The sequence below is a fragment of the Sinohyriopsis cumingii genome, chromosome 9 (genome assembly GCF_028554795.1).
Source record: "Sinohyriopsis cumingii isolate HCF-2022 chromosome 9, ASM2855479v2, whole genome shotgun sequence".
NCBI lineage: Eukaryota > Metazoa > Mollusca > Bivalvia > Unionida > Unionidae > Sinohyriopsis > Sinohyriopsis cumingii.
The window spans coordinates 52,480,204-52,740,571 of NC_142969.1; the positions used below are offsets into that span (position 1 = coordinate 52,480,204).

Here is a 260,368-nt window from a genome sequence, read left to right on the forward strand (position 1 = left end):
AAGCAAGATTATATGTGCAGTGAAAGAGAGCAATTAAGAATTGATCTGAATGAGGATAATGAACTTTAACTGTCATCAGGTTCCATAGAATAATGCGAGTTTTTATAATGGTATATGTACACATTCCAAGGGATTTTTTTACAGCGTCACACTGTGCCATTAAACCAAAATTGCAACCCATACTGTTATTATCTATTTAAATATTCGGTCTCATTTTACCTATTCGTTTTTTAACCAAGGTCCCTACCGGAATAACTTTGTGCTCCCTCAAGCTAAATTTGTAGGTGAAGTAATGAACATAATTTAGCCGTTAAATAAAATCTTTATTATTGATTTTCTTTTCATTTGTGTACAATGCCTGAAATGAAACGTTTTCACAGTGTTTGTCACTCTGTTCTTGCATTGGTGTTCTCCTCTGAAATTTACAATGAAAATATAGGTTACGATAAGAAAGCTATACAAATCATTTGTATATGTAGACCAGAGGGTGTCAATTTTCTCTCTGCGCACAGATTCAAGAGCGAACAAGAAAAGAACATGTTGTAGTGGAAATGTTTTGTCACCTTGGCTTGCCCATAGTACACATAACTTCTTTTAATAACCAAATACTTAGAGAGTAGTTGTTCGAATATAAATTCTGCACATTTCTAACACTTTATTGTTCGATGCTTGGATTGCCATGGAGTGGGAATGATATGGATTGAACAATATAAGACGGGCTTTCATAAATGAACGTGAAATGGTAGCATCAGCTTGTTAATATTTCATTCAACTGGAACTCGATATATTTCGTGACAGGTAGGTCAGTTATTGCGTACATTCATGTTCTTAAAAAATATATTTTCATGATATTGTGACACCCCATGCCTAAACCTCCATCTGAACATTCGTCTGTGTGCTATCACACCCCCCACCCAACCCAACCCCGCAATGCAGGCAAAATCACTCAGATTTGCAGTAATTTTCCCCTTGCATAATATATTTCAGAGAAAGTTGTAATATGTGACTCCAGATCGTGGGTTCTCTAGAATGTTACTTATATAAAGATTTGGTTCATAATATCAAGACTAAAAAAAGAAACAAATATGACCACACCACCAAACTTTCATGTGTAGTTGTAAAGAGAGCACTTATCACATAATTTATAGATTTAGGATTTACGATCTGGAGTAGAGATAGTAGACAAGGGTGGGGATGAATTTGGAACATGTTATAACAAAGATTTTGGATTTGCTCTGTTGAATAATTACAGTTATTTGACCTTTAGCGAGCGCTCCATAGTTGTATAACATTGGTCATGAGGTAAATGTTTGAAGTTAAAAATACATATCCTTATTGGCATATATGTCCCTTAATATTTAAAGTCCAGGACGGTGTACGTAAGGGACATTTGTTGCACAAATCATATTTGCAGCAGACTAGTTTGAGAATATGAAGACGTTATTTAAGGTAGATGCGTATATGCCTGCTTTTGTTCGTTGTTTGGAAATCTGTGGGATGAATACTTTTCTTGGAAAATGTATTGCTAATAATTTTATTTATTGGCTCCTTACGATATATTTTTGGAATACGTTTGGCGGTGGCATGTGGTAAAACTATATGTTGTTGTTGTTATTGAAAGTTTATTAAAATGACGCCTCTAAAGAAGTATCAAAATTTCAAATTTTCATAAAATAAAAAGACAAACAGCATAACACATAATACATAATTTGTTCTCGACATGATTTTAAAAGAAAATATTATGGCTCATGGATTTATCTAATAGATCTTACACATATGGCGTTCTAGATGGTGTGCCTTATCTTAAGCACAGATTTGTTGAATTCGTATGTCCAGCGTAGCTGATTGGTCTAAAGGGCTTGTCATTACTGATCACTATAATCTCAGCTCTCTCTGTGTGGGTTCGAGCCTCGGGATCAGCTTATCTGGGTAGATATAAAAGCTTGCCAGTAGCTTCATGTTGGTCGGTGATTCTTACATTGGGCTTTCTTGAGTTCTTCCGTCATGAGTTATACTGGCTGTCATGCATAGCCCACCGTGTGCTGAGAAATGTGGCAAGCCCACACCAAAGACAGTAACATCAGAATTTATCCTTCAGAACAGTCACATATGGCGCTTTAGATGCTTTGTCATTTCTTTAGTACGGACATATGTGTGTGATATGACCTGTACACTTAATCTGGTTGTTGTTGTTGTTGTAGGGTTTAGCGCCATTGTTCAACACACGATAGGCTATACATGGCGGCCAGTATTACTGGTAGAGGAAGAACCCGAGAAAACCCCGGAAAGAGAAGCTACTAACAAGCTTTCTCACATACCCACATTGGCTGAATGCGAGACTCGAACCCAAGCAGACAGAGGTGAGATGGCAGTGATCCGTAACGGAGAGCGCTTTAGACCACTCGGCAACTCGGAGTCCCTCACTTAATCAGGTAGCATGCACTATGTAAACGAGTAAGTAATGAAGATCATATAATTGTGGCACGGGGCCATTGGTGGCCGAGTGGGCAAAGTCACTAGCCTTTACAAATGCTGGCATCTCACCTCCATCCGTGTGGGTTGGAGTCTCGGCTAGACAAGCATGGGTATGTGAAAAAGCCTGGGTCGTTGGTTCGTTGCCGATTCTAACAAATATAATGGAAGAGGTGTTCTCTGCATTATGCAATAAATGTGGAATCAAGTATAAAGCTCTTGCAAGCGTTTCATACAAGAACGTAAAATGATCTATATTTTCACACAATTTTAGCTTTTCTGGTACGCAAAAATACATAGAAGTAGAGAGATTTTAAGACTATGTCAATCGAAATGGTATGTACTTTGAGATATCATTTGCCTTTCGTCCTTTATCCAATCTTCTATATTTCGTTTCAATTGTCCCTTATATGGTTTTGATTTCTTGAACCTTTTTCTTCTTGCGTACATTTTTATATCTAAGGTACTCTGGTTAGTTTCTCTGCACATTGTTTACTAGCAACTTTCGTGAAGTCATCTCTAAAGGTACTGTTGCGGTTTATATAATATACAAAACAATTTTTCTTTACGGAGAGAACTGTCACATAATACAATGTAAAAATTAACAATGATTATTTTGCGTTTTAATGCTGTTGATCATTAATGTTTACATGCGACATTCAGTAACTGATGATGTGCTGTTTGCATGGACCATGTAAGTGGCAGAAATCTAAAACCCCGTTTACAATTACTGAAATTGCTTATGTCTTTTTAGTTTAAAGTTCGAAATCAAATATGTCTCAAATAGCTAAATGTAACGAGTTGAATATAGCACTAAAACGTAATTCGTCTTGCAGGAAATAAAACTTACATATCAGATCGGTGATAATCACGTCAGCTTATTAACATGATACCTTATATAAAATCGAAGAACCTTATTTTGACACTTATGTGAATTATTGTTTACTTGTAGCGTAAAATCAACATTTGTCTTTAAAAATGGTTGAAAATGTTGCATTTACACGATTTCGTCTTTACACGAGAAATATATATTGGTAGTCAGCATTGCGAAGACATTACACCTGAATATCTGATAAGCTTCTTGTGTGTGTGTGTGTAAATCTCGTGATGGCAACGGCATCCATTTATCACTGCAACACTAAATGTTGTTGATACAGAGGTAATTACTTATGTTAGAACGAAACAAAGATACTGTTGTAACACTATTTTGTAACCCAAATGTTGTTGCAACGGTATCCATATACTATGGGGTCGATATTTGCCTAGCGCTCCAACGACATTCCAATACAGGTGTAATGATGCGTATATCGTTTCAGGTTCGCTGCTCCCGGCCTAGCTTTTCAAGCTAATATTATAGTCTGGTAGCTAGTACGTTCACAAAAGTTGGAGTATAATCCTTATGTGCGATCTAAAGGACACCAGAAGTGTGACGCGGTTGTTATCGAATTGTTTTAGCAACATCCAAATACCGGAGGAGCGGTAGGCTACTTTTTTGTTTTTGTAATGATATATCATACATTTGCAATATTGTTTCTTACTGATACATCGGTTTATTGTATTGTTGCAACGGTAAGAAATACTTTTTGAATAGCGAGCATAGAGATAATTCGAATATTTTTTTTAAATTTCCAACAGCAGTTGAATTTCGGTGTAACGGTATCTGGTTACAGTTGGAATGAGACCAGTGTAAAAACTATCCTGAAGCTGCAACGTTTATTGCTGATGCAGCATACAATTGCGTCAACGACATAATAATACCTGTCCAACAGAATTGGTAATTTTGACTATTTTGGTACGCCATATATCATTGGACCGATATTATTGGATGACAGTCCATAGGCTTAATTCAGTTAGCATGGCATTCGTTGATTAGCCTAAATACCACAGATCTTACGAAGGTATTTGACATATCATTGGACATGTGCATATCAAATTAGGTTAGGTTTGAGAGTTATCGTCCTGTGACTTTAGTAAATTATCGATATGATAATCGAGGTTTGCATTTAATCACATGGCTAATACATCTTGGTCAGAAGATGAAGTCCATTTCGAGGTACTTAATTGCCGCCAGTGAAAATCAGATTAAGGTCATCGTAGCCTAACGAGGTCACATAACCCTCTAAAGGCAACTACATACAAATTTAGTCTTGATTGGTTCCATAACTTCTCTGATATTTTTTTCACAAACTTGACAGGCTCGAAAAGAACAGGCTATGAATATAAAGCATAGAATAGGTAGGGGTAAGACTTAGCAAATTTTTATTTAGGTCAATTTATTTTTGCTCAGATATAAAGTTTTCCTTTCACGAAGTAAAGACATTCAACCCAGGTGTAAAGGCTGTCTTTAACTAAGTCAAGATATTCGGCTCAAGTCGTCAGAGTCCTCCTTGTAAATTTGGACATTGTCTTAATTGATTCTGTCGTAGATTCTCAAAACTGTTTAATGCTTATTTGGGGAAATGAACTGTTAATGATTGACTGTTTGACTGATTATCAGATTCAAATGATTATTGTGTTCAAGGTCTAACGACATCTATATTTATATAACGTGTATTGAACCTAAACATCGAGGTTTGTATTTAATCACATGGCTAATACATAGAAAATGTCGTCCTTATTTCACATCACGCTCACGGTTTGTAATAATGTTTTGGTAAACGGCCAGTCAAATAACTTGTCTTAACAGTAATCGTGGACAGGTACGTTTAAAGAAGTGAAATGATTAATACATTTTGACCTCAAAATAAAATCGAGTTTATTCATAAATATTCTTGGCTCAAAATATATATGTATCAGAGAGGGTGAGAGAGACTTATTACCAGTTTTTCTAATAAAATAGGGTGACATTTAAATATGTTGAGGTAGCAAAGAACCGCTTGATTTCCTGTCTTGTTTTACAATCTGATAGTACTGTTTTGCAGTACACGTTTTCTTTCTTTCTTAAATCACCGTGTTATTTTTGCTAGATAATTTCAAACAAAACAAAGCAAATGCAAATATTGTACAACATGATAGTCATTATATATTTTATAGCCATTATGTATTTTTTTAAACCTAGTATAAAATGACAACCTGTAGTGATTGAGCATTTTGTTGTTGTTCATAGGTGTGGTGGAAGGCAGGTAAAATCGATATTGCGTTTTCATTACGGGTCATCACAGACACTTGATTTCGGGGTAAACTAATGTGTACACTCACCAATTAACACATTGTAACTAACTCTCGCCGGTCACAATCTGACAGAACAGATAGACAATTCAATAAGCCAAGTTGTTCTATGAGACAAATTTTTGTCCATCAAAACATGATTCACAACTTAACAAATCAGGACTGTTTCATAAAAAATAAATTTGGTCAAAACCAGGGCCATGCAGAGGATTTAGGGGCCCCGAACATCATTCAGATTTTGGAGCGCCCCCCCCCCCCAAAAAAAAAAATAAATAAATAGCCGATTATAAGAAGTCCAGCTTTCTTTTGTTACAAGGTAATTTTTCTTGCACTTGTTTTGCAAATTCCTCAATGATATCATGGAAATCAAGTTTTCGCGCTAATTCACACTCAATAATCAAAATGGCAACATCACTAGTTCGTTCTTGTCCCATAGCTGAGCGCAAGAAATTCTTGATGAGTTTCAATTTACTGAAAGAAGCTCACTTGAGGCAACTGTTACTGGTATTGAAGTGAAAATACGCAGCGCTATCACTACATTTCTGAAGATTTCACCAAGCTTCAGTTCTGAAATCTTGTTCAACAAGTCAAATAGAAAAAGGGGTTTCTCACCAAAATTTGTTGCATCAATTTATGTCATATGAAGCAATTCTTCAGACAGTTCAGATTCAGTTACTTTACATGAACATTTTTTCAAAAAATCAGATCAGACACTCTTAATTTCATCTTCAGACTGTTTTTGATACTCCTACAAGAAAGAGAATGTAGCCAATATTTTTTTGAATGGCTGTGAAACGAACTTTAAGTCCACCAATAACTGAATGAATAATGTGATGAAAAACAGTTCTCCGAAAAGTTGCCTCTTCTTCTGATTATATTTCCGTTGAGTCTGTGATATGTTCATCGCCTTCAACTTGTTCTCCAACAACATGTTTACGCTTCACTTTCCGATGGATTGGAAATTCTGAACTGATTTTTCCAGACACTTCCACTGTTTTGGCTTCTTTCAAAATTGTTGGCTAGTCATCCCGAGCAGATTTGAGGTGACTTATAAATGTCTCAATATTCTTCACCTCAACATCAATAGTTGCCTTTCTTGCCTGAATGACCTGGTTGCAGCGATCAGTCAATGTGAGGACTTTCATCCAAATGCATGCCATGAGAACACATTTGAAAGAGTTCATATGTTTTTTTATTTATCCTTTCACATCAGTTCGTGTTTTTGCAGTCAGATTCAAGCTCTGAACATCTTCCAAAGAGGCAATGATTCCACACAAGTGATTAGAGAAGAGACAAATGATATCAAGTCTCTCAGTCCATCGCGTCCCAGACTGCCCATGCAGAGGCACACCATGCAGCTTCTTTTGTGATATTTCCCAGCGTTTTGGACTAGCAGAGAAGATATTATACACAGCTTAAACAATTCCAAAGAAGGTCTCAGCATATGTGCAGCTTAAGGCAGCATTCAGTCCACACAAATTCAATAAATGATAGCCACATGGTGAGAATACAAAAAGTGGGTTCTTCTTTAGGAAAATTGCTTCAACACCTTTGTACTTTCCTGACATGTTGGCCCCATTGTCATAGCATTAGTCATGGCAGTCCTCAAAGCGAGTTTTCAAAGTTTCCAAAGTCTCCAAAGCTAATCTTACAATATCAGATCCAGTCTTTTTTGCACAATCTGCAAAGATGAAAAACTGCTCTTTGATGGAAATTTTTTCAAGTTCTTCATGTACGTATCGTATGACAAAAGAAGTTCAGTATGACTCAGATCGTCAGGGGTGGCATCAACCATAATTTAAAAATACTTTGCAGATTTACACTCTTCTACGCTTCGTCTCCGAACTTCAGCTGCACAACGTCCAATGAATTCATTTTGATAAGTGAAATAATTTCAGAAACTCCTATTACCAATTTGTGGAATTTATGAAGACCAAATGATTTCATAGTGGCAAGTAGAAAGATAGCTTGTGATACACTTCAGCAACAATTATTTCTGTGATATAAAGAAAAAATTTCAAATAAATAATTTCAAATCTGCCAGTACCATTGTGTTATCGACCAGCAGATACACGACGACAAAATATCAACGTTGATATACCAGAATCAACAGAAAAACAAAATCTTGTATTAAATGATATTGGTTTAGTTCCTGTCAGTGTAGTTGAGAGCGCGCTAACTATGAACAAAACTCCATGGACGCTAGGATATGCAATGACAATTCATTCATGAAAAGGATTAACCATCTCTGATACGAATGTTTGAATCGTCGATGATCGTAACGAATGGTCAAACTTAGTTTATCTCGCAGTGTCTCGAGTCAAAAGAATTGTCATAGACTTCACATAAATAATGGTCAAATTCTTGAAGCCATTGCTGGCAATGGCGATGATATAGCAAGAAAATAATTAGTTATAAACAATGTGACAAAAAAAAGCGCGACTTTGATCACGATGCTGAATTTATAATGACATTAAAACAACAACATATTAATCAATGTGCAAGATATAACACAGTAATGTTGTTATAATATTCAAATAATAATCTAAGACAATTTACCGTAGACAGATTTAATAGTAGTCTTGGTCATGTGATGCTGATCTGTCTTGAATGTAATCGATATCGAGGTGCTAGTTTACAAATGTGAATGTGGTGGTAATTGTGTGTCTTCATGAATTACTTGTAACTACTCGTGCACAAATCCACGTTGATGAGCAGTTGAATCTAATCTGTAGATTGCATGTCTACCCGTAGATCTTTCCACGTTAGAAATGCTATGTGTCATAATAATCCAAATAGCATCAGTCGCTCTTTTTTTTACCGTCATCAAGTTCACCGGGTTCATATAAATACCTGACAATAACATTACCTAATGTTGGTTGTTTTGAAAATTCATGTCATTGTATTGGTATATTCTTTTTAATAGCATTAATATGTTTTTTTGGCAGTTGTTCTAGTAATTTCATTATTTAACACAGATAGCACACTTGGTAATCTTGCAACCCATTCGCGAGATCTCATGTATTTCTGAATTATTTCCTTCGCATATTGATATCCAAATAACCGCTCAGCAAGTGTTCGATTAAATCGTTAAACAATTGCCTGATCACGATGAATTGCTGTATGTCCTCGTCTAATTTTGACATTATGTTATTCATCAGAGATGATACTGCACCAAGAAATTCCTGGCCATTGTAAGGGTCCTCATTGATAAATTAGTTCAAAAGCAGAAGAAACTTCAGTGGCTGTTTTACTTCATAACGGTTCTGCTTCCTTATATCTGCTTGCAACGACAGTTAACGCATAGTTGTATGTACGTGATTGACGTCTACATATTTTAATAGTGTCATGCGGAAAAATAAAATATCTGCTTAATGAACTTCATGATAATTGCTGACATCAAAATGTGCATGCTGAAATTTTTTTTATGCAGTGGTAGATAAATTTACCATATTGCCTATCCTGCTAACTATTTTGCAGTAACAGAACGTGTAACATTTGCTGCATCAGCGAGTTTACTAATCGCTGCTATACCACTCCAGTATCATCTTGGGCTATAATAAATTGATTTTATTATTTTATAATTGGTTGATTAATTACTGGCTCCTAATACTATTTTGCCTTTCATCGCAGATTGTACCAACCATTTAGATAATGATTCTCTAAAAGATTTATATTTTATGGAATTTAACAAGTGAATCAACTTCACATCTGCAATATGTCTTTGTTGCAAATCTTTACTTTTATAAGCACATCATGAGCGTGACATGCTTGATCAATAGCATTTACTGGATACTCTCCAGGTCTTGGTTGATCTCGCTCGTCAAGTTGGATATCAAGTCGGGTTCCAGGACCACACTAAATATATCCAGGAAGATGTTTTGTCCTGGGTATTTAGCCCATGGAGTTCCTGGTAATTTTCTTAATGAAGTAGAGACATCACCACCAGACACGTTGTGTCCGGAGATAACTTTATATTTATTTGTACCACATTTCACACATTTACCTGTAGGTGCACGCTTTTTATTTTTTGTTATTATTGTTGTTAATCCACTTGTGGGGGTGAATGCTCTACATCGAACACAATATAAATATATATTAGTTATTATATTTGTATAACATGGTTGTCATTGGTTTCTCAGCGACACGAAAACAAGAACCAGTCAAACATATTTCAGCATTACAATGATAATAATATGTCCATCTGGATGGGGTAAAACACAATTACTGCTTAATTTGATAAGGAGATGGCACAAGTGGGGTAAGTTGTATTTAGTAGCGCAGTTAGTTGATGATCAGAGATGTTACAATGTACTTAAAGATTCTAATGAAAATGCAAAATTGTCAGACGAACATGGTAATGATATTATTAGTTTATATCACCGATACTGAGAACGCCCCATCTGTAGATGACCTTGATGGATTTATTAATAATTTAGATGTATACGATGATGTAATGCAGGACAAACAATCAAATCCAGCAAGAATATTTTCTTCAGGCAGATATAAAAGCACAGACGTGATTTATGTTATTCACCAATATACACAAATACCTAAAGTGATCAGACATAATTGTAATATTATAGTTGTGTTTAATGGATTCGATACACATACTCTGCGAAATATTCATCAGACTTGGTGTAGTGGGGATATGGATATGATTAGGTTCAAAAACTTCCTTTCGAAAGAACAATCTGCTCCACACAGATTTATAACAATACATTTACACGATCCTTGATCACGATGTCGTATAGGTCTTGATAAAATATTTTGTTGAGAGATTGATTTAATTACTCATACATTTATAGCGGTAGAGGAGGTGCGGCCTCAATGAAATGTCCGGCGGGTAACCAGAACGCACATACAAAATTTAGAAAAACACAAACGATAACGATAAAGTAATAAAAAACTAACCCAGTTAGAGAAACTCTAGGTAAGTTAGAGCCTTCGGTTTGGTGTTATTGACCTAATTTTTCATATTTTTTGTATGAAGTTTTATTTTTCAAAAATAACGTTTCAGCAAAAGGTCTGTGCACCTCCTCTGCTGCTAATTGTAAACTTACCATGCTGATCTACCATTGTATATCAGATAATGCTATGGATATGTGAAGTTAGTGAAGAAAATAATGCAGCTTGAATGAAACTGTTGCAATGCAAAATTCATTTCATTAGCAGAAAACATGTCAATACATGGCAACATATCATAAATTAGCTGTTCTTATTTGCATTTTTACCTCAGTGTTTTTAACTCTAGATTTTGGTTTAGATATATTTGAGTTCTTCCATTTCCTTTTGTCATTGTCCATTCTCTATTTTGTGCGTGGAATAATAGTTAAATGACTTCATGTTCATATCAATAATAATAAAAAAGTGCAGATCCACGGGCCTTTTGGGTCGATTTTATATATTAAGGAAGGCAACTTAAATTTAGTTAAATTAGTAGAGTTGATAGTATTTGTCTAACCTGGATATTGTTCCAATTATAGTAATAATTAAGCAATAGTTGAAAATACTTTGCAACGGAAATCACAGTCATTCCTAAGGTAATGAAAGAACTTCGTCGAAACAGTGACTAGATTGCCAGACAGGAAAGGACGCGGACTTTAATCTTATAATCACATCAGCCACAGTCAGCTGTTGTGGTATCTGTGGACAAGAAACTCTACTCCAATTGCCTCAGTAGTTTGAAGAACCTACTTTGCAATGTGTTGTTGTGTCGTGAACCAACAAACCAAATTAAACCAAACCATTCAGTAATGTTTCAAAAATTCTAATACAAATTCTGTAATGACATTTACCCATTTTATCCTGTATACCAATTTCAGCTGATATATCTTATATCTGAGAAGCAATTCTAAACACAGTGTTGTAAAACATCATGATACAACAGCAGCAGCAGAAATTATGATGACCTCAACTCTGTTTACTAAATATGTAGAACATTGGTTTCTATTTTCTTAAGTATAACAATCTAAAAATCTTTAAAAACATAATATAATCTGCAGCACAATAATGTATGTTTTCAGTGTCTCCCTTTACCCTCATTTGTACCAAAGATTTTTATTTTTACTCAAGGTAAAGCCGAATTCTGACGCCAATGGGATTTTTGACTCAGTCTTTCATCCATAAGGGACACGTAAGTTTTGTTACTTATATATGAATATGTTTACAAAAACAGTTTGAAATACTAGGTATAGAAAACAAAATTTAAGAAATTACTTTGACTTCAGTGAATGCTTTGCCCATTTTTCACATCACATTCTCAAACTTATATAAATTGTGGCTGCAAGTGAGGTTAAAAAATCTTTCATGACCCATTCTTCAGGTTCAATTTTGGTTGTGACAATACTTTTATTTAACCTGGTTAACAAAACTTCTAATTTATTTTACATCACAGTCTAAATCTGATATAAATTCTAGCTGCAATTGAGGTGAAAACTCTTCCCCGACCTATTTCAGTTTGAAATCCTTCAAATTTGATTTCATGGTCGGAATCAGTGTCAAACAGTGCATGAAACCATGTGTCATTATTTTAGTCTGTTCTTGTCTATTATTTAAATCATTATCATCATCAGAATCATTGACATCATCAATCCATGGTTGCTACCTTCACTGTTAACAACGAAGTTAACATCCAAGATATCGTCTATGATATATTCATTGCTTGTTAATCAAACAAGTGCTTTTCCAATCACCTATTTGTAAAATCTCACTGCGTAGATGAGCTGTGATCAGTTTCTTATTTGTTGATGAAATACATAACAACACATGTTTCTACAGAGGCAAAACATCTGTGTCATAAGTCATGTCTGTAGCCATGTTTAGCTGATAAAGTAAAATATTACGACCTATTCATATTCAGGACTAAACAGGCTAAATAAGGAAAATTTGGAAAAATAATTTAAAGATTGTTTAGAACTGCATGTTTATGATAGTAAAATTGAACATGAATATAAATATTTATTTTAATTTGACCCACACTATTGACACCAAGGTGTGTCTTTTACATGTATATGTTGAGTACATGAACATTATTATGTATATTACATACTGTACCTGTATATGTAATAGAACATGTAAATTCACATTTCTTGAGTATATGAACAGTGCTATTTATACAACTAACCCCCGACTTACATGTTAGCTCTATCCCTGAGAATGGTTGCATAACTCGATTTCACACAATTCATTTTCTTTTTTTAATTTTCATTGAAAAATGTGTAATTCAGTTTACGTTAAAACCTTTAATTTAGCCTAATTTATTTTTGTTTTAGACAAATAATTTAATTATTTTTTAGTCTTCACTAAAACACTTGAATCAAGAAAATATTCATATGAAATCACATATGAAAGTTGCGCAAGTTGAAATTGCATAAATCGATGAATATCTGTATGACATTGACGTGTATTAAATAGATTACAGTGAATTCATGTTTGTATGTTGAGTACATGAAAGTCTGGTAAAATACTTCCATCATATTAATTGATTACTAAAAATGCACGTGTTTCTTGAGTACAATTTTATTGAAGCTTGATATTGCCACAGGAATTAGATTTTAAAAAAAACTTATGCAGTAAGGCTATTTCTGTAGACATATCCATGAATTTGTATCAACGAAAATGGAATATTTTGCTAAACCACAAAAATTGATGCCCACCAAAATAATCAATTACAGTAAGTATAATGTATATATACATGGACCTATACAATACATATCTGTTTTGAAGATTTGTTGATGTATGAAATACGTGTACATCAGGACAGACACCTCAGTCTTGTTTAAAGGAAAAAAAATAATGCGAGGAAAGTGAAAATGGTTTTAATTTAGGTAAATGTTTTTAGTCCACATGCAATTCCTAATCTGAAAATAATCTCAACCTAAATATATGCCAATTAGACGGTGCCAAGTACATACAATGTCAGCTTTTCATATAGAATAATTACACAACTCATTCCATTATTTTGAAGACTACAGTGACACTTAGAAGGGAATTTGGAAGGATTCAATCAAACCTCCCTTTGCAGATGGAACAGTACACTGTCAATAAAAAAGACAAACAGCAAAATGAACATGCTTCTACTCAGAATTAGACCCACTTAGAGAAAACAAATACCCATGATCTACCTCTAGGAATATTATGTTTTTGCTGTTATGATATTACGGTACTATGTATGGTTAGAAAATAAAATAGATGGATGGCTGGCATCTGCTTCCATATAAAAGACTCCTATTTTCAAATGAGAATATGAAGAACCAATACTTTTTGCAGCTTTACTTATTTAACCCAAGCAACAAACAACACAATTATATAGTCTCAGGATAGGTTTGCCAGTATATAATATGGTAGACAGAAGGATGATGTTGGCATTCCTGGATGGATGTACAGTAGAGGAACCAATTTGTCACAATGATCATGTACAATGTGAAAGAAGCAAATAGAAGATATGTTTTTCTTCTACATGATGTACAGATTTAACATTTTATTAAGTTTCTAAATGTTACATGTGATTTGTTTCTTAGACATGCATCCTTCTTCTTCAGATTGGATTACATATACTTACTATTACTTACTATATGAAAATGTGTAAAGAGTGTCCAGGGCTACAAGTCTTTTTGAAAGTGTTGTTTAGCTATTGTTGTATTTTCAAGGTCTTTAATTCACAAATGTTACCTCTGTTTCTTTCCAGGAAAACCATGTAGAAAAGAGACAAGATTCTACTTCCTGACCATGGCAGCAAAAGTTGGCCCTATAGAGTCTGAAATTCCTCAGGACTGGCTTCAGTCCCAGCAGCTGGGTAAAAAAGATCAGAAAGTCAGTAGAGCCAGCGTCCAGCATCATGATGAAGCAGTAGAAGTGCAATTAGATTATGTGAGTGGAAATGGGGAAAATTAAATAAAACTATATGATCTCCCCTTTGTTAGCAAATCATGAGATATAGTGATACCCTAGCAATTTGAATTATGCTTCAGTTTATTTTAAATATTAGTTACTTTTAATTGGCATTGGATCATCTTATTTTTAAGAATGGCTTTTTTAGGAGATGTACTACTACCTTACAAATGCATCCTAATCCCTTGCTAAATGTTTTAGCATAGAAAGCATAAGGTTATACTCACAAGAGTGGCTTTTAAATAAATCATTGTGTATGTCAATACTTTTTAAAACATTTTATTCATGATTTCAAATTGCAGTGATTATCTTCAGTTTTAATTCTGTACATGCACTAAGGTTCTATTTTTAAGATATTAAAGAATGTATAATTTCTTAGAATCTCAAAATAGAGTCGTATGTATGTTGTTGACAGTTACTGATAATAGCATTGTTAGTAAATATGTTTACAAGTTTCTGGCTATTTCCCATTGGACACGCTGGTCAAGTGCTATCTTAGAAGAAATAAGTTAGTTCCCATTGGATGAGTTAAATCATGTGAGTTTTTTTTACAAATTTGTGAATTGTCATGTAGTAGTAGTGAAGTGTTTTAGCATTTGGCCTGTAATTAAGTAGCTAAGACTGGGTAGGTTTTCTTATTTTTATTTCTTGTGTTCTTGTAATAACATCTAGTCTGCAGACATATTTTATGTTGTAATCAGATATTATTTAATGAGATAAAATGTGCGTTTGAATTATTCAGTGGAATGTGCTCATTTGACTATAATGTTTTTTTTGTTGAACTAATATGGATTACTCAGAGGAGTTCTGGACAATGCCATTTTGACACATCAGGACTCTTGGCAGACCAGTATATTCTTGAATCTGAAATTTGTGTGGAACATTTCATTCTTTTGGAGTTTAATACAACTTTCTCAGAATTATTTTGGATTTAGTATAGTTCATAATACTGTAAACTCCTCTTAAATTTGTATTTTGTAATATTGATAATTAAATGGTTTGCTAAGTTTTACAAAGTTTGTTGGCTTTGCTTCTTTCTGTCATTTATTTTATGATCACAGATTTATAACAAAAGTGATCTCCCTTGATACTGGGTTTGGCAACATATCATATGAACACTTCAGTTATTGCTTCCACTTATACCAAGACGCAATAAGACACATGCAGTTTCATTTGTCTTTTATTCCAAATACAGTTGGGTCTCGGATTATGGAGGTCTTGACTTATTGCAACTTACCAATAGGGACGAGCTCATAAGACCTATTAATTTTCAATTATTCAATTTCAAATTAAATTTCAATTACATGTACATGTCGCTACTTACAAAAGAGGTGAACTACTTTGGATGCAAATGAATAACAAAAGAATGCTGGTCATCAATGATGCCTAGGCATAGGATTGTATCTTTAACTTGTGTTCTCATTCACTGCTCATGCATATGTATTGTCTCATGATTTTCAGTTTGTGGTATAAACAAAAATAATTTTTGCCCTCATAATGCCTTCAAAGCAGGAATGAAGTGGAAATGATACGGATGTTTAGTAAATGAAGTAAATAACAGTGGATAGCAAAGTAGACATGATATAGTGTGCAGAAAGAGGAGAAATTCCATTGCAAATTGGTAAGGATTTAGGCTATAGCCAAGCTCTGATCGACACAGTTGTTCCGCACAAAGTCCGTATTATGGACCACGTTAAAGGATCAGTACCAATGATATCTATGATCGTTACTAAGCAGCGTAGTGGTTTGCTTATTGAAATAGAAAGATTGTTAATGATTTGAATTAAGGACCTAAATCAATAGCGTATGCTGATCAGTCAGAACTTGATTCAAGAAAAGGCTAGAATGCTTTATGAAGACTTAAAGGCAGATCGTGGGGAGTAAGGTGAATCCAATGAACAGTTCAGTGCAAGTAAGGGGTGGTTAAATCGTTTCAAAGTGAGATATAATTTACATCATCATAAAATGGCAATGGAAGCAGCTAGTCAAAGAGCAGAAGTGACTTCAGCGAGTGGATTTCTTGATGTTTTGACTGAGATTATAAGACAGGGGTGTTATTGTTCTGAACAAATGTTCGTGGAGAATAAACAGGTTCATTTGGGAAAGATACCTGACCGCACAGAAGAAAAGTCAAAGCCAATCAGTAAAGCAAGTAAATATCAGCTAACCTTATTGTTTGGGGAGTAACGCAGCCAATGATTTTAAATTGAAGCCTTTGCTGGTGTACCATAGCAAAAATCCGCATCCACTTTAAGGCGTTTTGAAAGCAGCATTACCAGTCATTTGGAACACCAACAAGAAGGCATGGGTAACCTTGGTTATGTTCTTAGATTGGTTTGTAAATCGTTTTGTGCCAGAGATTGAGTATTACTTATCTCCAAGAATCTCCTTTTTACGTAATTTTAATGCCCCTGGCAATCCAGCAAATTTAGATGATGTCCATGTAAATGTTAAAGTTGTATTTTTACCCTCAGATACATATGATTCAACCAATGGTGATTAGATCTTTCAAGACCTATTATTTATGACATACATATCGCCAGATTGTTTGAGGAATTAAAAGTGAAGAAAAAATTTGAATGGGTTTTGGAAGTCGTACTCTATGTTGCCATAAAAAACATTGCCGATTCTTGGGGTGAGAGCAAGGCAACAAATATGAATCGTGTTTAGAAACCTAAGCAAGGAAGAATGTTGTGGCACTGAGATGCAACTTAATTTAGAAGTTAATGAGCATGATGTCACAGCGTTGATATAATCACATGCACTGGAACTCAGTAATGAAGACCTGGTGGAGATCAAAGCCCAAATGTTAGAATAAGAGGAAACCAAAAGTGATATCGAAACTCCTGAACCAAGTTAATTCAAAGTTAAAGAAATAGCTGATGCCTTTCATCTGTTTGCAGAAATGGCAAAATTTGAAGAGCAATATCCTAATGCCTCTAGATTCACCAGTGTATATAGTGGTGTCACCAAAGCTATTTGGGGTTACAAAGACATTTAGGAAGAAAAAAGAAAGCATCTGTTTGGACTTCATTGCATCAATTCTTCACAAGAGTTGTAAAACCACTAGTAGCAACTTTTCCAGCTCTATGATGCATCAGTCTCGTTTACCGAAACTATAAACGTTTACGCATAAGGTAGAGTTGCCATGATATTTAAATTTTCTTAAAATTATTATCGTATCTTACTACATTGTCATTCTTAATGAGATTCAGTTTTGTTTTTGGTAAAATAAAGATATACGGCATTATCTTTGCATATGTTTCATTAATGAGCATGAACATTTACATACAAACTCTGACTTGCGTACAGAATGTCCTTAAAGACAGCACTCATTTGTTATCTGAAACCTAACTGTTAAAATTAATCATGCACAAATTCCCAATTTCTCATTTAGGAAATTTTATTAAAATTCCATCAGTAATGTGATGATCCTTATTGAAGGATCACCTGTCTTGTGAGTTTTTGCTAGCATATGGGATAGTCTCTCAAAAAAAGGTTTTACAGTATCATATTATGCTGTAATAATAATAATAATAATAATAATAATACTTTATCTATAGAAGGTGAATCATTATTTAAGGACTATACTCTCTTGAGGTCCTCTTAAGGAGAGTAAAACAAGGCACATTATATGAAGGTAGCAATAATTACTGTGTATTTTAACATGTTTTGTATTAAAATACTAAATTCCATTATCTATTTGAAACACACATGATATATAATATCTCTTCTTACATGCTGTAATGTTTTCAACAGATTTTACATGTAGTGGATGTTTGTTCTACAGAATTATGCCAAAGTATTGGAAGCTCTTTTTAAATTGCTATGTTCTTGGTTTTGATGTTAGAAGGTTTCCATGTGATAATGATTTCAACTGATATTGTGTTGAAAAAGGCCTGAATAAGTCCTGAAGATACTCTGGTGCAGTTCCATCTGGATGTTTATGAAAAAAAAAGAACGTCCTTTTGAAATATATCCTGTCATATATTGTGAACCATTTGAGTTCTGTAAACAATGCGTTTGAGAGATGATCAATAGATGTATCTACAATTATTCATGCTGCTGATTTCTGAAAATTATAAATCCTGTCATGCTCAGATTTAACACGGTTTCCCCATACATTTAAACAATAATACTTTGTTGGAAGAATATATGACTTGTAGTATAGATTGCGAGTTTCCATGGGTAGAGGAATTTTGGTTGACAGTGTTTTAAAGCTTATCAATATGGTCGTCCCATAATAAATTATTATCTATGGACACATCTACTAGCTTTTCATGTTTGACATTTTCTAATGGATGATTATTTATTGCAAGAGATAGCTCTGGGTTCCCTGACTTGTGTAGCTTTTGTGATGTCCCCAAAATCATACATTTTGTTTTTCCTTCATTAATTGCCATTCTATTTTGTTGTGCCAAGTTTTGGACTCTAATAATATCTGAGTTTAATCTCATCTGGATAACTTCAGTATAGGAACTAAATATATACAAGGTTTCATCATCTGCAAACAAATCTGAATTTGTTGTTTCATTATTTAATGGTATATCATTGATATAGAAAAGGAAGAAGAGAGGACCTAAAACTGAGCCTTGAGGGACACTGAATGAATAGTGCGAGTTTGAGAGCAAATATTGCCAATGATTACTTGTTAAGACCTTTGGTTTAGGTATGACCTAAACCAGTTTAAAGAAGGATTATCAAACCTGTAACAGTTCAACTTTTGCAGCAGAATTGCATGATCAACAAGATCAAAGACTTTCTTGAAGTCAAGGAAAACAATCCCAGTCATAAGTCCATTATCCATTTCCTTCAGCTAAAGATCAATTAATTGGGTTAGTTCTATTTGACACGAATGGTACTTTCTAAATCCTGATTGCGCTTTATGAAATAGAGAGTATGTTTTAAAAAATTTAACGACCTAAATGGCTGCATGCTTTTCATATAATTTTGACAATACAGGTAGAATTGATATTGGTCTGTACGTCCCTGGATCCTACTTTTCTACTTTCTTAAAGACAGGTGTAGAGACTGGGCAGTCAAAATAGTGTGATTCTATGAAGCAATTTTACAGTGCCTTACCTTGATTTAAAGAGGTGGAGAAAATGCTTGGAATTGGTCCTCCTGCCCAAAAAGAAAATCATCCCAAAAATACATGGCAGACCTGGCTATACACAGTTTGTTGTTGGGTGTGTGCCTACACGAGCAAGTACAATATAGTTGTCCCTCTTTATAATGCACCTCAGTACAGCACCTTTCCTTATATAAGATGGATCTGCTCATTGGTCCTAATGTTTGGATGAATTTGAACCTACCTCAGTATACAGATGACAGCACTTTTAAATCAGTAGTTTTATGATTTTATGATTTGAATATATCCAGATGTGAAACTGCTTGCTAAGTATAAAATGTATAGCTTAAATAAGACAATAAAGTGATCAGGTGATAAAATAAACATATGTATTCACCGAGTAACAAATACATTTTTCCATTCAAACATACATTTCGAGAGGAATCCATAACCATCAAGACCTCTACAGCTGAATTTTAAAGCAGGTTTCATGTCACAGGTGACACTAGTTTCTTCCAGAATGATATGGCAATTTGACTATTAAACTGTTAAATTAAAGAAGTGCCAAGTTTGATTCTCAGCATGTGAACCCTATGATATTATTTACTTCATGTTGCTGGAAAGGCCAAATAATGAAACAACAAAACCACTATGGGAACAAGTCTGCATAACATAAATTAATAGATGAAGCTGGGCATTGACTTAAATACCATAAATGGGGCACAGAAGCATGGCTAAATCTAAATTGTGACATCCGTGCTCCAAAAATCTGGGCTTTTGATTTTTGCCATTAAAATATCTTTTCCATATCAAATAACTTTTCAGCATGCAGCAATAAATTATTTTCTTCGATCTATTTAGAGTATACACAGTTGAATGTTTTGTTCAAAATAATAATATTTAAAATGAAATTATAGAAAATGATTTATTGTTGGATGCAGGAAAAGTCTTTGGTTGTAAGATGTGCCAGCAGTATGGTTGTGTTTGCTCACTCATGCCTCCCCATTTAGCAATTTACACACACACACACACACACACACACACACACACACACACACAAGTACATTGCTTTATTGTGGCTGTAATATTTGAAAGTTTTCAAAGTTGGAAGATCTATTTCCTTGTTTTGGGTTTATTTAATCTCAAAATATTTTACGGGCCATCTAGCCAAATGGTCAAAAGTGATTGCCTTTACCAATCACTGCCATCTCATCTTTGTCCGTGTGGGATAGAATTTCATCCTTAGTTAATGTCAGCATGAGAAAGCTCGCCAGTTCTTACCCAGGTTTTCCTGGATTCTTCCACTGCCAGTTATAGAATAGTATATGCTGCAAAATGGCATTAAACAACAATAAGAATAAATTATTTTAAGGCAAACATTGAAAAAGTCTTGCAGTTGTTGTTGATATCACTCATCGCTATTAATAAATCAGGTGGAAATGTATACATTTTGGGTGATCTCAACTTCACTTGGGCTTCTTGTTTGCTGAACGTATCATCTGTACTCACTTACATGTCAGATAAAACTGTAAACAACAAAGACCTAGATCTGTCATAGCATAATAAGCCTGCAGATTAGGGTCAATATTGCTTGTTCTAATGATTACTAAAAACAAACTGCACAGACCCAGATCTGCTGGCACATTATGCAACAGCAGATCTGAGTGTGCAGTTTGTAGTTGGAATCGTCTTGTAAGTGAGTATATATAAATTTGTTTGTATTGGGAGGGGCTCCAAAATTATTATTTATGGGGTGGCTCAGAACTATTTGCTTGTATCAGGGGACAACTATAGTGAACACATTTTGATTGATCCCTCGGATGTTAGGTCTGTAATAGTTCTAGGTTTAATTATGATATTTACTGTTTGTGCTAAATTAATTGCATTAGTGATAAAATGGGCTGTTATAATACTTTCTCATTTGTATATTTACTGCTTGCCAATAAATTGTCAAAGTACTTCTCTATACTGTAAGAATGTGCCAGTAATTATAATATTAGTTTCCAGGAGTAGAAAGAGCAAACAAAACACTTGTGTATTGAGTCAATACACATTTATCAGTATCTCAATTGTTTATCAAATGCAAGTTATTTGCTATTACAAACATTTCAGATGCAAACTGTTTTTATTGTTTATTCCCACAGGTTCTGTATAATGGAATATCAAGAGTGTTTAAACTGCCAACTTTGCTGAATATTTATGAAAACTTTATGAATTTTTACTGCATGTCTTCATGCAGAAATTTTGTTTGTACATATTGTTCCTTTTTTGAAGTTTTGCTGAAACATTCTGAACAGTTAATTAAGGAACTGTAGATGCATGAAAAATCTAATTCATTCTTACTATTGATGACAATGATGATCATCAGCATCATTATCATCATCATCAAAATAAGCATTGGTACCATTGTCATGTAGATTTTAGTTCCAAACAAATATAATTTTAATTACTTAATTGAATTTTCCCAGTATTGTAGATTTTTGGGTCCAAAATGTTACAGGTATTAAGCAGAAAATGTCATCAGCTGATCAGTGTATACAAGATGCTTGTGGTATAGCGATTTGTTTTAGGGACACTTCAGTTTAAAAACATTTCTTCAGCAACAATTAACAAATCCCAAATTGATTAGCACAGTGGTTTTTATTTAAAAAGTATTGGTTTGGCTTTTAACATTTACCACTTAAGTAGATAGTAATTATACCTGGTTCATTAAAATAATTTTGTAATAAGTGAATGTAAAATTATGAAGTTTTAACAGTTTGAAATTTTACAAGTGACATAGTAAATTATAATGAAGTATCAGACTGTCAGTGAACCAGATAACTTTATAGTGAGACAAGGTTAGACCCCCATCCCTTTTCGATTCTTACCAACATTTTTATGCAATACTGGTAATTCAAATATAGATAGTGTGAGAGTGGAATAAATAATAACTGACTAACAACTGGTACTAAAGTCTGTGGAGTGTGGGCGTTTTGATTAATTGTTATCGTGACCAGTGCAAATGAAAGGTGTAAATTATCAGATTATACTCACTTTTCTTAATTTTTTCGTTATGTGTCTTTGAAGGTGATTAATACAAACAAATGCAACAGACCATTCTAATCAGTTTAGAATTTGTGAGCCTCATATGTAGTGGTTTAGTTTCTAAAGCCACTAGAATGATTTTGAAAAAATGAACATTTTTGTATCGGTTTTAATCACATTTCATATTTAGTATGGATCATTGAAAACTTAATGTTTTTAAGTTATACCATTAAAAATGCCCTTCATTTTACAGTCTTAAATGAATGGTTACATCAACTATGTTGAACAGCATAATAGTGGTGGGGATTGGCGCCATCATGTGACTAGTGTTGTATGTTTTATATTTTACTTCTTTTCATTTACTAATTTGAATTTTAATCTTTTCAGAACAGTGAGGTTGCATGGATAAAATCTTACATCAAAATGAGGAAATGCAATTCTTATATGCCCACTGAAGAGAACGAAAGGTAAGATCACTCTGTTTCTTTGCATTGTATTACATTATTTGATTGCATACACAATTTATATTAATGGCTGATTGCCCGGATGTACAAATGTTCCTAGGAAAAACCTCGGAGCATTGGTTGCTGACTTTCTGAAGTAATAGTCCAAGGACAAATGTTTTAAAAACCAATGTAACCAATACTCCAAGGTTTCCTAGGAATCCTCTGACATGTCCATGGTTTTCAGACATTCAGAGAATTCCTTGGACATATCGCAGGAAGATTCCTAGGACATATCGTCCGAGGTGTCTTTGGACATACTGTCTGAGGATTCCTATGTTATATCGTCCGAAGTTTCCTTGGACGCCTCCCTGGCATAAAACATCAGACCAACAATAATGGAGCAAATATTACAGACTATAAGAATTTCGAAAGGTCCAAATATCAAGAATGCCCATACAATTTCTTTAGTGCCATATTATCCATTTAATTTTGAAAATACTTCTATATACTGGTTTCATGATGGTTTTAGCACTTCACTGATTTTCTTGTTTATCATCGCCTCTTTGATATTCTGCCATTTCGTTTGGGTCAGTTCTGTAAAAAAAATATTGGTTGAAAATAGAAAATATGATGAATAAACAAAACAAACAGTACGCATAGAACATAACTGTTACTGGCAGCCTTAAATTTACAAATCATGTTTGGAATCCTTTAGTTCTGAAAACATAGTATATAACCTGAAAATGCTATATTTCTAAAACTGAATGTTCTTTGAATTTGAGACCATCATGCTAATCTTTTTTTTAACAAATACAGTCTAGATTATATTCTGTTCCTGGCATAGTGCCTGACAAGTTTAAACTAATGTATCATTATTTCACTGTATAGTGCAATGCTGTATTATCGAGGGCTTTATATTATCACGGGAAATGGGATTTTCTGATTAATTTTGGATACGCACCGTCTATCAGTTCTTTACAGAGGTAAAGTTGTAGCTAGTAAGGATGGAAATATTTTTTTGTGCAATTTCCTCTAAAATGTAAATAATTTTTTTATAAGTTTACAATGAAAAAGAATAAACACCTTAAGTTGATCATACAAAACTCCAACCGAGCTTGCTTTACCTGCATTGGCTTTGATTATGAAATATATTCAGTGTATCGTCTGATCTTTTATGATTATAAATCATATTCTAATAGTGACACGCGTCTTTACACAGTTACGCTTGGACGTTCATTCCATGGTAGCCAATATGGACCAAAATTGACAAAATGTTGCTTAAGATCCTATTTATTCTACACAAACAGGAAAGCATTAATAGCTCAACTATTTTTAAAATCGGTAATATTTCAGTAATAATAATAATATTAATGAAAGATTCATTTGTATATATAGATTTCTCTGACCACATTGCACTTACAATGTAGACTAAGTGATATATATTTTTTCATTTTTAATTTCTGTTATTGTTTTCATGGATTTTAACTTAATGGAAATGAGTATATTCAGTTCAGTCATTGCATTCTTTATTTTGGTGTAAATATTCTGCCAGTGCAAGCATGGACATTCCATCTTATGACTAAGTTGAAATTTATATTTATTATAATATGTGCGTGCTACCATACGTAAGTTAGGTACATACCACGATGATATAGAGTTGTTCCCCATGGTATGGTAATCTGTCAGCCACCATATGCGGTTTAATTTAAATTTAACTGATTGGGTTGACCAAGTTTTTTTATACGAATAGATAGAGGGAAAGGCAGAGAAACTTTACAACTTATAACAATACAGCAATAACATTGGTTTTAATAACACCGATAACAACATTAAGTACTGCGATAATCAGCGTTCCAGGTTACTGTAATCAACCCTTAAAGATATCACACAATGCTTGTTGCTTAGAAAGTTTTTAGAAATTTTGAAATTGCTGCATCTTTATCTTACCTTGGACTTTTGTGGCGTTACTGTCTTAGTCTATTTTGGTGTTGCTATCCTGGTGGTCTACTTTGTTGCTATTGTCTTAGCTGTTTTTGGTGGTTTTGGTGATTGTGGATTCAAATCCTTATTTATTTCAACCCTAAATTTTAAGGAAAAATTGCATATTTTTCAAATAATATGCCATACTTTCCATGCCATTTACTAGTGAAGGGAATTAATTACTTGGGGAACAAAATATACACGTTTATTGCTGGGAAAAAATGTGATTTGACATGTTGGTCTGTAAAAATAAAAATAATAATCATTTTAATTATGTAACCTGACATTCTTTATAAAGTTAAGAGAAAAGTGATGTTTGCATTTTTGCAAATTCGTATGCAACAGATAAAATAGAGCATGAGATGGGTATCATGGACGTCATATTTCCTTTTCAGTTAGACAAACAAATGAAATCAAATTAAAAGTTAAAAAGATTAAAAGTGTATGATGCTAAGAATTCTTCTAATGGGGGGGGGGGGGGTGATTCCAGCATGTATATAGATTTTGGTTCATTATCTCACATTTTTATTTCCATGTAAATAAGATGTGGAACCAAAATCTGTGATCCTGTTTGGCACCATGATTCCTGAACTGAGATGGTACACTGTAAAACCGATATCAATCAATCAGCATTGATTAAGTCAATTTTTTAATTCAAATTCTAGACTTGTTAGTTGTTTTGGTAATGACAAACATTATTCATTTTAATAAACTGTAAAAATACATTCTGAGTAAGTATAGAGAAATGTCTAAGTGCACAGTTAAAACAGACCAAGTCCATTACCTTGCTAAAAAATTTCCGTTTATATTTCTGAGCTATGTCCAAGCGAAAAAAAATGACTAGGTTATTATTTCTGTGGTTTTTCTAAGCCAAAAATAAAATAAGTTCTCTTATCCAAGGTTTTGTCCAAGGTATTACCCTAGGATTTTTGTAATGTACAAGGTAATGTGCAAGGTTTGCTTGTAAAACCTTGGACATAATATCAGCATTGTCTGAGGTTTCCAAGGCTTACATAGGAAGACCATGGAAAAACCTCGGATGTCCAAGGTGTTAGGTCAATATTCCAAGTTTACCCTTGGAATATGTATAGCCAGGTCATGTAATATGAATGTTCAGTTCCTATTTCCATATTATATACACATACTTTGAATTATTTACTATAGCATTTTCAGTGGCATCCTTTTGTGATATGTTATTTTTCATTGAATCAAATTTATATCAATCCCAATTTATTTTTAGTTCCATTCAGATCGTACTGTGGATATAGTTTGGTTATGATTTTGGGGAAAGAACTTGTCTGAAAAGAATAATTGGAGGCCTGATTTAATGGAGAATGAATGTGAATCAATGCAAATGAAATGGTGAATGTATTTGGAAGAAAGACAAAAAAGATCACAAATTCAAAACAAAGAATGCTAAACAGAAATGGAACAGTTTGAAGTGGCATTTAATGAATTGATTTAAAAATAATTTTTATCATGATTCTAAAGTTCACATGATAATCCAAAATCAAAGTTCTAACACTATGTAGCCCAAATTTAAAACAAACGTGTGGTTCTTGGTTATATTTTAAACAAAAATAAGGTTTAGGAAACTTTTGCTTCGGACCGATTTAAATAAAGCAGGAAAAGCTTGTATTATTATCATCCTGAATGATACATCAGTTGTAGTTATGTCGCTTTCATTGTGAGCTGAGTTTAAAAACATTTTTATTTTCATTTAATAATTTCTAAAAATAATTTGTTCCTGAATATTTCTTAATGGTCGGCAGGAAGACGTTGGGTCAGTTGGGTAACCAGAACCACACAGTTTTTATTTGGCCCAAACAACTTTTCAATCTATGGCTTACATGACATTTTATTTGGTTGAGTGAGACAGAAAACAACCAGCATTGATAGGATGACTTTGGATGTAGATTTTTATGTCTAAGAAATGAAGGCATATTTTAAATTTTGCTGACAAATGTTCTACAATTAGATTTTTGCACTTATTGCAGTTTTATTTTAATTTATTGTAAACTCAGTTGGGTTTTTGTGTGTTGGTGGGGAAGTGTATGCATTTGCTATTTCATTTATACATATAGTAACCTTTGATAATGCATGATATGAAATCAATTGCTTCTTCTCTTTAACATACCTAAAAACTTACCTTCTGTACATGTATTTCCATTTTGTTCCAATCAAGTGAAGGCAAAAAGAGATAATTAATGGAAGTGATGAATGAAAAATCATAATGCATTTTTGAGACCATAAACAAAGTGCTGATATGAATTTACATTAGCTGGAAAACAATTGTGATTGGAATTCAAACAAATTTAATCAAAATGAATTCTTTATATAATTTAAATGTAAATGCTATGTAACTGAAACAGAACTGAAATCCAGATTTGGTAAAAATTGCCCATTGATGGGTTTATTTTACAGTTTAGTTTAAAAAGTCTTTTTTATCCATTAACCCCTAATCATCAAAAGATGAGATGTTATCTTGTTTTGGCCATTGATGTCTTTATTTATTGCTTTGTGTTTTTTACACTCTTACTGTTTTGTATCCTATTTAACCTGTAGTTGTAAAATTTGGTATAAATTTGAAACTATAAAAACTGGCAGGTATAGGTCAAACACTAGCAGGTCTTCTTACGTTACTTCTCTCACTTTCTCATTATCTTTATTCATTGTATCTCTCTTGATACCACCATTGCCCCTACAGTCTACTTCTTTGTTTTACTTTCTTTCCTCTCTCAGAAAGGCTTCATACAATGTGGTGACTTAACAAGTCAGTCAGGAGTTATCTTTACTGTGTATACCTTTTGTGTATCCCTGACACTTGAGAAGTGTCCCCTTGTTGGAATCCAAGGTGGGCAGATGAGCATGGGTGATGAATACAAAACATAATGGAATATTTTTTAAAAGCAGCTCAGGAGTTCCAAAAAGTTACCAAACTCAGATGACTTTCATTCTTCATGGTCATTTAATTCGCAGACACTGAAAGACTTCTTGCCACACTATCACAATTTATAGTTAAAAAGACATTACTTGGTTTAGTCAACACACCAGAGCTGTTAAAAAACATAAGATCTTGTAGCGTGTTTATGGAGTGTGAGTGATGAGGACAAACTGGGAACTTTAAAAAAAATCAAAAATGTTTTTGATATACCAGTAACCATCTTTTGCCCATGCATATGTGAATTCATCAAAGGGGTTGAGTTGTTGTCATCAGTGTCACAGAAATCACTGATGGCATTATGACCAAATGTATCACTGCCATTGTTCAAATGTTTATCAATGTGGCAGAAATTTACAGGATGCCAACACCATTATACTTACCTTCAACACACTAACAATGCCAAGGGTTACAAAGTACAAGTTGGAATTTTACATGTCAGCATTGAGGTATACATTCCAAGTCGACTTTGATGTTTCAAGTGTTAGAAGTATGGTCATCATGATGACAGGTTCTCCAAAAGCCCAGTTTGTGATGGATGCAGCAACTATTCTTATTGGGAACCAGATTATCAAGCCACCCCACATTGTGTAAACTGTCGCAAAGACCACAATGCCAACTCTAAAGACTACAAAAGCTGGAAACAGTTGAAAACAATTCAGAATGTAAAGCAAACTTTAAAATATCCCCTTTCCAGAGTCAAAGGTGGTAAAATGTAGAACTGCCATACTTTCTCATTTGTAGTAAAGACCCTTCAGAAGATAACAAAGGATACACAGATCCAAACAAATCTACCCGATGCAGCAGTACCTTCAAATGTCCCACATTAGGATCCTGCAAATGACGATTTCCATCAGATAACATTCAGCAGTGACCCAATACAGCTGCATAATAGGTTGGCTACTTTGAAGATGTGTATGCTGAAGAATCTGCTCCATGTACTCAAGGTGGCTCCAAACCTAAAAACAAAAAATGTAACCTCATTCTTCTTCCTGATAAAAAAACATATAAAAAATTTCCTTCATGATAGGTCTAATATAATTAATAACACCATCTTTACATTTAATTCCTAATGAAGAACACCACCATACACTGGAACTGTCGAGGACTTAAAACCAACTTCAATTATATTCTTCTCCTTTTAAGTGAACAGTACCTTGGAGTGTTTCTTCGGCAAGAAATCTTTCTTAAAGATGCAGACAACATGACCCTCTTAAGAATTAATCCTTTTCTAACAGGGGGAGCTTCCATTGTTGTGAACAATAGGATCCCTCATAATGTGATCCGCTTGAACATACATTTACAAGCCATTGCTCTAAGTGTCACTCTTCATTGAGTGATTACATTAAGCTCCATTTATATACCACAAAACACCACCAACTAACTACCAGATGTATTAGACAACCTCATTCAACAGCTGCCTGCCTCATTTGTTCTACTCAGGGATTTCCAAGTCGGTAACATTTTATGGGGATCAAAGTACATAAATGATATAGGCAAAAAAAGGTAGAAGATTTTATCTCTAGACATGATTTGTGTCTAGAAAACACCAAATCACTGACATGTTTAATCTGGAATGGGTACATATACATGCATTAGTCTGACAATTTGTTCTCTGATGCTTTTCGATTATGATTCGAAGGATCCTGTTGACCTTCAAGGCAGTGACCACTTCCCAATCTCTCTAAGAAAACATTAACTTTACTATCAATGAGCAAATTCACACACAAGAAATTAGGCTGACTGGGCCAAGTTTGAAACACTCTGCAAATCTAGACTTAACCTCGAAGATACATTTTGCAACAGAAATGATCCTATTATTCATTTGATGGCCATTATATTTGAGGTTGCAGAAGAATCCATATTCTAAGTCCCCACCTAACCCTAAAAAAACACAGACCATAGTTCATTAAAGACTGCATCACATTGATTAGACAACACCCAAGTAGCATTGAGAAAATTTAATGCTGTACCTATGTCACTTTTTGCCAATTATGCCAATTATGCCGATACCATGTATAGTCGATTATTAAAATTGCCGATATCGATTATGAGAGCGATTATTTCAAGAAACCGCCTGTTGTACAGTGAGTGAAAGCACTAGCATTTGATTGACAAGTAAACCGTGCCCTATTTTTGTTATAACTAACAATGCTTAAAATGGGTGTGATTTGTGTTAACAGTTTAAATGTGGTCTCATGCTACCATACATGTGATAACTATTTCCCACATTGTATATCCCACCTTATTTCTTATTGTCAACTCATATATGCAAATAAAACTCTTTGCTAAATAACATATTTATTCCGGATTAGTTTTTTGAGGGCACATATGCTATGTGATATGTTTCTTCATTCCTTCTTTTAATTTAATGATGATATTCAATGCTTATATATACGGTACAGTAATACCAGGTCAAGTTGACTCATGTAAGTTTCATTGATGGGAATGGAGATCATATTTGCTTGTCTAGAAAACATCCACAGTATTCAGTGATCATTCCTAGGATTTAGGAAGCAGCTCACTAACATGCAAAGCTTGTAAAGCGCGGCCAAAATAAATTTCTGAACTCCTGGTTGACGGAGATGTACTTTGTGAAGCTAGCCATAAAAGGGGGGGGGGAATTTAATTCCTGAATGCATGATATCAACGGTCGCATTATACGTCACTTATCTTACATTGCAAAGTACGATCATAGGGTTTTAGTATTAAAATGTCATTATCTAAAAACAGTTTCTTACAAAACTATTATTTGGAAAATAAAATACCTAACAAAGATTTGCTTAATACCTGATGTTTCTATTAAAAAAGATAGACTGCAGGAAAGCAGATATTTACAACTGATAATGCATTTATTTAGCTATCTTTGGCTACAACATTAAAAATGGCTGGTTGGAGCAGAGACTCTGTGTTCCTAAAGTATTACTAGTGAACTATGACATCTAAATTGACATTCAGTGAAAATCTTTTTTCAATGACAGCTCCAGTCCATTAGTAATAAAGTCATTTGATGCCCACCCACCCTCTGAGGTCTCTTATAATGTATACTTTGGCCTATCTAAAAACTGACAAGTCACATAACCTGTTATTGTATCATGTCGTATAATCCCTAAAGGTTCATCGGGTTCAATTATATTATCGTCAAACTTCAGCTTGGTAAGTATCATTTAATTTTTCAAATGTGACCTACCCTGTTATGTAACTAAACTTTTATGTACCTCTAAAAGAGCAACTTCATCATATCAAACTTAGTCACTTTGACCTAATTTTAATTAATGATTGACTTTAGTTTTTGCAGCTATTTGTTCATTACATCCTCATTATCTTAGAAACTATTACATTTTCATTTATGAAACTTGAAATGTGGATACATCACCAGGAGAGTAACTTAACTGTAGTAAAGCTGACCACTGTGACATACACTTTTGAAACTTTAAATGTAGATGTATCACCAGGAGAGTAACTTGATTGTATCAAAGCTGACTGCTGTGACATATACACCTATGAAACTTTAAATATGGATGCATCACCAGAGGAGTAACTTGATTGTATTAAAGCTGAATACTGTGACATATACACCTATGAAACTTTAAATGTGGATGCATCACCAGAAGAGTAACTTGATTGTATTAAAGCTGACTACTGTGACATATACACCTATGAAACTTTAAATGTGGATGCATCACCAGAAGAGTAACTTGACTGTATTAAAGCTGACTACTGTGACATATACACCTATGACACTTTAAATGTGGATGCATCACCAGAAAAGTATTTATTTGCATTAAACCTGGCCACTGTGACCTAATATTCCTGATTTAGTGACTTCCATGTTTTCATGTATTTCTTCTTAACACCCACACTGTCTTAACCATATTCTGTCTAGATTCTAGCAACACTCTGAGTGTGCTCATTTCCTCGAGTGTTACTATAAAATGTCAAATTAGCAAAGGAATTTATGTTTACAAGTAAATCTTAAAGCAATAATAAGCACACACTCATTTTTCATGAAATATGTTAGACAGGTTTTCATGGCCCGTCATATGACAAACCTTGTAACTAGAGATGTAACTTTAAAATGTATATGTTAAAATGTATGGTAGGTTAATTTTCTATTATTTGTAGCCTTCAATATCAGAGTTCCAGAGAGCATGCCTTTCAGTGTATTTTACACATGTTTTTTATTCTACAAACAATGCACATGCTGAGTATGCATACTTTTTGTTGCATAAGAAAAGATCAGTTGTATTATTTTGTTTTTGCTGGTCATCATTACTGCAGTACAAATTTGAAGGAAAATCAGTTATCCATTGTGTCACCTGGGGATTAGATCTAGTTTATGATAAAGGCCAATAGAAACTAAATAAAAATCTTATTGTATGAAATATAAACAGCGTTTATGCAGCAAAACTCAAAAAAAATATAACATCATTATGGTTTGTTTGGACTTGACAATGGAATTAATATACTTACTATTAAATAACCACGGTACACAACATTGATTGACAATTTACTTTAATTTTATATATTCAAGCTATTAAATTCTAACCATTGTGTTGTGAATAATGTAAATAAAAGGGAATAAATACAGTGCTTGCTGTGTATACATTTCTAGATGGGAATGAGATGTAAAAAAAATTAGGTTTTGTTCATCACTTATAAGATCACTGCCACTGTGCATGAATAGAATTTTCACACAAAAAATTATTGGTGAAAATAGGTGTCAAACATAAAAATAAGTCTATGCATATGTTTTCTTTAGTAATAGGTAACTGTCGAATATATAAGGGAGATATGTATGGTTAAACCTCAGAAAGGGGCATACATATATATATATATATATATATATATATATATATATATATATATATATATATATATATATATATATATATATATATATATATATTATATATACATATAGTTTATTTAATAAGAGGTGTCAATTATGTAAGTGGGATATGTATGGTTTAATAATAATAATAGTAATAATAATGACCTTATTTAAAGACGGTAACACAATTAGCTAAGAGCTAATCTACCTTTAGGCCCTCATACACAGGAATTTATTTATTTTAGCTGCATCTCTGAAGCCACTGGATATATTATTCTTTGGAAGAAGGAAATAGAGTGGGCATTTCTAATCTCAAATGGGATACTATTCCAGAGCAAAGTTCTGGAGTACTGGAAACATTTTTAAAAAATAATTATATATATATATATACATTAATTTGGTTTTTCTCAAATGGATTTGGTCTTTAACAGGTAATATTTTTAACTTAACAGCTATTTTTTTTTTACCTTCTTTCTGGATTGATATTAGCCCAAATGCTCTTTTTGAAGATGTGCCAGCTTTGCTATGTTTTTATTATTTGAATTACCCCATACTATATTACAGTAGTCTAAATAGGGTTGTATATAACTGTTTTAAGATAGTTTTCCGTGTCTTTCAGGGAGAAAATGTCTTATCCTACTGAAAAGCCCTAAACTTGAATTTACTTTTTTATTGATATGTTTCATATGTTCAGTGCATGATAGGTTATTATCTACCAAAACACCAAGTACTCTATCATGACAAACCATTTGCAAATTGTTTTCCTTTCATGTCAGACACAGTTCATCACTATCAAGATTTGTCCTTTTTTGCCGTGTTGAGATAAGTCATATTTTAGTTTTACCAGTATTTACCACCATGCCATTGCATGTGCACATGTTGTCCAGCTTGTTTAGAGTATTCTGTAAAGAAATATTGAGTTCGTGCCTTGTGTTTTGGATGTCGGACAATGTTGTGCCATCTGCATGATGATATTGGTGGGTAACATTGTATTAACATTTAATATCATAAATGGGGTCTGTTATACAAAAATCTTTCCTGGAACAACAAGCATTCTTTATATAAAAATGTCTAATTTGGCAGGTTTAATTTCATGCACACATATTTTAGAATGAGAAGATTTTGTTTGGAAATTTAATTTTTCCTTTCAAAATGGATTTTAGAAATACGCAAATTGAAACCTATATAAGAATTTTTGTCATCTAAACATTGAGCAATATTATTAAGTTTATCTATTTAAAATGTTCTTGCTTCAAGATCAAGGTTTAAAAAATGTCCCATGAATAGTTCTGAATCTATATTTGGTTATTACAGTACATTAATATATATAATCTGGTTTTGCTCATTTGTCATTTGACTTTCTGAAGGTTGTGGGTTGTTTAAAAAACTTAGACCCTTATATTTGATGGATTTTATACTTTTTTTAGCATTTTATTGCATATACATTTTACATAATTTTAACATTTCTAATTTTCCTTCATGTTTGCATGTATTTTTGAAGGGTTTGTCTTTCTAAGGTTCTATCTGCAATTCTTTATATATTCATTTTTATAGTTTTACCTTTAATTAGCACTATATAGCCATTGTTGTGCTGACATGCTGTTGAACCCTAATACAAGCATGCAGGTACATATCATGTCACTCTGCATAAAATGTACTTTTTCCAGCATTTGTCAGTGTGGGTATGGCAAGGATGACAAATATGGCCATGAGCAAATTGCCTTTAGTCGCCCAAAACGAGAAGTGGAGAGCAGTGCACCCAAATTAAAATGGGATTTTCAAAGAGACACAGTAGCTGTACCTACTGATGCCTTTGGGGAGATTGAATTTGTTGGATGTGGAGGAAATATTGCAAAAGTAAGATTAAGTTTTTACTTTCCCTGCCAACAAATACAAATAGTATAATTACCATAATTGTACACAAAGTTAAATATATTTGTAGTTTGCATTTATATGAAGATAAATTGATTCAGTCATATTATGATGGTGTTTTGGCTGTTTTCACACATGTCATAGCTTGCTCTATGATTATTTATTGTAAACTGGAATAATGCAGATTATGTAGGGAATTGATTTGCAAGCCATATATCCCAAATAATTGTCAAATCTGACTTTCCCTCAAATCAGTCAAATAACATAAATAATTTATTTGACATAAAAGCTAGTATAGTAATAGCAATTAACATATAGAAAGAATAACTATGAGAATTCTTTTTGATAGATCAGACACCAATTTCCAGGTAGATATCAAAGTAAAATATATTCTATTAGAAGTTCATAATATTTTTGCAGACTTGAACTATACAATCAACTTTGTTTGACATAAACAAGAAAGCATGAACACATCACCAGATAATTTATCTTCTTAAATTTTACAGTTTGTCCGTGTTGACCGAGAGACTAATATGCCCACCATGTTGACACTGATGATGAATGTGTGGGGAATGGAAAAACCGAACTTGCTCATTTCTGTAACTGGTGGTGCAAAAAACTTCAATATGAAACCTCGCTTACGAGATGTATTCCGACGTGGTCTTATGAAGGCAGCATATAGCACAGGTTGGGATTAAAAATGTAGGAATACAAATTTCATGTTTTTTGCATTTTGGCAGATTTCGGTTTGTCCTGTTCGACTGTTTTAATGCAACATTATTCTACAAAAACGTTATTCTCATACTCGCTCTAATCTCTATCACTGTCACATAAAAAGCATGCTAGAATTATTTTAGGGGTTCCATTTTTTTTTTGTTTCTGACAGAATATCTGAATGTTAATGCATATCTGATGCAGTTTTCCTTGTCTTGGTGTAAACCTGTACACTGAATGTTAATATCTTTTTCAGAGAGGATACATAATATTAAATTCAATTTCATTTCAACCCCCAAAATATACATGCTGTGTTTGCGGATTCTGAAGTAATGATTATAGTGCTGTGAGGGTCATTAAGTTATTCAATATGGCATTATTGTTTCATGAAATGGAACTCAAAGGACCTTACTCAAGACATTGTGTTAAGAAATATGGTTGCAAATCCATGGGGTTTGTTTGTCACATAGGTGACAATAATCAAATATTGAAGGGGCTGCTGGTGGTAGAACTGAGACAAATGAAATCCCATTTGAAGGGTTACCTTATTACCTTATTGGGTCTTTTTCAAGGCTTTGTTGATCACCACAACACATTGCATTATTTGATATAATCACAGCATCAGAACACAATTGCATGATGCAGTTATATGGTTAATTTATACGTTATAATTTGCAGTAATTAGTTCCTCCAAAAGTAGATCACAATGGCCAACTTATCATGCTTTACAGTTTATTGTTTTCTTTCTTAATTTTGATCTATTCCTTCAGTGATAGGAATATATGTTGCATCCATTCATGGAAAAAGCAAAACTGGCCATTGTACACAAATGACTGCTGTGAACATGTTCACCTTTTAAAATTGGATTTTGAAGAAAAACCATTACACCAGACATCATGATTTGATTATTATTATTTATTATTATTATTATTAATTTTTATTTAGATTGTTTCATGTGCACTATGCAACAAAATGAAATTTACAGGTTTATATTCTCTCCTAAATTTATGTTCCACACAGGATTACTGTATCCTGGTCAAAATATACACCAATCTTAGTTTTGTTCATGATATCAAAACAATATCTGGATTAGTCGATTGCTCAATTTACGAAGATCAAAAGACAGCTTATTTATCTGAGAATTAGCCTGTGATACATGGAAAATCAATAGAAGCCATATATGACTATTCCTTGTGACCCAGAAACTAAAACTCCTTCTGCCTTTACTTATATGTTTTGAATATTGAATATCCCTTGACCCTTATGAAAAAACAACTTTACCCCTTCTCAAAGACAAATAGATGAAGGTATCTAACTATAACTGTCACACTGCCACAAAGGTGACTTCCATTTCTGCTGTGATTAAACTTTTCCCACCATCCAGCAAATAAATTGCTTTGACCCTCTAACTTTATGAAAAAAACTGCATATGTTTCTAATTGAACATTGAGACCTTTTTATGCCGTCAACATAACTGGAGTTAGGAGTACTAGTGAGATAAGAAATGTTTGCACATTCTTTTACCTGCTATTGCCTTCCTAACGAAGCAAAAATTCAATTTTCAGACTGAATGCAAGGATAAACCATGGATTGCTTAGGAAACACCTGGCTGCTAAATGTAGAAGACAGGTGACAATTATATACAATATTTATATAGGAAATTTGCCAGTGGGAAATTAGAATGGGACCCTGGGTGACTGAGTGATCATTGTTTCTCGCTTTCATAGATCACCATCATCTCACCTCTGTCTGCATGGGTTTGTGATTCCTGCATACAAAATGTTTGGTCACTATGCTGTATAAATAATTTACTCCCTACAGCTAAGCTGAAAGATAAGGTTAAAAAGGTTCATTTTGGGATTTATATATTGTCTTTAATATATGTTACATTGTCTGTTAGTAATCACTAATTTCAACTAATAATTAAAATAATATAAATGTGTTAACCTTGAACATATGTACTTGTACCCAGGATTTTTATATTGATAAATGTGGTTCAGAATAATTCATCAACTCTGTTTTTTTTTTCATATATTGTCTGTTGTGCATGTTATATTGCTGTTAGTAATTACTAATTTCAATTACTAATCATAATTTAAAGTAATACAAATTTGTCAACCTAAATTGTATATTTTTGTGCCTAGTGTTTTTAAAACAATTATATATGTGTTGCATAACAACCATCATCTATTTTTTTTCAGGGGCCTGGATCATAACTGGAGGAACCCATGCTGGTGTGATGAAACATGTAGGGGAGGCAGTTAAAGATTATGGTTTGACCACTACAAATCAGAAACCTGTTGTTGCCATTGGTATAGCTCCATGGGGAGTCATTCAGAACAGAGATGTCCTGACAAATGAAGAGGTGGGATGATTGAGGAAGCATCTTTATGGTTTGCCATAAATTGTGGAATGGATATCAGGGATCAAGATAGACTTGAATTTTAGGGAGAAGTGACTTCTCCATTTGGACAGAATAGAATATGGAGAAGTGAGCTAAACAGGGGAAAATTGGGCACAGAGCTAGAAACTACATACATACATACATACATACATACATAAAGAACCTTATTATAGGTTTAAGAAAAAGAAAACAAATGACAACAACAAAAGGCATTAAATACGTTACAGTATGTGTGCCTCATAACCAGGAAATTTACTGTATATAGTGTCAACAGGTTATTGCAACTTTGCATCATTGATAATATGACACTGTAGATAAATACCAAGGAAATTGTACACAGAGCATTCCCGATGAACCAGATTTTGTAGGTTCCTTAGTCTCAGTTCAGTTTCAAGGCTTTCATCCACTTATTTTATTAATTTTTTCCCGGCTGTACCTTTTCCATTGTATACTCTGGAAAAGGATGGAATACGATGGAAAAACATGGAAAACCCTGTAAAACTATGGAAAAATGAAATATTCTGCAGAATTTAGCATGGAAACCCTGGACATTGTGTATAGAAAATGCTGGACATTTTGGACTTTGAAATTTTCCAGCATGGAAAACCCTGGAAAACGATGGACAGTTTAGACTTATAATATTTTGGATAAATTTCAGCATGGAAAACCCTGGAAAAGAACTTAGTCAATTTTCAAGATTGGTACTAAGAATTATTTTTTATTACCTAAAGAAAGAGCAATCATGACTAAACTGCACTGCAACACAGATTTTTGAACTTGAAACTAAACTATTATTTCAAACCTATGATAAATATATAGTAAGAAATACAGGACACAAGTCAAATAAGCAAACTAAACCACACACACACTTGACCCCTGCTTTAGAAAGACAAACCACAAGTGTTGAAGTAGTGCATCATTTATTGTATGTACCACATACATAATTAAATGTTCGTTATCAAAAGAACATCACAAAACAAAAATGTTGGTGTAACACAAACTTTACATGTATGAAATGATATCCAGAAAAATTAGTTAAATCCTGACCAGAAAATATCTGGTGCATATAAAATCATAAATATGTCCAAATCTGTTCACCACATGAGCTTGACACTACAGTGTATAAGTATGAAATTCTGCCGTGCAATGGTGAGAGCCATTTTAGTCCTTTTCATGATGATTGGGGAGAACGGCACCATAAATGGCACTTCCAATTTCAACAGCAATAACAGGTTTTCGAAGACACTCGATCCTGTTTTTGATGACGAAAGGAAGTCTTTTTTCTTGTCAGAGCCAACTTCATTCCAAAGAGATGTTTGCTCATAATTATTAGTTGCACCTGTACAGCCCCCAGTTTCACACATTTCTTCTTTATTTGAGTACAATTTTTTGCAGATCTCACAATAAAAATTGTATTTGAGATACTCCTTACTGAATTCACATTTTTCCTTCAAATCTTTGACAATTGTCAATCCTGTGTTTGCTGAAGGAAGATACAACCAAATCAAGTCCAAAAAGTCACATATTTATCATTTGACAAATTATGTCTTGTTGGCAAAGCTCCAAGGGCAATAACATGTTCAGACTTTGTGATTTCACTACAGTATATATCTTATTATGGGGCTATGATATAAAGTGGGGGATCTGTGACGGTATGGGTAAGACTGAGTTGCTTCATTCACCTGATGATACTGTTCATCGTCTGAACTTGATTAAAACTCTATACTTTCTTCTGACTCACATGAAAAACTCATGTCACTGTCACCATATCTAGTTGATTCATCTGTTGATATTCTCATTATATTTGAAGAGCTAGTATTATGTACAGTCACCAATTTCATAATCTCCAAGACCAACAGAACTGGATTCACCTATATCAACAACACTGTAATAAGAAATAAAATTTTTAGTGAACATGTATAACTGATATTAAAATCTTGACATTCAAACATTATTGTTTTGTTGTGGGAATTGAATATGTACAGTTAATATTACACTGTTACAGTAGTTTAGTTTGACAAATCCAATGTTAATGCATGCATCGTTTAAACATGGGTAACGCAAACATCATACACAATGAATGCATGTAAATGACAAGTAATTGATACACAATAATATACTCAATCATACAAAGTACATGTAATACAACATACACTTCATAAATTTATGTAATGTTTTCAGAAAAACAAATCAAGTGTCATAACGTTTTAGGACGTTATAAGAAAAATGAAAGTAAATATTATATTTAACATTTTAAATAATTAAAATCTGAAGTACGATTAAATGATAATGCATAACAATAAATTATTATATCTTGTTCTGCAAGAATCAATACTGATCAGATATTTCCTGGAATTTTTGTAATTGGCTGATTTGGTTGTATATGGTGTACATTGTGCATATATTGTGTATGATGTGTTGGATAACCCATAGAGTGAATGTTCTGTTCAAACATGCACATTGAATATTCTGTTTGTAAATACTGAATGATTTCACCATATACTCAGATTTTGTTGAACTCTGAAAATTCCATTTCGTTTTCTATAGTGAAATTTGTTTATTCCTTAAATTATTGATATGGTAATGAAACTGTGTTTAAGCTATGAGCCATGTTAAGCTGTGAATGTACTAGGTAAGAACAAATGTATAAAGAATAATGCTTATCTTCACACAAATAAACAATGTTGTGGGAGACACTGCATATATTATTTACAATGTGAAGAAACTCTCTATTACTCCTGGAATTAATATTGTTTTCTCTTCCTCCAGTACATTGTGCTCTTAGGAATGGACTTTGTGGAATTAACTTCATACTGCTTACACATTTTGTCCTGAACGCCAGTACCTGTAATACACAAACAGCATTAAAACGTTTACGGACTGTATAGTCAGACTGATTATAACATTAACATATTGTTTAAAAATCATCTTCATGGTAAAACTTGTTTAAATTTTAATCTTGCTAAGATTAATGTCAAATTTTTCAAAATTTTTTTTTCCAGGACTTAAGTTATGATTTTACTTGTATATGTAGCAGTCTGAAAATTTAGCAGTAACCTAAAGACCTTTTTGGAATAATCTACAAATACTTAAGAAATTCACAACTTTATCATAATACCAGAGCAGTCCCTGTTTGGGCTTACAAGTATCACTGGAGTTAACATGTCCAAGACTGACAATTACAAGGTTATGCTTGTTAAAATAAAATTGCACAAATTAGGTTGCTTTGAAAGTTATATATATATATATATATATATATATATATATATATATATATATATATATATATATATATATATATATATATATATATATATATATATTGAAAAACAAAAATACCTACTCTAATTTTACAACTGGTGCAAGAGGAAACTTGTTTTTGACCTTGTATATATTTATATCTATCACATTTATTGAAATTAAACAGTCAATTCTTTTAACAACTATTTTGTATTACAATTATATAATGAATTACAACCTTGAAGCTTCGAACACAATTGTCAGTTTATACCAATACCAGGATTAAATAATTATTGCCCAATGCCAGTGCTAACAAATGACTATGCTTGTATCACGTGGGCTCCTATACTTGCTTACAATTTAATTACCAGTCATGTTGGGCGGTTAATCATATAGTCAATTTATATTTGGCAAACGAGATAAAGTCAAGACTCCGTTTATTTCATACTGACCTATACTATTTGGGTGTCCAATTTGTTGTGTCTTTCCATTTGTGTTCCTCACCTCGACACGATATTGCCTCTTGGTCGTAAGCTTTGTCTTCTAAAACCACTTTACTGTAAACCGATCATTCCCCAACATATCCAAATCACGGTGTTGGTATCTGATGTATAGATATTAACTCTTTAGATAAATCATACATAAAAGAGAACAAAATGTCTGATTTTTCTGTCAAGTATTCACCTTCTTGTGATTGAGTCATGTTTTTATCACGCAGAAATAGGCGAGGTTGTTCCGTATGATGCTGGCTGATGACGCTGACTAAAATTACGAACTTATTTTTTTAACCTATTACTAAATTCAAAAAGCCGGCATATTTCAATTTCATGCGTTGGAAAAATTGGAATACCAGTCTAGAATTTGGGCGCAATTTTCGATTAGAGTGTCATTGAAATTGTACAATGTAAAATATCTCAGGATTTTAAGATGACCACTGAACCAGAAATATCCCTGGTTATATGGGTGAATAATCGTCCCATTCAGGGAGGCATAATCTGTATGGCTGATGTTCACTCGCCACGAAAAGAAATTAAGGAATATCGCATGGGAAATTGATGGCGATTTGTCGTGGATTCAAGGGATACCATGAATGTATTATTGCGAAAAGTGGAGGTAAGTCATTACTCAGTCCAAATGTAACAAATTTAGCAAAGATATTTGCACGGCCGTTGAAACACTTTGCTTGACGTAAATTTACGGACAGCTATTACAAAATATACACTATGGAACAATTTCTTTTTTTAATGCTATTTGAAAACTGATAAATTAAACGTCAAACCTGTAAGGATATTGAAAGGTATGTGTTATGTTTTAAGTTTTGTTTACGTAATTGGCAATATTTTTTACTTACCTCTAATGCACAATGACCAGTCATCTCATGGCTGTCTTTCTAAAAGTTGGTACATGCGGCCTTGTGAAGATACATTTCCAAATTGTAAATTTCACTTTAAATTTTATTCAGCCATGATATTATTAATGATCTGACTGGTATTTGTATTTTTTACCTTTTCATTATTATTTTCCAGACATTGTACTATTTGTAGCAATAAGATAAATTTGTTTTAATTAATTTCAGACTGTCGGAAATATACCGTTAGATCTCTTTTCCAATTAATCTTCGATTCAGATTATGGCTTGTTTTTGTCTATCCAATTTATATTCAGCCATATCAGTAATATTTAATAGTAACTTATTGTATAATTAATAAGAATGTACAGGTGTAAACTGCTGCAAATGATCATCAATTTTCCTCTCCAAAAATACTTGTTTAGTTTGTGTCCTTTAATTTCAGAAAAAAAGTTGCAAGGCACAGTTATGTAAACAACTTGATGGCAACAGCTTCATTGAAATTCTTCGATCTTTTAATTTGAATCAAGCAAGCAAGAGGTAATACCACATTTGTTTCAAATTCAATTGTTTAGAACATTATCTGTAACCTGGAGTTGTGTATATGGATAAGTGAATATATCAGAAACTTTGTGTATCTGATGGTGAAAATTGGGATAAATGTTTTTTTCTCACACCCATCATGAGGCATATGTGGAATTTTAGATTTTAACAAAGATGCTAAATAAATATTCAGAATGATGTACAGCTCTGGTGAATATATTGGCAAGATACTAACTGGGGCAAGAGCCAATAATAAGTACACACAAGGCCACCTCTCCAAGACCAGTCCAGAATTCAAATAATTTATGGTATATTTTAAAAATTATTAACCATGCGTTTTAAAATTTGTTAACCTATGATAAAATATATGCCAAATTGTAACATTTATTTTATGAACTAAGGCTGGAACATTATTGTGACATTTAAACATATACACAACTACTACTTGAAATATTATAGCGTAGACAGGCAATATGCAAATGGACAATGTAAATCTACTTTCAGTTTAAATGGTATAATCACAACTTCATGTATATGGTAGCCAGTTTGTGTGTGCGTGATTCAGATGTTTAGTAACATAGTTTTAACAAATATTTAGTCACATCGCTACTATGTCTCGCAGTGTTGCAATTTATAGTGATGTCTAGCACTGGGATATCATGCCACAGACATGTAGCATAATGTCTCAAATCCACCCAGTCACATTATCTTGACACCAGGTTGACTAGTCCTAATTAACCTCTTAACTGTTTACCTTATAGAGCATGGTTACAAAGTGTAGCATGCTATAAATAGAGCAACTGTTACCTATTCGACTCCATACTCATAGGCCTGCCTGTTAACTGTTAAGCAATGTAGTGTATGTTACGTTTAACAGCAATTGTAACCATTTTACATTTTTGGTACACATCTATTTTGTGTTGAAAAATTTAAGATTAAGATCTGATTGTTATAGCTGTGGAATTATTTTTCACTGAAGAATTTTTTATATGCTTTAAAATCTTGAGAGAACTCATTCACAGTCATATCATGTCAGTGAGGCCACGTGACCAATCGTAGCTGCCATTTCTCATACTCGAAATTTACAATTTTTCGTCTTCATCTACATCACTAAGTCATCTGAATTTGATAATTTATAAAAAGTAATTGCTGCATACAGCAATATCAGAGCCTTCACCGAAGTTATTGAATTTATCATAGTTGTGATTCTAATCGTGAAAACTTCGTAAGCACTGAATGAAATCCGCAGCCTCCATTTTAGAGAGTGGAGACTCTGACCCAGTTGCTTTAAATAACAGATATCGACCAGGGCATAAACAGTGACCACGTGATGTAATTGTCATTCACAGAAATGAATGTAGTATCTAATAGGGGGTTTTCTCTGAAAGTGGTACTATGAAAACCCGCTTAAAATGGCTGATGTTTACAGCAGGCGTCAATAGGCGCATCCACGTGAAGGGAGTAGAAGCGTCAAAAGACACTTGCATGAGGTAAAGGGCTAATGCTGAGCACCAAGCGAGGCAGCTAATAGTACCATTTTTTATAAGTCTTTGGTATGACTCGGTTAAGGGTTCAAACCTGTTACCTCTAAATCCTGCAGCAGGCGCTCTAACTACTTAGACTTAAGTTAAGTAGCCTGTTTAATTTGTGATGGAAACCACAGGTTTTTAAGCCTATTAAGTTAGTCATCAGACCAAGTGCCTCATTACAACTACCAACCTCATGGATTGTAAAAGTACTGTAATTGCATGAAATGTTTCAGGCATAACTCTCATTTTCTCTCTCTCTCTATGTATATATATATATATATATATATATATATATATATATATATATATATATATATATATATATATATATATATATATATATATATATGGGATTGAAATAAATTTGAAACTTGCTGGATTCTATTTATTAATATACAACGATTTGTATTTCAGAAATCGTCAAGAAGTATAACATTGGGGAGGTGATGGTGAGGCAGAAGCTTTGCGATTTGGTTAAACCATCAAGAGTACCATCACTTCCAGACTCTAGTGGTGACAACAGAAAATTAAGAAATGTTGGGAATGAACTATGAAACAACACTTGTAAAAAAATATTTTAATAAAATTATTAAAATTGAGATAGAAATTAATGTGAATTTCTGTTATTTTGTTGTTAAGATTGCTTCAGAATAAATTCAAACTATAACTAGAGTAGGAGAACATATTTTTAGAAACTTGGATGATGTAAGGAACCAGTAATCTGGATTTTATGACAAACCAGTAGAAGTTTAGTGACATTTATGACAAATTAAGCTATGTTATCTACTGAATACTAGTGCACAATCTATTAAGCTACCAGTGACAAGTATAGTTTTAATTTTTGTTTCCTTGTTCAAAAGTTATTAAACACCTCAGCCCATTGGTTGGGGTAATTTGGATCATGTTCTTCTTGAAATTATCATCAAATAAAAGTTGCATCACTGTTAAAAATCTCGTTTTCATAAAATATTTCAACAATTTTCAGCTAAATTTTAGTGTTGTCCAGGGTTTTCCAGCCTTCCCTGGATAAAGACTGGAATATTAATCCAAACACTCCAGCATTTTCCATGCTAGAATTGTCCATCGTTTTCTATGCTAGAATTGTCCAGGGTTTTCTAGCCACCCCTGGACATAGCCTGGAATATAGTCTAAATACTTCAGCGTTTTCCATGCTAGAATTTTAAAGCGTTGTCCATGCTAGAAATGTCCGGAGTTTCCCTACCTACCCAGGACATAGCCTGGAATAATAGCCCAAATACTCCAGCATTTTCCATGCAAGAATTATTCAGGGTTTTCCAGCTTACCCTGGACAGAGGCTGGAATATTAGTCCAAATACTCCAACGTTTTCCATGCTAAAATTTTCCATCATTTTTCATGGAATATGATAGAAAATCTACAGCCGGCTGCTGCCCATCTATAGAATTGATAGCATATAGTGCAACAATGTTTGTATATTCATATTATTGTATGAAGGGCAGATTATAATTTGATATACCAATAATGTTGGTATATTAAATTGCTTTGTAAGAACACTTCAAAGTCATGTTATGTTTAATGTATCTGATGTGTGTGTGTGTGTGTGTGGGTGGGTGTGTGTGTAGTATTTGTGAGCTTTGGTTCTCTTATTTATACTAATATTGTCTTCTAATTCTCACTTTGCATATTTGCATTTAACATTGGTTTTAAGCAATACTTTATCTTTAAGTAGAAAATTCTCTTTGTTGTATGTATCTTATGAAAACTTTTTGTAAGTATATAAATGTTTCATATTCACATGCTGTTTATTCATACTTGAAAGTGAATGTTTGGATGAAGACATGTGTATGTTGTGTTTTGACCATATGACTATAAAAGAGCACACTATAAACTATGCACTGTAATTAATTTCAACTTATAGGACTAACTAGATTACAGTATTGTAATTGAAAGTTGGTTCAAATGCTTAATCAACTTAAACAATAATATTTTATTTTTATTTTCTAAAACGTTTCTGTAAAAGTCAAGGTTTTTAAACTATTTCATTGTAGTTTTAAGAACTCCTTTTAACGTATACATGGGAGCACCTGCACAAGTTTCTTCACACCATAGTATTCATCCTGATTTCATCTTTGCTGATAAAATATTACTGTTCATCGACAACAAACTGAAGCATTGAAGTCAATATATAAAAGAACTAGAAGATCTTTCCAACTGAATCAATACAGCCAAGAATTAAATATGGCTCTATGCATGGTATGCGGGTTCATCTATTTTTTGAATGGTTTTCTTATTTTGTAATAGAACCACTCACTTTCTAGCCTTGTTACAACAATTCATTGATACGATAACTGAATTATTGTTTTAATATTTGTATATACATCCTTGTAGTAAAATTATGTATTGGCTAGACATTATTTGCTTTTCAGCTTTCTCATAATTTCACAAAAATAAACAATGCAGGAAAACAACTTTGTCCTTAAAGCACTTTCCAAATTACGCAACATATCATAGTCCAGTACATTTCTGACCTGCATAATTATATTGTTAATCTAAATCTTTAGTCACATACTATTTAGACATTGCATTCTGTGAATTGTGTAGTTTCTTAAATTTATTTGCCCAGTGATTTACGAAAACAGAAAATGTAATGAATAATATTTAAGTAGACACAGTGATGACAGACATTATTGTACCATAACAGGCTCACTTTGGGTTTCAGAATGAGTTTATGAAGAACAAAATGCAATCACGGCGGTTAAAAGCTTGAAAAAATTAAAAAAAGGTTTTGCCATTCTTATAAACACAAAATTATGTTTAAACATTGATGTTAATGTTTCGAAAAACAAGTTGGTATGTTTTGATGATCAAATGAGAAACCAGGCAACGATTACTTGGCTGGAAAAGGATAATGGTCAGTCAGCTATTAAAACACATGCCTGTGAATGTGCAAGAGTTTCTTTGTTGGTGCAGTTAACACCAATTATTTGATGCATGCAATATATTTTACATTGGGCTACAACACAACACTGGAACAACCTGGCAGGGAAGCATCTTGAAAGTCATAAACTAATGTCACTAAGTGAAAAGCTAACAAATCACTTTGAAAAGTTGTTCCTACTTTTCTAACAGAAGAAAGCAAAGTTTATACTTTATAGGTGACTTAGTGACCCACTTTGCCTGGTAGCATGAACTCCAGGATATATTTTGTGGTGGGGGCATATAAATATACCTTTGTCAGTCTCTCCATTTGTCTGATTAAGGTTTGTCCTTAGATCAATTATGAAACATTCAGGTGGAGTTAGCTTTTTTTTGAGACATTTCTAGCCCATAGTGTTGTAGTTGGAATAATTGTATTGTTTTATGTTTATGGGGTCTTAAATTTATTCAGATTTTGCATTTATCACTTTTATCCATTATTTCCTTTTGGTTTTGTTAGTTTGGAGACGCATTTACAGACTTAGGTCTTCTGTTTTCAAGATTGTTACCATCAAGGGTAATAAAATAGGTGTCATATGTTGTCTTATTTAAAGCATGCTTTGATGAAATAGTAATGCATAAAATACAAACAACATCATTGAATATGTTATAAATTAAAATATAACCTCAGCAGGTACAATAAGTTTAAAAATAATAGTTGTTTTTTTGTTAGCAAATTTTATTTCTTGTTTTGTTTTGCTCATATACAGATTGCACAGATAAAATTACAAGTGCTTTGGTCATCACATTAATAGCATTTTGTATGCCTGCCTTGACGAAATCTACATCATGATTTATAAGGGGTAAAAAATTGTCACTATGAAGAATCTGATTCAGGCCTCGATTGAGACACAAAAGCTCTTTGAACCATGAAAATTTAGTGTCAGCTTTAAAATAATTGAATTTAATATCACACACACTCCATTACCCCTTCACAGCTGGATTGGCAAAAGCAAGCATGATTGAATGCCTTGTTGAAGATCATACAGCATTGATATTGCAGGGACTCAAACTTGTGACCTTTCAAATCCTAATTCCATCATTTCAATAACTAAATAATTCTGCCTTTTAGAAATACTTTTAATTCATCTTTGTAGAGAGCAAGACAGCAAAATTGAATCAATCCTGGGACCTTTCGATTCTAAATCCACAATTCCAATCAATGCTAGCATGATATTTAAAGATACAACAAAAAATGATTTATATTGGTCTTTAGAAACAATAAGATCTTTCTTAGCCTTTCTTGATAATAAGCTCACCCCCCATTTTCCCAACACATTTATTAGGCTAACCTTCTCGTCTTATCATTGAGAAAGATAAATGAGAATTTTAATGCTAAAGTCTTATGTGCATCATCTCTCAATGATATGCAGAAAGGGGGATAAATTCAGTAAAAAAATGCAAAATATCAGTTTAGGAAAGGGGAATTTCTTTTAGAACTTATGACCCTATATTTTCATATAGGGGTCCTGGCCAGCAGGATACCGTATTGAGGAGAGCCTGAAGTACAAGGAGAGTTTTCTGGATCCAAATCACAGCCACTTTATCTTGGTCGATGATGGGACCCAGCACAAGTTTGCAACTGAGATCCCTTTCCGGGCTGAGCTGGAGCGGGAAATATCCGAAATGCAAACTGACACAGGAGAGGGTAATGCAGTTTAGCTTGATATTTCATATTTTCTTGTATAGTATGAGTGTCCAGTTGTAAATAGTGATGATACAGATCTGCCATCATATAATGCGCTGGCTGATTGAGGGATCTACCAATGTTGATAAGCAAACAGGTTAAACCATGACCTGGGAATCATGAAATTTCTTGTGCTTGCATTTTAACATGAGATTTTGTTTTAACCAGTAATAATTGACTTATTTTGAAAGGTTATTTCTGATTGGCTGACAGTGGAAACCCAGTCTCAAACTCAGCTTCAGAGTTATTTAATCTCCAGGTCCATCTGTTGGTACTATACACATTTCATTATTAGAGAGGTGTATAATAATAATAATAATAATAATAATAATAATAATAATAATAATTAATAATGATAATAATAAAATATTAGTCTGAGTTATTGGATATATATATATATATATATATATATATATATATATATATATATATATATATATATATATATATATATATATATATATATATATATATATATATATATATATATATATATATTTCACATTCAGTCAAAGAAATGTATTGAGCAAAACATAAGTCCATAATTGTTTTGTAACTTAACTTTCATACCAGAGATCTTCTAATATATTATGTGAGCACAAAATTATTTTGTGGAGCTGAAGTAACTCTGAGGAAACCATTATAGTGTATTACCTTGAGACTGATTGTACAGTAGTAACGTATATTATTTTTATTACTGATTTAGTTTGAAATCTTGGAAATGTTTCTTGTAGCAGAATAGTTTAAATGCCATTGTAACTGTAGTATGATGAAATATTGAAATTGCATATATCTTGTCAGCCATTTAAAAAAATCTAAAATAATAATGACATTAATATTGATAGCAATAACAGTGATAATAAAAATACCTTTTCAGTATGTAGTTTAAAATTTTAGAAAACACTATGCAGTATGCCATTGCCCAAAGTTGGTTACACTTTGAACCACTTGATATTAAATATAAGCTCGCTATGGCATTCGTTATTCTCTTATCTCTAAATGTCACACTTCAAAAGTTATTTACTTTGAAACCATTGAATATCAACTACAAACTAAGAGATGCTGCCAGGGAACGTGATTGCACAAGTGACACAAAATTTGTTTGAATTCTTGCACTTGGAGAGCAGTAATGCATGATAACTTTATCAAATTAGCTTAAAGTCACACTTATGAAAATGTACTCAGTACAGTATACATTTTTTATTTAGGCATTCACTCTTAAAGTGAAATAATGCCAGGAAAAGTGTCATTATAGTGTTTGTCATAACATCTGTCTTTTTCAGGTAGAAGACTGTTTACACTTGAAATGAATGTGAGTTGGTAAACTAAATTTGATTAACATATTGGGTCCTGGAACAAGCATTTTGTATGGTTTTAACCTTGCATTAAGGATGTTTTTACAAATGCACGTTTAAAATATGGGCTATCCAGAAAAATTAAAATGGCTGATTCCCAGAAGTGTTTATTTTCATTTGGCAAATAATGATTGATGATAGTTATGATAACAATGGTTTTCAAAATTATGAAGTATATCAGATTATCAGAGCTGAAAAAGTGTTATTGGAGAGAGCAATCAGTGATTTTGAGTGCAAAATGGTGTCAAATATGAATATAATGTACATGCTGGATGGGCAAAAACAGACGTCATTGCAGTCAACCCCTCCCCATTCAGTTGTATTTATAAATAAAGTTTTAAAAGGCAGAAGGCCAAGCCTAATTAAAATACAGTTTCAAAGTAGAATGCAGTTTGCATTTCTTTTCTCAAACAATTTAGCCCAGTGGGATATTGTGCTGCAAAGCTATATAAGATAAACGGAATAAATAAGAATCTAAAAATACAATTTAGAGATAGCAATGTTTATTTGATCAAAATACCTTTGTCTGTAGCATAGCTTATGTTTGTGAAAAATCTTACTTTGGAGCAGAAGACTATGCATATGAGATGTGGAAAATGAAAACCATAAATAACAGCTTCCCAACTTGTTCAGGCTGGCTAAGCTAGCTATGCATATGTCCTTTCAGATTGAAAGGGAGTTCTCAGCACACAAAAATATTCGTCAACAAATAAGGAACTGTATGAGCTCAGAAACAATCATCGTGTTAATGCTTATATAAATGGAGGCAACATTTGTTTTAAGATTTTGATTTCCGTAGAGCTTTAAAACAGTGGTGCAGAAGGAAAGGGATATGGATTTTGAAGTGTTAGGTAAATATCAATATATCATTACCATACCTGCTACCCCTCCTTGTTCCTACTCCCTCGGATGCAGGAGGTCGTGGGTTCGATTCCCGGCCGAGTCATACCAAAGACAAAAATGATACTAACAGCTGCCTCGCTTGGTGCTCAGCATTAAGAGATTAGTGTTAGGACTGGTCGGCCCAGTGTCAGGATAATGTGACTGGGTGGGACATTATGCTACATGACTGCGGCATAATGCCCCAGTGCTAGACATCAATATAAACTGCCACATTGCAGACATCGTAGCGATATGACTGAAAAATTCTTAAAGCTACGTTAAAAATCCAAATCACATCACATCCTACTCCCTCTTTATTTAGGTCGAAAGGGAGAACTTCACACTTTAGATAAAATCATAGCAGATTCTCTTAAAGCTTGTGAACACATGCCTTTTCATTATATGTCACCCTTCAAAGTCTCGTGTATTGGAAAAATTTAATAGCTGGAAAAAAAACTTGTTACACGTGCTTTTTTCATTTCTCTTCTATTCTGTGTAACTTTTAAAGTTTAATTTATCTCGATCAATACAAAGACAGACATAAAACTAAAAATAGTTTGTTTTGCCCTGTTTAATAACAGTGTAATCATTTTTCAGTTTAGTTGGTTTGTATGCTTACCAGAAAATAAAATAAGAGCTTAGGTTAGGTCTGTGGTTATAAAGTCTTTATATAAAATACACTGAAACTATCTCAGCAGACAAATATACAAGGTCATGCAAATTATTATTGGACATTCGTCAGTGCCATAGAGTTAACAAATCCTGCTCTCACATTTGCATTTTCCTCCCAGTCTTACCTATGCAGCTTAAAGTTAGGTTCACATAGCCACATTTTGTTGTTTTGTGATCCTTTTTGATTAAAATTACAGCTGTAGAATTTCTTATTATAGAATAAACTCCCAGTAAATAATTTGGTCATTTTATTGTTGGTCAAAATCTTGCCCTGTCTGTTGTGTCCAAGACGTTTTGAAGTTCTGCTACACTTGCTCATAAGGACAACACTTGTGAGTCAATAAAGGGAAAAGAAGTTGCTTGGTCTCTCAAATCCCATTTCTTAATTTATATCTGTATTCATCCTCTAAATACTTGACACCTGTTGGCAGAGGGCACATGTTTATGTGACCCTTGTACTAATTTAATTGCCATATTCCACTTCTATGAACCTTACAACTATCCATAAAGGCAAAAGATTTTAGTCCCTTTTCTTATTTTATTACTATATTTATTATTTATGAACCAGACGTCTATCCACAAATGGAAAATGCTTAGTCCCTCGAGTCCCTTTTATTCATTTCATTGCCATATTATGTCTCTGTAAACCTGATATTGGTTGAGATCAGATAAATGCTTTTGATCCCTTAAGTCACCTTTCACTTCTTTGTGCAGGTGTCTTAAGTATGACATTTGTTGACAAAGGACACATGTTTGGCTCCTTAAACTATTTTCTCATAATTTAAATTAATCAGTCTTGAAAGACCTAATATCAGTGAAACAAATTAAATTAATCAGTCTTAATATCAGTTAAAAAAGACACATATTTTGGTCCCTAAGTTCTTTGTTCCTAATTTCACTTTGAATATCAACATGTAGCAATTATTTGATACCAGTCCTCAAAAGACAACATTTTTAAACCTTGGTTACGTTTCTTGATTTCATGTCTCTATTCAACTTTTACAAATTTCAAACATGACTTTTAAGATCAAAAGATTTTGTTCTATTAAATATGTCCTTTTATTAACATATGTTAATGTATTTCAGTTAAACAAATAATGTTTGTTTTTTTTTAAATTATATTCTTGTACGGTGAAAATAATAGAAGTCATGGAAATATTACCAGTCCATAAAATGATGTTTTCCAGAAAGAAAAGTAAACCTTTTGCCTACTTGGCACATGAATTATGATATTAAACAATTCATGGCAAGACATTGGCAAATCATACCTGCATTAAAGGTATGTATTATCTAAAGATGCCAGTCTATGACCTACAGTTTCAAAACCTCAGCAAAGTATTGCTATGATTCGTTATGTTATAAAATCTTCCAAATACCCAGACCACTCAAATCTATAAGGTTTTCTGGCAGCAGTAAGAAATGCACATACCACTTGCATCTTGGTGTCTCCAAATTATGAAGATGTCATAATATTTTACTAATTAACAGTTTGCAAGCAAAATAAATTTGATCCAGTGCTTCAAGCTGTTTTAACTCTTTAGCTAAATTATGTATTTCTTTTGCACCCAGCTTTATGAGTCTTGCGATGACAGTAGACATAATATCTCTTCACACTGTGAATACATTCAGAAATGGTTGGAGAACATAAATGTGAGAATTTCTTGGTATACTTCCTCTTTTGAGGAATTTTCCGTCTTGGAAACCAGCAGATTTGATCAAACAGTGAATTATTTTAGACATGAAATACAGTGGACCTTAGTTCTAACATCAGGAACAAGCATCAAGAAGCCGAAGATTGGTGCAAAGTAACCTAGGCCTTACTATATAAGAATCCATCTTGTGTTATGTAAACCTGTTATATTGAATGTTGAACCAATTTTCCATTTACTGTCCATTTCAGATGCCGTGTCAGTGCCTATAGTAATACTGGTTCTAGAAGGAGGACCAGGTACATTGGAAACAGTTCAAAATGCACTCAAACAAAATACACCAGCTGTCATAGTCAAGGTATTAAGCAAACTGCATGTTTAAATTATGATATTTATCTACTCTTGTACCATGCTATTTCATATGCGAATAACGCATATCCATATCCGCTGTGGCACATGCTGTTTGTTCTGCTTTTAAGTTCAACCAAACAGAAGAGACCCTGGTCAATATTGATATTAGTTGGGTGCAAATTATACATGAGTAAATATGATGTGCATGCTTTGTTTATTTCAGTAGACTTAAGCAATGATGTTTAACTCAATGACGACTGGTTTTTAAATCTTTCTTAATAATGTACTGAATATTTAACATTTTCATTGTGGTCCAGTCTAGTTTCATAACAGCTACACAAAAGATTTTTGGCAAGCCAACCCACCCAAAACAATCATATTTATAAAAACACTAATATATACATAAATACAAATGAGAGAAAGACCATTTTTATCATGGTAAAATATGCACATAATGTATCATATTTTAAGATTCACCTAACCTTGTGTTTAATTCTTATGGAATAATATCAACCCTGTCAAGTCTATTCAGTTTATTGTCATAAATATGATTGAAAGGTAAATGTAACAAGATACAACTCCCAGTATACAAGTTATTTAATTGATTGACAATCACAAGAGTGATTTTGTACTGCTGATATTTTAAGCTTCGCTGTAGGAGAGTCATTTTAGGTAATTTACATAGGTCAAGTTCACAGAGAGGTAAATAGAAGTTAGATAAATCAGAAATTGTATGTTGAAGAAACAGTAGCATGAAACAGTTGAAGTCATCTTGTTAAAGATTATTAACTTATGGGCAGTTGTATAGATTTGTGGATTTGCATTTTACTCATATATATTCATAAAACTGTAGATGAAATGGTATAGTTAGGATCTGTAAGGAATTATGATGCTCTTATGATGGCACAATATAGGAACACAGCTGTAATCTGCAAGTAGAAATTCTAAAAACCTACAATTGAAGATAACTAATTTGGCCATTGCATATTTTCCAGTCATTTTATTTAGCCTTTAATGACTAGATAATTTAATCTCTGTTAAAGCAAGAGTGATTATATGGTTCACACACACTTCCTCATCTTGCGACCACAAAGTCCACTATTTGAATCTCATAAGCCTCCTTCAACTGTTTGGGAGCTTGGAAGGTATCCGAGATGTAGAAACTGCTGGTTATGCTTGGTTGTAGTGGGCTGATCAATGAACAAATATGATCAGATGATAATTCAAAATGTGTTTATTATAACAGTAATAGCGTAACACATGTGGTCTTTTAACTTTTAACTATCCCTGGTTTCAACATGTGCAAGGATATGTGTGTTTGACAATCCTAGTTCACTGGTTTTTTTACTTTCTCCAGTGCTCTGCACCTCAGAAATAACATAACCCTGACATCCAAACCATCAATAGGGATAAAGAGTGCATTATTATCTAGTTGTTAATTGTCGCTTAAATTTGCACTTGATAAATTGCAAGAACCAAGGTAATGATGGCTACTTAATATTTACTTAAATATTGTCATTGAAACTAATCTTTATATATATATATATATATATATATATATATATATATATATATATATATATATATATATATATATATATATATATATATATATATATCTGTCATGCATAAGGTTTCCATCACCAATGCTGAATTTGACCAATTGATGAAAATAAAATACTAAAATGCTTACCATTTGAAAGAGGCAAATGTCACCAGAATATTCTGTTCAAAATAATAATAATTTTGAATACACATGATACCACCCCTGAGTTTGCGTAACTTGCGATGTCGGCCTATTATGTGCATAACTTTGAAATGATGCAATGTTTATTAATCGGGCTATGGACTACATTACTTTGGACTGTTTCTGTCTGTATTTCAGTCGAGTAATTTGGTCAGATTTAGAGCTGGTTTTAGAAAATTAAATGTAACAATGCCAATAAATTGCAAGAGATACGAAGTAAACTAAACTGAATATGTAAAAAAAATTGTAAAGCATTTTATAAAAAAAGTAAGCTATTATAATGAAGAGAACTGACAATGAGTAGGATCTAATGTGTTTATGCGAAAAAATTACTAAAAAATTTAGAAACCCGGACTAGTTATGCCAGGGAATTTCTTGAGAATCCCGTTATAGTGTCAAGTTGACATGTTGTATAGCAGACGATAAAACTGTGAGGGACTACTTCTTGCAAAATTGGAAACTTGGATTAAAATGCAGTATTGTTTTAATGTATACATTTCCATATATATATTGTTATACATATTTAATTTGCATTGTTTCTTAGTTAGTTTTTTAAATTCATAATATACTGTGGATAATTGTACATTAGACTTCACCCTGACCACAAGCATGTTCCTATCGTTCCTGACTAGAGACACTGATGCTTTTATTTTGGTAAACAAATAATAAAGCAAATAATACATTATTAATATTTTGATAAGAGTGTGGGTTAAATATTAGGATCATTGTCTTGGTCTGTGTCAAGGACATTATGTTTTCCATGTTCTTTATTATAATCTTAGTTACAGAGCTTGTCTAACTAATGCTTGGATTGTTCTGAAAATGAAATTGTTTCCTACATCCTGGCTGTTCGTTTTTTGTCTTAGTTTTTCTATATAATCTTAATAGTGAATAGACAAGGACATTTTCGATTATATTATTGTGATCAAATGATGTTGTTGTTGTTTGTTGTTGTTGTAGGGTTTAACGCCATTTTTCAGCACACGATAGGCTATACATGGCGGCCAGTATTAATGGTGGAGGAAGAACCCGGGAAAACCCCGGAAAGAACCACCGACCCACGAGAAGCTACTGGCAAGCTTTCTCACATACCCACATTGGCCAAATCCGAGACTTGAACCTATGCAGACAGAGGTGTGATCAAATGAAAGACTGTTAATACATCATCATACTTTAGTTCATGACTATATGCACATCAATGCCTTCAGCACTGGATCTTAATCTGAACACTGGAATTTAATTAGAACTTTATTCAATAGGATTGGTGATAGCACTATTTGGGATTTAATTCACATTATTGTAAATTCCTTTTGAATTTTCACTGTGTATTCTAGGGAAATAAACTATTTGTAGCATTTTACATATTAAACTTGTAGGATTTTGTTTCTTTTCTATTGTTTAGTCTAAGACTATGGAGTCGTATATATATATATATATATATATATATATATATATATATATATATATATATATATATATATATATATATATATATATATATGTCTAGTCATTAGGACAGCATGCATTCAAACAATCACTTAGGCTTAACACAATAGATGACTTAAATTTATGTAACTTTTCACATTTTATTGGGACAAAATTATCTAATGTGAGGAATGCAGAGCGGAATTGGTACTGAGCTTTCTGTCTGTTGCAAGTCTTGTAAGGACAATTTGACAGTTTTAACCAACTTTTGGATATGTTGCATGAAGGAACACAAATTCAAGCAGGTTCATAAATTACAAACTAATGAAGTAACTGAGTAAACCACTAATAAAAGTGATGACTTATGGCTGACAGATATAATTTAGTTTTATTTTATGTGCACTTGTTATGATATACGATGCTTTTGTCATGTTAATTTTTCCATGTAAGGTAACCTCATGACATGAGGCAGGTCACAGTTAACTCTATAAGAAAATCTGATTAAAATATATTGAATCTTATAAATCATGCTACAGTGCCTTTTTCCAGTGCTTATGCTAAGATTTCCTAGTGTATAATGAAATTGGAATGTAATAATTATTTTTGAGTTCCATCAGATTTATTTTATTCAGAATTTGCTGTATTAAAATATGACTGATTTATAGAATGCCACACCGAGGTCTTGTGGTAATTGTCAGTATTATAAATTAATTCCTCTCTGAACATTATTACCAAGTGACTATACCATGTTTCTCATGCTGTGAATGGTAAGAAAGTACAGCAAAGTTTGAAACAGTTTTTATTTTTAAAAGAATAAACATTTTTGTGTATTAAGGCATACAAATTTGCATGTATGTTTGCATGAGATACATTTATATTAGAATAACGGAAAAGGCAGCCATAAGAGGAGTATGATACTTGGTATATACACAATCTTAAGGAGACAATCAACATTTTTAATTTTTTTTTATTTCAGGGATCTGGAAGAGCAGCGGACATCTTATCATATGCCTTCAAATATGCAGAAACAGTTGAAATTGATGTTCAAGATAAGAATGGAGTTGCCATCAAAATGTAAGTTTATGAATACAAGCTGTCATGGTGGCAGATGAATGATTACATTTTATGCTGTACATTTTTTGTATTCAACAGCACATAAATATATGAGAGGAATGTGCATGAATTGAAAACAGTCCACAAATTGGATCATCATCATTCATGAACAAGTGCATGAACATATTCATGAACTATGATGAACAAAGTTTCTCAATGATTCATGACTTCATGAACAGTGCCTATAAAACAAATATGATTACCTGACAAGTCACAAATACCTATTTATCCTGAATCATACAATAACCTTAGATGGGGGATGGGGTTAATACAGTATAAAATGCAACATATTATCTTAAAAACTGTATTTGATTTCAGATAAATTTAAACTAACAAGTGATATTCTTTTTTTTTACCCTTAGCAACACTTTTTGTATGTTCTGTAATTTTTCTTTGAAAAATGTTCAAGAGATATTGGGGCAGTTGCCTGCAATCAACTGTTGAAGCATATTTCATTGTCATGGGGCTGTCTTTCAGCTGGGGTTTCTCCTGACCAATCTTCTTCCAGAGACTAACCTGTCTGATAACTCTTTTGTGAAGATGTTCAGGATCTATAATTTAATCAAATCCTGTCCATTGTCACTACTGAAAGTCTCCTTCTGCAACTTAATCTGTTCCATCTGATTACTGTTTGGATCTTTAACACTGTTGCAGCAGTCACAATTTAATGTCTCTTCCATCTTGAATCCTCCAGTTTTCAAATTTTCCTCCTTAACCTACAAACTTCATCCTCTAACAATTTTACTTTTCTGCTGTCTGGTCTGAAAAAAAGGTAAAGTTAGTTAATTACAGATAATCTCTGATCAACATTGTTTTTAGCTTTTAGCACATTATCATTGTACCCCACTTTACTTACTGGAATAATATGATCCAACTCAAAAATGATTTAATCCCTTACACATAATACTGAGCATTTATATTATTGCAGAAGTTTGTCACTGTTTTATATTAACTGAATCTGTCTAGCCATAGGTATAGTCACAGGAGACGGATGTTTTATTCAGTAAAATATGACATTTGTTTTGACAACATCGTTACTAAATAACCGTATATAATACAGATAACGGTTATTTCATGCTTTCAAATATTTTCGCCATTTTTTATTGATAAAACGCCAGACTTGTGTGGTATAGGCCCTTAGTATGTCACTAATGCATCCACTCAGACTCCGCATGTTGCGTATAGCTGCTTCCGGTTTCATCACGTTGTTATTTGCACTTTTATTGTGAACAGTTTCACGCATTAACTATTTTCATAAGGTTTCTTTTTTTAAATTACCAAATTACATCAGATTATAGAAACAGTGATGTCATGTAAAAGAAAACGATCTCGAACATCTCAACTCCTATCGATATCGAACCACGTCTGGTATCGAGAACTGGGGGGTGGGGGTGATAATGTTTAGTGATTTTCAAAACTTTGATGAGCAAGTTTAAATTAGGTCTGAACAAAATCGTGTCATTAGCTTGGTTATAAATAATATGATGACATATATAAACCAATAAAATATCCATATAACTTCTACTGAAATAATCACGAATGACCAAGAAAAAGATGCTCACCGTAATTTTGGTCATCCGGGCGTGGTACGCTTTTCCGCCTAATTCTGCTCTCACCAAATCATTTCCTTCACATTCTTCAAAGTCGCTTCTCTGCACTTATACTTACTTTAAAAAAATGATATTGAAAATATTCTCATCTGTCCATTCCATGGAGTCCACGGTTTTTGTTCGAGGTTTTTGCCTAACCATCTGCATGATCTTTGGTTTCTGAGGAATCTTAACTGTTGAAATCGCGCGCGTATATTAACCAATCATATCACGTCTTTTTTCAAAGGCATCCAATCAGAATAATCGTTGTTAATATATTTCGGTTTTTACTGCAAATTGGCAACCAGTGACTAAGTCAATAGAATATGCAGTTTATAACAGTAATGGAGAGAAGAAAAAAAACGTTAGGACAAAGTCATTGAAAGCTTTTTAAAGCAGATACATTTTGTTGATGCTGGCCAGAAAATATTTTCCCATATTAATCCAGAAATACTCAGGTTAAGTAAACAAGTATTGAATTAAAGATCTGTATGAACATTTATACAGTATATCATTTTAAAAAAAGAAGAAAAAATTCACCTTTATTTAAATTTCACTAATATTGTGAGAAGTTGGTATGATAAATTTTCATGAACATTTTATGAATATAATGATATAGATATTTAATATACATTTTTTTAAGAAATACCATGGTATTGCATCAAAGTACTTGAATTGTTCATGAACCATTAGTTCATGACATTTCAGGAACTTCAAAGATATTATAATAGTTCATAAAAATTCATCAGTGTGTTCATGAACTTCAAGTACATGATTCATCAAAATTCTTGAAGTTCATGAACTTACTTGAGGAACTTTCATGAACACTTCACGATTGTTCATAAAGTCATGAATTTGTTTTCATAGGGGCGTGACAGTGATGGTACCTGCTACTTGGATACATGGTCTCAAACTTTCACAAGCAATGGATATATATATATATATATATATATATATATATATATATATATATATATATATATATATATATATATATATATATATATATATATATATATATATATATATATATATATATGAAGAAACTTGTTGCAAGCTAGTTTAAATTTACTTTCTGAAACATACAAGAAAGCTTGCGCAAGCTAATTTTGCTTTCTGAAGAAAACAAGTAAGCTTGCGCAAGCTAGTTTTACTTTATGAAACGAACAAGAAAGCTTGTGCAAGCTAGTTTTAATTTCTGAAGCAAACAAGAAAGCTTGTACAAGCTTGCGCAAGCTTGTGCAAGCTTGCGGTTATATCCAGCTATCTTGCTTTAGCCTGCACTTGCTTGTACAAGCTTGCGCAAGCATCCATGTTAGCTTATAAACATCAAACTAGCTTATCGCAAGCTTACCGCAAGCTTGCCACAAGCTTTCAGCAAGGATGCATTTTGGTTTGGGGATATATCATTCTGAGTCTTTTAGATTAAAATGCCATACCCAGAGACACACCACTATAGTCAACCCTGAAAGTCTGATCTGGATGGGATTCAAACCTGTTGTTGTTGTTGTTCTAGGGTTTAACGCCATTTTTCAGCACAAGATACATGGCGGCCAGTATAACTGGTGGAGGAAGAACCCTGGAAAACCCAGGGAAGACCCACCGACCCACGAGAAGCTACTGACAGGCTTTCCCACGTACCCACGCTAGCTAAGTCTTGGACTCAAACCCACGCAGACAGAGGTGAGATGGCAGTGATCCGTAACCATGAGCGCTTTAGACCACTCGGGGCCCCTTCAAACCTGTATCCTTCTGGATATGAGTTTAAGATGCTAACTGCTCAGCCACCACAGCTTCTATTATACGTGTTAAATCAGGATAATAAATGCATTTGTTTCACATGGAGGTAGTAAGTGCACAAAGAACTTATTATTTAAAGCAAAAATAACTATTTATTATGTACATGTGTTTAGAAGAAAAACAAAGTCAAAACATTCAAGTTATAAGTGTCCAGCAGTTATACTAAGCACATTGTTGTTACACAAATGATGTCACCAATGACAACACTGTTTGATGAATTTTCATTAGATACACATTTAATACAATGTTCTGGATCATCAAACATGACAATCAGTACAGTATTAGTGATTATAAGACATCTCAATAATCCATGATTCAGCATTTCCAACCTTTTGCAGAACAAAATTTAGAGTGATTTTACCTACCTTAAATACATGTCTTGTTGAATATATTCACCAAAATAAATTCCTGACTGATTATAGATTCAATAATGTAGCAGAAAAAAAATGAAAAATACAGGATGTCACCATTTTTTTTTACTGGAACAAATCTATAATGTCTAGGGTATAACTCATTATGTGATGACTAATCTAACAAAAAGAAAAGGAATCACTCAGGAGACAATAACTAAGCAGAAATAGCAATGGTGTATATTGTATACTGGATTTTTATCTGCAAAATTATGCATTAGGTAATAAATATGACATTTTCCTTGAAAATTCCTTAGTAGGTAATGATTATTTTTTGATCAGTTTATATATTTTTCTGGTGAACGGAAACGTTCAGTGAATTAGTAATTTTTGGGCATGTGATAAATTTGTTTCAACAGAACTGAGAAGCGATTGAGTACAAACCTGGTAAAGGAAATTCAGAAGCAAATGAAGGAAATTAATTTCTGTGCAGATCAAAAGATCGATATTAATATGCAGCTAATCAAGGACTGCCTTGCCAAGTCTGAACTGATTCATATATTTGAATGCGACTCTGACATTGGTGCCCGAGACATTGATGTAGCCATGCTTAAAGCATTGCTGAAAGGTATGTGTTCTTGAAATTTAAATGTAATTGTTTGCACATATTAGCATATCGCTAGATTATAGTATCATATTTATGGTGGCAAGATAATTGCCATTGTTGTTACCATATTATATTTTGTGTTAGAGGCATCATACGGTAGCACTAATTAAATTCCTGCATATCAGTGGCTCCCATCATTTTGTTTTGGCTGCGACCCTAAATTGGCCACACACTGGACCTCCTGACCCTTCGTTCACTTTTCTGCTTTAAAAAAGCAAATATAAAGGATTTGTTCTAGTAATCCTTTGCTACCATAGTGAGCACCCACTATGAAACTGTGACCCTGATTTGTGTCATGACCTGAGGTTGTGAACTGCTGTTTTATATATTTTCTCATAAATTGTCTTCATTTTGAATGAAAGCTAATGCACAGGATATAATTTCTCTTACACTAGGTATATAGTACATGTGTTGGACAGAGCAATGAAAAGTTCACATGCATTTACTTGCATGTTTGGAAATAGATGCATTTTAACTGAAATGATGGGTCTATTGAGTGCAATGGACTTTTATGGATCTGAATGTATCAAATGTGTTCATTATTAAATCATCAAAGCCAAGACAGAGAATTCAGTAAACATTTTATTTTCTGTTCAGGTTTTAAAGCTACTTGCTATTAAATACTAGTAATTGTTTTCACAGTTTAATATATGCCATTGAAGTGTCAGATAAAAACAATCTTATGATTTTATTAGAGACAACACTAGGATGCAGTACATGTGATGATACCTAGCAAAACTGTATAAAGCTATATCTATAGTAAGTTTTGTAACTTACATTCATTGTGAGATTAGCAAGTGTGATGCATTCTTGTCTTTAAACAGATTTCTTCAGTTTGGATAGCTTGTATTAGCTAGGACTATTCCATAAATACTTGGGGGGGGGTCAGAAGAAACTATAATTAAAATAAAATGCCGGGTGGGTTTCTTTAATTTATAAAATATGTATAATGGGGTCCACAAATATTTTAAAATTGTGCCAGCTGATGATTTTTGTCATGTGATGTAATTGATATCAAACCAAAACCGGCTTTAAAGAGTAAGATGATGAAAGAAAAAAATTGTGCATTCAGCCTGGTCCAAGTTTCCTCTGACCCTTCCCACCCCATTTTAGATATTTTGACATTTATGTTGGGATATGTGGTCAGAATGCATTACTTATTGAAAAGTTGGAATTCTCTTAACATGCACAGTCGGTATAGGTTAGGTGTTTACTAGTGGACCTAGCAAACTTCATAGACCTTACATCAAGCTGTACATCAACAAACTGATAGGAATATAATTTATTTTCTCACAAATTGCATGTGTTATTGAATTTGTGTTTGATCTTCTAAACATATGAGATGAAACTATAGTGTTGATGAAATTTTGAGCTAGTGTATTCGTCACTTGCATTGGTCATGTGACTGCCCAACAAATGCAACCTGTCCGTGACATCGGAGGTGTATTAGTCACATGATACCTGTGTAAACCCCTTTTCCAATACTGCACAAAATGTTTGAAAATATTACATAAGAACCATATAGTTTTTGTAGAAAAATGAAAGGTCACATAATTCTCAGCGTATGTATTCCAAGAATAATTACTAGAAACCTGTTGCAGCAACCTTGAGAAAATATATCAGCAACATGTCAGCATGGTAGTCACATGGTACAAGCAACAATAATATTGACATGTGCTCTCTGATGAGTTTAAACCCTAATCCATGCATTTATGTAGATAGCTGGCAAGTGAAGAACCAAAGAGATAAACAATCACAGAATTTACTCCAAATTCACAATACTTTATTACTGACTGCTGGTGCCCCCCCCCCCAAAAAAAAAAAAAAACAATTTCAAAGTTCTGAATCTAGCAAAAAACAAGGTATGAAAGCTAATTGTTGAAGTCGAGACTTATAAATTGTTTTCTTCAGATTTATTCCTGTTTTTTTCTAACTGTTTTTGGATCATTACATTTTACTACTTGCTATCTGTCCATCATGAATGAACTTAAGTATCTCATATCATGTTTGACCTGGCCAATGACAAGAAGTTATATTGGACATCTTCAGATGATAAAATACACCATTCTAGACCTGGTCAGATGAGGATAAATTAGACATAGTCAAATGATAAGAAATCATATGGGACCTGGTCAGGTGATAAGAGGTTCATATTCATATCCAGGTTCAGGATAGCTTAAAGGCAGCCATTTCCAAGAGTGGCAAAAATATTTCATACCTACCTACTTATCCATCTATCTGTCCAAAACACTGCCACATATAAGTGCAGATATGCAACACAATCAATGATCAGATAGACACAAAAACATTTATAATTTCAAGCAGAGAAAAGGAAAGTTTTGAGTTCCTTATATTAATTCTGTGTTCTCGTTCCATCCCCCTGCACGATCTAATGGACTGTGTCAACCAAATAGATTTTGTAGTATATATTGCTTACATACATGTCTGCCTTACCTGATAATTTTGATTTCCTTCAGCCAAAAATAACCAAGTGATGGATCAGCTGAAACTAGCTTTAGCCTGGAACAGGATTGATATTGCCAAGAGTGAAATTTTTACTGACGACAAAAGATGGACGGTTAGTCTTTCACTCTTTGCAGTTTTGATTGACTTCCTGTAAAGCCAATAGTTAACCTTTATTATCAAAGCTCCTATTTTTGTTCCCCCTCCATTGTATCAAACAAAACATATAACATATTTTGATAGACAATCTAAATAATATATGGCATATTTATGCAAAGATATACACTAGGCATTGACATTTTAACATTTATGTAAAATTTTGTAAATTCAGTGTATTTAATATAATTTTTGTAAATTTGCTCCATACCAATATGCCCATTGTACAGCAGCTACATTGCTGTTATTGTTTTTTTATTCTCCTAAAGTTAGATATTAGACTAAATTTGTACACAAAAGAAGTCTTGAATTCACGTTATTTTGCTATGGAAAATGCTTGGCATTGTGTAATTCAGTTTTCAAGTACAAGTCAATACAATTTTGAGTGTGATTATATAACATTTATAAAACTTGTAAACTTCTAATTACAATAACATTTCCTGGATTAAAGTAATTTATTAACTTTAAATTCATGCGTTGATGTGCTTTTTTTGTGCAGCTTCTCTTTACACATTCTGTACAGTCTTTCTCGAAAATGAATGTTAACATCAATCACTACTTGATCCATTAACCTGTAACAAAACAACAGAGCCAGGTAAACATTTATTTTAGCAAGCTAAACATGTTACATGGTATCTTTCTAAGCTCTCTAAAAGATGGTCAAATATCACACAGTACAGTTATGATTTTGTTTGTTTCTTCAGACTGGCAGCTTAGATGACATTATGCTGTCTGCCTTACAACTGAACAGAGTGAATTTTGTGGAACTGTTTTTAGATGATGGTGTCAGTCTCAAGGACTTCCTGACAATCAAAAGACTGATACTGTTGTACAACAATGTAAGCTTTTTAGTAGTCACTGTACATTATTTATAAATTGCTTTGCAAACTGCATAAACTTTCTGGTACATCATGCTGTACTGTTATAGTGTTTTTTGTGGTTGGTTTTACTTTTTGCAGGTGTGAGAATAGTTATGGAGAAAAATAATTGCTTAATAAAAGTTGAGCTGATCATTGTTTAAGAAAATGTTGGGATTGAAAATGTTATCAAGGACCAGATGAATAGCAAACTTATATCCATTATGACCATTTCTCGATCTTCAGAATATTTGGAATTAAAAGAAATTAAATTTTATGTGAAAAACAAAAAACATTGTTACCTGATTTGAAAGTATGTTTTATCATTGTCCTTCGAAGTGCACAGGATAACAATTAACAATTATGTTAATCACTTGCATAGTACATAGGATATTTTATGTTGAAATTCAGGTTGTAAACTTCTTATTATAAATATCAAGGCCAATGTCTTACGTGATAAAACTATAAAGTCTAGTAGGAAATATTATCAAATTAAAGATGGCATCTTGATATAAACAACAGGAAAAAATGCACGAAAATTCATTGTATGTCTTTGGAGATATTAAAGGTTTACAAAATTAAAGGGAGATACTTTTAGTCAAGCTATTTAAGGTCTATTACTTCTGATAGAAGGGATGAAATATTCTTAGCTGACCTCTGTGAAGTAGAAGAGAACTCGGTGTTTCCCTTTAAGCACATGCGCACATTTTTGCAACATGGGCGCATACTAGAGAAAGTTTACGCACACTTTTTGTTGCTTTGCGTTTTCCTGATGCAAAGGATTCGCATAATGCGATCAGGATTTATTTCATATCCAAAAGTTTAGATGAGGAATGGCATCGTGTATGCTTCTGGCAGAGGCATAGACTGGTTCCCAGCTTTGTATGCTTCCTGCGTTGCACTCCGCTCTTCGTATAGGGGAGTGCAACACAGGAAGCATACAACACAGGGAACCAGACTAGCATAGGCATTGTTATGACGGAGTAGCTTCCCCTAATCTCACAATCTCTATTGAACACCGTAAGATGTCGTCCACATGTTTAACCTCAGTGTTTGTTGTACTAGAAAGTGATCTCCAGATTAAAACGGCGTGCACTGAGAATTGTTAGCCAAGAAAGTGAAAGAAGCAGAACACAGAAGGGTAACTGTGGATCTAACTTTAATGAAAAATGGAGAAAATAATTACCCTGACTGGAATACGGCACATCCATTAGGATTACTGGTGTGACTTTTGATCGCGTAATTGTGAAGACTACAGAATTGAATAATCCTTTCATGTCAGGGTTTAAGAATTTATAAAAAAAAATCTGCGCTTGTTCTCCTCAAGATATCTGGAGAACACATTATCACCCAGGACATTCTTTCACAATTTGTCAAAGATATCAGTAAACTGACTGGGACAAATGCCTTATATGGATTACAAAGTCAGGCGGTCATTGCAGATTTAATTAGTTTTTATCTTTGCTGCAATAAAAGAAAGATCTTAAAAGTTCAAGTGTATCTTATTAGAAGATGAATCATTAGCCTCTTTGATATTTGGTTAAATGTGTTCTAGGATAAAGTGCAATGAAACCGATGATAGTACACATTTTATGACAGCCAGTAAATTAACTGCCATTTGGTTAAAAAGATTTATTTGGCTTTTTGGATGGAGAATGCATCTTTTGAGGAGTACTACACATTCATCTCAAATATTGGCCACTTTGACCCATATTTCATGCTTCACTGTTTTAATTTCAATTCTGTGTTTCAACTGAACATGCTATAATCTTTTAAGATTATTCAACCATAAGTTAAGTATTTTGTATTTAGCCTGTGCTTATTGTTTGCCATCCTGTGTAGAATCATAAAACATGGTAAGAAGATATTTTTAAAGACTATTGCAGGGATGATTGCAGTAATAGCATTTTGAGGCCTGCATCCCTAGAATTGGGCATTTTTCATTGCAAAATGACTATTTTGAGGAACTTATAACACACAAGCTTATCATTTGGAACCTCCTAAACGTGTTAGTCATAATGTTTCTTACACTCTATTTGCAGATATCCCTTTATAGCACATACAAAATAAATGTTATAAAATACCTAGTAATTATACAACTTTGTTCTTTTTTGTAGATATATTGTTATTTTCAATAGTAGCAATAGTAAATGTTGCAGCTGTTGTTGTTGTGTTCTCTGTATAAAAATACATTTGGTATTGCAAATCACTAATATGAAACAAATTTATGTGTATTCATCTAATTTACTATAAATTAAGGCTGTGTTATAGTCGTTCTGATTTTTACGTATATCTGTGTTTTTGGTATAAAGGTGTCCTATGCTCATATTGTACCATTTAGTTTCACATCAAATTAAAGTTTTGTTTTGAAGTGTTGAACTCTCTGTAGCACATTTACCAAGCAGTCAATAAACTTGAATACTGAGCACTATTTAAAACTATACTCTACTTTCAGTTTAAAAAGGATGAATTAGAATGTCATAACAAAAGCCTAATTTAGTTAATAAGAAGTAGAGTAGTCAAAGTAATTTTGTGTTTCATACTAGACCAAGCATACCTACCATGCAAACAAATATCTGGCCGTATGTTGAATATAAACAGTTCAAGCACAAAATATTTGTATCAGCCATTAAAGGCTGTATTCTATCAACTATCCTAAACAGCTATTTAGAACAAAGTTTTTGATTATGAAATAAATAAATATCCATCAGACTAGTATGAAAATGGGAAACTGTCTCTTCTATTGTCAGCTTTTAGAAATGCATGCATGCTGGAGAATCCCAAAACTTACATCGTCCTTTCTGGTTGTGAGTCAGGCAAAATGGAAACCGTAGAGCAGGGGTCTCAGACTCAAACCATCCTGAGGGCTACATGAGGGCATTTTTGATGGCCCTAGGGCCACACCACCTTTATTATCCCTCATGACACCTTGTGATGCCATTCATTTTGTGGTCCACAGGATACGGCCTGTCTGGCCACATGTGGGGCCACGTGTTTGAGGCCCCATATATAGATAGTCTGTCATTTCAGCCAACAGGCCCAGAAGGCAAAGTTCATTTTGCTTTGCACTGACTTCATGACATTACCCCAATCACATTTTGTTTTGACCAATACAATGTATTAATAAGAAAGGTTAAATGATGACTTTTGTCTTTGCAAAGTGAAAAGCACATATAAAATGGAATACTGTGTTTTGCAGTTGCTCGTGTTGATATTGTTGTTGTTTTGGGGCTTAATGTCATTTCTCAGTGCAAGGTAGGCTGCATATGGCAGACAGTATAACTGGTAGAGGAAAAACCTGGGAAGAACCACCAATCCATGAGATGCTACTGGCAACTCTCCCACATACCTACATTGGCTGAGTCTGAGACTTGAACATATGCAGCCAGAGGTGAGATGGCAGTGTTAGGTGAACAGTTCATAAATATTCACAAACTGGGTCATCATCATTCATGAACAAGTGCATGAACATACTCATGAACTATTTTGAACAAAGTTTTTCATGAATGATTCATGATTTTTCTTGAACAGTTCCCATAAACATATTTGATCATCAACAAACTCACAAATATCTGTAGTAACATTTCATCCTGAATCATGAAATAACATTGAAAGTGAGGTTTTAAAACAGTATAAAATGCAACATAATAACTTAAAAATGGTCTTTAATTTCAGATAAATTTCTAATATGCAACAAAAAACATGTAAATTGACAAGCGGTATTCTTTTCTTTTTTTAATACCTTTTTCAGCACATTTTATATGTTCTGTAATGTTTCTTTGAAATTATTTTGAGAGATATTGGGGCAATTGTGTTCAACCAACCGTTCAAGCATATCTAAATTTTATCATCAAGGGGCTGTCTTTAGGGGTTTCTCCTGATTTTACTGATCTTTTTCCCTGAGATTGACCTGATGGATAACTCTTCTTTTGTGAAGCTCTTCATGGTCAATAATTTAATCAAGTTCCACCAATTGTCACTACTGATTGTCTCCATCAACGGCATGAGATATTCCATCCAATTACTGTTTGGATCTTTAACATTGCTGCAGAGTCACCACTTAATATCTTTTCCATCTTAGCTTTTTTTTTTATTTACCAAATTGGATCAGATCATAGAAATAGTGATGTCACAAAACAGAAAACAATATGGAACATCTAAATTCCTATAGCAGATGCAGTTCCACATCTTGAATTGAGATCAAAAGGGGATGTATGATTTAGAATATGGAAGCAGAGTAATGTTTAGTGATTTTCAAAAATTTGAGGATCAACTCTAAATTGAGTCTGAAAAAATCATTCCTCATTAAGTTGGTTAGAACTAATATGGCACATATCAAAACCAATAAAATATCCATATAACTTCCACGGAAATAATCATGCATGACCTATATACTCACTGGAAGTTGATAATCCTGGCTGGGTATGCTTTTCCTACTAATTTTGCTGTCACCAAATCATATTCTTCATAATCTCTTCCCTGCAATTCTATTGACTTAAACCGCTCCGGTGGCCTAGTGGTTAGAGCATGCGCCTCGGATGTGGGAGGTTGTGGGTTCGAACCCTGGCCGAGTCATACCAAAGACTTACAAAAACGGTACTAACAGCTGCCTCGCTTATCGCTCAGCATTAAGAGGTTAGTGTTAGGACTGGTGGGCCCAGTGTCAGGATAATGTGACTTTGTGGGATATCATGCCACATGTCTGTGGCATGATGCCCCAGTGCTAGACAATACTATAAACTGCCACATTGCAGACATCGTAGCGATATGACTGAAAAATTGTTAAAGCTACGTTAAAAATCCATATCATGCACACACACTCTATTGACTTTAAAAAGTGATACTGAAAATATTTTCATCTGTTCATTCCATTGGAGTTCACGTTCTTTGTTTGAGGTTTTTACCATTTGCGTGTTCTTTTGTTTGTGGGGAAAAGAATGCTCAGCAGCTGAAGTCGCACGCGTATATTAGCCAATCATGTCACGTCTTCTATCACAATCATCCAATCAGGATAATTGGTGTTTGCATATTTTGGTTTTTACAGCAAACTGGCAATTGGTGATTGTTACAAGTCAACAGAGTATGTAGTTTAAGACAGTAATGGACAGAAAGGTTATGACAAAGTCAGTGAAAGCTTTTATAGCAAGTACATTTTGTTCATTCTGGCCAGAACATATTTACACATATTAATCCAAAGCTACTCAGGTTAAGTAAACAAGCATGAAAATAAAGGATCTCTATGAACATTTATATAGTATTCGTGTCATTTTTTAATTTATTCAATTATATTTATATTTCACAAAAATTTTAAGGAAGTTTATATAATTAATTGCAGGAATATTATATGAATGATGGTATATAAAAGTCATAAACTTTTTTAATAAATATCTTATTGTTGCATCAGAGTACTTGAATTGTTCATGAACCAAATTCATGACATTTCAGGAAGTTTAAAGATATTATAATAGCTCATAAAAGTTCATGAACGTCAAGTACATGATTCATCAAAATTTATGAAGTGTTCATGAACTTAATGGTGGAACTTTCATGAACATTTTATGAACTTTCATGAGTGTTCATGAAGTCATGAATTTTTTTCGCAGGGAATAGCAGAATTATCACAACTCTTCAGCTGAATTTTATTTGATTTTCCTACTATGTGAATGAAACATCATGTAAATGGTAAATATGCTGTCTCAAGTTATCTTTCTCTGAAATATATTAAAATTATTATCACTTTCAATGTGTCAACATATTCTGGTCAGAACTGTAATGTTGTTTATGTTTGGATGTCCTAGTTATTTTCATAGTCTTTATTTATTGGCTTAGTATTACTTTCAGTGGAATATAGAAGGCTTCAGTGAGTGAGAAAGCAGAAAAAAGAAGTTCTGGTCACTCATGCAGTTGTGCAAATGTGTTCTAAAATGCATGTACTAATATTTGATATTTTCAGTCCCAAGTTTGCATCACCATACAAGGACTATTAGTAACTAGCAATGTATAACAGTTTCTTTTTTGAATACATTCCATGATCACATTATCGTTAGGAATATAAGCATGCTACTGCCGAAACTGAGCTATACAAAAGATGAAAATTCATCTGTCTATATCATATAGACATAGTACTCTTGCCAATTTCTGCCACATACACAACGTTATATGCTTCCAGGTTTAAGCTTTGATGGCATAACTAGCTTGTGCACATCTGTAAGCAACCGGGTCTATCATTCTTCCTGCTAACCTACTGCCTGACCAGGTGTGACAAAATTGCCTGACAGAGCTGGCTTTTCCTGTTTTCACTGTCTACTTCCAGGGCTGTTGCAGTGGGTTTTTTAGGGTCAGTGGCATTGAATCATCATTACCTCGGGGCATGGTTTGTCCCAAAATTGAAGCAGATTTAGACCAAGATTATTCACCTAGTAAGTGTAAAGATGCTTCTGAGCAGAGCCCTTCTCTGATCTGTACATGAAGAAGATGGAGTTTTGTTTTAAGGCTGTCATCAAAGAGATATGCAGCGTGTTACCAAGTTTGAAATGCCTGCCACCCTCCACTACCAGTCATGACTATAAAGCAAAATTGTTGATCAATATTGATGATGAAGAAGAGTCTGCTTCTTTTTGTTTGCTTACACTGTCAGCAAAACTCAAGCAATTTAATGAATGCCTGTTCGAACATAACTGTAACTTAGGGAATGTTAATGCCTTCATTTCAGAAAGCCAGGTACCAGCCATGTTATTGTCATGCCAGTATGAAACACATCCAATGCATGCCTTACTGAACTCCCGGCATCAGTATGAGACACATCCACTTCATACCATACTGAACGCCCGGCATCAGTTACACGCTTAATGCTGTTTTACAGGGTTGATGAGAATGTGTTTCTTGCCACACTGAAGCTGGCTAGAAATGTTGCCACATCGTTAATACTGGTTCTGGCCTCATTTGTAGTTTTCCAACTGGTGGGAAAATTGGCAAAACAACACTACTGGGAGTTGAGAGTCTGAATTACTCAGGTCGTTAACAGAAGTGCTCACCATACAATGGCTAATGCATTGACTACCTTTACCAATCTTGACTTTATGCTTTTGTGATGTGTTTTTACATGCCACATTGTTAAAACCACAACACGCTCTGGCTTTAAAAAATGGCTACTTTTGGCTTGCTTCTGCTGTTTAGGGTCAAAATTGAAGAAGTTCAGAGGTAAGCAATTGAAGAAAAATGCTCCTCCAACTGGCCACTTCACCTGTATCCTTGTTTAGGAACCTGCCGTCACAGGCACAAGAAAGGGACAACAGGCCAGGCAAAACCCTGACTTAACATACCATCCAAGTCCTGACAATTTAGGACAACCCTGTAGTGGTGACGTACCTCTAATGGGCACCAAATTGCCTGACCTGTGTGCTGGTAAATGGCAGTTTGTTCTTGGTGTTACCAGCTTCTGCTTAATGTGGAAATCAAACACATTATTGCAAATTAAATGTTATGACTGATGTTCTCTCTTGATAGGGTTAGGATATTTTTAATGGTCCATTGGCTTTTCCTCACACGTTTGCACTTTGAGGGCATCTGATGATCAACCTGTTTGCAACAAGGTGGAGCAACACGCTGCCTACCTTTGTCTCGTCAGTACCAGACCCATATGCATGGACCATGGATGTGCTTTCAGTCCATTGGGAGGGGTTATGTGCCTTTGCTACCCCCTCTTCCACAGTCTTAGTACCAACATTAGTACAGAAAATGTAGGGTCAGAACTGCAAGATAATTCTGATAGCTCTTCTCATGTGGAGCAAGTGCTAAGTAAATGATCTATATGAGCGAGTGATATGCTTACCCAGAAAGATTACATCAAAGCTGAATCTTCCAAAACAACCAAGCTCAGGTGTGTTTCCCCTCTGCCTGGACTGTCTTCTCCTTCACTGTCAAATAACAGAATTGCCTCATACGGATTTCACCTTATGAAATTAGAATAATTTCAGTGAGCCTCAAATTGATATGCACTGTTTCAGTCTGAAGCTGTTGGCTGGCATGCTGTCAACTTCCTGCAGTTTATGCCTCAGCAATTTAGTTTCGCAGAAACAAAATCTGAATCGGGTTGATTCTCTGGGTTTGGTTCATGTGTCCATTAAACTAGTTAAATCAACACAGCATCATATGTAAGCTGAATTTATCAATGAATTTTGACAGTAAGATGCCTTCGGTATTCATCTTCTTAACCTGATAGAACAGTCCAAAATCAATTGACAATATGCTTAATTGCTTTGACCTGGAGAAAGGGTTATCATTCACATGAGGATCATTATTCCCTCCTAATGTTAATCTGGTTAGGAATGTATTCAAAGCAGAGAGCAGATATTTCAGTAAATTTGTTTCTCCAAGAATACTTAAGCAATAACATCACTTGAAGACCCTCCAACCACCGGGTTATGTGAAAATCCTCATTGTGAGTTCACTCGGCTTAAAACTTGCAACAGCTAATGATGACAAGGAGAGGAAATGGCAGAGAGTTAATGCCTTTTGTCTGACACAGAAAACTTTAAGATAAATGTTTGTGATTTTGTTGGGGTGGATTAGGGAAGTAGCAGTCTTATATTTCTAATGCTAATGTGATCAGATAACTATTCTTTGGGAAACATAGTTTACTGTAAAATTTGCTTTCTGTGTGTTTTCACTTTTATTTGGTCTAATATTGCTTCTTCTCATAATATTAATGAAAATTTGTAGGGTTCATATAGTCAGACTTTGATAGTTATCAGTAATTACATAATAGTATTATTTCTTCTGTAATAAGTCAGAATATTTATTACATGTTGGAGAGAAACTTTTCCATTAGATCATGATGCATAGTTGTTTTTATAGTTGTTTGACTGTAGATCTTTGTGTTCATTCTCAAAAACTTAATTTGGCTAAAGAAAGATTGAAAATCAGACTAACTTGGATGGTAAGAATATAAATAAACATTGGATGCATGCGTAAAATTTAGTGAATGAGGTGCAAATATCAGAACCAAATATACTTTTTGAATGATAAAAATGAACTTATGAATAATTTTGCATTATAAATTGTTAAATGGTTTCATGCATATTGGTGGAAGGTTACAGAGGATAGGCACGAACATAACTGCTGCAAATATGTATGCAACTCGTTAAATTGATACACATGCCATTTCTGATTTTGTATGTGACATTGTTATGAGTCTATGCTCTTGAAATAAGTAACAGAAAAAAGTGAAGACAACAAGTTTTGTAAAATTAAACAAATTTTTTATTTCTCTAAAATACAAAGTGAACAATACGAAAAAAGAACTTATAGTATTACGAATTAGGTCCAAAAATAATCCAAGAATAAAAAAGCACAAGTCATATCAATGAAAAGTTCTAAGTAAATCAGAGTTCAAATCCCGATGGAATCCAAGATGGAAGGCGATGTTGTCTGTAATAGTCATGCTGTACTGATGTGTCAACAGTTTCTTGTTGAATCACAGAAAATATTATTCCAGTCTTTGAATTCTGTAGAATTTCCAAGGAATGTCTTTGTCCAATAATTATCTGAGCACTTATTTCTAGGGAAAAATAATCACTTGAATTTCAATAATTTGAAGTAATAACAAACTCAGCCCAAACTGGTCCCAACATAAAATTACTTGAAGCTCAAGTGTTTTGTCACATCTGATAAAATTCTTATCATAACATCATCTATAAAACACAACACAAAACAGATTCCCGGATGAGGGTCAAGAGTTCAATTTTCTGGAAAGAAATGGAAGCTTGTGACATGATAAATATCATGTCTACTAGCTGTGACCTTGACTCAAATTAAAGAAAGATTTTTTAAAGACGTTTATAAAAACTGTCGCTGATTGTGAATTAAGGTCAGCATCTGGATACAAAGTTTCATTTATTAGTTGTTTACCTCAAAAACAAAAACAAAATCAGGTGAAATGAACTCTGTTCTAGACCCAGTAAAAACTTAAAGTAGAATGTCATGCAATAAAAACAAATTAAATTTAACATAAAAACAATTAAATTAAATATGCATAACAGCATTTACAAAGGTTTGATCATATTCCATTGACACTGATTATGCCCATATCACAGCATTTTGCATTAATCTGACCTATGACTTTTTGAATAATTAGCTGATTAGTATGATGTGCTGTTTTTGTAGATACAGTCCGTTATTCTTAATATATTTACTTCATGTTTCTCTATAGGTCTCCTCAAGAAGTTTGTTAAAGATTTTATTCAAGAAGATGTGGCAAAAAAAGAATGAAAACGTATGTACCGTCAGTGTTTTTATCTTTTTAAGTTGATGGAACTTGAAAGTAAGATTGACAAAAAGCTCAGTTGGAAATTGATAATAAAAAACAAAACTTAATCATACATTATTAATACAAAAAGGAAACATCTTATTTAAAACAGAAACAAAATCCCTGACGTTTTCTTAGACCTTTGGGAAATCATATCCTGAGATCTCAAAAACATCTGAAACTCTAGTTGGAACTCGATATTTGGAGTTGGAGTATTTACTCCACTGAATATTTGGTCCCAAAAGTGGATCTCAAATGGCTCTCTGGGTATTCTATGCTGAATTTGAAAACTGCGCTCAAGAGTCAATTTTTTTACTTTAGTCACTTTGTATGTTTTGTCATTTAGACGCTCTTCAGCAAAGAGTTGAGAAAAGGTGCAAGTACCTTGAAATAATAACGTATGCAGATTGTACTGTTTATTAGAGTAAAATATATTGTATGAATGATTCACATTGAAACACACTGAATTCTTTAGAACACACATACTAAAGCATAAAAAAAACTTGTCCACTGAACTCTTTTGAATGTTAACAGTGCATCATGGGGATAATCTCAGAATAACTTTGCTCTTGTCGATTTCTGGCATGTTCTCAAATGTATACAATAAAATTCAAACATAACAGATGGTTATTTTCTTTCATGTTGTATGAAGATTAATTTTTCTTGACTGGTTTAACAACTTGCTTCCAATAATAATAATAATAATAATAATAACAATGATCATTATCATCATATTGCAATTGTATTTCAATAAATAAAATTAATAATAATAAATTATATTATTAGTATTATTGTTATTATTCTTATTATTATTATTATTATTTATTATTATTATTATTATTAGTATAAGTTGATCTTGATCTCGTATGATTTGTTTCAATCTTTAATATTGATTATAGTTTACATAATTTACATTATTACTTTTAGTCAGCAACTCATTCACCAGGAATAGCAAAGTACTGGTAACAAACAATAATACAAATGGTGGTAATTCCAAATAGTTTAATTATTAGTCAGGAAACACAGCATATTTGTTTTTTGTACTGAAATAATGTTTTAAAGGATTACTTATATGTATCTGGAATAATGTATAAGGTTATCATTTGAAAAAGAAAACAATGAGCATTTGTAATAATTGTAATTATTCACTATTGGACACAAGCATGACTGTAGTTATTTCAAATTCTACAATGTATCTTCAACCAAATATAGAAAATATGTTTAAATGTACTGATATATATATACTGATGTTATTAATACCTCTCTCTCTCATCAGGGGAATTCCCATCATTTTTAAAAACTGCCATTGTAAAGCCTCTGCTGAAGAAACCAACACTCGACCATACTTATTTAAAGAACTACCACCCAGTTTCTAATCTCCCATTCATATCAAAAATCTTAGAATAGGTTGTTCTATCCCAGCTTGTATCTCATCTGAATTCAAACAGTCTTTTTAGCAAGTACAATCTGCATATCGCCATTGCCACAGTATTTAAACTACTCTTCTAAAAGTAGTTAATGACATTATCTCTGCTTTGGATAGCGGAAAAATTACAGTCCTCACCCTCCTTGATTTGTCTGCAGCATTTGACACAATAGACCATGATATATTACTTCACCATCTCCAGCATGTATTTGGCATTCATGATACAGCCTTACTGTGGTTCAAGTCCTACTTAGTCAACAGGACACAAATTGTGTCTGCAAATGGAATACACTCCGGCCCAGTTGATCTATGTTGTGGTGTTCCACAGGCGTCTGTTCTAGGACCCGTTCTCTTCATTCTATACACTCAGCCACTCTCAAGTGTCATAGGTCATCATCCAGTTTCTCACCATTGTACGCTGATGACACCCAAATATACCAATCTAGGCACCCAACTGAAGTTGATTCTACCATCCAAGATGTAGAGAGGTGCATTTCTGAGGTGAAATCATGGATGACATGTAACAAGCTGCAGATGAATGATAATAAAACTGAGGCCATTCCGATCACAACACAAAGACTTTCTCATTCACATCCTTTACCTCAAAAATAAATATCAGCAACACCAGCATTAAATTCACAAAATCAGTATGAAACCTAGGTGTTACTATGGACAGTCCTCTCACATTGCACCAACATGTCATGAACAAATGCATGGCTGCATATCTTGAGTTGAGGCGCATCAGCTCTATTCGCAGATATGTTTCAGTTGATGCCACTAAAACACTTGTGTGTTCATTAGTACTTTCAAGACTGGACTATTGTAACTCAATTTTGTCTGGTACATCTCAATATTTACTCCTGAAACTTCAAAAAGTTCAAAACACAGCTGCTCGGATCATACTTAGAGTACCACGATCAGAGCACACCTCCCTGCTGCTCTGTACCCTACACTGCCTATCCATTCGATCCAGAATCAAACACAAAATGTGTTCTCTGTGCTACATTTCACTGTCGGACTCTAGTCCAACATACCTATCCGACCTCACCCATGTCTACACACCAGCAAGATACTTATACTCATCTTCTGACAATCGTATACTCATTATTCCCACTATGAAAACAAAGTCATATGGACAGCGTTCTTGTCCATACCAGGACCCAGCAACGTGGAATGAATTGGAATGAACTTAGTCACAAAGACAGTGATCCAATGCAAAAGTGCTCTCAAAACTAACTTTTTTCGACTGCAAGAACAAACTTAAAGACCTAATAATGATTCCTACCTTAAATATTCTCAGCAAATTTTTAATATTTTATAATTTCATGGTGTTTCCTTTAGTAATCATATTATTATATATGTTTTTTATCTTATAGGTGTTAACTTCTAAAGATTAGGCGCTATACAAAGTCCTCATTATTATTATTATTATTATTATTTTTATTATTATTATTAATTATATATATATATATATATATATATATATATATATATATATATATATATATATATATATATATATATATATATATATATATATATATATATATATATATATATATATATATATATATATATATATATATATATATATATATATATATATATGTGTGTGTGTGTGTGTGTGTATAAACAAATGAATGGGCCAGTAATGTTCCCTCTCTCTTCCTCGCAAACATTCACTTTCTCCACACCACCACCTCTGATCACATATACTAATATTTTACATTCTGATTTATCCTAATATTCATATAAATACACTCTTATTTAAAATCTGAAGTATTGATTTATCAATGTATTTATCACATATGTTATTATATCTGAAGAACTTCACACATTCGAATATACTGACTATTTATGTTGTCCCACAGAAGAACAAGAAGTTCAGTATGGTACTTCAGTGAGTATAAATCAAATTTCAGACATGATCAAAACTTTCATTGGAAGTACTGATACGGCATACATTTGCACTTAACAAATGAAAACACCTCCATACAATATCACAGAACCCTTTGTGCACACTAAACTTCACACCAATGAACATTCTATTCATAGGATGACATGCCTCCAACACTGGCATTATACATTTAAATACACCAGTATAAAACTCACAGAAAACCAAATCCACGTTAAAGACAAAATCAGACTCAACTCCAGAGTCAACCAGACTTGTACGAAATACAGCAGATACATTAAGTCTACAAGTATGACAGCTATATTGAAAACAGAAGCCAATACAATGGACTATTAGGACATTGAGATTCAAAACACAAAACTTAAAATCACAAAATTAGAAGAAGAAAAAAATGTTCTAAACTCCACAGTTGAATTAAATAGCACCAGGAATGAACACTATAAACTGAAAATGAAAAAATTATATTGAAATATGAATTTCCCCATAGTCCATTCCTATTCAGCCCATTAGTGTAGTTACATCTAATTATTAGGCTTGATATACTGATATGACACCTGTTGAATCTTTGTTGTGCTTGTTTATATTGTAACACTGCTGTGTGGTTTATTTTTACAGGTAATTGTGAATTAGTAATGATGTACAAGTGTACTGAATTTCTACAAACACTAAATAGACATTACTGGCAACTGAGTACCCTAAATATGATATATAAACATATCTTCGTCAACAATATTTCATCTTGTGTTAAACATAAGGCAAAGATAGGGAAACATATTTAATATTTGACTAAGAATTTGTTTTACACCTTCGCTAGGGTTTCCATTCAACTTCAGACAACACTGATAGACAAAACAAAATACTAGTATGACCAATTGATTTAATGCATGCAGTTCTTTCATCATTATGCACCTGCAATTGATTTCTGTGAAAGAGAGGAAAACAATATTGTTTAGTATGTCTTGTTAAGTATTGTAATTATTTTAAAACTAATTTATTACATATTTTAAGAAATGTGAAATATATCACAGCAGAGGAATTGGTTTTAAAATATAGCTGGAAAATATACATATAACATAGGCCAAAATTAGACATCAAAGAAGGTGCTGGCAATATGATCTGTTAACACATTGAAGACCATGAAGTCATGAGGCTGATTCTTTTCATGGTCATTATGACTGATGATGTTGTATCTGTCTACACTCAAATTGTGTAGACGAGGTTACCTGACAAGACCTCATAGATGAAGACCTGAGCCTAAAGTGCAAGCAAGGAAACCTTCTCTTTAAAATACCAACTGTCTATCCAATTAAAACTCAGGTTCTGCAATAGCCTTGTTGTAATGCCCCACACAGCTTTCTGCTGTAACTGTAGTACATTTATGTTTGAATCGTTATGCAGGAATCATTCTAAAACTATTCATATGAAATTATTCACCTGTTGATAATATTTAGGTTGATCAATTGATCTGAATGGTGGTTTTAAATTAAGTTATATTTTTTTTCTATAATCTGTGATAATGTCATGTTTTTGTTTTTCTTTTAAATAGGAAAAAGGTCATATTCCCATGCAGTTTAATATGTTATTGCATTGGTTTTTCACACACGTAAATATTCCATATTATTAATGACAAAATGACAAAATAAAATATAGAAACATTTCAGACCTGTACATTCAAAGAAGGTAATTAATCTAGTAAGTATAAATAATCTGCTACATTTTCCTTTGGTGATTGAATCTTGATGAAAGTGCCATCAACTCATCCAATTTCATTTGGTGATTTTGTTTAGAAAATTAAAATAATTACATACACAGTGAAGTTGTACTTTCTTCTGGTATGATATGTGTGTGTATGTCTGTGTGTATGAATAGATAATCTTTTTTAATAGCTATCATAATTCAGTATGAATGAGACCATTACGAGAAAATGTGAAAGTAATTGGGATGGAAATACAGTTAGTATTGTAATATTAAAAGTAAATGGGTAAATATTTGGAAATAGTTATTAATATTCAAACAAATGAAAGCTATACGTGAGAAATTTTTGTGATAGCTGTTTGCAAATATAAGGAATAAAAGTTTTTAAATTTCCTTCTATATGGGAATATAAAATTAATTAGCTTTTTTTCTAATTTTTCTAAAATATTTTTTTTTCAAATTGTGTGATGTGAAATGTAAAATGAGGAATTAAATATTACATATTATATGTCTGAGTTTATACAAAATATGCAATTTCAAACATTTATAATATATATGTAAATATACAAATCTTCACTGAGAATTTTTATTGTTGTTACTATTAATCATGCCTTAAAATTGTTTTCTGTAGTCTGAGTTTACCCATTTGTAAGTTATTTTTGAAGAATGCACCAGGAAACATTGTGCACCAGTCTGTACAATAAAAGCAGCTACTTAGCTCAAGTAGTTTCAAATGAAAAATCGTTGCTGAAATGTGTTTGCACAACAGTATAAATTATAAAGATTTCTTTTCAAAATTTACATTTTGGAAATTAAAATAACAAATGACTGATGCATTAATAATGTTCACTTTATATCAAATTACATTGCAACATAAATTTCTCCTTGTACACGATTACTAACAGTAACTTCAATGACAATGGCAGAGCACATTGTTCATAACACGTTGTTAATATCTAATTTGTGTTGCCAGACAATAACAATGAGTATATATACAGTATTTTTAGTGTGTAAGTAAAGAAAAAGAATACATACCTGCTAATTTGGAAAATACTTCTTTTATTTCTACTGCTTTCTGTCCGTGTGGAAAAATCACAAATTGATCCCTCATGTCGATAATGGCGGTTTGACTACTGCTTGAACATTGTAATAAGGATGTCTAAAAGGTGTGGGAGGGCTTTGATTATTTTTGTGGGTCTTTGTAGTTTGGATATTAGTATATTTAATTGCTGACATCATCATGCATTTTGATATTTTAATTTTAATTTTTTATGAAACTGAATATAAAGATGGCTGAATCATAAGATTTTTAGGTTAGATAGATCACAGAACACTTGTATGTGACTTGTTACAGTCAACCTAGAGACATAGATCACATACATAAATTTTGTATTTGACTTGTATGGTCAACTTTGAGACATAGACAATGGAAGACTTGTATGTGATTTATGTTGTAAACCTAGAGACAGAGACCTTAGAACACTTGCATGTGATGTATATTGTAAACCTAGAGACACAGACTAAATATTTGTATTTGACTTGTATGGTCAACGTTGAGACAGACACCTTAGACCACTTGTATGTGATTTGTGGTGTAAACCTTGAGACATAGATTATAGAACACTTGCGTGCAACTCGTACAGTCAACATTGATTTAAACTCAGTTGGAAGTGATTCTTTTTGTTTCAACAAACGATTTTTCAGCTCCCAGAATTTGACCTTTGCAAGCATTTGTTTTACTAAAATTGCAAATTCCGAAACTTCACATATGCAGAAATAAGGAATAGAAAATATCACTTCATGGTCTACATCACAAGAACAAAGTTCATGTTGACTGTGATGTTCTCTTTTGCTTCCAATTAATTAGGCCAGTTTGTGCTTCACTTGACTGGTATCAAACAGTCAACAGGTCAAGTGAATTTTTAATTTTAACTGACAATGCATCATCATCATCTTTCCCAATCAAAATAATGAAGTTCAGGAACACCGAGTTTTTCTTTCTGAAAGTCCTGATTAGTTTTTTGTATCTGAGGTTGCCTGTAATTATGAATATCATTATGCAATTTTGACTTATTCATTTAAAATTTTGTTTTGAACAGTCCAATAAGACAATCAGTCTGAAGGATGTGGGGCTGCTGATACAAGATTTACTTGGTGACTACTATGTTCCACATTACATCTCAGATAACAGATATGCCTTGATTAATGCCGAGAAGTATCTGAATGAAGCCAAATGTTGTAAGGGTAAGAAATGGGTGAAGAAGAGTCTGGCTTTGTCAGCTGAGGCTTTTACAGACTCTATACTTTTATCAGAGTCAAGATAGTACTTGGGAGTGATATTAAATTGGCTTGCACATTTTCTTAGTAATTTATATCTACTGTGGTCGGAGTAGGGTGAATGCACTGTTTATGTGTGGGTGATATCTTAATCTATTTCAGAGTTATATCTATGAAATCTCGATTGTGAAAATTCCACAAACATTGAAGCTTTTTCTCAAAAGTATTGAATTTTCGATTGTGAAAATTCCACTAACATTGACACTTTTTCTCAAAAGTATTGAATTTATGTGGGCATAATAACACAAAAAGCTAGGATTGGGCCAAGAAATATGAATAATGTGTGATGTTATCCAAGAAAAGTAGAAACTAGGTTTTTCTCCAGTGCATGTTTCTATTGTAGAACACTATTTTAGTTGGTTGATGATAGTAGCTGATGAATGACAAATTTAATCGAAGTACCAGTTACGTTTCTTTAATAACATGAATATGTATCATCACATTAGGCGGAATATGATTAGACATTTTGTTGAAGAAATTGTACCCTTAGTTCAACCAACTTTAACATTTCATTGGGTACTATCATCCTTCAGAGAACTGAAATGGCTGTCCACAGTGGCTTAAATAATGCATCCTTATACTTGGACTTGTATGATAGAAATAAGCATCTGAGTTAGTATAAAACTAATAATAAAAGCCGTTAGTCTCAAAGCTGTACAACATTGTCAGTATAGACTGCTAACAATGTGACATTCTTGAAAATTTGGCTTCCGGTCTCCTATATTTTTGGCCCACCATTATACAATTTTCCAGTTGATCTTAATTTATGCCATTTTGTGTTATTGGAGAATTTGAATGATCAAAGTTGACATTAATGATTGCATTGCCAGTGCATCAAAACATGATCTTCAAGGGTATGTTGACTTACAACTCTTTCTTTTAATTTAAATGAACAATCAATACTAGATTTGTTTTTGGATATTCTTAATTCCAGTTGTACTCTTATGTCACAGTAATGTTCAAGACATTCACCGCCGCTTCAAAACTTAAGGATGGATATATTGATGATTGACTGTATAGTGAAAATACATCCTAATTTTAACATGTCATTAGCTAATTTAAAAAGGAAAATAGAGAATATAGATTTTAATGTTTTGTGTTTTCATATTTGTATTTTAATATTAAAGACCTGTTGCAAAAGAATACAGTATAACATTTACTATTGTCTGACTTTCATTTTTAGAGACGCTTCTGCTATGACCTTATAGGTTTCCACTTTTCCCATTTGCCCCACCCCATTTCTAAACTTTATTGGGAGGGTGGGACAGTGCCCAATTGTCCAAATCATTTGATGCAGTCATTTTATTTTCTGTATTGCTGCATTCCATCTGTGCACCTCTATGTCTGCATGTCCATCCCATGTCCATCCACACATCACTATGTATGCATGTCCCTCTGTCCATCCATACACCATTATGTCTGCATGTCTTTCTGTCCATCCATGTCCAACTATGTCTGCATGTTGCTTTGTTCATCCATACACCACTATGTCTGTATATCCCTCTGCCCATCTATACACAACTTTTTATGTCACTCCGCCCATCTAATCCCAATTCATTTTAGCATGATAGAATACACAACTTTCAAACTTGGAGCCATGAAATAACAATTACATGTTAACTATACACTTTAGAGCTACTCAGATCAAAATTCATCAAAAGATGTATCCCAGGCCAAAAAGATTGCTTCAAGTAGATGCTTTAGATGAAATGCAGTAGGGAACATCAGATCTATTCTGCATATGGTACAGTGGAGGGGATATATTTATATAGCATCTTCTCTCTGTTCCTCTGGTTTATTAATTTATTATGTGATATACATAAATTTACAACTTAAAAGTTTCGGGAGGTGGGGAAAATGCTGATAAATACTCGGGGGCTTCTCTGTTCAAAGGTTGAATTGTTTGAGTACAAATATACACTCTTAAGAGGTTGATCAGTCTTGATTGGGCTTGACTCCAAAAGACCATTTATAATGGTTAAGTCAGATTGAAACTTGGTTCAGATGCATTTATACAGCAGTTTCCTTTGCAAGTATGTCAAAAATGAAACACTGTCATATGATGAGCATACGTTCTGTTTTGATGGGACTTTTATGAAGTTGGCAGTAGATGTCCTCAAAACACTTTTTCTTGCACTTTTCTATCAGATGACAAATAAGAAATCTATTACCCCAAAAATGACGAAAAAGTTACATGTGTCTGGACAGTATTAATATTTTATTAAGTCATACTTTGCAGTTGGATTACTTATCTGTGTGCATTAAAGTCCAGACTCAATTGATGTGAGTGAAATTTTGATCTCGAGCTCATGGATGCAAAAGGTGTTTTCATACTGCACTACTCAACCATTTAATAATAGTTAATAAAACTTGTAGAAAATTGTAAAGTGAGTATATTTTTTTATTTTAAAGAGCAAATGGCCAAGAAAAAAGACCCCGACTTTGATGACCCTGCACAGGAATTGTTCATTTGGTCAGTGCTTACAACCCGACAAGAGATGGCAAAATTGTTTTGGCTGCATGGAAAGGTAATATTTGTCTCACCGACACAGAAATAAATAAAATAATTGTAGTCTGATTATCCCTTGCTGAAGTTTGTAACAACACTCGAGTTTTGCTCTTTTCTTCATTTGGTTGATATTTTTATATCACCCCCTGAATACCAACTAGATTTAAATATGAATGCTAATGTGCAGCCTCCATCATAAGTTATTACTGTTTTATCTTTTTCATCATGTAATATTGCGCTAATTGACACCATTGTAATTATTATTAATCTAGGCTGTACTGAGGAAACAAATGATGCCGCATTCTACATTCTGTATATGGACTGAAAACATGTAGTTATATTAGGTTTTTTAGTTATACAGAAGAGGAAATCTTTTCTGAGTAGAGAAATAAGAATGAATTTGGCTTACAAAATTGAACTTGTTCATTCAGAGCAATAGAAATAACGATACATACAAAAGGGAACTTTTGTCCTAATAATAATGTTCCACTCAAAATAGATCAGTCAACTTTATAAGCCCACTCCTTGAATGCAGAATGAATGTCTGCATAATTTTGTTATATTGATCTTTACAGGATGCTATAGCAGGAGCACTGGTGGCAAATGCATTATTACATTCCATGTCACATCGAACTGATGACACAGAGTTGCTTGCACAAATCAATTCAAATACCAGGTGAGATCAAACACATTAGCTTATTTTACTGGTTTATTTTGAGCTAAAGAATTGTTTTGTGTCTCTTGTGAATTGTCTGATTCATATGTCTCTAACGTCTACATATTTGTCATCTTCTCCAAACCTTTTGAGAAAAACTTGAATCAAAATTTTGTAGGATTCTTTCTTTGAACAAGTGTCTGGTGACTTTCCCAGCAAGTATTACACTCCAATAGCAACAAAAATTTTAATTTATTTTTAATAGGTCCTGGAAAACCATCACATGAGTCTTTATCACTGTTTGTAAAACTTTTTCTTGTGACATTTTTCACCAGATTTTTGAAAGTTATTATTATTTGCTTACCCAATGACCTTTTGGCTTCCACAGCAGCCAGGTAGCAAAATGTATTTGTTTATATTTCTTCTCCTAACCCACTGGGCATGCTATCAAAAAACGTTAACATATTATGTCTTTGGAAAATCCCACAGTAAAGTTTGACATGATTTTATAAAAATGCCCTTTAGGAATTTTCTATTCAAGATTTTGTTGTGGTTACTTTACAGCAGCTGAATGATTTCCTTAGCAACAGGTACAAAAAGAATATTTGACATCTGAAAAATACTACTACATCAATTTTCATCAAACATTCTTTGAATATGAATATTCATTAGGATGTCTTCTAACAAAGTTATGCTTTGATGGCTTGCCTTTGTTTTACATAATAATTGTGGGGAAGCCATTATTTGTAACATTATATCAAAACTATATGAATATATCTGAAGACTTGTTCTGCTAAGTTATACTTTTTGAAGATTCCCAGAAAATGTTGGTTTCCAAGGCACATGGAAGAAAAATGTTGTTTTTTTTTTTTCTACTTTGATATCTCATTCCAAAACACCTGACCAGCTTTCTGCACACTGTGTTGGAATATATTTTTATCTTCTACCAAAATTATGTTGGATTATTTGTGTGTCTTCTATTTTTGCATATTCCATATTTAGTTTCCATATTTACCAGTTGGAAACATATTTTTGACATCCCATGTATATCTTCTTGCTAGATGTAATTAAACATTGACAGTGTTTTGTTGGTGGTTTTCCTGTCAACCATGAGACTTCCATAGCAAACAGATTAAAAAAAAAAACACAACATTTCTTCCAATATTTACTGACACATTTGAATAACAATTAGTACCATTATTTCATATTACCAAATGGCCAGTTGTATCAAAGATGGTAGAATGTTTCTTATGATTCGCTAAAATTATATTTTTTGTTGGCCTTGGCAACCTTTTACATTTTGTAACAACCGGCAACAAACAAATTTTATTTCCTTCTCTGATACTTTTTGGTCAAATTTGAATACAACTTTGTAGGAATATTTCATGAGATGTTTTACTAGTGTGTTAGTAAGGTTTAAAATTTAGAGACTTCACTAGGATCTGTTTAGCTTCCTAAGTGAGCAGGTATAGGTGAATAAATATTTTTAGCAAAAATTATCTGACCAGGTGGTATCATATTCACAATTTAGACTAACATATATACTAGGGTATAAGCCAAATAATGTAAGAAAAAATAAAGACTTGGAAGAAGGAGGGTCGGCTTATTCATGGGCCAATGTCTAAACTTGACAGTTTTTAAGTATTCCTGTTGACTTCTGTAATGGCTGTAAATCTTGGGACATGAATAAATAATAATTTCCGTATTCTAAGGCATATGCATGTAAAAAATATCATTTTCAGTGACCCGATACTTATTAAACTGCTATAAAGTACTATGATTATTTTGTTATTTATTTTTTTTTTGCATGTGCATATTTTCTGACTTCTCTAACGCGAAATTAAATAAAGGTAAACAAAGGCTTAGTAATTCGCGGACCGGTTGAGTTTACCTGGGAGACCAGGCTGATCTATGATGTACAGTACTTAAAGAGTGCAAAGAGTTCATAGCGTCACTTAAATTGTTATTTATTCCCAAGCATATTAAATTTATATTTTGCTTTATTCATTGTTTTGACCAAATTGCAATCTTCCAGATAACATTTCAGCTAGTCCTTAATTGCTGTTTCATTTACGCTGCATCACATTCTCAAGAGTTACTCATTTCAATGATATAAGCAGTCGTACAACCTGAGATAATATTTATGAAAAGGTATGCACGTTTAATTGTACAAGGCACATTACCATCATCACGTACATGTTCACAAAGATTGGTAATAATAAAGGCAAAAATTCTCATTATAGATCAACTAAGATCAACATAAATCAATTTTAGTTTTGTGTTTTGGCTGAACAACATCATAACTTTCCACACAATGGAAAGCTTGATGTTTCGGCATCTCCTTTGTTGATAGTCAGTGAATTTGTGTTTCATTTTCTGACAGCAATACAGGCCAGTTAATCATTAAAACCCCGAAACTGGCTTGTGTTAAGAGGGAATTTTGACCAGCAGCTGTACCAGTATACTGATGTGTAATTCTCTATTATTTATTATTCCATAACATTAGCATGATTACCATTGTTTTGTAAAACGGGGTGTAAGGCATACCTGTCAACTTTTCAATAGCCAAATAGGGAGACGGAGTAAAAAAAGAGATTGGGACCTAAAATCAGGAAATTTATCATGGCGTTTTTAAAGCTTTGTTTTCACTAACTATTGATTGATTTTCCTGGTCCAGTTGCAGCATTCTTAGTGATCATTCTTGGGATTGAAATTACTTGTCAACAATTTTATTGTTTTGGTTTATTTGTTGTTCTGGTCTATTTTTATCTTTGTATTGTTCTAGGGTAAAGCCAAAATCATTAATTTATGTGAATAATGTTCAAACTTAACATTCTATTTAGTGAAGAAGCAAATTCTTTCTAGTAAAGTAATTATTTCGTCACAACAATAATTCATATGTGATACAACAGAACATGTAGGACTTTTCTTTCTTAGGAAAAATAAAATCGAAGACAGAATGTAATAATCAGGAGTTCTCAGCAAAAATTGTAAGATATTATGAAATTGGTAGGTAATTGTAGAGCGATCCCAAAATCGGGAGTTTCTTTTTTCCCTCTCAGCGTTAAAGTTGACAGGTATGATATGTAAAGTCGCTTATATCAAAGCAAATTACAACTCAGCTTTTATGGTATTATTATAATTTTCTAAGCTTTATTTATGAAACTTCAATATTGTAATTTGGAAATATAATTAAAGTTTAGCACAGTGCTGCCCATAATTTGACTCCAAGGTATGTACTTCAATCAACGTCCTATTACCTGGGCAACAGTCTGCAAAAGTTCCAGGTGAGTTATATTTCTAGATTGAAGACTTGAAGCCCCCTGGTTTGCTAATGTATTATCATAGTCAATATTGTCTCATCTCAAAATTTTACCAACTTGGATATGGAATTCAAAACATTTGTGAGCAGGACCTGTCTTCCTCAAGAACATGCCTCGAAAATCATTTTGATTGTACTTCTTATTCTTGCAAGGGATCAGAATTTCTTCCTCTGTTGGGTCTTGTCAGTGCAGCAGCAGATGCCGTCATCTTGGACCACCTATTGCTGAGTCCATTACAAATGATTTTCTTGGACATATGACAACAAAACCTTTGCCCACTGGATCAAGCAAACCCAAATTTGGGATACATGAGGGCACATATTGGCAAATGGGAGAATCTTACTTGACTTTTGTCAAGCATTCTCTTGCAGATTCAATCTCAATTTCAGGATGTTAGTGGCATGTGGCCCGTTCAGGTGTGTTCTTTGGTGGTTTTTCCTTGGATTTTGCTGGGTTCTTCCTCCACCAGATATACTGACCACTATATGTAGACTATCATTTGCTGATAAATGGCATTAAAACTGTAAAAACAATAAGAACAACACTATTGATGGCACATGTAGTGTTCAAGCAGACTAAATATACTGCTAGAATCAGCTAATTAACGCCAAATGGCATATTTAGGTAAATCTGTGCCAGATGTTGTCAAGCATTTGTGGATCTGTTTGTGGCAAGCTGGAATGCAAAGCTAACCTCCTTTTTCTCTTTAATCCAGAAGCCAAAGGCATATGCACTCAATGTCTACATGAGGATGTTTACTCTCTATAGCTTCTTATCTCCATGGTCTTGTACAAAGTGAGAGAATCAGAGTGCTGAAGCAACTGGTATGCTAATGTGAGTGTTTCATCTGAACCCAGTTGTTGAATCTGCATGCCTGGCTGATATGACACAGGTCTTTAGGGGAAATAAAATCTTGTTACAATTGATGGACAGAATTGCTGAGACAACAAAACCAAAGGAATTTCAAATCATAGTAAGGCAGTTGAGTTTTTTTTTCTCCATTGAAAATATACATGGGTATGTGAGAAAGCTTCTTGTGGATCAGTGATTCTTTTTGGGGTTTTCCACGGTTCTTCCTTCGCTATTTATAATGGCTGCCATGTACAGTGTGACCCCGCTGTAACACTGTAGTTAGTTGGGACCCATAGAATCCGACCGTGTTATGAACCAAACCGTGTTATAGCAGCCAAGTCAGTTAGCTGAAGAAAATATACACCAACTCAAACCCCCCCCCCAAAAAAACCAGAAAATTGGTTGTGGGGGTGGGTAATAAAGGCGGGCGGTAAAATACGTTCTTCGTCGGCATAGTTGCCATCTTGAATTGATGCATATTAAATGAGAAATACACCTGTAGTGAAAACAGAAGACATAATATAATAGTTTACTTTATTTAGAGAACCATGAATCCTGTTTATATTATATATAAATGTCTAATGTATAGCATGAATAGAGTATCAACACCGTGTACTCACCTGCGAACCTCACCATATACATTGAATCCACAATACAAGTGATTCCATCGCAAATATGCACACACACACAGCTTTAAAATATTCAATGATTTTTTAACAGGTCATATTAGTCTGAGTTCAGTGGAAAAACACAGCACCATCACGTAACGAATGACGAAACACATTTACTTTAAAGTACGTTCCAAGTCAGTAAAAGTTAATTTGCGTTTTAAGCCGCCGTTGGTAGCGTTCGTAAGCATAAACTTTCTCCTTAAAAAAAGAAACTTTCACAGCACAGTTAACGTGTTCCAGTCACATTGGGAAATGCAAAAATCAATCAGATTCCATCACTTTTATTTAAGTTCGGTACTGACTTCCTTTGAAGAAAAGTACTTTACTGTTATTGAAAGATTGTAGTCGGCTTTCTTTGATGAAGGGTGCATGCGCTATTGAAGTCACTACCAAAGGACAGCTTTGGAGAACCATGCCCTTTTCTTATTCTGGCGGCATCATCAAATAATTGTATTGCATGATTGAGACTGGTATTGTTTTGTCATTTGTTGAACACGTTTTCATAACAGTCGTTGCTTCAAAGGTAATCTGTTTCCTTTGAAATTTCAGCAATCTATTTTATTTGGGTACACTTTTAAAAAGGAATTGGCTATCGTTTAGACTATTCTAGCCACTGTCCCTCCATGCCTACTGAATAAACCAATAAGTAAGATGTATTGTTTTTTTCTCCATTTGTGGTAGCAGCGTCCTGCTGCCTTCCACGCATGCGTCTGAAAATTAACAAAGGGTCAACAGATGATAGAGATGCAGGTGTTGTGATGACAGGGATTATTACAGAAAACGTGAGCGTTTTGAACAACTTAATTTTAAGGGAAACTAAGAGGAATTTTACTTACAATCCACATACAAATGTCAGTCTTTGTAAATATATTAATTACTAGCGATCGGCCGAAAATCCGATGAAAGATATATTACGAAACAATGCCTCGCCCGGTTGATCTCCATTACCAGAAATGTCAACAACAAAAAAGCAGATATTTCACAACATATAGAACTCACGCTAGATTTCAGGATAAGCGGATTATGATATAACAATGCACTGTTTAGATGGTTTGTTAGTATGGACAAAGAATTTGTTTATGTAACAATATATAAATTTCAGTGCATTTTAGAGCCAGTTTGCGGCTTCCTTTCATGGGGCCTCTGAATTTCTGCACTCCAAGCTAATGGTTGTATATAAAAGTTTAAACAGCCAACAATGTCTCCAACAAATAAAAAGGCCACATGGTATGTTTTGCAGCAGGAAAAATAATCCAAGTTTGAGACATTTGCGAAGACCTACGCGATCCCAGAATAAACTTTTTATGCGTGTTTTCTTCTTTTTACTTTTAAGAAGAAAGAAAAAAAAATACTTTTTCGTGTACGAGAAAAATACTTTTTCATGTACGACAAAAATACATATAAAATTTCAGGAGTCGAGCCACGATCGTCTTGTATTATTCATACGTGATCTCTTCCTAAAAATGATAAGCAACGCTTTACGTTTTTTTTTCTCGTAATACTTACGATTTTTTTGTGCACAAGAAAAATACAGGTATATTAAATTTCGGGAGCCACGCTACGACTGCGTTATATCTGATTTCGCGTTATAACAGAGCGCGCTATTGCGGGGTCACACTGTATAGCCTAAATGGCGTTAAACTCTATATCAACAACAATCGTATGGTTGTACTTGTCCTTGGATTACCTAACTATATCTCTTTCCTAGCCATTCTATTTCAACCAAAACGATAAACACCTTGTTGAGCAATCCAAACTCACACGTGACTACAACAGTGTGACCCCGCTATAGTACGCTCTGTTATAACATGAGTTCGGATATAACATGGGCATGGTGTGATCTCAAAATTTCATATACATGTAATTTACTTGTGCACCAAAAAAATCTTTCTTAAAAGTAAAAATAAATGTAAAAAGTTTATTATCATTTTTGGGAAGAGATCATGTATGAATAAAACAAGACAATCATAGTGTTGCTTCTGAACATTTATATGTGTATTTCTTGTACACAAAAAAAAGGTTTTTTCTTCTTAAAAGTACGAAAAATAATGTGTAAAAAGTTTATTCAGCAATCATGCAGGGCTTCGCCAATGTCGTAAATCACCTTTTATTTCCCTTATTGGTGGCAAAATATATCATCTGGTGATTTTTTATTTTTTGGGTTACCTTGGTGGCCGTTTAAACTTGTATGTACAGCCATTGGTTTGGAGTGGAGAAATTCAGAGGCCCCATGAAAGTAAGCTGCAGACTTGATATAAAATGCACTGAAATGTATCTATTATCACATAAACAGATTTTTTGTCCATATTGATAAATGTCTTAACAGTGCATTGTTATATCATAATCCGCTTATGTTGACATCTAACATGAATACTGTATGTTGTGAGATATCCTCTTCTTTTCACTCACATTTTCTGTAGCAGTCTATATCATCAGACCAGAACACCTGCATCCCTATAGACAGTTGACCCATTTTTAAATTTCTGATGCATGATAATAATAATAATAATGAGGACTTTGTAGCGCGCCTAATCTTTAGAAGCTCTAAGTGCTTTGCAACATTAGACAACACCTATGATATAAAAATATATATAACGATAGATAACAAAAACAAACACCATGAAATTAGAAAGCATAAGCAACATGCTGAGAATTTTAATGGTTGGAAACATTATTAGGTCTTTAAGTTTGTTCTTGCAGTCGAAATAAGTAAGTTTTGAGAGCACTCTTGCATGGGATCACTATGTCTTTGTGTCTACGTTCAGCGGGCAAATCATTCTGCGTTGCTGGGCCCTGGTATGCAAAAGAACGCTGTCCATATGACTTTGTTTTCATAGTGGGAATAATGAGTATACGATTGTCAGAAGAGGAGCGTAATTATCTTGCTGGTGTGTACACATGGGTGAGGTCGGATAGATATGTTGGACTAGAGTTCGACAGTGAAACGTAGCACAGAGAACAAATTTTGTGTTTGATTCTGGGTCGAATGGATAGCCAGTGTAGGGTACAGAGCAGCGGGGAGGTGTGCTCTGATCGTGGTACTCTAAGTATGATCCGAGCAGCTGTGTTTTGAACTTTTTGAAGTTTCTGGAGTAGATATTGAGATGAACTGGTCAAAATTGAGTTACTATAGTCCAGTCTTGAAAGTACTAATGAACACACAAGTGTTTTAGTGGTATCAACTGAAAGATATTTGCGAACTGAGCTGATGCATCTCAGCTCAAGATATGCAGCTTTGCATATGTTTATGACATGTTGGTACAATGTGAGAGTACTATCCAGAGTAACACCTAGGTTTCTTACTGATTGTGTGAATTTAATGTTGATGTTGCTGATATTTATTGTTTGAGGTAAATTATATGAATAAGAAAGTCTTTGTGTTGTGATCAGAAAGGCCTCAGTTTTATCATCATTCATCTGCAGCTTGTTACATGTCAAACACGACTGCACATCAGAAATGTACGTCTCTACACCTTGGGTGGTAGCATCAACTTCAGTTGGGTGGCTAAATTTTATATTTGGGTGTTATCAGCAAGCAATTGGTGAGACACTGGATGATGATCTATGACACTTGAGAGCGGCTGAGTGTATAGAATGAAGAAAACAGGTCCAAGAAAAGATTCCTGTGGAACACGACAACATAGATCAACTGGGCTGGAGTGTATTCCATTTGCAGACACAATTTGTGTCATGTTGACCAAGTAGGACTTGAACCACAGTAGGGTTCCATGCATTGAAGGCAGTAGCACTTTACTGCCACAAATGTAAAATACAACAAAACAAACCAAAAAAATCAAAGATCTTACTTGTATATTCAGTAAGCAGGGAGGAACAGTAACTACAGTCAAACAAGTGATGCCAGGTTGCTTTTTTAAAAATGTACCCAGACAAAGTAGTTTCCTGAAATTTTAGAGAAAGCAGATTACCTTTGAAGCACAGTTTATTATGAAAACATACTAAGCAAAGGGAAAGAAAATCAGTATCAATATACAATACAGTTATTTGGTGTTCCCACCACAATCAGAAATGGGCATTTGTTTTGGTACTAAAAAGCTGTCATTTAGCAGTAACTTCAATAACACATGCACCATTCAGTAAAGAAAGCTATGATCTTGAATAAAAACAAAGAACCTTTCTTCAAAGGAAGTCAGTACCAAACTTAAATAAAGGCAATGGAATCTGATGGATTGTTTCATTTTTTAACGTGACTGGAACACGTTTACTGTGTCATAACAGTTTCCATTTTGCTGGGAAACGTTTATGCTCATGAACACTACCAATGGCAGTTTAAAATGCAAACTAACTTTTACCTACTTTGGATGTACTGAAAAAAAAATTGCTTCATCATTCCTTATGTGACTGTGCTATTTTTCCAACTGAAGTCAGACATATATGACCAGTGACAAAATTATTGATGAGATTTGTGGGCGAGTACACGGTGTTGATACTCTTTTCATGCTATACATTAGACATGTACATATATATTATACATGTACATGCACCAATGCGTGGTCCTCTGAATAAAGTAAAATATTATACATGCCTTCTCTGTTTTCACTACGGGTGTATTTTTCATTTAATATGCATCGAGGTAAGTTGGTAACTGGAGCAGCCTATAGCAACTGCAAAGCAGACTATTTGAACTATTCAGTAGCTTCAATGACACGACCACTTGGCATGTGCTGGATTTGCATGGAAAAGCAATTTCCCAACAAGTTGTGTTCAGGCATGTCTAAATTTTAACTCTAGCTCTTATTTTTTTTAACAAGATCTGAAGCTTTACACATGCTATAGAGGACCAGAGCATGGGTAATGGAATGTAACTTGCTCCACCTCTTACCTATTCTCATAATTACTTACGATTGGGTAATACATTTGAAGAAGAGACCAGTTTTTGGAATGAAATAAACTTTGATAAAACCTGATCATAATATGGGCTTACTTTCCCCCAGTTACATTAGAACCTAGTATAGTGCACAGATCTGTTCCAGTAATAACTGATATATGGTAAGGATTATGCAATCCCTCTATCACAGGGGAGATGACAACTATTACTGCAACCTAAACACAAGCATGTGAGGGATGGATTTTTTAAGGTGGTGATTATAGTACTAATCCATTTTTATCAGATTAATATAGTCAAAAATTATTATGTATGCCTGTTATGTTTCCTTAGGAGTTTAGGCCTCATAGTCTGGACATGAAAGCTGTCCTTATTATCTTCTGTAACTTCAATCATAATGAAAATAAAAAAAGTAGTGTTATTTTATTTTTTGTATGCCAAATTTCAGTGAAATCAAGAGAGTTGGATATATTCTAACTAGAAGCTTGAGTCAAAGTTAATTTTTTGTTCCCAGACAGTTTTGTGACTTCCGTGTTAATAGACAAAATCTCATTGTATTTCCCTCGAAAACTTGGTAATGACCTGGTCTTCATTTCATGGTCAGCAGTCTTGAATTTAAACTCCAGTATCCAGTATGTATACAGTTTGTGTCAGCACACATGTGCATTGTCCAGGATGGTTTACTGTGTGTTTATATTTCTTCCACCTCAAAAGCTAACTCACTCTACAAGAGTCAGGAATGTTTTGTTGTTAATAGTTATAGTTTCAATTATACTGTATAACTATTTGTCTTGACATGTCACAGATTTAATTTCTGTTCAATAAAAATGAAATTTAGCATGTGAATATTGGGAAGAACTAGTTTAAATGTGAAAAGTAACTTTTTCTGAAACACTGTATTGAGTTATTACCCTTGTCTGACTGCGCAGGAAACTTTACTGTTGCATTCAAAACCAAACTTTTTTAGTTGCATTATATTGGTGGTTGTATGGATATGTATATATGTATAACATTTTGTGCATTTAATTCACAGTTATTAAGGCTTCATGTTTTGAATTGTCATTTAATCATTCAGGTAATTTTGCATGATTTTTTTTCTTCCAAATTTGCAGTGAGTTCATGAATTTAGCAACTGGAGTTTTGAAAGAATGCTATAGTACAGATGAGATAAAGACATGGTGCCTGCTGATCCGGGAGTTGTCACAGTGGGGGAAAACAACCTGTGTTCTAATTGCTGTGAAGGCAGATAACAAGCGATTTATCTCTCAAAATGCATGCCAGGATCTCTTCAATAGCATATGGATGGGTGATATGACACAGGCAAATGGCACTATAACGGTCAGTGAAAACAATACATGTTTATAGCAAAGTTGAAATGGTTTGAACAATCAAAGTCTGACACAGTCATAATAACAAAGAGCAGACAGGCAATTTACATCCCTTCACAAGATGTTCAAACACTACTAATTGACGGCAATACTGGTTTAAACTTGTGGATTACTGATGCAATCAATTCAATTGCCAGTCAGAACTTCAAAATTTGTGTCTGTTAGACATTGGTGGTACTCACCAATTTGAGTTTGGTTGTATATTGTCGGAGGAGACTTATTCATATAAATATACTGGGTGTCTGTACCAATTTGACTTGGCTGTATATTGGTTGAGGAGATTTATAGTTATATATAGAATATTATGTTTGTACCAATTTGACTTTGGTTGTATATTAGTCAAGGAGACTTATTCTTATAAATAGAATATGATGTTTGTACCAATTTGACTTTGGTTGTATATTGGTCAAGGAGACTTATTCTTATAAATAAAATGAGATGTTTGTACCAATTTGACTTTTGTTGTATATTGGTTGACGAGACTTATTCTTATAAATATAATATGATGTTTGTACCAATTTGACCAAGGTTGTATTTTGGTTGAGAAGCTCTCTTCTTACAAATAGAATGTGATGAACCAATTTGACTTTGGTTTCATATTAGTTGACGAGACTTATTCTTATAAATATGATGTTTGTACCAATTTGATCGTGGTTGTATATTGGTCAAGGAGACTTATTCTTATAAATAGAATATGATGTTTGTACCAATTTGACCTTGGTTGTATATTGATCGGGATGACTTATTCTTATAAATATAATATGATGTTTATACCTATTTGACTTTGGATGTATATTGGTTGAGGAGAGTTATTCTTATAAGAAGAATATGATGTTTGTACCAATTTGACTTTGGTTGTATATTGGTCGAGGAGACTTATTCTTATAAATATAATATGATGTTTGGTATCAATTTGGCTTTGGTATTATATTGGTCGAGGAGACTTATTATATTAAATAGAATGAGATGTCTGTACTGATTTGACTTTGGTTGTATAATGGTAAAGAAGACTTATTCCTTTAAATATTTATTATTGTTGTAGGATTTAATGCCATTTTTCAGTACACGATAGACTATACATGGCAGCCAGTATTAATGGTGGAGTAAGAACCCGGGAAAACCCCGGAAAGAACCACCGACCCTTGAGAAGCTACTGGCAAGCTTTATCACATACCCACATTGGTCGCCTTTTAAATAGAATGAGATGTGCGTACCAATTTGACTTTGGTTTTATATTGGTCGAAGAGACCTATTCTTATAAATAGAATATGATGTTTGTACCAATTTGACTTTGGTTGTATATTGGTCGAGGAGACTCATTCTTTAAAATAGAATGAGATGTCTGTACCAATTTGACTTTGGTTGTATATTGGTCGAGGAGACTTATTCATATAAATATAATATGATGTTAGTACCAATTTGACTTTGGTTGTATATTGGTCGAGGAGACTTATTCATATAAATATAATATGACGTTTGTACCAATTTGACTTTGGTTGTATATTGGTCGAGGAGACTTATTTTTTTAATCGAATGAGATGTCTGTACCAATTTTACTTTTGTTGTATAATGGTCGAGGAGACTTATTTTTTTTAATAGAATGAGATGTTTGTACCTAATGGACTTTGGTTGTATATTGGTAGAGGAGACCTATCCTTATAAATAGAATGAGATGCTTACTGGTACTTGCAAGATGATAAGTAGTTCTTATGTAGATAACAACTATATATATATATATATATATATATATATATATATATATATATATATATATATATATATATATATATATATATATATATATATATATATATATATATATATATATATATATATATATATATATATATATATATTATTTTCCCTGCAACATCAGCATTGTCATCAATACTTACATCTAATTGTAACAGGAATAATTAGACTGCTTTATATCATTGGCAGACTTAAATGCAAAGAACCCCATGTATTTTGAATAAGGCTGCATTACTTTAAACAGCACATACATTTATCTGCTTATTATAAAGCCCTATTTCTTCAGAAGTTTTTACTAACATTGCCATTATAAACCCCTATTACTTCAAAAGTATGTACTAACATTGCTATTATAAGGCCCTATTTCTTTAGAAGTTTTTACTAACATTGCTATTCCCAAATTTAATCAGAATACAACTCTATTTTAAAAGTCTTGATTCAGTTACAGATACTGTACCCATTGTAATGACTAAACTTTGCAAAAAATCATTAAATGAAATAACGTGTTTTGATGTATTAATGCATAATGTTGATACACTGTGTGGAGTAGCGCTACCATGCTATTAAGCAAGAAGCTGATTTTGCCCATCATATCCCAACAGAATCCATTAAATGCATGACAGCAGCCAAAATGAGGAGAATATTGAATTATCTCACACATTATATTTGCATAAGAAGATATGAAATGGGAATATCATTATGTTACGTTTGTGCATGTACTTGTTACCACATGAAAGCAGTGACTATTTGGGAAGAATATTTCTTTGTTCCTTTTAATGTGACTGCACATCTATTGGCATTTGTAGAAACTTTTTGGGAAATGTTCATAGGGAAAAAATTCTTTGCTGTAAATTATCGCATCATAGCATATTCTCTACTTTTAGGAAACTTTATATTGTGTGTAATCTTGTTTAAAAATGAAAGGATTTCAAATGTGTAGATTGTTCTCACATTCCTACATAAGTTGGTTCATGTGTTCAAGTGGAGAACACTAGTGGAGAAAACTCATCATTCAATGCATGACTTGCATCTTTCTTCACTTTACTTCTTTCAGCAGATGACCTTCTGCTGCAAGCAGAGTGCACACAAACTGACAAAACCTCCTTGATTTCCATCATTTCCGGAGTATTCTTTCACAAAAATTAAGATAAATGTGAATTGCGAAACATTCTTATAAATAAGTCTCCTCGACCAATATACAACCAAAGTCAAATTGGTACAAACATATTAAATTCATCAGCAGTAACAGTTAAGTTGATGTCCTTAAATCTGGACATTTCACTTTGATCGACCTAACCATATATTTTTTAGTCTGGATTGGTGTTAATAAAGCCATTTTTGTAAATATTATTTCTTGTCAGTTCATATTCTTATTATTATATTTGATTGGTTCTAGATCAAAGTTGATTCATGTAGTATTTCATTATTTATGTTTTGTGATTTATTTGTTGATATATATCAAAGCAATGGCCGAGTGGTCTAAAGCGCTCTCCGTTACGGATCACTGCCATCTCACCCCTGTCTGCGTAGGTTTGAGTCTCGGATTCAGCCAATGTGGGTGTGTGAGAAAGCTTGCCAGTAGCTTCTCGAGGGTCGGTGGTTCTTTCCGGTGTTTTCCCGGGTTCTTCCTCCACCATTAATACTGGCCGCCATGTATAGCCTATCGTGTGCTGAAAAATGGTGTTAAACCCTACAACAACAACAACAACAATATCAAAGCAAACCTAATTTTGTATCTTAACAGAATTGTATTATTGTGCAAGCTATCTTCAGTAAATAGTTTTGATGATGTGTATTGCCATTACCTTTGAGGTCATGCTGTTTGAAAGTTGCATTAACAATATGCCATTTGGAAGCTGCATTAACAATATACCATTTGGAAGTTGCATTAACAATATACCGTTTGGAAGTTGCATTAACAATATGCCATTTGGAAGTTGCATTAACAATATGCCATTTGGAAGTTGCATTAACAATATACCATTTAGAAGTTGCATTAGCAATGTGCCATTTGGAAGTTGACCATCACTTTTCACTCTGGAAAGTGTGAAAAAAATATTTCATTTTAAGTCTGTATTGTTGGGAAAATTTTCACCATGGAAATTGTGATTTATCACCAAACACAGCAAATCCTTAAGTCTGAAGCAAAATTTTGACCCATGGGTAGAAGTTTCCAATCCTACACTGAAAATTTTGAAGAAGTCCATTAATCATATGCTATCACGTTTTATGAAAAGGTTTCAGTGGTTATTGACTTACTTTACAAAGTTATTATGGACAAAACAATTTTGTCATTGCATCATTAATATAGATATCTCCATAATTATACCAACATTTCAATATCGGGTAGGATGCAGGATTCATGTTTTTTCTTCATATAACAATGAACCAATCTGTCTATTCCTGTTTGTAAATTTTTCTGTGTGTTCAACTATCCTGCATGTGGAGGCTGTTACATTATGTCAATATGTCCAGAGTTCCATGTAGACTAGTTTTTCCATCCGTTGTGCAAAACATTATTGATGACCCACTCACATGTAAAAGATGCATCTGCATGGTATGGAGTTAAAATTATTACCCACCATTTCTCCCCCTATATCCTTGGTTTCTAATTCAGTTTCTTTTACATGCAATGTGTTTTATGTAAAAAGCGTTGGGTGATAGTGACGATGGTTTTCACAAGGTTGCCTACTACATGATGTTTAGTATCTGACATGATGATAAGCAATACTCAGTTACATTCATGCAGACATATTCAAGAGTGGTAATCTGCAACATGTTGACAAATGTTTTGCAAAACCTCAAATAAATAAATTGATATGATACAACTGAAATTATATAAAGATAATCTCTTCATTGTGTCCACTGTTGGAACCAAGTAGATGAACCTTTGGAATGAAACTTGAGCGATATTTATTGGCATGAATGGCTTCTGTAAAAAGGTAAAAATGTTGTTAAAGGTAAAATGTTTATGCAGACTCTCTGGATAAAGACAGTTGAATGAAGTCATGGTAATTTTAAAATTATCCCATTTTGATATACATAAACTGATTCTTATTACATATCGTTAAATGTTTGCAATAGAAAACAGATTCCAGTCATTTTTCTCAAATTTCTTCTGTAAGTAATTACTACTGGCACAAGAGTAAAGCATCCTATTTAAATATAATTGAGTACAACAGTTGGAATAATGTTTGATCTCTCTAAGTTAGACATAACTATCCTTAACATATAATCTGTCATACACATCCATTTTTGCTGTGAATTAAATGTTTCATTTTTTGTATAGTCCAGATACTGTTTGGACTGAACTTGAAGAAGAATGTCAATTTACTTTCATTATTATAAATAGCAGTGTTAAGATATTAGCAAAGGTAGAAACCTTGCAAAACAATATTATCCCATCAAATTCTGACCTGATTTCTTTATTAAAATATGAATGGGTCATTGATCCTATATCTCCTATATATATATATATATATATATATATATATATATATATATATATATATATATATATATATATATATATATATATATATATATATATATATATATATATATATATATATATATATATATATATTAATTCTGAGGCCTATAAAGACCAAACTTGAAGGATAGTGCATCTAGAGATCATAGCTGTATGCTTTGTTGTATAACCAAAGCAAGAATCAGCTTGTCTGTCCAGACAAACATAACACTCTGGTATGGTTTACATCTAAAGAACGATTTCACATATCTTCTTGAAACTTGCAATGCCTTTGTATCAAGGCAATCATATGTGTCCCTTATATAATTGTGCTACATGAGGTCATGTTTGTTTTTATTACAAATTGTGTATGCCTATCAGACTCTTGTCTAGCTAACATCTCCTAAAATGTCTTTATGAAACAATAGCGCATATTTGTGTCATGACATGCCAACCAGTCCTAACACAAACATATTAATGCTGAGCGCCTAGCGAGGCAGCTGTTAGTACAATTTTTGTAAGTCTTTGGTATGATTCGGCTAGGGATCGAACCCCCGACCTCCCGCATCCGAGGCGGACGCTGTAGCCACTAGGCCACTGGAGAGGTCACACAACAACATTATTAATGTACACAAGTCAGCCCAAATAAATTTGAACTTAGCCATGCGCTAGACATCACTTTCGAAAGAAACTGGCATTATGGTCTACTTAAAATTTAAATTTAGATTCATATTCTGAATGAATGCGCATTGCAACAATTTTTCCATTTAGTCTGGAATGAATAGATTTTAGTACTTTTTTAGTGACTGGATTTATCTATGTCAATCAAATATGAAGTACATCTGATTTCAGCATCTAGGAATCAGCGTGTTGACATCTGCAAGTGTGTTCTGTTCTGTCATTCAATGTTTGAAATCATAATGTGGAAAAATATGAAGTCTTTCAATTGCAAGTATCAAAAAGATGCTATGGAATAAACTGTTTATTTCATTTTGAGTGCAATAAGGTGGGTCTAGTTGCACTTGAAGTAAAGTCAAAATTACAGTACAATTTTGAAATGGGTAAGCAAGCTTGAGAACCCATGACAGGCCTCATGTAATTCGGATTTGCAGAACTAAGAAAGGAAATGTTGAGGAAATTTAGGACGTAAAACTGTAAATATAATTTTTGCCATTCTTATTACCAGCTTAAGATGACAGTTGATACCTTGTCACTTGCATGTTATTTGTAGGGACACAGCAATTTTATGACCTGCCACATCTATCGCTAGCCTAAATCAGAAACATTGTTTCAAAAATGATAACGCAGAATGTGGCAAAGCAGCTGATATGTGGCAGTCCACAAAACATCTGCTTCATTCAGAAACAAATTCAATCAACCAAAACATAAAGCATCTACTACATGAGTGTTCATGATTTGTTTACAAAGTAGTTCCTAATACACTATTGGGCACACATGTCATGCATTTGAGTACAATATGAAGTTCACTTGAATGCAAAATAATGAAATACTGCACGATCTTGACAATGTAAAGTTAACAGAGAAAAAAATGAGCATATAATAAAGTTTGCTCTAATTATAACGCACTGAGCTGTCAACTCATGGTCTCTGTTGTTCTAATTATTATACCACTGAACAGGTAGAACATGATATGCTGATGCACTGTGATGCAGATCATGGTCTTTATAGTTTTGTTCTAATTAAGATATAACCAAGCAACTAGAATATTACCTACTGATGCACAACATGATGACAGACCAGTGTCTGTGTAGTTTGTTCTAATTATGATGTAAGTTAGCAACTGTTATTGCTGTTGTTGTAGGCTTTAACGCCATATTTCAGCACAAGATAGGCTATACATAGCGGCCAGCATAAATGGTGGAGGAAGAACCCGGGAAAACCCCGGAAAGAACCACTGACCCACGAGAAGCTACTGGCAAGCTTTCTCACATACCCACTTTGGCTGAATCTGAGACTCAAACTCATGCAGATAGAGGTGAGATGGCAATGATCCGTAACGGTGAGCGCTTTAGACCACTTCGCCACTCGTGGTGTATGTGGTTTGTTCTAATTATAATACTAAGTGAACAGCAAGAACACAGTCTGCTGATGCACTGTGATGACAGATCAGTCTGTTTTGTTTCTTTCTATTTAAAATACTTATGTAAGTGAAAAGATACATCTACAGATGCTCTGTTTAATGGCAGATCATGGTCTGTGTAGGTTGTACTATTTATTATACAAGTGAACAGCTATAACCCTATCTGCTGATGCACTCTGTGATGACAGATCAGAGTCTTTGCTGATCTAATTATGATAGAAGTAACAGATACAATGCAATATGCTGATGCAGCTTGTGATTGCAGTTTGGGGACAGTGAAGTTTGTACTGTTCGTAATAAAAGTTTAACCCATTCTATTGATGCACTGTGATGACAGACTGGAGTCTGTTATGCAGTTCTAATTATTATAGAAGTATATAGCTAGAATGTAACCTGCTGATGCAATGTGTGATGGCAAATCAGAGTCTTTAGGTTTTTTTAAATTATAATGTAAGTAAATATGTAAAACCTAATCTGATGATACATTGTGTGATGGCTGACCAGGGTCTATATAGTTCAATCTAATTATAATACTTGTACAAGCAAACAGTTAGATTATAATCTATTGATGCATTGTGCGATGGCAGATCAGGGTATTTTTAGTTTGTTCTAATTATGATACAAGTGAGCAGATAGAACAAAATCTTCTGCTGCACTGTGTCATGTCAGATCAGAGTCTGTATAGTTTGTTCTAATTATGATACATGTACAAGTGAATAACTAAAGTGTAGTATACATGTGCCCTGTCTGGTGGTAGATCATAGTGTACATTTTCGTTATTTTATTTATGATTGTATACATACTTAGATATGGCATTTCATTTTAATTTTCAGTTGCTGATATGCATTGCCATTCCGCTACTGATTCCGCGGCTAGCAAAGTTTAAGGGGAAGGAAGAGGGTGAACTTGCTCCTGCTCAAACAACTCGCAGCAGTGTAGAGGTACTGTTAAGTCACTATTTTTCACAAGTTCCGAGTTTTGTAGGCTTTGGTTGCTACTGACCACAACTGTAAAGACCTAAGAACATGTATTCTTCTATAGAAACAAAATGACCTAATCCAGACTCCACAAAATTAAATACTTATGAAAATGTCTTTTTTTTTCAAAACATGAAAATTGACTCTCTTGACAATAAGTAACTAAGGCTTCTTTATAACCAGATAAATTCTGTTTGTAAATTTGATATGGTAACCTGGTATTAATATATTTTTGATCATCACCAAGAGCATAACAGTCTGGTATTAATATAATATTGTTGATCATCAACAAGAGCGTAACAGTCTGGTATTAATATAATATTGTTGATCATCACCAAGAGCGTAACAGTCTGGTGCAACTTGGATATCAATAATTAGTAATAATTTGATTTGTCAATATAAACATTTAATCCTGCAAATTTGTCAACTTTTTAGAAAGATAAATCTGTTTAAAAAGCTGAAATAGAATTTAAGAACAAATGATTTCGAAACAAAACCTCTGTTGTTTATGTCAACTCATTATACTGCTTTAACGTTCATCTCATGGAAAAGAATGCTCTTGTTATTATGTCTGGTATGATCTGTCACAGAGATTAGCATGTCATTGTTTGAATGATTACTGTTTACATTGACTACTGAGAATACTAAAATCTTCTTAGCTACAGTGGGGGCTTTTTAAATCATCAAAAAACTTTTTGCTACAAGCAATCTGTGTTTTTTTTTAATGCTGTCACTCATGCCCATGCGGAGCCATACACAAGAGATGCACACAGATCTACTGAGTATCTCATGCACTGCTAGATGCTATGGAACAGCATCACCATAGTCTTTTTCCTGCTTTTGCAGATCGCATTTCCATGATTGAAATCTATTAATTTATTGTGTAAGATACTGTATGTGATTAGTTTATATTTTGCACAGCAGTTTCCTTGATTAATCTTTGTTGATGGTTTTTATTAAGGTAATAAAGAAAGTCATAGAATCTGAGGTGAAAAGTTGACAGGTCATGCTTACTGTACCATTTTTATTCTAATCGATGCCCTGGGAGATGGTGCAATTTCCGGGGGAGGATTGAATATCATACATAACTGTTGGAGTGAAAACGTTCATAAATTAAGTTGTTTGATTTTTTTAACACTTGTTAGATTACTTGTATACAATTTTGATTCTTTTAATATATCATAATGGATATAATACTATCTATAAGCCTTGATAAGTTAAGAATTTCTTTTTTTGTGAAGAAAAGGGGATATGTCTAGTGAGGTAATGGTTTCTGTGTTAAGTGCCTACATATGGGACAACTAATTAGTGTAGATGTATAATGTACCATTTACTGTTACTCTTTTTGACGTTTGACATATCTTTTGTACCTCTTAAGGAGTTGGCAGGTATGCATTACTTATCATTCATAAATAATAGCTGAATGAGTATTACAAATTCAATGAATCTGCACTGATTGGAAATCAGATTCTTCTGGTGCAGTGTGCAAAGGAAATGTATGTTAACAGGTTGGTGTGTGATTTTTTTCTCAAATGAAACAATCGCTTTGATCACACCAGTTTTCCATGTAGCTGATTTATAACAGGCTGTATATTGCTAATGATTTCTCAAAATGTCATGTACATTTTGTTGAGTTTGCATCTATCTTTCATATGATTGTTATTCCACTTATCTCCTGTGAAACCCTACTATATAATTTTCATGTGAGTATATTGCACTACTATATAATTTTCTTGTGTGTATATAGCACTAGTATATAATTTTCATGTGAGTATATTGCACTAGTATATAATTTTCTTGTGTGTATATAGCACTAGTATATAATTTTCTTGTGTGTATATAGCACTATTATATAATTTTCTTGTGCGTATAATAGCACTAGTATATAATTTTCAGGTGTGTATATAGCATTAGTATATAATTTTCCTGTGTGTATATAGCTTTCATATATAATTTTCATCTGTGTATATATCACTAGTATATAATTTTCATGTGTGTATATAGCACTAGTATATAATTTTCATGTGTGTATAGCACTAGTATATAATTTACATGTGTATATAGCACTACTATATAATTTTCTTTAGTGTATACAGCACTAGATACAATCTTCATTTGTGTTTATAGTAGTTGTATATAATTTTCTTGTGTGTATATAGCACTAGTATATAAGTGTCTTGTGTGTATATAGAACTAGCATATAATTTTCATATCTGTTTATAGCATCACTATATAATTGTCATGTGTGTATATAGACTACAATATAATTTTCATGTGTGTATATAGCACCGGTATACAATATTCATGTGTGTATATAGCATTAGTATATAATTTTAATATGTTGATAAGACTACTATATGCCAAGGTAAAAAAATAATGAGAGCTTGATAGATTCATAATAATCATGTCGTTTCAAACTGCACAGTACGCATTCATTTTACTAAAACCTGATTCCATAAAATTAATGGTTACTTATTTGTCTCAACAGTTCCGGATGAAACAGAAGTCAAAACCACCACTTCTTAGAGGCAGGACTAATGTGAGTTTGAAACAAAGTCATCCTTTCCTGCAGGAGTAAGTAGTTTTACTAGTAATTTTTCCTATTTAGTAAAGTGTGAGACATAGTAGCCAGTACATAAGGTTTATCCATTCGTTGTCAGCTTTTTGACTACAGTTAATATAAACATCTGTTTTTAAACAGCAGCTGTATCTCTGGATTGCATAAGTAGGTCATCATTAAACTTTGCCCACAAATGCATCAAGAGAAAGGAAAAGATTTAAATATAAGGAGACCAAATGTGAAGGTCACACTTGTTGAAAGTTTAAGTTGGTGGTCTATTGGTTGAACTATTTGTACCTAGCAGTACTATTTACTGTAGTAATGAATGAATTGTCATCCAACATATTAGAGATGTTTACAATGGTATATAACATTTTGTGACAGATGTAGAGGTCCAGAGGTCAAAGTCATGGTCATCATTGGTTTAAGTTTTGGGAATAAAATTTGTATCATTAGGCCTTCAGCCAGATTCAGCAGTGTACATGGATAAATTTTGGGGATGAAGTATCAAAGATGAATGTGGCAGGATCATTTGTTACAAATATATGATGAGGCTATATTTTCTGTTAATTCATGGATTGTCAGATTTGATATATATTATTTTTTAAGGAATAAAGTGGTTATAGGGTAAGAGATCAAGGTCACAGGAGTTGTTTGGTTGTGTGTTACTAAGGTTTCTGTAGAGTCATTGCAAGCAAGATGACTCACTGACAATCACCTTGGTATGCATCTTAAAAAACATTTTACCGTGATGTAAAAGGAATCTGTTACTGTCAGAATTAAACCTTGTTTATTCATCTCACAGTAAGGCACAGATGCCTCAAGGATGATTATTAAGTGGCTTCAAACACCTCCACTATTACATTATTTCTACACCTCCTATACCATTGGGAGGGTTATCATAAAACATTACTGGCATATACATCTCGAAGTCCTTGATAAAATATGATATCCCTGAGAGGCTTAGCAGCTGTCATCAGCTTCTATAGTATTCCCCCTCTTTATATTAAAGATACTAAGATAAAAATGACTTCAACTGACTTCATCCAAGGATTGCAATGTCTAGTTTTAGTACTTCTCTAAAATTATTGAACAAAATAAAAAGAGCAGGCAATTTAAGTCTTATGTACATGGTTTCAAAAGGACACAACTCCCAATGCTACAGACGTTTTATGAAATTTAAGTCTTATGTACATGGTTTCAAAAGGACACAACTCCCAATGCTACAGACGTTTTATGAATTAATTGGAACTTATTGAAGATGATGAACTAACTCACTTCTATTGTATGAACAAATAGATTTGCCCATTAAAATATGGATGATAGTAAAGAAACTCCCATTTGGCTTGAAAAACATACAGCCTGACACTCCTGATGACATTTGGTTTAGATATTATAAATTAATAATTGAACTACCAAAGTTCTATGTATATTTGGTATCACTGAGACTTTTCATTTTTAAAATTGGTTGGAGTGCACAAACTGCCTGGGATGAGGTGTGGTGTTAGGGAAATAATATAGTTATTACTTAAAAATAAAATGTACCATGTTGTGTGCCATTATCCTTGAAATCCTACAGGATGTAGATCTATGAGCTGAGCAACAAATCCCATTGTAGGACTCTTGTTTATTTACCAGGTAGGTCATCAGTGATCAACTATAACAGATTACAATCTATGTAATGATTACTGTAAGAATTAATTCCTTACTTTCTTGGACACACTGTGCAGTTTGTAGTTGAACTCAACTTATCAGTAAACATACTGTAATAAACATTTATCTTGCTTTCAGACAGTGGACTAAAGATGATTCAGGAGATGAAACAAACGTCGATGTCAAGAATTTCAGTACAGTGGAGAAGTTCTCATTTTTCTATCAAGCACCTGTGGTTATTTTCTTTCATAATGTGGTATGTTCAGTACATTTCCCAATTTCCAGTGCATAGGGTGTAAACAACTTTTAAGAACAACATAGACCCAGACTTGAAATGCATTATACACCAGACGTTCTGAGTACTATATAGCCACCTATCTGTGGCTGTTTGATTCCTGTTGTTAAATACATTATTTGGTTATAACAGTCTGATTCTGCTGCTTTTTGCACCAGAAAGTTTTCTGAGAAATGCTAAAGTTACAATTTTGATTTTGTAAAATATGCATAAATCAGAACATGACTATGTGTTATTACTCTGATAGATTTACTCATTTTCAACCAATCTATAGTTCTGCAACAAACTAGAAATGATCCCCAGAATTGGAACAATGACGAATCATTTAGTGAAAAAATTGAATATGTTTAAAGTGCACCTTTAGACTTTGAGGATAAAAGTATTGTATGTGCCTTAGTTCAATGGAATATTTATCTCATCTATGTCTTATCAATTTTGAAATTGTGGAGAAGAGGTTATTCTTGAAGAAAATTATGTTGATTTAGCCAACAAAAGCCTGTATATTATTTGTAAGTGTACATTTTGTGATTATGATTATATTAATTAAATGAGATTTTTTAAAATGAAATTCAGTGTAGGAGAATAAAGTCTCCAACATTTTTCCTAATCTCTAGGCCAATTATTTCTGTTCCTAGCTTATAATATCTTGTTCCTGGAGTTAAACTGTAACATGAAGGCATACATGTTGATGTACATTACATATTTCAAATACTATTAAACCTCTCAGCAGGACTATGTCTATGGACTGAAATCATTACCAAAGCTAAATATTGTTTGTAACATTTAATGTTACAAATATATGGTTGTCCATAATATATGATATATATGGTCAGCGATCCCATTGCATTATTTAATTTTAATATTATGATAACAATTACACTGTACTTGACTTTAATCAACTGCCATTTTAGCAGACTATTGCTTTTAGGCTAAAGAACAATTCTTTCTATACTTTAAACTAAAATGTTTAACATATGGTCCCATGTCTTAACTCTAACTTTTTCATTTTCATATGAAATGTCTCAAATAGAATGTCAGTTTATTCATTAATCTGACATGATTATGCTATGCCTACTCTTTACCCAACCTGACACCAGGTAAATTGTTATGTTATTCCTTGTGATTATGACACCGAACAATCAGACCCATGCTCAACATAATTGTTAAGCTCTGTATTACTAATCTAAATGCTCATTTGAACCAATACAAGCTATTATGAGAATGACTGGTATTAGATTCTCAATTGCAAAATTTTTAATTGATATGGGGATGAACATGAAAGATTTTACCAACAATGCCTGACAGAAAATTGTCCACAATGACTTACGGAAATAGCCAGTATGTACAGGAATTTGCACATCTGCATTTCTCTATCAAGAATTATGCATCTGATCAAAATTGAAAGTATAATAATTTCTAGAAATAGTCTTGCTTCATTTAGTCAACATCTGCCATTCGCATCATTTTTGTGATGATATTAGAGGTATTTTTTCACAGAAAACTAAAGGGTAAATCTTTCAGTCTGTGCCAAAGTAGACCTGAAATTATGCTGACACATATCTGAATATGGCTGTTTGCAGTTTAATTCACATCATACACGATGAAATGCAATACATGAAGTGCATGCATTAGGTTTTGTAAATGAAATTCATGCATTACACCTCACATTGTGCCAGTTTTTTATGGATTTTATGGTGCCCTGTTTGAGAAGATTTGTTTTGTCTGAAATTAAGCGTTTGAAATAGAACTGGTCTGAAATTGCAATAGTAAACTCCCAACATGGAGCCACTATAAAAATACAATTGTAAACTCCCACAAACAAAATTGTCAGATTTGCACATGTTAATATATCTATTATTTCAGATATCCTACATGGTGTTTCTGGGCTTGTATAGCTACATCCTAATCAGCAAGCTTGGTCCAGACTTGTCTCCAGAGGAAATTGTACTGATTGTGTGGGTCTTCACCATTTTCACTGAGGAGATTAGACAGGTATGTATAATGTTTATAACCCTTTAGATTAACTAGTCCTGAATTTGAATTTTTATCCCCTGAAAACTTGTCCAGGATTCTTTTTATTCAGACTGCCATGTGATACTCTAGTTAATCACAAAACATACATTTCTTTCATATTGAGGTAAGCTTTACATATATGGTATTTCAGATTCCCTCCTCCTCTTCTCCCCCGACTGATTATTGCTAGATCCAGCTTTTGTTATTACCATTGCAGTGTGTCATGAAATGAAGGGACCATGTGACGTTCATTGTGATAACAATCATAATGCAGTGTGATATTGTAAACAGATTCAACTTTATGCTGAAAACCTTTACATAATGTATTACATTGCCCAACAAGAAAAATAAAGTATAACTTTAACCAGTGTAACATGGTATGCGCAGTGTCTGTTTTTTTTTTAGCAGCGTTTACTGCAAGAAGAAATTTGTGAACTGTAACATAGCATGGGTCACAAAAATATAATATAACTTCAGTTTAATTTCTAATAGTCTAGGATACAACATAAACTCATGTTCTGATGTCCAATCGGCTAATGTGACAGATAAATTTTTGTACTCCAGTGTTTTGGTTTGAGGGTTTTAACTAGATTTAAATTTTACATGCAAATGTAATATGATTATCCTGTTTAAATGTAGACTTGTGCACTGACCGTTGTGATGGTCTAGTAGTTAGAGCATCTGTCTTGGATGTTGGAGGTCATAGATTTGAGCCTTGGCCAAGTCATGCTAAAAATGATACTAACAGCTGCCACACTAGGAGCTCAGCATTAAAAGGTTATTGTTAGGACAGGTCGGCATGGTGTCAGGATAATGTGACTGGGTGGGATATGATGCTACATTTATGTGGCATGATGCTTCAGTGTTAGACATCACTCTAAAGTGCCACACTGCAGACATTGTAGCGACATGATTAAAAAAATTGTTAAAGCTACATTAAAAATCCAATCACACACATATAATGCACTATTCCAAATTGTGTCAGTTCCTATTAGTTCATATTCTGCTTTTTGACTGCTCCGGTGGTCTAGTAATTTGAGTGTCTGCCTCAGGTTCAAACCCTAGCAGAGTCATACCAAAGACTCAAACAGATGGTACTAACAGCTGTATTGCTAGGTGCTCATCATTAAGATGTAAGTGTTAGGATTGGTCAGCCTGGTGTCAGGATAATGTGACTGGGTTGGACATCATGCTACATGTTCTCGGCAAGATGCCCCAGTGCTAGACATCATTATAAATGCACTGCAGACATCATAGTGATATGACTGAATTTTTTGTAAAGCTGTGTGAAAATTCCAAATCACACAAACAAACACACACACACATATTCTGCGTCTTAAGCATTTATTCTTAACAGGCAATTGATTTAGCCATTGTAAAGTTGGTAGCAAAAGCATACAAAATACCAACTGACTAAGAACTAAGACATAACTCTCTCCTCTGCGTTTTTATCACAGCTGGTTAAGCATGGCAAGACATAGGCTTCACTTTTCTCTCAGCATTAGCAATCAAGATTCTGTGTTAGAGCTTTCTTTGTAATGATTGATTTAGCAAGTCCATGCCAGAGATGATACATCAGAGCTAAATTCTAGGAAACTCACCACATTCTTCTTTACCAGTCTTCACTTTTTTCTTGCATTCATTCTCAGCAACTTGTAATATACTAGAGTGAGATCAAATTTTGCACAAAGCTGTATTTAATATTATCTCTATCAAACTTATTATTAGACTTTTTGTATTTGGTATTTGCACTGTTGACTTACATTTTTATCCAAACATTGTAAGCATTGCATGGCAACAGCAACAACATGATGTCTTCATTGTTCAGATTCTTTGTTAAATTTTTGTGTTGACATTGTTGCAAGTCAGATCTATTGGGTGGGTGCACATTATGTAATGTCATACAAGTGAGACATGTTTCACAAAATCTGTGTTGAGCTTGAAGACCAATTTCCTGTACTGTCCATTAACTTCATAAAACTGGATAGACCAAAATTAATCAAGCACATGGATTTATTTCAGTAAGATCTTGCTCATTTTATCATATTCTCTAGCTCTGCTTACTTTAATACCTGTAGTCAGAAACATCTCTTAGCAAACTTAAATTTCATTAATAATGTTGCACTTTTCAAGAGGTATTCACTTCCTTGAGTCATTTGTCTAGTTTGCCTTTTTATTGCCATATGTTTTGTTTGCTTTATTCTGTAGCAAATTATATGTTTCTGCATTTTCTTTTGTAACAGGCTCTTTTAATTGCTTATTACTCTGGAATTTGTATTTGTTTATAAACAGACTGGTGAAACATACTTTACTTGAACTTGTCAATGCTAAACAATTATTCAAATAATTATTAATTACTTTAGAAAAACTGGTCTAAATATTCATATGGATAGAGTGAGATTCTCCGTCTGAAATAAAAGAGCCAAGATAAGGAAGTAGAATTTGGCATCATAATTGAACATTTTATACTGATACAGAAGTATTACTTAGAAAACTCATCTGTCACAGATTTGTTGAAATATTATATGATGGAGGAAGATAAAACAGTCATGCAATTTATTATCACGCTGGAAATTTTTATTTGATGTTGACTATTTAGAATTTGGTACACACTTTATTTTTATATAACCCTTTAACTGGTCTTCAGGACACCATGCTTCCGTTTTCTGCATTTTTCAGTTTAATGTGAATTGTTCTGGAAAAGAATAGCAAGACAGGAAGAAATGGAATTGGGTCTAAATTGAACATTTTACGGTCGTACAGATTTATTACAAGATAGTAATTTATTTACTAAGCCTTCTGATTTCTAATATCCCATTTGATGATTAAATACCTATTTTGTATTCACTACCTTGCTTTTTTTAATGGGAATGACTTATAATGTCTTCCATGTGAGCAAACATTACATTGCAGGATTTGCATTGATATTGGAGACTAGCAGTAGTGCTTGCCTGTATGTAGATGCCATATTTCTTTTCTCATCAGAATTACATAGCCACTGAATATTTTGAAAAGATACCATCGAGACAGATTAGACACCAATATGAACTGCTGTAAGGGAGAAACCACTTCTTCTAGAAGTGTGCATCAAATCAGGAAATACCTGTGCCCCCCCCAAAAAAAAAAAAATATTTTGTATGTAATGTATTGTTTTTAGTAAGGGATAGTGATCAACAGTCTGATTTTGAATGAAATTTGGAACTGACATGTTCTGTACAGGCACTGTCAAATTCACTTTAGTTACAGTATACCAGAATATTGTGCTAGCTGCCTGCATGTTCATTTATTGCTGTTTCTGTGTCTATTTTAATAACACTTTGCTTATGACTTGAGCTATAAAATCTGAAATTAAAATGCAAATGCATACATTAATAATTTCTCTTTATTTATGAAAATTAAAAAAATATCTAAAACTGGGCTAAGTGAATACAACTGATTTGCAGCATTCATAAGCTTTTGCTGTAAATGGACTGTTATCAGAAATGGAGAGATTTTATGGTGCTATATATCAAAAGGTAAAATAGGTGATTGATATTGCTTAAATGTAAATAGAATGCACAGTTCTGGCAAGATATTGAGATGAATTCAATTTTTTTTACATATCTTGCAAATGCTAATAAACCTAGAACAATTAACAGTTATCTTTTTAATTAGATTATCCAAAAAAAAGTAAAATGGGAAATAAAAACAAATTAATTTATTACAGTTCTTCACCCAGTGCATTTTGAGAGATACCTAGCCAGGTTGTATATTCACAAAGCTACTCCTACATGCAAACTTAAACTCAAAATTATAGTTCTGTATATTATATTTTTATTTTGAGTTACATATTTTTTTATAAATAAATTTCCATCAAAGAAACTTTCAAGCTTAACAGGAGCCCTGCGTGGCAGAGTGGTCCGAATTATTCACCTTTTCCAAACACTGCCATCTCACCTCTGACCATGTGGGTTTAAGTCTCAGGTTTGCCATTGTGAGTATGTGAGAAAGCTGCCAATAGATTTCCAACAGTTGGTGTAATCTTACTAGGGTTTTCCAAGGTTCTTCCTCCACCAATTAAAATCTCTGCCATGTATAGCCTATCATGCATTGAGAAATTGTATTGAACCAAGGACAAGAAAGAAAAAAAAGTTGAACAATATTCATTTACTATATAGATTGCAATTTGCAAAACCTTTTTAATCATTAATGTATGTAAACAGCTTGTAATGTATCAAATACTATGAATTTATTCAATTTCATTATATACAAGTTTTGTGACGTACCAGTTTATGAAAATTTTCTGGTTGCTGCACTTGCAAATTTAAAGACCCAATAAATAGAGATCTTTTTGTGGACCAAAGATTGCCATGTCCTTAAGTGCAATATTTATTTAAGTTCTGATGAACATGTAATTGCTCACAAAATACAAAAATTCAAACCCACAAAATAATACATTCATGATTAACTACTCAGTTTCACCATTGGACATACACTTAAGTTGAGGAGTGTAATTCACATGGGATCTGTCATTATATCCCAAAATACTTGGCAACAGACCAGCTATTTATGTTTGTTTCCTTGTCAGCATTTCTCACCATAGTTAAATAGAGATGAAGATTCACTGGGGTTTGCGTTAATGGTAGGCAGGCAAGCAAGCAGGAGTGTGTTTCAGTCATCTTGACTGTTTGTTAGTACCTCATGTATCTCATCTTAATTGTTTTGCCCATGAATCATTCAGAATCTGTATCTGTAATATATTTTATTAACTGTGTCCTGCAGTTATGTATTGATACTAATATTGCAATATGATACATATTACAATATAGAGTTTGCAAAGTGTTATCACCATTGATGTTGTAAAGTGCTAAACTATGCAACAAGTTTGTATAAGTTTTACTTTTGTCCTTGGCCTACTTCTTTGTCAATATTAGCTTTAATATAACAAATATTGAAAATAAGTATGTAATAAAAAAAATATAACATGCAAGCAGTTAAAGTGTTTATCAACATTCTGTTGTAAACTATTACACAAATTGTATAATTATCAACAATAACATATCAGTGTTGTATACTTTACCATCAGCCAGTTATTACATTTGATAGTAACAAATTGAATACTGAAATTTTATTGTAATAATTTGATTTATAATAGACACAATATACTTTAACAAAAATCAGCTGTATGATCTATTTTCAAAATAACATGGCTTAAATCAATAATTTACCTAGAAGGACACATAACTCTTCAGTTTTCTTTCATTTCTCAAGAAATGAATTTTTTGTGGAGGGGAACCAGTCTGGCAATAATGGCTAAAAAGCAGCACTAGAGTCTACAATACTCTCATTAAAAATACATAAAGCTCTTAAATATTGTTTCATTCCTCAAGTAATTCACATTTTCAAGTCATAAGACAGTATTGTCAGTATAGCATAGTCTAAATGTCATCACAGAAAATATAATGCTGCTGATACAATTTTCTATGATAGCTAAATTTTTTAGAATCTAATTGTTCCAATCTTTGTTATCATCCTACCAGTAAATTTAACCAATTAATTAAAAATACTAGATCAGGCAGTCATTGATTGGTTTCTCTGTGTAAATATTAATTGTTGTTCTGAACTTTAATCCTAATATAGTTTAATCAAAGTCTATTCAATCCTAATTGTTGAAAGTTCTGCACAAGAACTGTCATCAAAAAAACTTCAGATGAAAGTATTTTTTGCTAAGGACTTTTATATTGCTGACCAGACACTAAACTGGGTCCATAATGAGAGGATGTTTGGTCTAATCATAACAAATAACGGTATTACGAAGTGTTTTCAGGATGTGTAACTTTCATTGTATCATGACAGCATGCGATATTCAATTGGGATTTTACTGGATCACAAGATTGACCTCATCCAAGAATGTCCATGTTCTTCAGTGTAGATTTTGCCATAAAAATATTTATTGGCACATGTGTGCAAATGACCTTCCAAAGAATATGGATGTATCAGTATTCAACATAAAGTGAATAACTGCCATTTAAAAGTATGTTGAATCAAATTTAAAAATGACACCCATTACTGAACTAGTACTGAGAGACCTTTATGACTTGTATTATAGATGAATCTACAGATACAACATTTCAGTGGGATGACAATATTATGTAAAGCAATCATCTAAAACTATCATCCTCAGTAGAATTAAGAATATAAAGACAGAAACTTTTATTCTATATTACAGTGCATATGACTTACAGTTCTGAATTATTTTTTTTTCTGCCTGATGGGGAAGATCTGTCAAACCTCTGCTTGATATAATTTATAAAATGGCAATTTAAAATGGCTAATTTAGATTTACATGTTGAGTATTCGTCAGAAGAATTGTTAACGAAACTAAATTGTTAAACTTATTAATAATTACTATTAGCTTGTTGTGTGTCATACATATTTATCCTCTTTTCTTAAGAGAGCTTAAGGAGAATAGTTATTGACTAAATGAGCTAATTTCCAATTATTATTATTATTATTATTATTATTATTATCCAAATGACCCCTGTCAGTTGAATTAAGCTCTTCAGTAATCAATCTTTTTATAATGGCAATTTAAGTTTCGATTTATGTGATGATATGGATTTAGCTTAATAGCTTGGATTGTTTTCAGTTGTTATATATAACTGAACAGCTTCAGTAGGATGTGTCTGAAATATTTCTTATCTGCAGTAAACAGACCCGTGTTTCCATCATGTCATTTTACTGTCATTTCATTTATTTTCACATGTATGAAAATGCATTATATCAAAATATGACAGCTTCATTGGTATTTATATTTATGTCGTTTAGGTATGGTCCTATTGTTAGTCATAGTCCTATTGTTAGGCATAGTCCTATTGTTAGGCATAGTCCTATTGTTAGGCATAGTCCTATTGTTAGGCTTAGTCCTATTGTTAGGCGTAGTCCTATTGTTAGGCATAGTCATATTGTTAGGCCTAGTCCTATTGTTTCACAATAGAAAATGCCATATCTACTCGCTTATAAGTTGGATCTAGTTGCATATTACACATACTCAGGTCTGACAGTGCATAATATAAGTACTAACTGGATAAGTACAGTTAGTAGCAATCAGTACAATAAGCATAGTTAGTAGCAATCAGTACAACAAACAACATAGACCCCAAATTGCAGGCTCATTATGTGAATGTAGATCAGGATCTATGGTACTTAGTTTGACTCAACTTATAGGCAAGTAAATATGGTATTGTACAATTAGGTCTTTAAATTGGTAATTTGTATTAACAACAAACTCCATTTGATTTCATATATGTTATGAACATGGTACTGAAGTAAAATTTAATGTGTTATACAATATTTCCATTTGTTTCATTCATCTGTTTGAGTTTGTTTCCATTTGCATATAATTATACCTTTTACATTTTGCAATGTGTTTACACTTAATGTCTGGCACTTGAATATGTGTTGAACTTGGCTTTCAAAGTGGTGCATGAACATAATTTCTCTGAAAATAAAAATAAAAACTATTTTCTGTCCACCACATATATGAAAAATGCTTGCTTTGTATTCATATAACAGGTTCAATATACTAGGCATTAGTTTTCTAAAAGTTTTATTATCCTTCTTTTATGATGATCACACAAGTATCCAAATCTGTTTAATATATACATGTTAAGGATGCATTCATCGTGAGGATTAGTACCAATGTAAATGCTCACTTTATAATTTAAATTAAACTGCAAACAACTTAGATCCTGATCTTCCATCACATAATGTGATGTCAGATCAGAGTCTATGATGATTGTTATACTTGTTGCTCTTAACAAACAGCGTAAACCTAGATCTGCTGGTGCATCATGTGAGGCATATCATGGTGTGGGCAGTTTGCAGTTGGACTTTGCTTGAAGCTGTGTATATTCAGCATCCAATAATGGGTTGATATGCATCACTGTATTAATTTTTATGAATAAAGATTCTGATAGGCCTAAAATCCATTGGTTGTAAGGTACTCTTACACCAAACAAGTTTGAAACAATGACATAATATTATCATTAGTCTTAAGTCAGAAACCATTGCCCAAGGGAAGCTTTTTTTCTCATTTGAACATAGACTTAAACAAGCAAGGCATCACCTTCTTATTTATAGGTAATAACAATGACTTAATATAGTTTTTGATCAGGCTCTGAAAATTGGATGAATTATTTTCTTTCATTATCGCAGTTGCTGTGGTTGTGTATTTGTATACATGGTTACAATTATAAAAACATATAGAAAATATAGACGTCATTCTCGATGCAAGATTAGCCCTCAGATCCATTGGATGTAAGGTACTCTTACATTAAATAAATTTGAAACAATGATATAATATTATCATTAGTCTTAATTTTATTTATGCAGAAACCCTTGCCCAAGGGGAACTTCTTATCTCATTTGAACAAACACTCAAACAAGCAGGGCCTCAACTTCTTATTTATAGGTAATAACAATGATTTAATATAGCTTTTGAACAGGCTCTGAAAATCGGAGATATTATTTGCTTCCTTTGTTGCAGTTACTGTAGTTGTTTATTTGTGTACATAGTTACAATTATAAACAACAAGATAGAAGTCCATTCTCAGTGCATGATTAGGTGTTGACTTCTTAATGAAATTAAATTAGTTACTAGCCTCAAGATGTCTAAAATGTTTGCTAAAAATGAAAATAATGTTTAGGCTTTTGAAAGTTATTTACCAGATCATGGTCATATTCAAGACTTAGTGTACAGCACCCTTTTCAGTGTATATCTTTTCATTTTAAGTGATTTTAGTGCACAGTACTCTTACACACACACGCATATATATATATATATATATATATATATATATATATATATATATATATATATATATATATATATATATATATATATATATATATCTTTTCATTTCACATGATTCTAATATACTCCCTCATTCAACAGGTCTGTACAACATCATCCATGACCCTGAAGACAAAACTCCTAAGTTACATAACAGATGGTTGGAATATAGTGGATGTCATCTCAATATCGCTGTTTGTTATAGGAATGAGTTTGAGGGGTTTTCATCATGAACAAACATTAGAAGTTGCCCGTGTCATCCTCGCAGTTAATCTGATTACGTTCTTTGTGAGACTGCTGCACATTTTTTCTGTACACAAAGAACTTGGACCAAAGTTAGTGATGATTATTCGTATGGTATGTGAGTCAAATAATTTTTTTTTAAAAAATGTATATTGATTTCTGTTGGTAGATGTTTATGTATTTGGTCCCAAATCCAGTGTTCAATTTTGCTTTCTGTCATGACAAGATATCAACACAATTAATCCCCAAATGCGAGTAACTCACACTATTTAATTTGAGCAAAAAATGTTTAATTCTTTCTTTTGATAAAAAATTTTCCCCAAAAAGTATTTTAAAACGATTGACCATTATCATCAAATGCTTTTTATACAACTAAATGCCTCTTTCACTGTTGCTGGTCAAAAAAAATGAAGAACAAATTGTTGCAGATATTGTCCTTACAAGTATGTAAATTTCTGGGAACACTCTCATTTTCTACCAGCTCAAGATAATGGGCTAAAATCCAAGTTTGAATCTTTCTGAATATGCCTGATAAGGTTTTTATCCCAAGTTTGCCTTTAATGATATATTTTGCATCAATACCAGATTGGCCTGAAAGAGTATTTTTTTTAAACCTGATCTCAAGTTTGCCAGGTGAACAATTTAGGAATCAGTTCCAAGCTTGTTTGACAAGACATGTTGGTGATTCATCCCAAATTTTCCTAATAAGAAAATTTTAAGAAGACCCAAGCTTATTTCGTGAGAGATTGTTTTAGGGTCAACCACCGGTCTGCTTGTTAGGAACATTTGGGAATAGAAAGTTGGCCAGGAAAATTGTTTTTGGGGTCTATCCCAAGTTGACCAGAAAAAGTATTTGGAAACTTTAGAACATTGTTATACTTAATATAAACTTTATTTTGGAATGAAATAAACACTATATTTATTAAAATGTTTTTGGAATTATTTCTAGCTTTTATATATTAATGTGTTGATTTTATAATGATTATCCTTTCCTATAATTTTCCGTACATTATGAAAGGATTGAAAAGAAACCTGTACTATAAAATATAGCCGCTGCTGTTAATGTTATTAAAAATGCAGGATTTTATTCCTGGAAAATATTTAATTCAAATATGAATTACATCTTTACCTAAAAGTGAAATATTATTAGTTATGTTACGTTCACTGTTCGACACCATATAGGTTTTTAGGGTCAAAATCCAAGACTCTAATTTGCTTCTGTTTTTTAAACTGACGTGGCTAATGATTAGGATGGATTCATGGACATTATATGCACACATTTTCATGTGCTACAAATCTTTAGTGCTAACAGTCTGTTATCAGTATGACATATATTTCAGTACCTGTATCAGATTCTAGTTGTTACAAGTGACGTTTGACCAAAACATAAACCCCAGCATTCTGGATATTTGATACCAGAGACTGTCAACAGATACCATTATGTTGTATATCTTCCCATGGCTAAATGGGCCCCGGACGTGTTCATGCCATTGGATAAGGCACAAATATTAACTTAATAGCAGCAATAGCTCACCCATGGCTATTGTTTAACTTTCTTTTTCGTGCCGAAAAAATGTACCATCCATTTTCATTTGCCTACATCCACCTTAAGTGTGAAGAATTGTCAGTATGCAGCTCGCTTGTCGCTGGTATGTTATGTGTAAAACAAGCTCAGCTAGCCCATCTTTTTAAAGAACGTTGATGTGATCAAACGTGTGCCAAACACTAGAGGAAAGTTACCTTTTGCAGTATTTTATTCTGTCATTAAGACCTGGCCTCCACAATAATTATATTAATGTGTTACATTATCCATTAGTTTTTGTCCATATATTTAAGTGGTAGCCTTTTCCATCCAGTTTTAGTTCCCTCATGGACTTGGGGTTACTTTGTGTACACTGCTGGGGTCGGATACACTTACTATCAAAATCATTTTATATCTAGGTACTGGTAAGTCATTTATGCAAAATAATGACAGCATGCTCACTAGATGCTGCGTGTTCTTCAGTTTAGATTGACACTGCAGATCCATGTCGTATATGGTATCTATGCTAGCTATTTAATTCAACACGTTGAATTTTGTTCACATTCTTATTGTATGTATGTATCTATGTATACCTCATTTTCTGGTAAAGACATTGAACCTATGGAACAAGAAGTCTGACTGCTTGTCACCAAAGTTTCTGTATGCCGATCTCTCCTCAGCTACTTCTTTTAGTATGCTGTGGGAAGCATTCTTGAAGCCAGCTGCCCTTTGACATCTGCTAGAAGCTGTGGCCAAAACATCTCGGGATGCATATTTTGTTTCTATGGCTTTGTCAGCGGATCTTCTACACATCTGAGATGATGCTGCTTCGGACTCTTCAAAGGTATTTCTTGATCACAGTAAAGGCATCTTTAGGGCTGCTCCACTTGAAGCCAAGAGTTTGTTTGGAGGCCTCATTCCTTCTTTGGCATCTCAAGGCTTGTTGGATCATCCACAAAGATCCTTCACATCCACTCCTGACCCATCAAATCAGCAAGGAAGCATGTCAATATGAATCACCCTCATGGGCCTTCTGCTAAGTTTTTCAAGCAGACACAACTTCAGTCCAATATGCAACCCCCGTGAGCCTCCTTCTTCTCAACCATCTGACTCCCAAAAACCAAAAAACAGATGTGGCCAACAAACCTAGAACAGAAGGAGTCAGTTTCCACAGCCCAATTCTTTTCCCAAAGGAGAGGGTAGTGAATAGCCCTAGGGTCTTGAACTCTCTCCTGCAGCACATTCCTCTCCCAGCATTCCCTTGAGTGCTTACCTAGGCCTGTTTTCTCAAGACATTGTAGAGCATCATGAGCAATGGTTGGGTCGTTTCTATAGTGAACAAGGGGTACCAACTCCAGTTTTGGGAACTACCTTCTCTATCCAGTTCTTCCATCTTTCTTCACCAAGAAAAGTCTGGTGAAATTGAGGGAATAAGTGCACATCCTTTTACAAAAAGGAGCAGTTGTGCGAATTGTGAACAATTAGCCACCCACCTTATATTCCCATATGTTCCTAGTCACCAAGAAAAGTGGAAAGTTTCGCATTATAATCGACATCTCTTCTTTAAACCGGTTTCTTCTAGAAGAACCTTTCAAGATGGAGACCACCATTTGAATCTGGAATGAGCTTTGGACAGTCTTCATTGAACTTCAGGATGCCTATCTACACATTCCCATATTTCAATTCCGGGGCCTACCATTTTGGAATTTGTTTAGCATCCATTTTTTTTACCCGAGTTATGGGAATAGTGGTGGGATACCTCCAGTAACTGGGAATACCAAAATTATCCAGTGTTTCGATGACTATTTAAATCCATTCCCTTTGCTAGGATCACTATCGCTGTTGGTCCTTGGTAACTCAGTTGGGCCTTGTGTCCAACTGCTAGAAATTGGCACAACCCTTTGTTTACAAGGGTGCATCAAGAAGGTTATTTTGTTACCCTGTGAGAACAAAAACTGTTTTGTGTCCACTATCAGGCGCTATAGAGCTGCCATTTCTAACACATACATTCTCTCAAGGCACAGTAATTGGTTTGGATTTGCAAATTGCCCATTAGATCAAGTATTGTGAGTGGCAGAGACCCTTCTTCTGCTCTCTTACACCTGGATGGAATCTTTCTTGTGTTTTATGGTCATTAACCAAAACGCCCTATGAACCGTTGAGTGATGCTTGTTTTCAGGACCTCGCTCAAAAGATTGTGTTTATACTTGCCCTCGCCTCAGTGCAACGACAAAGTGATACTCATTCCTTATCTAGTGACACTGGCTACCTCCTGTTTAATGGGAATTATGATTTAATTTCCCTTTGTTCACCATGATTTTCAACCAAAATTCAATTACCTTTCATAGCTCAACTACCATTAGAAAACCCAAATCTCAGTCGAATCTGTGCTGCGGATGATACAGATAGGCTTTTATGTCCCGTTAGGGCACTCCATTTCTATCTTAAGGAAACCAAAGGAAAACGAACGGGTAGGAAGCGTCTTATCCTTCCTCTCAAGGGTTCCATAAACCTTTCAGCTACCATTATTTCACAATTGATTGTCACCACAATCAAAAGAACATACCATTCTATTACTGATACCGACCTTTCCCTTATGAAACTTAAAGCCCGTGAGATTCGAGCCATTGTTACCTTATGGGGCAACCTTAATTTCTCCACCTTGGAGGACATCATGAAGGCAGCATTTTGGCTTTCCCTTACTACCTTTTCCTCCTTTTACCTCTGCTCGTTAATGCTGCAAAACGAAGGAATCTTTTCTATGTGTCCCATTGTTATGGCACAGTATCAAGCCCTGAGAACTACCAACCTTCCATGGACCTCACCACCAATGGTGAGTATTTTCCATTTTCTGTTTTTGATCAGCTAACATTCCTTACTGACAAAGTCAGCTAAACATTACCAATGGGTAATCTCTTGCTGCTATTAAAATGTAACTATTGGGAGGGGTTAAGATTTTATAATTATGTAATACTTACCCATGGTTATTGTTAAATGCCCTCCCCCCACCCCACTCTCATATCCTGATGTTATAGCCATCTATGAAAAAGATGAGTTAGCTGTGCTTGTTTTGCACATGACATACCAGTGACAAGCGAGCTGCACAAGGAACTACATCATACTGACAATTCTTCACTCTAAGGGAGGATGCATGCACATCAAACGGACAGTACATATTTTCGGCATGAAAAGAAAGCTAAACAATAGCCATGGGTAAGTATTGCATAATTACAATTAGTTTTACCTCCCTTCCACAAAAGTACATATTAATTAAAATTCCTTATCTCTAACCCTTACTAAAACTAGCAGAGTGGGAGAGCAGGCAGTTATGTAGCTGGGCTTGGTACTGTAACACTGGTTTTGGTTTTTGTGTAGATTTTAGCCTGAGTTATACAAGTTTTGGGGCCCTTACTTGGTGTATGTGTGTCCTTGGAACCTAATTGTAACACGGTCATAGACCAGCAGAGCTTTTGGGATGTATGTTATCAGTCTGTTTTAGTTTCTTGTCAAGATATACTACTTCTAATCCACCTGGTATATTACCATGAAACTTTATGCACACAATCATCCTTAGACCTGCTTAGCTTCAATTTGAACACTGCTAGGAAAAACTTAACAATTAAGGATGTCTTGTTCAATAAAATGTGTTTTCGTAAAATATATTTTCAGTTTATCATAATTTCTTTCAATGTAATTATCCTAAATTTCAATTCAAATGTGAAACCAGTTGAGTCAGTCATTGCCGGCCATCGGTTCTCTGAGAACCTAATTAAGTACTTACTCAGTGGCTAAGCTAGCTGTATTTTAACAACTTTTGAGAACTTAATTGAAATTCAAATTGATGACATAAGTGAATATAACAGATCATCTACAGCCCATTAAGTACGTTCACTGTGTTAACATTGCAGTAATGTCATTTATGTTATATTCTATCAAGTCCTGCATGTTATATATGTTATAATATCTTCTATCATGTCAGATCATGTTACCTATGTTATAATATCTTCTATCATGTCTGATCATATTACCTATGTTATATGATATCTTAATTCATTATGAAAATTCAGTTTTGCTCAGTTATATTTCAGGACTGCATAGATTGAAGCCATATTTAGTTTGACATGATTGTTAGTTAATTTTGATTTATGTTAGAATTTTACTTTTTTACAGACCCTTTTAGACGATGACCACAAATTATATATCTCAATAAATTTTTAAGTAATACATAGCTTGAAACAGTTTAGTATTGAATTTCTATTAGGAGAATTTAGGTAAAGTTTGATATATTGCATTTTGAATAAACATCTTTTTCTTACAAATAAAATTTAATCAACTCTGTTGTGCAAGTTTTAATACTATTTTTTTTACAGGTTCATAATCTGACCTACTTTGTTGTGATATTGTTGGTGTTTATTGTGGCTTATGCCACTGCTTCCTATGCCATATTGTACCCAAATAGTGAGCTTAACCTTGACACTTTGGTAGCTATATTCCGGCGTCCATACTGGAATATTTATGGAGAGCTCTTGTTGGAAGAAGTTGAAGGTATTATCTCTGTCTCTGACGTATATGAGACATCTATCTATCCAGCTATCTATTTTGCCAACCGTTATGATTCTACCATAGGGTGTACTGAAACAGTGTGAACTATTACAACAGTAACAATGAATGTAAAAACAGAATTTGTTGTTGTCAGATCCAGATATTGGCTTTAAGTGACAGTCTTAAGAGAACTTGGCTATAGTACAAGTCACATGGATCATGTAGGCATTCAGTACAGACTATTTCAGTAATGGGTGACAAGAATTCACTTTATCTGAATTAGTATACATCCATATTCCTTTGGAAGTTCATTATTTAGATGCCCTGAGAGGTGCATGTGGTAAAATCAATGTTAAAGTAGGTAGACATTTTTGGAAGAAATGAACCTAATGGCTTGATCCAGTACAATCACTATTGAATGTCATGTGTTGTGGTGTCCCAATGAATGCTACAAATATTGATAAATTCGTACTACCCTCGATTGTGATGATTAATTCCATTCAATGCGCTCTTATTTTGACCCAAGTTTAGTGCATGGCTATATTTGTGGAAGTTTCTTGGTGACAATTAAGATGCAGAGCATTCAATTATCAGGATTGAATAGACTTTGGTTAAAGAAAGTCAGTGTTAAATGTTTTAAAAACAGTTTCTATTTAAATTAAAATGAGTAAATGTAGATAAGCATACATTACCCATGTGACTTGTACTATACTTTTATACAGGGTACCTAAAATGCAATAATGTAGCAAAAAAACTTTACATGGCTAAGTCGAAAGCTACAATCTACCCAATGTGATCAAGTTTCAACTTTTATGTTTTAGAAATGTCTAGAAATGACATACAATGCACAAAAATATGTGTATGATGATGGGGACACTCAGCCTTTTTGAAGGTCCAAACAGGTAAGTAATAAAATAATACTGAGATACCTGGACATGCTAGAAATAAAACCAAGACAAGTGAGGAGAATAATAATGTTATATTCTGTAAACTTTAGTATTTTCTAAGGTTGCAAATACAAAAGGTCATGAAACTCCATGCTGATTAAAACTGCATTTTCTGAAATTGGACATATCATTAGAACTAAAGTATCTGTAACAGACATTTCAGTTGAACATAATGTTGTCTTTGTTGCATCAGACCACACTTCTAAAGTTTTGAAATGCATTTTTTCTAAGTCAACAATAGTAGTATATATTTTGTTTTATCTTACTGAAAATTGCTCTTGAGGAAATATATTGACTGTTTTATGGAAATTTTATAATTGTCATGTCTCTATATCAGTCTATCGATTGAAGATCCACAAATTATTTGCATGCTCTTATCTCATTGCTGAAAATATGTCACAAAATTGTTACAAGTGTTAAAATGTTTGCAATATAAATAGTCATGTCAGTGACAGTCATCGTTCATATATGTGTATTACAAATATGCAATATTTGCGTTTTAATTTGCACAAATTTAATCACGTTAAAAATGAATAAAAAATCTCCTTCATCTTTCAAGGTTATGAGAATTGTACAAACAATGCAACATTGTTTGATGATGAGAAATATCATCGCTGTCCAACAGTATCTGGAAAATATTTTGTGCCAGTGCTGATGGGAGTGTACATGTTGATGTGTAACATCTTACTGCTGAACCTGCTGATTGCTATGTTCAGGTATGTTTAAGTCAATGTATGCAGACTACACAAAGCAAGGATAACTTTCTAGCATAGTTCTGCAAAATTATGCAGATTTTTATTATTCCTGTATTAGATGGTATTTAAAGCATCAGTTAAATTCTTGCAAAATCAAATCGTAAATTGAAATTATTGTATGTTATTATTCTCCTAGTGAGGAATGATGAAAAATATGTGCAAAAACTTAAAGTCAAGAACGAGGGAGAATGTCAAGGGTGGTTGGGAACTAAAGTGTCAGTTGGATGAAATAGTATTTAAAGTGTAGTTGCACATATATGTTTGATACTTATAATTTTCTGTTGTGAATATTTTATATGTTAAAATTGGAAATGGGGTGTAATTCACTTGTTTAAGTAGTATAAAGTATATACAGTGTAGAATCTTAGAGTACTAAGCCACAAATGTGGCAGACTGTGGGTAGAGGATATGCCATAACTAGATGACTGTTCTTATTGGAGAATGCTGGACTATAGGGTTGTTTGAGTAGGAATCTTTATAAATACAAAGGAGGGGGATATATGTCATAACTACGTGTTACTTGGATATTAAGTGCTTCTTGTCAATATTTTACAGTACTTATATTTCCATGAAAATCAGCTTTTCTTGTCCATTTCCAGCTACACATTCCAGATGGTACAGGAAAATACTGACATGCACTGGTACTTTCAGCGATACAGCCTGATTCATGAATATTACAGTCGACCATTTTTGCCTCCTCCCCTTATCCTTATTGTACATGTCTTCCAGCTTATCGGACTGATTGTGCGAAAATGTCGTCACTATTGTAGAAAAGATTCTCCTCCTCCAAGAAGAAATGCCTTTTGTAAGTTTGTTCATGTTTAGTTCTTAAGAAAAAGCTATTTGCCATACAATTCCAGGATATCTTTGATTTACATTTCATTCTTTTATTATCATAATAAAATACAATGCTGTAGAATAGAATATATTTGTGGTGATACAGTTTTGTGGTTTGGGAGTGATGGCTGATTTAGAGAGGAAAAAGTTTAATGAAGTAATACTATTTAATTTTGTGAAAGGCCCTTATTAAAAAAATAAAAATTCTCCACAATATTTCAAATTTTACAGTAAGATTTACTTTTACAAGTAAGAAGATTCTGGAATAATTATATTAATACATTCTTGCCTAATTAAATCAGCATTTCCTATGTTGACAAACCATACTTAGTTCTACAAGGCATTTGCTTTGGTTCTCCAAGGGTGGTTTATTATGAGGACATCAGCAATATATGCACCTAATTTCAACGCATGCTGGTTACAGTCTGCAATAGAAACAATGCACCCTTCATCAAAGGAAGTCATCACTGAAAGCAATGGATTATGCTATAGATGATAATCTCAATTATCTATATTATTTTGCATGCAATTTGTGTGTTTTGCAAGTTTTACTTCTGCTTAATTAACACGTTTATAACAATGTCTCTAAATTTTTCGTTATCATTTGTCATTGACATTTTTACTGCCTTTTTGAGAGAATTCCCAATCAATAGTCTCGTCTCCTTGGTAGCTTCATTTATGATTGTCTAACACCTTAGACCAAACCCTAGGTCATTTGGATTAGCATATAAATAACAACTATACAGCCATGTGTTCTTGGTGACAAAGAATATGAAGTGAACTGTTTAGACACACCTATTTTGCTGACAGTGGGATATATATCAAATAAAGAATACTATCTTTTTATACACGTTTTCTTGCAGGATGTGACAGACACAGGAATTCACTTTATGTCCAATATTTCCCGTAGTTTATAGTGCAACACTGTGTACTTAGATAAACAGTGATGTATTAAATGACATTGACCTAACATTTGTAAGGATATAAATATACCAGTATTTAAAGGTAATTGACTCAATGTTATTCTGAAAGTTGCTTGGTAAACATTATGGCAACATTTACATATTATATTATAATATTACAAACATATAATAATTGCAAGGAATACTCTGAATATCATCATTTTGTGGGGCACCACTTTCAAGTATTTCTTTGTTTCTTCAAGCCATGAATGTGAAGACCCAACAAATAAATATCTATTTTCGAGACAGTATGACTTCTCCAAAATCCATGACGGTAAATAAATACCATTAAAATTATTCCTCTTTGATTAAACCATGACTGTTACAATATATAACCATATATATATATATATATATATATATATATATATATATATATATATATATATATATATATATATATATATATATATATATATAGAGAGAGAGAGAGAGAGAGAGAGAGAGAGAGAGAGAGAGAGAGAGAGAGAGAGAATTTAAGAAATGTTAAGACCTCTAAACCATATATGAATGCATATACAAGTAGCACTGCCTCATTGTAATGTTATTCACTTTGGAAAGTGAGTATGCTTCCTGATTGTGAGATTGCCTTATATGAAATGCATTTTACATATCATCTCACTATTAAAATTAAAAAGGGATCCATGACTATACCATTTAACTGAAAATGTGTCATTATGACAGGCCCTATAGGGAGGGAGAAATGTCTTATTATGAAAAGGCAGTATAGTGAGGAAGAACAGTGTCCTTTTAAATAATTGCATTTTGCAAAGCAACAAAATAGATTACCCATGAAAACAAATGAATTGGTGTTATTACTCTCTGCCCAGCTCCCTGCATGTGTGTATGTACATGTATAAAGAATATATATATATATATATATATATATATATATATATATATATATATATATATATATATATATATATATATATATATATATATAGATACACTGTATCAAAGATATACAGACCTGCCAACCCTGCCGAATAAATCGGAGAATCCCAATTTATGGACGTATCTCCCGATCCCCTGTTTTAAAAACAAAATCCCGATTTTCAACTCCTTGAGGAAAAAAGAATGTATATTTTGTTTACAAAAACATCATTTTCCATTTCCCTGTTTCTGTTCTTTTTTTCTATGTCTGGTATGTTTCTTAGTACTTTACCATATCCAGCTTGATTTCTGGTTTTCATTCGCCAATACAAAGAGTTTGTCTCCCAGTGTGGTCCTCTTTATCCAACCCCATCAATAAATCTTAGCATCATAATGGATAAGTTTCTCAGCATGAAGTGAAAAAGAAGAAAAGGAAGTAACTGATGACTTTTCACCAGTGAAGAAAAAGATATGGGATCATAAATATAGGAGTGATTAGGAGAAGTAGTTAGCTTTGATTCGTCCATCGACTCATGTGGCCTATCATGCATTCTGCCACTGATGTATGGCTCTTTTCTCATTCAGTTCTGTGTCAGAATTTTTGATTTGGTAAAGCTGAAACTTTCTATGCTGCACATCAGTGTTAATTCCTTCCATTCAGTTGGAGAAAAAGGCCAGGACCTTAAAGGATACTACAGATTATTTAGACACATCTGCAATGCTTGCATGAATAAGTAAGTCATCCTTTATTTGGTTGCTCTCGGGGAAAAAAAGGATGGATCTGGCCAGCTGTTGTTTCCAACCCTTGGGAGAGTAATGCTATCAATACTTTCAATACCGCATAGCAACAGCATTCTCAATGGTCAGAAGAAAAAAATAACAGAACCAGCCATAAAGCTAGCCTGTCAGCATCAACCTTTGAAGCTATTTTTGTTAGCAAATGTGATACCCAAGAACAAATAAATGATGAACTTTTGCAGAAATGCAAATCTGCAACATACAATGGACTGAGAAAGCAAAAGTAAACGTCTTTATCATAATATGTACACCTTACTCTTGTACCTCCTGATTTTTTACCCTGCCTCCTGATTTTTGATGGTGATTTGAGGGCAAATTCCTGACTTTGATTTTTTCAATGTTGACAGGTCTGGATATACCATGAGATGCATGTTTCATTAAAAGGAAACAAGGCTTGCTGAGTTTCCTTTTAATGAAAAAAGTTAATGAGTGATATATCATTGATACTGCATACAGACTATACATATATTTTATTTATATCACATACATATATACATATTTGCCATTGAACAGAGTTAAGATTGACTGCAGGCAACTGTGTAATAACCGAGTGAATTAACTACTCGCATCCCTTTTGAGAGTATCTGCCGTAAATGTAGTTCTGTGCCTTTTGTGGCTATTCATGATCTCCTTTGCATATTGATAAGTTGATTCTTTTCATTTTCAAGTTTCTATTTTTATTCCCACTGAATAAATCAATATAAGACACTTACGATTAAACATGAAAGATACATGTAGTTTTAATGAAGAAAGTAGTGCACAATAAACACTAAGCCATTCAAGTACCCGAGCTTAAAAATAAGTGTGGCATTAGACATTTAAGTGAAATGATGAACCCAAAAGAGGTAATTAAAATATCTAATATATATTTACAGTTGATCTGCTTTAATTAACATTACTACCAGCCATACATTTTTTCTCTCTCCCCCAATCTCTCTCTCTCTCTCTCTCTCTCTCTCTCTCTCTCTCTCTCTCTCTATATATATATATATATATATATATATATATATATATATATATATATATATATATATATATATATATATATGGTAGGTTTGACTTTACATGTGCCATCATTCATAGCTCCAGAGACATCATCATATGACACAAGGTAAAATCCAAGCATCTTTTCATGTCACTACACTAGTCCAGAGAGAGAAAGAGACATGAGTGGCCTTCTGACATTTTTATATTTAATTAATAATAATAGATTTTTAGAACATTATAATAGGTTTAAGAAACAACATCAACAATAAAGCATTCAATACATTACATTATCAGTGCCTTGTAATCAAAAAATTTACCATATATTGTTGAAAGGCTATTGCAGCTTTTAAATGTATCATTCATTATATAAACACTGTAGATAAATCCCGAGGAAAGTGTATATATACATGATTACGACCAACCATATTATTGTAGTTTACTTGGTGTAAGCTCTATTTCAAGGTTTTCATCCAGCCCAAATTCTTTTTCTCTCTCTTTCCAGATTTCTTCATATTTTGCCCATTATAGATATGGGGAGGGGGAACGGAAAGCAGAAAAGAGTGATGCAATTTGTGTACCATATTGAAAAGTTCATTTAGAAAATGGGGATTATTAATACTTTTTATCATTATTTTCATACGTCACTAATGCTTAATAAGTGGAAATTCATCACTGATCTATAGGACTAGAATCAGGAGCATACACTTTCAAGAATATATATGCGTATAATTGTGCTATGGGCAGATCACAATTTGACATGCCAATAGTATTAGTAGATCAAATTGCTTTATACCGACACTTTAAAAGCCATTTTATTTTTAATGTATATAAATATGTTTATATATGAAATTGTAAAGCAAATCTTTCTGTGGTCACTGGAAAATTGAATACATCACTCGCCAATACTGGATCAACATTGTTTTTATATCTGTAGAAATATATTAAATAAATCATGTTCCCCTATTTTAACCTTAATTGTAATATTCTACCATTAATTTATAGTGAAACATTTTGCCAATGCACGTGAACTACGTCAGTGGGAAGATGCTATTGCTCATTCGTTTCATCATAAAAGGGAGATAACAGAGCAAGAGAGTAATGACAACAGACAAAGAACGTCTTCACGGTAAATTTGGATAATTATTTTCTTGTCAAATATCAGTCCTCAGTTGTCGGATGATAAAGACGTATTACACAACTTTGATATTCATTACAGTCGTTAGATGTCATCATAGAAATTTGGCAGCAATTAATGTAAATGTCTAGACTGTGTCATTTTCTAAACATCATAGTTTTCAAACTTTGGAAAGATTGTCATTAGCAAAAAAGCATCCCAACACCAATTACATGTTTTATAGCTGACAGAGGTCTTGGAAACGCTAAATCATGTGTATTTGGACGCCAATTTTTTATCTGGGGTGCAGAAAATCACTTAGGCATGAGTCTTCTATATGCATATAATAGGTGTGTGGCAAAATTCAAAGACTTGCCGGTCCTACTTCAGCCACCTACTTTGTGAGAAAACGTGTTGATCAGTTAGCTGTGTTGATATTTGCAATGACAGAATTCAGTGGCTGAAAGACCCCTTGATGTACATGTTGCCATTATATGAGTTCATCAAAATAACATGATGCAATAGCTGGACGGCAAGTTCAAAGGCTTTAATTGACTGGCGGCCTGGTGGGCAAATGTACTGATATTTACAGTGATTGAATTCAGAGGCAGAAAGACCTAGAGATGTAAACGTGGTAATTTATAAGAATACATCAAATAAACAACTCAAGCTTTCATTATTGTGTTCATTTCCAAATGTAGTGAAATATGCAGTGCACGTGACTTCATTATCAAGACATTTTGAGACTTAGACAAAAAGCCATTAGCAAACTTGGATAAGTATTTTGGGGTTGTACTGATATTCAGAAGAGTGCTAAAGCTGCTCGAATTGATAGTCCGGATGGGACAGTAGCTAAGTGTAAGAAAGTGTGTGATGCCTAGTTTAGTGTTTGGAATAAGTCCTTGCTTGGATTGACATAATTCAGTCTCACTCTGATGGACAAGCAAGAGCTATATCTTTGTTATAAAGAATGTAGAAATTGAACTCTATGGCAACAAATAGTTCTTCCAATGGTCATAGTTTTTGGGGAGGGCCAGGGGTCATGCTACCAGGTGAAGTGGGTGACTACTAAGTCGCCTACAAATATAAACTTTGCCTTCTTCTATTATTAAAAAGCAAAAATGTCTTCACCTTGTGATTTTTTAAGAGGTACATTTTCTGACCATACTTTTTTTGATGCCCCCTCGCCTGGTTAGTTCTAGTGTTGTAGTGAAATATATTCATCAAGACATCAGTAGCTAGGCCTAGTTCTGTTAACAAACAAACTCTTGCCCGTACACAAGCATGTATTTTGATAGCTGATTGACCATTAAAAGTTTCCTGAGTAAGGTAGCAACTATCACTGCCCAATTTCCGCATGCTTTCCTTGGATGATAAAAACATACAAACTTGTGTTTCGAAACGTTAACAATAATGTGTAAATATCAATCTGTGTTTTAAACATTTACCTCATACAAGCATCTTTGGACGACTCTACACCATTCGCATGGAAGAACCTTTTGACGCCTCTACTCCAGACGCATGGAAGCGCCTTTTGACGTCGGCTGTAAACGTCAGCCATTTTAAGCCGGTTTTCGTAGCGCGACCTTCGGGGAAAAAACCCTATTAGATACAACATTCATTTCTGCGAATGACAATTACGTCAGATCACATGGTCACTGTTTATGCACTGGTCGATATCAACTATTTAAAGTAACTGAGTCGTAATCTCCACTCTCCAAATGGCGGTCGCGGATTTCATTCAGTACTTACGAAGTTTTTACGATTAGAACCACAACTAAGAAAGATTCAATAACTTAGGTAAAGGTTCTGATATTGATGTAGGCAGCAATTCATTCTTATAAATTATCAAATTCAGATGACTTTGTGATGTAGACGCAGACGGAAAACTTGTAAATTTCGAGTATGAGAAATGGTAGATCCGGTTGGTCACGCGGCCTCACTGACATGATGGTGAACGAGTTCTCTCAACAATTTAAAGCACATCAAAAATTCGTCCGTTAAAAATAAGTACACAGCTATGACAATCCGACTTTACTCTTAAATTTGTCCACATATAATAGATGTGTACCAAAAATGTAAAATGGTTAAAATTGCTGTTAAACGTAACATACAATACACCGCTTAACAGTTCACAGGTAGGCATATGCATATGGGGTCGAATAGGTAACAGGTATTCTATTTATAGCACGCTGCACTTTGTAACTATGCTCTATGATGTAAAGGGTTATATTCAGAATCAGTCATCTGGATGTATGACAAACAAACTCTTGCCCATTCACAAGCATGTGTTTTGATAGCTGATTGACCATTAACCCTTTCCTGAGTAAGGTAGCAACTATCACTGCCCAATTTCTGCATGCTATCCTTTGATGATAAAAACATGCAAACTTGTTTTTCAAAACTTTAACAATAGTGTGTAAATAGCAGTTTTGTGTTTTAATATCAGAACTGGTGATCTGGATATATATTAACTGCCTCATGTACACTATATCCTCATAAAATTAGTTTGAAACTACAAGTGAACCAGTAGCCTAACAGGAAATAATGGCAGACATCGCTAAGTAGGGGATGTACCTAATCCTACAATGTAAGACACATAACCCAATATTTTTGTTCTGGGGTGATAGCACTAAAACAACATGTGCTATGATTTGCATTGTAGGACTAGGATGTACCAGTTTATTACATTTTCTGTTTTCGTAACTCATCGGGAAATCTTTCAGAATAATATACAATTCATTGAAAGCAAAGCCTATGTATTATTTTACTAAAGATTTAAGTTTAAAATGTACGTAGACAAATAAATAAATCATAAATTTGCAATCCTGTCAGAGGACTGTTATAATGAAGCTATATTATAGTGATTACATTATGAAAACCTCTCCTTCTGGATTGGGGATTTGAAGGTAACATTCTGGCTCATTCCTTGGTAGAAAATTGGTAGGTGTACAATAAAATAATTTTCTGGCCAAAATATTTGGGAACATTTTCATCAGAACATTAATTGTCCATACAGAGAGAAAAGTAATTATTGTTTAGTTTCTGGATATTTAAGTCACTGAGGGTGTATCACATTATTAAAAAATTACTTAATAATATCACATTACAGTTTCACTGAGCAATGCAGTCATTTTATTTTTGTACCGTATAAAAGCATCAGTCTTTATTAGACATGAAATATTTTGACTCATACATTAATGCAGTATGCCACCTTCTGGAAACAGCTCCTAGCATGTTACATTATTCACTGATATTATATCGGGTTATATTTGTGGAATTTAAAGAGAGAAAAACTATTCTTTAGATATCATATACCTTGCCTCCACCAAAATTAAGACCTTTTGTTTGTTTCAGGACATGGCTAATAACAGGCTATCTTCATTTTGAAATGAAAGATCCATATCAAGTAATTTTAATATGATGATGATGTTAATGGCACCATTATCAATGGCACTACAGTGGCTGTTTGTGTCACATACCTTAGGCTGGTTTACTGTCTGTTATTTACCTTACAAACTAACGAATCCAGTAACCAGACTCAACTTTTCTTCCTCATTGTTATCTGCATCTATCTGCTTTTCTCCTGCTAAAGTATATGTATCACTTGTGAACAAAAGAGGATAATATTAAGGTATTTATTGGTCATGTCCGATTTTTATGATAGTTATTAATAGCAATGCTGAAACACGTATTGTGCAAAACATCATGATCAGCTGTGTTAAGCATGTAGTTGCTCTTTCTAGTGTGATTTGTATAGTAAAAATCAGTCCATGCATATTGATTCTGGTCATTAATGGCTGGTGGTCATTTATAGCAGTGATCATTCAAATCAAGTTTTACTGTAAATTGCTTCCATATTTATAATAATAATAATAATAATAATAATAATAATAATAATAATAATAGTTATTATTATTATTATTATTATTATTAAAATCAGTTTGGACCAACTGGTGAGCAAAATTGATGAACTACAAGAGCAGCAGCTAGCAGGAAATGTAACCACAGAGGATGCCAAATCAAGACCCAGTCAGAATGGTTCTCTGTCTGAACCGAACTCCAACACTGGTACTGAACCTGTTTCAACAAATTTAGAGAAAAAGATCGAAAATATGGAGAAACAGGTGAGTAAAGTAGTTAATTTATGATTGAGCAAAGCTTAATTTCTTTTTCAAGTACATTACCAGATTATAATACACTAGCAAAGCATCCATTATCTCCCAAAATTCCACAAATTAGCGTGTCCATCAGAGAACAAATTGCAATGATGCAGTGGATTTGTGCAGCTTGCACATATGAAACTTATTCCTAACTCATGCCTACCTTATGAAGGGCGAAACCAAACCAGAGTGCATACCTTACTACTGTATTTCATCAGATTTTTAGTGCACGAAAAAAATTGATTCATTTCAGTGAATGAAAAATTACATGTAAAAAAATAAATATCACTTTCTGGTACTGACTTTGTATGAAAAATAAAGGGAAACACACGCTACTCAACAACCCAACGGTACATACGTACAAAATAAACGTATATTTTCTGTCTCATTCTGCTCTCAAGAATCCAATTACAATAAAATTAAAAGTACTCAAAAAGATTTTTGTTTTGTTTATTGAGAGGGAGAGAGATAGCATAATGTCTCAGTGTGCAAGCTTGTCTGCATTTAGAGTATAGATCTTTGTAGCTGTTATGTTGTGTAATATTGGCAACATCATTAAGATGGTCTGAACATGTATGGGTATTATTTATTGGTATATTGTATCCAATTATTACGGTAGACTAACAGGTAGGTCTCCGCTTTTATTCTGTCTGCTGACAGGAAGAAAAAAAACGGAGACTTACTTGTAAGTATTTGCAATGATTTGAGTCCACGTTGTCAAGAAACTAAGTGCAACTAGTATTCTTACAGCAACAACCTCATTTTCAATTTACAATAAAAAGTATAAAGAACTTAAAACACAATTCATTCTTGTTTTATTTATTATATACATTGTTTCAATAACTATATGGCTATGCAGTGTTATTTACACGCTAATTAAATATGCTTAGATATTTGGTTATTCCAGTTGAAACCAGATAGAAGGCAAGATTTGACAGAAGAGGTCAAACCAGCGAGGCTGCCAGTAGGGAAATGAAAATCTGTCAATGTGCTATCTAAGCCATTGTCCATGCAGCAGATGTTGTTAATTCCAACGATCATACACATTACTTGTTATTCAAACTCGCCAATAAAGATAACAATATAGGGGTATATAGTGGAATAGATTCATAACAAAATGCTTATTATATCCAAGTCAAAACAGTACAAGCACTTAAAAGATTGTATACGTACGAATTGATTTAATGGAGTCCGTGACTTTCAAATTGACCATAGAAAAAGGCAAAGTTTTGATAAATTTATTTGTGTATGACTATAATGAAACAAGAAGACTAGTTCATGATTGGTATGTGGTCGGTCTTCACTTTAGCATGTACTCAGATATAATTTTTGTTGGATAAGAAAACATCACAGGCTTTCTCAACTCATTTTGAAATGTTTGTGGTATTTTGTTACAGTGATGGACTTAATAAAAGGAACTAATTGTCGAAAAATAAAGATTATGTTCTGTGAAGGCCTTTGTCCAGTTGTTAATAACACCAGTAGATCTCGTAATGACATTTTGAGTGCTTATGCGTCAATCATTGTATTTCCTCAGTTGGAGTTTATTAATTTTTGTAAAAACAATATGGCTATACAGTATCTTCAATCTTTTTTGCAAACATAAATCTTCTTAGTATAAATGTTATGTCCAATAAATTAAAGGAATTTTCAAAAAAATATAAAGTGATATGTATGAAAGAATATGACACATTTAAATAATTATTTGTTTGATAACTGGATTGTGTACGAAAAATTAAAGGATGCTAAACAATTCATGAAATATGATAGTATTCACTGACCATAGAACATGCTCTTGTCAAGTGTATTGACTTGCATCCAGTTAGACAAAGGTTTTTCTTTTTCTTGTTGTGGGGGTTGTTAGTGGGAGTTATATTAAGATTTTTACTTGTGTGACAGCAGAGAAAATGTACTTTTTAAAAGAATGCAGTTTTCAATAAAAAATAAGCCCATTAGTTTGCTAAATTATTTTATATTTTTAGCTGTATTTTTTATTTTATATACCTTTTAAAGCAATGTACAGTTTAGTTTGAACCTTTATTAATTATCTTCAGACCCTAAAAATAATTTGACCAAAACTGCATTTCATATTTCCATTCACTTTTCATCTGTCATCCCATAGCTTTTTGCTATGGTCTCAGAAGTGCATTAGAATGTTGTATACGCCACTTCCAGCCATCATTTCGTTTCATGTTTGCATGGTTTGAATAAAATGGAAATTAATTTACCAATGTTAGGCAGATTTATTTAATTGTTAAAGGTAGAGAGCTGTATCTTTTATTTTTTGGCTTGTTACACGTATGCTCTTATGAAATAAGAAATATATAAATGCAAATGACAGCATCATTCATGTTGTTGCTGTTGCTATTGTGGGTTTATTCTAATGCCATTGTTCAGCACAAAATAGGCTATGCATGGCATCCAGAATATCTGGTGGAGGAATAATTCCAGAAGAACTACCGCCCCAGGGAAAGCTACTGGCAGGCTTTGTCACATACCCACATTGGCTGAGCCTCAAACCCATGCAAAAAGAGGTTAGATGTCAGTGATCTGTAACTGCAAGAGTCTTAACACTCTACCAGCTGGTATCACCACATTGAATTCATGATAAAATTTAACTGCAACTGCAATAAGTGTAAATAAATAACTGTAAAGAATTTGTGAGCAAATTTGATTTATTATTTCATTTTGCTCAAATAAGGATTGTACAGATGAAACCAGAAACATATGCAATGCAGACAATATAGCAGATATGTGTTTCAGATTTTCAACTCCACAGTTTGAATATATGTATGATTTTGCTTTTACAAGTTTGCAAATATGAATTGATAATTTAGCCATGTCAGGCCCACTTAGGTCTCTAATTTGTGTCTACCTGAACAACAACAATATCACAGCTTGTAAGGGATGAAAAGCTGTATGTTGGTGCTGGAATTTTGATTCTGGATTATAATATAGAAAGGGCTCTTGTAAGGAGTTTGCAGCTTAAAATAACTGATTGTGGAATGCATTCCATTTTTCTTATCTCATTCATTGTTTGCATTCTATTTTACTTTCACTGGTAAAATTACCTGTGTTCGTGTCTGTACATATTTGCATTTACTTTGAAGGCTTCATGTTCCTTAAGGCTTTGCAGTTGATCCTATATAACCTGGCATGACATTAATTCATGTTCATATATTCCCTGAAATGGTAAAAACAAATTAATGTGTGTTCTATGTGCATTCCATTTGCGTATGCATTTGAGCTTTCATCTTGCCATATATTTGTTTTCCTGTCTCAGAAATGCATTCTAATTATCTTTTTAATGCCTCCATTCATTATTTTCTTTCATTTTCCTTCATGAGGAATGCATTTACCTAAGTCAGGATTTTTGTTTTTTGATAATGTTATGTGTATCTTTATTGCATTTTTAACTTGTCTCCATGTGTCATTTAATTAATAAACAATATGTTAGCAATACATAGTTACTTGTTGTCCATGATTATAGATTATATTGTAATATAATTTAAGCCTTAAATAGGTTGTTTACATGGATTTGATTTCTAAATCAATCCTTGATAATGAACCTGTTTACAGTTAGGGTAATTTTCCATTGGTATGATTGAGTATTGTAACATACATTAGGTGGGGTTATTTTGCAAGATAACTCAGGTGGGATCAAGGTAATGTTACATACTGGTAGATCAAGTAGATATGTATTGTGAATAGATTCATAACTGAGATGTAGGGATTTATGTGAGGAGGAAGAAGTGAACAATTATTAATTCCTACTCCTGTTCTTATTTTAATTTCAGTCTGCAGAAGAATTTAATGTTGTATTTAGGTCTAATTTGAGAGGATTTTTTTAATTAAGTTATTTATTGGAATTACATAGTAATCATATGCTCGTTGGACAAAACACTACTTTACGATTCTTGTGAAATCATTCAAAGACATGCTGGACATTGTCATTTCGATACATCAAGACTGTTGGCACTTCAGCACAATCAAGGTTATGGGTACATTAGCACATTGAAGACCTCAAATTCATTTGGAACAATCTATTCTTTGGGACTTGTGATATAAATTTTAGGATTAATTTTCATTTAATCCACAATACTGTAAGTTCCTCTTATATCTTCATTCTATTTCTTAAAGAATTATGTGCTACATTTAAGTTAAAAACCATATAGTCAAAACGATAGTATTAAATGTATAAAACTATTGCTTTCATAAATGGTCTTATTAAAAACAAATGTGCTTTAATAAATAGAAAATTCTTAGAATTTAAAAGACATCTTCAGATTTGCAATAAATATAAAAATATTGTTGTAGAAAAGTGTATAAGAAATTGTATTTCTTATTTCATTTCTTTCTAGTAAACAATGTAAAGATACATTAATATCAGTGATGATGACATCACATTAATATTAGTTGTCATAGAACATTTTGATGTCTTTCAAAAGTGGAAAAAAATGTATATCACATAAAGAATCTGATCCTAGGTTATCGTTCAGTAGGGCATCAACCATGGAAAGTTAGTGGCATCGAAAAAACAGGTAAGTAGATTTTCAAATCCATTCATGAAGTGAATTTTGCATTATCGTTTTGTTTTTCAGTTAATGTTTATTGTTCTGGATCTGGCATTTTGCAGTTGTATGATGATTCATAATTTTCTTACAATTTAATTCATTTTGTTCGTATTTTGTTTCCTCTCATTCTGCATTCTGTTTCATTCCATACATTTATGTCATTAATCCATTCCTTAGAGTCCATTTCACCATAAGCCTGGTTTAGTGCTTAACTGATTTTGACTGTTTATGACATGCTTTTTTCTCCCTCTTTGACTAAAAGCGATAAGAGGCAGAGTTAAATGTGGGGCATATAAAAGATTTGAGCTGGCCAAAGATACTCACTACACCTGCATATCTTAAACTGGGTGTTGTTCAGACTCTTTATGTCAAATCTGCTCTTAATAGACAAATAGAAGTTTTCTAAAAATACTGTCATTATTAGCCTTGCCACTAACACCACCTCAGTTGTGAATTTATTATTGTCATTTCAGTTTGAGACCAAGAATTCTCAGGACAGGAAATATGACAAGCAAATATGGGCATGAATATCCCACCTCCACACATGACAATTTTCTTATGGTCATGCCAGCAATAACCTTATCTGAAAAGTAGTACTAAAGAGCAAAAACAGGTTCTTTTCATGAAAAGAAGAAATAGGTGTGACAAGAAAGAAACTTATTTTCTTTATTTCATTATCAAATTCAATAATGCTTTTTTTAATGAATTTGATAAAGTTAATATAAGTTCTATTGGTGCGTATTTCTTCTTTTTGCTCTTTAGTACTATCGTGACCAGGGTGTATAGTTGGCAGTGTTTACTGATGGCCGAACATATTCTTATTGAGTGAATCGACTTCAGCCTGTGAGACAGAGTTTTTAAATTTTTTTTATCTTAACTCATTTAAGAAGCTGAAGGGGATGTACCACCAGAGAACACTTTTTATAATATAAAACAACATTGACCCAATATTTTAAAGATTTAATTTTTTATCTTTATCTATTATTTTGTAGTATATACCTTTTAAAGAATCTTAACATATATTTCTTTAATTTTTTTCATGTAAGACATTATGTTTGTGTTTATTTAGAAGGGTTTATCTTCCTATAGGGTTTTTCTCTTAAGTTTCATTTTTAAAATATAACTTTAAAGGGCACTCTAGACTCCTAAATCCTATACATTCCGGCTGACCAGTGCACAGGGCCAGTAACAATATATCATAACAGCCCATATGAATCAATCAATTACCACAGAAAAGTACATTCACCCCTCAATCTTCAGTAGATTGACTGACTCTTATTGTGGACATCTACGACAAAAGATGGATGCTTAGCTTCCAATATCTGACATCCCAGGCAGTCTATGCCCTTTCAATTGACTAGAACAGCCTCAGTGTATGTACCTTTTCTTGTATCTCATCTGATTTCTAGGATGATTAATATGCTCAGACATATTCAGATTGGGAACAATTACGGATCAACAACCTCCTGAATCAAGTGATGGATATTGCCAAGAAAAAGCCTACCATTTCTTCGCCTGCCAAAACAACACCACACAAGAAATTCCTGCCTTGTTCTCACCTGTTGAAACAACTTCACATCAATGATTTCCATCCCAATCCAGAAATGCTGAACCTTTATGCCCAGCTTATATCAAACAAGTACTCAGAAAGAAAGATTTCTGCATTGAAGTGTTGGATAGAATAATGCTTAAGTAAGGATACCCATCACTTTTAAGACCTATCAGCAGGAATGTAGAGAAAACCTATGAGCAGAAATGAATAATATTTCTTTAATAGGCTTAGAAGAGATACAATTTTCTTCTTTTGAAAGCCTCAGTACCACAAATAGCTAAACTTGATCCTCTTATGCCTTTTTGAGGACAATAACAATCTAGGGCTGTCATTCAATGATTTCTGGTATGTTTCACAATCATGGATGGAATACATAAGCGAGAAAAAAGACTTCTCTGACCTTTTAGCTAGTTTTTATTTCTCTCTACTGAAGGCCTTGGCCCTATGTCTGGAGATGGAACTTACCATGGGTTCTGACATGGTTAAAAGCAACACTCTTCAAACCACAGCCTAAAGCCTCGCTGACTCATTTTTGACATGAAACATGCTTCCCAGTCATTCTTGCTTTATGAGTCAAAATTGGTGAAATTCATGCTTTATCCATCAACAAGACTCTCTCTATGATGATTCAGCTTCTCATTTCATTACTCATAACAAATTTCCACTAGTGGCAAATTAATCTTTTGTCTTGAAACTGACCTCTTCCCAATGTGTTGAAAGTATGACATGAAAAAGTTGATCAAACAGTACTGGGCTGTGCAGAAGACTCAGATCAAGGTTGTTCTTACTTCTGAGAGAAGAATGAGACTGTTGCATTATTTTCACTCAGGCTGTTTCCTTAAGCATTGGGTCATATGTTAAACACCCAAATAATGTTCATGCATTCCAGTGAGACGTGGGCAGTCAACAAAATCATAGTATTTGAGCAATTATGTTCCTTGAGAAACAGCATTCAAGCCATTATATGGGAGTCTGATACAGAATCTTCCACTTTCTATTTGAGATACATTTCGTCCCAAAAGAACTCAATATGACCTGATGGAACCTATGTGAGCAATGCAACAGGCTACCTTCCCAGGTTACTCAGCAGCTTTGTCATGATGCAGGTTGTTTTGTGCTGGATTTGCAGGAGCAATTTTGTTTCTTTTCAAGGCTGTATCGATTCATTGATTTATGCTGAACCAGGTTATGAGCCTTACAACTGCATCACATACATAATGAAACCCAAACCAGGGCCAGGTAAGGAGATGTAATTACCTCCACTGTTGATGTGTTCAGCTAACAGGTTAGAATGGGTAATGTATTTAAAGAAGAAACAAAACTTTGGAGTAAAATATGTTTATTCTATAAAACTTCCAAGCTCATAATATGAGCACTTCCCCATCCCCATACCACTCCAGGCACAACCTGGAAGAGTGGGCATTACTGCCATAGTGACTAATGATTAATGACTTGGCACCACCACCTCTATCCAAGGCTGACTACCCTCATCTGACTCTAATCTTGGCAAGCTAACATTTAGCATTTTTGTTTGAATTCTACCAGAAGCCAACATATGTCTACAGCTATTTTTCATTGGGGGAGGAGACTGGATTTGCAAGGTAATATATATATCCTACTAACATATTATGATTGGGTAAGTATTATATATATAAAAAAACAACATATTTTTCACTCAAAATTGTTTTTTGTCTTAAGCACTTTTCAAAGAGAAGTACATTATGAAAATAAATTCAAGATGGAAAATAATACATGTAATTGATTTTTATATTATTGTTTTGGAAGAATGAGGGTTTTGTTATTGTACATTTAATTTTCATGGATTGTGTATGTATCACATTTCCTCCGAAATCTTTAGTCATTCTATAGTGAAATCTTTAATAATTTATATATGAAAGAACATTGTGCAAGCACACTATTTGAGTGAAACATCTATATCCGGTAGTTAACATTAGATAATCATCTAATTTTGTTTCCTTCCAGTTGCAGTGGATTGTAGAGTCACTCAAGGAACATCAGCTTGCATCCAAATTAGCAATCACTGAGGTCACTGATGTAAGAGTTGAAGGTATTGTACGTTTCTTTGATTGTATTTCCCATTATTACTATTACTGTTTTTGTTATTGTTGTTGTTGTTGCAGTGTTTAACACTATTTTTCAGCAGAAGATAGGCTATACATGGCGGCCATTATAATGGGTGGAGGAAGAACCGAAGAAAACCCTGTAAAGAACCTCTGACCCACGAGAAGCTACTTGCAAGCTTTCTCACATACCCACATTGTCTTGTTATTGTCAGAAGAATGATGAATATTTATAAATAATATTAATCAATAATCATCTTCTAAGTATTTGTTATTAATATGGTTACATAGGTAATGTTTTTCTATAAATTGTATTATCTTCCTCACATGCATGCATGAACCGTCCGGTGGCCTAGTGGTTAGAGCATCCGCCTCGGATGCGGGAGGTCGTGGGTTCGATCCCCGGCCGAGTCATACCAGAGACTTAAAAAATGATACTAACAGCTGCCTCGCTTGGCGTTCAGCATTAAGAGGTTAGTGTTAGGACTGGTCGGCCTGGTGTCAGGATAATGTGACTGGATGGGACATCATGCTACATGTCTGCGGCATGATGACCCAGTGCTAGACATCACTATAAATTGCAGACGTCGTAGCGATATGACTGAAAAATTGTTAAAAGCTTTATTAAAAATCAAAATCACATCACATCACATCCTCACATGCATGCCATGCATTACTGTGTCTTACGTCACATGACTTATTGTACTGTGAACTATTGTTATCCTACTTCACATGACTGTTATTGTACTGTGCATTATTGTTATCCTACTTCACATGACTGCTATTGTACTGTGTATTATTGTTATCCTACTTCACATGACTTATCATACTGTGCATTATTGTTATCCTAATTTATATGTTATACTGTGCATCATTGTTATCCTACTTCACTTGACATTTGCTACTGATATCCTTCCACACATCTCTATCTTACAAATGACTATTATCCTAGCACATATCTTCATTATCCTATCTCACATGATATACAATTAGTGGTTTCATTGGCATTGTTCAAGTCAGACATGTTTTTATGAATTCACCTCATTAGCTTACAATCATCTGCTAATTTTGTATTGGTTTAATTTCAGAATTTTTGTTTGTGCTTGTGGCTTTTTTTAAATTTTGTTAACATAGCTTCAACAATTTTAGTCATAATATTGCATCAATGTCTGCAGTGTGGCAGTTTATTGTGGTGTACAGCACTGGGGCATCTTGCTTCTGAAGTGTAGCATCATGTTCACACAGTCTCATTATTTTGACACTAGGCCTACCAATTCTAACTCTTATCTCTCAATGCTGAGTGTCACGAAAGACAGCAGTTAGTACCATTTTATTAATTCTCTAGTATGACTCAGCCAGGGTTCGAACCCATGCCCATCTGCATCTGAGATAGATGTTCAAACAACTTATGTGGTCAAATTTTGTTTTATATTTCACTATTTCACCAAATTTTGGAATCTACAAACTTTGTACAAACGAAATTTGATACACACTTTCTAAATACGACAAAGTTGTAAATGGATGTTTTGCTCTTTTAATGCGATTTTATGTGTGCTAAAAGTGTTTTTTGTGACATGGGAATGTGAGAGAAATAATTACCCATTTGTATTGATGTTGCACAGGGAAATGCTGCCCTCATGATCAGAATTTCAGCACAAAATCTTGGCAAGTCCAAGAACGAAGAAAAGCAAACTTACAGTAATGAACAGTGCATGTGAACCAGAAAAAATTGTACATTTACAAGTACCAATTTCTTATATTAAGATGAAGTATTTGCTGTTGTGAAATTGCATGTCTTTGTCATTAGCTGTTGATGAGGTATATTGTTTATTCCCACAGATCATGACCCATTGTCTCTGTCCATTCTATCACAGTTTGTCACACCTGCTCAGTAATATTTGAAGGACGTTTTACATCAGCATTTAACAAATGAAGCTTTCTTTGGAACTTGCACACTGATCTAAAAACAAATTGTATTTGCACCATATTGGGGGAGTATCAAAGTTGTAACGATATATTTCCAGTTGAAATGATGAAGCAGACTTGTGTCTTATGTATGACCAGCTTTTAACTAATCTGTCCACTACCAGGAATTCATTGTTTGCCAAACAGAGGAGGTAACAAATCTGAACAGCACTCATCTGCTAGATTAGTAGTAGTCTTTCTCATGCATACTTCCTTTGCTTGTATTACCTTCCAGTAAAGGAGGTATTGATTGGTGATGCAATATTATTTATCATCCTACTTATTCTAGAACATGTAGTACATGCATCATGTTTTACGGATTGACCACTTAATCAGGTGGATGTTTGGCAGAGGGGCAGGAGGTTAAGTGACCACTGAGTTGTGGAACTCCACTCAACCCAGTCAGTATACTAAACAAACAGATGCGAAAAACCTTAACACCATACATCTGAGCCTGGCAATGTCCAATATCATACATTTACATTTACAAACTATGCAGTTGTAACATTTCTTGTGGTATTTATCAACTAAGTTGTCAGTTTAACTTTTATTCCCATACTATTTCCAAGACCTGTTTTAAAGACATTGTTGTAAACAGTATTATACAACTCAAAAAGAGAATACAAATGAAAGCCATACTGTTTATATCAGCCATGTACAATCAAGAACACTTGAACATTACGGCACGCATTTCATAATTTTTTCTAACATTTATTCTGCCAGAATAGCATGGCATTGTATATAACAATACAATATATATGTGAGGTATGCTTTGAAAGGGTTTCCTGGTACTTTTAGCCTTAAACATTAGAAATAACATTGTTTAGGAGAGTGTACAACAATTGTTTAAATGCACAGAATTGTGTATGCTGTATTGACTATTGTACTTTATCAGTAGCCATCATGTCATGAGTGACGTGATTTCAGTTAAAAACAGGTTTCTCTTTATCCTGACGTTTTTAAAACCAAATCTACATGAATCACCATGTACTAACGTAGACATGACATTCTTATTTTGAAGTCAGTCGCTATGCCTGCTACTGCAGCTTTCTGCCTTGAATCAACAACATTCAGTCAGGACAGTTTGTTCATGTATTAGGTACTGTTCAATCTCACACTTTAATGTTTCAAAATGTACATTAACTGTACACAACACCATCCACCTTAGAACTTAAATGATGTTAATTTGTGGGAAATAACTTCGGACCAACTTACATGTTTTATGTTCTCGTAGTATAATGTACAACTGGTCTCCATTGCGATTTTGAAAAAAGTGTAATGATCTTGCTGCATCTCTAGACTTTGTACATTCATTTCTATAAATTGGAAAAACTATATTTTTTTCAAGTTATATCCCCTCCTTTCAATCCCTCTTTACATATATATATATATATATATATATATATATATATATATATATATATATATATATATATATATATATATATATATATATATATATATATATAGATAGATAGATAGATAGATAGATAGATAGATAGATAGATAATGTGCTTAGCTGATGTGTAATACAATACAAATTAAATAAGTGGGAGGGGGAAGCTCAGGTATAAGCAAGACGAAATTCCATTGTAGATGAAGCTAGAATGAAACAAAATACAGAACTGGAGGTAGCTTTTATTGATTGCAAAACCAATCATACGACGTTTGTAAAATAGTACGCATTTTAGCTGAATTGCAAAAGTAGATATGATGGTTGTACTGGAGAAATTTATTTAATAAATTTTTATCATTAACCTGCTTGTGGTATGCTTTTGTAAGCTATGAAGCCAAAACCTATTCCACATCCTGTACAGTGTAAACAACTTTCTACAAGAGAATACCTGTTTAAAGCCATGAAAAATAAAAAGCCACATCAATGACAACCAGTGTAAATTAGAGATAGATTTTATAGCTTTGGCAAACATATGGCTTAGCCATTTTTGGCGATATACAAGACATTATTGATAAATATAATGTGTTCAGCTTATGCATAATACAGTAGAAGTTTAACTCATTAACCCCTGGAGGTTTTTGTCATTTTCGACTGAAATTTGAATAGGAAACACATTTTGGGGTCAGTTTCTGATTACATCCTAATACATCGACTTCCAAGAGATTTCCCATTAGCCTAATGCCCAGTTGTGTTAGAAACGTTTTTCATTGGTTATGTCGCTCACGCATGAGCAGAAGGGTAAATGTTCTTTTCTCTTTTTTTGGTGCTTAACAGACCCATCATGTTCATACACAACTCTTTATTCCAAATGCCCACCGTATTCTACTTTTTGAAAAGGTTCACCTGTCTGTGTGCAGTTCAGACTGGTCTGCCTTAGACTTAGATTTGAGGCCAAAAAGTCTAAAATCTGGACAAAATCGGATTCCGACCATGGGCAAATTTGGGTGGGGAAAAAAACGAGTCTAAAACCTCTATCCGAACACGGGCGAATTTTTTTGTCAAGAAAAATAATGGGTCCAAAAATATAGTTTTTTACATCTGTATTTTGTAGTGCAACTCGAACATCCCGATTATTTGGTATCAATGTAGAGCTACATCTGTCTAACTTTCTATAATACCATCCACTTTAGTGTATCATACATGACCTCAATGCTGCAGAGCTTGGCAGTAGGCTACTAATTCCTGCCATGTAAATGCGACACAAGGTTTAATGAGTTAACAAGATGGAATAAGATATATGAAGAAAAAAATACATTTAGAGCTATAAAAAACAGATATACAAAACTAGATATTTTATTTTGTTGGATGAATCTATCAACACAGGAAATGCTTAGGTCATATACAGGGGAGAAGATCAAATTTTAACAGCTTTGTTTAACAGTATCATATGAGCATGTCATCTATTCATCAATACAACTGTAAAATTGGTGTACACTTGAATATACTTATGCATGCAATTAGTATATACCCAGATCCACTTTCCTCACAGAAGGGTGGGTCATACGTTCATAAGCATCCATATTTTGGTATGTTACAATGGTGACAAATTTGCAAGCAGTTTCAGCACGTTTTTTGTTTTTGCTTCAAGATGTCTTGGTTAATTTTTTTAAAATTTTTGTCCAACATTGAACATTAATATCATCATTTGATTATGAAAAGATAGTTTTGGTTATTGAATGGCTTGTTAACCTTTTTACCCCAAAAATTCAGTAAAATATTAATTTTTGAACTCTTTAAATTTTAGTGCTTTTCTCGTCCCCATCATTGCAAATGTTCTTTTAAGTTTAGTGTTAAAATTTGAATGAAGCTTACATGTAAAAAATAACTGACATTAATATGCTTTCGAAAAAACAAAATGGTAGCATATTGTTTATTAATATGCATTTATGGTTAGCTCCAGACATATGCTAATTTGAAGTTGTGCTGGGACATGTTTTTTCTGCTATTTTGCAGCTGTAGTGGGGCCAAGATATATGTTATAAGCAGCTGGGATAGAGCCTGGATTTATGGTGGTATGAAGTTGTGATGGGACCTGCATAAGTGTTAATATGCAGTCGTGATGGGGCATGATAAGCTGATATTTAGTTATTATGGACATAGATATATGTGCTAAAATGTAGCCTGTATGTTTGACAATAAGCAGTTAGTATTGGCTTGGATAAATGATAAAATGCAGTTATTGCAGAGCCTGGATATATGCTAATAATTCCATATTTTATAAATGAAACGGATTTTCTGCAATTAGATTGGCTGTAAATGGTCACGTGGCACTGATCTGGAATCTTTTACACATCGATTAATTCTGTGACTCCTTTCGGTTTTTGTACTGTTTGCAATATAAATAAACATTGCAGACACATCATTGCGAAATGATTGTTTCATCTTTTAAAATTTTTATTCAGCAAATAAATATCAATTATACCCTTTTTCAAGTATTCTTTGATTGAAATGCATAGTTTACAATTTGGCATTCACCTGCTACATAGTCGCACAAAATGGTCGACTACGGTGATTTTTCACTGGAATTTTCTGCGGAGTTTTTTGAACAATTAGATGACATTGAGTTTTAAAAATAGTAGCAGTGATTGAAGCAGATGAAGATGGATTTGACTATAATGTGATGTATGTTACAAATGCTGAAAATGAAACAGAACAACAGAGATTTATTAATTCCCTCACACGGCACACAATGACCTCAGTCACCCTAGCCATATACAACAACAACAATAATAGCGTCGGGACTGGGTCAGTCAATTTTGTGGCCGTTGAGGATATAAACCAAGGTTCGAGAAATTATCTGAGGAGAACTTAAAAGCTATTGAAATATATCAATTACTCATAGGCTACTAAAGGAAACACAAAATGGGGTATTGGCGTTTTCAATAGTATTTTTTTATTTTAAATTTTATTTTAATTTTGTTTGATTATTTAAAAAACATGAAACGTGTGTGGATGTTGGTGGTTTGGTGAATACGACCACTTACACAAATATAAAAACAAATATTTATGATACCATTATTCAAAACGTTTTTAAATGGTAAAACTACCATCTTCACCAATGTGACTTAACACCATTGAAAAATGTATATAATAATGAATAAAGGTGATTGTTTTGCTAATTTAAAGTATTTTGGATGTGTAGTCATTAATTCCTTCCAGCACTACAGCAACAGCACTCAGCTATGCAATTAAACAAAATATATGGCTGGCTTTGCAAGCAACTCTACATTTAACAACTGAACATTTAATTTCAGATTAGATAAGTGAAAGGGTCTTGTTAAGTATTAACGCTGATGAAAAAGATATAAAATGGTAATCCTGTATGGGACATACCATAATAAAAAAAGATGTTATTTTTTGTATATGAAAAGAAATGTGCTGACACCACGGGTAGTCACTGCCTAATACGTAAAGTATGAAGTTGCCGGATAAACATAGCTTTTGCAGTAGTTACATTTCTTTTGACATTTGATCACTGAACGGTCTTCACAAGTATTAACGCGTTTGAGTATGATATGAAATGTTATTTCTGTATACACTTTATTTAATTGTTACCTTTATGTTAGTAAGGGATTGCATCATCTTGTTCATATTTCCATGTTGTTCATTGATAAAAGCCATTATGATTTAAGATTTGATTGGAAATGTAATCTATCACACTAGTTCATTCCGTAAGGTCATGGTCATATGACGTAGCAGATGGGATTAACTAAAATTGAAAGATAATGTTGCAAATTAACTAAATGTGTTGAAACCACCGGTAGCCATTGCTTAAGATATAAAGTATGAAGTTTCTGAATAAACATAACTATGAAAGTAGTCAATATGGTCATGTGATTCTGTACAGATTATGTATTATTGGGTGATGTGAAGAGGCGAATGAAAGGAACGTACACACTACTTAAATTGGAATGCATTGTTGATGGAATAAGTTGATTTGATGAAGAAATGATGAAATTGGAATTATAAGGATTAGATGATCATGGTTGGATATTTATCGATGTGTAAATTTTACCAAATCACTCACAAAGTTAACATAAAGTCCTTCAGACTTTATTTACTTTGTGAGTGATTAGGTAAACTTCACACATAGATAAATACCCAACAATGATCATTTAATCCTATAATAAACAGTTATGATATGGCCTGGATATAAGCAAAATAAGTAGCTGTTATAGTGTCTAGATATCTGATAAATACAGGGTTGATGATGCCTGAAGGACTTGGATATATACTGATATACAGTTGTGATTGGACATGGATATATGCTAATATATTCTTGTTATGGGCCTTATTATATACTAATATACAGTTGGGATGTTATCTATATATATGTTAATATGCAGCTGTGATAGAGCCTTTTACCAGCAATTATGATAAGGTCTTGAAACATGCTTATGTGCAGTTGTGATGGGGCCTGCACATATGCCAATAAGCAGTTATGATAGAGCCTGCTTACATGCTAATAAGCAGTTGTAATAGTGGCTGGATATATGATAATATGTAGCTGTGACAGAGCTTTGATGTTTGTTAATAAGCAGCTGTGTTAGGGTCTGGTTATATGAGTATTATTAGTTGTGATGGGGGCCTGGATATTTGCTAATAAGCAGTTATAGGGTCAGGATAGATGGTAATAAGCAGTTGCGATAGGGCCAGGATAGATGTTAATAAGCAGTTATGACATGGCCAGGATAGATGGTAACAAGTTGTTGTGATATGGCCAGGATAGATGTTAATAAGCAGTTGTGATAAGGCCATCATAGATGGTAATACGCAGTTATGATATGGCCATGATAGATGGTAATAAGCAGGTATGATATGGCCAGGATGTTAATAATCAGTTGTGGTATGGCCATGATGTTAATAAGCAATTGTGGTATGACCAGGATAGATAGTAATAAGTAGTTGTGATAGGGCCAGGATAGATGGTAATAAGTAGTTGTGAAAGGGCCAGAATAGATGGTAATAAGCAGTTGTAATAGGGCCAGAACAGATGGTAATAAGCAGTTGTGATAGGGCCAGAATAGATGGAAATAAGTAGTTGTGATAGGGCCTGAATAGATGGAAATAAGCAGTTGTGATAGGGCCAGAATAGATGGAAATAAGTAGTTGTGATAGGGCCTGAATAGATGGTAATAAGCAGTTGTGATAGGGCCAGAATAGATGGTAATAAGCAGTTGTGATAGGACCTGGATATAAGCTATTAAGTAGCTGTGATAGGACCTTTATACATTGCTAATAATCAGTTTTAATAGTGGCTGGATCTATGATAATATGTAGCTGTGATAGAGACCATGTGTGTGTTAATATACAGTTGTGTTAGGGTCTGGATATATGCTGTTAATTAGTTGTGATGGGGCCTGGATATATGCTAATAAGCAGTTATGAGAGAGCCTGAATATATGGTAGTTAGCAGTTGTGATAGGGACTAGATAGATGGTAATAAGCATTTGTGATGGGGCCAGGATATACGCTATTAATTTGTTGTGATGGGGCCTGGATATGTGTTAACAAGCAGTTCTGATTAAGCCTGGATATATGATAATTAGCAGTTGTGACAGGGCTAAGGATATTAGCTAATAAATAGTTTCGATAGGACCTGGATACAGGCTGATATGCAGTTGCTATGGGTCTGGGACTATGAACTTATGATGGAGCCTCCATATTTGGTAATAACTAGTTGTGATGGGGCTTAAACAATATTCTAATATGTGATTGTGATGGAACATGGATATATGCTATTATACGGTTTGATAGAACCTGGATATATCCTAATATACAGTTTGATGGAACCTGGATATATGCTAATATACAGTTTGATGGAACCTGGATATATGCTAATATAACGTTTGATGGAACCTGGATATATGCTAATATAAAGTTTGATGGAACCTGGATATTTAGTGGTAAGCAGTTGAATTGGACCTAGATATATGGTAATAAGTATTTGTGATAGGGCCTCAATATTTGGTAATAAGTAGTTGTTATAGGGCCTGTATATATGATGACATTCATTGATGATTACATCCAGACATGTACTAATATGCAGTTGTTATGGACTTGGATATATGAAGATATGCAGTTGTTGTGGCCCAGGATATGTGTTAATATGTAATGATGAAGTCTTTATGTTTGTTAATATGAAGTTATAATTTGGATTGGACGTATTGCAGTATCACAGGTTACTGTCTTGCTCCTCTGTTTACTGGAAGTCTAATTTACATTTTTCAAGACTACTCTAGTGGCCTAGTGGTTCGAACCCTGGCCTAATAATACCAAAGACTTATACAAATGGTATTACATCTGCTTCGCCAGGCATTAATCATTAAGAAGTCATTGTTAGAACTGGTCAGCCTGGTGTCAGAAGAATGTGACTGAGTGGGACATGATAATACATGTTTGCTGCATGATTCTCCAGTGCTAGACATCATAATAGACTGCCACACAGCTGATATCATAGCAATATGACTGAAATTGTTTTAAAGCTACATGAAAAATCCAAATCACACACACAGACATAACTTTTTTAAAGTTATAATCGATTTCTTTAGGCATTAGATAGTGACAGTTGTGCTGAGATGACATAAAACACAATTATATTCATACATACCTAGTCTGATGTATGGGTAAGTTATAAGTCGTTCATCCAAGATTGGTGTTCTGGTTATGCTTTTCCCTCTAACTTAACATCCGCCTCACTCTGGAATCTGAACCATCTTGAGTACACTTGTAAAAGCACTTGCTACAGATTCCTCTACCTTTAACTGTGAACAGTATACCTTATATACAACTAATTCTGAACAGTATTAACATATAATTGTGAAAAGAATATACTAAATGTACTTAATTGGGGAGAACATTAACCATGCAATTAATTGTGGAAAGGATAACACTATGTACACGTAATTGTGAACAATACTAACCATGTAATTAATTCTGAAAAGAATTAGACTATACATAAATAATAATTAACTGGAAACAGCATAAACCACAGACACACTTTACTGTAAACATAGAAAATATAATTATATATGTAGTACACAGATTACCAACTACCCCACATATTTATCATATGGGCACCCTTTTTATATGCAAACGAAAGTGCCATCTTGGTGAGTGTCAAGGTTTATGATTGTGCATTAGCTAATGAGTCAGGGATGTAAACTACTAGTGATTGTTGGTACTGTAGTAAACAGGTGATGCCACTTTACCAGGTTATTTTAAGATCAACAACTCAAAAATTTATGATGACATTTCAACAATATCTTAGAATCAGTTGATAAAGATACATCTGATTCAGACATGTCATTGTCATCTTAGAAAGGAGTAAGGTTTTGGACTCTAAATACTGTTCTTCGTCTGTTCTTATTTTTGTGTTAAATATTGATGATATATCCAAGAGATATCTGATAATAATAAACTCAAACAGACTTTCAAGATTTACTATGAAGACATGTATTTATGATAGACTTGCAATATAGCTGCCCAATAGTACTCTTGGTTAATTGTGCAGTGCCACATCATGTTACCAAGATCATTTAGTAACAAAATATGTGGAGTTGTGATATGCCTGACATGATCTAGTCTTAATTTTGAATAGAATATTGAAACAATCCAGACTACCTGTCAACTTGTATTTTTATAAAGTGCATTTGCACATATCATTAATGTTGGAGATATTTTATAATCTCCATTTATTGTTTACATTCCCTTAATGTTGGAAAGTCGTACCCTTGTTTCCAATGCAAATAATAGTAACTGTAGTAACATGTTTTGATATATGATGCTTGCACAAAGGAAAAGTAATTTGATACAATATGTAAATCATATAACAATGATTTGTTTAAATATTTATCATCTGGGTAAAGATTTTTGAAGCTCAGTGTGTACATGACAGGATTGTAAACAGTTATCACTCACCTTCTATTTTGCGAGAGAAATAGGCAATTGTATCCATTTTTCTCCAGGATTAAGGTAAGATTCGTGTATGTTCATAATTTTTCGTCACCAGTGTGATGAAACTGTTCATCATCAATGTTCAATCTTTGTATAATTTATTGTGAAATAATTAGTATTTTTGTCGTTTGAAATCGGGTGCCATTTTTACTAATGTGTGTATTGGGTGCTCGGCTTCCCACTAAGAGGCGCTCAGGTTAATCTTTCCGAATTCTTCCATATTTAGTCATATTCGTGAAAACTTTGTCATGAATTTCCCTAGTGTGTCTCCATAATATATAAATAAGGGTGAGACAAGCCGTTTTGGGAGCTGTGGTTCTACTGGATTCCAGTAAAGATCTCAAGACCAAGCAAAAAGTCTCAACTGATAATTTCAAACCTTAAAAGTAAGGTAGACTAGTTACTACCGACTTATTAAATTTAGTACTCATAATGACTACTGTAAAGTTTCTCTGAAATTGTTTCACCGTTTATTTCCTCGTTATATCAGATAAAACCTCCCACAGAGGGATTTAGCTGACGACACTGTCACTGTGTTATCATCAACACACCCGTCTGCTATCCATTGGAAATTTAATGTTCCGATTGGCATGATCGAATTTCCTACTCAATTTCATGCAACATTTTGAAATCACAAATTCCCATCCATTTTGTAGTGGTTGTGTCATTTAGATGTCGAAATAATATACCCGTCACAACGACACACTTTGTTTCGTACAAAACGACACGCATTATCGCATTCAACTCAAGCGACACACTATCGACATCTGGTTTCAGATTGTGTCGCTCTAAACAACACACTGTGTCTCAGCCAACAAACGTGACACACTATTAACATCCAGTTCCAGACTGTGCCTCTAACATATTGACCATTTGTCTCTAAAAAATAAACCCGGGCCTGGTTCCAAACCTTGATTGCGTGCACAAAATCATTACCATTTCGGTACGTTATATGAACAAATTTTGAGATAAGTAGCTTCTTTTTCTGTATAAGATTCGTTTGGGAACTGGGATTACCTGAGTTAAAAATCATGTGAATTAGGACAAATGGAACATTTATAATGATTTTCACATGCAATTTAACACTGAAAGTATTGTTTTCATTTCAACATGCTTCATGAAACATCTGTTCTGAAAATTGGCAAATCATATAATGCACTATTCTGAGTATTAGATTTTGTGAGAAAACACATTCAACCCTGGAAGACATATAATAAACTGTGTTGACTATTTATATTTGTTTTGTTTTTGTGCTTTTCTGATCTATATAAGAACTTTTGTAGCGAACACAGATTTCTTGACACTACAATACACTGCAGAGGTCTAGTAACTTAAAAAGGCGTGAGCTGTCCATCTATTCCATTTTATTTGACCTTGACCCTTGGCACGTTACAATATATATTACATATATGCAATTGTGAATGGTATGGGTTATATTTATATTTTATGCTGAACAGCAGATTCCAGAAAACATTAGTGAGCAATATTGCTTGTAACTCAGGTGTGAACATATAAGCATGTACATAATAATGAGCAGCTTTGATCATATATAATTTTCCTTTACCCACCTGACATTTTGTACCTCCCGCCAATTTTAAAAATGAAAAGCGTCAACAACATTAAAATGCTAAAATCTTAGTCCTTTCATTCATTAATTTATCATTTCTAGCCTGATTTTGCCAGGGGGTCTCTAACACTGTTGTCTTGTTCACGTTTATAAATCAAATGGAAGTTTCTGTAAATAAAGACTATTATTAAATCATATAACATGTGAAATAGTGTTTTTAGAACTCAGTTATCAATGTATAGAGGAAAGTTACATGGGTTTCATTGCACCTTTTTTACAGAAAAGAAGCAAGAAGAGAAGAAAGCAGCTGCGGCTCCTGCCCTAGTTTATCACATGGTGGAGGGACAAGTAAAGGTCCACACTCGATCTCGCACCTCCCCTTACCCAGGATCCAATATCCATCGATTTGAAGTCCCCAATGACAAAGTGCCATGGGATGTAAGTCTTAAAGGCTGTACAGTATTTAACCATGTGCACCAGATAAGCGTCTGTGAACGGGGTAGACCCGTATCTGCCATAACATAATACACCAAACTTCATGGTTTTCAAAGTTGTTCTTGTTATGACCTCAAGTTACAGCGTAGTTGCTGATCTGCCGCCAAACAATTGACCAATAACCGAACATGGATGAAGCTAAGGGATTTGCCAGTTGATAAATTCTCAAGTTATGCCAACCACATAATTCTATCCATTGAAATAGTTATTTTGATATTATGCAAAGTGAATGAACATTAGCAACAAGCCTATATTTAGTAAATATTCCAAGTAACCTGCATGCAGTACTCTTTGAACAATAGTTTATTGCTTAACGTTATACCATGGACAGAAATTGAAATCATAGGAGTTCATTAGAGATATAAAAGGTTTGATGCATAGAGTATTATCAAATTATTTTTAATTAAGAGAAGACTGTCTGATACTGCACACCAAAAGTCCAAACAAAATATTAATTGTATAGGTTTATATTTATTGTTATATAATGAACAAATATGTAACATGTAACCAAGACAGGACCAGTCTTTCTTAATTCTCAATCTTATAGTCATAGATTTAAAGTGTAATAGAAGCTTCCAGACAACACTGAATTTTGATAAAGAAAAAGGGTAAAGAAAAACAACACTTCATATTGTCCATAAAAACAGTTTAGGTCATTATCAGTAAATTAAGTGACAAATTTAAATATTTTAAAATGAATGTAATTATCAACAGTTTAAACAAAATATACAAAGACAGAGTTATATCATAAACATAATTACTTTTCTATATATAATGGGAATCCACATTGCCTGGATCTCTCAGCAGTTTGATCTTTTAAGTGTTACACTTTCCAATCTTTACAATAACCTTGAAATTTGCCTATGTTACTCTCCATGTAATCGATTTGTTTGCAATATACACTGTACCAGCTTGTTTTCCTCATGTAATTGATTTGTATGTAATATACACTGTGCCAGCTTGTTACTTCACGTGTAATTAATTGGTAATATACATTAATGGATGGTGTGAGTACTGGTTTGTTACTCCACAAGTAATTTACTTGTTTGTAGTATACACTGTACCAGCTTTTTACTCCACATGTAATATACCTTTTGAACGGTGTGAGTACCTGGATTGGTAGATGTTAGGAGGATGCATACGTGGTTACTCTAATCTGTCGGCACATAATATCATGGGGTGGTGGTAGAGTTGGAGATTGGTAAACATTGGTAAAAGTTTTTATTTAATTAAAGGATAATATCAGATTTGATATTTTATCAAAAATGTTAAAAATAATCCTCTGTAAAGGGAGAGCATTGAAGTCTATACTTTTTTAATGAAAAGCTCTATCAGTGATCGTAAATTTTGCAATGAAATTAATAGACCTACTCATAAGTGTTTTCATTGTCTCACTTTCTATTTTATCTCTCTTTGATTTCCTATGATCTTAAAGAAGCATACAAAATCTAATGTACTCTCCATGCAGGAACAAAAGGCGTGATTCATCTTCCGAGTTCACCATCAAAATGTATAGTGAGTGGTTTCTCCTTTTTTACTCTGGAGTAGCCTTCGTTATACAGAACTTTTCGAAAAGCTTGATAAATATGCACATTTCTGTAACTTAGTAAAGTGTCAGGTCACTGTCATTAAATGTACCTAATTCATTGAAAATACTTCATGCGAAATGAATTAAGTACTTTTAGTTACATTAAATTATCCTGACCTGAAAAGTAGTTAACTGTGTAGAATCACATTATAATAATTTGCAGTGAGCCAAACACCAAAAAAAAAGCTAAACAAATTAAGAAACAAAATTAAAAACAAAATCTCACCATTTTAGTCTCAGAGGGAAAGTGGTATACTGATGGTCTTTAAATTGAAAGATTACTGTAAATCCTTTCTTTAGGAAATTATTACAGAATTATTTTATGTTATTTTATGTTATTGTATGATGAACTTCCACCTGAAAACAAAATAGACCAAGACCTGTTCTGTAAGTCCACTGGCAGATCAGCATCTTTGTTGTGATTTATAGCGAGGGATCAATGTATTAATACATGCTGATTTAGATTTATGCTGTTTGCAGTGATATAGGAAGCAAATATGACATTTACAAACGTAGAGCATGCATTTGCAGATTTTTTTATGCAAGTCTGAAATCAATTTCAGGTTAAATTTCCTGAGTATGACCCACCTTCCTACATCAGCCCTGAACTATCAGATAATCCAAATTGGGCTGACAAAGTGGACCTTTACCAAATGTAAGTATTTTGTAAGAGAATATGAACGCTCTTTCATTAATGATTAGCTGGAATAAGTTTAGATGTAAAGTTTACACCTGCAATAATATCATGCATTATACCATCAATTTTGCTTGTTGCCAACATATTTTGGGCAACAGGTTTCTGACTCTTTAAATTTAACAGGTAATAATTTTAAACAAAGCTATCAGCCAGTGATTTACAATTAGAGTTAACGGATATTTCCTCTAATATTAATGTGGCTTATTGCTTTTGATAAAATTGGTATTGGTTTTCAGAGGGGTTGTAATCATTCAATATTATATGATTATATAATTTATTATGTTAAATCTCTTACTATACTATATTTGTTCTTAATTACACAATCTCTCTATCTTTACACGCTTAATAATTGTGTCATTCAGAACCCTTATATCATTATTTTTGTTTCAAAGCTAATTTTAGAAATGGACAAATGATGGAGTTATAACACATTGTTGAAAATATATAATTAGCACTTCTTAGTTTTTCTGTGCCCACTCTATGGAATGAAAACTCAACAAATAAATTTAAGAATCTTAGCTTAAGCACATCAACCTCATTCTAGTAGATTGTCATACTTTGTATAGAACACATAACAGAGATGAGATGGTATTGTGCTAATCGCATATTGGTAACACATGCCTGACTCATTGGATCCAAGACCATGCCAGCATTATAAATGAGACAGCAGTATATTGAGGGGCTTTATGAGAGACAATTGTAGTTATTTATGCAGAGACAATTAGGAAAATATTAATGACTTCATATGCACTTTACTTGGAACAAGGCTTGGTTTTATGGTTTCTAATACCATTTCTCAGCATATGATAAGCTACACATGATAGCCAGTATATTTAGGGCATGAAGAACTCTGGGAGGAACCACTGACCCATGCGAAGCCACAGGCAAGTTTTCTCACCTACCCACATGGACAGATACGAGATTTGTGTGATCTGTAAAGGTGAGCACCACATGGCCACCTGGGGCTCTACTTGGAGAAAGTACAAAGAACAGGTTTGACATTGCACGTTAAATATGTTAGGCCACATTGTAGTAAAATGACCATATAGTGTCTGGGAAAAATACTAAATACAGTTTTATATTTAATGCCAATGCATTTTGTTTCATCACGTTTTACTTTCTAAATACTCTTAGTTCTATTGTGTGGATGTTCAAACCAAATTGGAATTGATACCAGTTATGTTTGGTGCATTGAAAAATATCACTGCATATATCTGGGTGAATACGCCGGAATAGTACTGCCTTTTGTTACAACATATAACCACTGTTGAGCTGAGGTACTGTATATGTTACTACATACCAATATACATACATACCTAAAATGTACTTCATACACAGCTGTAAGATCTCATAGAAGCAGAACAGACCCAGGAGGATTGTGAACCATCTCAGTCTCACTCATCAAGTCTAATTCTCCGTAAGACATTGAATGTCTTTTGCGAACATTTTTATGATTCTTTTTTATAAAAAAAAAATGTGTGTTGCAAAGTTTGACACATAGGTTATTTGTCTGCTACAGGGTATTGGTTACCGTTATTGTTTAAATATATTTTCAAAATCCTTTGAGGGATTAAAATAAAACGTGGCATTACTTTCTTTCAAACTAAAACAATTCATGAAGATATGCCTACTTGTCTTTTTGACCTTGGAGTCAAGGCTAGAGCAAAAGGAAAAATTGTCTTAAGGTTTCGGTTATTAAAGTTTATATAATTTGATTTTATTTACAAACCAAATAATGATGTGGAATAGTTGGTTCTGAATTTACCTTTAGGGTGAAGGTTACAGTCAGAAAATTGACGGTTTCGATTCCAGGGTGTTTTTTTGCAATTAAATCCTAAATCCCTTGATGGAGTGTCTTTATTTATATCTGGAATGAATCTTTATGAAGTAAAGATAATTCACTGTTTGACACAATTATTCGATCTTGTTCTCAATATCACATTCATTGAATACTTGCATTATGCTTTTGTTTTTTAGAAGCTGTTATATTTCCTGAATCAATTGATGCATTGGGTACATAGTCAAACAATTTTTACCATTATATACTTGCTCATCCTTTTGACCATGAGGCTGACATTAGATGTTTTACAAGTAGTACTTTGAACATAAATTCAACATGCAGACCTCTACTATCTTGTTTTATACTTGTAGTAGTTTGATTGACTTTTGATACAAAAATTATAATCAGAACCCAAAGACCATACATTGCTTAATACACTTTAATTGGAATGAACCAGTAGCTGAATCTAATATGAATAATTTCAGTTTTCACTTTGTGCAAATTCAAAGTGTAATATGTAACACTCAAAGTGTATAACAATCATTTCAGTATTCACTGTGCACATATAGTGTAATAACAATCATTTCAATATTTACTCCATGCATATTAAAAATAATAATAAGTATGATGACTTTGTATAGCGCCTAATCTTGAGAAGCTCTAGGCGCTTTACAACATTAGAATAAGATAAAACACATAATAATATTATTACAAAAATAAACACCATGAAATTAGAACAATATTAACAATAAAAAACATACTGAGAATATTTCAGGTAGGAAACATTATTAGGTCTTTAAATTTGTTCTTGCAGTCGAAATAAGTGCGTTTTGAGAGCCCTCTTCAATGTGGGCCTTGGTATCCAAAAGAACGCTGTATATATGACATTGATTTCATAGTGGGAATAATGAGTATACGATTGTCAGAAGAGGAGCGTAAGTATCTTGCTGGTTTGTACACATGGGTGAGATAAAATAGGTATGTTAGACTAGGGTCCGACGGTGAAATATAGCACAGAGAACAAATTTTTTGTTTGATTCTGGATCGAATGGATATCCAGTTTTGGATAAACAGCAGCGGGAAGGTGTGCTCTGATCGTGGTACTCTAAGTATGATCCGAGCAGCTGTGTTTTTAACTTTTGAAGTTTCTGGAGTAGATATTGAACTAAACCAGACAGAATTGAGTTATAATAGTCCAGTCTTGAAGGTACTAATGAACTCACAAGTGTTTTAGTGGCATCAACTGAAAGATATTTGAGAATTGAGCTGATGCGTCTCAGCTCAAGATATGCAGCCTTGCATATGTTCATGCCATGTTGGTGCAATGTGAGAGTACTGTCCAGAGTAACACCTAGGTTTCATACTGATTGTGTGAATTTAATGTTGACATTGCTGATATTTATTGTTTGAGGTAAAGGATGGGAATGAGAAAGTCTTTGTGTTGTGATCAGAATGTCCTCAGTTTTATCATCATTCATCTGCAGCTTGTTCAATGTCATCCATGATTTCACATCAGAAATGCAACTCTCTACACCTTGGATGGTAGCATCAACTTCAGTTGGGTAGCTAGATTTGTATATTTGGGTGTCATCAGCGTACAATTGGTGAGACACTGGACGATGATTTATGACACTTGAGAACGGCTGAGTGTACAGAATGAAGAAAACATGTCCAAGAACAGAACCCTGTGGAACACCACAACATAGATCAACTGGGCTGGAGTGTATTCCATTTGCAGATACAATTTGCGTCCTGTTGACCAAGTAGGACTTGAACCACAGTAAGGCTGTATCATGAATGCTAAATACATGCTGGAGACGGTGAAGTAATATATCATGGTCTATTGTGTCAAATGCTGCAGACAAATCAAGGAGGTTGAGGACTGTAATCTTTCCGCTATCCAACGCAGACAGAAAATCATTAACTACTTTTAGAAGAGTAGTTTCAGTACTGTGGCATGGGCGATATGCAAATTGTACATAGCAACAAAGACTGTTTAAATTTAGAGATACAAGCGGGGATAGAACAACCTTTTCTAACACTTTTTTATATGAATGGGAGATTAGAATCTGGGCGGTAGTTCTTTAAATCGTTATGGTCTATTGTTGTTTTCTTCAGCAGAGGCTTTACAATGGCAGTTCTGAAAAATGATCGGAATTCCCCGAATGAGAGAGAGGTATTAAAAACATCAGTTAGTGAAGGCAATACTGGATCTAAGCACCCAAGCAGCAGTGATGGAATTGGATCAAGTTCACATGACTTTTGTGCACTCTTCATCACGGTTGTACGTAGCAAATCCATAGAGACAGGTTCAAATACTGCTAATGGTTGCCGCTCAAATTCTATATCCCAACTGTATGGTTATGACGAGTCAGTTGAAATTGTGGTGTCAAGCTTGTCTCTAATGGTTTGTACTTTGTCACGGAAGAAATTTGCAAAAATGTCCTGAAGGACGACTGGAGAGAAGGTAGTTGGAAGTGGTGTTGATTTGTTCTTTGACATTAGCTTGTTAGTAATCTCGAAGAGCTCTTTGCAGATGGAACTTTCCATGATCTTAGTAGTGTAGTGGGCTGATTTCGCTGCATGGGCTATATTTGTGACATTCTTCTTAGCGACTTCATAGATTTGCATATGAATAGTGAGTCTGGTGGAAAGCCAGTGCCTCTCAGCTTTATGGCGGTCTCTTTTAGCAGTGCGAAGCTGGTCCCTAACACTGCTATACCATGGAGAACACTTTTGAATTAATACTCAGCAGCACTTGGTAGCTGTGGCATGTTTGTCAAGCAATGAATGCAGACAGTTATCGAGTTGTTCTGCGGTAGGAAGTACGCACGTTGTTAGGTTAGCTTGTATGTCGTGTATTACTTTGGTTCTATTTATCATACGGAGGTTTCTCTTAGTAGCAGATAAAGGTGGAGGGTTAGGGACCGATACGTCCAGATGGCATATAATGCAGAGGTGATCTGATGCAAGGTCATGGGATTCCAGCAAAGACAGCATAATGTTATCATCAGGTCTATGAAGAATCCAGTCTAAAATGTGACCAGGTTTATGGGTGGGTTGGTTAACTGACTGTTTGAGGTTGAAAACATTGATGGAATCTATGACTTTTTATTTATTTGAGTTTCCGGGACAGTCAAAGTGAAAATTGAAATCTCCAAGAATAATCAGGTTGCCACCTATCAAATTTCCATAGTCCAGGAGATTCGGAAACTGCTCCAAAAAGAGAGAGTCAGCCAGCTTGTTTTTTCTGCTAGGAGGAGGGCGGTATAGGCAGAAAAAATGGACTGACCTTTGCTCCAGTGTGAATGTGGTTTGGATTAGTGTAACTATTAAAAGTGTACCTACAATTATTACAGTATTCTCTGTGCATATTCAACACAATCATAATTATTAAGCTTTTAAATCCAAATGACAGTTGATTGCAATTTGCTTCCATTCATATTGAAGAAGAAAAATTGCCCCTAAACATTTACTTAAGTTTTGCACATTGTTTTGTAAGATCTCACAGACTGCTACTCAGAAAATATTGGAAGAAAGTTCATATATACCATATAAACTTACTAGCAAGTTGAGTCAAACTGCAAACTGCACAGACCCTGGTCAGCAATTGCCTAATGTGCCAGTAGATCTATGTCACTGCAATTTATTATATGTAATCTGTAGCACAACAGTACAGACCCTAACCAGCTGGCACATTATGGAGCTAGAGTGTACAAGTCATTTAATTAATGCTAAGTTATTCAGAGTTTGCTGTATGAGATCCTGCATGAATATTCTGGTGTAGGTGGTAGCTGAAATATAATATGACCTGTTACCTAACCTTTATTTTTATGATTCATGCAGCAGACATACTAATCCTTAATTGAATATTTCTTTTTAGCCCTGTTGTCCAGAGGAGTATGGTACTTAAGTTCAATAGTTTTGATTTTGTGACAAAAACAAGTAGAGTTAGCTACTCTGGAAACTATCAACTACAAAATGGAATTCCGATGAATCCAATTGGTCGTACAGGACTTGTGAACCGAGGAAGTTTGGGTCGTTGGGGGCCAAACCATGTCGTCGAGACAGTCATTACTAGGTAAAACTATATATCTCTAATGTTTTTTTTTTAACATACTCTGCTAAACTGTTAGAAGTCCATTGCTTCTTGCATGACTAGGTGGCATTAAGAGAGGGGTGGTTCCATGTGAACAAGAGGCTGCAACAATTGTATAATTGTACATGCACTTCTAGAGATTAAAATGAAGAGTTTGATCTGATTTCTGTCTAATTTGGCAAAGCCACTTAAATACACATTTTGTAAACATAATTATTTCCCTGTCAAGATTAGAGGGGCCCCGAGTGGCCGAGTGGTCTAAAGCACTCTCCGTTATGGATCACTGCCATCTCACCTGTCTGCATGGCTTTGACACACAGATTTGGCTAATGTGGTTATGTGAGAAAGCTTGCCAGTAGCTTCTCGTGGGTCGGTGGTTCTTTCCTGGGTTCTTCCTCCACCACTAATACTGGCCGCAATGTATAGCCTATCGTGTGCTGAAAAATGCATTAAACCCTACAACAACAACAACAACAACAACAACTGTGAAGATTAGCAATCATTGCCCTGCAATATCATACTACTTGCATTGTTCCAATACCAGACACAAAGCAACACAATTTTGTTAGTTCATTTTCATAATGTGCCTCCAGAAATGATATCCATCAGCCTTAGAAGGTGCGACTGGATGACTATAACTTCGTAAGTTATACATGAACACTGTACCAGTAAATTTTCATGTACATAGTAGTACAATACTCTCAGGCCTTATGGGCAAGGGTAAAGACAAAAACTTAACAAGGCCAGTTGAGATATATTTCAATCCATAGTAAAGTTTATGGTTGCTGTTTGAAACCATAGTGAACCGAATAATATTATTTACAAACTGACTCCATGATATTGATGGGGATAAAAAAAATATTAAGTGATTACTAAATGAGTCCACAAGACCAGGGTTTTGTTATGCTTGCAAAGACAAAGTCAGGGAATCCAAAAAAAATTCTTGCAAATCCTCTGTTATAATGTCCTTAGTTATAACAGTTCCAAATAGAGCATGGTAGCACTATGAACTCCAAAATTCAATTTATAAAATATATAGTTTTTTAAAATTTTGAAAAAATTGACAACATTTATCAGTTGAAAACCTTTACAGGAAAACCTATTGCACTTGATTGGACAGAACGTGGTTTTACACCCACCATTTAACGTAATTAGCCAATGTTGTATTCCAGCAGAATAAGATATTGTATTCCTAACAGGCTGTTGAACACCTGAGATTTTCCATGTCTCTAATTATTGTCCTTGGTCCATATCAACTATTGTATTTGGCTAAAGTACACATGACTATCAAAATTTGCCTGTTAAAGTTAGCACTAAAGCCACACTTGTGGATCATTGACTTGATCTCTGTAATGTAGCTCACCGAATAGGCAGAAGACTAGCTTATTGTCAAACAATGTTCATTGACACCTGGATGACAACAGATCACTGAAAGCGTTAGCGGTGGCATGTCCTTTGAACATGTCGCTACTTTATTTTGTCTGTTGCTGTGCATCCCTGAAGAGAAAGATGCAGTACAAAGAAGGTCAATTCAAACAATTAAGTGCCACTTTCCAATGAAATCAGATTTAAAAGTGAGTTTTTTCCTGTCAGTATTTATTAATGAATTAAGGTAATTATTTAATCTCATAAAGAATATGTCTAGGAAAATGAAAGCTTATTTTGTGAATAGGATTGTGATTTCAAGTCATTCACAGACTGAGGAAGATATTGAAGAGATTAAGTTGTTCTATGAGGACATTAACTTGATGATGTTCAGCTGAACATTCAGCACTAATCAAAATTGATAATGACTGCCCACTGTTGACAGTGACTAGGAGACCCACCAGAAACAACCCATGCTGTTTCAGAAGCTATATTTGCATTTGAGAAAGAGCTGATTAGGATTGTGATTTTAAGTCATTCACAGAAGAAAATATTGAAGAGATTAAGTTCTTCTTTGGGGACATTTTACCTTACTTGATGATGTTCAGCACTGAATCAAAATTGATAATGACTGACCCCTTGTCAAATCAAAGACTGATTCTGACATCATTCAGTTATTCTTAGGTGCCAAAACAGAAAATCTGCATCCCGATCAACAGAATCTACTAAATGACAATGACCAGGAGACCCGCAGGAAACAACCCATGCTGTTTCAGTAGCTATATTTGCATTTGAGAAAGAGCTGATGTGGCTATAAAGCCAGAGTGTTATTGAGCCCTTGAAAATTATGCAGCTGAGAAATATCATAGACTTTGCTACAAATAAAAGTAAAAAACAAAATTTTCCCCCCTCCCCAAGATCTAGTCTCAAACATCCGAAAATTGTGAAATACTTCCAGTTGGAATTGCACCTGATGTGAATGAACAACGTTTATTCAATTTGGATTATAACTTTTTTGCGAACAAATGTGTTTGTTTGGGACATAATTGGATTTTAAATGGATTACATACATGTACGTTTGACATTTTTGTATGTTTTTTCATGTTCTGGTACTGCTACAACATGTGCTGCACTTAATATAATGTCACTTGGTTACTAATCATGATATGTAACTTATATTTTGAACTGAAACGAGATATTTTATTGATTAGAAAGTGATTTGACATTACTCATTGCATTTGTTACAGGCACATATGCTAGTTTATTTAATTTCAAAATGGGTGTATAATGGTACATTGTAATTGCGTGCTCCTAATTAAAAAAGAATGTAGCTTTTAGCCTCAAGAACAACCTAAATTTAATCATTTTTTCCTCCAGTGATTACAACATTTGTAATCACTTTAAAGTTAATGCAGCAGTTGATAAAAATTATAGCTGGCAAGTATATTTATTAGAATGATTTGTTTGTATCATTGTTTTTAATGTTCCTCACAATCTGATCTATCATATGTAAGACAATATGGGTTGAAGGAAAGCAGTCTAAAGTTTGGTATATTTTTATTTACTTTTTAAAATATTATTGGACATTTGACTGGCATTTTGTTTATACACACACATGCACATATCCTGCAACACACAAGAACACTCAACATTTTTCATCATATATTACTCTACCGCAATTCGGTACTTGATGCAGTCAGCAGTTAAGTACCCAGACTAGAGTGTTATAATGGGATATATATATATATATATATATATATATATATATATATATATATATATATATATATATATATATATATATATATATATATATATATATATATATATATATACCAAGCTAAGATTTACTGTGCCATTATAGAGACCAAGAAGAAAACTTGGAGATTCTAACCTGACTCCTGCTTTTATATTTTATCAGTGTGGAATATTATTCAGAAAATCATTGGCAAAAATAAACACAGCAGTGTAACAAGCACCAAAAGAAATGTGATAAATTGGTCACAACCTGACCAGAAATGTTTAATTCAGTGGCTGAAACATTCTCAAAAGCTGCTTTCAAGAGAACTGTTCTAAAAAGTATGCCATATCAGATCTTGAAAGAAAATATTCCTTTAAATTTCAGCTGTGCTGTTGCTGGATATTTAAAAACATATTTCATTGTCCAAAAACTGCAAGACTCTTGATGAAGTCCATGACGTTTTAGCAGGCCAAGATGATACCCACTCTCTGCTTCTGGAATGTTTATCTGATACTACTGTCAATACACTACCAAACACTACCATAACATTTGTAAAAGTGGCGACTATTATTAATTTTGGTGAGATGTAACAGGGAAATCAATACTATAACCTAGCAATTTCCATGCCAAAAATGACATTTAATGCCCCATATCACTAATTTAAAAAAAAAAATATTAAAACTGACAAACAAACAATTAAATCGAAATAAATATATATTATAACAGATATGATTTAATATACATAACATACCAGATAAGTTCAGTTGACAATTGTTGTTGTTGTTGTAGGGTTTAACTCCTTTTTTCAGCACAATATAGGCTAGACATGGCGGCCAGTATAACTGGTTGAGAAAGAACCCCAGAAAACTCTGGGAAGAACTACTGACCCACAAGAAGCTACTCAGGCAGGCTTTCTTACATCCCCACTTTAGCCGAGCCTGAGATTCAAACCCACACAGACAGAGATGTTGACAACTGAGTGAAACTCAAACAAATTATTAGAGAAGCTTTCCTCAGGAATTGGCATATAACTTATGATATTACATAGAGGTATGGCATAATGAATGAATTATACAACGTAGATTTAAGTGGCCACCTACCTACCTTGAAAGCAAATTCTTTTAGATAGAAATTTCAGAGCTAAGACTGGTACCACCCTTTCTGAATGTTATCCTCAGGATATGGTTATACGTCAAGGAAGCATATTGTCATTTACCCTTTCCAGCATCAAAATTAGCAGCATGGTGAAATGTCTCATTATAAGTATGTAAACGAATATTTTTGGTATTAAACATGGTATGCAATTATGGGGCCCATTTACTCTTTTATACGGGCCCCGAGTGGTCTAAAGCGCTTTCCGTTACGGATCACTGCTATATCACCTCTGTCTGCATGGGTTCAATTCTAGATTCACTCAATGTGGGTATGGGTGAAAGCTTGCCAGTAGCTTCTCGTGGGTCAATGGATCTTCCCGGGTTTTCCAGGGTTCTTCCTCCACCATTAATACTGGCCGCCATGCATAGCCTATCGTGTGCTGAAAAATGGCGTTAAACCCCACAACAACAACTACTCTTTTATAGTATAGGTAAACTGTAGGCTTTGAAAGTCAACCTTATGTTAATGTGTGAAATGCAACAAAATATGTTGTATTTACTTCTTATACATTTCAATAAATTATTAACTATCATTTAAATATTTTGAATAAAGAAAACAATAGCATTTTTTTCACGTATATCTTTATCATAGGAGTTCAGTAAGGGCTGTTTCAATAAAATATCCCTGAGGCCAAGGAAAAGCAGTTTCAAAATGGAGTAGCCTGGTGACCCATAGATGTAATTTGGAATTTACTATACCGGTAATTTTCATGTGAAACATTTGAGTAATTAGAATACCCTGGCACTTATTTATAAATATCTCCCATCCCTGGGTATTATATTTAAGTGGAACAGCCGTAGGATGCAGATCAATAATTTAATGTTAATTTACACAGATGGAAGTATGATGAGACTGGTCAGAAGATGATGGAAGATGGCAAGCCAGTATTTGAATTTGTGGCTGTAAGAAGGTTGGACACTGGACTTTGGGTCTTACCTGGGGTGAGTATCTCCAGTGCAATAAATGTCGTGGAACCAAATGCCACAGATAGCCTCTTTATTTCGTGATATTGTAAATGCCCACATTGTGATGCATCACATCAGACCTATCAATCTATCTTTAGAGCTTGTGATACTGTACATGCCAACATGGTGATGCATTTCATCAGACCTATAAATAGCTCTTTGGGTCTTGTGATATTGTAAATGCCAACATTGTGATGCATCACATCAGACCTATTAATAGCTTGTTTGGGTCTTGTGATACTGTAAATACCACCATGATGATGCATTTCATCAGACCTATAAATAGCTTGTTGGGTCTTGTGATACTGTAAATGCCGACATTATGATGCATCTCATCAGACCTATCAATACCTTTCTGGATTTTTTAATTAACATGTAAAATACTTCTTTATTGCATAATCTGTATTACAAAAGTTGTATGGAACTGAGTCTCATTGACTTAATTCTTTTTGTGGCCAACAAAGAAATGTTTATAATAGGACTCTTTTCAGGGTAAGATTTTAAAACAGCCTAATTTAGTACTATTTTTGACTTGTTCTCTATAATGCTGTCATGGGATACATAAAGCACCTTAAGTAAACTTTTTAAATATAATATTGTGATTAAATAATGAAATGGAATCAATGTCCATACCTGTTGTATAAAATATGTCATTTTGTATTTGTAATGAAGTGCATGTATAATGAGCACACACAGATAAATTATGACCTGCCATTGTATAATATATTAGCAGATCATGACGTTCACTTATTATATTTATTAAAGAATAGGATTGAATATTGACTATTATCTGTCCCCATTTTTATGAAGAAAATGTCAGACTGTGTTACTGTGTATTTCAGTGTGCAAATCAAATTGTTTTACAGGAGTTTTGTTCATAGATGTTTATTTCATGCAAAAAATGTACCATAGAAAATGGTATGGTATACTGGAATTGCAGATGAATGCTCAGTTCAGTAAATTTAGTCTCCAAACTAAATATGAGTACATGCTTTTGCACAAAGAAATTTGGACATTGTTTTTATCTGTTATGAAGAAAGGTATATTCACAATATCATGGTAAAGTATGGGTTTGCTCATGTTTTAACAGAGTATATCTAGAAATTTTGCTGAATAACATTGGGGTTTTGTTAAAAATTGTGTGATATTTATCTGAGTTGGAGAACCACCTGATATGTAAAGAAATTAAACAGCAGCTGCTCGTTGCTTCTTTATTTATATGCCTTGCAGTCTTCTGCTTGAAGTTTAAAATGTATTCAAATAAATTATTTGTATTCATTTTTCTCCTTCCTGTTTTTTTATTTTTTGGAGCTAATGATGTTTTGCAGGCACAAGCAGGGATTTGGAAGTGACACATATTTTCATTAAAATTATATTTTGTTGTTTAGAAAACTGAATATTGCCTTTTAAATTAGGCTGCAATTAATAAATACCAGGAATTATGTGATTAGATTTCAGTTGATATATAATAAAGATTGAACCTTTGTCAGCAAAGATCTGTTGTAATCTAATTCATTAGAATCCACGGAATAGAACTAATAAGTATTTAAAAATTAAGGCTAAGCTCAATGTATACGTAAGAAAATTTCCATCAATCTTTGATACTTCTTTACAATGCTAATTTTGGAAATAAATGTTAGTTACAGTGTTGCAGACAATCCACAACATCAAGCTCAATTGTAAATACAATATATATTGCTTTCGGTGTTAGAGTTGATATGAATACTAGTTTATTTGGCAAGGCGACAGCCTGCTGGACAGGAGAATGCAGTTTGTTTCCAGTAAGAGGAACATTTTTGTTTTTCATGTATAATTCCCAATTTTAAAATAACTTGTATTTTGGGGATATTCATTGTTGACTTCTTTTTTTAATTAAATTAATTTGTATTATAGTTAAGTGGCGGTCATTCTCACCTGATTGCCATCTTGGGAAGCAGCTAGCTTTTCATCCTTTTTCTTTGTCTGTTGCTCAACAAATGAAAAGACATAGTGAAGGTCCTTCTTGTCCTGGGAGGGCAAGATGGTATATATACTGCTGACATATTTGTTTGAAGAAACAACTTAACACCTTGCAGTTATGACTCTACCATTACCCACATCACCAATGGGAAGAAAGGTTGTCTCAAACGTGCTTCCCCATAATGCACCAATAAAGTATGTTCACTGTTCTTGAAATTTCAATCAAGAATCATAGACCTTGACATGCCATCACACCATGTGACAATAGTACTGAGACTATGCATCTTGTAGATGGGTGTTCATTATACATGGTAAATACGGTATGTTCATTATAAAAGTAAATATGGTTAGTTCATTGTAAAGGGTAAATATGGTTGTGGTTTAATCCAGTATTCCTTAGGTTTAGATACAGATCATGGGGAAGTACATGTGTATGGTGAATAGGGTCATTTATAACAATAATTATTCAGAAGTTCACAAACAGTGTGAGTCAGTCATATGTTGGTATTGACAACCAAATCTGAAGAACTTCACAGATGGTTAGTGGGTGAATTTTCTGATTAGTGGCATTAACAACTGAACTATGGGAACTACATAAAGAGTAAGTGAGCTGTTGGCATTGAGAATTGATAACTGCATGAATACATGACAGTAAAACCAGAGTTGAGAAACCACTGCTGAGATTACGAGATACTGTGACCTTTATTCACAGACCATGCTCTTTATGCATTAGTTTGCTTTCTAGTGTAGTGACCTTTTCTGAGAAACCAACTGTCTGAATAGATCATTTTTAGTTTGACAGAAAGACTGGTCCCTTAAGACAGATTTTACTACAATGGAAACAAGATCTATTACAAGATGTTGTGTTATTGTCAGTGGGTTTTCAGTGTTGCACAAAAGTCATTCAATATACAAAAAACAGTTTATAGTCATTGTATTAATCAATCGGCAAACACCATGAATTATTATTTTAAGCCTTAATGTTATTAATGCATTGTCAGAGGGACCATATTCAAAGGGAGACTTTTTGAGATAAATTGTAATTTTAATCATAATGTTTTAGTGATTTATGTCTATATTGTCCCCAGATTTTCCTAATGGTCAGTTAAAATAACTAGATTTATGTACTTGTGTTTCTTTTTTTATTTAAATCATTGCATGCAGGACATTTATCAGAATTACAAGACTATTGTGTTGTTTCTATATGAAATGGTATAGTAGGAATTTTCGCAACAAAATATGGCTTTAGATGCACATTCAGATGAAACAGATCACATCACTCTCACGTTGTCTTTAAAAAAAGTTATGAGGATAGGAAAATTGTGTCTGTGTTCGTGTTTGTATGTGTGTTTGTTAGATTTGAACCAAGCCTGCTCATTTTATATCGTCTCTACTTACAATGTTCTATATTAATTTCTCTACAGCATTGAAAATGAAACATGCAATGGGATCTGCTGTTTTAACAACCAAACTAAAACAAACCACAAAATTTTTTAAACATTTAAGGGTTTCATCAGTATAGTGAGTTGTCTAGAAAAGTGCAAAGTTATTTATGTAGAAGACTTAATGCATATGAAATTAAAATTTACATTTTGTGATTTACGAAATCTTTTGTTCTAATACATAACTTTCTTACAGAGTATACTGGCACCGGGCCGTCTTCCAACAGAAAATCTAAAAATTAAGTTCTCTGAGGAAGCTCTTGGTGCTTTAGGGGAAGACAGGCGGCAGAAAAAGAAAATTAAGAAGCAGATGGAGAAGCTACTCAGGAAAGGAGAGCTGGTAAGAAGACTTTATATTCCAACATTAGAAAGTAATTAGTATAAAATTTACAAATGTTACTCAAGGCCGATCTGTTGTGCATCAGTTTTAATACCTTATCATCACCAAGTGAAATATAAACAAAACATTCTGACAAAAACAGTAGTAGATTTCCTGAAGAAATGGGTCTCAACAGGGATGTTGTCACCAAATTGAACAGAATTTGACCAGGTTTGATAGAAAGTTCTTTGGCTTGAAAACCTTTCAGGTTTATACAACATATGTTGATCTGTTACCCACAGTTTGTTTGAATGAAGCTAATCCACCATCTGGTGTGGCCTTCTTTTATTGCATATATAATTTCTTTTAAATGACAGGTTCGCAAAAGCCACTGAACATAATCTGATCGAATTTGACAGTAAGCATCTAATATGAAGGCCTTTAAATCTTGCACAAGATTTGCTGATCTGCCATGATGAAGTTCCGGTAGTACATGTTTAACAACCTCTAAACAAGTGCTTTCAGAATTAATGAATCAATAGAAATGAAAGTAAATTGTACGGAAAGTGTCCTATTAAGCCAGATCTTTGGACCAACAGCTCTTGTATATGATTTGTAGGCAGATTCCAGCAAAGTGAATGATCTCAGGTGCACCTGGGGCTCATCTTTGTTGATGGTCTCACTTAATACAATTACTTTTGGATTTATTTTTGCTACAGTCGCATCTTTGATCTCAACAACGATAACCAGTGATCACATCCACAACACACGTTTGTTTCTCATTTTCATGAGTAAACTGTGGAGTTGCATCTTTTTGGGAAGACTTGGTTACAGTTTTGATTAGTCATATTGTGGTCATAATTAGGGGCATTATTTTACATGTGTCAAGGTTAATTATCTTAAGTTTGAAAAGGTTAATCACAATAATGACCTAACCCTGAGCTTTCATTCTTTTTTAACTCAAATTCAATAATCCAGCTGTAATTATTTGTAAGTATAGCTTGTACATTCACCTTCTTTTATACTAGGAAAAGTTGGTCTTTGTTTTGATCAAAGAGATTCCAGTGCATTCTTTTTGCAAAGTTTTGCTTCTAATTTTGAAACTCCTGATAGTATTCACGTCTTACTGACAGATCTGTACATAATATTTTGTCAGTGTCATATATTTTATTTACTGCTTTAAATTAAGGCATATTTTATAACGAAGAGAGATTTTCATTAAAGTCTAATATCCTATAATCAAGATTTACCAGGGATATGCTGATAACCCAAGAAATACAGACAATGCGTGGTTGGAAAGTACAGTATATCTCTACCAAGATGAAAAGGATATTTTGCGTTATTTCTCACTGACGGTAAATAATTTCTATATTTGTACTATTGGTTGGAAATGAATGTTTTACTAGAGTTTGATACATATGGAATTGTTTTAATTAGGTAAAATAATTATCTAAAGAAGAGTTTACAGGCTTCGGCATTCTGTGTATATTAACATAAGTATATGATTATACTGTCACATGAATGTAGAAACACTCAGTACTACATAGTATTTCTGTGTGAGGTTACTAGATGTAATTCCAAAGTTTAACAAGCAGCTTTTTTGTCTCTCATTATGACACAAGTAAATTTTGATAAAATATATTATATGTTAATTTGTATTCAGCAGAGTCTGAGAGAGTATCTTGTTTGTTAATTTGTATGCAGCAGATAATTATAATCTTTCCCAATGTGTGTGGATTTTAATTATAAAGCCCATGTGTACAGGAGTACATAACCTGTTTGCCGAGTTATTTCCCTTTAGTTTCTAACAGCAATTAAATGCAATTTGTATATTTTTGCAATAATGATCTGCTAAAGATGTTTAGGTAAATTATTATTTTTAAGTTTTAATTTTAATGTCCGAAATAAGCTCTTACATGTTGTCATAAAACATGGATTTTCTACCTCGCTAAAAGTAGTTACAATGTGCATTCATAAGCTTCATATTTCAGGCAAAATGTCTATTTAGGGTGAAGTCATGGGAAAATAAGGAGATATATTCATTCAAAAGTCTCGCTGAACTAAATATTTCAGGCAGATGAGACAGAGGTCATGTAATTGTTATTGCAACAAGTTCTTCAGGTCTGGTGTTTCACTGGCTGAATTGATCAAACAGTTTTAAAATACACATAATATGCAGTGCTCTTCATTAAATAACAAAACCTTTCTCTCCTGAATTGGAAAACACTAATGAATCATTTTATTAACAGCACTAAACAGTAACTTTCAAAAATAGTCAAAGTGTACTAATATTTATTAGAGACAGAACATCTCATCCCACATTTTCATGAGATATTGGACAAATTAAGTAATTATTTGGTAGTTTTAGTCCAAAAGCACCACAATATATAGTTCAAAATTTTTAATATTACTGAATGTCATACAATTTTGCATTTCTAGGGGTTGAAGTAAATTGAAAATGTGTGTATGCCTGAGGTAACCAAAAGCTTCAAAGTTACCACTAAAATTAATTTTAAAGCATGTTTCTGCTGTTTTGAACATAAGATCATCATTTTGATAATTAAAACCCAAGCGCTGGATTCACCATTTTGTCGAGGATATCAATAGGTTTAATTTGGGAAATGGAGATGGTAGGCGCTAGTTCTTGACATGTCGAAATCAACTTCACTTTTCTGGCTTCTTGAATGTAAACTTTCATGGACAAGTACACTGACAGTGTTGCCTACATCAGCCTATAGTGAAAGCCCTAACATTAGTTTACATATAGATGATATATCAGTCACCAAACTGTACATGTATTATTTTTGTATTGACAAACAAGCTTGCTAATGTTACAAATGAAGTGTTATGTGATTAAATGGTATAAGATATTCATGCATGGCATGATGCTATGACACTGGTAATTTATGTATTACAACCATGTTATCAAATAGCTTGATGTGTTTGACAAAACTACACATACTTTGTATTCAGTAAATGCCATCATGTGTTTGACAGAACAGCACCTACTTGGTATTCAGTAAATACCATTTTGTGTTTGACAGAACAGCACATACTTTGTATTCAGTAAATGCCATCATGTGTGTGACAGAAAAGAACATACTTTGTATTCAGTAAATACGATCATGTGTTTGTCAGAACTACACATACATTGTATTCAGTAAATACCATCATGTGTTTGACAGAACTACACATACTTTGTATTCAGTAAATGCCATCATGTGTTTGACAGAACTACACATACATTGTATTCAATAAATACCATCATGTGTTTGACAGAACTACACATACATTGTATTCAATAAATGCCATCATGCGTTTGATAGAACAGCACCTACTTGGTATTCAGTAAATACCATTTTGTGTTTGACAGAACAGCACATACTTTGTATTCAGTAAATACCATCATGTGTTTGATACAACAGCATCTACTTGGTATTCAGTAAATACCATCATGTGTTTGACAAAATTACACATACTTTGTATTCAGCAAATACGATCATGTGTTTGACAGAACAGCACGTAACTTGTAGTCAGGATTTTGCCACATTATACAGATTTGATTTTCATCCTAGTTATGGATATATATATGGATAAAGCACTAGTGCAGATCATTTCACAAGTTCATGATTAAAGTTCGTATTATTAACACATTAACCTCTGGAGGTTTTAGTCGTTTTCGTCTGAAATTCGAGTAGGAAACATATTTTGAAAGCTGTTTCTTAATAAATCCTAAAACACCAACTTCTAGGTGATCTTAGAATAACATACTGTCTAGTTGTGTTAGAAACATAATTTTTCATTATGTATTTGGCTCGCACATGTGCATGAGGGTAAAAGTTGGAATTTTTTTTCTATTTTTTTTAACGGAACCATTATTTTCGTATCGAGACCACTCTTTATTCCAAATGCCCATCTTATCCTACTTTTTGCAAAAATTCATCTGTCTGTTTGCAGTTCATACTGGTTTGCCTTAGATCTGAGACCAAAAAGTCTAAAATCCAGACACAAAATCGGATTCCGACCACAGGCAAATTTTGGGTAGAAAAATATCGGGTCCAAAAAATTATGTTTTTTCTCTCTGTATTTTGTAGTGCAAAAAGAAATTCCAAATTTGTTGGTATCATTGTAGAGCTACATCTGCCTGCCTTTATATAATACCAACCACTTTAGTGTATCTTACATGACCTGGACGCTACAGAGCTCGGTGGTAGGCTACTACCTCCTGCCACTTAAACTCGTCACCAGGTGTCAGTGTGTTAAACAAATCAAGTATCTGTGCTTATTGATTCACTTTGACTCAGAGTTTTTTAATTATTGCTTGATGAGCCAGTTTTTTATCTAGATCTTATAAAAAAGGGGTCCTAAAGATTATTGTGCAGAATTTAGAGGCATTTCTTACCGTTAGGGTGCCCAGTTTTTTTTATTTTTTTTTGTTCACTATAAAATAAGTCTTTTTATTAAATCAACAAAATAATGAACATATTTTCCATATTCTTATTCAGTATATATCTGAGAGTTTCTACAGATAAGAGATAACCTCCACACAACTCTCGTATGAGGGAATTTAAGCCAGATATTTTGCCAATGTGTGCATCGTTTAGTGCATAAATTTGTGGTTTTAACTGCAAAGTCACTTTGATATATTATGAAATCATACCTTCACACTGATTAATGTGACTTTTTTATTATTAATACTTGCGCTGTTCACATAATCTTTTTCCTTCCAGCTTGGTACTGCAGGTCACCCAGCAACATGGTTGACTGCTTCCAGCAAGTTGTCACTCTATGGTGCTCATAGTTACTTCCTTAAATTGATTTCTGAAAAGTTGGGTGCCTCCTTCTAATGGCAGTAAAGGAATAACTTCCAAGGACTTTCTGATCAAGAGCATGCATGGAAAATCAGTAAATGTTGTATGAGACATTGACTATAATGAAAGCTGAGTGTAGGAAATATTGTCCAGGAGAACCAGTACAGCTTCATAGGGACATTGGGACATCTAGATACAGCTGCAGTATAACTTCCAAGGACTTCTAAAGTTTGTCATAGTGCATTGAACCATTTTAAGCATAGCTAGAGAACAATGTTTTTAAACCATCATTAATCAAGCAGCTAGTTAAATGTAACATTGTAACCTCTTGAGTATTAGATTGTTATTCACTTGGTATGTATTATTAGGTGATCTACCAGTCATTTTGCATATATGTGTGTCTGTATGTCCCTCCATAACATTTCTTTTCCAGAGCAAAACTCTCAAACTATTAAAGGAATTTCAGCCAAACTAGATACACATGTCAAGCTAGTTGCAATGGTGTCTTGTCATACTTAGAATTATCAGCATTCAGTATTGTTTGTTACTCTAAAATTAGTGTAGATTAAGTAGTATATGACTTGAGAGTGGTGGACTTTTATTAGTAGTCATTACATAAGCAGAGTGACAGATTAGATATATCATCTCTGTATGATCAGGTTTGTTATAATATCATATTTTAAATGAACACTTACTATTTTGTAAGTGCAATGAAATACAATTTTAATGGAATACATTTTTTAGATCATGTGTTTCTTTTGTAGATATGTCGTGTTGTTTGTAGAAAGTTTACTTTATTAGAGTATAAAATGAATTTTAAATCAATGAGCAAAGCTCACCTTTTATAATTGACTGTTTATATGTAATTAATGTACTTTTAAACTGACAAGAGTAATATGTTAGTAAAAAAATTATTTTAGGTAGATACTTTCATTATACAGTGAAATCTATATAGAAGACACTCATGGGACCTTAAGATTTTGTCCATTGTGGACATATGTTCCTGGCATAGAGTTTAAATTGTAATGTCCTTATTGAACAGGTGTATTTTGTTTGCAGGATATAAATTACCCTGCTCGTCTTTTTCATCTACTATCCTTACATTTTTATAATTTTATACACATTCTCTTTTTCATGTATTATAAACAAACAAACATTTCTTTTCCCTTCAATTCTTTCTATTCAGTAATTTATGTAGTTGTATGGGAACACATGTTGCTCTGATGTTACAGCTATTCCCATCTTATAAGGTCACCCTCCTCTGAAGCAGGATTTTGTCCTTTTAAGATGTGTGGTCTTTCAAGAGTGGCATCAGATAAATATAAATGATAATTACGTGCAAGAAAGGCATACTGAATTGTTAAAGGTTTAATAGTTTATTTAAAAATTAATGCATGTTATGGGATCATTATGATAAAATTTGAAATAATTATAAGTAATTATTAACTGCAGCAAAATAAATTTAAAAAACCAATTCAATAAAAACTAGGTACAAATATCATTCTCAGTCTATTCCATTTTCCCACTGCTATAGCATGTATAACTGATGTTTATTTTAATTTTTGTGGCATGAGATTTCTCATTTGTGATAAAAGAACTCTCCCGTTTTTTTTTGTTTAGTCAGTTTGCTTTTCTTTCTCATCCTAAACTCAGAATGCATATTTTTCCATGGTTTGCAAAAATGTATTCCGCGCCACAAATTGCTCAGTATCTACTCTGAAATATATGAGAAAAAAGTCATAAGGACTCAAATATGGTGACCTCATTCGAGTTAAACAGAAGGTACTTTATTGTTATTTTGATACAAATATCAGTGTCTTGAAATTAGAAATCAACGAATATTCATGTGATTTCCATCTCAAAACCCCTTTATATGTCCTTGTATTAGAAGGATGGACATCCTATAAAGCTGCATTTAAATACAATTTTCTCAGTTTCAATTGATTCTGACAATAATAGTGGGTGGCCACTGGTCAAGAGACACCACTACATGAATTTGTCTGGGCAACCTGGTGCATCTATTTCTTGTGCTTTATGAGTGGTGGAGGCATCATGTCAGGCTTGTCTGGCTTCAGTGATATGGGACATGTTGATTCCTCAGAAGAGAACGTAGAGGAGCAGATGAGTAGAGATAGACTTGGTTCAGCTACAAAAGGCGCCTTGTATGATTCTGCCCAACATTTCTACCTAACAGTTCCAGCTTTTATGTCCTCTATCCATTTTATCTATAGTTTGCATACACAGAGACTTAAAGACCTTTACATGAAGGGTTCCAATAATGCAGGTTTTGACAGTATTTGTGCATGAGTTGCCAATTTTTAGGCAAGTGGTTGATTAACAGGATTGTTGTCATATGTTTATTTAATGGAATCATTTCAGAATATGTAAACAGTTTGTCAAATTTTTCTGTTTTAAAACAAAATCTGCAATTTAGCAGATTTTTTCTGTCATTTGTGAAGTTTATTTGAACTTTGTTAAATTTCTGCTAATCATAATGAAAATATTAACTCTTCGAAGAACTTTAAATATTTACCCTTATGCTAATAAATTCTAGATATGTAAGAAAAGCATTTAGATGTAACTCTGATATCATTTTAATTTATTCCACTACTAACATGAGTTATATCATTGCATTACTGAAGTCCACAATATATTATTTTATTTTGTTTGCAAATCTGCTGCTTATTCAAGTTAGACCTTTACCTTTATTATGGCATAACTGTCTTAATCTGTGCCAAGGGCCTATCTCTCTAAAATGTATGCCATTCTGGGGTCCATCTGCCTAAATATGTGCCAGAGTGCAGCCTGACAAGTTGCATTGTATCTTCTGGTTCCTTTGGGGGATTTTTGCATTAATTATTGGGTCCTTAATTATATTTCTGTCCAGCTTTCCACAAAAAATATGTTTCCTTTTCATTTCTTTACATATGAAAACCTTCACTAAATTTCCTTGATCTTTGCAGACACAAGAGTTTGACAGGTCTACCCTTTCCCCTTTACGATTCTTATTCCATAGCTTTTCTTCACTGCAAACACGAAAATAAATTTTATTTTATTCAAATGATTGTGCAATCATTACTTTACAAATGGTCGTACTATGGTATATTGGTCTCAACTGCCATTATAATTTCCCTGTGGCAAATTTTCCTAATAAATGTCAAATGCATAATGGTTAGCTGCTTTCTGTGGTCAGCGGCCAGATGTTTCCTTACCAAATAATGATTTCTCACCGTTTTACACAGTCACCAGAATGTATGTGCCAATAAAACCTTTGCTTCAGTAGGAAGGCATTGTTTAAATGATTATCATGTGAATCAGTGCACAAACATTTCTTATCTCTTTTGAATAAACTGTGCTCCTCATTGTAACTTGAAGGTGTATGTAAGTCAGATAGAAAGCAATGTAGTTTTTATCATTAGGTACATAGTCAGAACAATATGTTTCCAGGATGGTGGGAAAAGTAGTTGTGTTCTTTTAGCAGAAATGGAAGTTTTTCGTTTGTGCCAGTGTGACAGTTACATTATAGTTTGATATCTTCATCTATTACCAGTGAACTGAAGTCATCTTTGATGAAAAAGTTCATCTTTCAGGAGAGATATGAGTTGTATTCCTTTCCATTAGGGTCAGGGGTCATTGAATATTTTAAAACTTATCTGTAAAGTCAGGTGTAGTTCTGGCTTGTTATGAAGAACAGTCACATATAGCTTCTTTTGATTCCCTATTCATCACAGCCTCTCACATAGAATGACTGTAGTTTGACCAATGTGACTTTAGCAACTGGTTAACACATTAAACCATGGAGGTTTTTGTCATTTTCTCCAGAAAATCGTGTAGCAATCACATTTTGAAAGCTGTTTCTGAATAGATCTGAAAACACCAAATCCCAGATGATCTTTCAATAACATACTGCCTAGTTGTGTTAGAAACTTCGTTTTTCATGGGCCATTTAGCTTGCGCATGAGCAAAATGGTAAAAGTCGGAAGTTTTTTTGGGCTAAATGGAGCCATTATTTTTTTTTATCTCTCACAGAATTAGGCAAAAAAATAATAACTTGGTTTTGACTTAGAACTATTTGACTATTTTTCGTTGTACAGGCGTACAACATTATCTAGGGTGAATAAGTGTTTTTCCATGTAAGCGAGTATACTAACATGTACCTCGCCGGAAATTACTTGCGACTAGGGACATTAAAAACATATGCACGGGTATTTTACCCTGACTATTACTCACTCTCCAATGGATTTAAGGAAGATCAATTTGAAACCGACACACTGGTCGTTTTGGATCTCGTCAAGGAGTGTACGCTTTCCATTGTGTTCTCTAGCCATAGGGGTAAGTGTTAAATTTATATTTAATTTGATACTCGAAGCTTATTCAGTTCGTAATGTCATATCGTGTAATGATGCATTTATTATAACTCAGATAATTGTGTAATTGCGAATTTGAATTACAAGTTGCTATTAGAGTTTAATGTATTAGCATATATCTAAGAGATTTTTCAGAACCCATTATTATGACCAGTTTGGTTTTATTATAGCTGACTAGATCTGTATGAAGCTGTCTAAAGCTGTTTAGAGCTGTCTGGAGGTTCCAGAATATTTAGGGATGCGTGCTGTCAATCTGTATGTACGTATGTCTGTACATGTGGTGGAGCCACGTAAGTAGACGTAGCTGATTCAAGGGGGATGTATGCTGTCTGTACGTGTGTATACGTATGACTGTACATGTGCTGGATCCGTGAAGTGTGCGAGCGACCAATATAAGTGTGGGCCAACCCAATGACTCGGTGAAACTGTGCGGTTCATCAGTTGATGAATCGTACGACTGTACAAGGGTCAAGAAGCATATGTGTACCAATTGTTGTTTCAATTGGGTACATTTTTATTTACATAAGATTATTTGAATCTTATTAGTTGTATTCCTTGAGACTATGTGAATCTCTCTCATAGTGCATAACATTATTTGAAACATATTTGAATACCTTAACATTATTCGAATCCTATTCGTAGTACCATACGTGAGATTATGTGAATCTCACACATAAAACGTATCTGCAGTCCATGAGGTTTTTTGAATCTGTATTTCATATTGAATTCATATTTTTGGGTTTATTTTCAATGTGTGAATGTTTGTGTGAAGTGATTGGATCAATCGTATGTTGAGAGCGTGAGAGAACCATTGTATTTATACACCATATATTTTTCTTTATTAATTCATTTGATAAATTTCCATCTTTCACACATTGTGTTTGTATTATTCATTTGATCCATTTCTATTCTGCGACATTATCGAGACCACTCTTTATTCCAAATGCCCATCTTATCCTACCTTTTGCAAAGGTTCATACTGGTTTGCCCTACATCTGAGACCAAAAGTTCTAAATTCCAGACACAAAATCGGATTCCGACCACGGGCGAATTTTGGGTAGAAAAAAATTGGGTTCAAAAAATTAGGTTTGTCCCTCTGTATTTTGTAGTGCAACTAGATATCCCAGATTATTTGGTATCATTATAGAGCTACATCTATCTACCTTTGTATAATACCACCCACTTTAGTGTATTTTGCATGGCCTTGAAGCTACAGAGCTCAGCAGTAGGCTACTACTTCCTGCCACGTTAACTTGTCGCCAGGAGTTAATGTATTAATCCAGATACTGTTTAATGTGTGTGAGCAGCTGTTTCTAAGTGAATTTATAGAAGTTGGCCAACCAAAGAACCAGTCCTTTGTACACAGTCCAGTGTAAGCTGTCAGTTGTGAAATTAGTGTTTTGTCAAGGTGCACAAAGCAAGCAATGATCAGTGATTTATTTAAAATAAAGTTCTATGATGATTTAATTTCTGGAATAGATCAAAGTGAGCATGATATTTCAACCTTGAATGCAACCAAATAATGGGATAGGATGACTTAAACACATATTTTATGATTTTGTTAAATTGTGCAAATTTCAAAATTTGTTGATAACATAATAATAATAATAATAGGCGCAAGTTATTGTTTCAGAAACCAATTTTGAAAGATAAACATGCATACTTATGTAACATGTTTAAAAGTCAGTTTTGCCTTTTCTCATGGCTGGCCATTATTCAGAAGGTTGACTGTATGTTTAAAAATCCACTTGTTCAGTACTTGTTTGCTTCACCTTGCTGGCAGTAGCATTAGCACAATATCAATATTGGCTACTTATCTGAGAACACTACATTATAAGGAACCCTTGTATTGATCATATTTCATTATAGCTGTTTTATACACCCAAGCAATGTTTTCAGTTTACAGGCTGTTTTGTACAGAAATGTGTTTTAATTGACACACAGATAACCACTAAATTGTGTTTGTGGTGGACAGGTTCTTACTACATATATTGAATTGGAAACAAACTCTGGGTTATGTGTTTGTCCTTATTATATGTATATATATTCGTCTTTTTTGTATAGATATATGATTAGTTTTTCTGTGTAGATACATTTGCTATATATTCTTTAATTTTCCATTCCCTTTAATTTTGTATACATTGACAATCACAACAATTCTAATTATTTTATATAATCTGATATTTTGGACGGATGAATCTTTTTTCATTCGCAAATTTCAAGTATCTAAGAAAATGCTGATAACCGTTTGCTCAGAATTGCTTGCACACCTGGAGATTTTTGTTTTAAAAAAGATAAAGTTAAAAGAGAATACTGTGTATAGTGTTCAGAATATTTGAATTTGCTATCATGTCATTGAATTTCCTATCATGTCAGACTTTCCAAATTTATCATTTATTGTAAACACTTGACTAATGTACTGTGATCAAATTATTTATTATTCATGCTGTTTAACTGCTATTCTTTAAAAGAAATTGTTTTAAACCAACTTTTGACTTTTATGTCTTTTATTCTGTATGTGCTATTTGTTTTCCTCTGTAAAATATTTCATTATTTATATTTCTAATAAATCCATGTTAGGAATTTGATTATGTACAAGTATATTTTGACATTGTAACTAAATGGGTATTTGCAACAAGAATTTAAATTAAATCATATTTTCAGTTTTTACAGTTTTCATTTCAGCTCATATACATATTTTCAATATTCTTAGGATAAATCCAGTAGGATAAGTATGTACTACCCAGTTTTAATTTTTTAGATTGTGTTTAATATTCTTTAAATATTTATTGAAAAGTCATAATCTAAAAATTGATAACTTACTATGTTTAACAGTAATTATGACAGCTTGAACTATTGTATCAGGGTTTTTTTTCAGTAATACCTTTAAATTAGTGTAAACTTTACAAATTTATCAGTTATATCATAATAAATTATTGAAACATTATTTCATGAATAAATATCTTTAAACTATAATTTAACCATGATAAGCGCACATAATGCAACCAGTGTTTGGTACTAAGCTGACTCGGAGGGTGTGACTTGAGAAATTTGTAGATTTTGTCCAATGTATCTATGGAGCTGAGTGTTTAACAGTTTTATATGAGTGTGTATCCTGATCTTAATTTAGAAAGAAAGGCATGGATCTGTAAACAACAAATTGCAAATTTGCGGGGGTCCCGAGTGGCCGAGTGGTCTAATGCGCTCTACCTTACGGATCACTGACATCTCACCTCTGTCTGCGTAGGTTCGAGTCTCGGATTTGGCCAATGTGGATATGTGAGAAAGCTTGCCAGTAGCTTCTCGAGGGTCGTTGGTTCTTTCTGGGGTTTTCCCGGGTTCTTCCTCCACCATTAATACTGGCCGCCATGTATAGCCTATCGTGTTCTGAAAATGGCATTAAACCCAACAACAAGCAAATTTGCGAAGATTTGCAAAATTAAGGCTTAAACCCCTGAATTTGATTATATGCAAATTCAAATCATACTATAGCTGAAGTTTGTTGTTTTGTGACAAAGAGATTCAAGTCTTTTAAACACACACAGCCAAAGTAGTTTTCTTTCATTTTAAAGGCCATGTTTAAAAGCATCCGGTAATGCTACAAAAGTAGATAGCATATATTTGATTGGTCTTTATCTGCCTGTGTTAAGAAAAGGGTACAAATCAAACACTACTTTACCCAACAGCCAGTAAGATCTCAGTAAGGAGCAGCTTTCTTCAGCAGCAAGTATTTTCTGGCTGACACCAGATGGAGTTTATAGAGGGGTCCAGTCATTTAATAACACATAAATGCTATTCTTGCTTTATCTGGCCATGTATTGTGAAAACATTGAAGCAATTACTCAAGGTCAAAGTTGAGAGTCTGTTACTTTGTTAAAATTAAGTTAAAATAAAGTTAACTTATGTCTCTGTCCAAGAGTGCTAAATTACACTGACCTAGATGTAATCAAAACTTCAAAATGGTGCAAGTTCAGAAATTTTTAATAGGTCTGAGGCACTCTTATGCATTTCATCAAGGGCTGCTAATAGAACCAGAAACCACAAGGGTTCCTTGGTTAGCTTAGTGGACTCATAACTGAAAGGATTTGGGTTTGAATAACAAAATCCAATCACCCAGATCCACTTTATGATTAGCCTTTGAACAAGGAATGACCCTTCAATTATATTGGTTGTAAATAATTTCCTTATATTGATGTACTGTAACGCACCAAGCAGAACTCAAACTATCACATTTAAGTGTCATTTTAAACTTGAACTTGAGCTTCTTGCACAGAATATTTAAGAGTAAGGCTCAGGATTAAGTACATTGTCATTGATGAAACAAAAACCAAAGAAATTGACTACATTGTAGAAATACATTATATTCCAAGAACTTAATTTTGCTCTCAATATCATTATCAAACACTTTTAATCACATTAACAATGTTTTATAAACTCATTTCATATTTTTTTCTATATTATCCATGAGTATATTTATCATATAATGCCATGCATGAACTTATAAAATAGAATAATGTCCAAGGCATCCATATGTATTCAAAATATATTTGACTTCACCATCAAGCAGTATATTGAATGAAATCAGTGACTTTTTATCATGCTATGAAAAGAATCTGAATTATGTGATTTTTCCAAATAGAATTTACAGGACTAGAATCAAAAATGTCTGGCCATTCTTAATGAAATAAATTATATTAGTTAAATGAATTAAATCATTACTGCATCAAATTTGCAAATGATAAAATTGATTTAAACACTGTAATACTGCAACTATTTGTACACCTTTACATAAAAATTGTGTTCGCGAAGAAATAATATGTCATATTTACTTTAAAGTTAATATTCATTTGAAAGATAAGTACATACATTAACTTGCTTATTAGGCTATGAAGGAATGACTTTCAGATGAATTTGGATTTTATAAATGGCAAACTGTAGCAACCAACTCTTACTTATTTTTACTTAGTATGTTTTGATATGAAGAAAATGAAAGTTTGAATGTAAATAGGAAGGCACATTATGAATGATCACAATGTATGTTATGAATATTGTTATTACAGTACTTTATAAGTACGTGTTATATTCATATAGAAATTATGAAATTAACTTAGACAAAAGCTTTGAAATAGAACAACGTGCACAAATCAAAATAATTCAGAAGTTATCTACTTTCTGAATGCCTGCTGAGACATGTAAGTTTATTATTAGTCATAAATTCATGCTTAACCTTTAAGTAAATGATCAACGACTTATAGTTTACATACATTTTTGTGTAACAAGGCTTGTTGTCAAAATATTCAAGCAAGAAAATATAGTGATTGTGAAGAATAAGCTAATATCAGAACACTTCCTTGCTAGAATTCTCTTTATTTTAACGCAGTTTATATTATAAGGTGAGTATTTTCATGGATCCCATTTCATTAGGTGGTAGTATCAAGTATGGATGGGCCGTAATGAGGAAGTGGTTTATTATGACAATTTGTATATAAATACATTTCTAATGAATGGGTACAAGCAGATTTTATACAAGTACTTAAATGTAATATGTATATGTGATGTCATTGAGCGGTGTATTTATTATGAATTTATATTTATAATGAAATTATTGGTTTTCATGACAAAAAAAAAAACATCCATGACATATTTATTAATTTGAATCAAGAAATAGTGAATCATATTTCTTGTAAAAAGACAGATTTAATAATTATTGAAGTAGCTGTATTGATATAACTGTTGTAGTGAATATTACACTTCTATACAAACTATTTTGTTTATTAATTTTCATTTGTACAAGCAAACTGTGATATATCTTGTTATTTTTTCATTAATTATTTTAATTGGCCTTTTTGCAATAATTTTAGTGGTTTTTATACAACATTTGTAAGCGCTCCGGTGGCCTAGTGGTTAGAACGTCTGCCTCAGATGCGGGAGGTCGTGGGTTCGATCCCCGGCCGAGTCATACCAAAGACTTACAAAAACGGTACTAACAGCTGCCTCGCTTGGCGCTCAGCATTAAGAGGTTAGTGTTAGGACTGGTCGGCCCGGTGTCAGGATAATGTGACTGGGTGGGACATCATGCTACATGTCTGCGGCATGATGCCCCAGTGCTAGACATCACTATAAACTGCCACATTGCAGACATCGTAGCGATATGACTGAAAAATTTTTAAAAGCTACGTTAAAAATCCAAATTACACACATCACACAACATTTGTAAAATTGTTGCACTTTCCACAGTTTGTTTATCATTAGAGTATGGACAAACTAAACTCATGATCTTAAATTAAAACATATTATTTTATGATGTTTGATTAAACATTCCCTAGTTGTTTTCTTACTATTTACTTGTCTAACATTTGTGTTTGCTAACCATTCATTTTGTAATATGTACTATAATCTTCCTATATATTTTATCAGGGTTCTCAAATAGCCAAACACATATTCAGTGTTTGGAATCCATGTTAAATTAGGCAATTAAAAAAAACAGTAAGAAATATATAGTCATTGTATTTCTTTTCTCTTGATTTTGAACAAAGAATTCTAATTTGTATTCACTTAGTACATTTTTGTGTAATAGTCATTTTAATGTTAAAGCCTAGGATGCCGATTTAAGAGTACCTCTGAGGGCACACACATTACAGGTTTTGTACAAATTCTACTTTATTTCCTCCAGGCAAATTCGCAGATAATTACTATTAATTTCTGATGCAGACAATCTATACCTGTTACATTATAAGGTATTTATGTTCATATTTTATTAGAAACATTTTTGTCTTATTGGAAATACCAAGTTCTAATTATCAGCAATTATCACATTTTAATTTGATAAAGTAATGTCTTTAGTAATGAGTTCATCATGACTACTGGGGAGAAATGAATTTTTGACTGAAGAGGAAGGTTTTAGTGCTTATATTTTGTTGCTAGATGGACTACTTTTTTCAATGATTATGTTATATAGGTCAGTATATTTCATGATTGAAACTAATTGACAAAATGTTTTGCAAATGAATTATAAATTGTACAATGACAGGTTCAACAAATTGTTTACCGCTCTACATAGTTCAGTACAAACTACCATAGTGGCATATTTTTGTCAAAGCTAAATAAAAGAACTTAGTACTAATTGATTTATTTTGTTTTATTTAACAGTTTATGGAACATAATGCATGCAATCAATAGCAGTCTATTAGATACCCATGTTGCATTCCATAAGTTATTAACTCACATCATCACCCTCTCTCCCATTTTGAAATCACTGAAACTTGCTACAGTTAATTTTTTAGGGAATGGAGACTTCTCTTCTCACATCAAAATGAATTCCACTTCACTGGAGACTGGAATGGTTGAAGCAGAAAATCATCCAAAGTTCATCTTACTTAGAAATTCCAGTACTCATTCACTGTGTTGCATGCCTCTATCTTTGGAATGTTGCCATAATTAGACAGTTTATTTTATTTTAAACTAACATTTCAGCTATGCATTGCCTGGGACCCAGCATTTAGAATCCATTCAGATCCCAACCTTAAATTATATACTATTTAGACATGGAAAGACTTAGTTGGCCTGACAAGAGGAATTTGTGCATTCATGGTACAAATGTTCCTTACAAAGTGAAAAAAAAAATCATCAAGATAATCTAGTAAGAACTATTTAAGGCCTTAAAATTAAGGTCAGTTTCTTGAAAGCAAGGTAATCCTCAATTGGTATAAATCTGAAGTGTTGAAAAGAGATCATTCAGATGTAATGCATACAATAAATTAACACTGGCATAATATGTATAGTCTCTGCAATGTAAAGAATTCCATGGTTCTCCCCACACAACACAGCAGTAGATACATATTTGAGACACGCAAATTTATTGTGCACTTTTTGGATAACCTCATCTGATATAAAACCTCCAACCCTTTTTATAATTCTTTTTTCCTGAGATACTTGCATAAAGTTGTTTCAGAGTTGTTTAATTGTACAATGTATTATGAATATAGATATCTAAACGTTGGGCAGATTTACTAGTTACCATATACATTTCTATACTTTTGGGTGCTCGTTTTGCTTAGCAGATAAAATTAACTCAACTCTGTGATTAATAGTATATGTATCATTAATTTTAAAAGGCCTAAGAATAAAATCCTAGTTAATTCCACTATCATCAATATTTTTTAACCAACGATCGGTCAAGCCAATGAGTGCTCTATCACAGGACTTATAAGGATTGCAGAATGATTGATATGTGGTAATCAACTTATTTATTATAAAAATCATAGCATATATTTTCAAATACAAATGTCCTTAAAGATTATTGCTTCTAAAATAGTGGTGTTTCATTTTTTAAAATAAATTTTTCATCTTTAAATAGGTAAGGGTCCAGGCATTCCCAAATCATATAAAATTATACAGGTTATAAATAAAATTATAAATGAATGAGTATTTAAAAATCAAAATTCCAAAGGTGGTAGGTTATATTTCTCTTATCAAATGCATACAACAAAATGTATGTTGACAAGGGAACTTACTCTGTGTAGTACAATATTGAGATTAGATCATATTTCTTCAACATAAAAACCTGCTGGACCAATTGAAGTCAAACGTTAACATCTGTTCATCTTTAAATAGGTAAGGGTCCAGGCAATACCAAATCACATCAAATTATACAGGTTAGTAAGCATTTTCTTTCACTACTATTATTTAAATATATACCACTTTCTCATCTTAAGGTCATTACATTAAACAGCATGGAGAATAGTACTCTGTCATTAAAAGTCCATAAAATAATATATGAATGAGTATTTTAAAAATTCATCAAATTTCCAAAGGTTGTAGGTTATATTTTTCTTATGAAATGCATACAACAAAATGTATGTTGACAAGGGAACTTAATCTGTGTAGTATAATTCCTGAGATTAGATCATATTTCTGCAGCATAAAAACCTGCTAGATCAATTAAAGGCAGATGTAAACGTCTCAAGATTTCTTAATTCAAGCTGATTCTATCGGTTTGCTTAACATAAATTTTCTTTTTCTTTTAATTATTTAGTAAGAGACACTAGTTACAACCAAGTCATTTTATATCTAATCTTCCCCAGTGTCATGACGGTATGATACACCCATATAAAACATGAAGTCATAATGATCACACCATACACGACCTTAGCTTACTGAAGATATTTTACTAACTATTAACAATACAGTAATTAACTTTATGAATCAGACATACACACATGCCTGTGTATACATTTAATGATGTAACAAGTAATTAACAATCCTATTTCTATGATATAAGACGAATCTGGTGGCCCAGTTGTTAGAGTGTCCGCCTCAGATGCGGGAGGTCGTGGGTCAGTCCCAGGCCGAGTCATACCAAAGACTTATAAAAATGGTACTAACAGCTTCACCGCTTGGCGCTCAGCATTAAGAGGTTAGTGTTATGACTGGTCGGCCTGGTTTCAGGATAATGTGACTGGGTGGGACAGCAATTGCTACATGTCTGCAACATTACTAATATACACCTTAGAAGTGGAGGAAACTCATCTAAAACAGTGCACGCAACATAAGCCATTTTTAAAGTAGCGAAAACTACAAGCAAATGTACACAATCTGAAATGCTAAAGATGCAGACGATTATTACAGCAGCAGCAGATTTTTTTTATTTTTCTACCCTTGAAGAATTTGCAATAATGATACACCAGGGCGCAGCAATTACTGGTATGGAGTTGTGTGAGGCATTGGACTGAAAGCCTGATGATTGACAGCTATGAAGTTCAATTCAACTGAGACGAAAGATTCGGAAGTAAGTGGAGAGTGTTAATTGACATTTCACTCTTTTGATTCCGAATCCATCTATATTTTCTTGAGACATCTGTTTCGTTTTGGTCTTTCGTCTTAATCCATGCTATCTTCCTCTTCTGTATAAAATGGTTCAGTTCAGGTGTCTTCTTTGGTAGGCACCATGCCGAGCTAAATTTTATCGAGTGGATCATGCTTTAATACAGTAGTATTGAAATTGTTTTAAATTTATTTCAGTTAGATCCTGCATATATCTCTGATGGATTTAATGTTATAACAGCTTGCTGCATTCCTGAATATCAGCTGTATTAAAGCTTTCTTAAACAAACTGGTACACTACGTTGCTTGATTGCTCTATTGCATCACCTACTTGTTCCGTGTTGTAATCGAACAATTGCCACCCATAGTACAGTAATAATTTCTTCCACAAGGTAATAGCTTGTAATACCACTCAAATATTCCTCTTGATGAGTTCAATAAGGTAATTTTTACAATGACATTGTTTAGTATAGTCCAGACCTTTACTGATTGCAGTCAATGGTGATTTATTTCTCATTTAGGCTGCCAAATTAAAGTCCTTGGTCCATGTCACATTTAGTAGTTCTTTCTACTGATAAGTGTTTGGGCTGACTTATCATTATCTGATTATTCACGGAAAGTGGAAAAGAAAAAAAAAGAGATTAATAGAAAAAGACAACTATTTTCAATGGATTGATATACATGAGTTTTGTTTTTGAATGTCTAAATTTTTAGCCTGTATATTTCACAATTTTGATCTAAATCAGGTTCTGATGCAACCAGAATCGAATCATGAACTAACGTGGCAGGACAAAAATGGCAAGACCTGTGCTTGATTAACTGTTATCAATCAAAATAATCGCCAGAAGTAGCTCTGGCATATGAGATTAAAGCATCTACAGTCCTATGTTTATTTGGTGATAAACTAGCAACTAATTCAAAGTATGGCACATGCTTGCTCAAAGGATTGCTACATAACAATCAAGAAGGATATATATGGGTATTAAGAAGTAATACTTTTGGGCATGACACGGGGTAAATAATAGGATAAAAAGACTACGAAAGCAGCTGTCGTCATCTTGGATTGATAAATGGAATTGTCCTCCATTTAGCTTTGAACATTTTGAAACAAAGTTTCATACGAAGATTTGTAAAATGCACGCTTAAAATATGTGGACAGTTACAAATCTAAAACTCCGTGTCTTCATAACTTCTTCAACTTTCCCCACTTGCACTTGTCAACGCCACCCAAGACAATAATTTATGTAACGTGCCAACGCTTGTTATTGTTTTACATTTACAACAGGTATAGGTATGAGACTCCTTGTAGATTGAATAGTTCCTTGAACTCAGTTTTATCAGCCTAGATCATATCACTGCTTATGAAGCAGGTTTCAAATAAAGACGACATTATGTAAAGTACGTATCAATAATATATTCGTTTGGGCGTTCATGTTAAATGTGATATGAGAGGTATGAAAGATGCTAAACTGTCAATTATGTTATAATGTGTTTTACATTTAGATGCAAGTTTCAGTAATTACGATTGACTTTGTATATTCATATATTATAAATAAACTCGTAATATATGATTTCTCTCTATATTTGAACATATACCAATGAAGAATCCAGGCATCGCTATTTCCACCCTGTCTGGTGTATATTTGTACCTGTTTATATTAAGTTATATGTCCCTTGGATTCTGTCATAGCAATCCAAATGGAAGTGTCTTAAATGAAAGTTATTTGCTGGGTTGTAATACTCGTGTGTCTTCTAAGTACTGATTCTGATATCAGTGACGATGTTCCATCTCTTTCTATATGTGCACCAGGGGAATATCGGTTTCTTCATGCAGCGAATGCAATTGGTGCTGTAACTAGACGTCCCGGGTTCAAATTTCAGAATTGAATGAATTAAAAAATAACTTAACGGTATGAAAATATTCTTTATCAATGCATCATTTCACTCTGTAGTATTACTCATTCTCAGGAACTAATTAAACATATTCTAAATTATATAAATTTCACTCTATATTGCCTGATCCAAGGTTAACACTTTCCACTCTTGTATATATTTATACCACACTCCGCTAATGTATATATGCCTTGAGTTATGTCATAGGAATTCCGATTGACAGTATAAAAGATGAGAGATACATTCTTGGTTGCTTTGCCGATGTGCCTGTGCGAATGCTTTTGACAGCGACTACATTCCATCCTTTTTGAAGGATGTGCGTACGGTCGAAGGAGTGTACCGGTCGGTTGGTGTAGGAAAAGCAACGTTTGATGTAACCCGCTGAACTGACTTCAGATCTCAGAAGGAATGATTTAGAAATCGTATAACTTTTATGCAAATGTTCCCTAGCCTATATAATTTAGATATATCACTGATTATCATGTAGGATCCATTATATCACTCTCCAGTCTCTCTGGTGCAAATTGCTTCATATCTATTAGTTACTGCATGCAGTGTTTCTTTCATAGGAGTCTTGAGTGACAGCGTATTAGATGAAATAGTATTGCTAAGTCGTCTCATGAATGTCTATTATGCATGAATGCTTATATCAGCGACTTTATTTCATCCTTTCTCGTATATACGCTTCGTCGATGGGTTATGTAGTTAGTCTCTCATTTAAGGCGATAGTTGCTGCAACCGGCAAACCCAGGCTCAAATATCTTTCTGGAATGAAATGCAATTTCTTTGGTTTCTGCTATAGTATTATTTCCCAATATATGTTTTTCTATATTTTTACCACGTAATAGAGGAGAAACAGCGGTTAGAACTTGCAGTCAAAGAGATATTTGTCGTAACCTGCCAACTCATATTTGAATCTCACTACGATAACGAATTATAAATAATCTTCTCTGGTCAAAGAGCGTTCCATTGCTCATACACGTAATAGTAATCCTATTAATATAATCAGCTACGCTATATACTATAATAGTGACAAACGAAATTTATTGAAACATTCCCATGTAATTGGATAGATTAAAATCTTTTCCACGCTGAGCGTTTGTTTGACGTAATTGTGCGAGGTAATTATGAATAGACGTACCTGAGCCTTGAATTTATTCCTGTACAATGCAACTTTAGTTGACTGTTAAAATATTGAAAGCTTAGGACTTACGGCGAGCGAAGGGTGATATAATAAATATTTATATCATATATTAAAAAAATACCATATAAGAAGAGCTGCTGTTACCTATCCACAAGGTTAAAGGAAAACAAGGAAGTTGATGGAATACAAAAATACTAAATGAAAAAAGCATGTATATTTGACGGGTACTAGATGTAATACAACTGAAAATGTATTTTAATTAATTGACGTATAGTAAGCAGCGAACAAATAACAACAGTGAAAGTTCTCTCATACTTGAAAATAACAGCACTTGTGATATTAACATACATTTGGACATATCTTTCCACTTTTTGTCTTCCCTTCTCCACTAATATTATTGGTTTCAGAATCCCTCAGATACATAAAGGTAACGTATTTCAGAAAACACACACAAAAAAATGAAACGAATATTATAAAGTAGGTAAACAAGAATGAAGCTCATAGCTTGATTGACGAAACAAGCATTATCAAAAATAGATTAAAACAGGTTATGGAATGTTTCATCCCGAAAACGTTCCAAGCGGCATAAGGGAATAACATCCAATGACATTTAAAAACAGCTTAAAAAATGTCAGGTAATCATTCGCAATTAAAAGAACAAAAAGATCAAAAATGAATCATCAATCTAAAGATTATTGAACTAAAACCATTTATCCACAAGGGAAAAAAATCCTTAAAAATAGCAACGTGTACAACAACAGATTGGATTGTCAACAAGCACAGTAGATTGTAAGATCATATAATTTAATTGAACACCTGTCTGCGAAAGTTAAATTAGTCCTATGGACACGCGCAATACTAGTTGGCGTTGGCCAGTTCCAGATGTTGTTGTCAGTGTTTTAGGCTTTTGAGAATTTTGTATAGTCCGCTATAAGGGTATGTTTTTTATTAACAGGCACGGAACATTCAGAATAGCCTTGACCTTAGCATCTATATGTTTAACTTGTCCATGTTCCACGAAGTGTCCCCAGAAATGTAACAAGAGCACGGCAGAACTCTCTTTTAGATAATATAATTATCAAATATGCATCTGTGAGTCTGTGAAAGAATTTCCGAATTGTTGCCAAATGTTCTTTCCTTATGTCGTATATGATGACATGATCGATGTAAGCATCACAATTGTGTAGACCAGAGGTAATCATATTCATGAGGCGGGGAAATGTACTTGGCGACCCTTTCATCTCAAACGGCATTGCTTTATATTGGTAAAGTCCATCTGGAGTCACGAATGCCGATATTTCCTTTGCTCTTTCCGTTAGTGGAATCTGCCAAAATCCCTTCAGAAGATCAAACTTGGTGACATACTTAGCATCCCCGATCTTATCAATACAGTTACCGATTCCTGGTAATGGGAATGAATCTGTTTTTGGCACACTATTAACCTTCCTATGATCAGTACACATGCGGAAAGTTTTATCTGGTTTTGGAAAAATTATGCATAATGAACTCAAGTCACTCTTACTGGGCTCTATAAAATCATTCTCCAGCAAACATTGAATTTTGTTTATCCAAGTATTCCTGTTTGTTAGGGTTCATCCTGTATGGGTGTTGTTTGACAGGTTTGGAATTTACAATTTCAACGTCATGGAAAATGTTGTTTGTCCTTGTAGGAACATCTGGAAATAAGTGCTCATATTCAAATAATATCTATCTAAGTTCATTTCTTTCTTCCTCTTGCAAATGTGAAAGTTTCTGGTCCAGATCTTTCATTATTTCTGAATTCCGAAGATTTGTCACTCCAGTGTCAGTAGAATTTGATGATATTCCTTCACTTAAATCTTCACTGAGTGGGAAAGGTACAACTAAATTAATTGCATGTTTAACCTGGCTATCTCTTTCAATATACTTTTTTAACAAGTTAATGTGACAGAGTTGATTTTGTTTACGCCTCCCAGGAGTATTTATGATGTAATTTAAATCATTTATTTTCCTGTCAACTGTGCAGGGACCATGCTACTTAGCCTGAAGAGGATTTTGTGGTATTGGCAACAGAGCTAGGACTCTATCTCCAGGGTGAAAACTCCTTTCCTTCGAGTTTTTATCATATCTTAACTTCATTTTGATTGCGTAGAATGCAGATTTGATCTTGCGACCTCACAAGCCTTTGACAACTTGTATTTAAAATTAGAAACATATTCAAGAAGATTAATTTCAGAATCTTCATTAGAAAGAAGTTTTCTTTCAATAACTTTAATGGTTCACGCACAGTGTGTCCAAAATCCAGTTCAAATGGACTGAAACCTAAACATTCCTGAGCTCATATCGTATCAAACCAATATGATCGCATCATATTTTTAAAAGTCTGATGGAATTATTCTAATGCACCTTGGCTCTCAGGGTGATAGGCAGAAGATTTAAATTGTTGAATGCCTAATTCGTACATAACTTGCTGAAAAATTCCAGACATGAAATTTGAGCTTTGATCAGACCGTACGGCCTTGGGAATGCCAAACTGAGTAACAATCTTTATCATAGCTTTTACTGTTGTTTCAGATTTTATATTCCTCAAGGGAATTGCCTCTGGAAAGCTTGTTGACGTACACATAATGGTCAACATGTATTGGTTACCTGACTTGGTCTGAGGTAAGGCACCAACACAATCTACCATAATTCTACTCAATGGTTCGTCAAAGGCAGGAATAGATTGTAGATGAGCCTTGGGAATTTTCTGATTTGGTTTTACTACTATTTGACAGGTATGACAAGATCTACAGTATTTACCAACACCACTTTTAATTTTGGCCAATAGAAATGAGTTAAGATCTTGCGATAAGTTGTATTGATCCCTAAATGACCACCCAATGGAATTTCATGGGACAGGCTAAGTATTTCCTGTCTGTAACTTTTGGAACTACAATTTGATAGTTCACTGACCATTCGTCATTAGAAGGTACCTTGGGAGGTCTCTAGTTTCTCATAAGAATTCCATTTGTACTTAAATAACATACAGGAACTTCAGAAGCTCCAGTTTTACTAAAGGCCTTCTGAAACAAACAGGAGATCTCATGACCTTTTTCCTGTTTGACGACAAGGGATTGTTGTTTATCACCCTGATTAGAATAAAGAGAATGAGTCGTTAAAAGAGGATCACTGTGATCAATACCTTCTGATTGATTCAAACAAGGAGTGAAAGCAACCTCATCAAAAGCCTGACCAATACATGTGTCAGCTAAATGAATACTTTCCTTATCAACATCATTCTCAAGAGCTTTCCTTGCCATAGCTCTGGTAACTGCACAAGCTGTAACTACGTCAGGGAATTCTTTTGTCAGTTGGGTCGATTTTCTTATCCAAACAAGGCTTGTCAGTTATAAGTGGATTAGCCACAACCTTGTCTCCAATTAGGTAATTGCCTAGTAATAAATGAATGCCCTCAACGGGTAAAATAGAGACCATTCGACTGACACTGGTCCTGAAACCAAGTCTGATGACAAATTTACACAATGGAGAGGAACATTAACAAAGCAGCACTCTACTCCCTGAATAAGAACACTGTCATTAGAAGAAGACTTCTCAGAAAACGGCAAAGTACCGAAAATAAAAGATTCTGAGAAGCTCCTGTGTCCCATAAAATTTTAATTGGGATAGGATTGGCCGAATCACCCAAGAGTGGTATACAACCCTTCGATATGAATAGATCATAATTCTCCATGATCAAATCAGACTGGGGTTTGTTAAACCCAACAAATGTATTGCTTTCAAAACATGACCGTGACCTTGACCTCTTAGAAATAAGAGAATTCGGAATAGGTCTGTCTTGATTCTTGTGCCTATTTTTCAATCTGTATCAATCAGAAATATCGTGTCCTTTTTTCTTGCAATAGGTGCACATAAGAAGAGACAAGGATCTTGAATCAAGCTTCTCCGAAGTTTGATTTTTAGAAGTTGTGCCAGTTTGAATTTTAGAAGGGCTAGTATTAGGATGAAATACTTTTCTGCCAGAAGACTGTTGAGTAGAAGTCTTATTTACAAAAGACATTTTATGAGTTAGAGAATACTTATCATCAGCACGAACGGCATTTTCCAAGGTTTCAATCTAGTGCTCATCAAGATAATACTTAATGTCACTATGGACACAGTTTTTGAACTCTTTAAGTAATATAAGTTGTTTGAGACTTTCATAATCTTGTTCACCTTTCTTGGCTAAGCACCACCTATCAAATAACTTCTCTTTTTCTCTAGCAAATTCGTCATTAGTTTGTCCAGCTTCTTTTCTATAGTTTCTGATTTTTTGCCGATAAGCTTCAGGGACTAACTCATAACCCCTTATGATGCATTATTTGACCGTATCATAGTCACCACTTTGTTGAACTGACAGTGAACAGTAAATATCACTAGCTTTACCAGTGAGTACACATTGTAATAATTGGGTCCAATGTTCCCTTGGCCACTTCTAATTTTCAGCAACTTTTTCAAAATTAGGAAAATATTTGTCTACTTCTCTTTCTCTGAAAGGGGATGTGCTTTTCACTTGCCAGTTCCATTTATTTCATTTTACATTGATATTCCATCTTTCTTCTCTCTTTGCATTTGTATTTGTTCTTTTTGTAATTGCATTTGTCTTTCTTTCTCACTTTCGTGTGTCTCTCCCTCTCTCATCTTTTTCATATTGTAACTGCATTTGTTTCTTGCATTTGTCTTTCTTTTTCTTTTTCTTCTGTTTGTAATTGCATTTGTTCTTTATCTTTCTCCAATTTCATTTGTTCTTTCTTTTTCTCCAATTTCTTTTGTTCTTTCTCTTTCTCCAATTTCATTTGTTCTTTCTCTTTCTCCAATTTCATTTGTTCTCTTTCTTTTTCCAATTGCAACTGTATTTGAATTTGTTTTTCTTCTTTATCTTTCTGAAGCTCCAGCTTCCACAACTCCAATTCCATCTTGTATTTTAATTCTAATTCCTTCATTTTTGTGTCAGAGTCTGATACAGACTTACTAATAGAAACCAAAGCACTTTTATCCAAAACATTCTTTTCTACCAAATACTGAATCAAAATATTTCTTATTTCCTGTTTCGTTAAGGAAGCCTCTACCTCAGAAAGATCGTATTTTCTGGCAAGTTGAATCAAATCATCTTTTTTGAAAAGATCTAATTGTTCCTGGGCGTGATTTGCAAGAAAGATTTCCACTTTTGAATCCATTTTAGAAAAAGGTTGTCGATCTCACTAAAGATTTCAAAGACTAGGGAAATTCAAATTTCCAAAATATTTCTGAAATATTTTAGCCAAAATGCAAACATTTTGGAGGAGCTACCCAAATTCTATGTTACGTGTTTAGGCTCGAATAAACAGTAACACAGAAAGAGTGAAAACAACAAGCTTTTTAAAATTTATTTTGTCCTGGAAAAATTCTGTAAATAAAAAAGAAAAATGTGAACTTACAATTTCAAGAATCAAATCCAAAAATAAAATAAGATAAGAATAATCCACGAATTAAATTGCAAAATTCCTAGTAATAGATGTTCTAATAATTTAAAGTTCGTATCCTGATGGAAAATCCAAGATGGATGACGATGACGTAAGATGTAGTCAGTGCTGGGCTTATCTACAGTTCCCTGTAGAAATACAAATAATGGCACTTTGGTGATGGAAGTCCAAATTAAAATTGTAAGCAATGTCTTTCCAAAATGAGAGAAACTTCTCAAAATATTTCCAGATAAAAAAAAATTAATTCTTTTGAAATCCAACTAATCTGAAGAAAATTAGAACTATAAATCTGGCTACAACAAAATAACTTGACATCAGTGTAAAAAGCCCAAAAGTGAGAAATCTCTCTCAAGCATCTCTATTAAAACTAACAAATGCGCACAATGGAAAAACCCTAATTGCGAAATCGAAAGAGGGGTCACGTGATCGTGTTTATTTCACGTACACCAAACATGGTCCTGACGAAAACCAATCATTTGTACTCCAAGAAACAAAAAATAAAAAAAAATTGTTTACGACTTAAATCATGTAGTCCCATCATGACCTTGGAAACAACCAATCATTTTAAAATAAAATAGAACTTGTTTATGAAACCAGCTACAACTTCTGAAACAAGGTCAGAATTTAGATCAACATCAAGTGTTTATAAACTAACAGTCAAGGTCAGACAATTTTCTGAAAAAGTATCATCTCTAGTGAATAAATTTACATAATAATAGTATATAATAGAATAATAAATTTCAAACTGACAAACAATTAAAGTAAAATAAATATGAATTAATTCAGATATCCTAACATTACAATCATAAGTTTCAATACTGATCTCCTCTTCCAATAAGCGTGAACAGACTGACCTGTAGTAGGTATTTATTATTTGCAAGGCGTACGATGTAAGTTGTCAGTAGTTGGAATCAGATCACAATAAATTTTACTATATAGTCTCAACATTTGTTCCTCATAACTGAGCTTTCCGTTGTATCCAAAATGACTCCACTGGTCAACATTTTTTTAGAAGTCGTCTGCTTCAGCGATAAAATGTACTATTTGTTATTGATTTTGATGTGATGAATTCAAATATGACAATTAAAACAACTAATTTGGTACTGTTTCCAAGATATTTAAGTTTTTACATTTTACTTCTATGGATATTCTTTAAAAAGTAGAGTTTTAATCATAAATTGTAAACATAGGTATTCTCGTGTGTTTATTCTTGCTTTATGTGATAATATTTCATCTATCCTGTTTAAGAAACACTTTTTAACAAAAAGGTTATTTAAATAAAATTTATTAATCTTACTTAGTTTAGTCCTTATTCAGTGTCTACTCGGTGAGTGTTGGCTTGTCTCTTGTATTCGTTGAATGGAACATCTCTTGTCAATGTCCATCAATAGTCGCCAAGCAATGATGGGCTACATTCGCCCTAATAGCGTTTCTTTATTGTTGCATTGTCCTGATAAAATCGCTCGCCACGCTCGCCTCTCACTCCTCCGCAGTTCGGTGGAAAAAATTTAGATGAGAGTGCAAAAAATTTATTATTAGAGACATGTTGCAACCATGGCTTTTGTATGCCTTTAACAGGTTTTCCACCAATTCCCTGTAGTTGTCTGCCTTGCTGTTTCGTAGAACTTTTGTTGCCACTAACTGCTTTACATGCCGTATATTCCTTGCCACGCAGTAAACGAACAAATGCATTATCTCAAAGAAGGTCACGAATATGAGGATCAACAAAGACAGTTTCATTTATCATAGCCTCACTTAATCTTGGAATATTTCCATGGAGGTACTTGAAAGCTGCTTGTTTTTTGTCCATGGCCTAGCAGCAGGGGGGGGGGGCGAATCCGACATTTTGTCCAATCGTCATTTGGCTTAATTAATACTTTCTGCACTCAGCGGATCCGGTGTAGTCAGCGCTGGTAAAAAAAAAAACGACGTCGTCGTTGGGGGATCGTCCAATCGTCATTTGGTTTAATTAACACCTTCTGCGCGTCGATCCCCAGCGTCGTCAGCGTCCGGTAAGCACATCGACGACCGCGTCGATGTCATCACCCCCCCTGCTGCTAAGTGGTTATTTACAATGAAAATCTTTATGATCTTACAAACAGAGTGATCACTAACTCCTCCTCCTGTAGATCAATTAGGTTATTTGACTGATCGGTAAGTCTAAAATTAATTCTCGTTAAAAACCGATCATGGCATCGCATATAGACCGGATTAATTGGACTCTCAACGATTAAGAATCCCGGAGGGGCTGTTGGTGAAAATGAATAAAGGATATACCCCTGTTGAGCTTGATTTGATTGCTTGGTATCCACCTGGTAACTCCCTTCGATAACATCACACACTAGATTGATCGCTATCACTGATGCGATATTTACGTTGTATGGAGCAATATGCCTACCATCATCCCCGTTATCGTGTCTGAGGATATAAGTTGATGGACTGATAAAATCATTAAGAGACTTTCTTAGTTCTGGCGCGTTGTATCTTGGAAACTTAAAATCGGGTAAATCGGCTTCTGCGATATTATACTCGGTTAGGAATTTTTGTTTATTATCAGTTCTGCTAGCGGATATTACCCCGACGATTCGTTCATTGATATATTCCATGTCTGATATAAGTTGATTTAACACCTCAACGTGTTTTTGTGCTTTTGTTTCCCGTAGCTGTTCTAGTTGTGATTGGTAAATACGATTAATCTCGATAAAAAACCTATCGATATCATTTAAATTAAGTTCGGCATTGACGTGCGATTTAGGAGTTTCATCGTACTGAAAAAACCAATACATGGTATTCCTGTCTTGAAATGTAAACCAGTCGGGGGGTGACGCGTTTTTCATAACAAACAAAACATCTCGATAACTGGGATTAATCTCATGATACGATTGCTTGTCCGCGGGGTTTTCATGAGGTGGATTCTTAGGCCAACCTAGTATGGTTCTTATTGAACTGTTATAAATATCAACCATATACCCCGGTGTGCTTATTTCAATCGTCGACGATAACGTCGGTTCATGAACCGTAATAGCGATTTTTGATTCCTTTCCTGTGATCGATTTTATCCTGCGTTGAAATTCTTTATTGATTTGCTCTATTTGGTATGACCCAGTTGGTATTGTAACCTCCTCCCAGTCTGGGGTCCCATCGGGTTTATTTGTCCGTGCAAAAACCAGCGAGTTATTAGGTTGTTGTCCGTTAAATGCGTCCGCTCGGATATTAGGCCAACTGTGATATACTCGCAATTTTGCCAGTGCTATTTCCTTTACTGGAACCGGTGATGGGAAGTTCACACTGAATTCGGGTTTCGTTGACGTTATTGATATCATATTTGTTTGTACCGGAGTGGTGTTCTCCGCGATCCGCTGAAGTAATTGAAACCCTTCGGGGTTCAGCGACATTATTATTATTCGTTGTCTTTAGTGTCTAATTTCAACAACCAGGTAGTTCCGGCTTCCAGTTGAAAATCCTCGATTTTTGACATCGCGGAGCTATACAACTGGACCATCGTGGAGAATTCAACATCGGATACGAACAAATTATCAATCGATAACGAGATTAACCCGGATAATTTCGAGTACGCGTCGGATACTATTTGATGTTTTACTGTGTACTCGTTGAGTTTTTTCTGAAAACACGATGATATCTTCCTAGTGATTGCGTTGGCGACTCCAGCAACTGTTGTCATCGCGGAAACAGCGATTGGAACAGCGATCGGGGTTATCGTGGTTACCGTGGATAAAATAACACCGGCGCCAGCTACTATGCCCGACACTGAGTACACGACCACGTCGATGGCGGTTATTTTACGACGGTATTTTTTTATTTTTGCACGGTATTGTTCGGAAAGCGTTTTCAAGTTCGCGGAAAATTCTTTTGCGGTATCGAATCGATATTGATGTGACGTAGGTGATACCTCTGATTCAATTTCCTTGGTGGTCATTTTTATTTTAAAAGAGCTAGTGTTTTTAATTACTTAGATTCGCTGCAAATTCCACATACCATGTAATGTTTGCCCCGGCTAGATTTCTATCAACGGCATAAATTGTAAACAGTTCAGTTGCGTTCTTGTCTATAATTGTTGATATTGTATTGTTAAACCCGGATGAACTCGACGATAATATATTAAACTGCATCATTGAAACCAGTGTCAATCGATAAATACCCTTAACAGTTGCGGTGATATTTACTGTATTCTGTGTAGGAGTCCAATCGAATGATCCATGCCGAATTGTGTATACTGTGTTGATGATGTTTTCATGAGGGGTTTTTATTTTTTCGAATTGCTCTGCTACTCTCGGTAGTCCGTCTTTAATCGCTTCAACATCAGTTCTGATTATTCCTACTTCCTGCCAATGCGCGTCTATATTATTCTTGTTCGCTGCAACATTAGTTTTGATTGTTTCTATTTCCCGTGTATTCTCGGTCATACTTTTTTTGTTCGCCGCAACATCAAGTTTGATTGTTTCTATTTCATATGTATGCACGTCTATACCTTTTTTGTTCGCTGCAACATCAGTTTTGATTAATCCTATTCCCCGCCAATACGCGTCTACATTTTTTTTGTTCGCTTCAATATCAGTTTTGATTGTTCCTATTTCCTGTGTATGCGCGTCCACACTCTTTTTGTTCGCTTCAATATCAGTTTTGATTGTTCCTATTTCCTGTGTATGCGTGTCCATATTATTTATGATCGTTGTAACATCAGTTTTGATTGTTTCTATTTTCCGTCCATGCGAGTCTACATTATTTATGATCGTTGCAACATTAGCGCCGATTATTTCTATTTCCCGTTCATGCGCGTCTACACTCCTTTTGTTTGTTGCAACATCAGTTTTGATTGTTTTTATTTCCTGTCCATACGCAGTGATATCATTTATAGTTATTGTAATCTCATCCGGCTTGGTATTTTTTTTACCAAAGAATTTATCAAAGTTGTCATCGATCCTGTTAACATTTTTTCGCAACGGGGGTAAATTGGCCGACATCTCCATAAGATCCGAAATAGTATTTTTTATTTTTACAAGATTTGGTTCGTCTGCCGTCGTGGATCCCCGAAAAAATCTTTCGACAATGTGTCGCACATCGTCGAAATGCGTTAGCGTCAACACGATCCGTTCTTCATATAATTTAATTTCACTACGTAAACCCTTTAACGAATTTGACATGGTTATATAATTGTCGCCAAGTGTACTTATTTTTCCATTTATCGTCAAGATGGATTCACCCGGTTTGAGTCGTCCGTCGCTGGTATACAGCGCGATAGTGTCCTCGGCGGCATCACGCTGTCGTATTAAAACGTCATTCAGTGACACATTACCGGATTTCAATTTACCCTGGCGGTCTTGAAATACAACTATTTCGCCCGGGTCAACACTTGTTAGATTCAACATATCAGCGATTTCATCCTCAATTAGTTTTTTTATGTCGGCGGCGGTCGTTTCCGTGGATTCTTTCAGCGCCGAAACCGGTCGCCCCCAGATATCAATCATTATTATTGTAAATGTTATTCTCTAAAATCCGTTGAGCTTCTACGACCCCACTAGTGTATTCGTTTACAACCACATGAGGTGGTTTTCGCGATGATGAAATCGCCGCAAGTACGTTCAATACCTCACGGCCACATATCGGTGGGTCACTTAATCGCTGCGTTGGCAGCGTGGAATAAAAAACCCGGGCTGAACACGCCCGGGCTGAACACGCCCGGATATACCGCATGAACTCTTTCGGCGGAGCTAACCCGTATGAATCAAAATAGACGATTGCACGCGGATCAATCGCGTATGCAACCCAATGAGTTCCCGCTCCGGAGGATCCATCGAGGTTAATTATGCCGGTTTCAATATTCCTTGGTGCCGCCGGTAATTGATCCCTCATAAAAACACCTCTGAAGTTTTTTATCGCTAGCGCGTTTGCGGCGTCTATTAAATCAAAATTAGACATTGGAGTCATAGACTCATGAGTCATTGACTCAGGAGTCATTGACTCCTGCGTTAATAAACGGTTCCCGGTAGTCTTAGACCCTTTCCCGAGTACCATGAATACGGGGTTCCCGGTAGTCTTAGACCCTTTCCGGCTACGGGTCGTTTTTTTTTGTAGCCTTTCCCGGTTGCCTTCTTCAATGCCATCCCCGCCGCGGTACCAACGGCCCCCAACGCAGCCGCCTTAGCCACTGCTGGGGCCGCCGCGGCAATTAACGCTGGAATTGCAGCTAACAGCGGAAATATCCCACCGGTCTTTTCCATGTTTTTAATTGCTGCGGTTGAAAAATCTATTTGAATACCCTTTTTATTCTTCATCGCATTATTGAAATGTTTTATTTGACGCGCCGTCAACGATATCTTATGATTACCACCCGCCATCTGCGACGGCTTCAGCGTTATTGTGGTTCCGCATTGTTTAGCCGACTTTGATCGTAATTTCTTGACTTGACCATCAGTCAACTCTACACTGACGACACTATACGACATTTTATTGTAAACGCGTTTTGTGCTTTCAATTACATGTTTTCCACTGGCGCATCAACGATTCTCATTCGTCCACCAACGCCTTCTAGCAGCATTGATTTATCGCTGAGAATGACAGCAACCGCTCTATAATTGGCACCAGCCGGGTCTATACGAGCTCGGAAGTGTATATCAACGACGGATTGTCTCGTTAAATCAAGATGTTCCAGCGAAAAATAATAAATCGGATACAGGTTTTTAAAATCAAGTTGCGATATTTGCAAACCAGTGTCGACGTTTTGATCACGACCCATATATGACAGCAATCGATGATACACACGTGCGATATGGTTGTCGCCGTAATTAAGCTGTATGTCCTCGGATGGTTCCTGTTGTCCGTTTATTCTCAGCGAAACATCCCTGACTCCTAATTGATCAAATATCATATGGCTGCGTTCTTGACTGCCCAATCGTTCCCTATTCTGTAGCGCTATGAATATATGACGCGGGGCTGAAACACCCTGTTTTGATGCCAGGTGCCATGTAAACGTATCGGCGACGTTATCCTCTTTAGCATCAGTTGTTACCGCTAGCCAACTCAACAGCGATTTCCCTCCCTGTTCCATAAATGCTAACAATCGTGCTTCCGTGGTAACTGATGGAGTCAGCACCGGCATCCACAATGCCATTTTAGTTAAAACAACCTTACCGGCAGCGACGCCAGCAGCATGCCATATTGCATTGTTATCATCGCCCCTTCGCGTCAGCGCGATTGTATGCTTAGCCCCATAGACAACTTTTCTGACATTTCTGCAGAATCCAAATATGTGATGGAGTGGAATCGCGCATGAAAACTTTCGGCGTGGTCCTTGCAACATTCCTACTCGTGCTGCGAATCCCATATTGTAATTATCGTTAAGACTTTTTATAATATTGAAATTAACGTTTGGTTTTACTCTGCGGTCTGGGTTATTTGCTTCAGCCTGATCAATTGCGGTATCTTTTTCCACCAGCAAGTTGATGTACTGAAGATGATCAGCGTTATTAGTGGTGTCCTTCGCAAACATCATAGATGGGCCCGCCGATCTTGTATAATCATCCGAGTATCTCGCTAACCCAATTATCGTCGTTGCAACATCAACCTCGCGTTCTATTGATTCAATTTCTCGCCCGTCAATAAGATATCTGGCGCTCTCAAATAACGCCATGATACCGTTGTTGACGAAGCCAACTCGAACACGATGGTCATCTGCGTATGGTGCATTATCGGCGGCATTTGTCACGAGTTCTCCCTCGATTTCGATAAACGCTTCACACGGCAGAAAGTATTTACTGGTATCTTGGACCTGAAGTTCAATTCGCGATCGTAGGTCGGGTTGCGCTGCATAATAAGAATAAAATTGATAATCACGGACAGAATCATCCCTGCGCACTGGGGCGTCCATATCAAACGCGGGATCAGCGGTACGCGCAAACATTTTATTATTTATCATGTTGATGTTTTCAATTGCGATTTTTTCGTCGTAAATTCTTTGAATTTAAACCACTTCCCGCTATCGCGTTCATGAGCGCGTTGGTTGCCGCATCGGCGGATGGCGAAGTCGCCAACGACGGAGTCGTCGCCAACGACTCTAGTTTTTCTTCCACGGCGTTATTTATTACTTTACTGACATTTGCAGGCATCACTGTCGTTGATGGCATTACCGGTGGTTTCTGTTTTTTTCTCCTGGATTTCACCAACGACATTAGTTTGTCTCGCGCGGCAGAAAACGCCCTTCCGGCAACATCTCCAATAGCACTAATTCCCTTATCACGAATAACATCAATAGCCTTCATTCCTAATTGTTTGGCTAACGGCGCTACTTTTGGAGCCATTCTTGTAAATAACCCCGCAATGGTGCTACCGAGACCATCTCCATAGTACGCGCGGTAAACAGGCAATCGCGAGTTTACCACGTAGACGAGTACTGGTTTATCATGGTTGTAGTGTATGATCATCCTTATTAAAAACACCAGTTTTCCAATTAATCATCCACGAGCTCGTCTATGAGCGTTCGATATGCATTAATGTCCATAATACCGCCTGTAAATAACCGCTTGCAAATATCAGCGGCCTCATTGATTATTTCCGTAGAGTTATTTCCGGCTCGTTTTCCTCCGATTAGTACTTCCAGCCGTGATATATCACTGAGAACACTATTAGGACAGGTAACGCCGTAGGATTCTTTACCAACAGAGTATCCTTTTCCTTTTTTTGGTGTTATACTCTTAACTTCCTTGTGGAATACGTCGTAATCGGATTTACTACGATGTGGTAATGCATCTTTATGTTTACTCGCTAAATACACTATTCTTGCCCAGTCCTTTAACGACTTTATATTTTTCTCGTAACCGCTATTGATATGCTTCTTATCTCGTATGCTCTTAGCAAAATTGTTGGCAGCAAAATTAATTAATTCTTCCCTGTTGCTGAAGCCTCTAATTTCATCTATTGTGCTCTTCTTGAGTACAATACGGGGTATATTCCCCTCTTTTTCTTCCGGTATTTCTTCTTCTGGTGTTTCTTCGGGTATTTCTTCTTCTGGTTCTTTCGCAGCAGCGCCTAGTTCTTCCTCGTCGGCCATTGTAACATAAGGTTTTTGTGGTTCGGTTATAGCGAGTGGTGGTGGCCTCCGTGTTGTAGCAGCCGCTATTTTTGCAGGGAGTGTTTCTAAAGACCTTTTTGTTTGTTCGGTCTGAGTTGCTATCTTTTCAAGCGCACCAAGAACGGGTACAGTTACCGCCGTAGCATCCTTAGTCGCTTTAGTTACCGGGGCAAATAACTGTTCACTTCCAACAGCAAAATCAGTTTGCATTTGTTGTCGCGTTTGAAGTTTCTCTCTCACTCTGTCTCGTAACGGTATAAACTTTCTAAGCGCTGCTAGCCGCTCTCTGGCTAGCCGAGTAGTAAGTGATTCACCTACCATTATTGTAAATTGATCCGCAATTTTCTAATTTTCCGCCGAGTGTACCATCGGGGGCTCCACGGAGTTTTCGTCTATAATCCTTCTAATGTTTTTGATCTTACTAGAAATCTCCCGGCGTCGTTCATAAACACGTCCGAGTTTTTTTCGTATTATTTCAACGGCAGTAAATAGTCCAATGAATGCATTTGCGTCATTGTGGTACAGGTTCTCATTAATCGTATGTTGTAATCGTTTTATAAAAAAGTACTCGCGGGCCAGGGTAAAACGCCCCCGTTTCGACTGTTCGTTAATAATCTCATAATCGGATAGTATTTTTTCACTGTCGAGACCATCAGATAATTCAATTCCTTGATTTTTTAATTTTGAAATCTCGGCTAATATATTATTGATGTCTTCGATATTCATTATTCTTATAAAACATCTTATTTCTAATATCAAAAATTCTAATAAAATTATTGGGGGTCATTTTTGACCCCGTTTTTTGTATGGACAGTACAATACCGTAAATCTCCACTCGAGTGTTGTGGCAGATTACAGGCATACATGGACAGTACAATACCGTAAATCTCCACTCGAGTGTTGTGGCAGATTACAGGCATACATGGACAGTACAATACCGTAAATCTCCACTCGAGTGTTGTGGCAGATTACAGGCATATACATATACTTAATTAAGGACATTCACATCTTGGAACCCCAAAGCATACATCTCCGGGAGGGAGGCCTAGGGTGACAAACGTCATCGTAGACCGCCCAGAAGATATGCTTGGGGGGACATCACTACATGTACTTAATTAAGGATGAATATATTTACAATGAAATGATTGATGGATGATGGGACGGCACAAGACAGCACAAACATAAAACGGCGGGGCGGAACTCTACGGCCAATTCAACCAATCAAAAGCAACCCAATTAAATTAACCCGGTTGCATGATTGTGAACAAAAGACAACCACACGCCCGGGTCAAGAGCGTGGGTTAGTTTTGATTAGTTGAATTGGCTTTCGAAAGCCCCAGGCTTATAACGAGTCATCTTATATATAAAGTGATTAATACAGCGGCGTCAGTCACAAGGTGTATGTTAATTTGAATTCCCTTGAATCGTTAAATCCTTAAATACTTATTAATGGTGTTTCACGGCATTTAAATGAAACCAAATACTCAAATAAAACATTAAAAAAAAGAATACAGCTGTTAGATAACAGCGTGTATTTCATTAGTTTTCATCGTAAAATGATTAATTAATCGCAACATTAATTGGACTTCAAGGGACGTAACTCTTGTCATGCGACGCTATCACAAAACGAGTTATCTCCCTTTGATGTTATATATGAAAATCGAATTCTGTGTCCGGTCCTTTTTGAGATCGCTGTTTGATATACTCGTTCTGCAGCAAATCGTACTGAGGTGATACAAATCTCAAAATATTTTCCTGCCTCATTCATCGACTGAAATATTTTTTCCTCGTGAGTTGTTGTATCAAATGATTTGACGCCCCTTGTTGCTTTTGAGTACTTACCAGTTTGGCCTTTTTTACTGTTTTCACTCTGAGAGATGGCTTGCAAATTACACAGTCTGTTATTTTGAGGGCATCCATCAATATGATCAATAACGAGACGATCTTTGATCAATCCGTGGAAACATTCATAGATGATTCTGTGACAGAGATATTTTTTCCCTCCAGCAGTAAACATCAAATATCCGTGATTGTTTTTCCATCCAACCGGCTTCTTCAGTCTACGATTTCTAACAATGCCGTCGCGAGATGCCTCGTAATTGACGAGCAGGGGATGCGGCTGAAATTCTTGGTCCATTTGTATAATAATACTACTTGTCTAATTTATTATTTGGTTTAATTATGAATCTTTCAACGTAGTCTTGGGGGGTTTTGATGACGAAGTCAGCGGTGGGGTCAATGACGGCGTTTTTTATTCGTTTATCGTAATAGCGTTTTAGTTCCCTGTATCGCTTTCCGCCACAATTGATACACAACTGCGATTTTCCTCTTACACCGACGTGACAAACCAAGCACGGGAGGGGGCCAAGAGAACCATTGCGAACGCTTTGTAAATGATACCCGCAGAATTCACCTCTACATGATTTATTGCACGGGGTTGTCGACCCAATCATTAACCATTTGCATTTATTCATTATACTATATTCTTTTATTTAAATACTTGTTTTAATTATATGGATGAGTTTGAGAGATTAGCAGTAATTAAGCCCTGGAAAAATATTAAGTTCAATCTCGATAGAGTCCTCAAGGACACACCAAAAGCGTTAATAAACGATAGAACCCTGTTGAGTAAAATACGCGATTGTATCAATGAATTCAAGCGTGATGGTGCATCTCATAGTTGGTCAACATTTCGAATTGATGGTGTTGTTGATGCTACCATGAACGACAACCGCGCAGCAACGATAATATCACAACTTGACGGTAAAAGGTATTTCTTCAGAGTAAAATTCATTGTCCTGGTGGAATCAGGCGATTGGATCATACGTGATAAATTTGAACCAGTTCTCAGCGACAAGAAAACAGTCACTGTCAGCCGCGACTCCAAGCCGGGGTTGTTAACCGGAATTGACAGACCATACTATGAACGAGCGTATCCTGAAACAGCAGTTGTTTATGGAATATACCCGTTAAATAAGAAACCTGATATCGGAAAACTGAAACCGATGAAACAGTCAACGGGGATAAATTGTGTAGCAGAACGAGTAATAGAGCATTTTACAAATGCATGTCGAGGAAACAAATTGACTGATTTACGACGTAGCAAAATCAACCAGTGGGAACTAACCGTAAAAGAGCGTGGAGCAACCATCAGCGACATAGCGAGATTAGAAACGTCGTTGAGATTTCCAATAACCGTTACAACGATAACCGGTGAAGTATTATACGAATCAAAGTACAAATCAAATGGAGCCCCAATCAAAATTATTGATCATAACGAACACGCATGGACGCCCGCGATCACAATATTTCCACGGGATAGAACAGTAAAGTATATACCCGAAGAATTCCTGGGAGAACAATTCTCCAAGGATGGTTTTCTCGCGGAGAGGAAACTATTTGATGCTATTGCCTACTTGTGTAAAAACGACCCTGTATCAGTGTGGTTACTTCGCAGCGCTGAAAACGATGCGGATACCTTTGATCAGTTTGTAAGACCAAACGGCGAATTATATCGCACTGAAGCATTTCACAACAGGATGAAAAAAACCGCCATGGAATTTGAAGAGCATGATGAACAACTTCTAACAAATTGTTTTACGATTCCATCGGTTGTAGCTCATGTTGCAGCAAGGAAAAATGCGTGGAGACCAACGCGCAAGGAATTTCTGCCGGATGTACAATCCAGTTGTTTGGAGTATTATCACGGTGGATTATGGAACACTGAATACAACCGCGACGCTATGATCTCGTTTGATATGGTTGCCTGTTATCCAGCGAGTTTTCTCGGGTATGGATCCGCCGCTGAGTACTTTAGACGATTTGGACACCCCAGTCATGAAATGACTCGTGTTGCTATTAATGGACCACTGCCTGATTTTGATTTAACCGGATTCGCTCGCATAGTGTCATTTGAATTCGCGGCAGGACTCCATCGCTGTTGCTATATTTGGATCGGTAGACACATGGCTGAAAAGAAGTGGCTGCCAATAGCGCTGCTACGGTATATGATTGATTGTAGCATGCTAGTTTCGTTGATTGTCAGTGACGCGATTATATCATACCGGGCACAGACTGAAGTCTGGTTACCAGAACCGGAGCGTCTAGATAGCATAATTGACGAGTCCAGAAAACACATCGATGCCGACGAGGAATATATCATCGAATGGTCCAGGAGGATATTTAACCAACGAAACCGCGAGGCAAAAGATCTCGGTAGAAGAATAATTGGTAAGTTCACACAAGGTGGAAAAAACCACGACTACAAACGATATTGCTCACGGCTGATTATAGATGACGCAGAATATGATTTCGTAATCAAGGACGCAGTGGCGAAAAATAGATACGTGAACTGCAAAACAGCTTTCTTGTCCAATGGAACGAGGTTGGGTACAGTTGTTACCTACAGCGATGGAGACAGCCCGGCATACCCGCATTTGAGGGCGTCTATGCTGGGTTACGCCGCTATCAATTTATTCTCGATGATAAATAGATTTCCCGATACCGCGGTTAGAGTAGCCGTTGATTCATTTTATATAGACGTAGCGTATAAGGAAAACGTAGCCGAGTTTACTAGTCCGGACGAGAGTTGGGGTACATGGAGAATTAAAAATGAAATACGACGCGATTATTCCCCGTCAGCAGATGTCACCGTTGAGAACAACTACTTACGCGGTGATAAATTGTCAGAATGGTCTAATGCACCATCGTGTTCTGATCCAATTTGTAGACACAAGACGGTTTATTTAAGCGGCTGTGGCGGGTCAGGAAAGACGACTCGGGCAATTGAATTATTTCGAACGCGGGCAAGTATAATCGTGCTTACACCGACCCATAGACTAGCGCGAGAGATAAAACAACGAAATGTTGACGCCGTTACTTATCACAGCTTTTTTCGATACAGCGGCGGTGAGTGGACTCCTGATCGAATGGGTGAAAAATTTATTCCTGGGGTTATCATCTGGGATGAGATATGTACTGTTTCGTTAGATACCTTACAAATGTTTCTTGAGTGGTTGCTGCGCGCGAATACAGCGGTGATCATGTGTGGCGACCATGGCCAACCACCACCATTTGTCGGCGAGGGTCCACATGATTGGTTAAGGGGTTTTGTGGACTATTATGAAGAAACCGATACTGATTACCGAGCACTTGATGAACAACTGCGCGAGGTTAAGAAATTAATCAGATTACAGCCGGATAGAATTCAATGTGAAATAATCCGCGAGGTGATTCCGGAAACGCCGTTGAATGAATTCTGGGAAACATGGAGACCAAACGATTTGATTGTAGCGAGTAGAAAGATAGTCAGAGACACACTTCAGCGGAAGTTGTTTACGTTGCATAAGGAAAAGTTTCCAACGCGTCCAGTGCCGTTATGTTATAGACCCGCGGACACACGGCGGCAGAACATTGAAGTTGAAATTCCAGGCCGGACAGAAAAACAAATTCTCGTGCTGAATGATATCGTGCTCGTTGATATCGGTGTCGTTGAGGACGCGCTACGTGCTGATAAATCCCCGTGGACGCTAGGATACGCAACAACAATACATTCCTCGCAGGGACTGACTATCACGGACACAATTGTTTGGATAGTTGATAATCGCATCGAATGGTCGAATCTAGTCTATCTTGCAGTGTCCAGAGTACGAAGGATAAATCAGCTTCGAAGAATTGTTGTTGACGAAGTCAGTGACGAAGCCGGCGACAAAGTCACCATCGATGCAAGCGTCATTGATAGAAAACTCTCGGGTTACCGCCAACAGGATAAAAAAAACAGCGGCGTTTTGATATTGATGCCGAATTAATAATCTCACTACGACAACAACAGAATAATCACTGCGCGAGTTGCAATTGTATAATGAGTTGGCGTTATTCGGATAAAGACACTCGCCAATTTACCGTGGATAGGATCGATAACAGTCTCGGTCATGTCAAAAACAATGTGAGGTTGACCTGTCTTGAGTGCAATAGACGCAACGGCGCTAGTTAAGACCACGTGGGGGCAATTGAGTATCGTTAGGTATCACTTGTAGTTGCTCGCGTGTAAATCCGCGCTGAGGAGCAGTTGAATCCAGTCTGTAGATCGGTGGTCTACCAGTTGATCGTGTTATCGTTGATATGTTATGTGTGGTAACACTCCAAATAGGATCAGTAGCTCTTTTTTTACCGCCTTCAAGCTCTCCTGGTTCATATAGATATCTAACAGTGACATCGCCAAGAATCGGCTTGGAAACGCTATTTATTTTTGATTTTCCGGGTATATACTCGTATTTAATCGCGTCGCTGGGCTTCATGTTGATTGCTCGGGTAATCTCGTTATTTAACGCTGCAATTACACCTGGCAACCTTTTAACCCATTCACGAGATCGTTTTTCTTGGATGAATTCCTTCGCGTATTGATATCCAAATAACCGTTCAGCGAGAGTCCGATTGAATCGTTCAACAATTGCCTGATCACGATGTAGCGCAGTATGACCTCGTCGTATCGCGACGCTATGATGTTTCAGCGTTGATAAAACAGCGCCGCGAAATTCACTACCAGGATCAACTTGTAATAGATTTGGCCAGCGCAGAGGACCTCTTCGATAAATTCTTTCAAACGCAGCGGCTACTTCAGTTGCTGACTTTGTTTTTAACGGCTCCGCTTGTTTGTATCGACTCGCAACATCAACTACGGTTAGCGCGTATTTGTAACCGTTGTCATGCGGCAAAAATAGTATATCAGCCTGATGAACTTCATTAGGTACGCTGACATCAAAGCGCGAGAAGTTGATTTGTTTAGGCGGTGGTAGATAGATTTGCCATATAGCCTGTTTGGATAACCAATTAGCCGCAGTGGTCTTTGTTACCATTGCAGCGCTTGCAAGCTTACCAATTGCGGCCTTCCCCTTCCAGTATCCTCTCGGAGAATAATAGATGGATTCCATGTTGTTATTATAAACGCTATCGTTTTCAATTACCAGCGCCAGAAGCTCCGCTTCCAATCATTAATTTACCTTTCATAGCCGATTTTACCAACCATGAGGCCAATTTTTCTTTGACGGATTTATCAGGAATAGCATTTAATGCGTGAATTAATTTTACATCCGCGATATGACGCTGTTGCAGATCGCTACTTTTATAAGCAATATCATGAGCATGACACGCCTTATCGATAGCGTTTATTGGATACTCACCGGGTTTGGGCTGATTTTGATCATCGAGTCTAATATCTAATCGTGTTCCGGGGCCACAGTAGTTATATCCTGGGAGGTGTTTTTCTCCTGGATACTTTGCCCACGGTGTTCCGGGGAGTTTTGCCAATTTGGCTGCGATGTCACCTCCTCGCTTTTTTTTAAAACATCTCCGGGTCTAATAGAAATAAATCTAAATTTCTTTGTACCGCATTGTACACACTTGCCAGTAAGCGCCGATCTATTATTTCTTGTTGTAACGGTTGTCATATCATTTGTGCCAGTACGTACTCTACACTTCACACAATATAGATCCATAATTTATGTATAGAGATATGAATATAATTGATTTTTCGGCGACTAAAACAAGAGAACCAGTTAAGCATGTTGCAGCGTTACCAAACTCGATCCGGATGATTATCATCGGACCATCTGGATCCGGCAAGACGCAATTGTTACTCAATTTAATAATGAGATGGATGAAGTGGGATAAGTTGTATTTGGTGGCTCCTAGCGTAGATGATCAACGATGCTACGAGGTGTTAAAAGATTTCAACGAGAATGCATCAGCGATCGCTAAAAAAAATGTTATTGAGTTTATTACGGATATCAATGATGCACCGGGTATTGATGATATTGATGGCGACGTTAACAATCTAGTCGTGTACGATGATGTTATGTTAGACAATCAAAAAAACCCAGCTAGGATATTTTCCAGAGGCAGGCATAAAAACACTGACGTGATATATGTCACTCAACGATACACTCAGATTCCAAAAGTAATTAGAGACAACTGTAATATTCTTGCTGTGTTCAACGGCGTTGATACACACACGCTACGAAATATTTGGCAGACATGGTGCGGCGGTGACATGGACTTTAATGTTTTTCGAAACTTTTTTAGTCATGCTCAGTCGACCCCACATGGATTTGTAACGATAAATTTACATGATCCTCGGACACGATATCGTATCGGACTTGACCAAATATTCGGTTAAATTGTAAATAACCACTTAGCAGCAGGGGGGGTGATGACATCGACGCGGTCGTCGATGTGCTTACCGGACGCTGACGACGCTGGGGATCGACGCGCAGAAGGTGTTAATTAAACCAAATGACGATTGGACGATCCCCCAACGACGACGTCGTTTTTTTTTTTTTACCAGCGCTGACTACACCGGATCCGCTGAGTGCAGAAAGTATTAATTAAGCCAAATGACGATTGGACAAAATGTCGGATTCGCCCCCCCTGCTGCTGGCCTTCACAAAGTTCTTCGTCAGACCCAGCTTCATGTGAAAGGGTGGTAACAAAATCCTCCTTGATTCCTCAAGTGATGGATGCTGAACACTTTTCCTCCCAGGCTACAATGAATGTCAGTGTGGCCACTCTCTCTTGGTGTAGTGGGAATCTCTCGCACGACTATCCCATTCAAAGAAGAAACAGCAATTAATATGTGTATCCAGTCTGCAGAACAAGCAAGGGAGGAAAAACCTTCATATCCTCACAAAGCTGCCACTGATTACAGCTTATGCACTCTCAAAAGTCATTTCATGTTTTCATAGGTTTACTTCATATGGACTATATGACCAACTGGAATTGATGGCAAAACATTGCTATTATGCATCAAACCAGATGTAAGAGTCGTCTTCGATGAATCAATGAACAGGCTCATCTGGTTCATGAACGATGTTGAGGGCTGCCATCACAGCATATATGTTGTTGCAGGCTACAAAATCACCTTCCATGTAGAAGAATGAGACAAGATCTTTTTGACGGTCACGGAACATGGAAACCCTAACAACACGTTCTAGGAGATTCCACTCCTGTTGTATGGAGCACAACAGTTCCGCCTTACTCTTGGATAGTTCCAAATCCCTGCCATTATCATTCAGTTCACCTTGTGTTATGAGGTGTGGTTCAAATGATGGGAGAAAATAAGGGTCATGTGACATGGATGGTTCTGGACTAGAAATTTCATCCGCTTCCTCTTCCTCATCTGACTTAAGTGAGAGTGATTCTGGTGCATCAGGAACCGGCAATCCCTCTCTGTGGGGTACTTGGCGTATAACTGAAGGAATGTTTGGATAATGCACAGTCCACTTTTTCTTCTTTGACACACATTTCCCAACTGGATGTACCTTGCAGAAATAACAATTCCTGAAATGACCTGTTGACTCTGTCCAAATAAGTGGCACTGCAGAAGGCATATATTTCCTTTGCCTGTTCAATCACTGGCGAAGATTTGTTGCACAAGTGTTGCATCATATGTGTGAGGCCCACCTCTTGTCATGATCTCCAGTTTTGCAGCCAAAATAAAGGTGATATGCTTTATTATCCATTGCGGTTATACTGCGCTTTTGTGATGCAAAGGTCACTTCACCACAAACATAGTAGTTGTTATCTGCATTGTTCACACAAGTACGAGGCATCTCTGCTCACTTTGGCTAAACAGAAATGTGTCCCTTTGCAAAATCAAACACTGACAAATAAGAGAGCAAGACACTGATTTCTAGAGCAGATATAGGGCGATTTGTACAGCAAAGTGATGTAACCTTAGTTATGATTTCATCATCTATGAATTCTAAGAATAACATGATGCAATTCATATTATGCATGCCGCAATACCAGCTTCAGATTGCATCATTCACTGTTTTGCCTTAATAAAATGGATAATCTACGACAAGAACATCGCCATCAGTTAATCTTTGAAGATATATTGGATCAACAGCTTTATTAAGATTAGGACACAGTGCAGAGTTCAGGACTGAGAAATAAATATAAATACATTATAGGAAAAATCAGAATGAACAGATTCGTGTCCGTCTCATATCCATCCATAAGTGTTCAAAGTTTACTATTGAAGCCATTTACGTTAAGAATTTTATGGTGTGTATATTGATCTTTGGAATAGAACTTTGAAATTAAAACTTAAACAATTTAAACTAAAAGCAATTCGAGTGAATTTTTACCCCCTAAACGTACAATTTTTAAAGTGATGTAAGGGACGGGGTAGACACACATTATTATCAGCATGCAAGTATTCCTACAGTATTCCTGTCATATGTTGTAATGGTGGATAATTTTGGGGTAATTCTGTTAGAGAAAATATCTTTCAAAGTCAGAATGAGGCTTTTATTCAAACACATGAAGACATCTTTCTAGTTGATAATGTGACTTCAGGTCATTTATACAATTTATTATGGCTCCAAACAGACAATTTATGTGTTTATGATGGAGAAATTGTATAAGCAACACATATGTATTACAAAATGATTTCAGTAACTGGTACTTATGAAAGGAAGGAGATGAAAACTCGACGGCAGATTCTACTCATTTTGTCAACCAAGCTATTTTAAACAGAGAGAGAATGAATATTTTAATTTAGTAGATCATCAAATAACTTGCCTGTATACTGGTATGTACTAATTATTGAATCAATGAAAAAGTACTCATCATCCAAACAATGCCTGAAACTTCATCATAGCTGCGTACTCTAGAACATTATAGCCTGTGAATGGCTGTACTAAATCTGATAAACATCGTTCTAGAAATCTATTTTGGGATGAAAATTCACCTTATTATATACTTATTACGTTACATTTCTTAATGTCAGTATGTCAAGTGTAATGGTTTTTTCTTGTACTTGTAGGCTTAATGTCATTATGAAATCTCCATATCTAGCACATATTAACATTTTCCTACATCGTACTGATTTATAATACTAAGTGAAATGTTATATCTTTTCAGGTCTGGCCTGTTTCTGGAACAAGGTAGAAAAGCTGGATTAGTTTGGAAGCACTCCAGTAGTCAGGTGGTGATACCAGGGTCTCATTAAGACATGTCCAATGTACCTGCCTTAAGTTACTCAGATTAGTACCTACTACCATATCGATATATAACGCCTCAAAGAATTGTCTCAGGTCTTAATGTAAGAGAGATCCGCACCATTGGTAGGTAAGGTAGAGCCTCATTGGAGGTGTATTTTCCTGTTAATTTGTCGCCTTTTGTGGATATTGGCATTGAAATGCAATGCATATTTGCAATAAAACATGGCGTCGAGCCCATTACAATGGGAGCATTGAGCGCGCTATTATTATTACTAGCACCTGACTTAGTTCCTAACACAATAACTATAGAACATATCACTTGTCTTTGTTTCTTTAGTGTGTACATCATTAGAAATTTGAACAGGCATATTGCAACTACGTACAAAAATCAATAATGTGAGCTAACTTGCTTCACTACCCCTGGACAAAATATAATCATTATAGAAACAAACATTTGTGTTAAATGCCGTTTGTCAACTTTGCTGTATAAAATATTTTAATTGGAGTGTTAAGTTTGTATATAAAAAAATTAATTTTACCATCTTATTTTGTTGTATAAATTTAAAGCTTTCTTTAAAATTCTATTCAAATTTTAATTTGTCAATATTTTATGTTTAAGACAACCTTTAAGAGAAACTATCTTGTGTCTCCACTATCTTTTTGCTGAAAAAAAACTGCTATAAGTAACACAGATAGAACAAATTTAGTTTGACGTCCTAAGAGCATGGCCCAAACCTAGCACACTATGCTATAATAGCACTACACACTTTGCTTGATATGAAAATCGAAAAGACTCCGTTTGTAAAGTTTAATTTGGTGTGGTATGCAAAAAGGAAAGTTTCACTAAAATTGGCCATAAATAATTTCGCCTGATATAACTCAGATTGGAATAATTACTTTGGTTCAGTAACACGAATGTAGCCAAGTCTATTTTTAGAACAATTTTCCTCTCTCGTTGTGGTAGTGAGACAAAAGTTAAGAGTTAGGGATTGATTTGTTCGGTTTAAATATAATTGCTTATGATGAGTATCGTGTGGTTGTCTGAGTGTATTTCGGCGACAGTGCAGAGCGAGTAATGAGTCATTGATGCTGATCCAGCAGTGAAATCACTGACCCATTATACGGTGCATTGTTCATAGTTCAGCATCTCAAAATATCGTGAGTAACCTATGATAAGAACATCACATCGAGTTCAACTTTAAAGGTATTTTGTTTAGATTAACATACGAATTATTAGGATTTGAACACCGTAAGACGTTCAGAACGAAGAAACAAATATAGAGAATAAATAGGAAAAACATTGTGATCTGAGTGCATTTAGGGTATTTGAATATTTATGTATGGCCTGTACGAAAGGCCCTGCTTTTAAAGTCTGTGAATCGGGTTGTGTGTGTCTTGAAATCTGATTCCTTGAGAACCTTGGCCTTATTCAAAGGCATGCCTTGTAGCAGCTGTCGCTCCTATGTATACATGACGATATTTTGGACTTCAGAACATTGAGAGAACGAGAGCAATATAATTAACAATTTTACTTGTAATTACTTTCTATGCAGCAAGCAAATCCATTCCTCCTGTAACGTCACTTATCATGATCTACATTTAAGCCCTCAACCCGCTCAGAAACTAACACAAAGATGGTTTGAAAGAACTATTTTCAAAGATATAATACTAGTCATTTTCGTTCATACACCAGTAATACTGACATCCATGTAGAGCCTATCATGCGCTGAACATTGGTGTTAAACCTATAGCAACAAAAACTAGTCATTTTAGCCTGGGACGGGGTGGGGTTGGTTTTGTTATGATACTCAAGACTATGTATTTACCGTAGAAAATTAGATCTGGGGTGATATTTTCTCCCAAGGTACATGCTCTTAGGAGCTGTATATTGCAGTTGGATCGTTTACTTAGTTTTCCCCTGACAGGTACTACTTCAAAACAAATGAATGAACATCGTCAACAAATTTTAATAAATATAATATAACATACTGACTCCTGTTTTTCCTATTTCCCTTACAAAGCCCATGAGAGTACATTTTTGCAGGTGTGCAAACCATTAGTCCAGGTAACAGATCAAACGAGTAGATATATCATATTGATGGAGATTCATTGGTATGAGACACAAGCAGATCTAACACTCAATGTGTAACACCAACCTGCTTAAAGATTTCAAGAACACAAGGAAAGTAAACTTATTCTATGCACATTAACATAGTGTTACAACGTAAACATAAGTCAAATTTTGTTGAGATAATAGTAGGTCCATATATTGGTAGCACAATTTGTGAGAGGACTGACCAAACATTACATTATTATATGCATACGTCACCACGCAGAAATGTTCTTGCATTGAATGTCCACGGCGGAAAATTATCATAAGGAGGAAGCATAATTCACCAATGTTTTTCACTTGGGGAAAACTGACCTCTCCGCAAGCTTCGATTGACAGCTGCTATTAGCCAATCAAACTGGGAATCCCACACATGGTTACAATGTCCATCATTACCTTAGACAGACTAAACACTATCTGTTGTCTAAGGAAGCAAAGTTATCATTCGTTTTCTTTTATATTGTGTTACTCATCAATGTAAACGTTTGTTATGTGACAGAGACATTTAAAAATGATAAAGTGATGTAGTTACATTCTGATTAAAATCACATCTTCGCTGATATACATGAAGATCTGACAGCGACATCTCAGGGGTCATGTTCTGGTAACATATGTTATAACCTTAATCGCTAAGTTATCAACCAATCAGATGAAGTCTTAAATCGTATCGTTCGGAGAAAGAGCACTATGGATGAAGAGCATGAACGTGGACCGAAGGAGTTGATTCACTTTCAGATTTTTGAAAGCTGCATTTCCATCCGCTAATTCAAAGGTCACCAGAACATAACCCTTAAGCGGTCGTTGTCAGATCTTCACTCCCAACAGCGGAGATCTGATTTTAATCACATTGGCTGCAGTTACTGTTTGCGTAACAACGATGACCGATATCCCGAACGCTAAGAAAATTGCATGTAGCTTGTAGCATTGCCGAAGCCCCCCAAAAAACAAAAACTTACAGGAATGCCTGAGATGGATTGAACTGTATGATAGGCAGCAAAAAGAAATAAGAATCAAATTGCACAAATACATTGAAAATGCTCTTTTTACGGGAAACGAGAAAGAAAGTATCCCTACTTTTATCATAATGTTGCAACCCCAACTCATTACGTGCTTGGCCGGTTATATACTCGGCATTTTGATCCACGATGTATACAATAGTATTGTGGATGCAACGATATTTGTTCAACGGCCATTTTATTTTTTATTCTTTGTGCGTTTCTTTCAACGGTCATTTATTTTGCCGTTAAACATGGTGGAGGAAAAGCATAATCCGAGAGTAATTAAATTAAATGCTGCATTAAATCAACACTTTGAAACCGTCCTCCTTCTGCCGCTTTTACCTGTTAATTTAGTTGAAGGTAGCATGTGTCTACTCTATTACTTGTGATTGTAAACATGCGTTAACACTTGTCGCACTTCTCATCTGAATATGGTAAATTTTGTATAAACATTACATATTTTCTAGTATTCTAAGTTAAAAACGTCTCTTTCCTTCGAAGGCCGCTATGTTAATTGTGTTAAATGTATACTTTTTTTTTTTTTAAATCGATAAGCATAGAGACAGAGCAAACATTTCAAATTCTTCTGTTATTTATTGTTCACTTGCAACAAGTGTTACGAAACCACACATGTTCAAGGATAAGGCCGACTTTACTGTGGGCCAACTCCGTAGTGAACTGAACCTGATATGTGAAAATTTCTTTATTGAATCTGTATGTGCCGAAACTGTAATGGGCCGACTTTGCTATGGATTGACTCCTTTATTTTTATTTACTTAAGATTATGTTACATCGGCCCAGGAAGTCTCCAAGTTATTCATGCTTATGTAACATTTTGTAGACGTTAATATGATGTTCTTCTCACTCCAGAACATGTTTACATCGTGAATGTATCGCCGAAATATTTTATCCACTGTAGTCTGCTTTTCAAAGATAAAACAATGTTTCTCCAAAACTTCGGACGAAGATCGGCCAACTGAGCTCTACGTTCTAGCGACGAACACGCCATACTGAACACTTGCTTGTCTAAGGAGGCAGCAGATTTTTTATTACTTTATTTTAATTTATTTTTTCGGCAGACAAATGTGTATAAAGAAGAACATTATTGTGGAACGTGTAATTCAGGGTCAGTTTTACTTAGGTGAGAGAGATATGTGTGTCTCGGAACAAACGCAATTCCAGATCTAATTCTCACCAAGGAAAACATACGTTTCTTTTGCATTTTGTATTTTTTGCTTTCTTAAATATTTTTTCTTCGTTCGGTCCTTTTCTACTTCCAAATAACTTTCTTTCCTGTCTCTTATTGTGTTATTTTAGTTCTCCGTCTTTCTCTCTCTCTCTCTGTCTCTCTCTCTCTCTCTCTCTCTCTCTCTCTCTCTCTCTCTCTTGCTCTCTTAAAAATTTCGTTCTTGTTTATCTGTGTATGTCGTAATAAGTTTAAACAGACTATGCACATGTCCTGTAGGTAAACTATTTCAATCTATTCAGGAATTATAACACATACGGTAAAACTTAAATAATGGGGTTCGTATATATGATTTGAAAGCCTTATGAAGATATATCACATACAGTCTGACTAGAAACTCGTGCACATAAAATATTTTCCTGACATAAACAACTAGCAAGACGTCCTTTTTTTCGATAAACTGACTGATATCTAAGATGTCTTAAACTTGTGCTTGAAATGTTCGTGTGAATTAATTTTAGGTCAACGTACATTGGCCTTCAGTGCAGCTTTACTCGTGCAACGTGGGTGTAGTCCGGCATACATTTTCTCAGAAAACTGTTCCTTTTTCACTTTTATTACCATTTCTAACATCTTCAGGCGAACGTTTATCATTACCGTCATACTCTGTCGACTTTTGTATACTTTTGATGTGTTATTGTTTATCATTTAACCCGAACTGCCTCTTGACACCTTACTGAGTTTGAATATGAGATAAAGTTAGACTTTGCATTTTAACATAATGATAGCAGCAGGGAAGATTAACAGACCTTCGTTCCCAGACAAAATAAACGCTCCCACACAAACTTATCCTGCAGAACCTTCAGAATTTAAAAATAAAGCTTTCCACGAGAATTAAATTTCGTCCGACTCAGACTCGGTATCCGGAATGAGTCCAAAAATTTACGCCAATTTATCTCCATAAATATCTTATTATTTTGAATTCCTAGATTTTCTACGAATAGAAGTTTGCACGGGAGTGATTATGTTTGTCTGGGAACGAAGGTCTGTTCATCTTCCACGATGTTGATGTCCGGTGCAGAAATACCCGAGGTGGGATATTTTTTTTTGGTTATTATTTTTGCTGCATGGATTGGGCTGCTTTGGTCCATTTTACGTCACATTAAAATAATATACTTGAGAATAATATGAGTCCGAGAACCAGCATAATTGGAGAACCGCATTCTGCTAAATTAGCGCGAGAACAATTAGCGGCTTTAAGGAAACTTATTCCCACGAAAGAATTATTCAAGAAAAATGTGCGTGAATACGAGGATGCGGAACAGGGATTTACCGAATTATCGTCGAAATTACTAAAGCCAGTTACCGAATCAACCGAACGAGTCTTACTTGGTGACGTAAAAGACCCGGATATCAGGAAACGTGGAATCCTTCCCGTGTTGAGAGGCATTGAGGAACAAATTCGAATATTACCAGATCGGATAGTACAAGCGCCACAAGAACAACAACAGCAAGCAGAAGGATTGGAAGAAGAAGAAGTAGAAGAAGAAGAAGAAGTAGAAGAAGAAAAAGAACCTCCAGAGGAAATAAAGGAGAAATTTACTGCTGATGGTTGGAAAACGATTACAAAACAATTTGAAATATTTGGTAATGACCTTGATTCATTTGGCGCTTTCGCGGAAGATTCTTTCGACAATAGGGTAAAATTTTTAACAAAGGAAGGACATAAAAAAATTACATCACGAGGCACTTGGTATAATATGCTGTACCGAGCTCAATTTAATTTATCCCAGGCGAGGAGATTAGATCCTATTTATCTTCGTTTTTTAAGTGTCGCACATGCGAGGAAGGATTTCAACAAGGGAATAGTTTCGACAATTCAACCTCGGGAATTATGGGCAAAACCAAAAATAAAATCCACCGATACATCTCCGGTATTTTCTCCTACAAAGGAAAAACCTGAAATTAAAAAATTTACGTCCTACATACATTTTACCGAGGATGCTATTAAACATTTTAATGCAAGCGAGGATAATTTAATTAACGCTGCTAAATTTGGTTTCGAAGAAAGAGGAAAATTTTTAATTCCCAGACATTTTGATAGATACACCAAAGATAATTGGATTCCCGCGGTATATTTTGCTTCAAAGAAAAAACGCACCAATTTTGATGATCCGGATAACAAAAAATTTCTAGAAAAAATAGAAGAATCAGGAGAAGAGGAATACGAAGACGTATTATCATCGTTGCTCGGCGATCCATCACCAGAACCAAAAACAGGAAGCGGATATACAATTTGTCCTGACAGTGTTGTCAACGACGTATCTCGCCTCGAAATATTAATAGGAGGAAAACGAGCTGGAAACAATTCCTCCGAAATAATCAACGAAGCCTCCGATATTTGTCAGCGATTATTTCGCGGCGGTGTTATTAATTCCTACATTTACAAAGAACTTGTCGACGAACTCATCGATTAAAACAATATACTTGAAATAACATGATCGTTCACAAACATCAACGCAGACCTAGACAGGTCCGCGTGGCTAATTCTCGATTGCCAGTATACAAATACATCCACGGCAACGGATTTGGCGACATCGTTAAAAGTTTCGTTACAAGAGTGGTACCTAAAATCGGACCCGCAGCTAAGCAACTTGCGTCAAAAGGAATAGGGAAGATCGGCGAGACTGTCATCTCTGGTGTTGGTAATTTGGCCAGTAAAGGATTCGATGCCGTCAAAAGTAAAATATCAAATTTAATGCGTAAAAAAAATCAGCCTGTCAAATTACCTAGCACCAGCGAAATGCCCGCTGATGTCAGGAAAGCTATAAACGACGCAGCAAATAAAAAAATAAATGACCTAGCACAGGAAGTTGCGAATACAAGTTTCATATCGGGTAGCGGTCTTCGTTTTAGATGATGATTCTTAATAATAATGTTCGCACAAGTGTCAAACGAAGTGTTCGACATGGATGAACCTGTAGGTAGAGACACATCCGTGCGTGATTTCCAGTATTATTCGTACGACGCAGTAATACCAAATGCACCTAATCGGGTTGAAATTCAAGTTCACGATACAACAAGATATTTTCTTCCATCTGAGGCATATATCGAGTTTACTGGCGAACTTTTGAAGCGTGATAATACCACCTATGCGGCAGATTCTAAAGTCGGATTTGTTAACAACGGAATCATGGCATTATTCAAAAGCACCACTTACATGATCGATGGAAGAGAAATTGAATCAATCACGGGTAACGTTGATATAGCAACGACGATAATAGGCCTAGCCAGATACTCGGATGATTTTACTAGATCAGCCGGTCGTAGTATGATGTTCGCCAAAGATAATTCTGATCACGCCGATCATGTCCAGTATATCATCAGGAGACCTAATAATCGCGCCGCTCCTCCTGTTCCTGCTGAAGTCGAAGATATGATAATTAACACCAATAATAATTACAACCTTGGATTTGCCACGCGGAGAGCCATGTTAACTGGCGATGAACGAAGATTTTCTTGTGCAATTCCGCTACCTCACATTTTTGGATTTTGCAGACATTTCAGGAAAGTTATGTACGGAGCAAAACACACAATTTCCTTCGTCCGAGACGACACAGGCAATGACAGAGCCATCTGGAGAGATGCTGTTGTTGCTGATCCAGGTAAAATATTACTAACAAAATTTACTTTGTGGATGCCAGCGATAGTTCCATCGATGATTGAGGAAGAAAAATTATTATCATTCATGAACCAAGGTGGTAAGTCTGTCATGTCCTGGCTGACAACGACGACCGACTCTATCGACGTTAATATCAACGGAATATTTACCTGGCGAATTGCGTCACAACAAGGAGTATCGGCACCGAGACACATCTTTGTGGTTCTTCAAAACGCAAATAGATATGATCAAACTCACAGTCACATGATATTCGATAGATTCGATGCAACAAATGTATCATTAAGAAAAAACGGGCAGCAAGAACCATCCGAAGAAATATCAATTAATTTTGAAAATTATTCGACGGCTCGTGCATATCATCGCTTATTGTGTTTCATGGGTCGTGATCAAAATATCGACACAGGATTACAAATATCACAGCTGGATTTTAATACTCACTATCCTATCTACTACTTTTCCCTGGAGCATCTTGATTTGGTAAAACAATCTGTCGTTGATATCCATTTCAAAGCTAGAATTAACACAGGTGGACCAGCAAGAGCAATCGCGGTGATTCTCAGCGATAGAACAATGATCCTGGAAGGCATCAGCGGCAGAATGAGAGTCATTGACGCACCTGTCGAGAAAATGTAAAATTGAAAATCGAAGATTTTTGAGGTTTCTAAATTTAGATTAAAACGATATTAATATGCCATACGAACACGTCAGCGTAACTCTGACCCCGGGTCAGATGAAAAAACTTCAAACAGCAACAGCAAAGCGATGCGGCGTAAAATTAACCCTGAAAAATGATCAAATTCAGGGCGGGCCTAACAAGTTATCGCTAACCAAAAATCAACACGGGCGTTTTACCAAAGCTAAATCAGCAAATTCCGGTGTTCATGTGAATCTTAGTATAGGTGCCATCAAAGATATGGTCAAAACAGGCGGATTTTTCCCTCTACTAGCCGCTATTCCTGGATTATTAGCCGCAATTGCTCCGTCGATAGCAACCGGTCTAGCATCAAGCGCTGCTGGATACGCAGGTAAAAAAATACTAGAAAAAATAGGAGGACGATACGGTAAAAAAAAGGTGAAGCGGCCTAAGATTGGGACGACCCCCGTACGGATCCGGCCTAAGATTAGCACGCCCTATTCAAATTTAGATTTATTCAACGAAGCAAAAAATAAAAAAATAAAATTTTTCAGAGGCGTATTTATGCGGGATCAATTACCAGAAAAGCCAAATTCCACCGAGACAGGAATAATAAATCTCGATTCAAATACCGGCCCTGGCACGCACTGGGTCGCCTACGCGATTAATCCTCTTTAAGTTGTTTATTTTGACTCGTACGGACTAGCGCCGCCAAACGAATTTATCAATTACGTGTCAAAGTTAAATATTCCGATTTGGTATTCTACACTTCCGACGCAGACGTTAATGGATCCACCAATATGCGGTCCTGAATCAATTAACGTCCTTGATGCGATTTCAAAATCATCCGGTCCGTATCACAGAATCGTATTTGAATACGCCGCAGATAAGTATCATGGTTGATATTTATGGAAGATTCCTCTACAGGAAGAAGAAGGAATTAACCGACGTCGATCTATCAAAATTCGCCACCAGGGATGATATTAATAATCTTCTGTCGCTGTCGGAAGTAGATCCTGGCGAAGTTGCTGTTTTTCAGAGTAAAGAAGGAAGATTACAAACAAGTAACGTCAAAATAACCGATATAATCAAGCGGGACGAATATAACGATCGCATTAATCAATTTACTCACCTATCAGAATCGGTATCAAAATCCATCGCTGATATCGCCGATTTTGTAGCGAAGTTGCCCTTGAAGGCTGATATCGCGGATGTACAACGAAGAGATAACGAGCTATCAGCAACGTTGCTTCTGAAGGCCGATAAAGCATTACACGACGATCTTCAGGACAGAGTGACAAAGAGACTTAACAAGCTAAATAACGATCTTAAAAAACTCGACGATGCCTTAGCTAAATTTAGTAAAAAAATTGACGAGGACATAAAAATATCCGGCGATAATTCCTCCGCCGCACACGAGCTAGCACAGAAAAAAGCCGATCAAGAATCGCACGATGATCTCAGCGAGAGAGTAAGAAAAATCAGCGAAGATATTACTAAAATTTTCACCGATGTTACCGAAATAAATACCGTAATGAGTCAGAAAAACGATAAAAAATCACACGATGATCTCAACGAGAGAGTAAGAAAAATCAACGAAGATATTACTAAAATCAACGAGGAAATTTCCACGATATGTGATTTGGCGCGTCAAAAGATAGATATATCATTGTACGACGGAGAAATTCGAGATTTGAACACGAAACTTCTCGACGCAGCTACAAAAATTAACGATATTAGCACAAAAATATCGTCAATGAATCTTGAAAAATTAGCGCGTATTAACATACCATCCGAGGTAGAAACAAAAAATATTAGTTGTCATGTACCATTTGTGCTAAAAATGCACAGAGGTACATGGACGCCCTAGAATAACACATTTAGCTTTACCGCGCCAATTACTGGCGTATATCGAATATATTTTATTTTCGGGATAAAATTCAAAATAATAACCAATTATTATGGTACCCACGACGATTTTTTAAATATTTTGATACCTGCAAATATCGAGGAAACATTTCTGCTAGAACCACCAGATAGAACCACTACAGGACCAAACACTTATCTTGCAATTTTCGAATATTTATCCGGAGTACACTCAATTGGTTAGATAACCTAATCAATAAATGACCGCGTCGGATTACCGATACAATCAGGCGCGTTTATGGCAGGATTCGCTATAAAAACTCCTCGACGAATATCAGATAAAAATAAAAAAATACCAGCGTAGATTAGTCACTATTGATGTTGCCGTGTACGCGATAAGTGCAATAATCGCCGGCGCAGGGATAATCTTATCCGCGGTGACAACAATACCGCCGATTGTAGCAACGATACTAATCTCATCAACAACAACAATCGCGGGTGTTCTCAATATGATCGCAAAAAAATATACTCATGCACGAGTGAAAAATTATCCCTGTGCACGAGTAAATTATCCCAGGTCAACGAGGCGTATTCGAAATTATCATCGTTGCTTTCCGAGAGTCTCAACGACGGAGTTATATCCGATCTCGAATTCTCCATGATGATAAGTATCTATTCTGAGATTGAACAAATGAATATCAATAATGTCGGAGCTAACTCAAATCGTGACAAACACAACACCGCCGATAACAACGCTGATATCGGCAAGCTCAACCAAACCCAAATTTAGTATCGATTTTCCAGTCCCAATTAGTGTCAAGGAAATTGCGTTATCGCAGTTACGTGTCTATAACAGCTGGCCCAATGTTAGATCGAGATCATTTGGTAGATTATCATCAAACAATTCGCTTGTTTTTGCCAATAGAAACAAACCCGATGGAACTCCCGATTGGATCGTCGTTGGCATACCAACAGGCAGTTACGAAATTGAGCAAATCGATAAGGAATTTACTGGTAGAATATCGAACATAACCGGCGATGCTGAACCTGGAATAAAAGTATCCGCACACGAACCAACGCTGTCGTCGATGATCGAAGTAAAATCACCATATATCGTCGATATTTACCAGTCATCGATCAGGACCGTGCTAGGTTGGCCCGAAATCGCACCTCCGGTAAAACCAGAAAAATCTGATTTTATTATTCCAGGTTGGCACGAAGAAGCTCCTCCAGAGCAACCGGAACCAAAAAAATCTGATTTTATTACCGATGAAGGATGGTACGGAGATATCAGACACAAGCCTCTAATCCACGATGCCATCAATCTCATGAACAGCCACAAATTTAACCTGGTAATGTTCGTTTTTACTTTCAGGGACAAAAGAATTCTCTCGTGGTTGCCTCTTCCCAAAATTCCCCCAAATGTCGAAATTTTCGACGCTGCCAACATTAACAGGATAATAGCCCCCATGGACGGTATCTTGATAAGAAGAACCATCGACGAATTTAATCAGGAACATAAATTACAATTAAATTTACTACGAGAATCATTTCATGAATGTATCTTAAATAAATCAGGTTCATGCAGCGAAATTATCGAACGCGTGAAGATTTTAAATCAACTTGCGAATGATATTGAATATTATCACGGTATGTTTATTCGTGCGATAATTGATGATATATCAATTGCCGATTATGTTCTTCCTATTAGCAGCTTCAAGTTGATCAAAAATTCAGGAGAAAAACAAAAATTTATGACATTATTCGAATTAACCGAGGAAACGCTACCAAATTTCAAATTTCCTGGTTATAACGCTGATGAAATGAGAAAATCTGTCGTTGATACCATCGATGATTTATTTCCGAAATTACATGCCGCGTAGACTAAAAAAATACAATCAGAATCAATTCTCAAACACGATAATGATCCAACCGGGCAGGGACGGCATATCTCGCCGGGTATCGTTAATATAACGGAAATATCGCGATTAATCTTCACGCGGATGTTATTGAAGGTAGTTATAATGTGGATTCATCTACGTCAGAACAGGCACAACAGGGATTCATCTTGTATTCGTTTTCACCTAGCGCATATCCGGGATTTTTGATAATAAAAGAGCCAGTAAATCCGTTTTATCTGCGATGTCACAATCGATTATTATCGAAGATAAATTTCAAACTGACGGATCAGAATGGAAATTTACTTGATATACGCGAGGAAACGCTAAGTATCAATTTGCTGGTGAGATCGTAAAAATCGAAGATTTTCAAAATTAAAAATCTTAAAAATCTTGAGAATCGAAGATTCTTATTTTCATTTTCAAGATTTTCATTTTCAAATCTGTCCACGGTAAAAAAAATGGGCAAAAAAATAAATAAAAATCAGTAAAATTAAGAAATTTGTGTAATTTTATATTTCTGATGGGGTAGTTGGTAGTCAAAATTAAGAAATTTGTGTAATTTTATATTTCTGATGGGGTAGTTGGTAGTCAAAATTAAGTAATTTGTATAATTTTTAATTTTGCTGGGGTAGTTGGTAGTCAAAATTAAGTAATTTGTATAATTTTGTGAATTTCATTAAATAAATAAATAAATTAATTCAGTAAATAAATAAATAAATTCAGTAAATAAAAATCAGTAAAATTAAGAAATTTGTATAATTTTATGTTTTTCATGGGGTAGTTGGTAGTCAAAATTGAGTAATTTGTGCAATTTTTAATTTTGCTGGGGTAGTTGGTAGTCAAAATTAAGAAATTTGTATAATTTTATGTTTTTGATGGGGTAGTTGGTAGTCAAAATTAAGGAATTTGCACAATTTTGTAAATTTCAGTTAAAAAAAAATAAATAAAAATCAGGAAAATTAATAAAATTTTTATTTTTTGTTTTTTTTTTGTGGCAAGAATGAAAATCAAATATTTTTAATTTTGAAAATGAAAATCTTCGATTTTTGAGATCCTAATTTTACTTTCATCGACCAGCTTTTTTAGCTGCCTGACGCGCGAGCTGGTAATTTTTCTTGACTCATATTCGTCAGATAAACTCGACCTTACTTTTTCTACCAACATCGATAATTTAACAAAATCCTCGATTTGATCATCGCTGATAGACGCAAGTGATTGACACATCGCAATTTGGATTTTCTTTATGAATTTGTATTCGGATGGTAGCATGTACCTGTATTCGAGTTTTCCCTGGACGATCGCCTCAAATTCGGACCGGATTTTATCTGCGTCCAAATCAGAAGATAAATTTATATTTTTATTTTTCAAATCCTCGATGGCTTTGATGATGTTGTTTACGTTTTCCTCGTTCATTTATATTATATTTCGTAATATTTAATTAAATTTCAAAAATCTTCGATTTTCATTCTCAAGATTTTTAAGATTCTTTATTTTTAATCTGAAATTATCGGAATATAACAAAATTCGATCCACTCGCCGAATTTATAGGAGAATGTTGCGTTGATTATTTTTTCTGTCGCACATCGTACCGAGGCAGAATTAATACTAAAATACCTTGCAGCGGCATTCATCGATATGAACACAATTTCCTCGTTTGTTTTTTTGTTTATCGATTTAACCGCCTTTGGTATTCTGTGCCCGCCGGTATTACCGGATTTAGTATTTTCACTCTGAGTTACCGCTCGGAGATTGGACAGTTTGTTGTTAAGTTTATTTCCGTCAATATGGTCGATAACAAGGTCTCCCCTAATAGATCCGTGGAAACATTCGAATACAAACCTATGACAGAAATAACTCGTACATCTTCGTTTTTTGTTTTTGTTGATGGTAAATTTGAGATATCCATATTTATCAACTTTGCCAACACGATTCTTCGTTTTGATATGTCTGACGATGCCATCCGGCGACGACTCGTATCCCGTGTTCGCTGGATGAGATTTAAACTCGTACATCATTGTTGATTTGAGAATCTCTGATTCCAGAATTGTTGATTTTGGATTCATATAGAAATATCTATTTGTCTAAATCGTTATTTGCTTTGAATCGATTAATATAATCTTCCTCACATGTTATCACGGACGAAGATCTTTTTTCGTAATATCGCCGCAATTCTCGATAATTTTCCCTCCACACGCCAGACACAATCGAGTTTTCCCTCGCGTGCCAACTTGACAAACCAGGCATCGCTGTGGTCCTTTGCTACCACGCCGAATCGCATGTATGCAATAATCGCCTCTGCAGGATTTGTCACAGAAATTTGTTGAACCGATTAATATCCATTTGCATTGATGCATTATTAATTTAGATATTTGTCTAAAATATAATCAATAGATGTATTTAGTCTTGATGAGGTAGAATATACAATTCCTGAGGTTGATCCAGCCAAGAAAGAATTCTACGACGATGGAGCGATTCACACTTGGTCGACCTGGAAAACAAATTCCATCGATGCCACGATGAACCTGGAGCGAGCTAAGAAAATAATCGAGCATATAAAAACCGAACATCCCGAAGAGCGATTTATTTTTGGAATAAAATTTATCGCACAAATGCCCGATGATAATTGGATTATTCGCGATAAACGAGATCCAGTACGTGGCGGCAAGAAAAATGTTATTCTTGATAAAAATTCTAAACCTGGATTGTTATTGGGAATCGATGGCCCTTATTATGCTAGATCGTATCCAGCCAGCGCTGTTGTTTATGGAATTTATCGACTGAATAATAATCCGGATGTAAAAAACTACCTGCGATGAAAGAATCACCGATGATAAATTGCGTGGCCGAGCGCGTAATCGAACACATGAAAAACGCTCGGCGTGGATCTGGTTTGACACAATTAAGGTTGGATAAAATTAATGCGTGGGCAAGGACCGTCGTTAATGGTGCATCGGTAGATGACGTGGCTGTGTTGAGTAGAAAACTAAAATTTCCTATCACGGTGAAAACGTTATCGGGGGAAATATCATACTCGTCGCAGTATAAATCCCGAGGAGCACCAATCGAAATTATCGACCATAATTCCCACGCGTGGTCGCATTCGGTAATGATATTTCCGCGGCATCGTGTGGTTAAATTTTATCCCGTGGAATTTTCCACGGCGGAGAATTCTGCGGAGAATCCTACGGAGAATAATAATTCCGATGTCATGTTCAGATTTATCAAAAAATTAAGCACATCTGATCCGATATCGATATGGTCATTTTCGAGCGAAGAAAAATACGATCAATTTATTCTGCCATGTGGCGATATTTACAGGAACGAAATATTACATGAATCGATGAGAAATCTCGCGGTGAAATATTCGTCAAATCCCGATCAGTTACTGACAAATTGCTTTACAATTTCGTCTGTGGCCGCTCATGCCGCTAGAGAGAAAAACTCGTGGAAGCCTACAAGAAACGAGTATCTTGCTGATATTCAACTTAGCTGTATCGAATATGGCCATGGAGGATTGTGGAATACCAGGTACGATTTCGAGGATATGATTTCCGTTGATATGAGCGCGTGTTATCATGGAAGTTTTCTTGGATATGGTGATTGTGCCGAGTATTTTGCTAAATTCGGCCATCCTACCAACGAGATGACAAGAGTAGCAATTAACGGACCGTTGCCTGATTTTGTTATGACCGGATTCGCTTGTGTTACGTCGTTCGAATTTGCTGAAAATTTACATAAAATTTGCTATATTTGGTTTGGGAGGCATTTTTCCAAGCGTCGTTGGGTTCCTACGGTGTTGTTGAGATATATGCTAGATTCGTCGATGTTAGTGTCGTTGACGGTGAGCGAGGCGATTATATCGTACAGAAAACAGACCGATGTGTGGTTGCCGACGGACTGTGATAACGCGAAAGATATGGGAAGAAAAATAATCGGTAAATTTACTCAAGGTGGATCCGTTGATCACAAGCATCGACACGCTAGATTATTCATCAACGATGCTGAGATGGATTTTATAATCGCCGATACGGTATCACGAGGAATATTTTGTAACAGGGAAAATATTATCATTGATGGAGCAAAGTTAGGTACCGTGATTAGTTATCTTGATGGAGAATCAGCGCAATATACGCATCTGAGATCGTCGATGCTCGCTTATGTGAGTATAAATTTGCTCTCGATGATAAACAAATTTTCCGATATCGCAGTAAGAGTCGCGACGGATTCGTTCTATATCGATAAAAAATACCGAGATAAGTTGGAAAATTTAATTACCGACGGCAGCTCATGGGGAACTTGGAGAATAAAAAACGAAGATATTTTAGATTATTGTGAAGACGCCGATGTTGAAGATTGCGATGAATTTCACCGAGGTAGATTTGGAGAATCTTCGATTCTAGAATCTTCGACAGCCGCATCTGCATTCGATCCAATTTCACGCAGCAAATTCGTTTACCTAAATGGACCTGGCGGCAGCGGTAAAACAACGCGAGTAATAAATTTATTTGCAAATTCCGATATGATCGTATTAACTCCGACACATAGATTAGCGCGAGAAATAAGGCAGCGTGGCGTTAATTCTTGCACGTACCACAGCTATTTCAAGTACAGCGGCGGATCATGGGACTCAGTGCGAATGGGAGATAGATATATCAATAAAGTTATAATCTTTGATGAAATTTGCACGGTAAGTTTAGATATATTAAAATCGATATTAGCTTGGCTGGGGGGAAAAAATACAGCCGTGATAATGTGCGGCGATCATGGCCAACCTAATCCGATTGATGGCGAATCGCCTCATGAGTGGCTTAGAAACTTCGTTGATTATTACGAGGAAATTGACGCCGATCATAGATCGACAGATATTTTGTTGACAGAATTCAAAAAATTAATTCGATTACAACCGAATAAGATTCAATGTGACGTCATGAGAAAAATAATCGATGAGACTCCGATGAGCGATTTTCTAAATTTGTGGCGTCCTGATCATTTAATCGTCGCTAGTAGGAAAATTATTCGTGATATCATTCAGGAAATGTTATTCAAGCTGCATTGTGAGAAATTTCAGACATTACAGGTACCGTTATGCTACAGGCCCGCTAATACTCGGCGACAAAATATTAATGTTACTTTGCCATGCGGAGAGGAGAAAAACCTAGTCCTGAATGATATTATCTTTGTTGATATTAATCTTGTTAATGATGCACTAAATGCAGAAAAATCGCCATGGAAATTAGGATACGCAACAACGATACATTCGTCGCAAGGATTGACCGTCGATAGTCAAGTTTGGATCGTCGATGATAGAATATCTTGGTCAAATTTGGTGTATTTGGCCGTGTCGAGAGTAAGAAAATTATCTCAGCTAGGACAAATTCGAATAAACTACATTAGCGACGCTGGTGGTAATTGAGTATCTTCGGGTATTATTTGTAATTCCTCCTTGGTAAATCCGCGTTGTGGCGCTAACGAATCTAGAATATAAATTGCAGGTCTTCCTGACGATCTTGTCACAGCGGATATTTTGTGTGTTGCAACGCTCCAGGTTGGGTCGGTTGCTCTTTTTCTTCCTCCTTCAGCTTCGCCTTCTTTGTACAAATACCTGACTGTGACGCTACCTAGTACAGGCTGAATTGTGGAATCTCGCTTTAGTGGTATATTCGATTTTGTAATTGCGATTGCGGGCTTCATTGATATTGTTCGAGTTATCTCGTTATTTAGCGCGCTAATTACATGAGGCAATCTTGATACCCAATCGTGAGATCGATTATCCTGAATAAATTCACGCGCGTATTGGTATCCGAATAATCGTTCTGTGAGCGTTTTGTTGAATCTTTCAACGATAGCTTGATTGCGATGAACACCTACAATACCGCGACGGATTTTAACGTTATTCTTTTTCATCAACGAAGTAACCGCGCCGAGGAATTCTCGACCTGGATCAACCTGGAGAAGATTCGGCCATGTTAATGGGGATCGGGAATAAACTTCGTTAAATGCCTTAGCGATCTCCGTTGATGTTTTATTCGATAATGGTTCTGCTTCATTATACCTGCTAGCGATATCAACGATGGTCAACACGTACTTGTATGTGACTCCGTCGACGGTATCGTGAGGAAGAAACATCAGATCCGCTTGATGAACCTCATTGGGGACGCTGACGGTGAAACTCGCGTATGGTATTTTTTTAGGCGGAGGGAGATATATTTGCCAAATTGCCTGTTTTGATAACCACGATTCAGCGATGGATTTTTTTACCGATGCGGCCTTGGCTAGTTTGGCGATTGCTGATTTTCCTCGCCAGAATCCTCGTGGAGAATAATATACCTGTTCCATATTATTTACCAGCGCCGATTACTGATTTGCCTTTCATCGCGCCCTTGATCAACCAGGATGCTAATTTCTCTTTGAAATTTTTATTAGGAATCGCGTTTAGTGCGTGAATTAGCTTGATATCAGCTAGATGCCTTTGTTGTAAATCTCCGCTGCGATATGCGAGGTCGTGGTCGTAACAAGCTTCATCGATGGCGTTTATCGGATTTTCGCCTTGTTTTGGTAGATTATTATTGTCGAGTCTGATATCGAGCCTTGTTCCGGGTCCGCAGTAATTATATCCTGGTAGATGCTTTTCTCCGGGATATTTTGCCCAGGGTAACCCAGGTAGATTTTTCATGGAGGCTGCGATATCTCCTCCGGTTCTAGTTTTTTTTTTTATAAATCTAAATTTACGTGTCTTACAAACTTCGCATTCTCCTGCAATTGCGTTCCTGTTATTGCGTGTGACGATTTCGGTTGGATTTATCGTAGCTGTGTGCGTACGACACTTAACACAATATAGATCCATGTATTTTAGTAACATGAATGTAATTGATTTTTCAGCCACGAAACAACGCGAGCGGGTAAAACATCATGCGGCATTACCGAATTCAATCAGAATGATAATCATTGGCCCGTCAGGATCGGGTAAGACGCAATTGCTGCTGAATTTGATCATGAGATGGCTAAAATGGGACAAGTTATATTTAGTTGCACCATCCGTCGACGATCAGCGTTGTTATCAAATTTTAAAGGAATTTAGTGACAATACCGACGAAGGCACAATCGAATTCATAACGGATATCAACGAAGCTCCTTCCGTGGAGAATTTGGACGGTGATGCTAATAATCTTGTTGTGTTCGATGATGTTATGCTGGACAAGCAAACCAACCCGGCCAGGATATTCTCGCGTGGCAGACACAAGAACACCGATGTTATTTACGTGACACAGAGATATACGCAAATTCGAAAGGTGATCAGGGACAATTGTAATATTTTATCGGTATTCAATGGCGTAGATACGCACACGCTGAGAAATATTCATCAGACCTGGTGCAACGGTGACATGGATATAAATAAATTTAAACATCTATTCAGCCGCGCTCAGATGACGCCGCATGGTTTCATCACGATCAGTCTGCATGATCCACGTAGTAGGTATCGAATCGGTCTTGATCAAATTTATTCATGAGAAAGCAGCCCAATCCATGCAGCAAAAATAATAACCAAAAACAAATATCCCACCTCGGGTATTTCTGCACCGGACATCAACATCGTGGAAGATGAACAGACCTTCGTTCCCAGACAAACATAATCACTCCCGTGCAAACTTCTATTCGTAGAAAATCTAGGAATTCAAAATAATAAGATATTTATGGAGATAAATTGGCGTAAATTTTTGGACTCATTCCGGATACCGAGTCTGAGTCGGACGAAATTTAATTCTCGTGGAAAGCTTTATTTTTAAATTCTGTAGGTTCTGCAGGATAAGTTTGTGTGGGAGCGTTTATTTTGTCTGGGAACGAAGGTCTGTTAATCTTCCCTGCTGCTTAATGATACAAAATACAAGGTAGTTATAACATTATGCTACCGCTCCGGTGTGGTTAAAGCGTCCGGCATCGTATGTGGGAGGTCGCGGGATCGAACCCAGACTGAGTCATACCAAAGACTTATAAAAATGATGCTAGCAGCTGCCTCGTTTGCATCTCAGCAACAAGAGGTTAGTGTTAGGACTAGTCGACCTGGTGACAGGATAACGTGACTGGGTGTGTCTTATTTTACGTGTTTAGGCTCGAATATAAACAGTAACACAAAAAAGAGCGAAAACAATAAGCTTTGAAAAATATAACAAATAATTTATTTCCTTGAAAAAACACTGTAAAAAATGAAAAAATAAGAACTTACAGTTTCAAGAATCAAATCCAAAAATAATCCAAGAATAATCCACCAATAAAATTTTAGAAGTTCTAATAATAAAATGTTCTGATGAATTCAATTTCGAGTCCCGACGAAGAATCCAAGATGTATGATGTATCCTGTATTGCGTTGTGGTCTACAAGTCCTTGTAGAAACACAAGAAGTAATCCGGTGTTTGAAATCCGAATAAAATTTTTAAGAAATATCTTTGTTCTAGAATTCTGTACGAGCACAAAATTATTTCCAGAGAAAAGAATTAATCTTTTAGAATTCAAAGAATCTGAAGAAAAATTAACATATAACTCGAAAACTGGCTACAATAGAAGGAAGCGACATCAAGCGTTTTTAAGTCCAGACTGTGAGATCTCTCTCTAAACATCACTATTTAAACTAAGTGATGCTCAATTTTGGAAATGCCTAATTGGGAAATAGAGGATCACGTGATCATGTTTGCATTTTAAAACATCTCGTAGCCCAGTATGACCTTGATAAAAACCAATCATTTTACTCCGAGAAAAATGGTGTTTTTCTTCACTAACACAATTTAGAAGCCGAGGGTCACGTATTCAATACAGCTTCAATCTCAACCTTAATATTCCCACAATTAAAATAAATTAAAAATAACTTGTTCACGTGGCTATTACTAATTTTGAATTAAGGTCCGGAACGAAGTCAGCCTTATGTGTTTACTAAAATAAACAGTCAAGATCAAACTACTTTCTGGAAAATATCAAGTTCCTAATAAACGGAACTACATTATTTTGACATAAAATGAAATTTAAACAAAATAAAAAGATTTTAAAACTTACAAACACTTAAATCAGATATAGATTAAATCAAATATACATAACAGTGGGACATGATAATACTGGGTGGAACATGATGCTACAATTATGCGGCATGATGCCCCAGTGTCACGAAAAAACCCTACACTGCATGCATCGTAGCGATATGACTGAAATTTTTTTAAAGCTACGTTACAAATCCAAATCACACACACACACACACACACACACACACACACACATTATGCATTGGAACATAATGTGATGACGTCAATTGTAATTCAAATTTAACACATTACCTTTCGTTACCATTTGTTTTAGCCATCTGGTTGATTAACTTTTAGGGAAAATGTTGGTGGTGAATGACAATTGAAGTTAAATTTTCTCGGAGAATAAATTGTTCTGTAAGGTGAAACATAATTATAGATGGACTTTTTCGTGGTAGAACAAAGACCTTATACTAACTGTACTTGTTGTTGTTTGCTCTGAGAAGCATGACTGTAGAGTACAATTTCTTGGCGTGAAATCTTTTTTTGGAGCGTTTGGGTGGGTGGGTTTCACAGGATAGGATGGCATACTGATACCAACCACAGCAATGGACTGAAATGCTGTAGGATGATTACAAAGGGAATGATGCATGAATATACTGATCATTTGCTTGTATTAATTTATCTTTTCCAATTTCATCTTCTCCTTCTCTCTGCATTTATTTTACTTATTCTTTTCTTTTATCTTTCCTTCTTCCTTTCTGTCTTTTTCCTCACACTTTCTGTATCTTGTTTTTCCTGTATTTTTTTTTTTTTTTTTTTTTTTGTGAATGTGTGTTACAGCAGTTATTCTGTGTAAACTATGTAAATTCATCTTTCAGTTATAAAACGTAACTCAAACTTTCAATACATTGTTTTGTATATTTGAGCTAAACGCCTTCGGCAGTAAACGGCTTTGTGTCCTTATAAAATGATATCGTTAAACGCACCTGTAGAGATATCATTTAACTGACAAAGGCAACTTGTTAGAAGTTATTATTGTCCGACGTATTTTTTTATATGTTCGTGATCTAATATTTTGATAGATCTACCTTAGCCTTGAATCGTGTATTACCATACACGATCAGGTTTTAGTTGGGTGCTAAAACGTGTCAAATCACCGTGTACGCTGTCGCTTTATGTACACAGTTTCATGTTTCATTATGAATGTTGTTTTAGTTTATGAGTTGTTTAGCCATAGTCACACCTGCATTTTTTTTTGACAACATAAGTTGAAAAACACCAGTAAGAACAATAACAACAAAACACACAAACGAGCAACAATATACCCCCACCTACGCCCCCTCCCCCCCCCAAAAAAAAACAATTACTGTACACACAAAAGAACAAGGACCAAGGGTGTAACTCATTAAAAAATGTTCGCATTTATTTAATGTTTAATCCCCCACAACCTCACTTAACACTTAACCCCCTCCTCCCAACCATCAGGTTGTTAATCAGGATTCGAAACTTTCATTTATATCTTCTCATCCTTCTTTTCTCAGCCTCGTAAAACATCATTATTAATATTTATTTATTTTTGTTTCGGTCGGTTTAGATGGAGTAGATAGGCTGCATACTAAGACCTGCGACAAATCCTACAACAAATACTAAATCAAGAATCTAAGATTGTATTTTGTCATCTACCGATTCTCGTCAGACATCTCACCAAATATAATATCTTCCCTCAATCAATGTTGATTTAGTTTGGGTTACAAAGAACACTCACTGAAATGGCGAGGGGAGGACGAATGGACGTCTTGACGAACGGTCAGAGAGACATGACCAATTACAATGCACATTGTATTTGCATCATTATAGATGTTAAAATCAGGAATGTTATTTTAACGCTTTTGATTTTCCTTGTACAGTTTACGGTCTGCTTTAAATTAAAGACAAAGAAGCAACTATATTTCAGTTCAACTAATCTTCAAAGATTCACGGCACAACAACCATGACGTAACTGTCATTTGACCAAAAAGGGTGAAATGAAATAAGGGGGCTCAAAGAGAACCACGCTAGCGAGCCAGTCTAAATATTCATCTTAGCCATGACGCCAATAAGAATGTTGGGATCGGGTGAAATATTCCGTCAGATCAGTTCGTCAATTCTCAATACGTCAGCTAGACTCGCTAGATTGTCTTGTACTCGAGCTCGAGATAACGAGATCAAGATCGAGATCGAGTCTTCGATAATGCAATGAACTAAATTAAAAGAACTTAACATGGATATAAGATTTGATAATAATAGTAATAAGATTTGATAATAATAGTAGACATTTATAATTTTAAAAAAATGTTTTTCTCTGCAGCAACAAAGGATTTTGACGATCAAATTCATGTGTTGTGGGGTATTTTGACAATTTGTCTGCCGGTTCACTAATTACCACATTCTCGTGTAATTCGCAAAATGTGGAGAAATACTAAATTTTCATAAACAAAGGCAATACATTAATTTATGAACTTCGTATACAGGAAGAAACAGTACGCACGAAGTCTTCCTAATATACATATAGCTGAATAGTTCCCACTTCTAGGCTGAAAATGAGTTCTTCTGCGGACTGAGCTTTTTAAAATTTAACAAATAATTTATTTCCCTGGAAAAATTCTGTACAAATGAAAAAAAAAAGAAAAACTTACGGTTTCAAAATCAAATCCAAAAATAATCCAAGACTAATCCAAAAGTAATCCACGAATTCAATTGCAAAAGTCCTAGTAATAAATGTTCTAATAATTTCAAATTCGAATCCTGATGGAAAATCCAAGATGGATGGCGATGACGTATGCTGTAGTCTATACTGTGTTGTCTTTTACAGTTGTTGTAGAAATACAAATAATGACACTCCGGTGTTGGAGATCCAAATTAAATTTGTAAGCAATGTCTTTCCAAACTTTCTGTGTGAGCACTCCTCAAAATATTTCCGGAGGAAAAAGAATTGATCATTTTGAAATCAAACTGATCTGAAGAAAATAATAATTCAAAACCTGGCTACAACAAAATAACTTGACATCCGTGTAAAAAGCCCTAAACTGAGGAATCTCTCTCTCTCTCTCTCTCTCTCTCTCTCTCTCTCTCTCTCAGCAGGAAAATATGTGGAGTGAGAGAAAGCATTCAATAAATTGAACTGGATGAGAACATTGAACTTGAACTTGCTTCAAAATCAATACAGTAATTCGAGTTCTTATAATAGTATATGTAGACCCTCCTGTTGATTTTTGTACAGTGTCACACTATAACATTATTACAAAAGTTGCAACCCATACCTGATGTTATCTATTTCAATATTCGGTTTTTAAGTTTTGTTTACTTATTCCTTTTTTAATCGATGACAAAGGTCCCTCACAAAATAATAATATTCCCTCCTCAAGATAAATTTGTAGGTAAAATAATGAATATAATTAGTCTTTCCTTTTAGTCAGATCAAGAATATTCAGTAAAGCTATACGAAATCCGGACCAAACAAATCACAGTGCCCTCCCCCCCCCCCCCATTAATGGTCTGCCTCTAAAACATATCATTTTTTAAATATTACAATGAACAAAAGTATATTTTATGTGATATATAAACATATTAAGGCAGTGCGCACTTAGCATAAACTAGATTATACACTAGATTTTATTCTCTCTCTCTCTCTCTCTCTCTCTCTCTCTCTCGTGATGAAAACATACAGGGAAATCGGTGGAGTGAGAGAGAAACAAAGGATAAAAAAGATCTGGTTGAAAACCTTGACCATCAGCATCCATCAGTTATCGTAGCCTGGGATACAGTCTTTTCAGTTTTCTAAACGTTTTACACTGACTGCTTCGGCGCGATCCCATTAGCTAAGAATACATTAGCTAAGCAAGAATATATCGACCAGTGTACCTGGATTACATGTACCCAACAATTACTCGAGACCTTCCAATGATCTGTGATACGTTCCAGGTGATTTGCGTACAGTCTAACACGATGCCGGCAAGATAATGTTGCAGTAATGCCTATAGAAACGCGAGGCCCGTACGGGAAATTTCTTGACAGGGTAACAAGCACATGTTGCTGTCTATTTCATGTTTTCTTGTTTGTACAATCTTTTTAAAATGGAAACTGTTCTTTTTTTAACCGATGACAAATGACTATTTAAAATATTCAGGTGATATTCAGATATCGATTTCCTAGATGACACGATAATATCAATGTCAAAAAATGTGATATCTGTCCAAAAGTACGGAATATACAAGGTTTCATTTTCTAAACTAGTCCCCATTTCAAGGCTGCCAGCCCACCTGCAATATTATATCTTATTAAATTTGCTCATCATGATTGATATGGGTTTTACGTTCTTTTCATTCCTCTTCAAAAATGTAATTTCCTTTCGGAATTGAATATAACTCCACACAATGGTCCCATCTTGATTATGATTAACACCTCTGATCAAGCACACACACATACACATTTACACACACAGACACATTTACACACACACAGACACATTTACACACAAACACAATTGCACATGGATAACACTGGACAACAAATTTTTACAAAAGTCATGTTACTGAAATAAAATTAGTCAATTCTTATCAATTTTTATGTGCTGAACACGAATATGACAGTCAAATTGCAAAATTGGCTCTAGTTTTTTTGTAATCTGCAAGAAATTAATGTTTACATAACGAAATGCATTCCAATAGTAAAAGGTCAACTGTAATAGCCTACCTATAAAAAATCAAGTCATTGACTACATCTTAGATTTCTTCGCCTGTCTCTTGTACAGCTGTTCGGGAGCATCTCTGAGGAGTGTCCAGCAGTAGTCAGCCAGCATTGTAGTGGACCATTTTCCCTGGTATCTTTGTTCCATTGTTGCGATATCTTGATGAAAACGTTCGCCGTGTTCATCACTAACAATACCACAGTTGCTAGGAAAGAAATCCAAATGGGAATGAAGGAAGTGAATCTTTAGAGACATATTGCAGCCAAGTTTCTTATACTTCATCAACATGTCTTCTACTAGTTCCTTATAGTTTTCTGCCCTAACATTTCCGAGGAAGTTTGTAGAAACTAGGCGAAAAGCATTCCATGCTTGTTTCGCGTCACCTTCCAGCAAGTTGTTGAACCGGTCATCTTTGAAAAGCTCTCGAATCTGAGGACCCACAAAAACTCCCTCTTTAATCTTTGCTTCGCTGAGTCGAGGGAATTTTTCATGCAGGTATCGGAATGCTGGCAAAGTCCGGTCAATGGCTTTCACGAAGTTCTTCATCAAACCTAGTTTGATGTGAAGGGGTGGTAGCAAGATTTTCTGAGCCTCAACTAGAGCTGGGTGTTGGATATTCTTCTCTCCAATGGCTACATTCTGCCTGTGAGTCCATCCCTTCCTCATGTAGTGCATTTCCCTTGCTCGGCTATCCCACTCGCATAAGAAACACATGTATTTTGTATATCCTTGCTGCAGTCCCATTAAAAGGGCAACTACCTTCAAATCACCACAGAGGTGCCAGCTGTACTTGTTATACTCAATGGAATTCAGTAGCTGCCTTAAGTTATCGTATGTCTCTTTCATGTGGACAGCATACGCTACTGGAATAGATGGAAGAATGTTTCCATTGTGCAAAAGCACAGCCTTGAGACTCAGTTTCGAAGAGTCCACAAATAGTCTCCATTCTTGTGGGTCATGAGTGATTTTTAAAGCATTCATGAGGCCCTCAATATCGGAACAGAATATCAGATTACTTTCCTTTCTGAAGAAAGGCTCCAATTGCTGGTGGCGCTTTCGATATGCAGTAATTGTGACATCTTCTTCTAGAAGATTCCATTGTTGGAGTCTTGATCCTAGCAATTCTGCCTTGTTCTTTGATAAGTCCAAATCACGAATCAGGTCATTTAGTTCTTCCTGTGTTATTCTGTGTGGGGTTGATGATGCACCACAGTGAAAATCTGGATCACTGCATGCTGATGGACCAGGAGAAGAACAGGTCGACTCACCTTTGTCTTCGTCAGATGAATCAAGAGAATATTCTGCTGGAGGTTCTGGAATAGGAAGTCCCTCACCATGTGGAACTGGTCTCAATGCAGACGGAATGTTTGGGTAGACTATTCTCGACTTCTTTCGCTTCGTTATTCCGCCGGAAAGAGGAGGAACCAAGCAGAAGTAACAGTCATTTAGGTGGTTGCTTGGCTCTCTCCACACCATTGGGACTGCAAACGGCATTGATGACCTTTTGCAATTCAACCACTGTGAAAGCTGTGTTGTACATGTAGCACAGCATATATGCGGAGCCCAAGGCTTGTCTTGGTCACCAACCTTGCATCCGAAGTAAAGATGATATGCCTTCTTCACTTGAGAATTGATACTTTTCTTCTGGTTGGCAAATGTCACTTCCCCACAAATATAGCAAAAATTGTCCGCGGTATTAACACACTTTCGAGGCATTACTGTTCTTTATTGTACGTAAATGGATAAAATAATAAGTTTTATGTAACAGTAGCTTGAACTGTCTCGCACAACGTCTAAAATATTTTAAATGCTGAACCTATCTGATTGGGCTTTATATAGTACACTGCTTACGTCAGCTTCAGCAGCCGCCTGGCATTAGTATAATAGGCCTACACATGTATAGTACACTGATGACGTCAACTTACTTCAGCAGCCGCATGGCATTAGTATTGCATTGCATCAGAAAATGATGCAATCAACTGTGGATGATGTGAGCATGATGGTATTATGCAATGTTACATCATTATTCCGGATGTTGCTGCAGTCCTACTGGAGAAATTTACACAGTGAAACATAGAAAATGAGGTATATGAATATCTTCAAAACGAGAGCCAATATAAATTTTTCACGGTTATATTCGTGTTCGGCACACCAAAATACTACAGATTAGGGCCTTTTCAAGTCAGTAATGATTTCACTGTTGACCAGTGTAATTTTAGATAGATTATGACAGTTCCTTTATAAAAGTGCCTCTGGCTACAAGGACGAATTGGACAATTGCTAAATACACTAATTACATTTTAAAATATCAATATGTCGGCCTTGTTGCATTCTGAAATGGTATTTGCTTAGGAGTATTATCCGTTAAATAACGTCTTTATTATTGATTTTTTTTTCAGTTGTGTAAAATGACAGGAATGACAAGTTTTAAAGGTGTTTGCCATTCTCTAGTTGAATTGTTGTTCTCCTTTGAAATTTACAATGACAACATAGGTGAAGATACAATGAGAGAAGGATATTCTATACGACGTGTACAAGATGAAACAAGTTAAAGTAATGTTAAATTTTGTTAACGCATTCATTGCCCCTATTCGTCGACCAGAGTGTGGCAGTTATCTGTCTGCGCAAACACTCAAGGATGAATTTGAAAGAAAAGAGCATGTTGTAATGGAAATGTTTGCCAGCGTGGCTTGCCCGTAGTACACAGAACTTCTTATAACAACCATATATTTAGAGAGTACTTGTTCGAATATAAAATCAGCCCATCTCGAGCTCTTGATTGTTCGATTTTTGGATTGCTATGGAATGTGAATGGTATGGATTTACTTATGTAAGACTGGCTTTCAGAAATAAAGGTGGAATCCACATATTCATTTGTTTAACACTGTCCTTCAGAAATGAACGTGAAATGGTACTATCAACTTGGTGATATCTCACTCAACTGGACTTCAATATATCGTGATAGGTAAGTCATCTATTGCGTATATTCATATTCTTAAAAAGATATATTGTCATGATATTGTGATACCCCCCATCTAAAGGTCCATCTGTTTATTGGTCAGTGTGTTGTCATATCTCCCTCCCCTTGCAATGCAGGCAAAACCACTCAAATTTATATTGATTGTCCCCATGCAACAATACATTTGAGAGAAGGTTGTAATCCGTGAATCCAGCTCATGGGCTCTCCAGAATGGAGTCGATATCGCTTATATGAATATACAATTCATAATATTAAGAAGACAAATAATAAGATGAAGATGAAGACACCATCAAACATTCTTGTGAAGTTGTACAGGGAGGACTTATCATATATGTGATATATTTAGGATTTATGATTTACTTACTGGTCACCGTCTGGAGACGAGAGAGAGAGAGAATAGGTAAGGGTGCGGATGGGACTTGGATATGTTGTAACAAAGAATTGGGATTTGCTGTGTTGAGTCATTGCAGTTGTTTGACGTGTAGCAAGCTCTCCATAGTTGGTCATGAGTTAAATGTTTGAAGTAAGAAATACCATTCCTTATTGGCATATATGTTATGTCCCTTAATATTTAAAGTCCAGGATGGTATACGTAAGGGGACATTTGTTGTACAAATCATATCTGCACCAGCCTAGTTTGAGATTATGTTGTCGTTATTTAAGATAGAGGCGTATCTGTCCGAAGCCCCCTAGCTCTGCTTTATGTTCGTTGTTTGAGAATTTGCGAGGTGAATACTGTGTATGGAAATTGCAATGCTGACAATTTTATTTGTTGGCTCCTTACAATACCTTTTTGGTATACGTTTGTCAGATTCTTGTTGCAGAAATGCTGTTTTTTATGGAACGTTTATTAAAATGACACCTATAAAGAAATATCAAAATTTCATAAAATAAAAATTTACCAGCATAACACAAATATAATTTATTCTCGACGTGATTTCAAAGGAAAAGATTATGACTCGTGAATTTATCCAATAGGCTTTCATAGCTGGTGTTCTAGATGATGTGCCATATCTTTTGTCAAGATTTGCTGAATTTATATTGGAAGTCCAGGGTGGCTGAGTGGTCAAAAGCGCTAGTTTTTACCGATCACTGTAACCTCACTCCGTGTGGGCTCGAGCTTCGGGATCAGCTTATGTGTGCATGTAAGAAAGCTTGCCAATAGCTTCTTGTGGGTAAGTGGTTCTTTCCGGTACTTTCCTGGGCTCTTCCTCCATAAGTTTTACTGGCTGTCATGCATATCCTACCGTGTGCTGAAAAATGGCTTAAACCATAACAAAGACAGTAACACTAGAATTTATCATATAGAACTATCAACAGATGGCGCTCTATATGATGAGCCGTTCGTTAGCACAGACATGTATTTGTGTTATAACATGTGCATACCTGTACACGTAGCTATAAAAAGAAAGTAAGTAGCGAAGATTCTATAATTATGGCACGGGCCAATGCTGTCAGAGTGGTCAAAGCCACTAGACTTTACTTCTCACCTCCATCCGTGTGGGTTTGAGTCTCGGTTCGGCCATTGTGGGTATGTGAGAAAGCCTGACAGTAGCTTCCCGTGGGTCATTGGTTCGTCCTGGGCTTTCTCGTGTGCTTCCTCTATCAAATATAATGGAAGATGTGCTCCCTGCGTTGTGTAATAAATGTCGTTAATTATGTTATACATGTGGGACCAAGTACAAATCTCTTTTTCAAGCGTTTTATATGAGAATGTAAAAAGATGTATATTTTCATGCTATTTGAGCTTCTATCTTTTCTGGCATGGGTAAACACTTAGAAGTAGAGACTTTAAAATTATGTCTATCGAAACTGTACGCACCTTAAGACATCCTTTGCGCTTCGTCCTCTATCCAGTCTTATATATTTTGTTCATCTGTCCCTTTTCTGGTTTTGATTTATTGAACCTTTTTCTTCTTGCGTACATTTGTATATCTGCAGTAACCTGGTATGGTTCTCTGCGCGCACTGTTTACTGATCACTTTCGTACAGCTATATCTAACGATGCTTTGCGATTTCTATAATGTACAAAACAAGTTTTGTTTACTGAATGAACTAGCAGATAGTATAATGTAGAAATTAACAATGTGTATTTTACATTTTAATGTTGTAAATTATCACTGTTAACTTGCGACATTTCAATAACTAACTGTTTGCTGTTTGTTGTGTTAGAAATCTGGAACCCCATTTACAATTACTGATATCAGCTGTGTCTTTTTCATTTTAAAGTTCGAAATTAAATACGTATCTCAAATAACCAAGTCTAAAGAATTGAATGTAGCACTAAAATGTAATTCTTTTTGCAAGAAACAACTTATATATCAGATCAGTGATTATTACGCTAGCTTATCTACGTAACACCTGACATAAAATCAAAGAATCTTATGTCGGCGCTTCTCTCATGTGAATTAGTGCTTATAGTTTTAGTGTAAAATGAGCATTTATCTTTAAAAATGGTTGAAAAATGCTGAAGTATCATCATGCATCCAGTTATAGCTGCGACACTAAATAGTGTCGGTACAGCGGTAATTCTTTGCGTCAGAACGAAAAAAGGTAACGCTGCAACAGTATTTAGTAACCCTAATGCTGTTTCAATCCATTCCATATAATATGGGGTCGATATTCATCCACCGCTGGAACGACATTCAAACGTAGGCGCAACGCATGCGTATAACGTTGTAGCTTCGCTGTTCCCGGCCTAACTTGGAAAGCTAATATCATAATCTGGTAGCTAGCACTTTCACTAAAGATGGAGGATAATATTTATGTGCGATCCCAGGGGCACCAGAAGTGTGACGCGCTTGCTTTCGAACTGTTCCAACAACATTAAGATACCGGAGCAACGGTACATTTTTTTGTTGATTTTTTTTTTTTTTTTTTTTTGCATTTGCAATATTGCTGCTTATTGATGCATCGGTTTATTTTATTGTTGCAACGGTAGGACATGCTTTCACAATAGCGAACATAGAGATAATTTTAATATTTTTTTAAATTTCCAACGGTAGTTGAATATCGTTGTAACGGTATGTGGTTACAGTTGCAATGAGATCAACGTAAAAACTATCTTGAAGCTGCAAAGTTTATTGCTGATGCAGCATATAATTACGTAGCATCAACGATATAATGATACCTATCCAACAGTACTGGTAGTTTTTACACTTTTGGTACGCCATAAACCTTTGCCAGCGATATTATTGGCTGATAGTCCATAGGTGTCAATTAGTACGTGTTACAGTTTGTCTGACATAAGTTGATTAGCCTAATTACCACAGATCTTAAGAAGATCCTTCAAATATCATTAGACATCTACATATCAAATTAGGTTAGAAGTTTCTCACACATATGAGACACATACTGTTCACATTATATCGTCGTGTGACCTTAATAGATTCTCAATATGACTTGGTCAGAAGCCGAAGTCTGTTTCAAGGTACTTAATTGGCGCCAGTGAACATCAGGTTAAGGTCATTGTAACCTAATTAGGTCATATAACCCTCCAAAGGCAACTATATACAAATTTAGTCTCAATTGATCCACTGACTTCTCAAATATTGTTTCTACAAACTTAAAAGACTCGATCAGAACAGGCTCGAATAAAAAGCGCAGCAGCGTTACCGAGGAGTTAGGGGTAAGACTTAACAAATAGATGAGTTGTTTAACACTAAGTCAAAATATTTGGCACAGATATCAAGTTTTACGATGGCTAATTATAGATAATCAGCCCAGGTATAAAAGCCTCCTTTAACAAAGTCAGAATATTTAACACAAGTCGTCCTTGTGCACCTTCTTGTAAATTTGGAGAGATTGTCTTATTTGATTTTGTCGTAGATACACAAAACTGTATAAATCTTATATGGGGAATCGACTGTTGAATGATTGACTGGTTATTAGGTTCATGTATTTCTTGTGTTCAAGGACTAACGACATCTATTTTTATATAATGTCTGTTGAACCTACACAACGAGGATTGCATTTAATCACATGGCTAATAAATAGAAGATTTCGTCCTTATCTCACATCACGCTCAAGATCTGACCAATTAGGTAATACTATTTTTTTTAAAACTGCGAGTCAAACTACTTGTTATAAGAGTAATCATGGACAGCTTGTTCTTAACGCACAAAGCCTTTATACATGTATGTATCAGAGAGAGAGAGGGAGAGAAAGGGAGGGGGGGCAGAAAGCGAAGGAGAGTAGTATAAACTGTAATTTACCCATAATATGCACTGCCTTAATATATGCATGTATGAGAGAGAGAGAGAGAGAGAGAGAGAGAGAGAGAATAGACTCTAGTTTATCATAATAGAAAATACCTTAAAACATGTTTGCATCAGATCTAGAAACGTAAACTTCTATTCTTAATGTACACGGCCTTAATAGCATCGTCATCATCATAGAGAGATAAAAAAAGAATATAAGCTATATTATTACAAATGCACGGTATTAATACCTTAATATCACTATCACAGAGAGAGAGAGAGAGAGAGAGAGAGAGAGAGAGAGAGAGTATAATCTATACATGGATCAGAGTTAGAGACTAAAATATAATTTAGTTTGCACACACATACTGCCTTAATACTTAAATAGCAGCATCAGTCAGAGAGAGAGAGAGAGAGAGAGCGGGGGAACTATTAATTTATTATCAGTTTTCCTAATTAAACAGGGTGAATTGTAAATATATTGAAGTAGCAAACAATAACCGTTTGATTTACATTTTTTGTTTTATAATCTTATTGCACTGTTTTGCAGAGCACACGTTTTCTTTCTTTTTTAAATCGAATGTTATTTTTGCTAGAGGGTGTGAAACAAAAAGAAATAAAAACAAATATTGTACAACAGACTAGACATGATATGGTGTTTTATCAAGAGAAAACCTGTCTGCTGAGAGCGAGCATGTTTTGTGTGAGAAGGTATTCATAAACCGGAAAAATGGATCTTGCGAATACATTACGGGGTATACATATATTTGGATTCTGGTTTTCCTGTAGATTTGTTTGATCTAAAGAGATATTAATGTTTATACAACAGTTTATCATTTTAAGAAAAGTGTCTTTATATATGTGTAGTCTCTTAATAATAATAATAATAATAATAATAATAATAATAATCTTAACAATAATAATAATCTTAAAAATAATAATAATCTTAATAATAATAATAATAATAATAATAATCTTAATAATAATGATAATAATCTTAATAATAATAATAATAATAATCTTAATAATAATAAATAATAATAATAATCTTAATAATAATTAATAATAATAATAATCTTAATAATAATAATAATCCTAATAATAATAATAATAATAACAATAATAATCTTAATAATAATGATAATAATCTTAATAATAATAATCTTAATAATAATAATAATAATAATAATAATAAT

General features: G+C 34.5%; 1 long non-coding RNA gene and 1 pseudogene across 2 annotated transcripts; both read left to right on the forward strand.

Annotated features, from left to right (window-relative positions):
- Positions 1 to 643: 643 nt before the first annotated feature.
- Positions 644 to 15,436, forward strand: LOC149791815 (uncharacterized). The gene is made up of 4 exons (XR_016423213.1): positions 644 to 798; positions 3,789 to 3,951; positions 11,716 to 11,776; positions 14,330 to 15,436. It is a non-coding gene; the product is annotated as an uncharacterized LOC149791815 (long non-coding RNA).
- A 6,658-nt stretch (positions 15,437 to 22,094) lies between these two features.
- LOC149791816 (transient receptor potential cation channel subfamily M member-like 2) lies at positions 22,095 to 189,334 on the forward strand (annotated as a pseudogene). Its single transcript, XR_016423306.1, has 34 exons — positions 22,095 to 22,103; positions 23,018 to 23,097; positions 34,499 to 34,688; positions 35,210 to 35,390; positions 37,619 to 37,782; positions 48,901 to 49,084; positions 53,933 to 54,039; positions 58,181 to 58,282; positions 62,483 to 62,684; positions 65,201 to 65,301; positions 66,047 to 66,181; positions 76,410 to 76,472; positions 83,641 to 83,785; positions 86,291 to 86,406; positions 86,963 to 87,063; positions 97,844 to 98,069; positions 106,278 to 106,385; positions 108,910 to 108,995; positions 110,773 to 110,890; positions 112,793 to 112,921; positions 121,878 to 122,132; positions 127,911 to 128,085; positions 129,589 to 129,745; positions 130,384 to 130,589; positions 135,247 to 135,370; positions 139,302 to 139,485; positions 147,631 to 147,715; positions 160,953 to 161,110; positions 163,319 to 163,410; positions 169,116 to 169,313; positions 174,428 to 174,533; positions 178,155 to 178,298; positions 179,522 to 179,632; positions 183,008 to 189,334. The product of XR_016423306.1 is annotated as a transient receptor potential cation channel subfamily M member-like 2 (transcript).
- Positions 189,335 to 260,368: the final 71,034 nt, after the last annotated feature.